The sequence below is a fragment of the Schistocerca nitens genome, chromosome 5 (assembly GCF_023898315.1).
Source record: "Schistocerca nitens isolate TAMUIC-IGC-003100 chromosome 5, iqSchNite1.1, whole genome shotgun sequence".
Classification (NCBI taxonomy): Eukaryota; Metazoa; Arthropoda; class Insecta; order Orthoptera; family Acrididae; genus Schistocerca; species Schistocerca nitens.
Genome location: NC_064618.1, coordinates 691,198,882 through 691,487,239, shown reverse-complemented (window position 1 = coordinate 691,487,239; position 288,358 = coordinate 691,198,882). Strand labels below are relative to the sequence as shown.

General features: G+C 41.5%; 1 protein-coding gene across 3 annotated transcripts; it reads left to right on the top strand.

Annotated features, from left to right (window-relative positions):
* Positions 1 to 65,475: 65,475 nt before the first annotated feature.
* On the top strand, positions 65,476 to 233,083 carry LOC126259765 (protein-cysteine N-palmitoyltransferase Rasp). 3 transcript variants are annotated; one of them, XM_049956767.1, is made up of 9 exons: positions 65,476 to 65,580; positions 75,990 to 76,165; positions 158,253 to 158,438; positions 167,951 to 168,163; positions 168,241 to 168,378; positions 168,663 to 168,880; positions 190,225 to 190,426; positions 207,950 to 208,091; positions 232,902 to 233,083. In XM_049956767.1, the coding sequence occupies exons 2-9, from the start codon at positions 76,094 to 76,096 to the stop codon at positions 233,012 to 233,014; spliced, it is 1,284 nt and encodes a 427-aa protein (XP_049812724.1). In that variant the 5' UTR covers positions 65,476 to 65,580; positions 75,990 to 76,093; the 3' UTR covers positions 233,015 to 233,083. The 3 variants fall into 3 exon arrangements, with proteins under 3 accessions (XP_049812724.1, XP_049812723.1, XP_049812725.1); XM_049956766.1 differs by lacking the exon at positions 65,476 to 65,580 and adding an exon at positions 65,624 to 65,958; XM_049956768.1 differs by lacking the exons at positions 65,476 to 65,580; positions 75,990 to 76,165 and adding an exon at positions 127,772 to 127,904.
* Positions 233,084 to 288,358: the final 55,275 nt, after the last annotated feature.

Below are 288,358 nucleotides of genomic sequence, written 5' to 3'. Positions count from 1 at the left end.
CAGCAACAGCAGCAGCAGCAATGGCAGCAATTGCAGCAGCAGCAGTACCATCGTAAATAGTAAAGATATCGTTCATCGAACACGTAAATATGTTGCGATCAACGAGTCTGAAGTTGTTGATTTCGAGGGACCAAAATCGATAAATCGTACTTATTCACTAAGAATTTCGTATTGTTGCAGCATATGTTGAGTATATGCAGTTTCTTTCTAAAAAAAATTCATCGTTTGCGTAATATGTTGCTGTTGCTGTAGATAATTTCGAGGATCAAAATCGATAGACGTTACTTCTTTTTTCACTTCTCTAAGAATTTCGTATTGTTGGAGTATATCTAGCCATTAATTTTTTTTCTCATCTCCATAGTACTGCTTAAGCATAATTAAATTTAATCTTATACGTAACATGATGTTTATTCTTTGTTGTTATAGATGATTACCTATCAGACGAAGAAGGGGGGCAGGGAGGGGTATGTGCTGGAGGTACGTAGGAGCCATTGCAGATCTCATGTAAGTGTATATTCTAAAAAAAATATATTTGATTCCCATAGTTTTTGTGTGTGTATGTTTTCATTATTAGATCATTATTGTTGCAGGGTTTATGCGGGAGCTGAACAAATGGATCTTCCCGAAGTCAGGCATGATTCAGTCCTCGTAGTATGACTTTCGATGCTATCATCGACCACAATTTTCGCGTCAACGTAGAGATGAAAGTTCTAACAATCGTCTGATTTTTGGAGGACAAGCAAGCAAATTTGTCCATAGCATGATGTATAACGATATAATTACCTCATTGTTCCACTATACATACATGCTATCATCCTTTAAAAACCTTCTGAAAGTTCCGTCGCTATTGGCCATCATTCAGTTGTCTTGTTTTATTGAAAACAAAAAGCAGTACTGTGAATTATACCGGAAATCTCCACATAAAGTTGTAAATTTTCCGAATATGGTGTAGATTCCCAAATGCACCTCATAAATGTGTTTTAAAGTCTTATTATGTCTGAAAGCAGTAATACGGTTTGCATTATCTACATCAGTATCTACATAACTGCTCTTAATTCACACTTACGTGACTGGCAGAGGGTTCATCGAACCATATTCCTATTATTTCTCTACCATTCCGCTCTCTAACAGTGCGCGGAAAAATTGAGCACTTAATCTTTCAGTGCGTGCTCTGATTTCTCTTATCAGATAACAATGATCATTCCTCCCTAGTAGGTGGGTGTCAACAAAATATTTTCGTATTTGGAGGAGAAAGTTGGTGACTGAAATTTTATGAGAAGATTTTGCCCCAACTAAAAGCGTCTTTGTTATAATGGTTGGCAGCCCAATTCACTTTCCATGTCCGTGACACTCTCCTCTCTTTTCGTATCCGTGACACTCTCCCCTCTTTTCGTATCCGTGACACTCTCCCCTCTTTTCGTATCCGTGACACTTTCTCCCCTATTTCGCGACAATACGAAACGAGTTGCTCTTCTTTGAACTTTTTCGGTGTCCTCCGTCAATCCTATTCGGTAAGGATCCCATACTGTACAGCGGTACTCTAGCAGAGGAAGGACAAGCTTAGTGCAAACAATCTCTTTAATGGAGCTGTTGCATCTTCTAAGTGCTTTGCCAGTACAACGCTGTCTTTGGTTTCCCTTCCCCACAACATTACCTATGTGATCATTCCAATTTAAGTTGTTCGCAATTGTAATTGCTAGGTATTTAGTTGACTTGACAGCGATTCGATTTGTGTGATTTGGATTCAGTTTGGTACTCACTCTCTTGTCTACATCATTTTGCAATCGTCTTTGGTCTGATGGCTTTACTAGACGACAAATAACAGCATCATCTGCAAGCAGTCTAAGAGGACTGCTCAGATGATCTCCTATTTAGTTTACGTAGATAAGGAACAACAGAGGACCTATAACACTTCCTTGGGGAACGCCAGATATTTCTTCTGTTTTACTCGATGAGTTTCCATCAGTTATTACGAACTGTGACCTTTCTGACAGGAAATCACGAATCCAGTCATACAACTGAGACGATACTCAACAGGCCCGCAATTTAATTAGAAGTCGCTTGTGAGGAACGGTGTCAAAGCCCTTGTGGAAATCAAAAATATGGAACCAATTTGGCGTCCCCTTTGATAGCGCTTATCACTTCGTGAGAATAGAGAACTATATTTTATGAATCAGTATTGGCTGTTTTTCAATACAACGTTTTACATAATGTAAGCCACAATAACTTTACAATACAGTATATACACATTTTACATGAACAGTCCAGTTATCTTTTATATCTGTACAGCACCCGAAAAAAATTATCATATGCCTACACTCACAAACGCTATATGTTACGATGGTCCCCAGTCCTAGGGACGCACCGTCAGCCTTTTCTTTCTTTCTACAGACGCGACATTCAGCGGAAATAAACTATTTTACACTGACCATCATTTTGCACCAACAACTAAACCTCGCAAAGTTGTCTACAGATCATCAAATACACACGAGACTCGCAAGAATACTGGAGCATCAAACCGATCACCACCCCAGCAATATATAACCGAGCAGCTTGTCGATATAGTAAACAAACAGTTCATGTCATACACCATACAAAATCACCCCTTTTACATTAGCGGGCCGAAGTCGCTCTCAGAACTGTTGTACAATTTCAGGACCGCTTCTCCTCGGCACAAACCCGTTACTGTCTCTGCTTCCTTGCCTACTCCTTTTCTACGCACATCTCCACACTTGTAGATTACAAGAATACAGGTATTTTCGCCGTAATATTATACCATTTTCGCGATACTTCTCGATATCAAGCACTAGGCAGATCCCACCGAACGCTAACGCAACATAATTCCCGAGATATAGCCCGAAAATTATTTCTCTACAAATCCGAAACTTTAGCAAGGTGCAGCATGCTGTAAACCACTAAATCACCCAGATAATTTACAAGCCAACTAAGGTCTTTCCCATGTCTAGAGAACAGGCAAAAGTGTCTTCCATATGCCAGATGCACACATCACATACTATCTTCCCTCAACTATATAAACGCGCAAAATGTGCAGAAGCAGACAACTGAACAATTTACATGGGAGGGAATAACGCTCCACCGAAAACGCACTCCATACACAATCTTCTCAAATTTCCACTTGATCACGAAAGCTACCTAACACATACTTAGTATTAGTTCGCTATTCGGTCGTCTAGAGAATGCTAAAGTTAACTCAAATACATTCCTACACTCCAACAGGACTCTGCATTTGGACAGCAGATGTCGTTAATGGGAAACGTGAATCAATACCACCGTAGGCTATGCATACACGGGATCATTCCCAAACACCAGTCACATATATTTTCTGTCATTATACTTACAATTAAATATTACGATCTTGGTCTCAATTGAACGATATTCAACAATGAGTGAAGTATCGGAAATACACCCTGTCGAAGGCTGTGGTTCTGGAAATGGAAATATCTGTACCTTCCTTACGACTGGACTTATTCTTCCCTTTGCTATCACAGTGCTCCAACTCAAATCCATACCTTCCCTACAACAGGGCATAGGCATATCTTTTCCACAAACACATACTTATTAACATGATGCTTAAATGCGTACATATCACACACACACCGCTACGACTAAGTACAATACTTCTTCAATAAATGATTGCCCACGATACGAAATAATACTGAGCGAAAATCTATTATGGTTGTTCATGTCTCTTAGGTTCTTCTTGCGAGTCCTACCATTGTGTTATAGAAAGAGAGACGTAATCAATCAGATGTTAAAGAAAAAACCCGATCCCAACAACTACTGCATGTTACTCTCACAAGCGCTGTTGCTATGACACAGTGGTAGGACTCGCAAAAAGAACCTAAGAGTCATGCACACCCATCGTTGATTTTCGGTCAGTATTATTTCGTATCGTTGGCAATCATTTATTGATGAAGTATACTACTGACCATTAAAATTGCTACACCAAGAAGAAATGCAGATGATAAACGGGTATTCATTGGACAAATATATTATACTAGAACTGGCATGTGATTACATTTTCACGCAGTTTGGTGGCATAGATTCTGAGAAATCAGTACCCAGAACAAACACCTCTGGCCATCATAACGGCCTTGATACGCCTGGGCATTGAGTCAAACAGAGCTTTGATGGCGTGTACAGGTACAGCTGCCCATGTAGCTTCAACACGATACCATAGTTCATCAAGAGTAGTGGCTGGCCACCATTGACCAGACGTTTTCAATTGGTGAGAGATCTGGAGAATGTACAGGCCAGGGCAGCAGTCGAAGATTTTCTGTATCCAGAAAAGCATTATCCTGCTGAAATGTAGGGATGTGCAGGGATCGAATGAAGGGTAGAGCCACGGGCCGTAACACATCTGAAATGTAACGTCCACTGTTCAAAGTGCCGTCAATGCGAACAAGAGATGACCGAGATGTGTAACCAATGGCACTCCACACCATCACGCCGGGTGATACGCCAGTATGGCGATGACGAATACACGCTCCAATGTGCGTTCACAACGATGTCGTCAAAGACGAATACGACCATAATGATGCTGTAAACAGAACCTGGTTTCATCCGAAAAAATTACATTTTGCCATTTGTGCACCCAGTTTTGTCGTTGAGTACACTACCGCAGGCGCTCCTGTCTGTGATGCAGCGTCAAGGGTAACCGCAGCCATGGTCTCCGAGCTGATAGTCCATGCTGCTGCAAACGTCGTCGAACTGTTCATGCAGATGGTTGTTGTCTTGCAAACGTCCCCATCTGTTGACTCAGGGATCGAGACGTGGCTTCACGGTCCGTTACAGCCATGCGGATAAGATGCCCGTCGTCTTGACTGCTAGTGATACGAGACCGCTGGGATCCACCACAGCTTTCCGTATTACCCTCCTGAACCCACCGATTCCATATTCTGCTAACAGTCATTGGACCTCGACAAACGCGAGCAGCAATGTCGCGATATGATAAACCGCAATCGCGATAGGTTACAATCCGACCTTTATCAAAGTCGGAAACGTGATGGTAAGCATTTCTCCCCCTTACCCGAGGCATCAAAACAACGTTTCTCCAGGTAACGCTGGTCAATTGCTGTTCGTGTATGAGAAATTGGTTCAAAACTTTCCTCATGTTAGCACGTTGTAGGTGTCGCCACCGGCGCCAACCTTGTGTGAATGCTCTGAAAAGCAAATCATTTGCATATCACAGCATCTTCTTCCTGTCTGTTAAATTCCGCGTCTGTAGCACGTCATCTTCGTGGTGTAGCAATTTTAATGGCCAGTAGTGTATTATACTTAGTAGTAGCAGTGTGTATGTGATATGTACGCATTTGAGCATCAGGTTTATAAAGTATGTGTTTGTGGAAAGGATATGCCTATGCCCTGTTGTAGGAAAGGTATGGATTTGACTTGGAGCACTGTGATAGCAAAGGGAAGAGTATGTTCAGTCGTAAGGAAGGAGTAGGCAAGGAAGTAGAGACAGTAACGCGTTTGTGCCGAGGAGAAGCTGTCCCGAATTTGTACAACAGTTCTGAGAGCGACTTCGGCCTGCTAATGTAAAAGGGGTCATTTTGTATGGTGGAGGACATGAACTATTTGTTTACTATATCGACAAGGTACTCGGTTATATATTGCTGGGGTGTTGATCGGTTTGATGCTCCAGTATTCTTGCGAGTCTTGTATGTATTTGATGATCTGTAGACAACTTTGCGAGGTTTAACTGTCATTGCAATTTCGCGATGTGTGCAAAATAACCGCCGAAACCCCCAGAAAGAATGGGTGGATGATGCTACGATACCAGCAGCATCAGTAATTCGGCGTGTAAATTCGATAAGAGCCAATGAGAAGGCTCGATTGATTGACATCATTTGTACTGTGATAAAGGAGTCTCTACATAGCGGAGGGAACGTTTGCGTTTGTTGAAATCTGGAAGAGTAACACGTTAGTAGCGCTGGGATGAGTGCACTGGATGTTATTTTCGTAAACAGGTTCGTGCATAGAAGCTGAGACATGTAAAAAGCGAACGTTAACTATTTCTGGGGCACTGTACAATTCCCGAGAGGTCAAGTTGGCTCTTATTATTTTTCACAAAGCCATGTGATGTAAGAATGACATTGGGAACGTTGTTAGATGGGGAGCCGCCATGCAGACGTTTGGCCGGGAGATGCGGCGTGAGCAAAGCTGGGGCGGGTACGCACGGTTGAACACTTCATGCATTACCTGTTACAAACGCTAGGGAGGAGAGCAGCCTGTGCTATTCCATCATCAGTGGACAATGCTGGCCTGAGGTGTATCGAGTATGGGGATTGCGCCTTGGAGTTCTGTGGCGTCGGTATAATGGAGACTGTTGAGACCCAACTTTCACCTGCAGCTGTGTGAGAGCGATGGCACGCGCTGGCTTGCATACTGCGGCGGCACAACTTGGGGCGTCTGCGCTCTGTACGTAAGTCTTCGCTCCTGTCCGATCGTGTCATCATTGGCGTCTAGGTGAACACGTATTTGGATAGGAATTTCTCAGACGTCAAGTATGAAAGGGAAGTCGCCGCCTCATGCTTAAGGGCATGGTTTGATGGCTGACGGCCGAGTCACTTCGTTGGGGCTGCCTGTTTGCTCTACAGGACAGTGGGTGGCGGAAGGTGCTTGTGCGTGTTGATTCCATTATTTTGGGGACAGGTCTGTAGACTGTGCTATGCGTTATTTGGGCTGTTTACAAGTACCGAGCGTGTCTTTACATCAGTGTATTATTTATGTACAGTTTACCATTGTGTACTGAAATTATTTGCGTAAATTAGAAGTTGTTTGCGTGTCTGCAGACTGTGTATTGTGACCCCAAGCACATCAGGGTGAGTTCTGTAGGGTGTGCTGTGCACTATTTGGATAGTTTACGAGTTGATTTCGTGTCGGCACACCTCGGTACTGCATTATTTAGGAGCAGTTTGCAGGTCTATACTAAAATTATTTCGTTAAATTAGTAGTTATTTGCATGTCTGCATTCTGTGTATTGTGCTCGCAAGCACATCAGGGTGAATGTTTAGTGTCAGTTTGATAAAGATACTCCATCCCTAAATAAAATGTTCTAAAATAAATAGAGTACTCTACTTCCTTACTCTCCCCATCAGTCCAGCGCAGTCTGAGTCATTTTCGCGCCGTTTTCCCCCTCCAGACCACCATCCACCATCTTGGATTACATCACATGAGGGTTGACAGCACCCTCTGGTTGCAGTATTATGCAGTAACTCAGCTGGACTCTAAATCTCGTGGTGGAGAGACTGTCTGCAAAATAAAGACTTGTGTCCAGATTCGTTTTCCTGCCATTTCCCCCACCTCAAAACGTCATCAGCTGACGTCACGACAACGCCCTGTGGTGGCGGTGATATGAACTAGACCTCATGGTGAACACACTTTTTGTTATCATGGATAACTGTACTTGCGTCATCACCTGACGTCACGATAGCACCCTCTGGTGGTGGTGATATGTACTAAGTCAGTTGGAGTGCGGATCTCATGGTGAACACACTGGGTGCCGCCATCTTGAAAGCGCCCTCTGGTGGTGGCAATTTGTACTAAGTCAGTTAGAGTCCTGACCTCGTGGTGATCACACCTTCGTGAAATTGGTTGAATAATAAAGACAAGGCCTTTTTTCCCACGAATCCTTAGGAGGTGGTCGGGTTAGTACAAGTATCCTTTCTTTCACGCCAGCAACCAAACCCCAAGTGACCTATCTTCCCACGAAAAATCAAACTTGGCGCCAGTTCGTAGGTCAAAGTGGTGGTTGGGTGACTTAGGTTAGCCCAAGTGAGCTATCGTCCCGCGATTTTGTTTGCTTAGTAGAGATAACTGGGGGGGGGGGGTGATGTATTATCGTGTTGGAATTCAAACTTGAGGTTAGTTCTTAGGAGGATGTGGTGGTCTGGTGACTTATGTTAGTGGAGGTAGCCCAAGTGAGATATCTTCTAGCCATTTTCTTTGCTTAGTAGAGATAACAGAGGTGTGGTGCATTATACTGTTGGAATTTGAACTTAATGCCATTTTTCTAGGGGAGGGGACGTGGCACTTTTCTGCCAAAATTCAAGCTTCCCGCCCTCTTGAATGACGTCATGGCCGCCATCTTGTATGATCTCTTGCGTTGTTGCCAAGTAAACATGACACCATCTTGGATGACTCTATCGCCGCCATCTTGGATCCGTCTAGCAGCAATGCAGAGTGGACTTGTATAGGCATTGTCCCAATACTTATGTCATCTTTGTACCTTAATAAGTACACAGGATATGTCTAATTACTACCTGGTTTATGTTGGTTGTTGAAATTAACCTGCGACAGTGTGCTGCCCCTGTTATGATCCCGAGTCGGCACCTGGGGGTAAGATGAGACCGAACCTAGTTTGACGGGCCGTCACTTTACAATTGAGGTTCATTCGCCACTTCAGTTATATTCACTCAAGGATACTCTATCCTCTAGTCGTTCAGGACCGCACAACTTTGCATGTTGCTTCGCGAACTATTTCTTTGTTGCTGTTATTATTATGGGGAGGCGGTTTCACTGGGCAGTGCTAATTGTTGATTGACGGGTACCAATGCCCTTGTCCGTTTCCGGAATTATTGTTTCTGTTCTTTCTTTTCTTACTGGACGAGTTCGGTCCATAGTGCTGAGCAGATGGATTCGCATTTATCGGCCGATTAGCCGGTCGTACATAGATAGCAAAGTTTTGGCCGCGCGCACCTGACCAAAATATGTTCAGAAAAGAGCTTTCAGACGGTTCGTAGTCGATACTCTATGCAATTATCTGTTGCATCGCGCGTGCCGAATGACTATCGTTATGTCGCGAACCGCGCTGGTCATTCTGGATTAAACATAGCAAGTCGAGTACAGGCAGAAAGTATTCTATGTCTGTCTCTGAATTTTTTTAAGTTTTTCGCGAAACTCAAACGATAATTTTGCTTTTAGAATGCGTAACACACCACATTTGGAGAGTGAAAGGTCCGTAGTGCCTCATATTTAGATATTTTTTAAAATAACGCCTTGAGCTACCATGACGTGGACTGAACAATTCTGGCTCAAAAATGTGTTTTCTCAATCTAACCTGAACCAAACCTGACCAAAATATGTCCATAAAAGCGCTTTCAGACGGTTCGTAGTCGATACTCGATGCAATCATCCGTTGTTTCGTTTGCCCATACGGCGGCCTAACCCTGTGTGTAGCCTATCACAGAATTAATTTTTTGTCGTTCAGTCCAAGACCTAGGCAAAGCTATTTTTAAATGATATGAGAAATTGACCGTGTTTTATTAAACTCGCGTCCAGTAATACAATCGACAAGTTAGATACTGCCCCGGATTATACAACAGGTGATTCGCGGGGAACTGAGCACAATACACGTTTTCATTTCCATAATCTCGTGCCGTTTGCACATGGCTGGAACTTTCATGCGTGGATGCAACCGTGGTTGAGGAATGTGTTAAAGTTTCCAGTACTTGTTTTAATTCCTATTGCAAACCAGAAAACTGTGAAGAAACATTTTGTTACCAAACCGGCTGATCTCTGTCAGAGATTTGTTGAAGTGGTTACAGTTCATGAATCTGTTCAGGTTCTGCAACCTCACTGCTTGCAAAGTATACACCCACCGATTATTGCATCGCTCACGGTACCTCATGCCTAATACATACACTCCTGGAAATGGAAAAAAGAATACATTGACACCGGTGTGTCAGACCCACCACACTTGCTCCGGACACTGCGAGAGGGCTGTACAAGCAATGATCACACGCACGGCACAGCGGACACACCAGGAACCGCGGTGTTGGCCGTCGAATGGCGCTAGCTGCGCAGCATTTGTGCACCGCCGCCGTCAGTGTCAGCCAGTTTGCCGTGGCATACGGAGCTCCAGCGCAGTCTTTAACACTGGTAGCATGCCGCGACAGCGTGGACGTGAACCGTATGTGCAGCTGACGGACTTTGAGCGAGGGCGTATAGTGGGCATGCGGGAGGCCGGGTGGACGTACCGCCGAATTGCTCAACACGTGGGGCGTGAGGTCTCCACAGTACATCGATGTTGTCGCCAGTGGTCGGCGGAAGGTGCACGTGCCCGTCGACCTGGGACCGGACCGCAGCGACGCACGGATGCACGCCAAGACCGTAGGATCCTACGCAGTGCCGTAGGGGACCGCACCGCCACTTCCCAGCAAATTAGGGACACTGTTGCTCCTGGGGTATCGGCGAGGACCATTCGCAACCGTCTCCATGAAGCTGGGCTACGGTCCCGCACACCGTTAGGCCGTCTTCCGCTCACGCCCCAACATCGTGCAGCCCGCCTCCAGTGGTGTCGCGACAGGCGTGAATGGAGGGACGAATGGAGACGTGTCGTCTTCAGCGATGAGAGTCGCTTCTGCCTTGGTGCCAATGATGGTCGTATGCGTGTTTGGCGCCGTGCAGGTGAGCGCCACAATCAGGACTGCATACGACCGAGGCACACAGGGCAAGCACCAAGCATCATGGTGTGGGGAGCGATATCCTACACTGGCCGTACACCACTGGTGATCGTCGAGGGGACACTGAATAGTGCACGGTACATCCAAACCGTCATCGAACCTATCGTTCTACCATTCCTAGACCGGCAAGGGAACTTGCTGTTCCAACAGGACAATGCACGTCCGCATGTATCCCGTGCCACCCAACGTGCTCTAGAAGGTGTAAGTCAACTACCCTGGCCAGCAAGATCTCCGGATCTGTCCCCCATTGCGCACGTTTGGGACTGGATGAAGCGTCGTCTCACGGGGTCTGCACGTCCAGCACGAACGCTGGTCCAACTGAGGCGCCAGGTGGAAATGGCATGGCAAGCCGTTCCACAGGACGACATCAAGCATCTCTACGATCGTCTCCATGGGAGACTAGCAGCCTGCATTGCTGCGAAAGGTGGATATACACTGTACTAGTGCCGACATTGTGCATGCTCTGTTGCCTGTGTCTATGTGCCTGTGGTTCTGTCAGTGTGATCATGTGATGTATCTGACCCCAGGAATGTGTCAATAAAGTTTCCCCTTCCTGGGACAATGAATTCACAGTGTTCTTATTTCAATTTCCAGGATTGCTCCTGGAAATTGAAATAAGAACACCGTGAATTCATTGTCCCAGGAAGGGGAAACTTTATTGACACATTCCTGGGGTCAGATACATCACATGATCACACTGACAGAACCACAGGCACATAGACACAGGCAACAGAGCATGCACAATGTCGGCACTAGTACAGTGTATATCCACCTTTCGCAGCAATGCAGGCTGCTATTCTCCCATGGAGATGATCGTAGAGATACTGGATGTAGTCCTGTGGAACGGCTTGCCATGCCATATCCACCTGGCGCCTCTGTTGGACCAGCGTTCGTGCTGGACGTGCAGACCCCGTGAGACGACGCTTCATCCAGTCCCAAACATGCTCAATGGGGGGCAGATCCGGAGATCTTGCTGGCCAGGGTAGTTGACTTACACCTTCTAGAGCACGTTGGGTGGCACGGGATACATGCGGACGTGCATTGTCCTGTTGGAACAGCAAGTTCCCTTGCCGGTCTAGGAATGGTAGAACGATGGGTTCGATGACGGTTTGGATGTACCGTGCACTATTCAGTGTCCCCTCGACGATCACCAGTGGTGTACGGCCAGTGTAGGAGATCGCTCCCCACACCATGATGCCGGGTGTTGGCCCTGTGTGCCTCGGTCGTATGCAGTCCTGATTGTGGCGCTCACCTGCGCGGCGCCAAACACGCATACGACCATCATTGGCACCAAGGCAGAAGCGACTCTCATCGCTGAAGACGACACGTCTCCATTCGTCCCTCCATTCACGCCTGTCGCCACACCACTGGAGGCGGGCTGCACGATGTTGGGGCGTGAGCGGAAGACGGCCTAACGGTGTGCGGGACCGTAGCCCAGCTTCATGGAGACGGTTGCGAATGGTCCTCGCCGATACCCCAGGAGCAACAGTGTCCCTAATTTGCTGGGAAGTGGCGGTGCGGTCCCCTACAGCACTGCGTAGGATCCTACGGTCTTGGCGTGCATCCGTGCATCGCTGCGGTCCGGTCCCAGGTCGACGGGCACGTGCACCTTCCGCCGACCACTGGCGACAACATCGATGTACTGTGGAGACCTCACGCCCCACGTGTTGAGCAATTCGGCGGTACGTCCACCCGGCCTCCGGCATGCCCACTATACGCCCTCGCTCAAAGTCCGTCAACTGCACATACGGTTCACGTCCACGCTGTCGCGGCATGCTACCAGTGTTAAAGACTGCGCTGGAGCTCCGTATGCCACGGCAAACTGGCTGACACCGACGGCGGCGGTGCACAAATGCTGCGCAGCTAGCGCCATTCGACGGCCAACACCGCGGTTTCTGGTGTGTCCGCTGTGCCGTGCGTGTGATCATTGCTTGTACAGCCCTCTCGCAGTGTCCGGAGCAAGTATGGTGGGTCTGACACACCGGTGTCAATGTGTTCTTTTTTCCATTTCCAGGAGTGTATATATATACAGGGTGTTACACAAAGGTACAGTCAAACTTTCAGGAAACATTCCTCACACACAAAGAAAGAAAATATGTTATGTGGACATGTGTCCGGAAACGCTTACTTTCCATGTTAGAGCTCATTTTATTACTTCTCTTCAAATCACATTAATCATGGAATGAAAACACACAGCAACAGAAAGTACCAGCGTGACCTCAAACACTTTGTTACAGGAAATGTTCAAAATGTCTTCCGTTAGCTAGGATACATGCATCCATCCTCCGTCACATGGAATCCCTGATGTGCTGATGCAGCCCTGGAGAATGGCGTATTGAATCACAGCCGTCCACCATACGAGCACGAAGAGTCTCTACATTTGGTACCGGGGTTGCGTAGACAAAAGCTTTCAAATGCCCCCATAAATGAAAGTCAAGAGAGTTGAGGTCAGGAGAGCGTGGAGGCCATAGAATTGGTCCGCCTCTACCAATCCATCGGTCACCGAATCTGTTGTTGAGAAGCGTGCGAACACTTCGACTGAAATGTGCAGGAACTCCATCGTGCATGAACCACATGTTGTGTCATACTTGTAAAGGCACATGTTCTAGCAGCACAGGTAGAGTATCCCGTATGAAATCATGATAACGTGTTCCATTGAGCGTAGGTGGAAGAACATGGGGCCCAATCAAGACATCACCAACAATGCCTGCCCAAACGTTCGCAGAAAATCTGTGTTGATGACGTGATTGCACAACTGCGTCCGGATTCTCGTCAGCCCACACATGTTGATTGTGAAAATTTACAATTTGATCACGTTGGAATGAAGCCTCATCCATAAAGAGAACATTTGCACTGAAATGAGGATTGATACATTGTTGGATGAACCATTCACAGAAGTGTACCCGTGGAGGCCAATCAGCTGCTGATAGTGCCTGCACACGCTGTACATGGTACGGAAACAACTGGTTCTCCCGTAGCACTCTCCATACAGTGACGTAGGACAACGTTACCTTGTACAGCAGCAACTTCTCTGACGCTGACATGAGGGTTATCGTCAACTGCACGAAGAATTGCCTCGTCCATTGCAGGTGTCCTCGTCGTTCTAGGTGTTCCCCAGTGGCGAGTCACAGGCTGGAATTTTCTGTGCTCCCTAAGACGCCGATCAATTGCTTCGAACGTCTTCCTGTCGGGACACCTTCATTCTGGAAATCTGTCTCGATAGAAACGTACCGCGCCACGGCTATTGCCCCGTGCTAATCCATACATCAAATGGGCATCTGCCAACTCCGCATTTGTAAACATTGCACAGACTGCAAAACCACGTTCGTGATGAACTCTAACCTGTTGATGCTACGTACTGATGTGCTTGATGCTAGTACTGTAGAGCAATGAGTCGCATGTCAACACAAGCACCGAAGTCAACATTACCTTCCTTCAATTGGGCCAACTGGCGGTGAATCGAGGAAGTACAGTACATACTGACGAAACTAAAATGAGCTCTAACATGGAAATTAGGCGTTTCCGGACACATGTCCACATAACATCTTTTCTTTATTTGTGTGTGAGGAATGTTTCCTGAAAGTTTGGCCGTACCTTTTTGTAACACCCTGTATATACACTCCTGGAAATTGAAATAAGAACACCGTGAATTCATTGTCCCAGGAAGGGGAAACTTTATTGACACATTCCTGGGGTCAGATACATCACATGATCACACTGACAGAACCACAGGCACATAGACACAGGCAACAGAGCATGCACAATGTCGGCACTAGTACAGTGTATATCCACCTTTCGCAGCAATGCAGGCTGCTATTCTCCCATGGAGACGATCGTAGAGATGCTGGATGTAGTCCTGTGGAACGGCTTGCCATGCCATTTCCACCTGGCGCCTCAGTTGGACCAGCGTTCGTGCTGGACGTGCAGACCGCGTGAGACGACGCTTCATCCAGTCCCAAACATGCTCAATGGGGGACAGATCCGGAGATCTTGCTGGCCAGGGTAGTTGACTTACACCTTCTAGAGCACGTTGGGTGGCACGGGATACATGCGGACGTGCATTGTCCTGTTGGAACAGCAAGTTCCCTTGCCGGTCTAGGAATGGTAGAACGATGGGTTCGATGACGGTTTGGATGTACCGTGCACTATTCAGTGTCCCCTCGACGATCACCAGTGGTGTATGGCCAGTGTAGGAGATCGCTCCCCACACCATGATGCCGGGTGTTGGCCCTGTGTGCCTCGGTCGTATGCAGTCCTGATTGTGGCGCTCACCTGCACGGCGCCAAACACGCATACGACCATCATTGGCACCAAGGCAGAAGCGACTCTCATCGCTGAAGACGACACGTCTCCATTCGTCCCTCCATTCACGCCTGTCGCCAAACCACTGGAGGCGGGCTGCACGATGTTGGGGCGTGAGCGGAAGACGGCCTAACGGTGTGCGGGACCGTAGCCCAGCTTCATGGAGACGGTTGCGAATGGTCCTCGCCGATACCCCAGGAGCAACAGTGTCCCTAATTTGCTGGGAAGTGGCGGTGCGGTCCCCTACGGCACTGCGTAGGATCCTACGGTCTTGGCGTGCATCCGTGCGTCGCTGCGGTCCGGTCCCAGGTCGACGGGCACGTGCACCTTCCGCCGACCACTGGCGACAACATCGATGTACTGTGGAGACCTCACGCCCCACGTGTTGAGCAATTTGGCGGTACGTCCACCCGGCCTCCCGCATGCCCACTATACGCCCTCGCTCAAAGTCCGTCAACTGCACATACGGTTCACGTCCATGCTGTCGCGGCATGCTACCAGTGTTAAAGCCTGCGATGGAGCTCCGTATGCCACGGCAAACTGGCTGACACTGACGGCGGCGGTGCACAAATGCTGCGCAGCTAGCGCCATTCGACGGCCAACACCGCGGTTCCTGGTGTGTCCGCTGAGCCGTGCGTGTGATCATTGCTTGTACAGCCCTCTCGCAGTGTCCGGAGCAAGTATGGTGGGTCTGACACACCGGTGTCAATGTGTTCTTTTTTCCATTTCCGGGAGTGTATATCCTTGCGTATTTTATTTCTTTTTTATTTCTGTCTGAGTAGTTTCGACTCCAGGTTTTCGTTTACTGTTTGTTCATATTATAATACTTTGAGCGATCGTTACACCATGAAAAAAGACAAATAATTACAACAATGAAAACAATTATAACAGCATACAGAAGACGTAATTTAATAACTGTGGGGTGCTGCCACCAGTGTGAGTTGCCTTCCACCTCCGACAACTAAAATATTACAAAATTTTACCAAAATGAAGGTTGCAAGTGTCCCAGATTGGTATCTGGAGTGGCGCGACAGAGGATGTGGACCGACGGGATTTTAGAAAATGTAAATTGCATATAAGGTTTTGATAAACATTCTATGCTGTATAATCAGTTGTGCCACAGCGAAGTGCTATGTCTTTCCCAAGAGAAAATTGCAAAATAGAAATTGTAATACAATAAATATTGGCATGAAGATGTGATCTGGTGAATTACTGAGGATCCAAAACGTGAACTCAAAATCAGTTCGTATATTAGAAACTGTTAATAAGTAAAGCATACGGCGCTTACATTCTGATGTCTGAAAGAGGAAAGACAAATGCGAACTGCCAGGCTTCTCCTAGCTGCTCTCTAAAAAAATTTGAAGGCCGCACTTCTCTCATTACGCAAGTATTTATATACGAAATCTCTTACACTGGATCATGAAATCTTCGCAAACATACAAAAAATATTTTTTTTTAGAAAAGTATTAATACAAGGTGCTCCTCGAAAGCTGAATTTAAGCACATAGGAGCCAGGGCAGGGATTCTTTCCATTGACCCCAGGATCACAGAGTGCTGCTTTTAAGGTGAGGTGCCACCGCTCTACCAGGCCTTTGCTCTGCAGCTGGTAGGCACTGGTTTGGTAACATTTAACCTGCAAAACAGGGATGACTCAGACTGGTAGCCCTGGTCCACAATGATGGTGACTGGACAGTCAAAGCGTGAAATCTATAGATACACGATAGCTCTTGCTTTGGTCTCTGCCGTAATATCTGGTAAAGACACTGTTTCCACTCACTACGTAACACTGTCTATTGTGGAAAGTACCGGGTGATCAAAAAGTCAGTATAAATTTGAAAACTGAATAAATCACGGAATAATGTAGATAGAGAGGTACAAAATGACACACATGCTTGGAATGACATGGGGTTTTATTAGAACCAAAAAAATACAAAAGTTCAAAAAATGTCCGACAGATGGCGCTTCCTCTGATCAGAATAGCAATAATTAGCATAACAAAGTAAGACAAAGCAAAGATGGTTCTTTACAGAAAATGCTCAACATGTCCACCATCATTCCTCAACAATAGCTATAGTCGAGGAATAATGTTGTGAACAGCACTGTAAACCATGTCCCGAGTTATGGTGAGGCATTGGCGTCGGATGTTGTCTTTCAGCATCCCTAGAGATGTCGGTCGATCACGATACACTTGCGACTTCCGGTAACCCCAAAGGCAATAATCGCACGGACTGAGGTCTGAGGACCTGGGAGGCCAAGCATGACGAAAGTGGCGGCTGAGCACACGATCATCACCAAACGACGCGCGCAAGAGATCTTTCACGCGTCTAGCAATATGGGGTGGAGCTCCATCCTGCATAAACATCGTACGTTCCAGCAGGTGATTATCAGCCAGGCTGGGGATGATGCCATTCTGTAACATATCGGCGTACCTCTCACCCGTCACCGCAACAGTTACAAAACCAGAATCACGCATTTCCTCGAAGAAAAAAGGCCCCTATAACGGTAGATGTGGTAAATCCAACCCATACCGTGACTTTCTCGTCGTGCAATGGAGTTTCCACGACAGTTATAGGATTTTCGGTAGCCCAAATTCTGCAGTTGTGGGCGTTGACAGATCCTCGGAGCGTGAAATGAGCTTCGTCGGTCCACAACACGTTACTCAACCAATCGTCATCTTCCGCCGTCTTTTGAAAGGCCCACACCGCAAATGCCCTCCGCTTCACTAAATCGCCAGGTAACAGTTCACGATGCCGATGGATTTTGTACGGATAGCATCGGAGGGCACACCTAAGTGCCAACCAAACAGTAGTGTATGGAATGCCGGTGCGACGTGTGACTGCACGAGCGCTGATTTCACCGTGCATAGACGAACCCGCTACAGTCTCCATTTCTTCCTGAACTGTCTCAGCAGCATTACGTCTTGTGCTCGGTCGGCCACTGCGAGGTCTATCGCCTAAACAACCCGTGGCTTAGAACTTTGAAATCATTCTCGCTACAGCTGCATTTGTCAACGGACCTTTACCGGTTCGAATCCCCTTCCTATGGCGATAGGATCGCATTCCCCATTCCGATAATACAGCTTCACTAAAAGCGCCTTTTCAGGTAACGTCAACATGCTGCGACTCTCTCATTACAGCTCCTTTTATACACAATTGTCATGTGCAGTCACTGACGTTTTGCGGTCCAGCGCAATCTGTCGGACATTTGAAAGGTGGCTACACTGAGCCACAGCGCCAGAGATCGCGCGAGAGAGTATTGTTCCGCCGCCTCCACTGGCAGTGATTTGAGATGTAGTAGTGGGCAGTGCTTTGGGAGAACTTGTGGTAGTCAGTGCTGAGATGTCGTAGTGAGGAGTGTTTGTTGAGATGAGCTACACTCCTGGAAATTGAAATAAGAACACCGTGAATTCATTGTCCCAGGAAGGGGAAACTTTATTGACACATTTCTGGGGTCAGATACATCACATGATCACACTGACAGAACCACAGGCACATAGACACAGGCAACAGAGCATGCACAATGTCGGCACTAGTACAGTGTATATCCACCTTTCGCAGCAATGCAGGCTGCTATTCTCCCATGGAGACGATCGTAGAGATGCTGGATGTAGTCCTGTGGAACGGCTTGCCATGCCATTTCCACCTGGCGCCTCAGTTGGACCAGCGTTCGTGCTGGACGTGCAGACCGCGTGAGACGACGCTTCATCCAGTCCCAAACATGCTCAATGGGGGACAGATCCGGAGATCTTGCTGGCCAGGGTAGTTGACTTACACCTTCTAGAGCACGTTGGGTGGCACGGGATACATGCGGACGTGCATTGTCCTGTTGGAACAGCAAGTTCCCTTGCCGGTCTAGGAATGGTAGAACGATGGGTTCGATGACGGTTTGGATGTACCGTGCACTATTCAGTGTCCCCTCGACGATCACGGTGTACGGCCAGTGTAGGAGATCGCTCCCCACACCATGATGCCGGGTGTTGGCCCTGTGTGCCTCGGTCGTATGCAGTCCTGATTGTGGCGCTCACCTGCACGGCGCCAAACACGCATACGACCATCATTGGCACCAAGGCAGAAGCGACTCTCATCGCTGAAGACGACACGTCTCCATTCGTCCCTCCATTCACGCCTGTCGCGACACCACTGGAGGCGGGCTGCACGATGTTGGGGCGTGAGCGGAAGACGGCCTAACAGTGTGCGGGACCGTAGCCCAGCTTCATGGAGACGGTTGCGAATGGTCCTCGCCGATACCCTAGGAGCAAAAGTGTCCCTAATTTGCTGGGAAGTGGCGGTGCGGTCCCCTACGGCACTGCGTAGAATCCTACGGTCTTGGCGTGCATCCGTGCGTCGCTGCGGTCCGGTCCCAGGTCGACGGGCACGTGCACCTTCCGCCGATCACTGGCGACAACATCGATGTACTGTGGAGACCTCACGCCCCACGTGTTGAGCAATTCGGCGGTACGTCCACCCGGCCTCCCGCATGCCCACTATACGCCCTCGCTCAAAGTCCGTCAACTGCACATACGGTTCACGTCCACGCTGTCGCGGCATGCTACCAGTGTTAAAGACTGCGCTGGAGCTCCGTATGCCACGGCAAACTGGCTGACACTGACGGCGGCGGTGCACAAATGCTGCGCAGCTAGCGCCATTCGACGGCCAACACCGCGGTTCCTGGTGTGTCCGCTGTGCCGTGCGTGTGATCATTACTTGTACAGCCCTCTCGCAGTGTCCGGAGCAAGTATGGTGGGTCTGACACACCGGTGTCAATGTGTTCTTTTTTCCATTTCCAGGAGTGTAGTAGGCAGTGCTTGCTGAGATGTGATACTGAAAAGTTCTTGTTGAGATGTGATAGTAGCGAGTCGGTGTGGAGAGATTGTAATGTCTAGAGTGCTTTTCATCAATATAAATTAAGGTAACAAACTACTTTTCTCAGTGTTATTACTTGCGTATATTATGCATCGCTTGGCTGCTATGCTTTTTCACTGATGTCATATTTTTTTATTATGTGCCTGTTGTGTTTATTTATTTAAGTTATAATTGTCACCTGATTAATTGTGCTGACAGTGGTTATGTATGTAAGTTACACTTTGTGATTTATCTGCTTGCGCCTTCATGTTTACTTTTTAAAGATTACATATGAACATTTATTTGCTTATGCTGATATGATGCTAATCACTTGTTTATTACGTAAGATATATGTTTGCTGCTGTGCGTATGGATTGCATATTTACACATTTCTGTTTTGTTGTCATAACTACTCTTCAATTTAGAATATAGCAATGCTGATGTACAGTGTACAAACATGAAAATTAGGTTACACTATTGTATTAATTGTAGATTGTTCGCTTGGCAGAGCCTCGTTATAGGGATTGTGCTGCATCCACTTGTTGACATTCTGTTCGCTACTGGTATATTGTCGCGATATTGCATGTATTGCTTACGCTCAGTGCCTGATATTTTTAAGATAAGAAAATGAACTGCTATAATTCTACGAACGACATTGGTACAAGAAACTGCTTAGAAGTCACATGAGCTGGAGGTTTTATGGAAGCTGTATAAATTTATGCTAATAGGAAAGAAGATAACGACATGACATACCAACACTAGGTTTAGACCATCGACAGTTATTACACTGCATTCATCGTGAGCAATTGAAATAGGAAGTGACACTTGACACGAGAAATACTCCACATGTTTGCTTCTGTTTGCCATAATTTTTGAAGTGGTGTACACACTGAAATATCACGATCATTAACACTTCGTAATCGTACTTAATTACTGAGAGTTATTCGAACTAAGTCTGTTAGAGGTCATGTATGCATTTCTTTTATTTAATGATGGACAAGGAACCAAAATGTATCTTATAATTTATAATGAGTAGAAAATTTGTGTCAGATGGATTACACAGAGGTTGTGTGTGGACACTGTGTCTTCGGATTGTATGGGATGCTGAATTGAAGTTGCACTAGGATTTTGTCTGTACTTGTTGGAGGAGACTGACTAGAGGAAAGAGTTGTTATGGAAGTGAAATGATATTGGTGCTGAGGTTTATATGTATCGACGTATTATTGAGGTATTGAGATTATGTGAAGTTGATGATTATTGGAGTTTCGTGGACAAGAGGTAAGGTAAATGAGGTATTATTGAAGTATTGAGATTATGTAATGCTGATGATTATTGGAGTTTTGGTGGATAAGAGGTGAAGTAAGTGAGGAGCATATTTATTTTTTGTTGGTCTATATGGAACAAGGAGGATGAAGATGGCAGACTAGAACACTCAAGTACAAAGAAGATTGTCTACACACACACTTTGTTAAATCAATAAGCAGTATATACTTTTTTTTTGGAGAGAGGAAGCATTTGCATATCTTGGCTCACTGACAGTTGTTCAGCAACCGTACATTTTGATCTGGCTTGGCAAACATTGGTCTTGACATGATGACTATGACGTTGACTAACTATTATTGACTGTTATACATTGTTGCCACTACTACTTGATACGCATGATGAACATAAAATTTTGACAGAATTGCATTTACACAGTTAACACTATTCAACTACACAGTAGCACTAAATGTGGATGAAAGATGAGTGAGTGTGTTTTTTGTGTTTTCCTTTTATAATCCCAGAGAAGTGATCCCAACCTATCTCCTAAATATTATTTTACTTGTTGTTGTGGCTTGCACTGACACCCATAAATATTATAGGTTTACTGGTATTTGTGTATTGTAATAGTTAATAGGACAATTATCTGATATCATTTGTGTGTTTGTTATGATTTGTATGTTTAGTGTAAAAGCATTGTAGTGTATGCAAACTATTGTTCATGCCTGAACTGTCTGATTAGTGATGGCGCTGCACTTATCAACATGATGACATTTAGTCATGTTTAATTTCTGCTGATGAACTGTGTGATTAGTGATAGGGAATATTATAGACTGTTACTTGCACTTTTTCTACATGATTGGTGCCACTAGGACATGTTTAATTTCTGCTGATGAACAGTGTGATTAGTGAAAGTGAATATTATGGACTGCGGTCAGCACCTGTTCAACATTGCTGGGTGCCACTGATGGACTGCTTCTACTGAAAAGATGTCACCTGTTGATATCTGCACCTGTTCAACATTGCTGGTGCCACTAATGGAACTGCTTATACTGAAATGGTGTTACTTGTTGGTGTCTGCACCTGCTCAACATTGCTGGGTGCCACTGATGGACTGCTTCTACTGAAAAGATGTCACCTGTTGATGTCTGCACCTGCTCAACATTGCTGGGTGCCACTGATGGACTGCTTCTACTGAAATGATGTCACTTGTTGGTGTCTGCACCTGCTCAACATTGCTGGGTGCCACTGATGGACTGCTTCTACTGAAAAGATGTCACCTGTTGATGTCTGCACCTGCTCAACATTGCTGGGTGCCACTGATGGACTGCTTCTACCGAAATGATGTCACTTGTTGGTGTCGGCACCTGCTCAACATTGCTGGTGCCACTAATGGAACTGCTTATACTGAAATGGTGTTACTTGTTGGTGTCTGCACCTATTCAACATTACTGGGTGCCACTGATGGACTGTTTCTACTGAAAAAATGTCACTTGTTGGTTTTTGCACCTGTTGACCATTGCTGGGTGCTACTGCTGGAACTGTCAACTACTTGTTTCTTGGGCTATGGAAAGCGTTTATGTGAATATTTGTATAAACTGATTTTTTGTGTATTACTGTTTGTGAAAAGTTATGAGACTCTTACCTGCACATATTCGTCATTGCTGACGCTATTGACTGAACTGTTTAACCACATAATACTTGTGTAAACTATTATGTAAAGTCACATGTATGAAAGAATTTGTATTGCTTACTGTATTTTATATATTAGGTTATTGAAAGGTCAGTGCAAAGCCAAAATTTTATCTAGTATGTGATATTTACGTATTAATATTATCTTTTATTTTTGTCTGTATTTTTTTGACGAATTTGGTGGTATTTTCACCACCAATGCTGGCAAAAATACCATCAAATTCTAGCCTGTGGAGGAAGGGCATATGAAAGGTGGCTACACTGAGCCACAGCGCCAGAGATCGCGCTAGAGAGTATTGTTCCGCCGCCTCCACTGGCAGTGATTTGAGATGTAGTAGTGGGCAGTGCTTTGGGAGAACTCGTGGTAGTCAGTGCTGAGATGTCGTAGTGAGGAGTGTTTGTTGAGATGAGCTAGTAGGCAGTGCTTGCTGAGATGTGATACTGAAAAGTTCTTGTTGAGATGTGATAGTAGTGAGTCGGTGTGGAGAGATTGTAATGTCTAGAGTGCTTTTCATCAATATAAATTAAGGTAACAAACTACTTTTCTTTTCTTTCTCATTATTTCAATGTCCTGAATAATGCGTCATTACAGGTTCAGTCAACAAAGCATCTGGCTTGTGTTCTTGTATTAGAGTGTAATTCTGGTTTTCTTGAGTAATTATGGTATTTCTGTTTCCTTTAATTAATTCAGTATAAATGATATTTAAAATTTCTTGTGTTGTTGAAGAAGAACCGTGCCAGATGCGTACGTTGAGTCATACTCCCACACACAGAACAGTTACACTTGTGCTTTGGTTTCGTAGGTTTTATAGTTGCTGGGGACTTAATTAATTAATTGTGTTAATGAAAATTTCCATTTCATTCTTTGTTGTTGTTCTATGCAGTCAGATTGCGTAATAATACTAGTCAGGGCCAACCGTTACGAGACTTTGTAATCGGACATACAGCTACTAAAGCAAAAATTTAAAATTATTTGCATTTTATTTTAATTAAGCCCCCATGCACATTGTGTGAACTTTGTTTTTTGGTCCTAATTAAATCCCATGTCATTCCAAGCATGTGTGCCAATTTTTACCTCTCTATCTCCATTATTCCGTGGTTTATTAAGTTTTCAAATTTATACTGACTTTTTGATCACCCGGTATATATAAATTGCCACTGGACTCGGTAGCAGGCTGACTGGGTCTAGATGCACATGTTGCAATCTGCTGCAGGAATGTCGTACTGTTCAAGTGTGGGACTGGCATAGCTGCGCGTTTTGCAGCGTTGGCATGTTACACAAGGCATTGTCCACTGTTTACAATTTCGTTTCGCATCTGGCCAGACAAAGCGGTCAGTGTCTGTCTTGGTAGGAAGTCGAATTCCCAGATGAAAGAAGCGGTTGAGGCTGTCAAAGATGTGTTTCCGCATTGGAAGTGGTACTAACGGACGGATTCTATCTTGTGAAACGTTGAACCAGATTTGAGATTTGTTTGTCAGAACCAGGAAGAATATGGCATTCAGATTTCATGCCGGTCGATTCATCCTACAGGAGATTGCGAATTTGTGGACCTTATTCTCATACTGAGGGGAGATCTCATAGATACTGCACTGATGCATGGTAGGTAGTTTTCGGTACCTTTGATGTGTCGGACATCGGTGGTGAACTGGCCGACATAGTTGCGGCGGCAGAAATGCCTCGGAGGGCTGTCTTTATCTATGTTATGTATAGCTTCTGCGAGTGGTCGATGGTCAGAATAAATTGTGAAGGCCTGCCTTCTATGTCTGCTTTGAAGTGCCGCACTGCCTCATACACCGCTGGAAGTTCGCGGTCAAAGGCAAACCACTTGTGTTGTGAATGAGTAATCTTCTGCAAAAAGAACTGCTGCGTTTTCTGTTGTCCATTAACCAGCTGTTGGAGAACCACAACGACTGCCATGTCACTGGCATCAGCTGTGGTGGACTAGGGAGCATTGGGGTGAGCCAGGTTGATGACCTGTTGCTGGCGGAGTTTCATGTTGTCAAATGCCTGCTGCATTTATTTCGTCTATGTCAGAGATTGCTTGCCACATTTGTTTTCTCCCAGGTGTGCATGAAATTGGGACCTGTATGTCACAGCTTGTCTTCTATAGAAATTTACAGCTCTAAAAAATCTCCATAATTCCTGAAAATTGGTCGGCCGAGGCAGTGATGGTATTAGATCTGTCTGTTCTGTTGTATGTCGGACCCTGGATTGGCTGACGGGCTAACCAAGGAATGCAACTTCTTTTTGTCTGCGTTGGCATTTCTGTTATTATCGCTATGCCATGCTGTTCGAGTGCTACGAAAGTTATGTAGAGAGGATCCTCATGTTCTTGTTGTGATGGCCAATAAAAGGAAATAAATAAACAAAATATCGTCTAAATATGAGAAACAGAAAAGCAATTGTACCAATATTTTGCCACTAAAACGTTACCTCATTTGTGTAGTGTTTTTTAAACCATATGGCATGAATAGAAACTTATACAAACCGAGTGGTGCTATTACTGTGTTTTTGTAACATCTTCACTCACCATAGTGATCTGGAGGTATGCTTTATTGCTATCTGTGACACTACAGACAGTAGAGCCAGTCGAGGTATGCGTTAAGTCCTGCATCCGTAGGGTTTACATGGACACCGTGAAGGTTGTTCACCACACTAAACTGTGAATCCGCTGTGGTGTGTGTTGGTTGGTTGGAGCATGTTGTTGTTGGTGCTGCTGCTGCTGCTGTTGTTCTTGTTGTAGTTGAGCAAGATAAGTTTGTGTTTTGTCCAGCTCTTTTCCTAACAAACGAAATTTAACTTTCAAGTCAGAGTTTTCTTTAAACATTAACATCTTTTTCTGCTTAGTGTCTTCCTATTATTTGGTCATGGCTTGAAGTACGTGTTTCGGGGTCTATTGGGGGGACTATCCTGAAGAGTGCTGTGTGCTTTGCATGCCAGTGGGTTGTCAATGTGACCAGGTGCTTACTGTGGTTAGGTACTGACTCCCCCATAATAGTCTGGCGAAGTAACCCTGCTGCTAAGTAGGGCGGAAGTTGGAAGCTGCGTAAGAAGTCCACCCCAACATTTGTCCACACATGTCTTCAATAACAAACAGCGAAGTGCATTTTTTTAATCCAAGGTCCACTGTGTGCTCGACTATTGCGGCTGCCTGTTGGGGATCTCGTTGCTGGCATGCAGTTGTGGGTCCGACATCTCACCCGCTGATGTAGATGTCCATATAGGTATAGTGTTCACAGTGGAGTCATCGTCCACAAGAAAACGTCTGTTAGAGGTATAATTCAGTGTGTACAGCCTTGCGTCCACTCCTTACCACGTGTTCCATTCCTAAGGAGACTACAATGCTTGTTGCAGCCCAGAGCATCTATTTGGACGGCTTCTGGAGTTTGAGTAATTGCACTGTTGTGAGCAGTTTTGTGCTTTCTCGCGAAAGCAAGCATGGAACCAGCATGATTGTGGTTGCGCTACCTTACTGACTTATGGACTGTTGTTTACCGTGGGTGTGGTTACCGCAGTTGGGTCAGCGTACCCCAGTCGGGCACTGTCTGTTGTGCTGGTGAACGCTTTGGGCTCGGCGTCCGTGCGAAACCGCTGTTACCTCCGTATGGCGGTTGAACGGGAGAGGGGGTGTGTTATGTTTCTAATTCCTGTCGTTTCTGCGGAATTGCATATAGCTGTCAGCCAAATATAATTTATGATATACATATGCAGACTGAAGAGATAAATGAAAATTCGTACCAAGGCCAGGATTCGAACCGCGCTCCTGTGAAATCAAAAGATACTGAATTGGAGGTGGTAATTTGAGCGATCAGATGGAACACAGAATGTTGTCTGGCATAATAGTAGGTGAAACAGCCTCTCATAGATGCCGCTATAGTTGTGAAGGTATTCTGCTGCCAATCCGTTCTTTGTAAATGACATGGCACAGTTGTCGTTCAGGTGTCTTGCCAAGGTATTGTAGTAGTGCTATCTTTTCGGTATCAAATTTTCCTGTGGTCGGCAGTGCGTGGATAATGTCATCAATTACATGAGCATAGTTTTAAACGTCACTCAGTAAAGTCGCAGATTTAGGTGTATCATCCACTATGCCACGAGACTATGACTTTGTAAAATTTGCTCAGCAATTTGAAACCTTGTAGCCGGGTGTTCCGGTAATTTAGTTATGAAGCCAGGTAGTAATGGATTCCACGGAGTCTTGTTTGTGCTGTGATGGCATATTCAATACGAACTCGTGATACGTTCTAAGTGCCGGCCCTTGTGACCGAGCGGTTGTAGGCGCTTCAGTCCGGAACCGCGTTGCTGCTACGGTCGCAGTTTCGAATCCCGTGTTCGTTCAGAGGGCTGCTCGCCCTCTGTAATAAAAATACTGAGTAAAGGAGTCAACGATCAACTTGAACGGACGTCTTGTGACGTCCCCCCAGACCAAACACAACGAACAATACCGAACAAAATGAGAAAAAAAAATCATGCCTCGAGCATGGATGTGTGTGATGTCCTTAGGTTAGTTAGGTTTAAGTAATTCTAAGTCTAGGGGACTGATGACATCCGATGTTAAGTCCCATTATCCTTAGAGCCATTTTTTCAAAGTTCTAAGTGCAGTGGAGAAATGGAACTCGTGTCGTGAGGTCCATCCAGCTGGGCTGTGTATTGTGCAGTGAACTGATTCCACTGGCAAGTAACAGGTGCGGGAGAACTGGGAAACACATACCAGCGGCATTATACAGTCATGGATTTGTTTTTTGAGCGGAATCTTGATAATACGTAGCACTGTGTCTTTCGAATGTGAAGTCGCCAAGCAGGTCCGGTTGGTGCGAATATCGTCCACGTCCACATCCACCATTAGCGGTGCTGAACACATGGTTCATCAGAATGACACTTTCTTATTTCTCTTCCAGTATGTGTTGATCAGAAGACACTGTGGGAGCTCCATTGTTGGTATTGGCCCAGTATTCTGGGGTGCACTTCGAAGGTGAAGAAAAAATTGGTGCACTTTCTGAGTTCACCACTGTAGGTCTCCATGTGGGAAGCATGCTGGAAGAAGCTGTAACACATAGTAACATTATTCTTTTTTTGTTAGTTACAGTATGCTTCATTAGGATGTTTGTACTACTACATGCCTGTGTTGTGTGTGTGGTGTGATGTTTGTCTTGGATGATGATGACGATTTTAGAAAGGAGAGGGTGAAAAGCGGGGCCAGCACGTAGCAAATAGCACAAATGGAGCCACCAAGCGTACCGTCCCCATCCAACGGACGGATCACCATCAACAGTGTCACATGCCCTCAATTAACGAGATACTTACTGCTCTGAGATTTTGTATTTCAACCAGGGCATTGGTGCGATGTCTGGTGATCAGGAACTTCGTGCCACCACATCTCTTCCCCTTTCCGATCAAATACAGACAGTGAAAAATTTTTACACCACCGTGATTCGAACCGGCTTACCTCAGAGTCGACGGCCAGTGGACAAGCTTGCCATAGAGGCAGGGCAGCGGTTGCTGTTATGCGTACTTTTCAGAATGATGAGTACACTTGATTTGCATCCATACAACATGGAATTTGTTGAAGAGACTAACAGATACAAAGAGAGTACACTTCAACAAAGAACAAAGATCTTATTATTGCCCTGGACTGTTATTTATTAGCCGGCCGGTGTGGCCGAGCAGTTCTAGGCGCTGCCGTCTGGAACCGCGCGACCGCTACGGTCGAAGGTTCGAATCCTATCTCGAGCATGGATGTGTGTGATGTCCTTAGGTTAGTTAGGTTTAAGTAGTTCTAAGTTCTAGGGGATTGATGACCTCAGATGTTAAGCCCCATAGTGCTCAGAGCCATTTGAACCAATTTGTTATTTATTTATTTATTTAGCGTGTGGCATCTACAGAGTAAAATTGCACACATACTATTAATTAATGTAATAAACGAATTACAAATATTTTATTAAATGATTGATTGTAAACAACAATATGCGAAAGATTAGGGAGACAGCCACTGCAGCTATTACAAGTCCACATCTAAGCAGGTCACCCACTGAACAGCACATGGAGTAGCATTCATGATATCCCTCTATTCTCCTCCAGACCTCCTCGTACGGCATTCGAAGATCAGGTAATGGACCACGGCACGTGTAAGGCCATTCTCCACCAATGGAAACTCACTGATGACCCACGATGCGACTGGGTGCAGAAGAACAAACATGTTCTTCTGCACCCAGTCGCATTGTGGGTCATCAATGAGTTTCCAAGTGTGGAGACTGGGCTTACACCTGCTGTGGTTAGTCCTCACACGATTAAGTCTGCACCAAGTTCTTATGGGTATTTGCATTCCTTCCAGCGGTATCAAAGGATCAAAATCAGTGATGAGAGGATGGTGATTATTCAGCGACCAGTATTGCCTCCATTCCCTTGCTATGTCGTACCTTTCTGAGAATTTGAGGACTTCGTCTTCCCATATAGGTTTCCTGGATTTTAGGTGGTTAGTTGCTAGATGGTCCAATATTTTTCGTATAGGTATATCTTCAGAGACAGAGGGGTCATTAATTTTCTTCCATTCTCGGATAGCTGCTTGTTGCCTTCTGAGGGAGGGAGGAGTTATATTGCAAAGGGCATGAAGCCAGGGAGGTGGAGTTGATTGCAGAGTTCCTGAGACAATCCTCATGGTGGTATTAAGCTGGACATCTATTTTCTTCGTGTGTGTGCTCTAGCACCAGACTAGGGCGCAGTATTCTGCCACCGAGTAAACAAGAGATTGTGCTGCGGTGCGTAGGGTGTTAGCTTGAGCTCCCCAGGAGGTTCCAGTCAGGTTTCTTAATACACTCCAGGAAATGGAAAAAAGAACACATTGACACCGGTGTGTCAGACCCACCATACTTGCTCCGGACACTGCGAGAGGGCTGTACAAGCAATGATCACACGCACGGCACAGCGGACACACCAGGAACCGCGGTGTTGGCCGTCGAATGGCGCTAGCTGCGCAGCATTTGTGCACCGCCGCCGTCAGTGTCAGCCAGTTTACCGTGGCATACGGAGCTCCATCGCAGTCTTTAACACTGATAGCATGCCGCGACAGCGTGGACGTGAACCGTATGTGCAGTTGACGGACTTTGAGCGAGGGCGTATAGTGGGCATGCGGGAGGCCGGGTGGACGTACCGCCGAATTGCTCAACACGTGGGGCGTGAGGTCTCCACAGTACATCGATGTTGTCGCCAGTGGTCGGCGGAAGGTGCACGTGCCCGTCGACCTGGGACCGGACCGCAGCGACGCACGGATGCACGCCAAGACCGTAGGATCCTACGCAGTGCCGTAGGGGACCGCACCGCCACTTCCCAGCAAATTAGGGACACTGTTGCTCCTGGGGTATCGGCGAGGACCATTCGCAACCGTCTCCATGAAGCTGGGCTACGGTCCCGCACACCGTTAGGCCGTCTTCCGCTCACGCCCCAACATCGTGCAGCCCGCCTCCAGTGGTGTCGCGACAGGCGTGAATGGAGGGACGAATGGAGACGTGTCGTCTTCAGCGATGAGAGTCTTTTCTGCCTTGGTGCCAATGATGGTCGTATGCGTGTTTGGCGCCGTGCAGGTGAGCGCCACAGTCAGGACTGCATACGACCGAGGCACACAGGGCCAACACCCGGCATCATGGTGTGGGGAGCGATCTCCTACACTGGCCGTACACCACTGGTGATCGTCGAGGGGACACTGAATAGTGCACGGTACATCCAAACCGTCATCGAACCCATCGGTCTACCATTCCTAGACCGGCAAAGGAACTTGCTGTTCCAACAGGACAATGCACGTCCGCATGTATCCCGTGCCACCCAACGTGCTCTAGAAGGTGTAAGTCAACTACCCTGGCCAGCAAGATCTCCGGATCTGTCCCCCATTGAGCATGTTTGGGACTGGATGAAGCGTCGTCTCACGCGGTCTGCACGTCCAGCACGAACGCTGGTCCAACTGAGGCGCCAGGTGGAAATGGCATGGCAAGCCGTTCCACAGGACTACATCCAGCATCTCTACGATCGTGTCCATGGGAGAATAGCAGCCTGCATTGCTGCGAAAGGTGGATATACACTGTACTAGTGCCGACATTGTGCATGCTCTGTTGCCTGTGTCTATGTGCCTGTGGTTCTGTCAGTGTGATCATGTGATGTATCTGACCCCAGGAATGTGTCAATAAAGTTTCCCCTTCCTGGGACAATGAATTCACGGTGTTCTTATTTCAATTTCCAGGAGTGTATGTTACATCGATTTTTTTATCTTTCGACTGGTTATTTCTAGGTTTTTTTATAGGCTAGTGACCGATCAAGAGTGATTCCTTGATATTTTGGATGGCTCTTGTGCGTCAGTCGCTCATTGCAGAATGTTACTTGTAACTCTCGTCTTGCCTTATGATTGTTCAAGTGGAATACGCTTACCTCAGTCTTATTTGGATTTGGGCAGAGCCTCCATTTCGTATAATACTGGTTAATAAGTTGAAAGTCCGTTGACAGAGGAGCTTCCCCCTCTTTGAATGTCTTGTTCTGAGTGGCTATTGCAATGTCATCTGCATAGCAGAATTTTTTCGATTTAGTTGCATGTCACTCGTGTATAGGTTAAAGAGAAGGGGAGCCAACACTGAACCCTGTGGCAGCCCATTGATTTATTGAGTAGGATTTACTCATAGATTGACCTACGTTCACTATGAAGTAGCGATTTTTCAATATGTTTCCCAGAAGCTTAGTTGTCTTGCGGCAAGGGATTGCTTTTTTCAGCTTGAGTATGAGTCGGTCGAGCCAGATGGTATCATAGATGGTCGAGAGGTCCACAAAAGCCGCAAAGGGTTTTTCGGCCCTTTGAAAGCCTGACTCAATGTAAGAGGTTAAGGCAAGGACTTGTTCACAGCAGCTCTGTTTGTTCCTAAATCCTGCCTGGTCTGCAGGAATTAGTCTATCTATGGCGTCATATATTCTGTTGTACAGTAGTCTTTCTAATAGCTTGTAGCAAATGCTCAATAGGGCTATTGGCCGATAGCTAGCTGGGTCATCCTGTTGCTTTCCTGGTTTTAAGATTGCGAGGAGTTTGGCTATCTTGAACTGATAGGGAACTCCGCTGGTGTTCATGATGTCACAGTAGAATTGTCTAAGCCATGCACGGGCGGAGGGGCCCAGGTGTCTGATGAATTCAGGGAATATTCCGTCTAGACCTGCGGCTTTCCTCAGTTTTAGAGATTTTCTCGCGTTATTCATTTCCAAATCTGTGAACGGAATAGATAAATCCGTATGTTCTTCGAGTTGGCTGTCGATAGTTTTAATCACTGCTTTAATCTCTTTCTCGAAGATATCATCTACTGGGACATTTTCCGCCCATCGTTTTATCTCTAGTGCTACTTGTAAAGGAGATATTTTAGGGTTGCTGTTCCCAACTGGCGTAAGAGAGACCATGCCTTCCTGCTAGATCGGGTGAAGTCCAGGTCTTTTGTTGTATGTTCCCATCTTTCCCTTCTGCCATTATTTATGGCGTTTAGTATTTGGTTTCCTATGTCAGGATCACCAGTCCTTTGGAATTCATTTCAGCTTTTCGATTCCAACAAGGGATTTATTCTTTCCTATAGCCACGAGGGATGTTACCTTTTGCTGCTGCAGTAAGGACACCCACAAACCGTGTATAGTTCTCTGCAGAGGGTGGGACCCATCGCAGGTGTGAGTCCACTTCCTTGGCATAAGTTGCCCAGTCTGCTTTTCTGAAATTCCATCTTGGTTTCTGTGTGGATCAAATTAGGGGGAGTTGCACTCCAAGGCTCAGTAACACTGGGCGGTGTTGTGTGCGGGGAAACCAGGTAATATCGTTTTAGTTTGTAGTAGTGGATTTATCATTTGATCAGTTGTTAAGAGGCATAGATCTAGGTTAGTTTCACTTTGCCAACGAGCAGATCGGAATGTTTTCAGGTCTTTAGCATCATAAGCCAGGTGGAGCCCTAGGTATTCAATCCACTCGGATAAGATCTCTCCATTTTAGTTGTTTGTTGAGTGCCGCGAGTTCATATGGTGGGAATTAAAATCGCCGACATAGACTCCAGGATGCCCAGTAGCTGGTAGGGGAGGGTTGGGCCATGTATCATTAGGAGGTTTGTAGACTGTGGTTATTTTTATTCCAGAGACTTCGATTACCATGGATTCCACACCTTCCCACACCACGCAGTCGAGCACTTTGTAGTTTTGGATGTCATTCTGTACATATACCATAGATCTGTAAACGTCAGATGGAAGATTTCTTACAATTTTGTAGCCATATATTCTCGCTCTAGTTGTGAGTAGAGGTTCATCTGCGGTATGTGTCTCTTGCAGTGCTATAATGTCTAAGTGGTTAGCATTATCTGTCCTACTCAATTGTTCGCATTTGTCTCGGTTTAAGCCTTCAACATTTAGTTGTAAGATATGGACACAAGTTCCGATATCTCTTGTCAGGTGGCTCTGATAAGAACCATTAACTTTTTGCTTTTTCATTTTCCTCTGTAGATTTTCTTGACCGTGAGAGAAATTCATTCTACTGTAGTTCCGTCGCCTAGTGTGAAGACTGTTTGCCGTTCCGTCGTCACGGACCGTTGCCCGGGGTACACCGTCTGGGAGGTCATCTGCACTTCGTCCTGGACTGTAATCCAATCTTTTGTGTGCACCTCGCTATGGGGATGTGATAACACTAAAAGGGGTGCCCGAGATTACCATAAAGAAAAAAATTATGAATTCAAAAAATTATCAACTCACTGAAAGAAAGAAAAAGCAAAATGCATTCTGAAATAATAAAAAAATTAAAAATCACATTTACACTAATATAATGCGCTTATACAATGAAGCCTCAAAGAAACTGATATAGGCTTGTGTATTCAAATACAGCGATATCTAAACAGGCAGAATATGGCGCTGTGGTCAGCAACGCCTATAGAAGACAGTAAGTGTCTGGCGCAGTTGTTAGATCGGTCATAAATGCTACAATGGCAGGATATCAAGATTTAAGTGAGTTTGAACCTGGTGTTATAGTCGGCGCATGAACGATGGGACACAGCATCTCCGAGGTAGCGATGAAATGGGGATTTTCCCGTACGTGAAAGAAGTACAACTCCTCCGCAAATTGCTGCAGATTTCATTGCTGGGCCATCAACAAGTGTCAGCGTGCGAACTATTCAACGAAACATCATCGATATGGACATTCGGAGCCGAAGGCTCTCTCTTGTACCCTTGATGACTGCATGACACAGAGTTTTACGCCTCGCCTGGGCCCATCGACATCGACATTGGACTGTTGATGACTGGAAACATGTTGCCTGATTCTACGAGTCTCTTTTCAAATTGTAGCGAGCGGATGGACGTGTACAGATTGGAGTCAACCTCATGAAATCAAGGACCCTGCATATCCGCAAGGAACTGTTCAGGCTGGTGGAGGCTCTGTAATGGAGTGGAGCATACTGAGATGGAGTGATATGGGACCCCTGAAACGTCTAGCTATGTCTCTGAGAGGTGACATGTACACTTGACAGCAAAAAAAGTGGGTCACTGCCGAATACAACCAACATAACGTAGCTGTGTTGCAGGTCCTCTAAACACCAAAACCCCGTGGGGTACAGTCGTTTGACTACACACAATGGGTACTGCAAGAGACTACTAAGAGACCAAAGGTCTTCATGGCAGTCAGCCTAAGCGTCAACTAATATCGACATTGAAAACATATTAGAAAATACGTTCTTAGCGATGAGACACCCCATAACACTCATAAACTAACCTTAATTACAACAAGTGACATTCCAAAAGTTGTGAGAAAACGGATTATTTTACATATATCATACAGTAATCCTTAGTCAAAATTAAATATTTGAGACAACATATGGAGTTACAAAGCTGTACGGCAATTTGAAAAAAGTTTTTCGCTCTCTAAAAGGTTTTCCATCCACGTGCTGAAGGTCGCTCAACGGCGAGTGGCTCTGGAAACTGGATATTGGACGAACCAGTAGAAAAACGCGATCAACGGCAACAAGCACTCTAAGGAAATCTCAACATTAACGGCGAATCACCAGTAATATCATTGTTCTCGTAACACATCAACAGCTATGTGTACACAAATTTGAACTTTAAATGACATGACTAATGTCGTCGTTCTGGACCTGGATTCAAACCCAACACCTATAGCCATTGCTAACTAAGCTAAGCTTTGTTAGTGCCTTATTGAGACCGGATCACTAGGCATAAAGAGACGTGAAGTATAGACCTTTGCACCAGTATCAGTTATCAATTCAGATCCTGAAAATAAATGACGAAAATGTTTGTATTGAACAGCGAATCCTGTCATAACAGTTACCGTCCTGGGAACTACCCCCAACGACGTTTAATATGGTGTCATTCACAGGGAACAAGGTATGCTCATGTTTAAAATTGAAATGCCATCATATAAATAAAGCTAGTGACAGGGATGCGAACCCAGCACCTAATCGGATAGTTAACGAAGTACAGTCATGCTCAAAAGTATCCGAACGACCTGGATTGCACTTCGCCTGATTCCCATGCAACCCACATAACGCAGCTGTCTAGCAGGTCCTTTATCCGCTCCTTGATACAGTCGTTTGACTATGAAAATGGTTCCAACAAGTCACCACTAGAAAACACTGCTCTGTATCGCAATAACTCAGGATGTAAAGTAATACCACGATACTACAAATATCAGGGAACACCTCATCACAGATAAGGCTGTCCTTAAGCCTTGTAAGCTCGCATTTATTGCAATAACTGACATACCTGAAATGTTAGAACTCTCATTATTACGTCAGATAGGTAATCACGTAGTAAGTTCGTCGTATTCATGATTTCCTCTTCAAAGAAATATACCATACTTGTTATTTAACACAAAATGTCATTAAAAATTTACGTTTTTCACGAGCAGCTAGTTGAGAATATGTATGAACTTCAAATGACACGACGAACCGCCTCGTTCTGCATATGGATTCAAACCCAGGTCATGCTAACTAAGATTTCGTGACTGACGGAAATTAACAGTCATTCCTGACTAGGCATAAAGAGAGTAATATACCTCGACTTTAGACGGTATCAGTTAACAAATATCAACTTTAAATTACATAACGTAAACATTTTTAACGGTCGCGAATTCCTACCCAGCATCTATTGTCCCTGTTAACGAACTACGAGAGATGTTAAATACTGCTTCTTCACAAGTAACTTACTTGAAATGCAGTGAGGTAAAGCTTTGTGTTGGACAGGGATTCGAACCCAGAATCTAATCGGATTGTTATCGAAGCACAATCAACTTTGACATATCGGATTTTCGCGGCAGTATCTAGATGTATTAACTGAAATGAAGAGACGAACATTAATTTTTTCCTTCCCAGGACTCCAACCCGGCACATATCGCTGTTATATTCTAGAGAAAAGGAACGTTAAGTATGGGTTTGTTACACCAGCAGCGATATGTGAGTTTGTTTGAACTAGACATTATATGACGAAGTGTTCAGTGCTGACTGAGAATCGAACCACAAACATATCGTTGTTGACTACACACAAACAGACGACACTTACCGAATTTTTCTCCACCAGTAGCTCGGAATAATATCCTTGAACTTACAATGATCTCGCAAATAGTTCTGTGTCTCACTGGGAGTCAAAAACGTCAGATATCGTTAGTGCTGACAACGAATGAAAATGCATTAAAAATAAAAATTATTATCCACCAGCAGATAGGTGTTCTCATGCTAGAGCTTGATAATGCATAGTGAAAAGTTTAGTGCTGGGCCAGGATTCCAACCCATTCATACGCAATATGTGGAGATGTTGAGGAAACTGCAGTTTTGAACAAACAACAAGTTGTAGTCGAGCTGTATTGTCACGAAGGGATCAAATTCCGCGTTAAGGGCGGTCTGAGTTGCATTCCCAGTTCAGAACCAATTTTATCGTCATACAGAAGCTCAAATAAAAGACGGAATAAGTGTCTTGTGACCATACACAGGGTTTGTTTCGTCACTAGAAATAAATAACTAGTATAACAAAGGTTACTGGTGATAAGAGTTTCTACATGTCGCCACTCCTTACTTTTTGTGGTTCCACCTAACGTCTATTTGGTAGAGAAGGAGTATCATGATTAATGTGATTTTCAGACCACAATGCCATTATACCTTCTTCACTTGGCGTAGCCAGAAGAGAATAGAATCTGCCTCTCACTATCAAAAAACGTCGGCAGAAGTTGGAATTGAACCAAGACCAACATCATATAAAACTATCAACAGTCCAACAGACCACCAAACTCTCTTCACTTTTCAACCCAAAATAGTCCCATGTGGAAAAAAGGCTAACTTCTGCGTCATTTTGTTCTCTTCGGGTTTAATAGATGGCCAGGCAGCAGATGCGCTCGAAGCTTTTGTATTATGTATGGGGAGAGCGCATCGTGCCAAAATAGTCAGAAAAGTATTTTCTACATTAGCTGTCGTCTGGTAGTGGAATTTTATTCTTCTTCAAACCTTGTTTGACAGCTTTAACTCAGAACAAAATAAACTGTCTACATGCATGTAATCAATAAAGTGCATGTGCATTGTCAGACTGTTATAGATAACATCAGAGAATTCGCATATATCGTTGATGATTAATTTCTCTCTCATGTTTAGTATTGTTTTAACAACACTAAAATAAACCTTAGGAAAACTGTGCACTGTATTGTAAGAAGTGAAATAAAACTACCCACGATAACCTTACGACGAAAGTAAGTCTGTTTTAACAAAACTGAGTATCTGTACACAAGCGTGCCTCTATCTGCACGAATTAGTAAAACACTACTTACTTAGATTTCGATTGGGTCTGTGTTTAAATGGTATGCTGTGTCATACTCAACAGGTATGCAAACTTGGCATTTCATAAATAATGTTACGTATTCCTAGAATCCCAAAATTTGCTTGTCAGCAGCGGAAAGAGGCGTTACCTGTTGTGCAGCATTGTTAGTTTTTCACCGCTGCACTATGAGCTGAAAGTATTTTCTTACGATTTGCTTATCGATGTTTGATCTGACTGCTTGCAGCTCTTACACAGAAGGGGTAAAAACGTTACATTCAGCGAGGCTGGAACCGCGAAACATAACAGTCGCGTTTCCACAGACCAGCACGTCGACACAAAGCTAGCGGTTAGATATGGTTAACGCCTTCCTCTTACGAGGCCAATAGTGGCTAGAACTCGTAATCCGCTATTTACAGGACGAGATTAGTTGCGATTGCTACGTTCAATGGCTTTGCTGGGCTGAAAATCGTAAATTTACAATCTTCTGTTACACCTCAAGCGATAACAACTCAGGTTATTCAATGGAAATGACACGAGAAATCATGTGAACTTTGAGGCTTAATTCCGTGCACACCAGGAAGTAACTCGTGGATCACAGAGTTGCCAAACATATCTTGCGTTGCTGCCAAATCTCAGTTACATTACCAGCAGGAAGAAGACGAACCGATGTGATCCTACAGCGGGCTGGGAAGTGACCATAGCTGGCGCCTCAAAGACGCGGCTGCTACGGCCTGGAATAAGTAATGCGTCTGATTCGCATTTCTATAACTAGATTTAGGGACTGGAGCGTAGTTACTAATAATACTCAGAACTGACTGCTACTAAGCATCATAAATCAGTAACTCTCATGGTTGTTTTTATATTTCTTTCGTAACTGTACTCAAAACTAAGAAACTCATACACGGACGTTTTCGTGCCTCGCCGATAGTCGGGCACAACAAACAAATAAAAATAAAAAGAGAATGTGTGTGTGTGTGTGTGTGTGTGTGTGTGAGAGAGAGAGAGAGAGAGAGAGAGAGAGAGAGGGAGGGAGAGAGAGAGAGAGAGAGAGAGAGAGGGTAAAAAATTGTTGTAAAGAAATTGAATAGTCGTATGTAAAGAAATCTTTCATTAAAATGACTCGTTCCACATCATTACGAAATGTCGTATTCATGATCTATGGAACAAGTATTAATCTAATCTAATCTGATGATATCATATTGCTGACTATCCATAAAGAGTCATGAAGTACCGAAATTTTCTCCTATATCAGTAACCAAATCTAAACTTGAAAATAAAAGACGGCAGTTTTTGTAATAAACCTGGACTCCTATCAAGACCCTTTCATCCCTGTTAACTAACCATGAAAGATGTCTGATATACCTCAATTCAGAAGTAACGAAGTGTGTATGAATTTAAAGATGAAGCGCATGATGTGAAGTTCTGCGACGGAGATACGAATCCAACACGCAATTGGATTGTTAACAAAGTAAAATGAAATGTTACGTATCGGTTTTTCTTGCCAGCTGTTAGGTGTTTGAATCTAAAATAAGGACACAAATTTTTGTGCCTGAGCGACAATCGAACCGCACTCCTATCGTTCTTCTTTATTGTCCACGAATATTGCTTAAGTATCAATTGCTTATTCACCAACAGTAAGATGTGTGCGTGTTTGTACAGAAATTGTTGCCAACATGAACAGACATTAAAAATGCACTTTAATTTTCACTAGCAGGCCGGTGTGCACGTGATAGGGCTTGAAATGTAATTATGAATATTTTTATACTGGATCAGGATTCGGACCCACATATTTACCTTTGGAGCAGACCTAGAGAAGACTGCAGTCTTGAGAAAAGGAACGAAATGATTGAACTATACTCTTCCGAGAGATTCAGGTCCTCGAAAGAGGAGATACGAATTCGAATCACAGTCCAGCACCAAATTTTTCAACGTCTCTAGTTCAATCAAGTACAAGTAAAATAAGAGCCCTGTTCCTTTTGACTGCTATCAGTTCATCAAATAAAATACAATTTTCTAATGCTAGTAAGTTTACTGGTGACAGTATTTCTGTTTACCCTGACATCCACCTATGTCATTTTCCAGCGTATACCGGCTCTGCCCAGTTTGGAATGAAGGCACGAGATGTTTAATGCGGATTCTGGATTATTACAGCTTTCTCTTGAGGTTACCAGAGGTAAAGTAAATCTGTTTGTGCCTCTTAAAAGTAAATGCCTGAACCCACGCATTGCACTTATGATAGTTCGTCCCACCAGACCATTGTGGCCACATTTCTCAGCCCCAGGAGTGTGCTGTAATGTATGATGTGCTTAGCTTACTAAACTAGTCACGAACGAAAAAAAAAAAAACGCGAGTCTATTAAATGGTTAAGTAGAAGCAAGCTTCTGACGTGGAGATTATGCTAATCTCATGTCAGCAGGATGTAAAGACTCTTCTAGGCGTCATAGCCTCGATGAAGCCATTTTGAAATTTTCACTAATTCAGGAAATTTCTTAGTTCGAGAAAATCCACTGTGAAGTGTGAAGTTACCGGATAATTCGATTATCACCGTCATTATTACTATCAATTTTTTCATACCGCTGCTGGAACACATGTGCTTGAAGATCATTTAAGTCCTTTTGGTCATTATAGAAGTAGCTGCCCAAGAACAAGTTCTTTCCCTGTCTGCGGAATCCTTTTCATGTTAATATCAAACATCAGCAATTACTTGTAGATCACATTAAAACTAAAGTGATTGATGAAGACGTTACTTGATATCGAAAACGCGCTGCCTTTCTTCATTTACTTGCGCCTAGAAATGGCTGTCGAATACTGCAAAACCAAAATCCAAGGGATCTTACTGCTTTCAAATATACGTCGCTGTCGGTTCTTCCATATGATTTGGTCCACGTGACCTGTTTCAAGTTGTGTATGACACAGAATGTTTTAGAAAATCAATTGTTTTCCTTTGCAATAAACAGAAAGATTTTCATTCTAAGCTATCCAAGTCCAAAATTTTCGCAATATTAGTTCAAATTTAATATTCGCTTCCATAATGTAAGGAAAGTATTTCACAGTTGCAAAACCCGCATCCGACTCACTGTCCTTACACTTAGTCGCTGGCCAGTTTAAGTAACCTAATGTAGCGAAGAATGTTTGCCAGTGCTCTTTCGCACCGGAAAATGTGCAATTCACTCATTGGGCTCCATAAGTACATTGTAACAGTAATTTCTGTGTGTATGCAATGCATACGGATTGTAGAATTTAGTGGTGCTCTCTCTTCAACTACTGCGTACAATATGCCTGACCTAAACGGACCCTTTATCATTACAGGCCCTGGGCGGTGAAACATCATATTGACAAGAGTAATTGTTCGTTTTACCCGATTTTGTAATCATTTAAGTAAAACAACATGACCTTCGAGTGGGAGACATTTCGTCCCCCTTTTCCTTCCGTGAAATTTGTCAGTAAGCTTCGGACCAGCGAAATGCGACAGAGTACGGCTGGTAAACGATTTACAAACCACGATTAAGGCCGTTAACACGATTTCTTTAAACATTGGCGTAGCTGAAAGAATTTAGTTTCTTCTTTACTCGTCTTATGCAGCAATGTTCACAGATATCTCCAGTAGGAAAAGCTCTTTATCCAGGTACGAAGGTTGTAAAACAAACTTCCCACAGTTTGCGTCAGGTTGATCTTTTCGTCTGATAGCACTGCGTAAGTATTTTGTGTAAGAGGTATTAAAGTAGTGTTCCTGTAGCTGTGGGAATCATTGGTAGAAAACGAATTTCACACCAATGGGTACAGTACTGATAAATATTCAAAATGATTATCAACGTAAGTCTGCGATCATCCACAAACAGAGGCGTATTTGTAATATTGAAGCTATACTAGGTACTATTGTCTTCCTTGAGTGGGCACTGGAAGGCGTTTACACACACGTATACGAGGGTAATCCCAAAGGTAAGGTCTCCTAAGGGATACGCAAGTGCCAACGCAGGCACAAACGAGAGATCCTTAATTTTCATGGCAAGCAGAAACCACAGTGTTGGCTGCATGGTGGCAAGGTGATTAAGAGCAAGGCTGTGGATACGAAGGTCTCAGGTTCGATCCCCTACCAATCCAACGATTTTTATGTGCCGTTTTACACATATTTCCGCTGGGGCAGTGTTTGTTGATGTGAAAAATGCAGAGTTGCACTGTGGTCCGAAAGTCACGTAAAACTGTAGGTTCCCCTATTAACTAGGTAAGTCAACTCAAAGGTCGAATGAAAGCAACAGCATACCACCTCCAGCAAGACCGTGCCTATTAAAGCACTGTGGTGTTCAAACCGCTCTTGCGACTGATGACTGCTTTACTTTCTATGGGTTACAAAACTTAATGATCTTCGGGTTATTAACATTTTTGTGTTTTCATGCTGTAGCTTTGATACCAGTAAACGTAAGTAACCGGCCGAACACTGTCACCGTTCGGGTTGTCAAGGTGGTAGACGACGATGCTGTCGACCCCAGTTACAATTTTGCTCATGGCTATGTTTCAGTCGAATACCTCTATGGGCCTTTCTGCATATTTCAAGATATACTTTTATACACGTGGTACGCTTCCAAATTGATATCTGATAGAGCTGTATTTAGCAACATGATTCAGATATGTCTTCCGTGCAATATATAGGACAACACGTCAGTGCAGCGAGATTTCGTTTATGTGTTGCGCATGGTGCAAGAAATATTTGTGTTTTGCTTGCTTCTGTGATAGGTTTCACCCCACTGAATGCGAGCAAGCTCACGAATAGACTGTCAATAACTGGAATTACGCAATAACACACTTAAAAGTTGTATTTTTGCATTATGTATCCCGATGAAAATAACTGTAAACAGGTTATATGCCTACTTGCTTATTATCGCGCTTCTCGATGCTTTCCTCAAAAAATAAAAATAAAAATAAAGAGAGAGAGAAACAGAGAGAGAAAACAGAAATGTATTTCAAATATCAGCTCAGTGACGCCTTGTTCGTATCGTGATGTAAAGCAAGGATAGTTGATAGGTAATATCTCGTTGTACTAGCGATATGTATGGCTACGCGGTTCTTTGTTTTCTCTCTGCAAACAACTAGAACAGAATTCAGTAACAAAGTGGGAAGAACACCTACTTAGTGCGCCAATTAAACACTCAGCCATTCTTGGTTATTTTGTTAATCGTCTGTAATGCAGTAAACATCCTTGATTATTCATTTGTAATTACTACCATTATTATTGTTATTCGTCACCCCACAACAGCTTTCCTATCACTCATTGCCGCCGATGGACGTAACGAATGGGTCAGGATGAATGGAATGTGGGATGTTTCGTCACGGAGAATATACACATTTATCTCGGCGTCTTGTGTCAGGGTAATATGAAAATCTCAATAAGAAAAGACGACAATAACACCCAACTATTTCTGTCCATTTAACACCATGATGACAGACAAATTGGCGTCTCACTGTATTTTGATTATAATTCGTTAGCCTTTTTGCGACCTCATTTTAATACCTCGTGGGAGCAGGCATAATATTTTGCTTTTTGAACACCGAACAATAACACACAAAGATAGTAGATGGAAGGATACAAAGAAAACATCGGACTCATGGGTGTGGATCCAGTTCATCATAAGAAGACTAAACAAGAGGGAAACATTACGAAAGCAATGAATACGCTGGTTAGTATACATTATTTGTATAGATCTGAAGATGAAAAAGCGCAGATCTGCACAGTGCCCGCATCTGCACTTTAGTTTCTATCTTAATGGGCATAATTTTTACTTCTTCTCTTCTGAATTATCAAATGAATTGATTATTACGTGGTACAGAATAATTAGGTAACTGCAATTCATGAAATTCTACTTGTATGATCACAAGACTGCACATAGATGCAATCGATTTCGAGGTGCAAAGTGTTTGTTATCTTACTTTTCGCGACAGGTTGGCAAAGTTGATTTCCAAAGACTTTTTATTGTACTGAAATAATCTTTTGTAACAAAGTAACAAGGTAAGTGTTTGATTCGTATATATTTTGTGGGAAACTGTAATCGTGATGGAAGATTACACACCTGAATGTTTGACATAGCTGGTAGGAGAAAACGCTGCATATTAACCAAACCCCGCGCCTCCTTTCCGTATCCTCCTATGACACGAGCACAGGATTCTCTTCCTATAACGCTACAGAGCTGTTCCTAGCACAGCTGAGAATTGGCAACATCGTCACAAACATTTGGCAACACCGTGACCGTGCAATCACTTCCGCGTATGGTACTGAACTGACTCGCTAAATTCCCTTGATATTCCATTTCCATTTGAATGACTCGTGGTATATAATCCTCACGTAAACTAAGACCCTCAGACAGAAATTTCAATTTTTTGGCTAAAGAAATGTTATTCTTCACATAAGTGACAACTTTTAATATCTTTCACGATGCGTTATGAGGTTGAGCAATCAATACCGTGACGAGAATGGCGTGCTGGCAGCTGTGTGTCCGTAGCCCCGTGGTACCGCCCGTGTCTCGTGGTCCAACGGTTAAGAAAATCGTCAGTTCTAACTGTGGTAGGGGCAGCGCGTGCGAGTTTTTTTTTGTGTATTATTTCATGGAGCTGCGAATTCCGACAAAAATTCTGTAACAAAATCAGAAGAAAACCTTTACACATCAAATCCTCTTGGCAGCTCGACTCAGTAAGTTGTTTTAATGGTCGTAGATCTCGGCTTTATGCCTGCCAAGCTGCTATACAATACAAGCGTCTCTGAAGAAATTCGAATCGACCGTCAACGATACGAAATTCAATAATGTTCTTCACGTAACACTCCCATGGCAGGATGATAAGTATGAAGGAAATAAATTGGTTAGCAAATCGCAAGAAAATACTTCCAGCCCATAGTGCAATGGTGAAAAACTTACAATGCTGCACAACAGGTAACGCCTCTTTCCGCTGCTGACAAGCAAATTTTGGGTTTCTAGGAATACGTAACTTTATTTATGAAATGCCACATTTGCATACCTGTTGAGTATGACACAGCACACCATTTAAACACAGACGCAATCGAAATCTAAGTGAGTAGTGTTTTACTAATTCGTCCAGATAGAGGCACGCTTGTGTACAGATACTCAGTTTTGTTAAAACAGACTTACTTTCGTCGTAAGGTTATCGTGGGTAGTTTTATTTCACTTCTTACAATACAGTGCACAGTTTTCCTAAGGTTTCTTTTAGTGTTGTTGAAACAATACTAAACAAGAGAGAGAAATTAACCATCAAAGATACATGCGAATTCTCTGATGTTATCTATAACAGTCTGACAATGCACATGCACTTTATTGATTACATGCATGTAGACAGTTTATTTTGTTCTGAGTTAAAGCTGTCAAACAAGGTTTGAAGAAGAATAAAATTCCACTACCAGACGACAGCTAATGTAGAAAATACTTTTCTGACTATTTTGGCACGATGCACTCTCCCCATACATAATACAAAAGCTTCGAGCGCATCTGCTGCCTGGCCGTCTATTAAACCTGAAAAGAACAAAATGACGCAGAAGTTAGCCTTTTTTCCGCATGCGACTATTTTGGGTTGAGAAGTGAAGACAATTATGTTAAAAGTTCCATTAAATTGTTAACTTCAGCAGAGAGCAGAATTGCGGTTTAAAAAAATGTAGTAGCGAATGTAATAGAACTCGCAACGTCTTATCAACAGTGCGCGACACTTACCGTTACGCCACTATCTGTGACGTAGCTACAGCACCTCTGGAAGTGAACAACCGTTCCTCCAGAACTTCTGCATTCCACAGTGCTGTGAGATAATGCATATGGCCGGATCTAGACTTCTGAGAGACAGACAGTTACAGCATTTCTTTTGCACTGCACGACGGTTTCAACAAACAGATAGCACAATAGAGTAGCTCAAACTGCAGATTCCTCAACATCTCCACATATTGCGCATGAATGGGTTGGAATCCTGGCCCAGCACTAAACTTTTCACTATGTATTATCAAGCTCTAGCATGAGAACACCTATCTGCTGGTGGATAATAATTTTTATTTTTAATGCATTTTCATTCGTTGTCAGCACTAACGATATCTGACGTTTTTGACTCCCAGTGAGACACAGAACTATTTGCGAGATCACTGTAAGTTCAAGGATGTTATTCCGAGCTGCTGGTGGAGAAAAATTCGGTAAGTGTCGTCTGTTTGTGTGTAGTTAACTACGATATGTTTGAGGTTCGATTCTCAGTCAGCACTGAAAACTTCGTCATATATTTTCTAGTTCAAACATGCTCACATGTCGCTGCTGGTGTAACAAACCCATACTTAACGTTCCTTTTCTCTAGAATATAACAGCGGTACGTGCCGGGTTGGAGTCCTGGGAAGGAAAAATTAATGTTTCGTCTCGTCATTTCATTTAATACATTTAGCTACTGCCGAGAAAATCCGATATGTCAAAGTTGATTGTGCTTCGATAACAATCCGATTAGATTCTGGGTTCGAATCCCTGTCCAACACAAAGCTTTACCTCACTGCATTTCAAGTAAGTTACTTGTGAAGTAGCAATATTTAACATCTCTCGTAGTTCGTTAACAGGGACAAATAGATACTGGGTAGGAATTCGTGTCCGTTAAAAATGTTACGTTATATAATTTAAAGTTGATATTTGCTAACTGATACTGTCCAAAAATGAGGTATATCATACTCTTTATGCCTAGTCAGGAATGACTGTTAATTTCCGTCAGCCACGAAATCTTAGCCTGCATGATTGGTTCAAATGGCTCTGAGCACTATGGGACTCCACATCTGAGGTCATCAGTCCCCTAGAACCTAGAACTACTTAAACGTAACTAACCTAAGGACATCACACACATCCATGCCCGAGGCAGGATTCGAACCTGCGACCGTAGCAGTCACGCGGTTCCGGACTAAAGTGCCTAGAACCGCACGGCCACCGCGGCCTAGCCTGCATGACCTGGGTTTGAATCCATATGCAGAACGAGGCGGTTCGTCGTGTCATTTGAAGTTCATACATATTCTCAACTAGCTGCTCGTGAATAACGTAAATTTTAATGACATTTTGTGTTAAATAACAAGTATGGTATGTTACTTTGAAGAGGAAATTATGAATACGACGAACTTACTACGTTCATTGCCTATCTGACGTAATAATGAGAGTGCTAACATTTCAGGTATGTCATTTATTGCAATAAATGTGAGCTTACAAGGCTTAAGGACAGTCTTATCTGTGGTGAGGTGTTCCCTGATATTTGTAGTATCGTGGTATTACTTTACATCTTGAGTTATTGCGATAGAGAGCAGTGTTTTCTAGTGGTGATTTGTTGGAACCATTTTCAATAGTCAAACGACTGTACCAAGGAGCGATTAGAGGACCTGCTAGACAGCTGCGTTATGTAGGTCGCATGGGAATCAGGTGAAATGCAATTCAGGTCGTTCGGATACTTTTGAGCGCGACTGTACATAAAATCAGAAGTTAAATATCAAATGTTTTCACCAATAGCGAAATGCTGGAACCTTAATTGAGGATAGAATTGTTTTTGCCTGACTGGGATTCGAACCCAGCATCTAGCACCGTCGTTTTCTAGCCAGGAACAGTCAATAAATAGCTATTGTTGGTTCACCAGTAGCGAGATGGGCGCATGTTTAGCTAGACATCAGGCGACGGAAAGTTCTGTGCTGAATGGAATTCAAACCCGCACACGTGGTCATGAAGAAACTTTAACTATCATATTCTTTTCCAATAATAGCTAGGAATTGCATGTTTGTACTTTCAGTGATGTGATGGAAAATACTGTGCTGGCTAGAAGTTGAATCCACAACATGTCGTCGTTGGTGATCACAACGAACACAACGTCAAACCCAAATCCGTTTTCACCAGTAGGATGGAGCGGCATGTTTGAACTTGAAAAGATGTAAGGAAACGTTTGACCTTGTAATGTTGTGATAAAAAGCTCATCATGTGGCTGTGAGTTGCAACGAACTCGTTACAGCTGACAACGCACGAAGAGACGTTGCAAATGCAACTATTTTTCACCAGTAGTTCGGAGTGCACATGCTAGGGCTTGAAATGAAATAATGAATATTTTGTGCTGATCAGGATTCGAAACCAGTTAGGTGCCTTTCGAGGACGCCTAGAAGAGTTTGCAATCTTTGGGAACACAGCGAAATCGAATTCTAATCCCAGTCCAGCACCACAATTTTCAACGTCTCAGTTTCAAATAAAGTAAGAGCCTTGTGAACTTACATGGCCATTGGTTCATTAAATGAAATACGTTTTCTAGTTTACGACGGCTTGCTGGTGACAGAGTCTCTGCCTTACGGGGTTTCTCCATCTGTCACAGCTCAAACGAATGTACAGTCGGCAGCGAAGGGATGTTGTCTTTACTGCGGATATTGAACTACGGAGCGTACTGGCGTTCTGCACTTGGCGTTACTAGGGGTGAAGGAGAGCTACTTGTGTGTGTTAAAAATCTACGCCTGAGATGTGAACCTACACGTTTTACTCATCAATACAAGATTAATCCACCAGACCACAGAACCCCCTGCCAAGCACATAATTATGAATTGCAGAGTATTCATTTAGATGTAGATGCAGATGTCAAGGGACGCGTAACAGGAAGGAGGGCGGGATCTGGGAATGGATAGAAGTGCAGAAGTGCAAAACATAAGCGTGAAATGCTTGCAAAGTATTGCTTACTTAGATGTGTGCCACAGTTCGTTTTATCTTAGGACCGAGAGGTAAGGAAGGACTGTTCTCAGAACGAAGAATGGGTTATGGGAAGGGGAGATCAAAGAATACGGTTTCATAGGTGGTGAGAGGAATGATAGAGAGTAAAGACAGCAGCAATTAGAAGAGAAAATGTAGCGTCATTGGAAACCGCTACATTTGTTTACAAAGTTTTGGGGGAGTGTAATAGAAGGGCACTTGCGGCGATAGTGTCAGAGAGAGAGAGTGTGAGAGAGAGTAGAAGAGATATTAACAACGAGCAAACATAAATGTTCAAATGTGTGTGAAATCTTAAGGGACTTAACTACTAAGGTCATCAGTCCCTAATCTTACACACTACTTAACGTAAATTATCCTAAGGACAAACATACACACCCATGCCCGAGGGAGGTCTCGAACCTCCTCCGGGACCAGCCTCACAGTCCATGACTGCAGCGCCTGAGACCGCTCGGCTAATCCCGCGCGGCGAGTAAACATAATATGAAATCGTTGGCGTATTGTGTGGAGGACGGAGGGTGTATTCATGGATGGAGGGGAAGAGAGAGACGTATTTGAAATAACAAAAACTACTGTGACAGAGTCCATCTACGCTGATTAGTTTGTAAGTATGTAGACAGGGTATAAATGAAATCAAAATAGAATACTTAACAAACTGTATATTCAAAAGAAACCCACTTGAATTAAAAGGGCTACTCAAAGGAAAGCTAACCCATATTGTATCTTTTCTGTTGCCACGCGATCTTCCACTAGCTCCCAATGAGGAAAAATGACGAAAAAGAAGACATAACAAAACATTTTAAGAACTCTAATATTTTATCCAGAATCCTTCATTATTTTTTACTTCTATCACGCGTCTTGGCATAGAATGTATAAGCGGCAGGACGCAACAGCCTGAAGAAGCAACTTCCTCCCAGGCTTCCAGGACGCAGTCCCAAAGAGCGTCCGCAGTAGTTGGTTGGTTTCGTGGCCAGGTCTCTGTTAATGTTCTGGCGACCTCAGCCCACATGTTTTCCATGGAGTTCACATCAGCCGCCCGTGGCGGCCAGTCCATGGCGTTGACGCCAGTCGTGGAGAGCCGCTGCTGAACAAATGCAGACTTGTGAATGGGAGAATGGTCCTCTTCCAGTGTGACGTCTCCTTCTGCGTACAGCATTCGCACTGACGGAAGCATCACATTTTCCAATATGTGGGCATACTGCGCGCTGTCCAGAGTACCTTCTATCCTGTGAAGAATTCCCGCCCCTCTCGCAGAATTCCAACCCCACCAGGTAACAGATAGCCGGCCACTTCTTATCGTCGTGGTTACATATTCGCGTCGATGGCGAGTCCCTTGCGGCCTGTAAACGATTCGTGGACCGTCGTTATTGGTGGAAAACACCTTCTCATCAGTGAAAATGACGTTGTCCCACGACGCCCTCAGATGGAGCTCCGCAAATGCTAGCCGGTATAAAACGTTGTCTTCGCTGAGCTCTTGATTCACGGCGGATCGTCGTGCATGCAGTCCAGCGTCCCTCAGCCTTCGGCGAATCGTGTCACTGGAGCCGGGGAAGTTGGTCTCCCGCCGCAACTGCTTCGCGTTCAGAAAGGGATTTTCTCTGCTCCTAGACACTAGGTCCTTGTCTTCCTGCTGTGAGATCACTCTCTTCCTGCCTGAGCCAGGAGCCCTGTTGGTGGTGCCTCTTTCAAGACAGATCCTCCACCATGGTGGTATGTGGTACGCCATACCGTCTGCCAGCTTCTCTGATGGAACATCCTCCTTCCTCAATGAGAGCGACGACTCTACCTCGGCCAGCCGGAGTGGCCGAGCGGTTCTAGGCGCTTCAGTCTGGAACCGCGCGACCGCTACGGTCGCACGTTCGAATCCTGTCTCGGGCATGGAAGTGTGTGATGTCCTTAGGTTAGTTAGGTTTAAGTAGTTCTAAGTTCTAGGGGACTTATGACCTCAGCAGTTGAGTCCCATAGTGCTCAGAGCCATTTGATACACGACTACCAGAGAACATTGCTCTTTACGGCAGTCAATCCACTTGTAAATTAACATCATGATATCGCTGATATTAGGCAACACGTTACTAGGGATGAGTAAGGCCTTAAGATTTGCAACTAAACATGCTACTCCTAGCTACTACTGAATATGAAGTTGATTATTAACGTGTCTTCATAACCATGTGTGCGGCGTTCGACTCTCAGTCAGCATAGACGTTTTCGTCATCTTATTTCTAGTTAAACGTGTGCACATCTCGCTGATGGTGGACCAACATTGGACATTTCTCGTCTATTCCTGGTTAGACAACGAGGGCGGTAGGCGCCGGGTTCGAATTCCGGTCAGGCAATACAACTTCAGTCGTCATTTAAGGTTCCAACCCCACTACTGGTGATAAACTGTGATATCTACATTCTGATTTTACGTACTTATTCAACAATCCGATTAGGTGCTGGGTTCTCATCCTCGTCCCCAGCATTAGATGATGGCATTTCAGTTTTAAACATGTGCATCCTTTATTCCTTGACAATGCAACACTATACAACGTCTTTCGAGGTTAATTACCAAGAAGGTAATTGTCATGTTAGGGTTCCTGCTTTCGTACAAACATTATCGTCATTTACGTTCAAGTTGAGAATTGATAACTGATACTGGTCCAAACGTCAATATTTGATGTCTCTTTCTGCCTAGTGATCGAGTCTCGATAAGGCACAAAGCTTTGCTTGGTTAACAGTGGCTTTACGTTCTGGGTTTGCATCCGGATCCAGAACGAAGACGTTGGTCATGTCATTTAAAGTACAACTTCGTGTACAAGTAACTGTTGATGAGTAATGTGAACAATGATATCACTTGTGATTCGCTGTTAATGTTGGGATTTCCGTAGAGTGGTTGCCGGCGTTAATCACGTTTTTTTTTTTTAACTGCTTAGTATTACATAAAGTTGATGCGAAACCACTCCCCGTTGAACGTTGAACGACTTCAGCATGTGTTGTGTAAACCTTTTAGACAGAGAAGAACTTGTTTCCAATTGCCATACAACTTTATAAATCCATATACTGTCTCAAATACGAGGGCTATTCCGAAAGTAAGGTCCGATCGGTCACGAAATGGAAACGACTATGAAAATCCGATAAAGCTTTGCACAGATGTGTTGGGTAGTGTCTCTAGTATAACCCCAGTTAGCATCACGTCGCTCTTCTCATTTCTGAGCTCGCAGTGAGTGCGTAAAGATGTCTAGAAAATAGTGTCTGCCGCCAAGTACGGGGGCCTGGTGAGAAATTTCCCCTGAAGCTATGCAGCTAACATTACATAACTGTCGTGCTGTTTCGTCTTCAAGACAATTCTCAGCCGCATTCTGCAGGGGCAATGAAGATGCTCCTGCATCGTTTTCAAATGGAAATGTGAGATTACCCACAATACAGCCCGTAATTGTCTCCCTCTGAGTTTCAGCTCAGGTCACATGAACCGCTGGTTATGAAGACAACATTTCGGCACAAGACAACGAGCCGTAGGCCAGCGTAGAGAATTGGCGGAGAGCACTGGCGGCTGCCTTCTATAGCGAGGGTATGGGAAAGTTGGTACAACGCTACGATACACGTCTAAGTCGGGTCGGCGACTATGGAGATAAGTAGCTGCAAGGTGTATCTAACTGTTGCAAATAAAACATTTTTGATTTTTACCGTGGTTTCCATTTCGCGACCTATCGGACCTTACTTTCGGAATAGCCCTCGTATTTAATTGTGCCTAAGGATTACTGAACGATTTATGCGAAAAAACTAGTTGTCCCATAACATTTGAAATGTCACTTACTGTAATTAAGTTTAGTTTACAAACGTTAAGGACTGTCTGATCTCTGCTGTACTATCGTGGTGTTACTTTACATCTGGACGGACTGTCATAAAGACCGGTGTTCTCTAGTAGTCTCTAGCAGTACCCATTGTGTATCTTAACAACGACTGTACTGTGGAGGGTTGCGACTATGTGCAACACAGATATGCTATGTTGGTTGCATACATTCAGGTGCAGCCTACACGTTGGAATTCAGGGGTGACCCACTTTTTTTGCTGTCGAGTGTACATAAGCAGCCTGTCTGATCATCTGCATCCATTCATGTCCATTGTGCATTCTGGCGGACTTGGGCAACTGCAGCAGGAGAATACAAAACCCCACACGTCCAAAATTGCTAGAGTGGATCCAGAAACACTCTTCTGAGTTTAAACATTCTGCTGGCCACCAAACTCCTCAGACATGAACATTATTGAGCATATTTGGGATGCCTTGCAATGTGCTGTTCAGAAGAGATCTCCACTCCCTCGTACTCTTACACATTTATGGACAGCCCTGCAGGATTCATAGTGTCAGTTACTTCCAGCACTCCTTCTGGCATTAGTCAAGTCCATGCCATGTCGTGTTGCGGCACTTCTGTGTGCTCGCGGGAACCTACACGATATTAGGCAGGTGTACCAGTTTCTTTGGCTCTTCAGTGTAAATAGGACTGTATCAGTACTGCAAAATGAACTTAATAATTAACGTTTCAATACTAAATTCAAAACAAGTTCTGTAATTATTAGTGACTCCCTTGGGCCCAGCTTCCGAAACAAAATTTTTCAAAGGAGGATTCAGTTTTAGAAATAGGCACTCTGCATTCTTTTTCTATGTTTAGCTGAGATTTATGTCTTTTCCTCAAAGTACCCAATGCAGAAAATCTGGTTAGGCAAATGTAGAATGTTGAAAATGGTAATAGTATACAAAATGCTCTCGCTAACTTCACAGAAAATTCAATCTACGCTCCTCAAAATTCGAAGTATGATTTACTACTAAATTGTCTCTTAATCTTGCCATTTACTGTGAACTTCGCATGTGGTAGTTGAGGGATGTTCAAGAATATTTCTCCGTGCTGCCTGTAAGACAGATTCTGATTTTGTCAATGTTATGGATTACTGTTGTGAAATAGCAACAAATTTACTTATTGTTGGTAACTTGCGCTAACTTGAAAGGTTTGCAGCTTTGTGGCTTCAGGGTCAAAATACTCAAAATAGAACATAACAAGCGTAATTCACGTAGCAGTCCATGTCCGCATCCCTTAATGTACAGTGCCAGGCATCGCTGAACAGCATCTCGTGCAGCCTAGCAGCCAAGAGGGACACACGACACACAACAGGCAATGCGAGCCGTCATGGTAGCGGGTCTGCAGGGCAACTATTTTAATGGGTTTGTGACAGCAAGGTAAAAGAGACGTCGGGTTTAAGTTTTTTGAACTTTATTTACAAACGCTGTAGTCGACGTATTTGCAGATATTCAAGACAGGGAAACACTACTTGTTTTCTGCCTCTTACTGGGACGTGAATGTGTTGCCTTTGGTAGTGTAAATGCCTGATAGGTGTTGCTAGAGAGCAGCACCTGTGCATACTGCAGAGTTTGGTTCTCCCTGCGTCAGTCTGGCAACAAATGGGGACACTCTTGCGTCTGTTACTGTGTGGAGCAGACAGGGAATGGAGCGCTATGCTTGGGAGGAAAGGGCAAACAAGCACTGTGCTTACGGGGCAGTGGATGGCAATGCTCACGTTGCCTGATGTTTGTGCGTTTGGCGGTTTCTGAATTGTTGAGCGCCAGATCCACGCACATTCACTGCCATCCACAGGGGCCTACGAAAGATAGGCTCACTAGCGGTACGTTTTACACTGGCAGATTCTCACTACAGCACATGTGCATTTAACGCCTACTTCCAAGCCCAGTGTATTTATTTTGTGTTACAGGTGCGAAGGCCTGAAGGACGTGGTCGTCAACACGTAGTGCTTACATCAGGGCTTGGAGAGGAAGTGTTAGCACTGCTGAAAAACAAACCCCCAAAAAGCTTGTGGCATGCTGCATGGGAAATGGGTGTAAGTCTCTCCACAATTTGGCGTGTGTGATATGAAGATGATTTGCACCCCTATCGCCTTCAGGAGATTCATGATCCTAACCCAGACGATTTTACTCATTGAACTAAATTCTGCAAGTGGTTTTCGCAAAGGTGTGTAATTCAACTGGACTTTCCAAACCACATACGTTTAATGGATGAGGCATCCTTTACATGAGAGGGCATGTTCAACAGCCACAATCAACACAAGTGGCATGGGAAAATCTGCATTTCTTTGTGGTCTCCAAGATCGCTTTGCTGTCAACATATGGGTGAGCTTGGTAGGCGATAATCTGATCGGTTCATACATGTTCCCTTCGTGACTGGAGTAGTAGGGCAAAGCCAGTTTAGAGCCATTTTGTTTATGTGGGTTGCATACATTCAGAGGCAAGCATATATTCAGGGACAAACCTGTTGGTATGTTAACTGATTTATGACTCTTTGGATGTTGATTTATGACCTAGGAAAAATCTGACCTCCTGAGAAACGCCGCCTTCCCCTTGTTCCCCCTCCCTCTAGGAAATTCCCAACCTTACCCTGTTCACCTGCCAATACAAGTACACTTTTGATAACAAATTAATTGATTAATTAATTAAATTAATCAATTAATTACCCTATCTACCTCTGGTAAATCTCCCAGCCATCAACTCCCCCAACCCTCCCAACAATTTGCAATTTGGCGGGAAAAAGATTCAGTCTGTGCTATGCTGCTGGAGAGGAAGGACGTAGGATAGTTTATTTTCTTTATTTTGGGTGCTATCCTGTTGGAAATTGGCGGGAAAAACTCAGTCCCTCCCTTCCCCTTACCTTCCCCCACCTGGAGAAATGGTTGGAAGTGCTCAACCTGTGCTGAGCTTTGGGACTGGAAGGTGCAAGTATTGCCTTTTCCAGCAACTACAAGTTCTAATTACCCTAATTACACTGCTCCAGATAGCAGGTGTTTTCTTCTTAGAAAATTTTCATGTGTGCTCATCTTCACATGCAGCGATCAATTGAGCCAGTTCACATTGTCACCACTAGAGGAGGTCTGCCCCCCCCCCCATCACTCCTCCCCCCCCTCCCCACACCTCCCAGAAAACAATGGCGTGAGAAATCGCTCAGTCTGTGTTGAGCTGGTGGAGTGGAAGGCTCCCACAACAGGAAATTCAGCTACATTGCAGTGGTCATAATAATATATTAATTATTTATAAAGTTCAGCTTGCAGCCCAATTAATATGGGTTGGATATCTTTATTTGGTGGGAAAAGTTCACCATTCTCTGCTGTTTATTTAATTTTGAAAGATGCAGGTAATGAAATACGTAAATATTTCGTTTTTTCCGATCACACAAGAAACATCGTCTCGAAATCGACTTCAACATAAAACACTCACCCCACGTAATTACACTGTTACAGATCCTGCTCAACAGATCTTTGTGCGAGCCGCGCCGCACCACACGCGCCGGACCACCAGCAACCCTTTGAGTCCAGAGCACTGAACTGTGAAGCACTGGTCTCCTGCGAAGCAATGTGTGATTCTGGATGTCAGCTTCCTTTGAAATCTGATACCAGGCTCACTTCTTCTTTTGCTCCCCACACACATTCCGCACCAGCAGCTGCTCTATGTGTTCGTACTGCTGTGCAGGTACTGACTGAGTTAATTCACAATCCCACCAGCAGAGGAGATGGGGGAGACAACCTCCTTCTTCGAATCAACCCCTCCCTCTACCTCCATCGCCCCCCCCTCTCTCTTTCTCTCAAGTGGCTGCCTCCTACCCAACAGGCATCAGTTGCATGCCACTGGAAACCACATCAAACCCTCTTTTTTTCTGAACAAAGTAGTGGATATCTGGTAAATTCCCAGCCCTCCCCAAAATCCTGGACTGTGGATGCACATTTGTGCTACCTCCACTCTATCAAACTGATTGACTAATGAATTCGGTTGATACCCTTTGAGTGGGACAGTTTTTCCTTGCATCCTATTGGACGATAATAGGACTGTTATATGTGGTGGGAAATTTTTGTATTCGATCCTGCAACTACTACTGTTTCCAAACCCTACTCTTCCCCATTCCAGATTTTTTCCCTCTCTCCAGTTGGTGGATACTGACACTGTTAGGTTATTTGGCAGGAAGTCCATTACTTTGGAGGTAGTTGAGGATTTTGAAATTTCAGCTCAACTGCGCTAAGTCCTTAAACAATATGTGGGAGGGGCTGGACAGATGTGTACTCACAATACCACTAGTGGGAACAATGAGTTGATCAATCCGGAATTTGAAATCTCGATTGGAAGTGGTGCTGTATAAAATGATAGTTGGAATTTCAAATTTCGGCGGGAATTTATACCATCATGGTTGTGGAATTCCTGACCATTACATCTGCAAAGTTTTTTTTCTTTTTACTTGTTTTTTGAAGCACTATAGATTTCCTAAGTTGGTTGTCTCTGGAGAACCAGAAGAAGGAGGAGTCTACTGTCTGTCAGGGTAGTAACAACATCATATACCACTGCAAGACAGAGTCCACCAGCTGTTTTGAGAAGCACTAAATGCATACACTTAAACCATTATCCGTTTCATAGTAGCTTCGCAGTTAGATGTCGGAGATCGCGGAAACTTCCACAGACCATTGCCGCGGCGTCGACCGTTCTGGTAGCTGCACGCTCGTCTCCTGGCATCCACACACAGCCGTTCTGGACTCTTGGAGATGAGAGAAGTGCCGCCGTGACTGCCTAGCCATCAGTCGATTAATTTAATTATGGGAGATAATCGTCCAGCGCTAACACTCGCCATATTGAATTTTCTCAAATCTCCATGCAAAAATCGGAGAATACTGGTAACACATGCGATCGCGAAGGCAGCCCATCGCATACTGAGTATTAATTTGTTATTCCCCCTTCCAGAGACCGCCACAAGCGCGGATGCAAGCTACATTTTTTGTGGCCACACACCCGCCTAGTCACCCTACAGCTGCAGGGCAGCACCATGCACAGACCGGAACACTAATCTCCGACAAAGCATCAGCACTGGCTAATTCTGCCACGCACCCAGACACCAACAGCAGTCGTCCTAGAAAACCAGTAACATATTTATCAGTGTAATGACAACATAATATTATAACTGCCGCTGTCTGACAACGACAAAGTGCCAGAAATGGTTCCTTGTGACAACTGTGGCTCTGGAAAAATCAGTTTCCTATGTAAATTTATAACTTCCTTAAGACTGCACATTATTTTCCACGTAAAATCTCTCATACTCCTTACGGCTATTGAAGTGTCGAAATTGCGATTTTTCACGTCAAATCCATACCTCCCTTACGGCGGACATAGCCCGACCCACGTCATTTTTCTTCCGGAACACTGACCACAACAACTTTACACTCCAACAGTATAACACTTACGATTATCACTGAAAGGTGTAAAGCGTCTGCAAAATTATAGTATGTCCACACTTGCACACACCGGATAGGTCTCTCGATTCTCCTCAGTTCTAAGAAATGACTTAACATTTAGGTCTCCCAGCCAATCAGATTCGAGAACAGATAACAGGTATTTTCAGTCATCGCTTCTGGAAAGTGCTGCATCCCATCAAGACTCTCTGAAATAAGTGTTGTAAAGCACAGGCGTCCAGCACTACACGATAATCAACAGCGCTCACGTAGATGAAACGATTGGAAACACATCACCAATATGGATTGATGTACCCTAATAAACTCGCAGTGAAAATGGTTCAAATGGCTCTGAGCACTATGCGACTTAACTTCTGAGGTCATCAGTCGCCTAGAACTTAGATCTAATTAAACCTAACTAACCTAAGGACATCACACACATCCATGCCTGGGGCAGGATTCGAACCTGCGACCGTAGCGGTCGCTCGGCTCCAGATTGTAGCGCCTAGAACCGCACGGCCACTTCGACCGTCAAAACTCGCAGTCGATAGCTCAACAAAGACTGTTTGAGGACCTGCTTAGGAGAGCTGATGAGAGGACGTTCTGTGTATCCGTGATGTTGCAACCATATTTCCTGCCCTTTTTGCAGAGTGTAGCAAATCCACGTGAACCCTTGCATTGGTGATTAAGACATGAATCTAACAGCCCTTACTGTCAGATTATATTCATCAAGGCGTGAAAATCACAATTTCCCACGTCAAATCAATCCTCTCCTTATGGCTTTATATACATAATTTATTACAGGAACAGTAGCCTGATTACTTCCCACATACGTTTGCTGATTTGTCAGAACAGTATCCACAGTAACATTACGTTCCAACAGCGTACTACTCCCGACAAATAGCGTGATTACCATTTATAGGTGTATAGCGTATGGAAAACTACGGTACGTCCACACATACACACACCAGCTGGGTGTCGTTTAACATGGCCTACCGTAGCTTCTCATTAGCAAAACCGTCCAGCCACATCGTCATTCCTCGACATATTTGTCGAGGAATAAAGGGTGTAATTACAATTAAAAGTCCTCACATCTTTTTTATGTTGCTTACGTTGTTTCACAATAGTTGGCGATTGTCAGAGCAGGAAGAACTGACGCGCTTAATGTAGAAAGAGTGACGTTTCATCCCCACGAGATGTCTCGATTGTGTCACTTCCACGAAATTATTTAACATAAAGATCTTCCAGCCGATCATAATCGAGAACAGACTGTAGATATTGTGCTCTTGGGATGTCATAAATAAATGATCAGGGTTGGCTCTGAGCACTATGCGACTTAACTTCTGAGGTCATCAGTCGTCTAGAACTTGGAACTAATTAAACATAACTAACCTAAGGACATCACACACATCCATGCCCGAGGCAGGATTCGAATCTGCGACCGTAGCGGTCGCTCGGCTCCAGACTGTAGCGCCTAGAACCGCACGGCCACTCCGGCCGGCTAAATGATCAGTCCCCAGATTTCACCATGAGTGAAGCATCATCATACACTGATGTGACAGATTGTGGCTATTGGTGTTTTACCACTCGCACTCTACCCTTGCGGTGTTACTGGAATTATCTACGGTTCAATGGATGCTGCAGGTGTCGGAGTCCAGTAAAACAATGAACTCACTCTACGATACTGTTGTTGATGACGGACAACCAAACTGCCGAGGTCGTATTTTCCTTCAGTTTTAGTACTTCACATGAATTGCGCAATTTTACCAGGTTTTCCCGTAATTTCAAAGCATTTTACCTGATTACTTGACTTCCAAACCACTGCTCTCGACGAATTGTCTCGTCAACAAAATTCCTCATCGCGTTGATCTCGTGGTGCTATCAGCCAATGACTTCACAGCATGGTTCTCAGTTTCTGTATCATTGCTAACGCACCACCCGAATTGTTGTTCGACTTTTCCAGACGCCTCCCAATTTCCGCTGACAGCGGTCCCATAAAAACCGTCTTTCGCCCACCGCTGGAGACGAAAGAGTGGCTCGGCTCTGCGAAAGTCAACGTATCAGGAACTTACAGTATCGTCTGCAAATGTGGTCAACAATACATGGACAAATGCAGCGATGTATTCTAAACACTGCGAGGAACATATCTGGCATGTGCGTCAGGAGCAGATGGAGAAATCGGCGATAGCAGAACATAGCATCAAGAAGTCCATACATTGGACTTTGAGAACACCAAGTGCTCTGCCGAGCCACTGGCTATTGGGACAATGTCATAAAAGGGTCCATCAAAATTTGGATTCACGAAAATATTGTAAACAGAGTCAAAGGATACCAGCTGAGTGCGGTATGCAATACAGGGCCGGAATGCTCTGACAGAGACGCAAGCGGCGAGCACGCTACCCCCACCACCGCTACTTCATCCCCCCCCCCCCCCCCCACACCGCCTGCCGGCCTCACTGCACTCCGCCTCCCGGTGGTAGATGGGGGGGGGGGGGGCGCACACCGCAGATACAAGTAGGATGGTATCTGCAAAACTCAACACTTCGCCAGAATTGATGAGTACGTCACTTGTTGAAATGTGGCGGTTTGATAACATTGCCACCTGGATGGAAACTCAAGAGATTTTCATCAACTGTACATGCCAGGAAAGTCTACATTTACATATGTGGTTCAAAACGCTGCACATAACGACAGGATTCTTCTGTGGTTCATACCTCAGATTTGTTGGTAACATAAATATAAGGTCAAGTGTACTAGATAGCTCTTGGAGTAGGACCTTCTGTATACCCAACAGAAGGGTCGTCTTAGAGTAACTATACCACAGTACAGTGTAAAAGTATGAACATTACATGGAGCAAATTGGCTGGTTCTTTTTGCATTTGAAGTGGTCTATGGTGGCCCTTAAGGGTTTCTGAAGGCACCAATAGTTCAAGGGAGCTCTTTATAAAACCACCAAAAATTTTTTTTTGCAATTCGTTCGCATCAAAACCGAGCCGCAGACTCCTACATGGTTATGTACAGCAAACGGATGTGATTTTTATGGTATATTCGTAGTGTTAAATCCAGCCTAGTCATCAATTATGGGATGTCTAGGAAACCTGCTTCCTCAGATCTATAGACAAACAATTCAAACAAATCGTGTTATGAGTTTTCTTACAAAATGAAAAAATACAATACTTAACTTCGTGTTATACAGATGTGTTGCAAGCAAAGGGCGACAGACAAAATAAGAAACCTCTTCAGTACAACAGTTCCCAAGTCCGTGTTGCATAAAAAGTGCAAGCAAGTGATTAGAGTTGACACTTCCATCCAAGTTGCTGCTAGTCTTGAAGCTGCTGTAGAACTGGCCGTGACCAGTCGGGCGTGGCGCTTATGTCCTCTTCACATGGGGGCCACTGCTGTCGCGTTGTCGTCCTGGAGAGGGGTTGGTCACCGTACAGTAGGCTGATGTCTCCTCACAGCCCTCTCTGCTCTACCGTTCCTGACTGACATGCTGGCACTTGACTTTACGACATAACACGTAGGATCCCAATCTCAAACAACCTTGTAATTTTTTGATATCTTTACCCGTTTTGGAGATACAGAGGTTCAAAGTCACCCTTCGTGTACACGTAAAACCCAGTGTGAGGCGGAAATGTAGTTTTATAAAGTGAAGTGACATGGAGAAATATGCCATAAAATGTCTCCGTTATCATGAGAAGAGTTCTGGGAACCCTATGTTGTAGTATTGAAGCACATGCAAAATTTTTGTGCACGTAAAATCTGGTCTGAGCCGTAAAATCAGTACTGTGTTGTATTGTATAGTATGTTAACCGGGGACCTAGAAACGACGGAGAGGCTCCATCCCCGTTGCAGCTGCAGTGGTCCACAACCCCATGATGACTACCACAGTCCACTTCACCCCTCCGCCGCCCCTCACCGAACCCAGGGTTATTGTGTGGTTCAGCCCCTGGTGGACCCCCCCAGGGAACATCTCACACCAGACGAGTGTAACCCCTATGTTTGCATGGTAGAGTAATGGTGGTGTACGCGTGCGTGGAGAACTTGTTTGCGCAGCAATAGTCGACATAGTGTAGCTTAGACGGAATGAGGGGAACCAGCCTGCATTCGCCAAGGCAGATGGAAACCACCTAAAAACCATCCACAGGCTGGCCGGCTCACCGGACCTCAACACAAGTCCGCCGGACAGATTTGTGCCGGGGATCAGGCACTCCTTCCCAGTCCGGAAAGCCATGTGTTAGACCGCTTGGCTAACAGGGCGGGCAGTATTGTGTTACTTCAGTTTTACATAAGTAGACTATCAACATTTTACTGAGCCATACAGTTCTTTTCACGTGAGTAACATATCCTAGTATGGCAAGGAAAAGAAGGGAACAAGTGGAAAGATGCTCCTATTGGAGCACAAAAAAGGCGAATATGCTCCTGTTTAAAGGACTCTGATAGAAAATTGGGATATCAGCTGCCTCATTCCACCATATTCAGAACTTTTAAAAAATATCCCGAAAAGTTTAACATGCAGATATATTCGAACTTTTTTGAGCTGGGAGAGAAGGAGACAGTGGCTGTAGGAAAGAGACGGAAAAGTAGCATATTCTGGACATTAGGAAACAGTGGTTGTGATATAGTAAGAATGATGGAGGCAACAGCAGTATGAGAGAAAGAGAGGAGCACAGTGGCAGCAGAACGTAGTTGACAAGTCACAGAACAGTGCTAGGAAAAGAGTGTAGGATGCTGTGCCAGTGGCAGAGAAATGAAGAGAAGAAGAAAGTAGAAGTGGGTGAGAACCAGTGATAGTGCGAGACAGAGTCTGTGACAATGACAGGGAGGAAGAGAGAGATCGTGACAGTGAGAAGAGACAGCAGCAGTGGGAATGAATGAACGAGATAGTAGCAGTAAGAGAGAGCAAGAGGAGACAGTGAGTGTGAAAGGAGGCAGTACTAGTAGGAAAGAACGAACGACACAGTGGCTGAGGGACAGGAGACAGTGACAGTTAGACACAAAAAGAGGTAATGACAATGAGTTGTGGTGAATAAGTGAGTGAGAGTGGGCAAGTGGGAGTGGATGTGTACAAGCGACTAACAGCGATGGACTAGTGGGTGTGAGCGAGTTGCAGTTAGGGGAGCTTGTGGGAGTGAGAGGTGCTGTAAGTGTTCTCATTTTAGGCGGACAACTGAACTTTTGATGATATGTGAAATTCAAAGTTTAATTATAAAACATATTTGTAATACTAATTAGTTATAAAGTTCGATGGTTAATCAGTCCAGCTTAATGTTTTCTGTGTTTTAGTGTAATTTCCCAGTCTTCACACCAATTTCTTATAAGTTATTAGCTGTTGTTTGTTGAGCACGTTATATACAGCCACAATCTTGCTGCATAGCTAGAACCACAGTGTAACATAACAGTCGCGACACTCACTGCTGCAAAAGTTGTTACCGTTTGACAGATGGAGCGACACTAGCACTCCAAGTGGCGAGTAAGGTGAACATCAGACGTGTCGTGAGCATAAAGTCCGGTCCACACGCAACAATCTGTCTGCGCAGACATCGGCGCAGATGTCTGTACATGCAAAAGATCGCTGCAAATGAGGTGTGTTCACACGACACAAACCCCAGTCTACTACTCGCCCACCATCTGTCAGTGTAGAAAAGAAATATCAGTGGCAAGCGACTATGCTCCCCGTAAACGTCAAAAATTTAATTCAGTTATTTTGAAATACAGAAATGGAGGAAGTTCTGTTGTGGTCTGTGTTCGCAACTTGTGTTGCAAAAAACATTCAGACCAACCACAGGAAACAGAGAAAGCGGTCAAAATGGTGTAGACAGTGGCTGCTAAAGCGAAAGCAGTTTTCTCATGAACATTTTCTGCCAGAGTTGCAGGGCGAACCTGTTTTGTTTTACATAACCTCTTGTTCCATTTCCTGGCACATTGACACTTCAATTTCATCTTAAATTGTACTCCTGCTTGGTCTTGGCGTTTCTTGATCACTAAGAAAGCCAAGCAGATCAAAATACCATAACATTGGCTGGTATACTTGATCTGCTCTTACACCAGATCTTCTAGATTTCTGAACTTTGGATAACTCTTTTCGGTAAATAGTTCGCTGACAGACTTAATTTATTTGACTTGCCTTCATGAACTCATCCTTCAAGACAGTGTAAATAGTTTCACATGTGTTGGGTATTATTTTACTCAACGCTTGTTTCGATAATGCAGTTGAAAATTCCAAATCCTTGTAGCTCCTTCCTGTTGCTAGGAATCTTAATGTTACCGCCAGCCGTTTATGAGGAGGAATTGCCCTTGTCATACAAGTATTTTTTCTCATAATATGAGGGGTTACAAGCTTTAAGAGATAATTATAAGTTTCGACATCCATCCGCAAATAATTTCGCCAGTTCGCAACGAATTTTTTATTTTTTATTACCGTTTCTCTGTTTGCCAAGGCGTCAAATGCCCGCAATTTTTCAATTAGAGCATTTTATGCTGCTGTCTTTTTGTCCCGGTCACTATATTCTCTACTTTTAATCTTCCACAAATATGCGTGGTTTCTATACATTTCAATGAATTCACTTACAAACTCTCGAGAACACTGACGAGTATCAACCATTTTAATGCCCTGTGCGCACAAATACGAACACTAGACTGATCAAAAAGCTGTTTCGCGCCAGAGTTGCGGCGATCTCCTGTGCACACGCTCCAACTTGTATGCGCAGATGTGGTTTGAACCCACAGATTTGAGAGGTTTCGCTCAAACCTCCAACTCCAACTTCCAGGTTTGCACACTCCTCAGGTTGGTGCAAATCTTCTGTCTACACGCAACGATCTGTCTGCGCAGACGTGATGTGCGCAGACATTTGCTGAGACAGATCGTTGCGTGTGGACAGGCCTTAATGTTTGTTTTGCATCCATTTCTTACGTAATTTACGAAATATTTGAGTTATTTTCTTGCTCCAAGGGTTTGTGTAGTATCAGAAGGCGTATATGTTTCTAAAAATGATACTAAGATAAGCGCAAGTATGGACAAAAACCATTAATCCAATGGCAAGCTGCAACACGTTCGTGAAGAAACACTTGTGACGTTGGATAGAACTGCAGCTTATCTCGTTGATATCAAAAGAATATATACACACAGATTCACACATAAGAAGTACAGACGTCTACCTCTATATGCAAAAGCAATCGACAGCTCATTTATCGTTCTGTAGGCCTACTGTGTTTGTCATTGTCGCCTGTTGCCACAAGTTATCTTTATATTATTCTAAGTGTGACAAGCAACTGCCAAATAGTGGGTGAAATACGTTAAAAACATTATAATGATTTGATTACATTACATTTCACGCAAAACCAAATATTTGAATAATTTTCATACAATCTGTCAGTGAACAAGGTGCTAAAAAAATTATGTCATCACAAGAAGGAAGCCAGGAAAATTATGTGACTAACAACAGAAGTGAATGAAATACATAACAAACATTACGATTTTGTAAGACTGCACTTAATCTAACCACTTCATCGTCAAAGCAGGTCTGTATTGACGATTCACACGAATCTGGCACTGATACATGGAGAGTTGAACTGGTTGCTTCTGTGTCATAGGACTGTTTCACAGCGTTAGATGGATCATCGAATCTTTGTGGCAGTTTTCTGTTCATCGTCAGTTGAGGTGGCTTATTTGGGATGTCAAACAGTGTGGGTATTGCATTCCACACGAGTTTATTATTGTCTGCGTTCATGAACTGGTTTTCTTCGAAATGTAGCGAACAAAACTTAATATTATTATACAGGTAAACTGGGTCTTTTTTCATAAGGTTTCTCGTCTGCTATTAACTAGCCATTTTCTGCTCCTAAAACGAAACATTAATCATTAATATACATGCAGTTTGCAAGTGAATTCCAACGATACAGTTTGGTAATATGATGGTATATACCTCTCAGGATCCTTAGGAAACCTAAAAAAAAGAAAGCTGTGGTGTCTTCTTTCTCTAGTTGCTGCAATTTATTGCGCTACAAACGCTCCCGCTTGTAAAAATCATTGTGGAAATCAAAATAAACAACCACTATTCGCTTTTATGATCGCACCGAACTCGCATTTTAAGTTACTGGTCGCTTGGGGCGCTGCTGGCGCGGTAGGCAACGAAATTGAGGCTAAGTGTCGCGACTGTTATGTTAGACTGTGATAGTACTTCATAATAAAGTGCGGCTCAAAGCTGATGTTTTCTTTTGGAAATGCAGTAACACTGCTGGTACATTACAAAGCCCAAATTTAATTCGCAAACGCATAGAAAACTTCAACGAAAGCTTCCAACTCCAGCAAGTTGACTGGACCATTTACGTTTTTGTATTGCCGTTCATGTTAACAAGTTGGCAGAAATGCTGTTGAATGTCTGTAATGAATGTCTCAGTAAGTTGGCAAAAATTGTGACATGAGTGGTGGGGGGAGTGTTACAGAGAGTGTCGTTTTAAATGTTTGTTGACGAGGTTTGAGTTAGTGTGGGACGTGAAGTAACAACTATATGCTGCAATGTGTGCAGACCTAAACAAAGTAGAAATATTAACCTATGCGGTGGTGTGGCTGTCAGGTATTTTGACGGCGGTTTATAGTGTGTTACTAAAAAGAGAATGTAAGTGATAATCATTTGTAGTCCCCGGCACTTGTTATGGTCTCATACGTGTGAAATGACGTTTACATTTTTAAGTTAACGCAGTACATAATATATAAAGACAATGCACATTTGTACTTAGTATTGGAATTTGTTGAGTAACCGGGTCGACTGAAATATTTTATCCAGTATGTGTAGAAACCAAAAGGGATCCACTGAATACCACAGCGAGCCATCGGTGCATTCTTCCGAGTAGTACGTTTTTGCCGTCTGCGATTTTTTTTTTTTTTTTTTTTTTTTTTTATTTTTTTTTTTTAGGGACCGATGACCTTTGCAGTTGAGTCCTATAAGATTTCACACACATTTGAACATTTTTTTAAATGTTTTTATGACTCTCTCTCTGTCTCGCTCTCGCTCTCAAATAAATTTACGTTGCTGATGGAAGCTTTACGCTGTAGTTTTATCTTTTCAAGTTTTTAATCTGCTCCAAGCTTTTAATAACAAGAACCTCAGTCACCGTAAAACATCATTCCCTGTGCAGATACCTTTCGTTTGTGCATGTTTGTTGTGCTAATGTTGTTGTATTGAACTGGCCAATAATATTATAGTAACTTCAGATTATTAGCCTGTCGTAAGACTATTTACATGCCAATTTCCATGGCCTCTAACTCGATAATCTGTTACTATTAAATCTGCCATAAAAACCAGAGTGTGGGAGTGTCTTCTTTCTTGATAAGTTGAGTCTTCGATCGCTTATTTTTGTGGAGGCAAACTGTATTTTACCATTAGGTATTTCATGTAAAGTATAGTATTTTTATATGATTTACACTGTTTTATGTTAGTAAGTTTTTAATGTTTTCTGTTAAATTTGGTACATTTGTGGAGTGACTGCATGAACTGTGTTCATTGAGGATATCTGAATAAAAATAATGTAATACTGGTACAATAGTTCACTGAAAAAATGCAGTCCACTAATTTACTGACAACCAATTCTTTTAACATTTTATAAATTATATGTAACCAGTTTGCACACCAAAACACTTGTTGTAGATATGTTTAATTGGAATAGTTCTGTTTGTGATTTTTCCTGTTTAACATTCCAAATGTGAAACACCACATGTCTTGGGGTAAGTTTTACTTATTGCTAGTTGTTACCACCTTCAAATTATATACTGCTCTACAGATGAATGGCCATTGTGGCTTACCATGTTCTTACCAGCAGCTGTAACACTCGAAAAGCTGTGTTCTTGCTTCAGACGAGCATTGACCTAATTAATTATGGCTCTAGGCTTGTGGAAACTGTCAAAGTGGAACCTTTGTTTTATCGCTACAATTCAAATTCCCAGTAAGTTTCCTGAATATGGTTAGTCACGATAAAGCATTAACACCTGGAAGGGCATGACCGGACCAGTTGTGTGTCAGCTAAAGTATATTTACTCCCATCTAGATTAGGACAGCCATAGATATTCTTTAATTCATGTAAAGTAGTCTGTGCCCAATTACGATCAGTTTTGAAGATCTGATCTTGATTGCATCTTTCTTTTTCTGGTGTGCACAGAGATTATTTGACCACTCAAGATTTTGGTAATAGAATCATTAAAAAACAAAGGAAATAATTTTTTTTCTTCACGGATCAGAGGAAATTCATTAGCCTTTTGGTCAAAAGCATACCAAAGTATATTGTGTTATTTACAAATACAAATGTTTTGTTCCACCTTTGAGCATATTTACATGCAGTTGGTGTCGTCAGTATTAATACATTAATGGTCATTCCATATCAAATCACCCAATAAAAAATAAATTTTACACCCACCTCCTGAGATTTTCATGAAATTTGGCTCAAATGGTTCTAATACCATCCTGACAACACCTGCAATTTTTTTTTGCTGTATCTCTTACAGTTTTTTTATAAATTTTTAAAGTTTTTATGTTTTGCGTTTTCTGACCCTTCGGAAATGGTCAATTTAATTTGTATTCAAAACTTTAAATTTGCTTATCTTAAAAACTCTTTTAGATAACATCATGAATTTTTGCAGCAAGTTTATTTATTATACATATTTGAAGATAAAAATGATGCTATTAAAATATATTAATATTTTCTATGAAAAAAAATATATATGTATTTTTTTCTTTTTCTTTTTTTAAACGGGTTTTGTTTTATAAGAATTGCAATATGTAGAGTCTCAGACCTGATAGAATGCTCAAATTTGTTTTAATTTACTCTTAAACATATAGGCTACTTGATAAAACAAAAATAATGATGGCTTTTTAACATGTTTATTAATTATAGTAGATTACATTAGAATTATGTACAAAGATACTTACGACACTTGTGTATAACCCAACTGATTGCTTGAAACATTGAATTTTTTGAGTAATTTTGTCTTTTTAATAAACATTAATGCTGATTCAAACTGTTTTTCCACTTCATCCAAGAGCTTTCAGTTCTTTTGATACAGTCTTTTTTGAAGTAATACATTCTCCCAGTGCCGCTTGATTGAGGTGCGTCTACTACACAGACTATGTGTTCCAAAGGCACTATGCAGGAATCTTCTCTTTCAGGCCAATAAAATGATGCAGCAGGTCCTGAAGGATGTAGAAATAGAATTTCTGCATCTTCTTCATCATTGAATATTGTTTTTACCAGTCCAAAGTACCAGTTACCATCATAATTTGCAGCCACATAGCTATTTATGGATGGTTCATCACGAACCCAATCAGAAGAAGAATGGAAAGAAAAGACTAAGGAGGGTTTTACACTATCTGTAGTCCTTCTAATTTCAAGGTTGTTTGTTGGAAGTGGTTTGAAGTTATGAAAACATTCTTGTTCCAGGAATGGTTCGGGTTGCTGAAAAACGTTTTTCTAGTTTTAACCGTAGCAAATCAGCTTCTTTTTTGTCAGTAAAGTGAAAATGAATGTTTTCAATATTTTTTTTCACAAAACTTATACACATCGATTGCTGTCATTATTTGTTCTTTGTCTGAAAGCTGTAGACTGGCTTTCCTTAAAATTCTTTTAATAGCTCCTCCTAGGCCATCACAAATTGACTTCCCATGACTTGTTGCAAAAAAGTGTTGGGCCTTCAAATTAGTCTCTCAAATGTTCAGTCAAATTTTTAAAACTGTTTCTATTTTTGTACTGCCCAGCACAACCATCTGTAAAGTAGTGAACTGAGTCAATGTCAGTATGATGTAATGACAGCCACTCTGTAATTTCTTTTTGTACAAAGTTAACAAAACCAGTGTCATATTCTTCGTCATCACTAATAAAACAGTGGTTGGAAACAAAAACATTGTTTTCCTCATTTCTTATAAAAACATCAACTGGGTGTAGAGTACAACCACCTCTATTCCAGTGGTAACTTTGGATCTCATCTTGTATAACAAAGGAATAATTTTCACTGAAATCCATCACAATAATTGCTGTTTTGGGTGGTGGATCTTCTTTCAATCTTTTAAAGGCTGCTGATTGGGATTTTGCTATAAAAGAGTTCGGGGTGAGCTTTTCCAATGACCTAACCAATAAAGAAATGTAGTCTTCAACACTGATAGACTGTTCGATCATTTCTGCCCTGTCTGTGTTAACCCACTGACTGATTACAATTTCTTCTTCTAAATCATAATATTCACTTAGTTTTTCAGTTAAGCACTCTGTTAGTGCAGTATTTGCAGGACAGCTGTTGCAATGATGTAGCATGCAGTTTTGGTTTTCTGTGTTGCACACAAGCATCTTAATTAGGTCTTTATAAGATTCTTAAATTTTCACAGCATCTAGTAATAGTTTAACCTTCTGGTGGATACTGCATACACATACAGTGTGTGTGCCTGCAGCACCAGCAAGGATACACTATTTAGGTCTCAAGAAACAAAATTTTGAAAATCCTACTTCTACCTCGGGATTCTCCTATTTGAAATAATAATAGAGTTCTCTCAAGTTACACAAAATGAGTCTTTTTTTGCATGTACACATTTTTCTTGAACACTTACTTTGTCTTTTGTTCCAGGTAGCACTCTGGAACTTTCATCCTTTTCATAAAAATCTGTTACAAGTCTTACTGTATTTTCAGAAAGAGTTTTACCTTTTTTTGGACCAGGAGTTTCCAAAATACCCTTTTCAGATTTTAGCTTTCTAGCTTGTCGCACCATGTACTCACTTACATTAAATTCTTTCATCACTTTATTTCGACTCCAAGAATCTGGAGCCAAGGTCAGAATCTGGATTTTTCTAGACCTCCCAACAGATGAAATCTTCTCTTTCATAAGAGAAATCATTACATCAAAATCCTTTGCTTTCTCAACCACACTTTTATCTTCTTCGTCATCATCAGAACTTGGTGCATCATATTTTAATGCTTTTGAAACCGCCTTTTTTGCAGTCTTTTCAATACTGCTAACCTTCCTTTTAAAATAAGACCCTTTACTTTGTTCTGACAAGCCATGAAGCTTTATCGGTGTTAAACCTAAATAATCAAGAGCAATGTTTGTTTGTATGAGGGATTCATTTCTGGATTCCAATGATTCTAATTCAACCATGACTTCATCATCTGTTTCACTTTCATTGACTTCAACTCTTAATTTTTCCTCACAAAAGTTACGACATGTTGAGCAAAGCTTTTGTCCGGGTTTTATGCTAATATTTTTTGTCATTAATTGTTTAGAAAGATCCAAGCCTACACTTCTCAACGATTTTTTGATGGGCTTTTTGTGTTTTTGTAGTGGGTCTACACATGTTGTTTGATACTTTTCAAAAACATTTAAAAAGTAGTAGCTGTGGTGTGAACATATATTCTTAAATTCACACAGATTAATTCCAGATTGTAAGTGGATCAAATCTTTTTCTTCCTCACTCAATTCTGATACCGGTTGTAACTTTTTTGAAGGTGTGTAGGTTGTTTGGAAACAGTCAGATTTTTTAAATAACCCTACACTACAGGTTTGAATATCTGACATACTGATTTCACTTTTGGTCTGATTACTGTTCTGGTTACTTTTATAGGATATTGGAAAAGAATCTCTGTAAACTAAGTAACAGTACTTACTGAGAGTTTGAATAAACTTAATAAAATACTATCCAAGCACTATTTAACACTGTAATAATTTTTTACTTCAAAACACAGGAGTAACAAAACAAAATCCAAGTGTACATTGCTACTCCAAGAAGACAAAAACTTATTTTCGTTGTCTAAGTCACTTGGTATTTTTTGTTTTTAAAATATAATTAATATTATTTTAAAAATTAGATAACTATTAAAAAGGTTAAAAAGCCAACATAATTTTTCTTTTATCTAATAGCCTATACAATTAAGAGTATTTTAAAACAAATTTGAGCTTTCTATCAGGTCTGAGACTCTAGATATTGCAGTTTTTGTAAAACTAAACATCCGTTAGCTAAAAAAATAAATAAAAAACTTGTAAATTTTTTTCATTTGGAAGATTTTAATATATCTTTATGGTAATTTTTTTAACATTTAGATATAATACACAAACTTATTCCAAAATTTCATACTGATATCTTGAGTATTCTTTAATATACAATTTTTTTTAGTTGTGAGGACACGTTAAGTTACAATTTCCGACTGCTGAAACAACGCCAAATCTAAAAACTTTAAAAATTTATAAAAAAAACTACAAGAGATAGAGCAAAAAAATTTTACAAGTGCTTTCAGGATGATAAAAGAAGTAATTGTACCAAGTTTCATCAAAATCTGACATGGTTGGTGTCAAGGCCTGGGTGACTTGACATGGAATGACCCTAATAATAATATAAACTTCGACATGACAAATTTTATTAACTACAATATTATAACCCAAGATGGATACAATACATATTGTACAAATGTCAATAAAACAAGAAGTTTCCTAACACATTAATTACAAGATAAATGAACTATGTAGTTCAGTGAATGACAAATAAATAATCGAACGCATAATTAACAGTAAGTACATGAAACAGTAATAAAAAAGACGAGTTTTAAATTTATTTTCTGGCACTGTGTAGGCATTTTCAGGTAATTTGTTGAAGTTGAGAGGACCAAGATACATGTAACTGTTAAGTGTCTTTGCAAGCCTAGCATATGGCATATTAATTGTATGTCCATTTCTTATGTTATGGTCATGAACTGTTCCCGTTACGTCAAATTTGCTTGGATTCTCTATAATGCAGACAAGGCAGTTGTAAATATTTAGGCCAGGCACTGTCATTATATTTAGTTTCTTAAACTAATCTCAACATGTTTCATATGGGCTAAGTCCTGCTATGCACCTTATAACTTTCTTCTGCAATTTAAACACTAATTTTGAGCCTACGGAATTGCCCCATAATAGTATTCCACAACTCAGGTGCGAATGGAAGAATGCAAAATATGCATATGACAGAAGTTCTTTACTGACACTGCTCCTCAACTTGTATAGCAGATATATGACATGTTAAAATTACCACATAACTTCCGTGTGTGGGTATCCCAGCTGAGCTTTTGATCTAGGCCTATATGCAATCCTAAAAATTTTACTGTTTGGTTGTCATGACTGGGAGCATTCAGATTTAATACAATAGCTTCAGTTTTACTATCATTCTTCTGCAGTAAATTTGCCTCAAAACAAGTAGTGCACCTCTCAATTTCCACTGCCATGCTCTGTTGCTCATTTTCAAGGTTGGTATCACGTGATGAGTGTTGTGTCGTCAACATATAGCACTGCATCACATGATACAGCTGCAGGTAAATCATTTATATAAGTAATGAAAAGGAAAGGCCCAAGACCAGATCATTTACAACTGGGTGACACCTTAACTGTTTTCTATTGCTCAAGTAAGGCTGCATTAGGCATAGAGCATTCTGTCTCACTCCAAAGTGGTAGAGCATTTTTATGAAAATATTGTGGGAGACCATATCAGAAGCTTTCCTGAGGTCCAACAGTGTTGCACGGATAATATCTTTATTTTCAAAAGAATTGTATATTTTTGCTACCACATTCTGAAGTGTTTTGACTGTGGAAAGACTGGATCTGAAACCATACCGTGAGGAGGTAAGTATATCGTTATGTTCAAAATATTGACTCATCTGTTTATGCCTGCCGTATTCTATTATGTTTGATATTATGGGTGTAAGTGATATTGGTTGATAGTTAACTGGAGATGCTGTATCTCCTTTATTATGTACTGGTTTAACTACAGATATTTTTTAACATTCTGGATAATTACCTTGATTTAAAATTTTGTGGATTATTTTAGTCAGTGGCTTTACAATTTGATTTCTTGTATATTGAATAACATAATTTGAGAGACCATAGTAATCCTGTGTTGTAGAATTACTGAGCTTAGTTATTAATTCATTGACCATCTTCTCTGTTAAATGAGTCCAGTGAAAGCTGTCTGTCTGCTTACTGTTCATTTCTGACAGCAGTGCCTCTGCCTTACTCACATCCTCCATTATGCTGCTGTTGTCTGACAGACGACTGACGAAATGTGCATTTAAAATATCAGGTAGATTTGGTGTCTGGTATACTTTATCATCACAGTTTATTTCTTTTGCAATAATTTCCCATGCAGTTTTGCATTTATTCACTGAGTTCAGTATATATGTATCATTTGCTTTGCAATTAGCTGCCTTGATTTCAGGCCTGTGTAACTTTCTCACTTTCGTGTACATTTCCTTGTCAGCATTATTGTGCTTGGACCTATCATGATAGAGTAGTATTATGATCCTCATTCTACTTAGATGTTGGGTGTACCATCTTTTTAGATTTTGTGGTTTGGTGTAACAATTTTGCTTTGATATTTTCTTGCAGCTTTTAGAACAACATGCTTTCAAAATTTTGTTAACATTTCTAGAAATTTATTGGTAGATTCATTTGCACCTGCAGTGGTTATTATTTTATCCCATTTTATTAAATTCAATTTACTTACCAACTTGTTCAGCTTTGATTCTTTAATTGGTCCTATATTTTTTGTACAATCTGTGGAAGTTTTAGTTGTTTTACTGTCCAGAGTTTCTGTGAGCCAGAGTCTCTCTCATGATATGAAATGCCTAGCTTGATTGTGTCGAATTGTGTTTCGGTTAGATGAAAATTACATATGCTATCAAGACATGCTCCCTGTTTTGTGGGTTTGTCATTTATGCAAGTTAAGGGATCTTAATGTGTTTAGAAAATGATCAAATTTCTGTTCTTAAGACTAATGTCTGTATTGATATCACCAAATATTAGTATTCTGTAATCTTTGTGTTTGATTAACAAGAGTATCAGTTTCTCCAGAAGCTCCACAGACGGATCTCCATTTTGTGTGTGTGTGTGTGTGTGTGTGTGTGTGTGTGTTTTTTTTTTTTTTTTTTGGGGGGGGGGGGGTTATACTGAAGCTATTATAATTTCCTGTTTTGGCAACATTATGGCTGCAGCTTCAAATTTTGATTTTATGCAGTCTACTTACATCTATGATTTCATAGATTACGTTCACACTATTTTTAACATATACAGATACACCACCATGTTTAATACTTGTACTGTAGCTGGTTGCCAATTCATATCCAAATGGTACACTTAATTTTAGTTCCTCATTGTTAAGCCAGTGTTCATTTATTGAAATCGTAATGCAGTTTAAGTTTTCCAGCCAAGACTGAAGTTCATTAAGTTTGTTCTTCAGAGACTGCACATTAATATACCTGTATAAGATCATTACACTTGTACTTATACTGTGGTTTTCCTCTTTGATTACTCAGTTGCATCATCTTTGTCCTCCTGAATTCCTGGAGGCATTGCTTCCTCCAAGTGTGTAATTCTGGTAAAATGTTCATGAATAATATATTGCTGTTGCTTTTCCTGCCTCTCGAGTCAGCAAGTCTACAAAGTTTTTTTTTTTTTTATTCCACTTCATCACATTCGTCAGCGGACCCATCCTCATTATTGGGAAGTGAAAGCAGATACCTCAGCATCTCTTCTTCTTGTCATTCCCATCATTTCTAAAACAAAACAGGGAGAAGAAATTCAGGAAAGCTAGGCTTGTTTGCTGGTTGTTTGACGTAAAAAATAAATTATAAATTTCCAACCAGTGTAATTTTAAGTTCTTGTCTTCAAATGTGATGCTGCAGCACACCTATAGAACTTGGTTGTTTCAGAACATGTTCTCACCAGAAGAAAGGAAATAATCACAAAAACGCATACAACACAGAAATGTTCCAAAAACAGACTATAACCCAAAAGTGAGTTTCTTTAAACTCACTGGTTGTATAATGCAGACTGTTATTAGAGTAATTTATCACTGAGTGTGTGTACCAAACAGTGTATGTATCTACCAAATAATGTGACAAGGCAGGGAATGTCTTCACTCACCATATATTTTGTGGAAACCAGAGTAGAATGCCAGAAAACATGAAAATGCCATTATACAAAATGTCTGTGGTATCACCATAAAAATACTGTGAATATGCATGTGTTGATGTGTCATACAATGACCCGTAGAGCTTCAAGTAGCTAGTAAAGCTAACAGAGAGCAAAAACATACTGAATTTGGACATTGCTGTCCCTGTGGGCTCAGTTAAGTTAATCTGTAGGTGGGATGTGTATTCACTCTGTTCAGAAAAGGATGAAGTATGAAGCGAATTCAATTTTTGGTCTATGCTACAGATCAGTTTGTCAGCAACCCTACATTTTGTGATGGTCTGTTATTGCACTTCAAGCCAAAATCATGTTTTAAAATTTTGAACGGCTACGATTGTGTGTGTGTGTGTGTGTGTGTGTGTGTGAGAGAGAGAGAGAGAGAGAGAGAGAGAGAGAGAGAGACTGTCACATATACAGCTGTTTATTGAATGTGGCTCAACATGTTTACTAACTTGAAAATAGAAGGAAATTAAGTATGGAGTAGGATTGTATATTTTATTTACAAAGAACCAGAAATAGTGGAAAAACAGTTCCAGAAAAAACAACAAATTCTTCATTTAAACCAATATCTACAAGTATTCAATTTGACTATCGCACATCAATGTCTGACTGTAAGATGTAAAATTTTATTATTTTTGTTGTGAATTGCATTTTGTGTTGCATCTAATGTTAAACTTTTACAGTCATTAGGAAGAAGTCAGCAGACATATACTTTGAGCCAGGGTGGAATATTGTCAGTACTGAGAAGGATGTAACAGATTTTGAGTGGGAAATCTGGTTGTCATTCATGGCACTTGTTTCTCCATGGATTGTTGCACATCTCATTGGCTCATGGCTTATAAGATTAGCTCAAAACCAGGTAAAAAAGAAATTCTGCCCACATGAATGTAGTATGTATCTATAAACATAATTTTGTAGATGAGGCAAAAATTTGATGTGGCTATATTCTCATTTAGTTGATTATAAATTTTACGTTTTAAACTTTTTTGGCACTGAAGTCTGTGAATTTTTTTTCTCTGTGATACACAAAGCAGCATATAATTCAGTTGTTCACAAATATGATACTAGGACAGTATTGAATCAAATTCATTTGTAATGTTGTTTTAGGTATGTGATAACTCATTTCATCATAAATGCAAGGAAATCAGGGCAGTATTTAATACTTTTTTATACAAGGTTCTGTTGAAAAAGCTGGGTGGGACTTGGTGATACCACAGTTTTATTCAGGATAGACACACTTCGTTTGTTTAGCAAGGAAAATGTCCCAACAGCTGTCTGATTTTAGAATTTATTTGATTTTATTTTCACAACAGTTTAGGCAATCCAGCATGCTATCTTCAGGCCCCATGTGCACCTCATGTATAGAAATTCAAACATGTTGATTTTGGCATACTGGGGCCAACAATATCTGGATGTTGTGAATTCATATTTAAAGTCTGCCTTTGAAGACTTGACAACAAATTTTTCGGTGATTTTATTTGTTAAATGATTTACCAGCCACTGTCCCGTGTCCACAATGTATCAACACACACACACTGTTTACTTTTATATTATAGGCTACTAACTACTGTAGTGTATGGATGAATATGTGAAACCAGCATTTTTTGTTTAATCTCTATTATCTCGAACTTCTCTCAGCAAACTGAACACTCACTTGTGATTTACGATTGCAGCTGCTCGCTCTTCACTTTGATCCACAATATTTCATTAGTTGTGTGCCCTAATCTGTAATATTATCCTTATCATGATTTGTGATATGTAAGTTAGGGTAATGGTCTTCAAATCTTCTGTGAGTCCTAATTTTCAGAAACTGAAAATTACTCCTACGTATCACAGATAAAACTTTATGTTAATTATTTATTATTTTGCTGTGAAGTAAAGTTTTCAGTAGCCTTTTTAAAATTGATAAGGATTCCCCCCCTCCATGGACCATGGACCTTGCCGTTGGTGGGGAGGCTTCCGTGCCTCAGTGATGCAGATAGTGCAACCACAACTGAGGGGTATCTGTTGAGAGGCCAGACAAACTTGTTGTTCCTAAAGAGGGGCAGCAGCCTTTTCAGTAGTTGCAGGGGCAACAGTCTGGATGATTGACTGATCTGGCCTTGTAACATTAACCAAAACTGCCTTGCTTTGCTGGTACTGCGAACAGCTGAAATCTAGGGAAACTACAACTGTAATTTTTCCTGAAGGCATGCGGCTTTACTGTATGGTTAAATGATGAGGGCATCCTCTAGGGTAAAATATTCCGGAGGTAAAATAGTCCCCCATTCGGATCTCCGGGCGGAGACTACTCAGGAGGATGTCGTTATCAGGAGAAAGAAAACTGGCGTTCTATGGATCAGTGTGTGGAATGTCCGATCGCTTAATTGGGCAGGTAGGTTAGAAAATTTAAACAGGGAAGTGGATAGGTTAAAGTTAGATATATTGGGAATTAGTGAAGTTCGGTGGCAGGAGGAACAAGACTTTTGGTCAGGTGAATACAGGGCTTTAAATACAAAATCAAATATGGGTAATGCAGGAGTAGGTTTAATGATGAATAAAAAATTGGAGTGCGGTTAAGCTACTACACACAGCATAGTGAACCCATTATTTTGGGCAGGATATACATGAAGCCCACACCTACACCTACCACAGTAGTACAAGTTTATACGTCAACTAGCTCCGCAAATGGTGAAGAGATTGATGAAATGTATGATGAGATAAAAGAAATTATTCAGATAGTGAAGGGTGACGAAAATTTAATAGTCATGGGTGACTGGAATTCGAGAGTATGGAAAGGGAGAGAAAGAAACGTAGTAGGTGAATATGGAATGGGGGTAAGGAATGAAAGAGGAAGCCACCTGGTAGAATTTTGCACAGACTATAACTTAATCATATCTAACACTTGCTTTATGAATCATGAAAGAAGGTTGTATACATGTAAGAGGCCTGGAAATACTGGAAGGTTTCATACAGATTATACAATGGTGAGACAGAGATCTAGGAACCAGGTTTTAAATTGTAAGACATTTCCAGGGGCAGATGTGGACTCTGACCACAATCTATTGGTTATGAACTGTAGATTAAAACTGAAGAAACTGCAAAAAGGTGCTAATTTAAGGAGATGGGACCTGGATAAACTGAAAGAACCAGAGGTTGTAGAGTGTTTCAGGTTAGCATAAGGGAACAATTGACAGGAATGGGGGAAAGAAATACAGTAGAAGAAGAATGGTTAGCTCTGAGGGATGAAGTAGTGAAGGCAGCAGACGATCAAGTAGGTAAAAAGACGAGGGCTAGTAGAAATCCTTGGGTAACAGAAGCTATATTGAATTTAATTGATGAAAGGAGAAAATATAAAACTGCAGCAAATGAAACAGGCAAAAAGAAATACAAGCGTCTCAAAAAAGAGATCGACAGGAAGTGCATAATGGCTAAGCAGGGATGGCTAGAGGTCAAATGTAAGGATGTAGAGGCATATCTCACTAGGGGTAAGATAGATACTGCCTACAGGAAAATTAAAGAGACCTTTGGAGAAAAGAGAACCACTTGCATGAATATCAAGAGCCCAGATGGAAAGTCAGTTCTAAGCAAAGAAGGGGAAGCAGAAAGATGGAAGGCGTATATAGAGGGTCTGTACAAGGGCAATGGAAATGGTAGAGGATATAGATGAAGATGAAATGGGAGATATGATACTACGTGAAGAGTTTGACAGATCACTGAAAGATCTAAGTCGAAACAAGGCCCTGGGAGTAGACAAAATTCCTTTAAAACTACCGATAGCGTAGGGAGAGCCGGACCTGACAAAACTCTTCCATCTGGTGAGCATGATGTATGAGACAGGTGAAATACCCTCAGACTTCAAGAAGAATATAATAATTCCAATCCCAAAGAAAGCAGGTGTTGACAGGTGTGAAAATTACCGAACTATCAATTTAATAAGTCACCGCTGTAAAATACTAATGTGAATTCTTTACAGGCGAATGGAAAAACTGGTAGAAGCCGACCTCGGGGAAGATCAGTTTGGATTCCGTAGAAATGTTGGAACACGTGAGGCAATACTGACTCTACGACTTATCTTAGACGATAGGTTAAGGAAAGGCAAACATATGTTTCTAGCATTTGTAGACTTAGAGAAAGCTTTTGACAATGTTGACTGGAATACTCTCTTTAAAGTTCTGAAGGCGGCAAGTGTAAAATACTGGGAGCGAAAGGCTATTTACAATTTGTACAGAAAGCGGACGGCAGTTGTAAGAGTCGAGGGACATGAAAGGGAAGCAGTTGTTGAGAAGGGAGTGAGACAGGGTTGTAGCCTCTCCTCGATGTTATTCAATCTGTATATTGAGCAAGCAGTAAAGAAAACAAAAGGGAAATCTGGAGTAGGAATTAAAATCCATGGAGAAGTAAAAACTTTGAGGTTTGCCAATGACGTAGTAATTCTGTCAGACACAGCAAAGGACCTGGAAGAGCAGTTGAATGGAATGGACAGTGTCTTGAAAGGAGGATATAAGATAAAAGTTAACAAAAGCAAAATGAGGATAATGGAATGTAGTCGAATTAAATTGGGTGATGCTGAGGGAATTAGATTAGAAAATGAGGCACTTATAGTAGTAAAGGAGTTTTGCTATTTGGGGAGCAAAACAACTGATGATGGTCAAAGTAGAGAGGATGTAAAATGTAGACTGGCAATGGCAAGGAAAGCATTTCTGAAGAAGAGAAATTTGTTAACATCAAGTATTGATTTAAGTGTCAGGAAGTCCTTTCGAAAAGTATTAGTATGGAGTGTAGCCATGTATGGAAGTGAATGATGGACAATAAATAGTTTAGACAAGAAGAGAACAGAAGCTTCCGAAATGTGGTGCTTCAGAATAATGCTGATGATTGGATGGGTAGATAACATAACTAATGAGGAGGTATTGAGTAGAATTGGGGAGAAGAGGAATTTGTGCCACAACTTGACTAGAAGAAGGGATCCGTTGGTAGGACATTTTCTGAGGCATCATGGGATCACCATTTAGTATTGGAGGGCACCATGGAGGGTAAAAATCATAGAGGGCGACCAAAAGATGAATACACTAAGTGGATTCAGAAGTTGCAGTAGGTACTGGGAGATGAAGAAGCTTGCACAGGATAGAGTAGCACAGAGAGCTGCATCAAACCAGTCTCTCGACTGAAGACCACAACAACAAGGATTGCCGATATCTGTATAGCTATTTGTTATGTCTTAGGAAGCTTGCACTTCTTCTGGTATTCACCTTTCATATTATAATATTTGGTGGGTTGGTGTCATACATATTTATAATCAATATTTTGTGATTATTACATGCTTTGATTTACTGCTGGTATTGTTTCCAAATGTAGCATAACTGATTCACTTGACAGAAACCATTAAATTAAGAGCTTTGTGTCACCCATTACTCAGTGTTCTTCATGAAATGCATACTTCTTTCAGGTGTGTGTGTGTGTGTGTGTGTGTGTGTGTGTGTGTGTGTATTTTGAAGAAGAGTGGTCATGTTACTGTTTGCCATTTACAGACTTTCTCTGTAATAGCTTAAAGTAGCTTTATACACAGTCTAGAGTCTACAGTTGAGCAATATTGCCCGTCTCAGGTTCTGTGTCTATGAATTGTTCAGACCTCAGTTTTATGTATCTTCTTTAAAAACATTAAGTACAAAGACAATTAAATAGCACCAGCTTCTCCTGTGTTTTTTATTTGATTTCTCTCATTCGTTCTTAATTATTTGACATGAAGACACACAGCAAGATATTCCAATATAGAATTTCCTGTTTGTGGTGTGGCTTCTGGTGGGTCTCAGCATAAAACATTATTACTGGGGGGTACCACTGATCTGGGGTTTGAGTGACCTGCCTTTCCTTTGTAATTTTCTCCAGCCTATCCCTCTGCTTCCCTGTGAAAGAAAGTATACATTTCAAAAGCTAGGAAGTATATCACTCATATTTTATGTGAATCCATTGACACAACTTCCCATTTAGCCTTGTCACATTCGTACATTAAATTTTAGATACAAGATGAACATAACTGAATGATGTATTTTGTAAGTTGTAGAACTCTTAAAGCATGAAACGATTTCCATATTTTATACTTACTTTTAAGAATTTGAAGGAGACAATGACTGTTGATATTGATTGTACATCATTTTTTGCTGTAGGTAGTATTGGGGTGACTGTTGTTATATGTTGCATCCTCATGTCATTAAAAATAATTTTCTCATAACCAAAGGTTTTGATAGTTTTAAATTACTTACAATTTCTTCACTTCTAACTTCATTACACAACTGCACTCACAACTGCCGGCTTGTTTTAGAAAGCAGAAAAAGTAATAGTTCTAGGTGCATCCCTTCATGGCTGATCATGACATTAACAGGATAATATTTCACAGACATTTTAATGGCTTGAGAAAAAACGGTGTAAAATATCTCAGTTTCGTGAGGATGCCGATATGTGTATTTGATGAGCTAATGAAAATCTCCAGGTATGAACTAAAGAAAAAAAACATTATTTTAACGAAAGTAACCTCACTGTAAGAAAAGATTTTCATGGTGTTAATGTAACAATCTGTCTAAGCAGTAATTAATTATTTGTTGCCGAAGTGATATTTACCGTTTTAGTTGTAGCTTAGCAGTGGCCTCACAACTTTCTCCTCCAAGCCTATTTAATGTAATACCTGATCAAATTGGCACATAAACTACCTGATCAATTGGCCATCAACTATTGTTGAATGGAAAAACTAAAACAACTGTGGACAGGAGGCTTAAAAGAAATACTGGTAAGGGCTACATTGGTATACCCTTCACCATGGAGAAACTAGATGGAACTTTTCACTCTATGAAGAACAATAAAACTGTAGGCCTAGATGACCTAAGACCATAGCAAATTACAATGTTTGAGCCAATAACAAAGCAATGGATCTTAAATTTAATGAAGACCAACATTTCAAAATTACAGATCCTTAAGATCTGGTGCAAAGCCAAAGTTGTAGCACTTCTGAAGCCTGGAAAGGAACCAACTGACCTAAAAACTTCTGACCAGTTTGTCGTCTTTGCCAACTGTATAAAGTCCTGGAAAGGCTAATCCCCAATCACATCACATAACATGTTGATGAGAAATCTTATACAGAACAGGACTTTATTGCTATTGGACCTTGCAGAATGGCCTCCCTCAAGGTAGCATACTACTATCCCTCCTATACATGTACACTAATGACCATCCAATCTATCTCTGAACAAGAACATTTATTTATGCAGATGACACAGCAACTGCAACTCAAGGAAAACCTTTGAGGAACTGAAGATAAAGCTGACAGCAGCCTTCAAGGATCTCTGCAAGTATTATGATGATAACCTTCTGAAGTCATATCCTTGCCTTTTATCATAGAAACTTGGAAGGCATGAGGAAGGTGAGTATTATCAGAAGAGGGCAACAACTATGCCACCATGATACTCCAAAATATCTGGGTCGGATCATAGTATCACATTCAAAGATCATTGCCAAGAAACAAGGCTGAAAGTATCTGCTTGGAACAACATCATACGTAAACTTATTGGCACCACCTGGGGTCGCAGCCGAATCTGCTCCGCACATCTGCACTGGCACTATGCTTCTCTGCAGCAGAATATGTAGCACCGAACTGGCTGCTCATGACCATCTCCTGTCACCAAAATCAAGCAAATTATGGGTACAGCACCACTTGTGATCTGCAGAACAACAACTGCAGAAATTCAGAAAAAGAAGCAGGAAACCGACCCCAGCCATCCCCTGTTTGGACATGAAGCACAGAGACCTAGGTTGAGATCAGGAAGGAACTTCATGCACACATCAGCAGTTCCATCAGCATCTATAATTCTTTGAACGGAGCTGTAGCGAGATTCATTAACTGAAAGGGATAGGAAGAACATCAAAGAGGAAACTGCTGTGGGCTTTCATCTGCCACATGCAACACGAAAGGCTCAAAACCAACTGAAGACAGGAGTGCCCCGACGCAAGGCGAGCTTCAGGAAATGGGGCCATGCCACTGATGAGGAATTACGTGAGTGTGGCGATGTACAGGACACACAACGTATTCTGGTCTGCAGAAACCTGCCCAATCCTTGCACCACAGAAGATCTTTATGCAGCAAGTGATAAGGCCATACAAAATGCCGAATTCTGGAGCTTGCAGCCCATTAATAGAAAACTATTTATATCTTGTTGTATTATGTTACTACTTTTAGGATCTTGTGTTACTGTACTGTACTTTCATTTATCAGGCTGCATTTTATGTATATTAAATATCCAAGTCCTGTGCGCCTCTGGTAGCTTAGTGGTCAGCGTGACAGAATGTCAGTCCTAAGGGCCCGGGTTCGATTTCCGGCTGGGTCGGAGATTATCTCTGCTCCAGGACTGGGTGTTGTGTTGTCCTAATCATCATCATTTCATCCCCATTGATGTGCAAGTCGCCGAAGAGGCGTTAAATCGAAAGACTTGCACCAGGCAAACAGTCTACCCGACAGGAGGCCCTAGTCACACAACATTTACATCTAAGTCCTGGACGTGTAAAATAAGTAAATAAATAAGTTGTAGCTGTAAGATATGCATAGAAGTGGTTTTTCAGTTTTTATTTGAAAAATAATTTACTGTAAGCTCGACTTCAGTTTACAAATATTTCAGACATGAAGTAGGAAATGTGCCTCATTTGTTTGTATATCTTATTTCTTAAGATAATTCTACTGTATCTGATGTATTGACCCATTAGCATCACTTGATTCTGCAGTAGATGAAACTGTGCTACGTCAGTGTGGAAGTAAGTTATGGGGGAAAGCTTCCATATCTTAGATGTAATGTGCTTCGTCTTTGTTTTGAAGTTCTTCGGATTAAAGTGGATCGTCAGGAAGAAGCCCTAGGGAAATTGAGGATCACTAATTTCCATATTCTCCAACTGGCAAGTGTTCTGAAAGATCATTGCTGTAAGCAGTTTGAATGTGATTGTAAGGTGAAGGGACATATCCTTTGAAATGAGCTTCATTTATGACAATCGTGATTCCCAGCACATATAATTTTTCCCCCCAGTTCGTAGTTTTAATAATCTAGAGATGAAGTGTTTCAAATTGTCAGACTTGGCTGAATGTCGTACGTAAGATTTGGTATCAAGCTATGCATAGCGGACATGTGAATTTGAATAAAATTTTGCATGGATGAGCAGCAGGTAGTGCTTGACAGCTCTGTTCGCTAGCTAGTGCCAGACTGGCCATAAGATGCCATGCATTTCATTGGCGGCACTGCCTGGCAAGCAGACCTCCTAGCAGAACATCGCCGCTGCAGCACTGCCACACTTGAATAGACACCAGGTGTGGGAGGCTCCGTGGTGTCCCTGGCATTGTCTGGCATCTCAGCCAGGAGAGCTGGCATGGCATCCTGATGCGGTACAGCTTTAAGTCTTTCAAGACAAAAGACACGATGTTTATCTTTGAAAGGGCTTGATTTCTATCCTCACCATTGATCAATTGACACTTGCACTTGAGTCTCTTAAGACTTCAATGTTGACAAGATGTTAAAATCAAATCTTCCTTCCTGCAAAAAGACATTGCTCTCTTCTGTGGTCCTCAGTCATATTATCAATTGCAGACATTCTTCTCTTAATTTTTTTCTCTAGGTTTAGTCCCATCATTTTCTCTCATTCTTCCTTTCAGTGATTACTATTGTTGTAGCTGTATTATTATTTATTCTTATTATTTAATTCCTTTGGTTCCTTTGGGAGCAATAGGGTGTGCAGGAAAACTCTCAATCCATTTATCTTTGGTCGCTTTCCGCAGTTTCAACTGAGTCTTTTTGACAAAATTGACTTCAACTGAAGTTTCTTTTTTACTTGTATACAGGGTGGTCCATTGATAGTGACCGGGCCAAATATCTTATGAAATAAGCATCAAACGAAAAAACTACAAAGGACGAAACTCGTCTAGCTTGAAGGGGGAAACCAGATGGCGCTATGGTTGGCCCGCTAGATAGCGCTGCCATAGGTAAAACTGATATCAACTGCATATTTTTAAATAGGAACTCCCATTTTTTATTACATATTTGTGCAGTACGTAAAGAAATATGAACGTTTTAGTTGGACCACTTTTTTCGCTTTGTGATAGATTGTGCTGTAATAGTCAAAAACGTATAAGTACATGGTATCACGTAACATTCCGCCAGTGTGGACGGTATTTTCTTCATGATACATTACCCATCTTAAAATGGACCGTTTACCAATTGTGGGAAAGGACGATATTATGTTGATGTATGGCTATTGTGATCAAAATGCCCAACAAGCGTGTGCTATGTATGCTGCTTGGTATGCTGGACGACATCATCCAATTGTCCAACAATTCGCTGGATAGTTAAGTTATTTAAGGAAACAGGAAATGTTCAGCCACATGTGAAATGTCAACCACGACCTGCAACAAATGGTGATGCCCAAGTAGGTTTTTTAGCTGCTGTCGCGGCTAATCCGCACATCAGTAGCAGAAAAATTGCGCAAGAATCGGGAATCTCAAAAACTTTGGTATTGAGAATGCTACATCAACATATTTCTATGCATCAGGAATTGCATGGTGACGACTTTGAACGTCTTGTACAGTTCTGCCACTGGGCACAAGAGAAATTACGGGACAATGACAGATCTCTTGCATGCGTTCTGTTTAGCAGTGAAGCGTCATTCACCAACAGCGGTAACGGAAACTGGCATAATGTGCACTATTGGGCACCGGAAAATCCACGATGGCTGCGACAAGTGGAACATAAGCGACCTTGGTGGGTTAATGCATGGTGCGGCATTATGGGAGGAAGGATAATTGGCCCCCATTTTATCGATAGCAATCTAAATGGTACGATGTATGAAGATTTCCTACGTAATGTTCTACCGATGTTACTACAAGATGTTTCACTGCATGACAGAATGGTGATGTACTTCCAACATGATGGATGTCCGGCACATAGCTCATGTGCGGTTGGAGCGGTATTGAATAGCATATTTCATGACAGGTGGATTGGTCGTCAAAGCACCATACCATGGCCCGCATGTTCACCGGATCTGACATCCCCGGGTTTCTTTCTGTGGGGAAAGTTGCAGGATATTTGCTATCGTGATCCACCGACAACGCCTGACAACATGTGGCAGCACATTGTCAATGCACGTGCGAACATTACGGAAGGCAAACTACTCGCTGTTGAGAGGAATGACGTTACACGTATTGCCAAATGCATTGAGGTTGAAGGACATTATTTTGAGCATTTATTGCATTAATGTGGTATTTACAGGTAATCACGCTGTAACATCATGCATTCTCAGAAATGATAAGTTCACAAAGGTACATGTATCACATTGGAACAATCAAAATAAAATGTTCAAATGTACCTACATTCTGTATTTTAATTTAAAAACCCTACTTGCTACCAACTGTTCATCTAAAATTGTCAGCCATATGCTTGTGACTATTACAGCACCATCTATCACAAAGCGAAAAAAGTGGTCCAACTAAAATATTTGTATTTCTTTACGTACTACACGAATATGTAATAAAAAATGGGGATTCCTATTTAAAAAAATGCAGTTGATATCTGTTTGACCTATGGCAGCGCCATCTAGCAGGCCAACCCCAACCCCCTTCAAGCTAGACAAGTTTCGTTCTTTGTAGTTTTTTCGTTTGACGCTTATTTTGTGAGATATTTGGCCTGGTCACGATCAATGGCCCACCTTGTATACTACATAAAAAAGCAAAAAGAAGGAAAAACCATAAGTTACATTCCATTATGCTATGCCATACTAAAGTTTTCATAAGAAAGCTTCCATATAGACTAAAAGGTGAGGCTGACGAAATTTAACTGATTACCTTGTGATTTAATATGCTGAATAGGTGTTCGTCAGTCATGTTTTGAAAATGTGAAATTTACTTTGTTGTCTTGGTGGACCCTGCACTCTACTAGCAGTGAGAGTCTCGATCGATATTGGTACCCACCAGTAAAAATGAAATGAGCGTATGGTATTGTTGGCCGGGAGGCCCCATGCGGGGGGAGTTAGTTGCTGTATTGAAAGTCCTTTTTAGTTAACGCCATTTCGGTGACTTGTGAGTCAATGATGATGGACACACTACACCCAGTCTCATGCTGGGAATCGAACCCGGGCCTCCTGCGTGATAGTCGGAAATGCTACCGCTACACTACGGAGGTGGACACCCACCAGTAAATTTATGAGAACAGGCCAGATGGTTGGGTGTGGGCTTGATGTAAGAACCAGCCTGGCATTTACCTGAAATGAATTAGGAAAATCTAAATCCGGTAGGCCAGACAAAGCAAACAAATATGAAGTATGTTGTTAAAAACTGCATTGCCTCATTAGGTCGGCCCCTATTGGCCCCTGTTGTTCAGTGTACTTCGATATAAACAAAGTATTGCTGTCCAATGCTGCACACATCAAGAGCACATACAGGTGGCTCTGGAATCATGAAATTGCTACTATGCCCCCTCACGGTAACTCCATTTCATTCGGAAAACTGACTCCAGACCTGTAAACATGACAGTATTCGCTATACGTGTCTTCCCCTCAGCCCACCTGATTTGAGTCAGCAGTCCCCCATGATGAGTGTGACATTAAACTAAAGAGAATGAGAAGACATCACTATCATTGCAGAAGCATTGCAGTATTATGTTGTGATGTGGAGTAGTAAGTACCCAGTCTCATTAATAACCACTGAATCGTATAAGCAAATTATTTAGTATTGATTACTTGTAATGAATGTTGTAGCTGCCTGTTAAATAGATGCAGTTTAGAAACCACTTTCATCTCCCTCTGCAGTTTAGTATACAATTTTATTACCCGATAGAAAATGCTGTTTTGAGAGTTTTGGTTTGTTTTTCCTTGGTAAATGAAGTTCCAAATTGGCTCATGTTCCATGACTGTACTGAGTTCTATTAGTGAAATGTTTAGTGATGTTCTCCTTGATATTCACAAAAGATTGGTAGATGTACTCACTTGGTGCAGTGAGGAAACCCAGTTCTTTAAACGGTTCTTTACAATGAACCTGATTACTGATCAGTTAGTTTTCTTATGGACCTGTTCTGTAGTTAAAGGATGGTATGCATGTTTTGTGCTTCGGTCCCCAGAAAAGAATCTCATTAATCCAAACATTATTGAGATGCATCATATTGGAGTTTTGAGCTCAGTTCCCATGCTTGCAGGAAAATAATAATGAATTGAGGATGGTCCACCTGTTTTGCAAGTATACAAATTATTGTTTTGTTTTATCACTCAAACAAGTTTCACTACAGTTCTGGCATCCTTAGTGTCTTCTTTCGTTTTTTCTTTTCCCTGAAATATATACAAGTTGTTTTTAGCTTAGTGAATATGATTTTGGTGTCATTCAAATTTTACGTGCACTTCAATTTTTGTTTTACATTTGTGTGTTCTGTGGATGCCAACCAAAATCATTCACATGTGTACATAAGTACATCATGTCATCTGCAGACAAGAGGGATGTTTGAAAAATTTGTGACATTTGCCCATTTTCGGACTTGCCAATGTAGTGTGTTGCTAGTCAGCTGTGACAAATGTGTTTTTATGTACCAAATGTGTTCTTGTGTAGTTGAACTGACCCTGTGGACACGGGTAAAAGTTTTGTGAAGGTTAGGTATGGCAAACTATTGCATGTAAGTTGCTCTTCATAGATGATGTTTCATATTTTGACAGGGTGTCTCCTGCTTGTTTGTAAACACTGCATCCTGTTATGTCGTTGCGGCATGGACGCGTGTTTCACACACAAATTTGCATCATGGATGCGCTTCTGACTATTGTTTGTTCACTGTTTTGTTTTGGTTTGACGTCCACGAACTTTGAATCTGTCCTGTTCGTTTCCACACTATGCAGAACACACAACTAGGCATCCAAATCAAACCATCTCCAATACTCTACTGAGCAGGTGAAATCTCTCATGGAAACAGAGATTTGAAAGAAGCTTGAATAACAATACAAGAAACTAAACAAGCTGTTGAACACAAACCCACACAAATAGGAACAACCAACACCAACACACACTAGAACTGTCAATTTAACTGAAATAAAATTCTCAACACATGAAGAAGAGCTACTCCAAAAGTGACCCAAACACAATTGAAACACGCACGCTGCTCAAAGAACAATAGAAAACATCACTACAGAAAGTAAATATATAATAAAACAGGAAGAAAAGAAAGAGAAAGGAAATTTTAATGCAGGGCTAACCAGAGAAGTGATGGCAGAAGAAATCAGATAAATTATCAGAAAGAACAAAAGTACAATAAACAATAAATGATAGTGACCACAACAGATGAGAAAACAGTCAGAGACATACACAAAAAAGTGAAGTCACACAATGCAGTGGTTACAAGGGAAGAACTTTGGTTGTCGTGTTTGAAAAAAGACTATACCATGAAAATATCAAATTCCATAACAGAAACCTAAATAACAAAACTAAAAAGTGACCCCACCCCAAGCTTCCAAAGAGACATACAAAAACTGCTAAAAAACATCAAATCTACACTCACAAAGTCAGATAAAAAGGAAAATACAAAATAATGTGAGGGCACCCACATCAGAAGTTTACCAAAGGTTCACAAGCCCTTCACTCTGATCAGGCTTGTTATTGATTTCCCCAACTGCACCAGTGTATCATTTAGCCAAGAACAGGCATATGTATCTACAAAAACACTACACTTACATAAACAATAGAAGCTTACAAAAAACTAATGACCTAGTCAGCAAAATGAAAGCTACTAAGGTACCCGACACAGCTACACTACTCTCATTCAATATCACTTCATTGTACATCCACATACCAACTGAAGAAAAATTGATATAATTGAAAGACAACTAAGACAGACAAACGTTGTAGTGATTCGAGAATATCTGTGTAAATTCTAGAACCACTCAGCCTTCTACCGTCTCGAGCACACAATATTCTAGATATGAGTGTGGAATGGTAGAATCATACCCACTGCGCATCACATGTTTGTATGTGCAGATTTAAAGTCAGTCGCGAGAAGAAAGTAGACGGGGCGGTTGAACGGCTCCGACAAGTACTTGTCGGGCAATCCATAGGTGTTTTAGAGGAGGAACCATGGAGTTTTTATGCAGCTCTGTGTCTGTTGTCATTGACTATTGTTATGTGAAAGAAAAACAGTTGAGAAAGTAATCTTGTCGACTCTTAATCCAGCCTTGTTAGAGGCAAGACCTATTTTATGATTCATGTGAAGTAGTCACAGTTATGAAGCCAACTCTTTTATAAATGTAATTAAATTTGTTTCTGACATTGGATGGAGCAAGTGACTTACTGGAAGTCATACGTGTATGTGGAAATTGAGAATTTTATTCTGCATGAAATTCAAATACACTCCTGGAAATTGAAATAAGAACACCGTGAATTCATTGTCCCAGGAAGGGGAAACTTTATTGACACATTCCTGGGGTCAGATACATCACATGATCACACTGACAGAACCACAGGCACATAGACACAGGCAACAGAGCATGCACAATGTCGGCACTAGTACAGTGTATATCCACCTTTCGCAGCAATGCAGGCTGCTATTCTCCCATGGAGACGATCATAGAGATGCTGGATGTAGTCCTGTGGAACGGCTTGCCATGCCATTTCCACCTGGCACCTCAGTTGGACCAGCGTTCGTGCTGGACGTGCAGACCGCGTGAGACGACGCTTCATCCAGTCCCAAACATGCTCAATGAGGGACAGATCCGGAGATCTTGCTGGCCAGGGTAGTTGACTTACACCTTCTAGAGCACGTTGGGTGGCACGGGATACATGCGGACGTGCATTGTCCTGTTGGAACAGCAAGTTCCCTTGCCGGTCTAGGAATGGTAGAACGATGGGTTCGATGACGGTTTGGATGTACCGTGCACTATTCAGTGTCCCCTCGACGATCACCAGTGGTGTACGGCCAGTGCAGGAGATCGCTCCCCACACCATGATGACGGGTGTTGGCCCTGTGTGCCTCGGTCGTATGCAGTCCTGATTGTGGCGCTCACCTGGACGGCGCCAAACATGCATACGACCATCATTGGCACCAAGGCAGAAGCGACTCTCATCGCTGAAGACGACACGTCTCCATTCGTCCCTCCATTCACGCCTGTCGCGACACCACTGGAGGCGGGCTGCACGATGTTGGGGCGTGAGCGGAAGACGGCCTAACGGTGTGCGGGACCGTAGCCCAACTTCATGGAGACGGTTGCGAATGGTCCTCGCCGATACCCCAGGAGCAACAGTGTCCCTAATTTGCTGGGAAGTGGCGGTGCGGTCCCCTACGGCACTGCGTAGGATCCTACGGTCTTGGCGTGCATCCGTGCGTCGCTGCGGTCCGGTCCCAGGTCAACGGGCACGTGCACCTTCCGCTGACCACTGGCGACAACATCGATGTACTGTGGAGACCTCACGCCCCACGTGTTGAGCAATTCGGTGGTATGTCCACCCGGCCTCCCGCATGCCCACTATACGCCCTCGCTCAAAGTCCGTCAACTGCACATACGGTTCACGTCCACACTGTCGCGGCATGCTACCAGTGTTAAAGACTGCGATGGAGCTCCGTATGCCACGGCAAACTGGCTGACACTGACGGCGGCGGTGCACAAATGCTGCGCAGCTAGCGCTATTCGACGGCCAACACCGCGGTTCCTGGTGTGTCCGCTGTGCCGTGCGTGTGATCATTGCTTGTACAGCCCTCTCGCAGTGTCCGGAGCAAGTATGGTGGGTCTGACACACAGGTGTCAATGTGTTCTTTTTTCCATTTCCAGGAATGTACACTGACGATGTTGCCGAAAGAGCAAAGTTTTAGAAGAGAAGGCGTATTAAGAAAGTCGCCACAAAATGTTAGAATGTGGTGAACTGTGTGAAAGGACCAGAGAAAATGTATATTTTAAGTCAAAAACTAGAGAAGAAGTTGTTACGTGTTACCCTAGCAACAAAACGTAACACGACAAGGGATTTACTCCGAGGCATTCGAATATGTTCAAGTATCCAATGAAGCAAAATTTGAATGAAAAATGGCGAAAGACATGGAAAATTCACAACTATAAAACAGCAAAGGAGATTTAGACGTATTTGTCTAAGAAGAAATACCCGTAGAATGCTTCAACCAAGAAGATCCAGTGCGGGGAGTATACAGCTCTCGCACACTTCGCGGGGATGCAGATGTGGAAACATATGTACATCTGATGCTGCCAGCACCAGCTACTGTTCACCGGTGCTGACCTGCCTCCACATCCGCTCAGCTACGCAACAAGACTTCTACGCCAGCTGAGCGTGAGACAAAAATTCATTACTTTAGTACGAAGTGGTACATACTGTTGAGTGAACTTTTATTGTGTAATTGTAGTATTTAAAGTTAGTTTTAAATGATTACGAGGGCTAAAGCATTTAAAAGTACGGAAAATTTACAAGAAGTTGGAGAGATTAAAGACCCAGCTATGGCTATGAGAGTTAGCAAAGCAACACCTGACTGGGCTGAGTTGGTAAATTTAACCAAAGCTCAAAATGTAGCTCTAAGTTTGGTAAATTCTCAATTAAATGCTCAGGGTCTTAAGTTAAACTCATCAGATTCACAATTAAGTACCCAGAGTGTTCTGAATGCTCAGAGGGAAACTCCTAATGCCCAGAGTGAAACTCTAAATAGTTAAGCGACAAATCTAGGTTTGCTAAATGCCGAAGTCGACTCGCAAACAAAGAATTTAGTAATCTGTGCGAAGGCATGGGTGCTCTTAAGGCTGAATTTTATGCCTTAAATAGTAGAGTAGAGAATTTAAAAATAGGTTTAAAGAATGAATTGACTAATTCCTTGACCATTTATGTAAATCAAATGTTTACTGACCTTAGTCAGAAACAGAATGACAATTTCCAAGATTTATCAAGGAGGTTAGAATTTACCATTTAGGACAGATGTAATACTGTAGAATCTGAAATTAATGAAAAGTTGGGATCTTTTGAAAATGTGTGCAGTTTAATGCTGTAAATCAGGGATTGAATACTTTGAAGGAGAGTGTAGATAAGAATAATGAATTAATACCAATTATTCAGTTGCAAATTACAGGTGTCAGTACATGAGTAAATAATGTAGAAAGAAATTTCAATGAGAAAATAACGAACTCCATTATCATAAAGGTTTGGAGGAACAATTTGAAGAAATTATAGATCAAAAAGTTACCGAGAGAAAAACCTCCAGAAACGTATCACCTATTCTGTCTTCGGAACTTAGTGATACCAGGAAGGGTATAGAAGACCTGTGGAGAGAATTTAAGCTTATTCAAGACAAAATAGAAGGAAGGGTAACTTCACGTAATGTGATATTAACTAGTAAAGCTGTGACTGATTTACGATGGGGAGCTAATTCAGGGTTATCTAGACAATTCCCTAAATTTAAGCTCGATGGAGATGTACATCTGACCCATTTCTTAAAAAGGTTTAACCAAGCATTACCAAAAAATTGGGAAGATTCTAAGAAAATTGAATTTGCTGTGGGGTACCTTTTAGGTAAAGCCTCAGAATGGGGTACAGTAAATATTGAGATTTTTCCTCCTGTGAAGACTTTGAAAAGAAATTTAAAGAAAATTACTGGTCTGCCAGTGCACAAGAAAAATTAACATCAGATCCATGGGACCCGGGCAGAGTCATCTATCCCCCTAAGGACGTTAACATTCTCAGTGCACTGGCGGAGTGACAACCGTTGGATCCCGAGTTGTTTTCAGTGTTTCTTCCAAAATAGTTTTCTTACACTGAATTCCTTTAAAATCTAAAACTATCCTATAATCCTATTGCTTACAAAACTGAGTATGACTATAAAATAGAGAATAACTAGAGAATCACAGAAATAAAGTGATAGCTAGACGAAATAAATTGTAATATGATGTGACTAATTGAACAATTGTTATACCGAAGTGTATAGCTTTTCTATTTTGTATAGAGTATTTTATACCTTTTATGGGATGTGATATAGATGGGAGGGTTTGTCTAAATTTTGAAAGCGGTGGGTATTGTAGATAAGAGCATGATTTACATGAAATGATAAATCATGACTAACACAAAACACACAGCACACCTTTCAAACAACCCTCACAAAAAAGTGTGCCTGATTCTTCATCATTTGCCGTTTCCATAGGGTTGCTAGGATTTCCTTTGGGGACCTTGACCGTGAAGGTGGGACAAGCCCGTTCTGTAGGAGACAATTTAACACCAAACCACCTCCGGCATCTCACTCAAGTACCTGAGAGGTAGGGATCCTGGGGAATCTGGGTGGGAAGGGTTTCCTGTCTTTTGGGCTATCTTCTTTCTGTTATTCAATCCTAGCATCCACATCTATTTTTTCCTTTCTTACTTCTCTTTTGAGGACCTGTCTATTTTTGTCCTCTTTCTATATTCATAAATTTCTATCGCTAAGTCCTTCCTTACATCTGTGGTTTCTGATAACCTATATCTTATCTTTAGATAAGAAGGCCGAAGAATCAGACTACATGAACACACATCCTCATATACACAAGTGTACACTTAGACACAAACATACAATTACAGACTAGAAAGCCTGTCACAATGTGAGAACAGCCAAGTGTTGTTGGGAAAATGTGGGTACATCTAGAAATATGCACACATATATAGGAAGCTATGACGGTTCTACGTCAAATATACATAAGAAAAGGTGTATATAAACTAAGAGACATGAGCAAAGAGAGAAAAAAAAATGTATGAGAGAACGTTTATCATGATTATCAATGAGAAATGTCAGTATAATAAATACTCTAATGGATTGAAGGATAGTGGGACATGAATAGTATACATTGACATAGTGTCTATTGAAAGTATAGAAGTTGATAAGTAGAGGAAGATTCTAGGGAGTAAATGATATACTAAAGAATAAATGTGAAGCTTAAGTTAGATTTATATCTTTACCAGAAAATACTTACCTATGTTACACATAGAAATGTATACTAGGATAATGAACAGTGATGCCTTCTCAGAAAAGATAAGGGGGGCCTACCCAGCATTCACTAAGTATAAAGGGCAGGTGTACCTACCAGAATGGAAAGAGGAAGTGCTCTCATAAGGTCAACCCACAGGCAAGATATAGGCACTGATCCTACGAGAAGGGGACAGTATCGTGACAAAAGTCACAATTTTTTAGGAATTATTGTGGAAAGTATAAATTTTATGAACGTCTAGCATTATTATGTGTCGTGGAAGTAAATGAGTGTCAGAAGAACACTTTTATTTCACCCAGAGTTCCTCCAAGCTACAACTAATGAAAATAGTACATACTAGGAAAAGGTAGTACAAAAAGATTAGAATAGAAAATAGATTACTCATGTGTCATAAACACCAGAAGTTTTTGCTTGAAAAAGAAAATAAGGAAAAGAGTAGTAGTCCTCACAGTTCCTAAAGATTAGAAAAGCTGGCTAAAACAACGAGTAAATGCTCATATCTTAATGTCAAAGTAAAATAAGAATGAATAGCGAAACAGTAAGCTAAAGACTGTTCATGCTTATTGAAAGAAAGGAAATGTATACTGTTGAAATATAAAATGTTATTATCTGTGATATTAGTTGCATAATGATGATGTATAAAAGATCGCATGTTCGATCTGAAGGGTGGGGGATATGCAGTGATTCGAGAATTCTAGAACCACTCGGCCTTCTACCATCTCGAACACACGATATTCTAGATATGAGTGTGGGATGGTAGAATGCTACCCACTATACATCACATGTGTGTGTGTGTGTGTGCAGGTTTAAAGTAATTCGCGAGATGTGTTAATGAGTGTGTATGGAAGAACTATGGAATCTATATGCAGCTCTGTGCCTATTGTCATTGACTATTGTTATGTGAAAGAAGAACAGTTGAGAAAGTAATCTTGTGGACTCTTAATCCAGCCTTGTTAGAGGCAAGACCTATTTTATGATTCATGTGAAGTAGAATCATGGTTATTAAACCAAGTCTTTTATAAATGTAATTAAATTTGTTTCTGATGTTGGACGGAGCGAGTGACTTACTGGAAGTCATATATGTATGTGGAAAGTGAGAACTTTATTCTGTATGGAGTACAAATATACCATTGCTTGATGAAAAGTAAAGTTCACGTATCTACTTATTTTACAAGTAGAGAGAGCAGCTTAAATATTCCTGTACCTACCATCATTCTATGGAGACAGTCAACAGAGTTTTCCAGCTAGCCAGCAAAGAAGATTGGCTGCAAATCTCAAGTAAGTCACCTTGTATAAAAGAAGTGGGAAGTTTGTACGTCTACTTCACGCTTTAAATTGCCGTCAAAAACGTTATAATGTTATAACTTTATCTTCTGAACACACACACACACACACACACACACACACACACACACACTCACACACTCACACAGGAAGTCACGACTATTTTTAAGGTAATCACAGAATAAAATTACTTCAGATTTAAAGATTAATTCTACATCCAACAGGAAGGACTCCTCACGGGGACACCCATAAGTTGCCTGCTGACCAACATCTTCCTTAACCACTTCAAAAACAAAATCTGTGAAGAAATAATGAAAGCAAAATAGAAAAGGTAAAGGTAGGAGGTGAGGTACTGGTAGAAGTAAAGCTGTGAAGATGGGGCATTAGTCATGCATGGGTTGCTCAGTTGGTAAGCACTTGATCTCGAAAGGCAAAGATCCTGAGTTTGAGTCTCGATCCGGCACACAGTTTCAATCTGTCAGAAAGTTTCATATCATCGCACACTCCACTGCGGAATGGAAATCTCATTCTAGTACAAAGTAATATATTGGTACCATTATGTTGATGACATAAATTGCTTGATAGATGAAACAGATGACCAGACACTACGCTTACACAGGGCCACTAATACTGCTCATGCAGAAATACGCTTCAGCCTTTAAACTGAAAGAGAGAAGGAAAAAATGCTAGACGTCACAGTAAAAGAAAAATTACAAACACTGCTTCTCGATATCAAGAAAACCTATATCAACCAGTTCAGTTACTTGTAATGGGCAAACCACCCAACATCTCACAAGTAGGCCAGCCTCAGATACCCCCTACACAGACTGAACAGAGTTCCAATGGAAAAAGACAGTACACACAAGAACTGAATATAATCGGACAAATTGCCACTGAAAATGGTTACAAAATAAATGTTGTTGACAAACTAAACCATAAAATAAAAAATGAACTGCACAGAACACACATGACAGTATCACATCACAACACACCAGCAACAACCGCCCAACAGGAAATGCACAAGGCACAGGAGAAAGAGAAACCATGAACAGTAAGAAACCATCACACACCCTAACATTTGACAACAAGATAACACATAGTACAGGAAACATCATGAGGAAAAAAGGTATGAATGTGGCATATAAAACAAACAACATTCTGCAGAAAAGACAAAAAATACCTTACTCCATCATATATAAATTCAACAAAGCAGGTATATACCAGCTTACCTGCAAAGACTGTGATTCAGTATACATCCAACAATATGTAGAAGTTCCAGCACAGGATACTCCGAACATTTAACACCCCTGAAAAGTGACAGCATACATTTCACATTTGCAGACAAGCCCATCCAAAACCACCACTGCACCAGTGGCATAGAAACAGACCTCCAAATAATGAAACACAGTAACCGTCTGTACCAATTTTTAACAATAGAAGAAAATTACCGTATCCAAAATGCTATCACACAGGTCTAAAAAGCTATAAATGACCAAACAGTACTACGTAACAAGACACTATTCAACACTCTAGATGAATTATTGGATAATACAAAGTGACACACACACACACACACACACACACACACACACACACACACACAGACATTTGTTACATAAAAACAAACTTGTCACAGCTAAGACTAACAAAACGCTACAATGGTGAGTTAAAAAAAGTCCTGTGCCACTAATTTGATCAGAACATACACTTTGAAGACGGGATAATAAATGAAAAAATTTAATGCAGACTGTTTTCCAACATCGCTCGAGTTTTCAGATGAGATGGTGTACTAATTTAGACCTGTGATTGATTTTGGTTGTCAGCCATAGGACACACACAATGTAAAATAAAAGGTGAAGTGCACATTAAATTTGAATGACAACAAAGTCTGATGTATCGTATACCTTAACCTAAAAATAATCTGTATTTATGTTTACAGGAAAATAATTAAAAAAAAAAAAAAAAAAAAGACTGAAGATGCCACGACTTTGGTGAAACGTGTTTGGGTGTTAAAACAAAACAATAATTTGTATATTGCAAAAAGATGGACCCATGCTTAATTCATTATTATTATTGACAAATGATTGCAAAAGTTGTGAAAAAAGGAAATATGGGAAATTTAGTTCTAAATAGTTCCTTCTTCATGCAACTTGATACAAAACGGTGAACATGCAAAAAAATATGCTAAGTTCCAAAAATGGTTTTTCTGAAATACGTAAGACACTGTAGCTGTGACTGAAAAGTGTTAAATGAGAAAATTGTAGCAATTACGAAGGTGTTGTGGTTGCTTTTGAGATGTATTGAAAAAACCGTTAAAATCAGGTTAACATTCATTTTCACATACGTGGTACATACAGTTAGTGTAGCCAAAACTTGCGTAGTCTTCGATATTTTGGCTTCTAAGACCTGGGGGTGATTATGGTTGCACACTGGTAAAGTCAGATCTGACGTCATTGTGACATGTACACGCTATATTGAAGATAACAGAGCCCATGTATAAGCTTTTCTGACCATTTGAGTTGCAAAACTGGCATAGCTGTTCTTGCCAATCAATTAAATGAACATTTCATTGTATCTTCTGTTGGTACATGCACTGCAATTTAGGAAGCTTGTGAGATCTTTATTTTCTGTGGGAATGTGAACTGCAATCTTTTGAGGAGGGGTGGCGGGGGGGGACTCACAACAAAATTTGTAAAATTGCCTGTTTTGGAAGCAATGTCACTATGGCTTATTAAATTAAATGCTGTTATACGGTGAGCGAGATCACATGTTCAAACCGAGCGAGGTGGCGCAGTGGTTAAACACTGGACTCGCATTCGGGAGGATGACGGTTCAATCCCACATCCGGCCATCCTGATTTAGGTTTTCCGTGATTTCCCTAAATCGCAACAGGCAAATGCCGGGATGGTTCATTTCAAAGGGCACGGCCGACTTCCTTCCCCGTCCTTCCCTAATCCGATGAGACTGATGACCTCGCTGTCTGGTCTCCTTGCCCAAAACAACCCAACAACCAACCACATGTTCAAAACTACCGAGAGTGCAATTGGCCTTTTTTTATGTGACAGTTGATGCCAAGTAGCAGTGTGGTACAGAGTCCGATGTAAACTTGACACAAGTAAGAAATAATTCAGTTGTTAAAATTAAAGACTGAAATATCTAATGCTAAAGCATAATTTGACAGATATTCTCCATATCATCAACCAATTACACATACCACTGACGAACTTCTTAAGTGTGTCTGAAGTTGTTGTAGTACATTATTAGTAAGGATTATTGAACCTGACCTTCAAACGCATTTCTGAGATTTTCACTGTCACCAGGAAGAAAGGCAGATGCCAATCTGACTTACTTGAATTGAGACATCAGGGAAGACAATTGTCATTTCTAATGCTAAAGTTAGCTTCTCACTTCATTTCTTTGTAAATGATCGGTACAGCATTTTTGCTGAAAATGGGTGACCAAACAGCTTTTTTCTCAAATAGTGGTTTCAAGTGACGGTACTGAGCCGATATTGCTGTTGTTGTGGTCTTCAGTACAGAGACTGTTTTGATGCAGCTCTTGATGCAGCTCCATCCTGTGCAAGCATCTTCATATCCCAGTACCTACTGCAACCTGCATCCTTCTGAATCTGCTTAGTGCATTCATCTCTTGGTTTCCCTCTACAATTTTTACACTCAGCACGGCCCTCCAATACTAAATTGGTGATCCCTTGATGCCTCAGAATATGCCCAACAAATCGACCCCTTCTTCTAGTCAAGTTGTGCCACAAATTCCTCTTCTCCCCAATTATGTTCACTACCATCTCATTAGTTATGTGATCTACACATCTAATCTTCAGCACTGTTCTGTAGCACTATATTTCAAACCTTCTATTCTCCTCTTGTCTAAACTATTTATTGTCCATTTTTCACTTCCATTCATGGCTACACTCCATACAAATACTTTCAGAAACAACTTCCTGACACTTAAATCTATACTTGATGTTAACAAATTTCTCTTCTTCAGAAACGCTTTCCTTGCCATTGCCAGTCTACATTTTATATCCTCTCTACTTCGACCATCATCAGTTATTTTACTCCCTAAATAGCAAAACTCCTTTACTACTTTAAGTGTCTCATCTCCTAATCTAATTCCCTCAGCATCACCCGATTTAATGTGACTATATTCCATTATCCATGTTTTGCTTTTGTTGATGTTCATCTTACATCCTCCTTTCAAGACACTGTCCATTCCGTTCAACTGCTCCTCCAGGTCCTTTGCTGTCTCTCACTGAATGACAATGTCATCGGCAAACTTCAGCGTTTTTATTTCTTCTCCATGGATTTTAATTCCTACTCCGAATTTTTCTTTAGTTTCCTTCACTGCTTGCTCAATATACCGATTGAATAACATCGAGGAGAGGCTACAACCCTGTCTCACTCCCTTCCCAACCACTGCTTCCCTTTCATACCCCTCGATTCTTATAACTGCCATCTGGTTTCTGTACAAATTGTAAATAGCCTTTTGCTCCCAGTATTTTACACTTGCCACCTTCAGAATTTAAAAGACAGTATTGTAGTCAAATTTGTCAAACGCTTTCTCCAAGACTACAAATGCTACAGTAGTAGGTTTGCCTTTCCTTAACCTATCTTCTAAGATAAGTCATGGCGTCAGTATTGCCTCGCATGTTCCAACATTTTGACGGAATCCAATCTGATCTTCCCCGAGGTCAGCTTCCACCAGTTCTTCCATTCGTCTGTATAGAATTCGTGTCAGTATTTTGCAGCCGTGACTTACTAGGCTGATGGTTCGGTAATTTTCGCACCTGTCAACACCTGCTTTCTGTGGAACTGGAATTATTAGATTCTTTTTTCTTGAAGACTGAGGGTATTTCACCTTTCCCTTACATCTTACTCACCAGATGGAAGAGTTTTGACAAGGCTGGATCTCCCAAGGCTATCAATAGTTCTAATGGAATGTTGTCTACTCCTGGGGTCTTGTTTTTGTATTAGGTCTTTCAGTGCTCTGTCAGATTCTTCATGCAGTGTCATATTTCCCATTTCTTCGTCATCTAGTCCTCTCCAGTTTCCTTAATATTGCCTTCAAGTACATCACCCTGGTATAGACCCTCTATATACGCCTTCCATCTTTCTGCTTCCCCTTCTTTGCTTAGAACTGACTTTCCATCTGGGCTCTTGATATTCATGCAAGTGGTTCTCTTTTCTCCAAAGGTCTCTTTAATTTTCCTGTAGGCAGTATCTATCTTACCACTAGTGACACATGCCTCTACATTCTTACATTTGCCCTCTAGCCATCCCTGCTTAGCCATTTTGCGCTTGCTGTCGATCTCATTTTTGAGACGTTTGTATTCCTTTTTGCCTGCTTCATTTACTGCATTTTTATATTTTCTCCTTTTAACAGTTAAGTTCTGTATCTCTTCTGTTACCCAGGGATTTCTACTAGCCCTCGACTTTTTACCTACTTGATCCTCTGCTGCCTTCACTATTTTGTATCTCAAAGCTACCCATTCTTCTTCTTCTTCTTCTTCTTCTTCTTCTTCTTCATTTCTTTCATCTGCTCCTGTCAGTAGTTCCCTGATGCCCTCTCTGAAACTATCTACATCCTCTGGTTCTTTCAGTTCATCCAGATCCCTTAACTTCCCACCTGTTGGCAATTCAGTTTTAATCTACAGTTCATAACAAATAGATTGTGGTCAGAGTCTGCATCTGCCCCTGGATATGTCTTGAAATTTAAAACCTGGTTCATAAATCTGTCTCACCATTATATAATCTATATGAATCCTTCCAGTGTCTCCAGGCCTCTTCCACTTAAACAACCTCCTTTCATGATTCTTAAAGCAAGTGTTAGGTATGATTAAGTTATGGTCTGTGCAAAATTCTACCAGATGGCTTCCTCTTTCATTCCTTATTCCCATTCCATATTCACCTATTACTTTTCCTTCTCTTCCTTTTCCTACTATCGAATTCCAGTCCCCCATGACTATTAAATTTTGGTCTCCCTTCCCTACCCGAATAATTTCTTTTATCACATCATACATTTCTTCAATCTCTTCATCTGTGGAGCTAGTTGACATACGAACTTTACCACTGTGGTAGGCGTGGGCTTCGTATCTATCTTCGCTGCAATAATGCATTCGGTGTGCTGTTCATAGTAGCTTACCTGCGCTCCTATTTTTTATTCATTTTTAAACCTACTCCTGGATTGCCCCTATTCAATTTTGTATCTACCTGCCCGATTAAGGGATCTGACATTCCACCCTCTGATCTGTAGAATGCCAGTTTTTTTTTTTCTCCTGGTAATGACGTCCTCCTGAGTAGTCCCCACCCGGAGATCTGAATGGGGGGACTACTTTACCTGCGTAATATTTTACTCAAAAGGATGCCATCATCATTTAACCACAGAGTAAAGCTCCATGCCCTTGGGAAAAATTATGGCTGTAGTTTCCCCTTGCTTTCAGCCATTCGCACTACCAGCACAGCAAGGCCATGTTGGTTAATGTTGCAAGGTCAGGTCAGTCAATCATACGGACTGTTGCCACTGCAACTACTGAAAAGGCTGCTGCCCGTCTCCAGAAACCAGATACCCTTCCATTGTGGTTGCACCTACAGTATGTCTGTCTGCATTACTAAGGCATGCAAGCCTCCCCACCAATGTCAAGATCCATTCCATGATTCATTGGGTGTGGAGGGGGATGGGTGGGGTGCGGGGGGTGGGGGGGTGGGGGGTGGGGGAGAGACTGAACTGGTAATAATTGCAAGTGGATCTTTGTATCAGTAGAATGAAAAGTTTTGTTAACATTACTCATCTGATACTTAGTTTAAAAAATTTAAAATTTGCAGTAGTACTTCATTTGGAGTTTGCAAAGAAGAATGCTGAAGATTAGGTGGGTAGATCACATAACTAATGAGGGGCTATTGAATAGAATTGGGGAGAAGAGGAGTTTGTGGCACAACTTGACTAGAAGAAGGGACCGGTTGGTAGGACATGTTATGAGGCATCAAGGGATCACCAATTTAGTATTTGAGGGCAGCATGGAGGGTAAAAATTGTAGAGGGAGACCAATAGATGAATACACTAAGCAGATTCAGAAGGATGTAGGTTGCGGTAGGTACTGGGTGATGAAGAGGCTTGTGCAGGATAGAGTAGCATGGAGAGCTGCATCAAACCAGTCTGAGGACTGAAGACCACAAAAACAACAACAACAACAATGAAAAATACTGGCTTGGAGGAGGTCGTTTTCAAATAAAGTGAGATGAAGATATTAAACAACCTGGAAAAATAATCTATGGCATGCTATCCACTTCTATGTCTAAGAGCAGCATGTTATATTTCATGTATCAGGACAGACTACTTTGCTTGCATACATTATCATTAGGACTGTGATTAGTAATGTTAACAAAACATTGCATTTTACTGACACAAATAACCATTTGCTAATACAGTCACTTGAAACTGGTATTTGAGAAAAAAGTTTCTTGGTCACCCACTTTTTAGCAAAAATGGTGTACCCATCATGTACACAGAAACAAAATGAGAATTTAAATTTAGTATTAAATGTGACTTATGACTTCCTGATGTCTCAATGCAAATAAGCCAGACTGCAACTTTCTTTCTCCCTGGTGAGAATGAGAATCTGAGAAGTGTGTTTGAAGGTCAGGTTCAGTAATTATTAATAATAAACTACTAGAACAACTTCAGACACACTGATGCAGTTCAAAAAATGGTTCAAATGGCTCTGAGCACTATGGGACTCAACATCTTAGGTCATAAGTCCCCTAGAACTTAGAACTACTTAAACCTAACTAACCTAAGGACATCACACACACCCATGCCCGAGGCAGGATTCGAACCTGCGACCGTAGCAGTCCCGCGGTTCCGGACTGCAGCGCCAGAACCGCACGGCCACCGCGGCCGGCACTGATGCAGTTCATCAATGATGTGTGTAACTGGTTGACAATATGGAGAATATCTGTCAAATTATGGTGTGGCATTAGATGTTTTAGTCTTTAATTTTAACAACAGAATCATTTCTGAAGGTAATTTCCCACTTAGGTTGAGTTTAACATGGACTTTGTACCATGCTGCTACTTGGTGGCAAAGTTCATAAAAAAGGGGAAAAAACACCAACCAGACTCTGTATAGTTTTGACTGTGGCATCTCTCTTACTGTATAACTGCATTTAACTCACTGAGCCACTGTGATATTGCTTCCAAAACATCCAATTTTACTGTTTACAAATTTTTCAAATGTTGCTGGGTTCATACTTCCAAAGAAAATAAACTCACAAAAATCTTCCAAAATTACAGTATTTATCACATTTGAAGATATAATGAACAGCTCCTTTAATTGGTCTGCAGGAATGGCTGCTGCAGTTTAGTGTCGTGAACATTCACAAAAGTCAATACAGAGCCTCTGTCATATTTGATACAGTGTGTATGCTTCATAATATCATGCTTAACCTAACCAGTGAGCAAACAGACTCACCCTAGTATTGACAATTTATTATGTGCAAAGTTTGATTTACTCCTCAGTTTCTTCCAAAGATATAAAAAGCTAAACTTAATATTTTTCTTGAACAAATATTTTTCTGGCTGACTTTGCTTCAAATAACCCATATGAAAATTGCTCAGGAAATCTTGTTTTATTATTTGGCTTAAGAGAGCATAAAACATAGTACATTTTTCAAAAATAGATTGCCAGAGGTATTGCATCTAAAAGTTGTCAAAAACTCACGGGTACACTGTTATTAATTGCACTGTGAGGTCAAACAGATGGCTATATCTCTAAAAGTAAGACTTTACCAGTGTTCATTGGGAACATGTACAAATGTTCACACAAAATTCCAGCAAAATATGTGATGGTAGTGCGAGAACTTTTTCCAAAATCATAGCACTTGGCATGGAATGGCCCATTTATGAAATAATTTTTAGTGCCTCAGTCACTGCTTCTACTAATTAAGTTGATTTGGTGTCCCTTGTCCATTTTATGTAAAACATAAAGATCATGCACAATAGCACGTTGTGGGTGGCTAGTGTTGTTTGTGCAGGTGGCTATTGCTGATTCAGTGACTTATTATAATTGTTTGTGTGGCAGGTGTTTATATGTTCATCGTATCTATTCTGGAATTCTCTCTTTGTTTGTCTTACATAGAGGGCTTGCATGTACAACTTACTATTTTATGATTGCCTGCTTGTGTCTGTGGGTTTGTGTTGTGCTGTACTGTGTTTGACAATTTGTTTTGTGAGGGCAATGTTTATATTATGCTGTCTGAAAATGTTTGTAGGAGAGTTTGCCTGTGAATGGTATGTAGGCAGTGGATTTCTTTTTAGTTTTGCACACAGCAATTTGATTATTATTGTTTTTTCTTTCTGTGTGAAGTTTTTCAATAAGTGTTGAATGCAACATAAACGTCTTTTAGTGGGTTCAGGTATAGCAGGTACAGTTGACAATGTATATGTATTAATCATGTTGAGCAAAAATCTCTTGCAATAAAATCACGCTCTATGTGTAAAATTATTTACTATAAAAATTGTGTTGTTGGTAGATCACTGCTGGTAGATAGTGACACAAAAGATGTTAACAATATACTTGATACTCAGTAAACAGTACTGATATATAAAATTCACTGTTGAATATGAAAACATTCAATTTCTTGGATCTAAATGTCAGTAAAGAAAACAGTTTGCACACCTTCAAAGTCCACAGAAAAGCAAGACACCACCGTACATAGCTCATCTCACCACCCCATGACACACGAACAAGCTGCGTACAGAGCACTACTTAACAGAGCCAGCAATGTGCCATTGGATAAATATGCAAAGATTGATGAACTCGACACGTTAAAACAAATGGTTGCAGGAAATGGATGTGATCACACACTTATTGACAACCTCACACAGAAAAGAAGAAAAAAAAAACAACAATCCAATTGACACAAAGGAATTGGAAAAATAACCCCACTGCTTACATATCATTAACAGGCAAACTTTCCTACATAATAGCAACCATTTTCAGACTGCACAACATTACCTTTACAACATATCAAAAACGGCAACACACGTTGAGACACAACATACACACTGACAGATAAACACAGTCAGGCATTTATAAAATAGTATTTAGTATATGCAAAGTCCTTTATGTAGGCCAAAGTGGGAGTGACTACCAGAAAAGATATGATGAACATATAAATACCTACCACACAAACAGTTATCATAAATCACTAAATCAGCAGTAGCCACCTACGTAAAGGACAGTGTCCACCATTCCATGATAATTGTGAATAATCTTCATATATCATATAAAATGGACAAGGGATACAAAATGGAATTACATGAAAAATTAGAAATTGCCATTCATGGCACAGAAGATGCTACTAAATGATAAGCTAGAAAGTAACAGTATTAATTTCTTGTAAAATGTCAATGTTGGATGTTTACTTTCTTGAAAACTTTGTCTTCAACAATAAAAAATTGTCTTCACCAGTTAACCAAATTATCTAATAGGTGCCTTGATATAAATGAATCTGAGTGGAAAAAGTTTCATCTTTGGTATGTGTTACTGTACTAGAACCATTTTCAGTATATATTACTGTACTATCTCAGCAATTGTAACTAGTGTATTTTATCAGTTAAGGTGCATTGGAAAGATGTAAACACCTGTATGGCTGCTTTGTGTATTTTGTTGCAACCTCTCCACAATACCAAAGAAATAATCACTTAAAACATTTGTCAGTTCCTAATATACTTGTCTGGCTTCTCGAGTTTCTTGTCTCATGTCATCCCACACTATTTTGCTTTTATTTTCTGCATTATATATTGTTTTGTCATTGAAAGACTTTTTACAACAAGCAGCACCCTCTTTTTTATTTTTTCTACCAGTAACAGTAATCTAAGAACTGGGGATTAGTGTAGTGGTTTTGTAAAGAATTGAGAAATTTAAGTATGTTGGAGGACTTTCTGGTACCAACAGTTATACATCTGTTTTCCTTAGCTGTTACTATTAAACTGGCCACTTTTGGAAATGCCTCCTCATAAATTAGACAACCTGCAGAATTCAAAAAACTTCACGTCCATGTGTTTTCCATACACATTTCATTCCAAGTTTGATTTTGCCAGTGCCCTAGAAAAAGTATTATTTCATGTTTCGTGATGATCTTTTTGTACCCCTGCAGTTTTGTTGATCTTACCAAGCCTGTCATTAGTCTTACTGCCCGACAGGAATCATAAGAAAGGCCAGTATCTGTTATAAATACTTCACAATTTTCCCTACTGATATATTTAAATATATGGTCCAAGACTTGAGCTGAACCACTTGATACCCTTGTAGCAGTGTTTACCATTACTACTGTGCCAAAACTTGTCAGAATGTTTAGGAATTTTACTAATGTCACCCTGACATCTATGTTAATAATTACGACCCACTTCAAAATGTTTGTCTACATTAATCATTGTCAGATCGACAAAAGCTGTGAAGTGTGAGTAACGTCAGATACAAATACATGATCCATTGTCCTGAAAGGTAGTTCTACAGTAGTAACTTGCATGTTTTATCCATGATAGCACTATGCGCTGTATTTATGTATCCATACAACAGTGCTATGTAATGCATACCACTCTGCTGTGCAAAGACTAATACAGCTTCAAGCTGGTGTACTTTATTCTTAATAGGCTGCATGTTTTGAAAAAGAGTAGATAGCACTGAGAAAACTTCTGTGGTGTTTGTCTGGTGTGTTACATTCTATCTTCAGTGTGCACATTATAATAATAATGTCGTGTAACTTGGGCCTCCCATCGGGAGACCGTTCGCCTGGTGCAAGTCTTTTGATTTGACACCACTTTGGCGACTTGCGTCTCGATGGGGATGAAATGATGATGATTAGGACAACACAACATCCAGTCTCTGAACGGAGAAAATCTCCGACCCAGCCGGGAATCAAACCCGGGCCCTTAGGATTGACATTCTGTCGCGCTGACCACTCAACTACCGGGGGCAGACAGTGTGCACATTCAAGAAATTTCTAAGCTTATTTGGATTTTTTGAAGGGAGGGGAGTCTGTTGTCACTATTTGTCATAAAATGGCCATGTCCTCTTACGCGTGACAACTGCTATTTGACCATTAGTGTGGCCCTTCACCCGCCTGCTATACTCCCACTAATTAACTCTGCAAACTTCCATTTACTGGCCCTGTTGAGGAGCAGACAACAGTTTGTGTAACCCCATTTACCAATAATCCCCAGTGGCACCAATACAATTACACCCTGTCAACAGTCATCAGCACTATCTCCAATTCCACAGTGACTCAACATACAACACTGCCAATACTGAGCCAATCGTGTTGTTGGAAAAGATCAGCCATGCTCACATGGGTGTTACCAGTTAAGGAAGAGCTCGTGCTCACATTGCCACCTATACTGTACGCACTGTCTCTGTCCAAGTTCTTCTCTGCATCTGATTCAGCCCAGCATTCTGCTCGAAATTGCTGGTGACCTGATACTTCGCCCCTAACGTCTTCTGTAATGAAGGCCTACGCATCTGTCATAACGGCTACCTAGATCAGTACTCTCTTCTTACTAGCATTTACACTTTTCCTAGCCTTTCTGGTCATGGGCAGTCTACTGCATATTTTCTACTCTTACACCATCTCCTCAACTCTGGCAGCTGGTATGTGTTGCTGGCAGACAAAACAAAACTGTCAGATTGCATCCTCTTCTGCTAGCCTTTCTACCAATTGCCGGTCCCTCACTCCTGCCCCCTCTCCATTGAGCGAGGTGGCGTGGTGGTTAGCACACTGGACTCGCATTCGGGAGGACGGTTCAAACCCTTGTCCAGCCATCCTGATTTAGGTTTTCCGTGATTTCCCTAAATCGCTTCAGGCAAATGCTGGGATGGTTCCTTTGAAAGGGCACGGCTGACTTCCTTCGTGTCATTCCCTAATCCATTTGGACTGATTACCTTGCTGTTTGGTCCCCTCCTCTGTGAACCAGCCAACCCCCCCCCCCCCTCCCCCTTCCTCCTGTCTCCTAACCACTGCCTTTCTTTATCCTCAATAGCTGTCTGCTAGCTGGCTCTAGATATGCCTTGAGGGGGGGGGGGGGCACAAATTCTCTTTTCCTGCTACTATATTATCTTACTATGGCTGCAAATATTGCGATTCCAGGAGAGGACCTTGGTGACCTTCCCCAGAGCTCTTCCCTCTATATTCCTCACTGTGAAATCATTTGTTGCAGCTCCTACACTGCCCAGTTTATCCTATTACTTACTTTTGTATGAAAACTCCTACAATTTCCACTCGTGGCCAAATAAAATGTCTATAGCAAACCAAAAAAAAAAAAAAAAAAAAAAAAAAAAAAAATATGCGTGAAATGTGCAAAACTTAAAAGAATATTCTGAGATGTATAATGTTTATTTCACTATAAAAGTATGTTATCTCCCAAAATTTGCTGACTACACTACGAGCACGTCTTCAGTAGTATCAGACATGCTCACATAAACACAGTGTTAGACAGAAGTCTCACCTGCCAGAAATTTAAAACAACACAAGATATTTCCTAAATTTAATGCAGAGATGCCAAAGCTTCACTTGAAGAATAAAGACAGTAATGCAACCATTCATAGCAAAAGGTAGGTGTAAAAATACACAATGATGCACGCAGTTAGTTACAAATGTTGAGCTCAACATATTAACAAAAGTCAAACGTTGATAATGACAATCGGAAATTTAGTGTATAGGTAAACATTTGATATAATGACCACTAAATACACAGCAAAAGTTATTCAGATAGCAAAATAGACAAAAACGAACAGAAATATAATCAAAAATTGTGATCAGAACTTTTGACAAGAACTAAAATTGTGCTTGGCTCTCAGTTGCCATCATGATTTAAAGTTTGTTGTGGACCCATAATGTAAAACTGTTGTTATTGTTTTCTTCAATCTGAAGACTACTTTGATGCATTATCCAATCCAGTTCATCTGGTGTAGGCCTCTTCATCTTGAAAGGGAAGATATAGGGTCTCCTGATGAGAATTTGCACAAGACATTGAGAGGTGAACAGGCGTGCCAAATAAACAGTATGTGCAAAATATGGCATTTCACAATCCTAAGATGGCGACATTTAGTGTGGGGGGTCTGCTCGCAATATAGCAGTAGGCAAAGTCCATATCTAACCTTGTATTTTGAAAATGGCTTGTCTAAGGAAGATCAGAAGTATGATAATGGTAATAGAGATGGGGCAACACCTTGTGTGTGCCTGTTCTTCATGGCAGCCATTCTCAAATATGCCGTCTTGGATTCAGCTCTCAGAGTTGGAATAGGGTGGGTGTCTTGTAGCACATGATTTTGGACTAGACTTTCATGAATAATAAGAGTATGCACTTACTTTTTACCTGCCCATTACTATTAACAACATGTGCTATGGGTCGTGGGATTCAATTGCTCACAACCCCCAAACGAAAACATGCAAAGGAGGTGCCCACCTAGAATACATGCAAAGATAGAGTTTTCAATAAATCTGGTATGGAAGTTGTAAATGAGAGACAGAGCTTCGAAGGACAGAGGCTACAGTTAACCAAGCATGCTGAAACACGTGTATCCCACCCGGAAAGGTGAGTACAAGACAGGGAACACTTACCACTCTCTGGAAGTACTTGCAGCCATAGATGGTCAGACAGACAGTATATGTGACATGCATTGTGAGGTCATTTGAGAAGACAAATGTGTGGAAGATGGCTCACATGTCATATGGCAGTGAAGTTTACTCATGGAGAGGATTCTCCCTCCATTTCCTAAACATCACCAGTCCTTTTCATTCATCCCTCTCCCTTCCCTTTCAACCCTTATGCCGGAAGATGGAGCCACCTCTGAAAGCTTGCACATATCCTTAACTTTTGTACATGTTTGCTCCTGGCGCCACTTGGTAAGTAGATTATTTATTTATTCAATTGTATAATATTTTTGGATAGATTTTTTTCTAGGAATATTGTGTCAATTGAAATATGTCACCAGGTGGAAAATGTGTCATCAATTTAAACTGGATAGAAAATGAACTGTATAAGGGGGAGGGGGGGGGGGGGGTGTTCAGTGTGCCATCAGAGACACTGGCAGTCATTGGGGATTTTCTCACAAGGAGCCAGTCATGATCTTCACAGTCCACGTCTACCAAACGTAAATGGAATGAAGTTCCCCATTCATAGACCCTCCGAACTGCACTACAGTTCCTCATGGTTTCACTTACTGAAGGTAGTCAGTCATTTGCAATGGTAAATCCGTTTTTTATTCAGAGAGGTATTGCTGCAATTGCTGGCCCTATGAAATTCTGCCCTTGTTTGCGCAGTGACACTTTGCTTTTGGAGACTACTTCTGATTCTCAAGAACAGCAGCTGCTTGCCGCTTTGCTTCTCCATGGCTATTGTGTTCGTGTCGAGGCCCATAGAAATCTGAATTCTTCCCATGGTGTTATTTACACTAGGCTGCTCGATAATCTGACTGAGTCACAAACCCAAAACTACCTCTCTGATCAGGGTGTCATTGCTGTTCATCGGGTGATGGAAAAAGGTAGATGCATCCTTAGTGTCCACATACTCTTTTTTTTTCTCATCTTTGATAGAGTGGTGCTTCCGTCCAAGATCGCAGCAGGCTATGAAGTTATCACAGTCTGACCATACATTCTGAACCTGATGCGCTGCTACCAGTGTCATGGTTTCAACCACAATCGAATGTCTTGTTGACACCCGATCAAATATGTAACCTGTGGTAGGGATGCACACAGGGGTGATTGTCCGCCCCCTTCTCACTGCTGTATCAACTGCAGTGGCAACCATGCCACCTCCTCTCGAGATTGTCCCATGTGTCTTGATGAGCGGTCTGTCCAGGAGATCACGGTAAAGGAAAAAGTACCTTACGTGGTCACTCGCAAGTTACTGGCTAGTCGCAAACCCTGTGTTCTATCATCTGGCACTTACAGTACTACTCTTGCTACATCTCACTCCATGGAGGACATAGCCATCCAGACAGGCAACCACAGATTCAGTACTGGGGTTCTGAAATCGCTCACTGTCACGGTAGCATCGCCATCTCCTCATCCAGCAGTGCAACAAGCTACAAAACATTGGCCTCTCAGGGCAAAGTCACCTGCTACACAACCAGTAGGCTGGAAAGGACAGAAGGAATACTCCCACGAAGACTCCCTATGCCCCTGAGTCTTCCTTTGCCAACTGGAAATGCTCAAAGAAGTCAAACAAAGGCAAATGGCCTCTCTTTTGCCGACTTAGATATCCTCTTCGATGGTGTCGCCACTTGATACCCTTGCGCGGCCAACCTCCAAGTCGTCAGTGTGCACTGCCAGACGTTTTTTTGCCCTGTACTCTGCAAATTGATAGAGGGAGAATGCCAATGCCTCTGTAGATCTCATGGAGAAGTATCCTCCAGGCTGTGCACCCTGTAGTAGTGAGTCTTTGAAGGCTGGCACTTGACAGCTGCCTCGGTGACATGCCTTCATTTTTTTCCCTCCTCCCCTTTCCTCTTTATGACTCTCCTTCACTGAAACATTCATGGCTTTTGATCAAACAAAGAGGATTTATGGTTGCTCTTAGAATTGAGCATCTGTTTGTTCTCTGCCTCCAGGAAACAACATTGCCTCCTCACAACCGCCTTGAGCTGAAACATTTCTTGCCAGCGTCCTGCCCCCCCCCCCCCCTCTCAGAGGACAGCATTCCATGCTGCTCATATGGGATGACATTCATAGTCAACCCACCTCCCTAACTACCTGCCTTCAAACAGTTGCAGTTCACCTTTTCCTTCCTCACTTGACCTCTTCCTTTTGTACTGTTTACATCCCTCCGTCATTCAGTGTCACCAGGGCAGACTTCCTCCAGCTTAGCTACCCCACCCCTTTCTGCTGTTTGGTGACCTTAATGAGCATCATCCACTTTGGGGTTCTCCCAGAACCTATCTGAGAGGTGCTCTCTTAGCTGACCTTCTCAATCAGCGTAACTTCCTTTGCCCCAACACAGGAGCAATAGTGTTCCTTTCAGACTCCACACACACTTATTCCCATTTGGACCTATTCTTCTCCACTGCCCAGCTTGCCTATCGTTAATGTGTGGTCCGTTCTGTCTGACATATACTCGAGCAACAATTTCCTGTGTGCTGTCTGTTTGCTGACCCCTACCCCACCTACATGCACACACAAATGGCAGCTTACTAAGGCTGACTGGAAACTTTAATCCTCCTTGGCGACTTACGAACAACATTTCCCCAGTTGTGATGACCAGGTAGACTGTCTTACAAACGTTATCCTTACTGCCACAGAATGTTCAATCCCTTGCACTTCCTATTCATAATACCATGTCCGTTGCCTTGATGGACTACGGCATGCCGCAACGCGATTCGTGCATGGGGATGCGCTCTCTGCATTTTTAACAGTCATCCTACGAGGGCAAACTGCATTCATTATAAACAGCTGTGTGCACAGTGTCGACCGAGCGAGGTGGCGCAGTGGTTAGCACACTGGACTCGCATTCGGGAGGACGACGGTTCAATCCCGTCTCCGGCCATCCTGATTTAGGTTTTCCGTGATTTCCCTAAATCGTTTCAGGCAAATGCCGGGATGGTTCCTTTGAAAGGGCACGGCCGATTTCCTTCCCAATCCTTCCCTAATCCGAGCTTGCGCTCCGTCTCTAATGACCTCGTTGTCGACGGGACGTTAAACACTAACCACCACCACCACTGCACAGTGTCGTCGCATTCTTCGGAATAGCAAAAAAGCTATTTGGATTTCATTTACTAGTTCTTTTAACAGTTCCACTCCCTCTTTCGTCATGTGGGCCAACCTTTGACGACTCTCTGGGACCAAGATAAATTCCCCAATTTATGGCCTGACAGTAGCAGGCAATGTCATAGTGGACCTTATTGCTATCTCCAACGCCTTGGGCCACCATATTGTGGAGATCTCGAGCTCCTCCCACTATCACCCTGCCTTCCTCCATCGGAAACGAGTGAAGGAGGCTCAGGCAATAAGCTTCACTTCTCAGAATCATGAGTGCTACATTGCCACCTTTACTATGAGGGAGCTAGATCATGCTCTCACTTCATCCTGGTCATCCACCCCAGGGCCAGATGATGTTCAGTTCAGATGTTGCAGCACCTTTCTCTTGCAAGCAAGCACTTTCTGCTTCATATGTACAACTGCATTTGGGCACAGGGCAGAGTTACCCAGACGCTGGTGTGAAGTCACTGTCATACCCATACCCTAAGCCCGGTAAGGGCAAACACTTTCCTTCTAGCTACCACCCAATTTCTCTCACTAACTGTGTTTGCAAGGTGATGGAATGTATGATTCATACCCAGCTGATATGGTGACTCGAGGCTTGCAATTTTCTAACTGCTACACAGTGCGGATTTCGAGCATGCTGTTCTGCAGTTGACCATCTTGTCCCTTTGTCCACCCATGTCATGAATGGTTTTGTGTGGAAATCAAAGACTGTGGCCATGTTTTTCGATTTGGATAAAGCCTATGACAGTTGCTGGAGGACAGTTATCCTCCATACTCTCTACAAGTGGGGCTTCCTATGCCATATACCCTGTTTCCTTCAGGAATTTTTAAAAGACTGAGTTTTCAAGGTACGTATGGGTTCTGCCTTGTTGGACACCTTTATTCAGGAAAACGGTGTGCCTCAGGGTTCCATCCTGAGCGTCATCCTCTTTGCTATCACCATTAGCCTGTCTCCCGCCGGGTATTTCTGGCTCTTTTTTTGTTGATAATTTTGCCATCTATTGCAGTTCTCCATGGATTTGTCTTATTGTGTTGCATCTTCAGCAATGTCTCAATTGTCTTCACTCGTGGAGCATCGAGAGTGGCTTTCATTTTTCCAATAAGAAAACTGTTTGTATGAATTTTTGGCGGCGCAATTGGTTTCTTCCACCATCTTTACATCTTGGGCCTGTTGCTCTTCCTTTTGTTGAAACCATGAAATTCCTTGGGCTCCTGGTTGATAGGAAACTTTCTTGGTCCTCCCTCGTGTCTTACCTGGCAGCCCATGTACGCGATCCCTCAATCTCTTACATTCCTCAGTGGTACATCCTGGGGAGTAGATCGAACCACCCTCCTCTGTTTGTACCAGTCCCGTGTCCGTTCAAAACTAGATTATGGGTGTTTCGTTTATGCATCTGCATGTCCGTCCCTCTTACGCCATTTCAATACTGTGCACTATCATGGCATCCGTTGGGCCACTGGTGCCTTTTATGGTAGCCCAGTTGAGAGTATGTCTGCAGAAGCTGCCAAACTACCGCTGTCCTACTGCTGTGACTTTCTGTTCAGCAGATATGCCTGTCATTTGTCTGCCATGCATGGCCACTCATCCTGTGCCGCCTTCTCCGATGACTCCTTTGATCACCAGTATAGGGCACGAACCTCTTCTCTGTTACCTTTTGGAGTTAGCTTTCGGCTTTTGCTCCAGCAGCTTAACTTCACACTACGTGCAACTTTCCCGGTGGGTGTGAACCCTTCACCATTATTTACCTGTGCAAATGCCCCTTCGGTAGCTGTGCCATCATTGAATCTGGCTCAAAAGTGGTAGTCTGAAAGTGACCATTTTAAATAATGGTGTCCACACCAGTTTTGCAGTGCCAGCGCTTTAGTTTCACTTGTTGTTGAAAACCTACAGTTTATGGCCAAGTCGTGTCTCATCTAACATAATTTATGCACAGCTAAATGGTTAGTCACAGTTGATGTTCTGTGATTTGATGATTATGATGATAATTGTTAAAATGCAGTGACCTAACATAACCATGTTGATTCACAATAATTAACATGGGGCAAGTAAATCATCAGTATGTTCACCAGTTACACTGTGCTTCCAAGTATATAGTCACATCAAAATGAAAGTGATGAGCCCAGTAAATATAAGTTGATGGTAACACAGTTCACTGTCCAATGTTAATACAGTTCAAGAAATCAAATGCAAGTTTATGGTCAGTTGTTAAAAACAATCACTGAACTGCAGAATGATGCCCTGGATGCAAAATTCAGGTAAAACTCCGCACATTGTATGCATTATGATTTGTGGTAACTTGTCTGCGACACATTTTTGGACAAACATCTTACTTGTTTCATAACATTTCACAGACTGACTAAAATGGCTTTCAGAATGTTCCTTTATAATTTACATTAGTTAAAACTACATTCAGCTATAGTTACTTGCTGTACTTTCATTAGTTAAAATTAAAGTTTTCTATTTCTCAGTAACTGAATAGTGGAATACAATTTATTCCACTGAAACAATATTATGAAAAGAAAAGGGTAGTTGCTGCTCTCTAAATAGTGGAGATGCTGAGACACAGATAGGCATAACAAAAAGACTGTCACAAAATGAGCGTTTGGCCAACAGTGCCCTTCTTGGAAAATTGACGACCCCCCCCCCCCCCCCCCCACACACACACAATGACCACTGTCTCTGGCAGCTGAACCTGGCTTCAGATAGAACAATAATTTCTATTAAATAACACTGGCTAGTTTACCAAAATATGTGACTCTGTTTCAGTAACAATGTTTTGACTGTGGATGCTAATTACTGTACTCTGAAACTAAATGAGCGCAGAAGCTACTACTATATTTTTAACATAAGCTGTATAATTGTATCACTTAAATGAATATATTTTCGATTTACTTTGTCATGATGTTAATTACTGAATGTATGTTTACATATGAACAAATATAATGAAGTGTTCTATTATTGGTATTTTGTAATTAGCACACTTTCAGGTAAATGCCACCTGGACGGTTGAAGAGTGGGCCAATATTTTTTTCACAGATGAGTCCAATTGGTCTGGGAGACTGATTCTCGACGGGTTCACATCTGGAGGGAAAGTGGAACATGATTTCGGGAGCCAAATAATGTGATAAGACAGATATCAAGCAGGATCTGTAATGGTATGGGCAGGGATTATTTTGACCTCTGGAACACGTAGTCATGAAATTTTATGGGTGAATTGACAAGGTTTAACTGCTGTCAGGTATCATGACGAGATGGTGGAGCCTCGTGCTATTGTTGCCGTGGACCCAGACTTCGTATTGATGGATGATAATGCCTTTCATCCTAGGGCACAGGTGGTTGATATTTTCTCTGAAACAGAAGATATTGCATGCAGGGCATGGCCTACTCATTCTTCTGATTTGAATCCCATAGAGCATGTCTGAGATGTGCCAGGGAGACAAGCAGCATCTACTAACTACTCTGAGTCTTGTGAGCAGCTCTGCAAGGAGAATAAGCGTTAGTGTCACAGATTAGATTAGATTAGTTTTCGTTCCATAGGTCCGTGCTGAGGAGATCCTCATGGATGTGGAACATGTCAGTTTTTTTTTTTACTCACTTTTTTTATTTTATTTTTTTAAAGCTGAAATAACAATACTAATAGTATGAATACATACAATACAACATTTGTTTCTATTAAAAAATTCGTCAATGAAGTAGAAGGAGTTGGCCACTAGTAAGTCTTTCAGGCTCCTTTTAAACTGATCTTTATTTGTAACTAAATTTTTTATGTTTACTGGCAAATTATTGAAGATGAGTGTTCCTGAGTAGTGGACCCCTTTTCGAACTAAAGTAAGTGCTTTTAAGTCCTTGTGCAGATCATTTTTGTTCCTGGTATTCTATGTATGAACTGAACTGTTTGTTGGAAAAAGAGATATATTATTCAGGACAAATTTCGTTAATGAGTAAATATACTGAGAGGCAGTAGTAAGTATACCCAGTTCTTTGAAGAGGTTTCTACATGACATCCGTGAATTTACTCCACAAATAATACGTATTACACGCTTTTGGACTCTGAAAACTTTTGTTTGACTTGAAGAGTTACCCCAAAATATTATACCATATGACATTATGGAATGGAAGTAGGCAAAGTATGCAAGCTTCTTCAGTTTTATGTCGCCTATGTCTGCTAACACTCGAATTGCAAATACAGATTTGTTAAGGCGTTTCTGCAGTTCTGTGGTGTGCTCCTCCCAACTGAATCTATTATCAAGTTGTAATCCCAGGAATTTAAGACTTTCAACCTCTTCTATCTGCTCTTCTTCATACTTTATGCATATGCTGGGTGGAAACCTCTTACAGGTTCTGAATTGCATGCAGTGAGTCTTTTCAAAGTTTAATGTCAATGAGTTGGCTTTAAATCATTTATTAATATCCATGAAAATATCTTTAGCAGATCTTTGTAGAACTACACTTGACATACTATTTATTGCAATACTTGTGTCATCTACAAACAAAACGAACTCTGCTTCTGGCAGTGTAACTGATGAGAGATCATTAATGTACACAATAAAAAGCAATGGCCCTAAGATGGATCCTTGTGGGACACCACATGTAATTTCTTCCCATTCTGATGATGACTGAAGACTTAATTCACTAGTCCCTTGCACTGACGCCCTTTGTTTCCTGTTAGTGAGGTATGACTTGAACCATTTTGCCGCACTGCCCGTGACACCATAGAATTCTAATTTACTTAAAAGGATGTTGTGGTTCACACAATCAAATGCCATTGACAAATCACAGAAAATACCTGCTGCTTGTAATTTGTTATTTAAGGAATTAAGTACATTTTCACTGTAGGTGTAAATAGCCTTCTCGATATTAGAACCCTTCAGAAATCCAAACTGTGTTCTTGATAATATGTTATTTGTGGTCAGATGGTTGAGCAGCTGCCTGTACATTACTTTTTCTAAAATTTTTGAGAATGCAGGCAAAAGTGAAATCGGTCTGTAGTTTGATGGTATCTCTTTATCCCCTTTCTTGAATAGAGGCTTAACATCTGCATATTTTAGCCAGTCAGGAAATGTCCCAGTTATAATTGACTGGTTACACAAGTAACTTAGAATTGTACTAAACTCACAAGAACATGCCTTAATTAACTTTGCTGAGATATTTCATCGTACCCACTAGAATGCTTTGTTTTTAAAGATTTTATTATGGACGTTATTTCTTTTGGTGAAGTGAGTGTAATATTCATGTACTTGAAGCTATTTGTGAACGCTAGTTTCAGATATTCAAGGGCATTATTTACTGATCCTGAAAGTCCCATTCTATCAGTAATGGATATAAAGTACTTGTTAAATAGATTTGCCAGACTATGCCCATCAGTTACTAATGTGTCATCTACCCTTAGTGCTATTTGCTCCTGTTCCTTTCTGGTTCTACCAGTCTGCTCTTTCACTATATCCCATATTGTTTTTATTTTGTTCCCTGACATTGCTATCTTCTTCTCGTAGTGCATTTGTTTAGACGTCTGAATTACTTTTTTTAATGTTTTACAGTATTCCTTGTATTTAGCTAAATCATCAGCATTGGAGCTATTCTTGGTGGACAGATACATTTTCCTTTTTGTCTTACAGGAAATCTTGATTCCTTGTGTAATCCATGGTTTTATTATAGACTTCTGTTTAATTGAGTAACTTGTAGAGGAAAACAGTTTTCAAACATGGTACTGACATTGTTCATGAATGTGTTATATTTTTCATTCATGTCATGAGCACTATAAACATCTTTCCAGTTCATATCTTTGAACAGTTTTCTAAAACACTCAATTTTTGGTTGATTGACTACTCTCCTGTACTCAGATTTAGCAGTCATGATAATCTGTTTAAAACAAGGAGCTGCATGTCATGATCTGATAGTCCATTTATAACAGGTTTTATGATATGATTTTGTTCCTTTGATTTGTCTATAAAAATGTTATCAATGGCTGTCCTTGAGGATTTAGTGATCCTAGTTGGAAAGTTTACAGTGTGAGTTAGATTGAAAGACAACATTACTAACTGCAGTGAATGTTTACTGGAAGATTGCTTTAGAAAATCTGTATTAAAGTCACCAGCAATCAAAATTTCTTTGTTTCTTCCTGTTAAATAACCCAAAAGAGCTTCTAGATGATCTAAGAATAGATTATAATTTCCTGCAGGTGCTCGGTAGATAGTTATTATTATATAGGATCTGTTATGGAACTCTACTTCTGTTGCACATGCTTCTAGATGCTGCTCTAAACAGAATTTATTAATGTCAATGTTCTTTAATTTATGGCAGTTTTTGATAAATGTGGCAACTCCTCCTCCATTCATATCTACTCTGCAGAAGTAGGAAGCTAGCTTAAATCCTGAAATGTCTAACATATCTATATCAGTGGTCACTTGATGTTCAGAGACGCAGATTATGTCAATTTGGTTAGATGAATTCATTTCATCAATACAAATGAGTAGTTCATCAACTTTATTTCTAAGTCCCGGAATGTTCTGGTGTAATAAAGATAACTGATACTGCATACTAATGGGATTGTAACTGCTTTGGCGAAGATGAACTGGCAGTTTCTGATTACTTTCTGTTAAACACTGTTTAAATGGAGGCTGTATGATACAATCTGACTCCTGTTCATCTTTTTTCTCAAACTGAGTGTGTCTGCCAATCTCTCTTAAAACTCGTTTTCTTTCCCCCTTCCCTATCCTAAAAAAGGCATCCCTGTGACCACTGGTATTTTACCACTTGTGCCAGTGTCCCCCCTTAAGTTTTCTGCAATCAACCCAGACAGTTTTCCCTTCCCTTTCCTATTGAGGTGAAGGCAATGCCTAGTGTAGTCCCACCTATCGACAGCATCCACAGGAATCAAACCAATACGGGACCCTATATCCGTCCTAAGCAGCCACTCCAACTCCAAGTTCACCCTCCCTACGGAAGAGTTCAAATGAGGCCGATCATGGCATCTCAACACAGACACAAATCCCACACTCATATGCTTCGTTGCTGACGCTATCTTCACCAGGTCACTCTCTATGGAATATTCAGAGTCTCTGTCAATGCTATTTCCCGGACCACCCACTATAACCACGGCATCCTCCTTTGTGAAATCCTTGCATAAAGCACCTACATCCTCTGTTACCTGACCTAGATCTGCACTAGGCTTGAAAAAGTTTGTGACCTGGTACTCTGGACCTAGATTTTCCTGCAGTAGTTGGCCAACACCTCTACCATGGGAACTACCTAACAACAGAACTTTCTTTCTCTTTACGAATTTCCCCACCTTTTTCACGTCCTTGAAAGCTTGTTGTGCCCTTTCTACAGCTTCAGCTACATGAGGCTCATCCGATTCTGACTGAGGCAACAGGTCAAATCTATTTTCAAGATTTATGACAAAGCTGTCTGATGGTCTCCTTTGCCTGTGCCCCCTATTACGTGTTGCCACTTCCCACCTCTGTTAACCCTTCTCCCTCTTTAACCTGTCCAGATCCTCCCTTGCCTTGTCTAGGTCAGCTTGAAGAGCTGCAATTTTCCCTTCCTGTTCCAGTATTTTCCTATCTCTACTACAGATCCTACAATACCACTGGTGAGCCTCATTTATGTCCCCATTTCCCACGCCACTACATTCGCCCCAATGAAAGAAACTGCAGCACCCTTAACATGAGATGACATCATCCACAGCATGCTTTGTCGTTGTCAGGCCTGTATTGCTGCCAGAGGTGGTCGTACCCCATACTGAGCACATTAACTAGTTGTCAGAATGAATGTGCAAATCCTTTAAGATGGAAAAAAATGAAGAACATTTTCATCTGCCGTTACGCGTATTGCGGTTGTGTACATTCTGTATTCTTTACATTGTTTCTACTTTTCTATCACCTGTTTACGCTGTTTTGTGACAAAATAAACATAGCTTTGCAAAATTTCCTTTTTTGCTTTAATTTTGTACACCAGTGTAATCAGATATGTAAATATAACAATACATGTTATGTTTTAGAGGATTATTCATCAAATATAGGATATAAATTCTTCCTAGCATATTTATTAACTTCAATTCAAATGCTCTTCGTTACAGTAAAGTTATCTTCTTATAACTGAATCTGACAGACAGGATAATGCTTGTAATTACACAGTTACTCATCTTTTAATTGCATTCTGTGCCTAGCTTCTTTTAAATTACATTAATTTTAAACTAAGTATTATCAATTTATTTTCAGTAATGATTGTAATTGAATTTTACTGATTTAAATAATTCTCAAATCACCTCTGATTTGAACGTGTTACCAACGATGATGGTGATTGCTTGAAGGGTGTTAGGAATACAGTGTGTAGGTTTATATCATCATTAGAGTTCCCAAAGTTTAGTGTTACTGATGCTGCCCATATTTGGCTTCACTTAGGATTGTTGTTGAATGCTATTAGTTTTTGTTAATTAATGTGATTGAGAAACTGCTGGTAACAAACTTTAAAGAAGTGGTTAGGTCCTAGCTGTTACATCTCAGTATGCAATTTAATATATTAGTGCACAACAATGGAGAATTTGGTGCCTCAGTTTCTTTCTGTGTCCACTCCCATATAGGTGCAGTGTGTTTCACAAAGAATGACATGATTCTGACCACAATAATTATGAAGTGTCGAATGTGCTCCCAAGGAAATGTGTGTTGTTTAGATAGGCATGGCCTAGAGTTCCAGAAAATAACTGCTAGATGTCAGTTGGTGCATCTTCTCAATTTGCAGTCAGTCAGAAGTAAGATGGTATCCTGTCAACACGAGGCCTCTTGTTTGCTGCAGTTTGCAAAGAATGAATCAGTGATTTCAGACAAGCATCTTTTGTCAGTGTTTTAGCGTTGATCCACCTGCACCAAAAAAAATTTGTCATTGGTATTGCCAATTTGAAGAGATGTGAAAGTTGTGCAAAGTTAAGAGTCTAGATTGCCTTTGCCCTTCTGATGATATGGTGGAAAGAGTTTGGCAAACATTTGAGCAGAGTCCATGAAAGCCTATTCGCTGTGCAAGCAGAGAACTGGCAGTGCCTCATACAGCTGTCTGGCTAGTGTTAAGGCATCATTTGGTCTGTAAATGATATGGGTACAGTTAGTGCAAGTACATCGAGCTTGTGATAAAAGGAAACGGCTTGACTTCAGCAATGCTCTGTTAAGAGGACTCGGAAGAAGTTAAATTTTACTGTGGTTAATTTTCAGTGATGAGCAAATTTCATGTTGATGGTAAAGTAAACTGACACAACATGCTCATATGGGGGGACTCCAGAACTCTCATGACGTTATTGAGCAGAGAAGAGACTCACCTAAACTGAATTTTTTTGGTGCCATTTCTTGTGAAAAAGTGTACGTCCCTTCTTTTTAGAGAAAAACACAATGACTGGAATGAGCTATCTTAAAATCCTTCCACATTTTCCAATAAGGTGGAGCTCCACCATCCTGGCACAACAATGTACATCAGTTTCTCAATGACACTGCCTCAATGCTGGATTGGGTGCACGGTACCCAGAAACATTGCCCTGCATTCTTGGCCTCCAAGATTGCCTCACATGACCCCGTGTGATTTTTGTTGTTGTGGGGATATTTGAAGGAGAGTGTGTTCTTCCTCTTTATCTCGTGATGTAGAGGAAGTGGAGAACAAAATAACAACTGCCATAACTTCTGTAAAATCTCACAATTGTGTAAAGTTTGTGATGAGTTGAGCTATTGTGTAGATGTTGGTAATGCTGCTGCTGGTGGACACACAAAGCATTTGCAATAGCATAGCTAAAACTAAGATTTTGCGAATGTTTTGCAATTTATCCCATGTTTATGACATGTTTTTATCAAGAAATTGGAGTTTTGAAATCAGGTTGTTCTTTTTGAAACACCCTGTATTTCTACATTTTTGTTGGTAGTCCTAAAGTACTACTAATATATGGCAAGATCACATAGGGACACTCTCACCGTTTTTTGGTGACCAGTGTGTGACGTCATACTGCTTTGTGACGTTTCAAATGACTTTTACATGTATTGTAGATTCATGTTGATGGTTTGTAATAGAACTGAATTTTGAGATTTACCTTAATTTTGGTGATTTATGTTTTTTAATGTTCCTCAGATTGTTTCAAGGGATCATTTCAGATTTAAAATTATGAAATAAACATTTTCCAAGAAATCTGAACTCAACTTTTAAATTTTACAGCTCAAATTACACACAGTCTCTAGTTTCGTAGATTGTTAACTGGCTTTTATCTGATCTATTTATTTGCTACAAGCTTGTTTTTTATTTTTTAAATAATACTTAATGTGATTGTTCTGCACTATGTGCCTACATGTTAAAAAAAGTTTTTCATACAGAATGTAGAAGCAATATGACACAGACAAATTTATTTGTTTTGCAGTCCCATTGAAAAGTATAAATGAAATAGCCACTGATACAGTAAGATGATTCATACGCTTGAAGATAAATCATGGACTACAATTTCCATACATGTTTGGAGAAGATTAAAAAATTAATGTTTCTGTCATTTGTATCTGTGGCAAAGTTTTCTGTGTGGTTGTTACATTTAATAGAAATGTAAGTGTGAGGAGGTATTTTGAAAATATTCATGTGGCATGTGGCCTTGTATGGAAGTTGAACATGGACAGTAAACAGAACACACAGCAAGAGAATGGAATATTTTAAAGTGTGGTGCTACAGAAGAAAGCTGAACAATGGAAAAGAGCAAAACTTGACTAAAAGGACACATCTTGGAGCATCAAGGAATTACCAGTTTGGTAATGGAGGGAAGTGGAGTAATGATTGCCCTTCTGTAGTATTTTAACTAAAGTTACATATGCCGCAGATCATTCTAAATGGCAAGTACCTCAGGGACCCCAACCTTTGTTTGCTGGGTCTGGGCTGCATGAACCTGGTTGTCGTGGGTTGAGGCTGGTAGTCTCCACCAGTCCTCTGTAACCGTTAAGTTCTGTGCATGCTTCACTGAGCACCTATGTGTGTTGGAGGAAATGGCTGTCTTTGCTAAACCAGTCAGAGTGCGAGGATGGTATAACTCTCAAAAAGGAAAGGGGCTAAAGAAACAGCAATAGGATGAAAAAAGTTTCTAGCAAGCAACTTTTGGGGAACATGCCGCATGTCAGTTGAATAAGTCTTGATAAGACAAGTGGGGCTCTGCTTGTGCTGATGGCACCATCGAAATTACCCCTATCAACTCCCAGCAGAACAGGTATGCCACTGATGGCTATCAATGCCCATCCTTAAAAGATGGCTTGTGTAGCCAGCCATCTTGACAAAGGGATTATTCAGAGTAACTCCATTTATAACAACAGAACACTTGCTGCTTGACAGAATGTGTTTTTAATAGTTAAAAAGAAAGGTGGCTGCCTTGGGAAAGTTTAACATTTCTGCATTCAAAGGGGTTTTACAGGCATTTAGTGGTACTTTATAAAGTGATTGGAAATGGAGTGCTATTGGTTGAAACGTATAGACAACTGATGCAACTCCAAGCAGCTGAATGCCTTGGGGGGAATATGACTCTGAAACAGAGCTCCACAGCACCTTGGACTCCAGTGGAGCTGTTCGGTCTTGCAGGGATGTTATAGATTTCCTCACTGAGGAACTGAAAGGTGAGTAGTCCCAACAAGGTGTCACTGACATGCAAAATATAATGAAACAGATGGTGAACTGGTTAAATCGGTTTCCGTTGTTCTGAAATTCAGTAGCATAACATTTCCATAGCATATAAAATCAGGTTCTATTTGCTGAAACATGAGGCCTTACATCCCCAACCCAGTGTGTTGTTTTGAAGGTCATCACTTTGGATGCACCAGTCTAGGATATAACAGGAGAAGCCACTCGTGGCAAAGGTGGTAATGCTGCCTGTGATGGAATTGTTTGTTAATTTCCTCTGAAGTGTGTTAATTGCTATGTGATCACACTGTCTGGAATAGACTACTGTGTCTGCCTTGAACAAAGGAAGGTACAGAAGCTATAAACGACAAAGCATACCTCATATGGTGATGTCAAAAATAGCTGAAAGGCTATTTAGCCTCCCACTTTAATTACTTACTTCGCTTTAGCTCTTATAAAGCTTATTCTGGAAGCAAATGGAGGTTGTTGGTGTCAACAATACTAACTATATTCGTTGCAGTTGTAAAAGATGGTGTTGTAATAAAGCCTAGAGCTCCTCCCAGAACATAAGAAAAGGCCAGATTTACAGATGTTGTATAGCTTCTGACACCTCTGCAAGCACACACCAGTAGCCAGGCCAGAACTGCCACTACCACTGCAACTAACATTGTCTCAATGAAGTCTTCACTGGCAACTGATTCAATTGGGATGTGACAGCCACAGAAGAAAATGAGTTGTAAACTATCAGACCATTTAGTTGTTACATGTAACAGTTTTAATAATTCGCACCAAGTGAAGTGGTGCAGTGGTTAGGACACTGGACTCGCATTTGGCTGGACGAGGGCAAAAATCCATGTCAAGCCACCCAGATTTAGGGTTTCTGTGATTTTCCTAAATCACTCCAGAAAATGCCAGGATGGTTCCTTTCAAAGGACATGGCTGATTTCCTTGTCCATCTTTTACACAGTCCGAACTGTACTCTGTCCCTAATGGCCTTTATGTTGACGGGACATTAATCCCACCTTTCCATCCTTTTTTAATGATTCGCCTATGGAGAGAATGGAATTCGAAGTCTGCCTGAGGCAACAATCTAGCCTCTGGAGTAAGCCTCCAACCATTGTAGGATCCCCATCCTGATGGAGATAAAGGGTGAAAGAAATTCCTCACTAATACCTGGCTTCTGTACTGTAATGGAACATGAATGGGTTCACGACACATGTGAAGGAACTGAAACCCATTGTGCAGGAATGTCTCCATTGCTTATGTTTACAAAAAACATGTTTTAAACTTCCTGACTCGCGTGTGCTTTTGGGCTATATTCTCTGCCACAAGGATGACCTGATTGGGGAATTAGTTAAAAGAGGGGGCAGGTGTTTCAGTTCATCAATAACACATCACTCCTGTCCCATATCCCTGGCTCCTGCAATGCAAACAGCTGCAGTTGACTTTCCTGTGGGTCTAAGGATCACTATATGCTCTCTGTATTTACCAGCACAAGTGACAGATTCTGAGGTTTTCACAGATCATATAGACCAACTCTACTGACATTTTTTCTGTCCATAACATATTACGGGGCTCAAACTCTACTTTCCCCACAGCCAGAGTTTTGGAGACCTTCTTGATGTCTCATGGGCTTTGCACCTTAGCACAGCCAATCTATTATTTCAATCTGCTGCTTGACCATCTGCAGTTGCAGTCCTTTCTTTCTGCTCTGCAGGCCTCACACTTCCTGCTCTGTGGGAAGTTGCTACTGACCTTCGTTCCAGCGACTACTTCCCACTGTGGATTTACCTACTAGGTGGAGCAATCCTTGAAAAGAGCTGCCAAGTTGTCTGATCAATAAGAGCTACCTGGACGCTTGCAGTCAGCTGGCTATGTTTGAATGCTCTGGCAACGTCAAGGAAGGGGTGGATCATATCACACTTGTGATCCACCATGCCTCCAGCAGACCTCATGTCATCTTATAAGGTAGGCTGTTCCTTGGTAGATTGATGAATGTTGCTCTGCACTCTGGATTAGGTGTGCGGTTCTGTGACAGTTCAGGTACCACAGCAGCTGGAAATGTCACACCTTTTGAATTGTGAGAGGCAAAACTTGATGAATAATCACAGAGAAGAAGAAAACTTGATGGCTAACATTTCTGGGCTCCATCAACCACTCCACTTGCCCTGTGAAAGTACAGGAAGCCATCAGGAGGATTTATTGTAAATGCTGTCAGTTACCTGTAGCACTAGTTGTGGTGCATCGTGCATCAAGCATACAAGATCCTCGGCCCCCCATTTCACCAGCATACCATACTGTTGCTCGTCTGGCTATGGAATGTCTTTTACCCAGTTGTTCATGAGTGACAGGGACTTCAGGAATCCACATGAAGCATATTCTGGGAGCTGCATAGTGTGAGGCAAGTGCACACCCTGTGACGAAGCAAGCTGGGATAATTTTAATTTCCCTCTTGTTTTGCCATCTGCCTCTTTAAATTTGTTTTTTTTCAATTTTTACTAAGTACCATTAACGTACACGAATATAATCTGCATTTTCATAACAGAGAAAGGTTGACCTTCAGTTTTAAAGATTATAACAACAGATCTAATTTTGTGCTTAGCTTTGTGTATGTAATTGATTTTCTATTTTATTTTGACCATTCTTAGTTAGTATCTTTTGTTATAGGACAAAATCAGTGATTGTTTCATAACTTAAATTCTAGTGTTGGCATATAAACAAATATAAATTCAATAATAACTATAAACATTTGGAAGACGAAATGCTAGCGATCTTTAAGTATCTATTTAGCTCAATTCAAAAACATGTTAGCAAAACCTGCCCCTCATTAATTCCAAAAATTAACTGTTTTGTCAAAAGTATTGTTTGGGTAAATATATATGTTAATTTCATGATTTAAACAAACAATTCAGCCTAACTCTTGTAGTAGAAGAGACTGCTAAAAAGACGAATTTTTTTGATGTATTCAGTTAATTTAATGAGTTAAGTTTTAATTGTAATTTCTGTAAATTTAACTTTAAACAATCTTTAGTTTCAGTAACTATTATTGCGATGATATATAAGAGCCCTGATTTATGGTTATGAGACATCCAGTCCACAGCCGAGTTTCAGACGAGTAACCTGTGCTGGTTAGAATAACAACAATGCTTCAGATTAACTGTGGAATAAGTGTTAAACAATTAGCCCGAGTGAAAACCAATGACAGTGACTGCTAAAATACATACCTGGTTATTCTTCAAGAACTGTGAACTTCGTGGTTAGATTTTACTGCTTGTAGCAGTATGTGGAGTTTCACCTGCAAACTATTAATGAGGCTTATCACAAGTTAAACAATAGCGCACTGGCCATATAACTGTGTATTATTGGGGGGAGGGGGGGGGGGGTTGTGAACAGTGAAATTAAAATACTATGAAACACAACTGTGCACCTGTCTGCTACATAATTTGTATTAGTCAGTGTCGTAGTCCACAACCCATTTTTTTCGGCCAGTGTAGCAACACAGTACTTGGACACCACGGATAATCAACAAACAAAGAAAATTGAAAGCAGGAGGAACTGCCACACCCCAAATCCACTGTTGAAACTGATTGCCTTCCTGGTTACTGCAAAGACACAGAATACTTACGTTACACAACAAAATTAATGGATCACTTTTTGAAACTCCATAATTGTCTCCCTTTGATTTGATTTGATTTGATTTGATTTGATTGTGACAGGGAAGCTTAAACAGCTTAGTTCTAACCCTCCACTGCCCACACCGAAACAGAGTTTATTGTGTGGTGTCACTCCCTATATATATCTAGTAAAGCCAACCAATGCCCTTAAGAAGTGCAAGGAGTCCCTCTACCAGTTTTTTGTTAGACACAATTTCTTCAGGTCTAGTTATCCCGAAGATTCTGTATCTTTTGCTCTCCAATGCCATGCATTCGAAGATTAGGTGTGATGCAGTTTCTTCACCCTCATCAACGATCCTACTTTTAGGGTCTTCTTCTGTCATACCCATTGTGTGTAGGTGTTTTCTGAAATTCCCATGGCCTGTCATCAGTCCAGTCATGAGTTTGATCTCTTTCCTGTTCAATCCCAGGATTACAGAGCTTCTTTTAAAACATGGGTTGGGCACCATTACCTTACCATGTTTTTGTTTATGGACCTTGGTCCAATATTCTACGTGCTGTTTCTTAAGCCAGTTCCATAGTTATAGTTTGTTCATAGCCTTGGTGATTGTCAGAACAGGTTCTGGTCCAATAAATGGAGTCATTGCCCCCCTCCTGGCCAATCTGTTGGCTTGTTCATTGCCACAGATCCCTGAGAGGCCAGGGACCCACACTAGGTTTACCATATTGCAGCAGGCATTTCCCTAGCCATTGCTAAATATACCTCACTCACTCTGTTAGTGTGTGATTGTGGATATCACGATGAGATCCAGTTTTTACCAGTTTTAAGCCTGTGTGCCTCACCTGGTGCCTTCATCTTGACCCAAAGGTGTAGTGGAGGCATGTCCAGCACCGCTTTCATCCCAGCGGTCGGTGTGCTGCTAATTCCACCTGTTATGGCTAAGCAGGCCAGTCTCTGCACCTTAGCAAGCTCCTTAGCTGCAACCCACTGTTCTACCTCCTTCCACCACACTACAGCCCTGTAGGAAATCATTAGGCTTACCCAGGCAAGTGGGGCTCTGTCTAGGTGGACATTCCTTCCCCTAGCTACTCGTGGGACCACCATGAAAAGAAATACGAATAGTGCGCAAGCACAAGTCTCTAAGAAAGGAAAGTTCAATGCTTTACAGTATGACCCCCACCCGTTCCCTTCCCTGTCGATACCAGGGGAGGAACGGCGGTCTAAATTACGCGGTGAGACGTATTCTCCTCGATTTCTGCTTTGCAGCCGAACAGATGGGGACTCATTTCTGACCACAAAGCCTCAGTTTTTTGTGGAAAATTTGGAGAACAAGTTCAGAGAAGTTGAGGGCCTGTCTAAAATGAGTTCTGCAGCAGTCCTCATACAGACAACATCCCCAACACAGTCACGGGCATTGCTTGCTTGTGACAAGCTTGGTGATGTTTCAGTCTCCATTATGCCTCGTAAGAGCCTCAATATGGTTCAGGGGCTTATTTTTCATCATGACCTGTTGTTGCAGTCTGACAACGAGCTTCGTGCAAATCTGGAATGGTGCGGTGTCCACTTTGTACAACGTGTCTTCAGGGGCCCTAAAGATAGTAGTGTTACCACCGGCACCTTCATCTTGGCTTTCGAGGGAGACACCCTGCCTGGGAAGGTAAAGGTGATGATATATAGATGTGATGTTAAGCCTTACATTCCTCCTCCCATGTGCTGCTTTAAGTGCTGGAGGTTTGGGCATACGTCATCGAGATGTGACGCCAACCCAACCTGTCGGGCTTATGGACGTGCCTCCCACCCCAATGTCCCATGTTTTCCACCCCCTGTTTGTGTCAACTGCTGACAGAAACATTCACCTTGCTCATCAGACTGCGCGGTTTATCAAAAAGAATGGAAGATTATGGAGTATAAGACCTTGGACAGGCTCACTTACACAGAGGCTTCACCCTGTGCGGATTTCATCGATGTTTGCTGCAGCAGCTTCGATGTCGCCGTCCCTGGCGACGAGCCCCCAGGCTCGGCCGCTTTTTGTGGGCCTTCCAGCCCGGCCGTCTATTCCTGCCCCCCCCCGGGTAGTTGGGGGAACACCCTCTTCCGTTGCTCCCTGTTATCAACATTGGGAGTAACAACCCCTCCTCCTTTGGGGACTTAAAGTCCCCACCTCTGCACCGGAGAAGTGACCGCCTCCTCCAGCTCCCCTCGCGCGGAAGGGATCGCATGGTGCCCTCCCTTTAACGGTTACTGCCCCTCCAGATGTCAGCCAGTGGTGGAAAAAGCCACCACTTGAGGGCCGTAGAGCTTCCAGGTCTTCCTCGGTCCATGAGACTGGGTCGGAAAAGCCCACCCAGCCTGATAAACCGAAGGACAAATGGAACCCTACCAAAAAGAAGAAAAAGCGAAAGGAGAAGGACAGAGAGACAGAAAAGGAGTTCACTACAGCACCTGAAGATGATGTGGAGCATCTAGCGTCCACTCAGGAGCTAGATGTTGCTCGACCCACAGTTCCTATGGAGGTTGATCAGGCTACTTCACAATCGGTGGCGGCGAGTGCTTCTAAGGCATAACCTATCTCCCCCCCCCCCCCCCCTCCCCCGCAATGTACTTTCATGTCTTCACAGTTGGATACCATTATCCTTCAATGGAATTGCCATGGTTTTTTCCACCACCTTGCTGAGTTGAAACAGCTTTTGTGCCACTTTGCTGCCACTTGTCTGGCCCTACAGGAAACAACTTGGTTTCCTGTTCGGCGGACCCCCTCCCCCTGTGGCTACCGGGGTTACTATAAGAACCGCATAGAACATGACAGGGTGTCTGGCGGTGTCTGTGTTTATGTTCTTGCCACTGTTCCTAGTGCCCCAGTGCCACTTCACACGGTTCTCAAGGCTGTGGCTGTTAGAATCCGGGCAGGATGAGGTTGTCCCTCTTGCCGACCTAGCTGCCTTGTTTTCCCAGCTCCCCCTGCCATTCCTCCTTTTGGGGGACTTTAATGCCCACCACCCTTTATGGGGTGGGGGCCCAGATCTCAGGCCATGGTAGGAAAGTTGAGGCTCTCTTGGCACAGCAGGACGTTTGCCTCCTTAACACTGGTGCTCCCACATATTTTAGCTTGACTCATGGCACATACTCAGCCATCGACTTCTCTCTTAGTAGCCCAGGTCTTCTACCATACCTCAGTTGGAGGGTCCACAACGACCTCTGTGGTAGCAACCACTTTCCTATCCTGGTTTCTCTTCTTCAATCCCAACCCCCTGACCAGCTGCTACGATGGTCTCTTCGTGGAGCTGATTGGGCAGCCTACACCTCAGCTACTATGGCCATTTCTCCACTTACTGGTGATATTGATTTGGCAGTGGATGAGGTCACTATGCTGCCGAGGCAACTGTCCCCTGTTCTTCAAGTACCCTAAGGAGTAAGTCAGTCCCTTGGTGGACACCAGAGATTGCAAGAGCTATCCGGGACCGCCAGTGAGCCCTGCAACGACACCGGCGTCATCCTTCCCTGGAGAATCTGGTTGCCTTTAAACGGCTGCGGTACTGGGCTCGGCGGTTAATCTGGCGGGCAAACAGAACTGCTGGGAATGATATGTTGCCACCATAGGTTCTCGAACTTCCCCATCTCAGGTGTGGTCGCGGGTCCGGCGCATTTTTGGCTTTCGCCTTCATGCATCTGTCCCTTGCCTTTCTCTTCGGGGTACACTTTGTACTGACCCAATCGCCATCGCCGAACATCTGGCAGAGTACTTCACTCGTATTTCCATGACAGCAGGCTACAGCGCAGGATTCCGTGCCATTAAAGAGCAGGCTGAGCATACGCAGTTGTCGTTTTGCACACACTGTTGAGAACGATACAACGCCCCGATACCTCTCCAGGTCGAGACCGAATTCACAACCAGTTTCTTTGCCATCTCTCGGCACACTGTCAGGGTGAATTACTCACCCTGTTTAATTGCATCTGGGTGGAGGGCATTTTCCCAACTTGTTGGCAGGATAGCGTTACCATCCTGGTGCTGAAACCTTGTGCAGATCCGCTGGTGGTTGATAGCTATCACCCTATCAGCCTTACCAACGTTATGTGCAAACTCCTGGAACGGATAGTGAGTCGGTGGCTCATGTGGATCCTCGAAGCTCGGGGCCCCCTAGCCCAGCAACAGGGGGGCTTCCGTCAGGGCCGCTCAGCGATTGACAATTTAGTCTTGCTAGAGCTGGCTATTCGTACAGCTTTTACTCGGCGAGAACATCTAGTTGCTGTTTCCTTTGATCTTCGGAAGGCGTACGATACCACCTGGCACCATCATATCCTTGCTACGCTGCACGAATGGGGCTTACGGGGTCCACTTCCAATTTTTCTACGGAATTTCTTCTCCCATTGCTCCTTTCATGTTCGAGTTGGCACATATTTTAGCTCTGCTCATATTCAGGAGAATGGTGTCCCGCAGGGCTCGGTTCTCAGTGTTCCCCTATTTTTGGTGGCGATTAATTGTCTTGCAGCTGTGGTGGGCTCATTGGTCTGTTCCTCTCTATATGCCGATGACTTTCGTCTTCGTTACAGTTCCCCAAGCATCAGTGTCGCTAAACGGTGGCTGCAGGGAGTATCCGTAAGGCACATTTCTGGACATCCAACCATGGTTTTCAGTTCTCAGCCTCCAAGACCTGAGTGATGCATTTCTGTCATCGTCGCGTGGTCCACCTCCATCCAGAGCTCTACCTTGCCAATGAACTCCTTTGTATCGAGGAGACGCATCGCTTCCTTGGCTTGCTGTTGGATGCTCAGCTCACTTGGACACCTCATCTTCGCGAGCTTAAACAACGGTGCTGTCGGCACCTCAACATCCTTCACTGCCTCAGCCACACCGTTTGGGCGGCCACACCGTTTGGGCGGCCACACCGTTTGGGCGGCTGCATGAACAACTCTAGTACAGCCCTATAAGGCCTTAGTCCAGTCCCGTCTCGACTATGGGAGTGTGGTGTACGACTCGGTAGCACCTTCAACGTCGCAGATCCTCGACCCGATTCTCCATTGTGGCGTAAGACTAGCGACAGGTGCCTTCTGCACTAGTCTGGTAACTAGCCTTCTTGTAGACGCTGGAATCCCTCCCCTACGATTCTGCCGACAACAGTTGCTTGCGTCATACATCGCCCGCATCCTTGCCTTGCCCAACCACCCAAACTGTAGGCTCCTTTTTGCATCTTCTGCACTCCCCTCCCCACGATGGCGGCCTAGGTCGGGTCTCCCGATCGCAGTCTGCATTCGTTCCCTTCTCTTGTCACTAGAGTCCTTTCCCCTTCCTTCATCCTACCAGCCCTCTTCTTCTACCTCTCCTTGGCCCCTCCCTCGCTTGTGGCTTTGCTTGGATTTGTCCTGCGACTCCAAGTCTTCAGTTCCACCTGCCAGTCTTTGTCAACAATTCATGGCTCTTCTTGCCTCGTTTTGCAATCCAGATGTAGTCTACACCGATGGTTCTGTGGTCGATGGACACACTGGGTTTGCTTTCATACATGGCGACCACATTGAGCAGCATTCCCTGCGTTGTGGGAGCAGTGTTTTCACTGCGGAGCTGGTTTCTATTTATCATGCATTCGCTCACCTTTCCTCCTGCCCTGGGGAGTCGTTTGTCATATGCAGTGACTCCCTGAGTGGATTGCAAGCACTTGACCAGAGTTTTTCTCGGGACCCATTGGCGCGCGGTATTCAAGTTGCTGTTTTTGCTCTCGCCGAGTGTGGTCGTTCAGAGACGTTTGTGTGGACCCCGGGCCACATCGGCATTCCAGGAAACGAACTTGTCGATTGGTTGGCCAAGCAGGCCACCACCTCTCCACCCTGGAGCTTGGTCTCGTTGAAAGAGACCTCCTGTCAGCCCTACATCGGAATGGTCTGTCTTGAACATGCCAAATAAGCTCCGCATGGTAAAGTCGTCCACGGCCATATGGAACTCATCCTTGAGGAGCACGCGTCGGGACTCAGTGTTCTCTGCCGTCTCCAAATTGGACATACGTGGTTGGCCCACAGCTATCTCCTTCGCTGTGAGAATCCGCCCAAGTGTCGCTGTGATGCAGGGCTGACAGTGGTCCATCTTCTGATGGACTGCCCCCTTTTAGCCGCCTTGCGGCAGTCCTTTAATTTACCAGCTGCACTTCCTTTAATTCTAGGTGATGATGCCTCTATAGCTGACTCAGTTTTACATTTTATCTGTGCAGCTGGGTTTTATCACTCGCTCTAGTGTGGGTGCTCTCACGTGATTTCTCCAGCTACACCCACTCCAGCGACTTTTAATTGTGACGTGATTTCCAGCTGGAGGTTCCTCATTTGTAGTTGAGAGGTTGACCTTTTACCTGATCCATCAACCACTGTAGTCTGTTTTACTCTAGTCAAATATTTGCTCTGCTCCTTTTAAGTGTCCTCTATTTTGTATTACTGCCGTGTTCATTTTAGCTCTGTACCCCTTGGTGTTCCCTACCTCTGGGTGCAGAGGTTACGCTTTTACTGTATAGGTCATTTACAAGTATGTCTGTTTGGAACTGGGGACTGATGACCTCGATGTTTAGCCCCCATCAAACCCCAATACCAACCAACCAACCTGTAGGAAATCCTAGGTCTAACCACAGTGGTGTATATCCAGTGCATACCTCTGGGGCTTAGGCCCTAGTTTTTACCACAAGCCCTTCTGGTACTCACTAGAGTACTTTTTGCCTTGGAGCATACGCTCTTAATGTGAGGGGTCCATGTTAGTTTCTCATCTAAAGTTACCCCTAGATATTTCACTATCACCTTCACAGGTAGAGTTTCATCAAAGAGCTTTAGATTCCAACTTGAGTGATGGATATGCCTCTTCGTAAATGGCACCATAACAGTCTTCTTGGAATTAACCCTCAGATGCTGTTTAATGCACCAATCTTGCACAATGTCCAATCCCCCTTGTGACATATTTCGAACTCTGTCAGTAAATTTGCCAGGTATTACTATGAGAAGGTCATCTGCGTATCCTTGGCAGAAGCATTGTCTGGAATTTAGTTCCTCAATGAGTTCATTCACCACTAGATTTCACAATAAAGGGGATAGAGCTCCTCCTTGTGGGCAACCTCTTGTGGTCTTAATTACCTTCTTTTCATTCATCATGGTAGCCTCTACCTTCCTTCCATTAAGCATGGCCCTGATACAGCTACATATAGTGGTCCCTAGGTCATGCACATCTGCTGCCCTTACGATGGAATCAGAGATTGTGTTAGTGAAGGCCCCCTCGATATCCAGGAAGATTCAGAGGACTATTTCTTGGAAGTGAAGTGCTTTCTCCACCCCCCAACAAGTTGATGGAGAGCTGTCTCACGATTTACCTGGTTGATATGTGTGTTGGTCTGAATAAGCCTCCTCTCCCCAATGTATACATTAACCAGGTTTTCCAGTGTTTTGAGAGAGGAGGAGGACAGACTGATTGGCCTCAAATCCTTGGTCTTGGTACAACAAATTCACCCTGGCTTTGGAATGAAGACAACCTTCACTGCCCTCCAAGCATTGGGAATGATTCCTACTGCTAGGCTAACCCTGAATAACCTGCATGGGACTCTTACCAGATTCTCTCCTGCCTGTTGCAGGAGAGCTCGAAAGATTCCATCTGGGCCAGGTGACTTGAATGGTTGGAATGTTCCCACTGCCCATTGGATTTTATTGAAGTCCACACATTTCTTGGCCAATTCCCAGTCCTCTCTTTGAGAGCCTAAGAACCATTGTCTCTCCGGGATCACATTCTGGTCTGAGCTGTCCGGCAGAGCATAGTGAGGAAAGTGAGTTTTGAGTAGCAGTTCCAGCGTCTCATGTGCTTTCTTTGTGTATTCCCCATCCTCCTTCCTCAACGTACCTCCTGGATTGGTTGGCACTGTAGTGAGGATTCTGTGAAGTCTGGCTTGAGCAGCCGTGCTCTCCACTTCCTCACAGAATACCTTCCAGGATGCCTTCTTTGCTTGTCTGATTGCAAGGTTGTAGTTGACGAAGGCCTGACGATATTTTGCCCATTGTCCTTTACGTCTCTCGAGGTTAAACAGTCCTTGTACCCGTTTTCTTTGCATTTCCAAGTTGTTATTCCACCAAGGCACACTCCTGTTTTGGCACTTCTTGGTGATTGTGTAGTTGTCCTGATATGAGGTCACTATCGTAGAGGTATCATAGAGGGAATTGGGTAAGGACTGGGAGTGGATAGGGAAGATGGGACGGTGTGGGACACTCTTAGTCTGATCCATCAGCCGAGACCTTTCCGGCAGTAGGTCCTCTATCTTCGTCATAGCCCTCAGCTTCACACGGATACGCAAGTCTCTCCACCCGCATAGACAGTGCTTTGTCAAGGTGGTGTCCTCCATAGTGATGTAGAAGTTTGAAATTATGCTCAAAGCTGCCCACAAACTTAAGTAGCGTGTCATCCTGTGATGTAATCTTCAGGTGTGGGAACACTTCCGAGAGCAAGGTGTTGGCACATGCGAAAAAAAGGCCCCACAACTAGGATGTTCATGTGAGCTGTAAGGTGGGTTAAGGACATCACATTGCCACAAAATTTTACCATAATTCTGCCCAACTCCACCATGGACACGTCACTTGATGGGAAGATCGCTACACCCCACATTGCACCCCATCTTTGGCACCTCTGCTTTAGAGGTTACAAATGTGGCATCCAGAACTGGAATCACTTGGTTTTCTTATTGGTGGCTGAGGAAACCGTTACCGAAACAACGTTGCTCGGAATCGACACAAAAGGGCCTCATTGATAGCGAAAAGGGTGCTAATGAAACTACCCGTCTCCTTGGGGTACAGATTCCCACATATTTCGTGGTTAAAAATAACAGTTCACAGTGTGAGGAGCAACGGGATGACGGCAACATTCGACACTGCTGCCATGCCCAGGGTGTTTCAAAGTTACTCTCAGGACATGGTGAGGCTGTAACCCCATTGAACATGATCACACCGCTTTGGAGTGTAGTGCAGTACAATTTCTACTCTGGTATACAGCGTGCAATCGCTAGGGACTGTTCAGAACCATGCAATGAAATTTAAATGTGGACCAAAGCCTCAAAAGGTGTTTATGCTTTTTCAACTCTCCTGTTTTGAGCCCTCCTATGCCGTGATAACAGGGAGTGCAGTATTGATATGTGCGTGAATAAAATGACGAAGGGTACCTCTAAGATACCCCAGTTCAGCAACACCCTCGGTGTCACCCACACACATTTGTTGTCCATTTTAAAAATGTGCCTGTCAGAAACTTTGACATAAATTGAGTCTCAAGCTGCTCTAGCACCTTACGACTAGGCAAATCCTCAACATCCCTCAGTTTGGGTTTGCGTGCCTTCAGCTGCTAGAGCAGCAGCAATGCTCACTTGGCATCGGAGTTGGTGACAGGTATATTTTTAATGTGCTCCTGTCCATTTCATTAACAATTTCAGTTCCTTTTTATACTCTGAGTTATTTACTGAGTGCACTGAAAACACTCTTTTCATTTCTATAAAATTAGTGCACCTTTCATACTTCATCGTAAACATGACAGAGCATTGGGTAAGTTATTCTCTTGCCCTATCTAATTTTTTGATATATTCCTGTAAGAATAAGGCCCATCAAACCAATCTGTTACATAACTATTTACTAGCCATCAGGAGCTTCAATTCACAGTGATGTCAGTAAACAACTACTTAAGTATTTAAACTTCTAAACAGATGATACTACAGTTAAGTTTTCCTTTTCTGTTGCAAAATAATTTCATTCACCTGCAGTAACCTGAAGACTAGCAAATAAGAGGGTTGTATGGTGTTTCTCACCATGTTCAAAGTAGTCTTGGAACACTTGGAAATAAAGATCCATATCCTGAAGCACCTAAAGCAACAAAAAACTCTGTTCAGATCAGGGTGTCCTAAAACATGTCATCTAACTAACTTTCATTTGGTTGGTTCTCATCCTTCCTGTTAGTCCATGAATAATGTGGTTTTAATTTTAACAATGAATTTAGATTAACACAGTTCATTACTTTACTCGGAGTCTATCTCATATCACACACGATCAATCTGAGAAAATTTCAGTTTTCTTATTCTTGGGTGGAAGTCAATTTTTTGTAGCCTTGATCTTTTTCAGATCTGGCCTGTTACCTTGTTGGCTTACTAAATGCCCTAAGAATTTTATCTCACTAGACCCAAAATGTACTTCAGAAAACTTTAGTCACTTTGCTCTGCAACAATTCTTCTAAAAGTACTGTGTGTTCTGCCACTAGTACAGTATCCACAAATATCAACTTCTCTCCCAATGCCGGATGAAGGGCTCGTATGAATTCAGCAACAAAAAACTTAAATCCATAGCATCTGTCACCAAAAGGGAAATCTGTATACTTTCTTGATTCTGTTGCTTGAGGAACTTGCTAATAGTTCGATCAATTGTACTTAAATATTGTACATAATGAAATTTAGTAAACATTTCTTCCATAGGAAGCAGCGGATCTTGCTCAATCTTAGTTATCCTATTCAAGGTTTATTGTGCAGCATAATCTCATGTCATCATTCAGTTTCTCTACAGCTACTATGGGATTATTATAAGAGCTGTGAGACCTCTCAATAACTCCCCAAATAACAGTTAGTTTTGTTTCACTCCTAATTGCCTCACGAATACTTCAAGCAATGGTATAAGACAGATTGAAAACAGTACGTGAGGTTTTATCTTTAGTTTACATACACATCCCTCAGGTGCTCCTGGTTTCATCAAAAGCTCGTTCATTCGTCTTTAGAACAATTGCTAGCTGATCTGTGTCCTCTTTAGTTTAACTAGATGATTTGTTACACTTATCATTAACTCGATAGTCCCATTTCTTTCTCTGTTTACCTTTATGTCCCTCTCTTGTTTAATTGTCAGCTCTTAATTCTGCTACCTCTTCTACGTTCATCTTCCAGCTACTTATATACGCTTTTGGTTAGGCTATTTATTCAACTTAACCAATAATTGTCCATTTTGAATATTTATAAGCATCTGTCCTTCAGGCGAATCTAACAACGCACTTTGAGTAACCATTCATTCCATTGCTAACACACAGGCAAACTAATATCAGCTACAATCAACATGGGCTGTAGTAGTGTGACATCTGAAATTGTAAACATCAATAAAAACTTCCTCTTTTTACTTTCTGCCAACCCCTGACTACCTGTGTCTAATACAATGATTAGACACTTTCAAGTAATTGTAAAAAAAATGTTTCCATTGAGATAATGTATTATATGATCATATGTATGCCAACAGCAACTCCAAGCTTTTTTGTTACAGTGGTCTGCAGCAACAGGCCTGCTAGACCAGTGGAGAAGGCATTTTGTCAGATTAAATTGTGGGATAGAAAGTTTGCAACCACACATCAATGAAAAACTGTTTCCTCAAACGTTTCTCGCCATGTTTAATGACTTAGAGCAACTGAATCCAATACGATTTCATTTGAAGGCATTTTCTGAGCACTCTTCAAATAATTGGCTTTCAAATTCCTAGCTAGCAGTTGGCACGAGACGTCGACTTTTGTGGACTTGTGTGGAACATTTCCCTTATCTGTTCAGTTATTTAGATATTGATTTCTACCTTCTGCCTTTGTCTTGACAGAGACTTCCTGTTTTCTTCAATTTTATTCCTTCTCGTAAATGAGGTCCAGAATTTCCGACACGCTGCAGTGGTGGACTTGTCTTACAGAACTCCATCAAGCAAACTGCTTTCATCATTGTTCTAGCAGCCATGTATATGTAAGCCACTGCAGGAAAAAAACCAGCCTTAGTTGCTGTTTTCATACACATAACCATAAAGTAACTTGCCTAAATACAAACATTTGTAGTGACTTGAATGTGTGTGCATAATTTTGAAAAACGCTGTATATCCTTGAACGATAAATGTTGATATTTTTGCTATCTGGTTCCTCCGTTTCCACATATAATTTCTCATTCAAATGCTACTGATCTAGATACCTCAAAAATAACCGTTATAATTTTGTGATGAACTTAGCTTCAGAATAGCTTGGTTATTATAAGTAACATCTTGAATCATTAGCCTCGCTTGAATTCACCCTTGATAAAGTGTGCCTGGTGCCTGTCACCTCTGCTACTGGTGTGATAGTCTTTGTGATTACAATTATTATTATGGTTATTACTATTATTATGGTCATTATTATTGTTATTGTTATTATTATTGTTTCTTTCTTTTCTCAGACGCTATGTCTGGTCAAAAATGGAAAGTGACGCGGACCTTGATCAAGCGTGACTTCCTTTTAGCTGTACGGTATATGTTATATTGCATTTAGGAACTTTCGGGTAATTGAACGTGTATCAATAATTATGGATTTCTGTAGTTGTATATATAAGTTTGGATGTAGCTGTATTGCATTGATGTACTGGTGGATATTGTGTGGTATGACTCCTGTAGTTGATAGTATAATTGGTATAATGTCAACTTTATCCTGATGCCACATGTCCTTGACTTCCTCAGTCAGTTGGATGTATTTTTCAATTTTTTCTCCTGTTTTCTTTTGTATATTTGTTGTATTGGGTATGGATATTTTGATTAGTTGTGTTAATTTCTTCTTTTTATTGGTGAGTATGATGTCAGGTTTGCTATGTGGTGTTGTTTTATTTGTTATAATGGTTCTGTTCCAGTATAATTTGTATTCATCATTCTCCAGTACATTTTGTGGTGCATACTTGTACGTGGGAACGTGTTGTTTTATAAGTTTATGTTGTAAGGCAAGCTGTTGATGTATTATTTTTGCTACATTGTCATGTCTTCTGGGGTATTCTGTATTTGCTAGTATTGTACATCCGCTTGTGATGTGATCTACTGTTTCTATTTGTTGTTTGCAAAGTCTGCATTTATCTGTTGTGATATTGGGATCTTTAATAATATGCTTGCTGTAATATCTGGTGTTTATTGTTTGATCCTGTATTGCAATCATGAATCCTTCCGTCTCACTGTATATATTGCCTTTTCTTAGCCATGTGTTGGATGCGTCTTGATCGATGTGTGGCTGTGTTAGATGATACGGGTGCTTGCCATGTAGTGTTTTCTTTTTCCAATTTACTTTCTTCGTATCTGTTGATGTTATGTGATCTAAAGGGTTGTAGAGGTGGTTGTAGTGGTGTAGCCGATGTATTTATATGAGTGATTGCTTTGTGTATTTTGCTAGTTTCTGCTCATTCTATAAAGAATTTTCTTAAATTTTCTACCTGTCCATAATGTAGGTTTTTTATATCGATAAATCCCCTTCCTCCTTCCTTTCTGCTTAATGTGAATCTTTCTGTTGCTGAATGTATGTGATGTATTCTATATTTGTGGCATTGTGATCGTGTAAGTGTATTGAGTGCTTCTAGGTCAGTGTTACTCCATTTCAATACTCCAAATGAGTAGGTCAATATTGGTATAGCATAAGTATTTATAGCTTTTGTCTTGTTTCTTGCTGTCAATTCTGTTTTCAGTATTTTTGTTAGTCTTTGTCTATATTTTTCTTTTAGTTCTTCTTTAATATTTGTATTATCTATTCCTATTTTTTGTCTGTATCCTAGATATTTATAGGCATCTGTTTTTTCCATCGCTTCTATACAGTCGCTGTGGTTATCCAGTATGTAATCTTCTTGTTTAGTGTGTTTTCCCTTGACTATGCTATTTTTCTTACATTTGTCTGTTCCAAAAGCCATATTTATATCATTGCTGAATACTTCTGTTATCTTTAGTAATTGGTTGAGTTGTTGACTTGTTGCTGCCAGTATAGCATGTATAGCTGCCATGTATAGCAAATGTGTGATTTTGTGTGGGTATGTTTCAGTAATATTGTATCCATAATTTGTATTATTTAGCATGTTGGATATTGGTTCAGAGCAAGGCAGAACCAGAAAGGACTTAATGAGTCTCTTTGGTATATTCCACGCTTAATCTGTATTGGCTGTGATGTGATATTATTTGAATTTGTTTGAATATTAAGTGTGGTTTTCCAATTTCTCATTACTATGTTTAGGAACTGTATCAGTTTCGGATCTACTTTGTATATTTCCAATATTTGTAGTAACCATGAGTGGGGTACACTATCAAAAGCTTTTTGGTAATCAATGTATGCGTAGTGTAGCGACCTTTGTTTAGTTTTAGCTTGATATGTCACCTCTGCATTTATTATCAGTTGCTCTTTACATCCTCGTGCTCCTTTGCAGCAGCCTGTTTGTTCTTCATTTATAATTTTGTTCTGTGTTGTATGTGTCAATAATTTCTGTGTAATGACTGAAGTTAATGTTTTGTATATTGTTGGTAGGCATGTTATGGGGCGATATTTAGCTGAGTTTGCTGTGTCTGCTTGATCTTTAGGTTTCAGATAAGTTATTCCATGTGTAAGTGTATCAGGGAATGTGTATGGGTCTGCAATGTAACTGTTAAATAATTTAGTTAGATGTGAATGTGTTGAGGTGAACTTCTTTAGCCAGAAATTTGCTATTTTATCTTTTCCAGGGGCTTTCCAATTGTGAGTAGAATTAATTGCTTGGGTGACTTCATGTTGCAAAATTATCACTTCAGGCATTTGTGGTATCATCTCGTATGCGTGTGTTTCTGCTTGTATCCCCACCGTGCATGCCTGTTATGTTGTACCGGGTTTGACCATATGTTGCTCCAGAAGTGTTCCATGTCTGTTGTGTTTGGTGGATTGTCTATTTTAATGTGTGTGTTATCTATTGTCTGGTAAAATTTCTTTTGGTTTGTGTTGAATGTTTGGTTTTGTTTCCTTCTATTTTCACTGTTTTTGTATCTTCAAAGTCGATTGGCCAAAGCTTGTAATCTCTGCTTCTTTTCATCTAATTGCTCTATTGCTTCTTGTTGTGAGATTTTACCTAACCTTTTTCGTTCTTCTTCTGACATTTCATTTCTTATAAATTGTGTTAGCTGTCCAATGTCTTTTCTCAGTTTTTCTATTCTGATCTGTAGCCTGTGTTGCCATGCTGGTTTTGTGGGTTTCTTCTGTGTGTTGGTTGGTTCTGATCTCTGCCTAGTGTGCATATTTAGTTTAGTGAGTGCTCCTATATAAAGCAGTAGTTGTAACTCTTCCATAGTTGTGTTTTCATTTATTTTGTTGTGTATGATTGTGTTGATAGTTTTTATTGTTGTTTCGACTTGTGGGTTATTTGGCGGTCTATGCAAGAATGGTCTAATATCTGTATTGGTGTCTTTGTATTCTATATATGTCAGCTGAAATTTTTCTTGTATATTTAACATGTGTGTCACTTCGTGTTCTATTTGTGCTTGTTCTGGTGGCTGTCTTAAGATTTCGTTTTCCTCTGATTGTTTAATTGATGCGTGTTGTTCTTTGTTTGTTTGCTCTGGGATGTTTGAGTCAATTACTATATTTTCTTCTTCTTCTGATTGCACATTATTTTGTTCCAGTATTTGTTGTACTTGTTGTTTGATGTTTTCTAATTCTGACTGGGGTATCCTGTTATTTTTGATTATTACATGGATCTGATCAGCTAGTCGTTGTTCTGTTAAAAATTTTAATTCTGGGTATCTGGTAATAAATGTTGTGTATACTTGTGATCTGTATCCAGTTGTGTTGTTTCCTAGGTTTGTTGCTTGGTAATAACAGAACATGAGGTGTCGATTAACTTCATCTGACCATTTCATCGTCTGTCTTTGTTTTCCTTCTAGGGTGGTTGCAGGAAGCATATCCTGCAAAACACCTCTATTTGGATTTAAATCATTTTCCAGTTGGCTAGCTGTGTCGTTATCATTGTGGGCGGGCATACGGTTCAAGCGTCGTCCCCGACCATGACGGCGCTTGTCCGAGGCTTCTTTAGTTCTGTCCTGAACCAACTAATCACACTAAAAGAGGGGTTAGCCCTGTTAGTGGTTTGTTCTTTTCGTCGCCCTTTACGACTGGCAGAACATACCGGAGGCCTATTCTTTTCCCGGGCCTCCACAGGGTTTATTATTGTTATTATTATTATTATTATTATTATTATGGTGCTTGTATCATACACATCAATTCATTCTTCTATTTCTATGTTTCCAATAGTTAAAAATTCTGATACCCTTTTTGTTTAATCTGTATCTTCCCTTCGAAGTACTTTTTCCATTACTCAGTGTATTCCCAATTATGCAATCTTGTTTCAGTTTTATCATTAGCCTTATTCAAATAATCTGTAACGGAGGTTGAGCTTGTGTCCACCTCACAGCCACTAAGCATTCTGTAACTCTGTTGGGTAAGTAGGGTTATTAATACTTTGATAAGGTGTAGTTGATTCCCAGATTCAAGTTTGATTAAGGCAGTGCTCCATAAAATTTCTATAGCCACACCAATTGTTGTTATACCTTTGTGGGCCAAATAATGCAAGCTCCAATCTTCTTTGAGTGTTTCCAGCCGAGTACTTGGCCTTCACTGCTAAAGTGAAATCTTAAACAGTGGTAAAGCTAATTAAATTTGATGTATCACACTGCAAAGGATCTTCTAAGTGATTGAAAATAAATCTAACACTTTTATTACTATCCTGTGACGAAGGCAGTGCCACTTGAATAGGTAAAGGGTACTGCCAAACACCGTATGGTGGCTTGCGGAGTATCTCTGTAGATATAGATGTAGACTTCAAGAAAATAACTGGATGAACAGGATCTCTTTGATTTGAAAGATGACAAGTGATTCTCACTGGTTTATATTCTTAACTTTAACTCTTGTATTAAATCCCATCTACTATTCTCAGACCAATTCACGTGATCACAATTAATATTAGTGTTGAGTGGTATGTGGACCTTTGATGAATTATATCCACCATTGTCATGAGAATAGCTTTATACTCCACTACATGGAGTTGTAAGTTACATAACTTCAACACTCAAACTCTGCTCACATTCCAAATTACTTTTTCTTCCTGAAAACTCACTTCTGCGAAACAAACATTTTAACTTCATTATCACATCTACCCATCATTGGGGTTTTATCTATTTGACACTTATATCCTTAATCTGGGTTATAATTTGTCTTATTTTGTCCTATTTGATCATTTATATCTTACAATGAAAGACTGATAGACACTTCCTGAGGTTCAGCAACACTTTGGGTTGTGAACAAAACCTTGCTAATTTTAATGTATTTTAAACTACTGCAACTCTTAAATGGTTTTGGTGTTATAGCAGAGGCATTACCTTTACTGAAAAGCCTGCACTTGCTAGTTTGAAACTATGTACAAAACTTTCGTGTTTTAACTAATATATGTTTCCAAAAAAGTTACAATTATACCATTGTTTTTGGAAAGAGGAAAAATTGGTCGAGGCACTTAATTTTTCAGAAGATAACTACATTTTTTTTACCCAGAAATTTTAACAATGATGTATACTGCTTGTTTGATGTACAGTAACCTCCTTTGGCTTTATTTTAAGATGCAATTTTGATCTCTGTATGATAAATTTTAAAACATGCCACTTGTGTCTCTTTGCCACACTTTCCAGTGAGTGTTTTGCCTCCCAGAGAACACACTACACAGTGTTTTTGTTTCTGTTTCTTCCCTATTTGGGTCTCAATCTTTTCCACGATATTGCTTTCAGTTAATAGTCTGGAGAGTCCTGATGTACCAGGTCATGGTTAGAGGTCTCTGCTTTCTGCAAGATCCGCACAGATATTTGTCATAAACTGTGATGTTGTTAAGGCATTTTCCAGTTACGTTGTTGTACAACATATAGGGATTTACCATCACCATTAGTATTATGTGGATTGCCAGCTTTCTCCACCACTTCACAGTTCAATGCTCAAATGCCCCACATGACAGTCGCTGGTGTGATAAGTCAGCATCCAACTTGTTATTATAGTCCAGTACACAGGCTCGCTTTGACTTCTCAATGAAGGTCGCCATTTCAGCAGGTGCCTTGTACCTTTCATGTGCCTTGTACTTATCATGTGCTCATTTCTTATTTCCTTGCAACAGAATGCTAAGATATTTCCTTTAAGCCTGATAATTAGTTCACATCACTGAAGTTTTGGATATTTTATAGTACGAGGTAACCCCTGTCTAGACTGTCTATTAGTTCTCACAAGAGCAGTTTATGCAGCTTCCATTTCCGAAGCAAGGACTATACTGGTGTATAATCTGTCTGTAAGCGAAACGTAACCTTTTCCTGATACATTCGCAAGTAATGCCTCACCGCGTAAACAGAAAAATTCCGAACATAACCTGTGTCTGGCATGATAACTTATACACTTTTATCTCATATTTATTTGGCTTCTGTGGCATGTACTGCTTGAAATATACATTTCAGGCTTCACCTATTGTAATATTTTGAGATGTTGTATATGCTTGCAGAAAATTAGCAGATGCTGTATCCAGGAAGGGTCTGACCTTGTGTAGTGGGTCTCTTTTTTTTCTTAGCTGCTGAATTCTCATTGATGTGAAAGATTCTGAAAATAGAAAGAAACCAGCCAGGCCTGAAGATGTTTAGACAGAAATTACACGACACAACAGGACTCTTGGCCCAGTGCTCTTGTATATGGGGTCTCACACTTGCAAATATATGAATTAAAATTGCCAGAAACTTTCTTATTTCTATGAGAGTAACTCCTTCCCCCTTTGACAGTGAGGAGGTAGGTGAAAGAGAATTTGTGCTTTGTAATTTCCTTTTGCTTTGTTGTGGATACAGATTAGCTTGCTGCTTTCACTGTATGACTAGAAGTGTGCTGTTGTGGTCTAAACTGATAAGGTTACACTTTCCAGATTTTCCTGAGAATGGATAGATATCTGGTGCATGATCAGTAGTCATCCATCTGTCCTCAGAATTGGTATTGGGTAAATTTCTCAGCCTCATGGTTGTCCATGGTCTTTCATGCTCTTCAAGCATAGTATCAACATGAATAATGGCAATACTTGTTTTTGAAGAAGTAGGACTCCTCTCCTTGTCTGAATCTATCATAAAAGTAGTATTTGCAAATAGTCACTTCCTGTAGTTAATATGTATTGAAATCTCTTTAATCTGTGTATTTTGTTATCTGTATGTATTACCTCCCCCCATGAACTATGGACCTTGCCGTTGGTGGGGAGGCTTGCGTGCCTCAGCGATACAGATGGCCGTACCGTAGGTGCAACCACAACGGAGGGGTATCTGTTAGGAGGCCAGACAAACATGTGGTTCCTGAAGAGGGGCAACAGCCTTCTCAGTAGTTGCAGGGGCAACAGTCTGGATGATTGACTGATCTGGCCTTGTAACATTAACCAAAACGGCCTTGCTGTGCTGGTACTGCGAACGGCTGAAAGCAAGGGGAAACTACAGCCGTAATTTTTCCCGAGGACATGCAGCTTTACTGTATGATTAAATGATGATGGCGTCCTCTTGGGTAAAATATTCCGGAGGTAAAATAGTCCCCCATTCGGATCTCCGGGAGGGGACTACTCGAGAGGACGTCGTTATCAGGAGAAAGAAAACTGGCGTTCTACGGATCGGAGCGTGGAATGTCAGATCCCTTAATCGGACAGGTAGGTTAGAAAATTTAAAAAGGGAAATGGATAGGTTAAAGTTAGATATAGTGGGAATTAGTGAAGTTCGGTGGCAGGAGGAACAAGACTTTTGGTCAGGTGATTACAGGGTTATAATACAAAATCAAATAGAGGTAATGCCGGAGTAGGTTTAATAATGAATAAAAAAAATAGGAGCGCGGGTTAGCTAATACAAACAGCATAGTGAACGCATTATTGTGGCCAAGATAGACACAAAGCCCATGCCTACTACAGTAGTACAAGTTTATATGCCAACTAGCTCTGCAGATGATGAAGAAATTGATGAAATGTATGACGAGGTAAAAGAAATTATTCAGGTAGTGAAGGGAGACGAAAATTTAATAGTCATGGGTGACTGGAATTCGTCAGTAGGAAAAGGGAGAGAAGGAAACATAGTAGGTGAATATGGATTGGGGGGAAGAAATGAAAGAGGAAGCCGCCTTGTAGAATTTTGCACAGAGCATAACTTAATCATAGCTAACACTTGGTTCAAGAATCATAAAAGAAGGCTGTATACCTGGAAGAATCCTGGAGATACTAAAAGGTATCAGATAGATTATATAATGGTAAGACAGAGATTTAGGAACCAGGTTTTAAATTGTAAGACATTTCCAGGGGCAGATGTGGATTCTGACCACAATCTATTGGTTATGAACTGCAGATTGAAACTGAAGAAACTGCAAAAAGGTGGGAATTTAAGGAGATGGGACCTAGATAAACTGAAAGAACCAGAGGTTGTAGAGAGTTTCAGGGAGAGCATAAGGGAACAATTGACAGGAATGGGGGAAAGAAATACAGTGGAAGAAGAATGGGTAGCTCTGAGGGATGACGTAGTGAAGGCAGCAGAGGATCAAGTAGGTAAAAAGACGAGGGCTAGTAGAAATCCTTGAGTAACAGAAGAAATATAGAATTTAATTGATGAAAGGAGAAAATACAAAAATGCAGTAAATGAAGCAGGAAAAAAGGAATACAAACGTCTCAAAAATGAGATCGACAGGAAGTGTAAAATGGCTAAGCAGGGATGGCTAGAGGACAAATGTAAGGATGTAGAGGCTTGTCTCACTAGGGGTAAGATAGATACTGCCTACAGGAAAATTAAAGAGACCTTTGGAGAGAAGAGAACCACTTGTATGAATATCAAGAGCTCAGATGGCAATCCAGTTCTAAGCAAAGAAGGGAAGGCAGAAAGGTGGAAGGAGTATATAGAGGGTTTATACAAGGGCGATTTACTTGAGGACAATATTATGGAAATGGAAGATTATGTAGATGAAGATGAAATGGGAGATACCATACTGCGTGAAGAGTTTGACAGAGCACTGAAAGACCTGAGTCGAAACAAGGCCCCGGGAGTAGACAACATTCCATTAGAACTACTGACGGCCTTGGGAGAGCCAGTCCTGACAAAAATCTACCATCTGGTGAGCAAGATGTATGAAAGAGGCGAAATACCCTCAGACTTCAAGAAGAATATAATAATTCCAATCCCAAAGAGAGCAGGTGTTGACAGATGTGAAAATTACCGAACTATCAGTTTAATAAGTCACAGCTGCAAAATACTAACGTGAATTCTTTACAGACGAATGGAAAAACTGGTAGAAGCGGACCTCGGGGAAGATCAGTTTGGATTCTGTAGAAATGTTGGAACACGTGAGACAATACTAACCTTACGACTTATCTTAGAAGAAAGATTAAGAAAAGGCAAACCTACGTTTCTAGCATTAGTAGACTTAGAGAAAGCTTTTGACAATGTTGACTGGAATACTCTCTTTCAAATTTTAAAGGTGGCAGGGGTAAAATACAGGGAGCGAAAGGCTATTTACAATTTGTACAGAAACCAGATGGCAGTTATAAGAGTCGAGGGGCATGAAAGGGAAGCAGTGGTTGGGAAAGGAGTGAGACAGGGTTGTATCCTCTCCCCGATGTTATTCAATCTGTATATTGAGCAAGCAGTAAAGGAAACAAAAGAAAAATTCGGAGTAGGTATTAAAATTCATGGAGAAGAAGTAAAAACTTTGAGGTTCGCCGATGACATTGTAATTCTGTCAGAGACAGCAAAGGACATGGAAGAGCAGTTGAACGGAATGGACAGTGTCTTGAAAGGAGGATATAAGATGAACATCAACAAAAGCAAAACGAGGATAATGGAATGTAGTCAAATTAAATCGGGTGATGCTGAGAAAAAATAGATTAGGAAATGAGACACTTAAAGTAGTAAAGGAGTTTTGCTATTTAGGGAGTAAAATATCTGATGATGGTCGAAGTAGAGAGGATATAAAATGTAGACTGGCAATGGCAAGGAAATCGTTTCTGAAGAAGAGAAATTTGTTAACATCGAGTATAGATTTAAGTGTCAGGAAGTCGTTTCTGAAAGTATTTGTATGGAGTGTATGGAAGTGAAACATGGACGATAACCAGTTTGGACAAGAAGAGAATAGAAGCTTTCGAAATGTGGTGCTACAGAAGAATGCTGAAGATAAGGTGGGTAGATCACGTAACTAATGAGGAGGTATTGAATAGGATTGGGGAGAAGAGAAGTTTGTGGCACAACTTGACTAGAAGAAGGGATCGGTTGGTAGGACATGTTTTGAGGCATCAAGGGATCACAAATTTAGCATTGGAGGGCAGCGTGGAGGGTAAAAATCGTAGAGGGAGACCAAGAGATGAATACACTAAGCAGATTCAGAAGGATGTAGGTTGCAGTAGGTACTGGGAGATGAAGAAGCTTGCACCGGATAGAGTAGCATGGAGAGCTGCATCAAACCAGTCTCAGGACTGAAGACCACAACAACAACAACATGTATTACCTGAACACACTGAAACTTCTTCCTGAATAAAGTTCATATGATTATCAGAATCATGCAAATCATCATCCTCTGGAAAATTGACATCACTTTCTTCAAAATCACGTGTTAATTGATGAGCAGTTTCATCATCTGCCAAGTCATGTTTTGCCCTATTGATGCAACTGAGCTTGCGCAACAGAAAATTGCTGCTTGCAAAGTCCCACAAAAATAATAGTAGTAGTTCTCTCTTGACGAGCATGCCTGCACCATACAACATCTCTGTTGTGCCTCCCAGACCAGTAGGAGTCTTAAGAACACATAAACGAAGGAAGGGGAAGATAGAGAGTGCGCGGCCATAAAATTACAGTTGCTGTATTTTCAAACAGGTCAGGAGTGTCCGTATTTTTAAGGGCGTCAGCTTCTGAGTGTTAACCTCTTCAATTTCACTACAAGGTGTCCCCAGTTCACACAGTAAATTTTCTGCAGCTATTACCTTATTGTTAACCTCTTGATATCCCCCGCTGTATATTCTTATCGATTATTATTACTACACATTATTACAGATCTCCTCAACCAAGAGATATTCTTCTTTCCCAAATTCCACTGCCAAAATTGATGACTCCAACCCAAAAACTACTATGAGCTAACACCTAACTTCACTTAGTATATTATCCAGATGTATATGTACTACAGATATTATAAGAAGAACCAATTCTAATATAGAAAGATAGATATAAATTATTTTAAATAATCAAAAATCCCTTGAGTTTCTGGGTTGTTGCCTACCACGAGTTGTAATGCCATAGCGATGCCTCACTGCTCTACCAGCTCAGGAAGTATGCTTCTGCTTACTCTTTTCAGATACGTGGACTGACGTCACCACTATGCCTTAACTGAAATAGTAAATATACATACTATGTTAAAACTTCCTCTCCGAATATTAACTTTTCACTTACAGCTCAACTATTCTATGTCATGTTGGAGCAACTTTGTCAGAATTTACCAGTGCTGTACCCTGAAAAAGTTCAGCGGATGAATTGTGAAAGTTTTGAAGTTTTATTCCAGTGTGCTAACAGAGTAAGCCTCTGGACTGAGAAACTCACACGTTGCAACTTTCGCCAGGCTTAGCAATCCATGGTCATGGTAGCGTGAGATATGAAAAACTGGCAAGACAACTACAGTGAATCAAAGTTACTTGTCCCCTCCCGTAAGACTATGTCAGAGGTGTAGCTGTAAGGGTATAAATAATTGATCTTAGGGGCTCAAAGCATTTAGTCATTCTGCTACGCTGTCTAAATCTTGAATCAGAGAGAATGGTGGGCTTCAGAGTATCAGAGTAACTAAAACCCACCCTTGATGGTGGAAGTCGGTTGGCAACATAGCACTGATTAAATCGTGGGTTTCTGTCATGAAGTGCGCCATACCAGTGGTATGGTAGCTCTAGGACTTCGGGGTAGTTTCGGGGTAGATGTGAGGAGCTGGGGTCCAGCCAGTATCTGTCCTCAGAGTGATTACAGCCTACAGATCGCAAGCTCTGTACAATCTGGCTGAGGTGCTCTCGTGGCTGCCTAGCCAGTTGGATGTCTTCAGCCACCATCCTGGTCTACCCCTGAGGGTGAATGGAGCATTGCTGCTTTGACATCTAGCATCAGCCAACATACTCAAGCACATGACGTGGGGACAATGAGTATGTGCAGGTGTACTTACCCAACATAACTCCGGAGGGCCTGGGCAGCCTGTGCTTGTGCTTATGGCTGATGGTGCACAGACACTGTGGTAGCAGGCACAGTGACCCAGGACAATAAGAGCCATGGGGCTTGATTGGGGCATCAACACATTCAGCAATCAGCTGCATTTGCTTGCACACAGTGGGGCTCTGATGTGGATTGGAGTGCTGTACAAGACTGCTCGAATAAACATCTGTCAGTGCTACCATTGTTTCACTGCGCGTATAGGTGTGAATCTGTCTGCTCCCTCACTATTTTTCTGATCCATCCTGACATCTAGTAACGTGGAACAGGCTGGGTCGTTACTCTGCAAGTAAACCAAATATTAAATTGTATTAACTATAGTTGTCTTAGGACTAAGTCCAACAATTCTATATAATGTCATAGTTACATTGACTGAAATATGTAGCACAACAAAGTCAACTTCTGTTTTATTTACTCTAGATTCAAATCAGAATCTCAGAACATATTTGCTTTTAAATACATTTTGGAAACCCAGGATCACCACTTAATGTACTGACTTGAAGGGTGTGATGTGTTTCTATTGAAAACTACTACCTGTCTTCCCAACACGAATTTAAAATACATGACATATAAATGTGTGTTGAAGACATTTTGATTGCTTTTAAGAGACTACTTTTATGTTTATTATTTTATCTAGTTGTACTAAATACAAAATAACTTTAGAGTGTAGATACCCTGTCTATTGTGCACAAGTATGGAACATAGGCTGACACAGTTTACATAAAAATGGTAAACTGTATAAGCACACACTGTGTATAATAAAATTCACTGCATTTATATTTTCATACTGTGTCATTAGCTGTATTGACTGTTCACTCTGGTGAATCAGTAGGTTACTGAAACTCTGATGCACACTGTATGAGCACTGAAGAGATTGCAACTATTACTTGATTACTATACTCTTTATAACCAATAGTTAATTAAATTCACTAATACATTTACTCCACTGTGACCGTAGAATTACAACCATGCCATGTAATGGACAAATAAACAAATCTATATATCATTTATAGTGTATAAAGCTGGCAAATTACAGTGTTTAAATGTAACAGAAACAGTAATTATATCTGTGACTTGTATTTACTTTTCTCTCAAATTTTCCCCAATAAGCACTTTATAACTTTCTTAAAAAATGAGATGATTTTGCTAGATACACATCTGATATAGTGTGATATAGTAATTGACTTTTTACATTGCTTTCTTGTTTTTTTTTTCTTTTATTTACTTACATTTTATAATTATTTCTTTTGTGGAAAATGTCTCAGACTGTTAGCATTTTTCTTGCTTTTAGGGTTATATTGGAGCATATCTGAATATGCTATCTTGACAATAAAGTCAAATTCAAGCTGAAATATTCTGTGCTACAGTAACTCTGTACAGATCACTAATATATTTTCATTTCAAGTGCTTTGTGTAACAACTGAATTGATAAATTTTATCTTAATCTTTTTTTGTATATTTCTTTCCCTTTTATCCAGTTATGATCTTCTCTTCAGGTGTTGGAGGCTAACCATCACTCTTCCCCACCATATGTTACAGTATATAGTGGTTAATCATCAGAGTTTTTCTTTAGATAACACTAAATGTAGCTCAAATGAATGGTTTCACCAGGCAAGGCAAACTGTGTCGTTATTGGTTGAAAATCTTATAAACTCTCGGGCAGGTTATATTGTATAACAAATTTCGTGTTCTGTAATTTTCATCAACTAGTGCTTGCTATCGCCATACACTGCACTTTCCTACTTCATGAACTCAGTGCAATTCAACATCCAGTTCGTATACACAACCAGAAATCACTCTTCCTCAGTAAAGGGTTCTGCAGAGTCCCACTAGAGCAATAAACTGGAACAAAATTGGAACCAATATCAATTCCAAGTAACCATCAAACCAAATATACACAGATCGCAGATGATTATATAATCCCTTCTGGATTCAACAACTCATTTAAACATGCTAAATACTCTAGTACTTATAAAGATCTCAAACTCTGTTAAACTCCAACCACCCTTTGAACCAACTCACTCTTAATTTTGCTGATTGTACACAGTATTACTAATACTGCACACAGTGTTACTAATACTGTATGCAATCGGTAAAATTAAATTGCTGAACCACAAAACTCACAAGTAGTCAATCTGTCATGTTGACTTAGCCAATGACACATAGTCAAGCCCGACTGTGCCTGGGTTAACAGACACCCAAGTTCACACAACTTCTGTTTACTCTGACCAAAACTGTCCTGTGTATTGGAACCATGTTAAATGTTTTTGGAACTATTGAAATGAATAAACAAACAGTACTTGCACCACTTTTAACAATTAGTGCGTTGTTTTAATCTGTTGTAGTATCTTGCTGCTCAGGGGGCTGCTTGGTTGCAGACACACAATGGACAACATTTTGCAGCTTCTCTCTGTTGCCTTCCCTCTACAACACTTTCAAACAGTAGTACACAGAAAATAACATTACATAACAACAACTGCTTATTTAATGATTACAGTGCAGTTGATATGAACTTAAGTGAGGGTGATGTCTGCAATTTACTGTGACATCAATCACAACATATCTAGATACATCATAGCTTTTTTCCATTAACTTGGCTACCATCAGCTGTGATATTTGCTTATTTGAATATAGTGCTATTAAGGATGCCCAATCAGATGCAACAATAGTCACAGCTGCCATTGGCACACAATGCACTGATCCATCTTCACTGTTACCAGACATTGTGGGTGCAGCACTGTGTCATTGTGGTACACTATGTGATCAAAAGTATCTGGACACCCCCAAAAACATATGTTTTTCATATTAGGTGCATTGTACTGTCACTGGCAGGTAATATAAGTGACTTCAGTAGTCATTAGACATCGTGAGAGAGCAGAATTGGGCACTTCGTGGAACTCATGGACTTTGAACGTGTTCAGGTAATGGGGTGTCACTGTTCATACATCTGTATGTGAGATTTCCACACTCCTAAACATCCCTAGGTCCACTGTTTTTGATGTGATGGTGAAGTGGAAATGTGAAGGGACACGTACAGCTCAAAAGCATACAGGCCGACCTACTCTGTTGACTGACAGGGACTGCTGACAGTTGAAGAGGGCTGTAATATGTAATAGGCAGACATCTATCCTGACCATCACATAGGAATCACTGCAAGTACTATGACAGTTAGGCGGGAGGTGAGAAAATTTGAATTTCATGGTCGAGCGGCTGCTCATAAGCCACACATCATGCCAGTAAATGCCGAACGATGCCTCACTTGGTGTAAGGAGCGTCAACATTGAACAATTGAACAATGGAAAAACGTGTGGAGTGACGAATTACGGTACACAATGTGGTGATCCGATGGCAGGGTGTAGGTATGGCGAATGCCCGGTGAACATCATCTGCCAGCGTTTGTAGTGCCAACAGTAAAATTCGGAGGCGGTGGTGTTACGGTGTGGTCATGTTTTTCATGGAAGGGGCTTGCACCCTATGTTGTTTTGTGTGGCACTATCGCAGCACAGGCCTACATTGATGTCTTAAGCACCTTCTTGCTACACACTGTTGAAGAGCAGTTCGGCGTTGGTGAGTGCATCTTTCAACACGATCGAGCACTTGTTCATAATGCACAGCCTGTGGTGGAATGGTTACACATCGATAACATCCCTGTAATGGACAGGCCTGCGCAGAGTCCTGACCTGAATCCTATAGAACACCTTCGGCATGTCTTGGAACACCGACTTCATGCCAGGCCTCACCGACTGACATTGATACCTCTCCTCAGTGCAGCACTTGGTGAAGAATGGGCTGCCTTTCCCCAAGAAACCTTCCAGCATCTGATTGAACGTATGCCTGCGAGAGTGGAAGCTGTCATCAAGGCTAAGGGTTGGCCAACACTATTCCAGGTTTACTGATGGAGGGCGCCACGAACTTGTAAGTCATTTTCAGCTATGTGTCCGGATACTTTGTCCACATAGTGTAGCTCCCTCATATTGGACTACGTCTGCCAACAACAATCCAACAAAAATAAGTTACCTGCTAATCCTGGGCTCACAAACTAATTTGTGTTTTTGGAGACATGTTTCTATTTATTGTTTGGGGTCACCAGAGTAGGACCAGTCGGAGTCCATATGTATGCATTCATTCCATTCTGAGTCTATATCATTTGTACAATTGTTTTGTGCTAGGCTGTGCATGGGCTGCATTGTCTTTAACTACTATTAGATTGCAAGAACATGTTTGTAGTACACTGATCATCCACTACCACTGACTTGATTTTGAAGAAAATAGGTGCAGCATAAAACACAGTTGAAGGCTGAAAGCTGAAAAATATAAACTACTACAGCACAGAAAATGATTTCGTAGTAATGAGAGCAGTGTCTTTTCTCTTTTCTCACTGTATGTGCAGTTGCATTTTTAATCATTCTGGTTAAGTGATAAGATGGGAAAGAAAAACTAATATATTAAAGATGGAATGGCAGTGATCTGATAGTTACGACAATAGTTAGGGAATTTGGGTGTAGCAGTCCTGTCAGACTGAAAACTGGAGGACTTTTGGGAGATATGCTACAGTACCACCCCAAAGTGAAAGTAATAAAATATAAAAGTATTTGGTACTACATATAGTAATTTCCCTTAACATTTTGGTTTATAAGCAGCACATACTCATAACATTCCTTTTTCATATATTGTTTTTATTTGCAGCTCATCCCACTGTGGCACCTGACAGTAGCCATTGCCTTTTTATTGTGGTACCTTGGTTCAACAGCAACATTGTTCCTTCTCCTGCAGCCTTGTGTGTTTTACTTACTGTCAACAATGAGAAACAAGTCTGTTCTGTGGGCTTTCAGCATTGGTATGTTAGCTTGGATTCACAGAGAGGATGCACTGGTTAGTGTCGTAACTGCTTGGCTTTCGAAATATACTATAATTTAATTATTACTCTACAACTTATCTTCCCTTGTATATTTAAGTTAGATTGATGTAATTTGAAATCATTAGAACCTAATACCCATTAGTTGCAGACACCATTTGAAGTTAATTTTTCCATCGATATTTTGCATGAGTGTTTTTCTTTAATTTTTAATTTCACTTGCAACAGATGATCTGATCGTGAAATACTGGTTGAAATTCACAATATGAAGCCTAGTTGTTCCATTTACAAAAACAGTTTCTTGTGTTGTCATTCTTAAAATTATATGGTTCCCCTCAATAGCATATTTTGTTGTGTTCATATGTGAGAGTGGGATGAAACTGATAATGGTCTAACAGTGATTTAAACCTAAAGAGTGGAAATGGAAAATATTCGAAATGCTAGGTCTGACATGCATCAGGGGGAAAAAAAAGGGCAATGTGTCTTGGTTTGTACTAATTGATTTGGATTCAAAAAATTAACTTATTGTTACACCACAGAACTATGCAGCCCACCACATGACTGCAAACAGTAATGAGACTGTAGAAAATACATACTTCATTAAGAATGTTCTAAGTGCCAGTAAGAAAACTTTCTTTCAAAGTGCCATTAAGCACAGTAATACACACAGTTAGTGTGTTATAATAAAACTGCATAACTTCAACAGTAAGCTTTTAACTAGTGGAATTGTGAATTTAATGTATGTAACCCCAGAGGGAAGCACTGCTTGGCTCAAAGGCACTTGGATCAAGTGTAGGGACAGGGACATGATACAGAGTACTGAAAATGCCTTTTGTGAAAAAATGCCACTCGGAATATTATCCATTTTCTCTCCCGTCCATCCCTCTCTTCCCTCACCCCTCAAAACAATTAAAAGAGTGAAAGTACTAAAGCTAGTTCAATATTTTAAGGTTTAAGTACCAAGCAAGGATGCGTCCATGGTCAGTATGAACTTGTTCAGAAGGTTTGGTATTCATATTCTCAGCCAAAGTGGATGACTAATTTCTATCCTTGTTCTTGTCCAAACCCAAACTTTTGCTGCATGTCTAATGACCTAGTTGTTGATTGGCTCTTGACTTTATCTCATCCTAGAGTCTCAGTGACCTGCTACTCATTTCTAACCTTCTTCATCATATCCCCCTTCCTCCCTGGCAAAGAATTAATAGTTTCAAGAGTTAGGATTAGTATTTTCGTTTTCAAATGTGTCTATTGGCAGTACTGTAACATGACTGTTGGACACACATTTTCCCTCTCTCTCTAACCTTGTAGTTTTGTCATGTGAATATTTCTTTCTAAAAACTGTTATGTTGACGATACATGCATGTTAATAAAGTAACTAAACCTAAACTTACCAGACATAGCGTAGACATTAGCGAAAAAGGCCTACAGTTAATTCACAACTAACAGGTCAAGTTGTAATCGTAATAAGACTGATATAATGTAGCATCAGATTAATAAAACATGATATGCTGGTACCAAAAGTAGACATTCCTTAAGGGTTCAGTTGTTTTAAAGGTTAAAATGGATTCAGCACATATAAAGCTAATCAAGGTAATCAATAAGTAAATAAAAATTGCAACATGATTTGCTTTCAGAAGTATTTTCCATTGTGTTTACTTGAAAAGTGGGATGCAAGGATATTTTGCGTACTTTCCCATGCTTTTGTCTTGGGGATTATCTTCAGAGGCAAATGCAGGTAAAATAAACAAAGTTTTTATTCTGCAAAAGTGAGCAAGTATCCAGCACACACACTTGTTCAGAACATCCAGGACCCCCTTCTCCACTTGCAAAAGGTTGCTGGAAAATGTGTCATTGAGCTAGGCACCGGGGCAGCTGGGAATTTGGGGAAAGTAATTAGCAAGTGTGGCAGCCAAGGTAGCATATATTCAAAATTCTGTGTCTCAATGTACTGTCCTCCTACATGATATTTTCTCACTGTTGAAATGCGGTATCACACATTTGTAGAAATAAGAATGGCCAGAAGTGTGGGACAGTAAATTGTGACTAATTAGATCAACTACTTGTCCATGGTGTACCGCCTTCCAGTCACCAAGGCAAGATGAAATGCTCCAATCAATTACAGATAGGGCACAATGCAGTGGTGCATTGCATCCTACTCCAGATGATTTTGCCTCAATTTTTCCAGGCCAGGATATCAATGCGGTAAGACTTGAGGAATTTGTGAAATGCGTGACTTTCTCCGTAAACTGTAAGGGTTCAGGTATTATAAGCCAGTTTGTATTTTATGATGCACTTAACATTTCCTCTGCTTTTAATCACATTCAACTGAGACTATCTTAACATGAACACTGATAATCTTGCTGTTGATTGCTCTGAAAAACACACACATTGGGATAAGAATAGGGTCTAATGTGCGAAGTATGTTGCTAGACATATTACAGAGACTTTTTGAAAGATCTTGGAATTCATACAGTCACTTTCCAGTTTATTTAATGGCATTTGTTGCTAATAATATGTTCCATATGCGTCATAGTGGGATTCTGTATTCTGATGCAATAGTCTTCAGAAAGTTTACAACTAACATAACACAAGAAGTTGACAAGTTCTATAAATTCAAAAGCAAATTGAAGACATCCATTTTAGCAGTGTGTATTCCAAATCATTGGTGTACATACTCAGTAACTAAAGATTCAGCTTGATAGTAAACAGTTATTTATTTTTAAGATACACAGATGATTGCTGTTTTAAGATCAGTGCCCGTGTGGTTGTGTAGCTGTTCAACCAGTAACTTCAAAGAAACAGCACCTGTTTAGTAGAACTGACAAAGCAACAGCTTAACTGCATTAAATTTAAGTTACCACAAATTGTTTACAGTAGTTTAATGAAAAAAATACCACTGGCAATTAATAGGTTCTTCATTTGAAGGCAGGGATGAATGAAATAGACCTTATTTCTGACCTGTAATCAGTAGAAAGTGATTGGAAATTAATTTTTAAGACACCTACTGCGAAAGAATATGTGCCATTTCAGCTATTTCTTTCACTCTTGTATAGTTTATTTAGTTATTAATCATTTAGAAGATGACATAACAAAATTGCAGGTTCAGGACTCCTAACTTCAGTTTATCAATTGCACCCTGAGCAGAACAGGAGCTAACAGTTACTGTTCAAACACATTTTTGCAAATCACAGTGTCACCTTTATTATGCAGATTAGTCATTGCTGTTATGCAATCAATGCACAGAGTTATGTCAATTGAAAATGTATCACTGATCTGTCTGGCCTGTGTTAAACATTTGTCTTGTACATGCAGTCCAATAATATGATCAACATTTGGCAATCTCATATGAGACTAAATCTTAGAAACAAATTAGTTCACAATTTGGCCAAGATACTTTTACAGTAAGATCACATACTCCGACATTGTAGTAATAATACTCAACAGATTAATATATGTAATAACTTCAAGTTGAACAAATATATTTCAAGGAAGACGCAATACATGAAAGCCACAGATCAAGTAAACAGACTAAGACGTGTGTACACTTTAACAATCAAATCATAACTGAGTCCAAGTCTAGCGGCCGCTGGCTGGCTGGCCGCTTAGGTGGCGCTGCTGCTGCATGGCTGGCAGACAGTGCCGCATGTAGAGGACGCGCATAACTGCGCGGCGGCACTTTGAAAGATCAGCGAGTCACAACACTTTTCCCCCCTTTGAGTTTTTTGCACAGGTCTTGATGGAGGTGGCCTGTAGATTGCTAACGTCCATAGATGTTGTTTGACTGGCCGTAAAGTCTCGAGGAGGAGGCTTCCCATACGGATGGAAGTGTCCCCGATGATAACGGGTTGAGATGACAGGAGACGTGGGGGTCGAATCTGCTGGGGCTCCGTGCACCAATCTGCCCGTTGCGGCAAGTCCGGTTGTTATAACAGGAGACATGGGCGATGTGTCCGCGTCCGTAGGAAAAGGAGGCGAGTAGAGTTGCTCCGACAGAAGATGATGGTCATCTGGTTCCTGCATGGGCACGTCTCCTGGTGGCGTCAGTTGTTGTGCTGGCACCGATATGATGGTGATAGGACTGCGTTGTGAGTAATGAGAGATTCCAGTATCCTGAGCGTCAGGTAGAGCCGAAGGTGGTGTAGCGGCATCCGGAACAGGCGTTGCCGGCACACGAGGCTGTAGCTGGTCCGAATGACGCACTGCAACACCCGTGTCCATCTGGATTTCATACAGGCGGTGCCCACGGTGTCGTAAGATGCAGCCAGGACTCAATTTTGGCCGCCTGCTATATACCCGTACCCATACAAGGTCGTCGGCGGTGAACCGGCCAAGCGAAGGCGCCCGTGGCCATGAGGTGGAAGGCCGCAGAAGATGAAGTAGCGTGCGGGGCGGTTGGCCATGTAAGAGCTCAGCCGGGCTGTCAATAAGTACCTAAAAAAGGTCCCACGGAGTCAGCATGAATACGCTCCCAGGGCTTCTCAGGCGAAGGCCACAGTAACAAAGATGACTTCGGGGCGGTGGCCTGTGACACACAAGGGCCGCAGGAGTGAACATGTGTGCGATTTCAGAGTCGATGTGGGCCAGTACACATGAGAGCGCCAGAGATTTTGTACAAGATACACCCCAGTGCCCTTGGTGAAGGAGGCACAAGACTGAAGCACGCAAAGACGCAGGTACCACAACACGTGGCGAAGCATTTTCAGTGGAACGGAGGATAACACCATCCCTAGCAGTGAGGCGGTAACGCAAAGCATAGTAGTTCCGCAATGGATCAGAAGTCTTAGCGGACGGACGATCTGGCCAACCCTTCTGAATACAGTGTAAAACCCGGGAGAGGGTAGGGTCAGAACCCGTAGCAGTCGCCAGCCTGTACCCGGTGATGGGGAACCCGCCCACAACCTGCTGCTCGGCAACATCCAGGTGGAAACACAAAAGTTTGTCCCTATCGAATGCCAGATCAGGACCCATGGGAAGGCGAGACAGTGCATCAGCATTCGTATGTTGAGCCGTCGGCTGGAAATGAATCTCATAATTGAAACGAGACGAGTAAAGAGCCCAATGCTGGAGGCAGTGTGCAGCCTTGTCAGGAAGTGACGTTGATGGATGAAACAAGGAAACAAGTGGTTTGTGATCCATAACAGATGAAATTTGAATCCATAGAGAAAAACACCAAACTTATGAAGAGCATAAATAATGGTCAAAGCGTTTTTTTCAATTTGAGAATACTTTTGTTGGGCATCCGTGAGTGTTTTGGAGGCATAAGCAATGGGTTGTTCAGAACCGTCAGAAAAATGGTGCACAAGGACTGCACCGACCCCGTATTGAGAGGCGTCTGTGGCAAGAACAAGATGTTGGCCAGGTCGATAAGTAGCCAGGCACGGGGCCTGTTTCAGCGTAGTCTTCAATTTCTGGACATCTGCATCGCGTGACGTGGATCAGTGAAAAGGCATGTTTTTATGCAACAGGCGATGCAGTGGCTGAGCCGCTGAAGCAGCAGAAGCAGCAGATGGTAAAAACTTGTGATAGTACGCTATTTTCCCCAAGAAGACCTGCAGTTCCTTAACAAAAGTAGGGCGAGGAAGGTCATCGATCGCAGCAACAGTTCTCTGAAGCGGACGAATACCATCCTGAGAGAGTTGAAATCCCAAGTACGTGATAGATGCCTGAAAAAATTTTGATTTCTGAAGATTACACTTAAGACCAGCAGTCTGTAAGACATGAAAAAGTGTGCGGAGATTTTGAAGATGTTCGTCAGTGGTGGAGCCAGTGACAACAATGTCGTCCTGGTAATTTATACACCCAGGGACAGTGAGCAATAATTGTTCCAAGAATCGCTGAAAGAGAGCAGGGGCGCTGGCAACGCCGAATGGCAATCGTTGGTATTGATAGAGGCCGAAAGACGTGTTAAGGACCAGAAACTGCTGGGAAGCAGCATCGAGAGGAAGTTGATGATAAGCTTCTGACAGGTCAAGTTTAGAAAAATACTGGCCCCCAGCAAGTTTAGTGAACAATTCTTCAGGTCGAGGCATAGGGTAAGTGTCGATAAGGCATTGAGCATTTACAGTGACTTTGAAATCGCCACAGAGACGAATATCACCGTTTGGCTTAGCAACGACAACGACAGGAGAGTACCACTCAGGAAGTGACAGGAAGCAGTGAGATGATCCAGCTCCCGTTTGACCTGATCACGAAGGGCCACAGGAATGGGCCGAGCCCGAAAAAACTTAGGGTGAGCAGTGGGTTTGAGCGTGATATGAGCTTCAAAGTTGTTTGCGCAGCCTAACCCATGAAAAAAAAAGGGGCGAAAATGTCGTCTACAAGGAATCCAATTGAGCATAAGGAATAGCATTAGAGATGATATTGACAGAGTCATCTATGGAGAACCCAAAAACGCGAAAGGCATCGAAACCAAAAAGATTCTCCGCGTTACTATGGTCAACCACAAATATGGGAACAGTGCGAATGACAGATTTGTAAGATACCTCAGCATCAAATTGTGCCAAGAGAGAAATCTTCTGTTTATTGTAAGTCCGTAATTGCCTAGTGACAGGTGACAGGATTGGAGAACCCAACTGAAGATCCATCTGAGAATTGATGATAGTGACAGCAGAACGAGTATCCACCTGCATGCGAACATCTCGACCAAGTATTTGGACAGTGAGGAGTAACTTCCCTGAAAGGGAAGAAGTACAATTGACAGACAACACAGAATCAGAATCAGCGTCATGTTCATGAACATCATGTATGCGGTCGGATTTGCAAACGGATGACACATGACCCTTTTTTTTGCATTTGTGACACATGGCTCAATGTTGTGGACAATCTACTCGTGTATGTTTAGTAAAACACTGCAGACATGAAGGAAGTTGCCGCAGGTTTTGCTTCAGTTTCTTAGTGGTTTGTTTATGGTTAGGCCGAAGCTGCGCTATGTAGCGTACTGCGGCCACATCGGCCGGCGGGGGGGGACACCACATGCTTCGCTTCGCCCCATGCCTCTATTTGTGCTCCAGCGGTGCGAGAAATTTGAAAAGACTGAGCGATGGATAGGACTTCATCTAGAGTCAGATTTGCCAACTGAAGGGCATGTTGCCTAACTTCTTTGTCGGGCGCCAATCGGATAATAGCATCCCGTATCATGGAATCGGCGTTGGATTATTTGTGAACTTCAGTAACAAATTGACACTTTCTACTGAGGCCATGAAGTTCAGCAGCCTAAGCAACAACCGATACATTTGAGGTGAAATCCATGAAAGGAACAGAGACTTACATGTTTGTTCGTCCACGACATGAGACATGAAATACCAAGAAGTTGCTGTCGAAGACGTTTTTCGTAATCGGACCAGTCTTCCGCCGTCTCGTCGTAAGGAGGAAAAGTAGGTAGAGACAATGACGAGAGACGCCCCGCATTTGATGCCGCGACGAAATCACGAATCGCATTTGTGAGAAGCGTTTGGTGTTCTATGAGACCTTGCAATAGTTGCTCTAAAGTAGCCATGGAAACATGAGAGTCAACGATGGAAAAGAAAAATCACTACCTTGTCGCCAATTGTAATAACTTCAAGTTGAACAAATATATTTCAAGGAAGACGCAATACATGAAAGTCACAGATCAAGTAAACAGAGTAAGACGTCTGTACACTTTAACAGTCAAATCATAACCGAGTCCAAGTCTAGCGGCCGCTGGCTGGCTGGCTGCTTAGGTGGCGCTGCTGCTGCATGGCTGGCAGACAGCGCAGCCTATAGAGGACGCGCTTAACTGCGCGGCGGCACTTTGAAAGATCGGCGAGTCACAACAATATATTTAATGTCTTAAGTGCGTTTAAGTTACTAATAAAAAGTCGGTAAGATATATATATATATATATATATATATATATATATATATATATATATATATATATATATATATATATCTTTAAATATGTCTGCTTGTGTCTGTATGTGTGGATGGATATGTGTGTGTGTGCGAGTGTATACCTGTCCTTTTTTCCCCCTAAGGTAAGTCTTTCCGCTCCCGGGATTGGAATGACTCCTTACCCTCTCCCTTAAAACCCACATCCTTTCGTCTTTCCCTCTCCTTCCCTCTTTCCTGATGAGGCAACAGTTTGTTGCGAAAGCTTGAATTTTGTGTGTATATTTGTGTTTGTTTGTGTGTCTATCGACCTGCCAGCGCTTTTGTTTGGTAAGTCTCATCATCTTTCTTTTTATATATATATATATAAAATCCCAAAATGTCAGCCCATTGAAAGTACTGACACCCTTTATTTGCTTAAGCACTGAAATTGTCCATTGTAACTACAGTACTGAAAATAATCTCCTGTTATCTTGTTCTACTTCTCAAATACTGTTTCTTAGGCACATCATCACGTTAGCACTTACCTACTTAGCAGATATTTCTTATTCATTCATTTCTTTTGTAATTAATGACCTAATCCCAGTATTTGCCTCAACCAGTTCGTAAAGTACAAAATCAACTTCTTAATAATTAGTAAGTCCAGTGACAGATGTCCTTGAACATCCACAAACACAATGCAAGTAGCTGCATTGTCATCATGTGGACAAAAATTCCCACTGGTTCACAAGTGCACAACTTAAAAATAAGAACAAAAAAGTAAGAAGCTGTATTAACAAAACCAAATAATAGCATGCTAGAAGGTATTGTATTCCCACAGTACACAACATCTATTGACATGGTAGTCCATGGACTAGACAGGTGTGGGTTTCTGAGATTATACATTTCTGAAAGACCCATTTCTATGATGTGCCATGTATTCAACATATCTAGTTTGGTATTGAGTTCTATCATTACAGAGTGAGGTTACCTTGTCAGTCCAAAAAGTTTAGAGACTGGATTAATAAAAAATAGGGAAGAGAACATTAATGATATTACTGATATTCAAGCCAAAGTGTTGATGCTTTATATGAATTTTTTTACTTTGTCAATTTGTGTTAGGTGTGTATTGATTACAGTGTCTTGTCACCCATGATTTTTTTTTTCCAAAAAATTGCCTGTACGTTGGATTTCTATCAAGTTCCAGCAAGTGTCCACATCTTTCTGTTTGTGTTCAGTAGTTAAGGTGTGCGGTACAGACTTTACATACTTTTTCCTCATGCAAATTATCTCAGAGTATGATGTGAACTCTTGACTCAAAGAAGTCACTCCACTGCCTTTTGTGACACCACAAATTTACACACTGTGACTGCACATTCACTGCTTAACACTGCCTTCTCCCAGTTGACTGGTTGAATGCATGTCTGTTGTGTACAGTTGTTAGCTGAAGCAGCCACCGCAGCCACTGCGCTGACATTGCTTGTACACCAGGAATAAAATCAGTCTCGAAACTTTTTGGTCAGACAGTGTACTTATTTTCGGCAACTGCCTGTAACTAAATGGGAATCTCATTTATTGCTGCATTTAGATTTAAAGTAGTCTGTTAAGGTAGAATTCAGGTATAAGCTTGATTAAAAAAATTATTGTAATAAAGTAACATGTTAAAATAATTTCTGTAGCTTTGTATTTACTTTTTCAGGCATGGTTACAACTTTCGTTCAGTGCTGAATACCTGCTTCATGCTGCATTAGGTTGGACACACATGCGTTGCCTCAGTTTTACACTTGACAAAGTGAATGAAGTAAACTACACAGCTGATCTGAGAAACTGTATTAATCTCTTAGGCTATTGCTTCTACTTACCTACCCTGTTTATGGGACCACTTATTTTGTATGAAGTGTTCCATGAAGGGGTGAGTAATTGTGAGTCATCTCTTCTTTAGAATTATTGAGAACAAGTTAATTTCATTTAATCTTGTTCTTTCCACAGGTGATGAGTACAGTAACACTGACAGGAACACACGTTATGAAGCTGTCTTTAAAAATCTTGCGCTTTATTTTCTGGCTGTTAGTTACAGATTTTTCTTTGCATTTCCTATATTTTAATGCTCTGCAGCAACAACCACAGGTTAGTTACCAGTGACTTTGAATAATTCATATTATGCATATGGAAATAAGTATGGATTAGACAGTAAATAATGTAAATGGTAACTTTTTTGTCAAAGAACTTACTCATAAATATACCAATAATGCCATTGCCGTGTGGCAACTGTGTAACCTGACTAGGAATGTGCAATTAGATTCATGATTTTCTTATGGAAATTAATTTTTTGAGTAAGCAATTTATACATATTGCATTGTGTTAATTGAGATTTTTTGATGTGTGCAGTAGTTTCGATTGACTGATTGCAGATTGTCAGAAATATCGACTGGTGGTCTCTTTGTGGCCTGGGTTACTGCATGGGACAGTTCTTCATGAACAAATATGTGGTTGTTTATGGTTTGGCAGGCAGCATAGCAGAAGCAGAGCACATTTTGGCACCAAGACCTCCAAAATGTATTGCTAGAGTACATCTTTACTCTGAAATGTGGCGATATTTTGATCATGGACTCTACCTTTTCCTGGTCAAGTAAGAAACATCTCAAATATGAAGTACTAATCCCTTCTTGAAACTGGAATGATTACTCAGTAAGACAGGGATGCTGTATACAGGATGAAGAGATTTCTTGCAACATATTTTGAAGCTTACACAATATCTTCAGGTAACTTCAGTTGCCTTTAGTTAATTATCAGGAGTGTATTATTTATCTGAAGAATGTAGACCTTAGAAGTTATTTGTTTGGTTTAACATTAGTTATAAAGGAAACAAATAAGCAATTTACACAACGTTTCCTTAGCGCTGTAACATATTCACATTGATATAATGTTTTTGAAACACACAGTGGTATTGTTTTTCGGTTACAGTCTTCATCAGAAGAGTGTAGTAGGAAGGAAATGCCAGAAAATTATTTAAACAAATGGAATCACCACTTCAATTTGGTTTACTAAATAATATAGACAAATTTTTATACGAGCTGCAGGTTACTGATGTATTTCCTCAATGTGTTGTTTTACTAGGATGTAACAGCCATCGTTATCTTTGTATCTCTCGTTGACAGCAGCTGGTTGCCATAATGTATGTGCAGGATATAATACTGAAATCTTACAATTGAAGGGTTTGGTGGAGGAAAGTGCTAACTGACAAGGGCGTATTTTGAATTATTGCATCTTGTATGCTTGCTTAAATTAAAAAGCAAGAGCATAAATACAATAAGACAAAACAGTGTATTTGATAGATAGATCTTTCTGGTGTACATGTGGAATTTCTTGTTACTAGCTTCTGGTGCATTCTAATAGACAATAGGTAAAAGGAGCTGACTAATTCTTACTAAATTGAGGGTTAGTGATTTCTTATGCGGGTCCCTTCAATTCTTTAAAATTTATAATTGCCAATACACTATTGCAAAAGGAAAGCATTTTACATCAAGTTATGTTCATGGGATTGTCTGATGTCCTTTTATTTTGTCATTAAGGTATTTGAAGGAGCATCTTTGTGATGAACTTCATAAATGAAAATAGACTGTTCTTCCTGTCAGACAATCAGATTTCTTTCATGCTTGGTGGACTCAACATTGAGCAAAACTTATATCCTGCTTGCCTATGACAACCTGGATAATGTTCCTATAACTATCACCCCTCCCTCCGCACCCCCCATCCCCCAGATTACAATTCAGTATGATTTTGCATTGGAGAATCATCAGCCAGTATTTCATGTCCTCAAACAGCAAGAGGACTGAATTCACAAAGCTTTCCGATACATCACCCAGAGCCATATAATGCTTCGTTCAGTTACTGGGAATTCCTCTATACTCTAGCCCTTTGCCATGACACAGCTCCAGGGCCAGACTTTGTTCACAGCCAAATGCTCAAACACCTATTGGCGGATTGCAGACATCACATCCATGCTGTTTTCAACCATATCTGGAGCAAGGGTAAGTACCCATCTCAGTGGTGAGAAAATGTGATCATCCTGGTACAGAAACCACGTAAACAGCCCCTTGCTGTGGACAGCTATTGCCCAATTAGTCTTACTAATGTTCTCTGAAAGTTGCTCAAACATAAAGTAAGCCAACAGCCGTGTTGGTACCTTGAGTCTCGGAGTCATTAGGCTCCTTGCCAAGAGGGTTTTCACCAAGGCTGTTTTACCACTGATAGTCTGGTTTGCCTGGAGTCTGGCATGTGGTCAGCTTTCATCTGGCATCAACTCCTTATCTTTGTTTTGACTTCCAAAAGGCTTATGACCCACGAGGCAACATCACATCCTCATTACCCTTGGTAAGTGTGGTCTCTGGGTCCCGGTATCTGTTCTTGTGCAGAGCTTCTTGTCAAACTGTGTTTTCTGGGTTCAAATTGGTGCTTCCCATATACCCCCTAATACAAGAGAATGGGCTCTGTCTCAAGTGCACATTTTTTTCTAGCAGCTATCAATAGTCTAGCTGCAGCTGTGGAGTCTACAGTGTCATCCATTCTGTATGCTGATGATTTTTGCTTTTACTGTTGCTCCTCCACTGTGGGTGTTGCTGAACGCTGACTACAGGATGCGTTACGAAAGGTGCAGTTCTAGGCACTTATACTTGGCTTCTGGTTTTTAGCTGCCAAGACCAGAGTCACGCACTTGTTGCCATAGTACTGTCCATCCACAACCAGAACTTTTTCTCAATGACTATTGCTCAATGTGGAGTCATTGCTTTCTGGGACTGGACTATGCCTGGTTCACAGGGCTTCCCCATCTTTGCCATGTTAAGTAGACTTACAGGTTACACCGTAATTACTCTCCGCTGCCTCAGTAACAGCATCTGGGGTGCAGACCACTCTACTCTTCTACGTATCTGCAACGTTAAAAAGCTCTGGCCCTGTCCCACCTGGATTACGGAGGTCTGATATATGGCAAACCATTGCCTTCAGCATTGTTGATGCTGGACCTGATTCGTCATTATACGGTGTGACTTGCAACAGGCATCTTCTGGGCCAGCTCTGTGAACAGCCTACTCGTGGAGGCTGGGGCCCCTCCACTGCATGTCTGACACCACCAACTGCTGTCCAACTATGCAGTAAACGTTCGCTGTTCCCCAGAGCATCTAAACTACTGTGTCCTTTTTCCTAGAGGGAGATCCACATCCTACAACAAAGGCCCAGGACTGGAGTCACAATCGCACTTCGCATACAGTGTCTCTACTCTGAACTCCATCTTTCCACACGGACACATCTTGTTGGGGAGCAATTGTGTATGGAATTTATGCTGTCCTTTGATCTGTCTTGACCTATCCTTTGGACTGAAAGACACTGTTGACTCCATGGTTGTTCATTGTCAAGATGTCCTTGTTGAATTTTGGGTTTGGAAGTGGTGTGCCGGCCGCGGTGGTCTAGCGGTTCTAGGCGCTCAGTCTAGAGCCGCGCGACTGCTCCGGTCGCAGGTTCGAATCCTGCCTCGGGCATGGATGTGTGTGATGTCCTTAGGTTAGTTAGGTTTAAGTAGTTCTAAGTTCTAGGGGACTGATGACCACAGCAGTTAAGTCCCATAGTGCTCAGAGCCATTTGAACCAATAAGCATCAAACGAAAGAACTACAAAGAACAAAACTCATCTAGCTTGAAGGGGGAAACCAGATGGCACTATGGTTGGCCCGCTAGATGGTGCTGCCATAGGTCAAACTGATATCAACTGCGTTTTTTAAAATAGGAACCCCCATTTTTATTACATATTCTTGTAGTACGTAAAGAAATATGAATGTTTTAGTTAGACCACTTTCTTTGCTTTGTGATAGATGGTGCTGTAATAGTCATAAACCTATGGCTCACAATGTTAGACGAACAGTTGGTAGCAGGTAGGTTTTTTAAATTAAAATACAGAACGTAGGTATGTTTGAACATTTTAGTTTGATTGTTCCAATGTGATACATGTACCTTTGTGAACTTATCATTTCTGAGAACACATGCTGTTACAGCGTGATTGCCTGTAAATACCACATTACTGCAATAAATGCTCAAAATGACGTCCATCAACCTCAATGCATTTGGCAATATGTATAATGACATTCCTCTCACCAGTGAGTAGTTTGCCTTCCGTAATGTTCGCACATGCATTGATAATGCGCTGACACATGTTGTCAGGTGTTGTCGGTGGATCACGATAGCAAATATCCTCCAACTTTCCCCACAGAAAGAAATCCGGGGACGTCAGCTCCAGTGAACATGCGGGCCACGGTATGGTGCTTAGACGACCAATCCACCTGTCATGAAATATGTTATTCAATACTGCTTCAACTGCATGTGAGCTATGTGCAGGACATCCATCATGTTGGAAGTACATCGCCATTCTGTCATGCAGTGAAACATATTGTAGTAACATTGGTAGAACATTACATAGGAAATCAGCACACATTGCACCATTTAGATTGCCGTCGATAAAATGGGAGCCAATTATCCTTCCTCCCATAATGCCGCACCATGCATTAACCCACCAAGGTCGCTGATGTTCCACTTGTTGCAGCCATCGTGGATCTTCCGTTGCCCAATAGTGCATATTATGCCGGTTTACGTTACCGCTGTTGGTGAATGACGCTTTGTTGCTAAATAGAATGCGTGCAAAAAATCTGTCATCGTCCTGTAATTTCTCTTGTGCCCAGTGGCAGAACTGTACACGACGTTCAAAGTCGTCACCATGCCATTACCTATGGCAGCGCCATCTAGCAGGCCAACCATAGCGCCATCTAGTTTCCCCCTTCAAGCTAGAAAAGTTTTGTTCTCTGTAGTTTTTTTTTGTTTGACGCTTACTTCATGAGTTATTTGGCCCAGTCACGATCAGTGGACCACCCTGTATAGCTTTCTCAAATAGTCTTGCTGGCTTTCTTTTGGGTAGTTTATTGACAACAGAAACTCACCCATGCTTAATGGAGGTTGTCAAGAATGTGTTCTTTCATTTCGAATGTTAAATAAATGGGCAGTTAACTAAATTAAAATTCGTGTGCACTGGTCTTGAATATGATTCATATGAAGAGAGTACTAAACCTGTAACTCCAAATCAAAAGAAACACACCATGTGGTTTTCAGTGATTGATGATAAAGCTGTTTGAACAAGCGGACATCATAGAAACAAAATTTAAGGAAATGTTCCTTAATCGTGGATCTACAATAGGAAAAACTACTGTCAGTCCAGTCCCAGGTGGGAAAATTACTAGAAACTTAGTGTGCCAAGAAGGTGTGTTTAGACTAGTGGGGCTGATGCATTGGCAATTCAGGAATTGTCACTCGATATCGTGACACATACTGAGGCTATATATCAAGACTGGAACAGGCTTGTGGCTCATTATCATTTTGTCAGTTGTGCATGTTGAAGTTGCTCAGCAAGTCAGTGCCATAGATTTGTGATGGATTATGTTGTGCAGTGCACTGTGAACATGTGGACAGACTTTGAGAGATTGTGAGGAACTTCAGCCCTTGAGTGAGTGGGCGCATCAGTGTATAAAGTGTCCCGTCTGCAAATAACATTGTCTTGTGCTGTTCCATACCTCATTATTGCTTCAGCCAACACAATGCTAAGTTGTGCTGTTATACGTCCAAGTGAGCAACAGTAACATACAACAAACAGTGAGCTAGGTGAGGAAAAATGTACAGTCTGTGCAAGAAAACTGCCTAGATCCAGAGTAAGTCGCACAATCCCACAATGAGGCAGTTTTCTATGAGATAATTAGTAATCGAATAAGCAATTGGCTGGCATTTGATGCAACTACACTATATAATGCTTAGTGTGTGTCATTACTGTGGGATAACACTTATACACGGCAACATAGTGGTACAATGGAAGTTTATTTAGTTGTTGTTTTACTTAATTAACATTAAACTGTGATTTTACTCGTATATGTTTACCTAGCTAACATAAACACAGTCTCTTCATCCTCCATGAACCATGGACCTTGCCTTTGGTGGGGAGGCTTGCGTGCCTGAGCAATACAGATGGCCGTACTGTAGGTGCAATCACAACGGAGGGGTATCTGTTGAGAGGCCAGACAAACGTATGGTTCCTGAAGAGGGGCAGCAACCTTTTCGGTAGTTGCAGGGGCAACAGTCTGGATGATTGACTGATCTGGCCCTGTAACACTAACCAAAACGGCCTTGCTGTTGTGGTACTGCAAACGGCTGAAAGCAAGGGGAAACTACAGCCATAATTTTTCCCGAGGGCATGCAGCTTTACTGAATGATTAAATGATGATGGCGTCCTCTTGGGTAAAATATTCCGGAGGTAAAATAGTCCCCCATTCGGATCTCCAGGCGGGGACTACTCAGGAGGACGTCATTATCAGGAGAAAGAAAACGGCGTTCTACGGATCAGAGCGTGGAATGTCGGATCCCTTAATCGGGCAGGTATGTTAGAAAACTTAAAAAGGGAAATGGATAGGTTAAAATTAGATTTAGTGGGAATCAGTGAAGTTCGGTGGCAGGAGGAACAAGACTTACGGTCAGGTGAATACAGGGTTATAAATACAAAATCAAATAGGGGTAATGCAGGAGTAGGTGTAATAATTAATAAAAAAAAAATAGGCGTGAGGGTGAGCTACTACAAACAGCATAGTGAACGCATTATTGTGGCCAAGATAGACACGAAGCCCACGCCTATTACAGTAGTACAAGTTTATATGCCAACTAGCTCTGCAGATGATGAAGAAATTGATGAAATGTTCGACGAGATAAAAGAAATTATTCAGGTAGTGAAGGGAGACGAAAATTTAATAGTCATGGGTGACTGGAATTCGAGAGTAGGAAAAGGGAGAGAAGGAAACATAGTAGGTGAATATGGATTGGGGGAGAGAAATGAAAGAGGAAGCCGTCTGGTAGAATTTTGCATAGAGCATAACTTAATCATAGCTAACACTTGGTTCAAGAATCATTAAAGAAGGTTGTATACATGGAAGAATCCCGGAGATACTAAAAGGTATCAGATAGATCATATAATGTATATAATGGTAAGACAGAGATTTAGGAACCAGGTTTTAAATTGTAAGACATTTCTGGGGGCAGATGTAGACTCTGACCACAATCTATTGGTTATGAACTGTAGATTAAAACTGAAGAAACTGCAAAAAGGTGGGAATTTAAGGAGATGGGACCTGGATAAACTGACTAAACCAGAGGTTGTAGAGAGTTTCAGGGAGAGCATAAGGGAACAATTGACAGGAATGGGGGAAAGAAATACAGTAGAAGAAGAATGGCTAGCTTTGAAGGATGAAGTAATGAAGGCAGCAGAGGATCAAGTAGGTAAAAAGTCGAGGGCTAGTAGAAATCCTTGGGTAACATAAGAAATATTGAATTTAATTGATGAAAGGAGAAAATATAAACATGCAGTAAATGAAGCAGGCAAAAAGGAATACAAACGTCTCTAAAAAGAGATCGACAGGAAGTGCAAAATGGCTAAGCAGGGATGGCTAGAGGACAAATGTAAGGCTGTAGAGGCTTATCTCACTAGGGGTAAGATAGATACTGCCTACAGGAAAATTAAAGAGATCTTTGGAGAAAAGACAACCACTTGTATGAATATCAAGAGCTCAGATGGAAACAAAGTTCTAAGCAAAGAAGGGAAAGCAGGAAGGTGGAAGGAGTATATAGAGGGTTTATACAAGGGCGATGTACTTGAGGACAATATTATGGAAATGGAAGAGGATGTAGATAAAGATGAAATGGTAGATATGATACTGCGTGAAGAGTTTGACAGAGCACTGAAAGACCTGAGTCAAAACAAAGTCCCGGGAGTAGACAACATTCCATTAGAACTACTGACAGCCTTGGGAGAGCCAGTCATGACAAAACTCTACCATCTGGTGAGCAAGATGTATGAGACAGGCGAAATACCCTCAGACTTCAAGAATAATATAATGATTCGAATCCTGAAGAATGCAGGTGTTGACAGATGTGAAAATTACTGAACTATCAGTTTAATAAGTCACGGCAGCAAAATACTAACGCGAATTCTTTACAGACGAATGAAAAAACTGGTAGAAGCTGACATCGGGGAAGATCACTTTGGATTCCATAGAAATATTGGAACACTTGAGGCCATACTGACTCTGCGACTTATCTTAGAAGAAAGATTAAGGAAAGGCAAATCTACATTTCTAGCATTTGTAGACTTAGAGAAAGCTTTTGAAAATGTTGACTGGAAATTCTGAGGGTGGCAGGGGTAAAACACAGGGCGCGAAAGGCTATTTACAATTTGTACAGAAACCAGATGGCAGTTACAAGAGTCGAGGGGCATGAAAGGGAAGCAGTGGTTGGGAAGGGAGTGAGACAGGGTTGTAGCCTATCCCCGATGTTATTCAATCTGTATATTGAGCAAGCAATAAAGGAAACGAAAGAAAAATTCGGAGTAGGTATTAAAATCCATGGAGAAGAAATAAAAACTTTGAGTTTCGCCGATGAGATTGTAATTCTGTCAGAGACAGCAGAGGACTTGGAAGAGCAGTTGAACGGAATGGGTAGTGTCTTGAAAGGAGGATATAAGATGAACATCAACAAAAGCATAACAAGGATAATGCAATTTAGTCGAGTTAAGTCAGGTGATGCTGAGGGAATTAGATAAGGAAATGAGACACTTAAAGTAGTAAAGGAGTTTCGCTATTTGGGGAGCAAAATAACTGATGATGGTCGAAGTAGAGAGGATATAAAATGTAGACTTGCAATGGCAAGGAAAGCGTTTCTGAAGAAGAGAAATTTGTTAACATCGAGTACAGCTTTAAGTGTCAGGAAGTTGTTTCTGAAAGTATTTGTATGGAGTGTAGCCATGTATGGAAGTGAAACATGGACGATAAATAGTTTGGACAAGAAGAGAATAGAAGCTTTCGAAATGTGGTGCTACAGAAGAATGCTGAAGATTAGATGGGTAGATCACATAACTAATGAGGAGGTATTGAATAGAATTGGTGAGAAGAGGAGTTTGTAGCACAACTTGACAAGAAGAAGGGACTGGTTGGTAGGACATGTTTTGAGGCATCAAGGGATCACAAATTTAGCATTGGAGGGCAGCGTGGAGGGTAAAAATCGTAGAAGGAAACCAAGAGATGAATACACTAAGCAGATTCAGAAGGATGTAGGTTGCAGTAAGTACTGGGAGATGAAGAAGCTTGTACAGGATAGAGTAGCATGGAGAGCTGCATCAAACCAGTCTCAGGACTGAAGACGACAACAACAACAACAACAACAACAACATTCTTTACATGTTTACAAAGTACGATGCAATTCGGCTCGTGTTACAAAAAATGGCGCGCCCGTTTGAGGGCTAAGATCACACTTGATGCAAACTGTTTGAAACAGAGCTTTCATATGAACTGCAAGTAATTAATTGCTTCATTTGTTTCAGTCTTGCATGTTTCTGTGTGCCAGTCGTATTCCAAATTGTTGTGGCAAGTTGAAGATGAACTATGTTTTGAATTATTTGAACAGTGTGTCACGAAAAAGGAGTGTATACGTAATGGAGCTACAGAGAGATTTAGGTACTGAACTGTGTTGAGTGATAAGGATAATGTTAAAATTTATGTGATCTATGAACAAGCTGTGCATGTGAATCCATAGATTTTTTAATATGTAGTCATTTTAAACAGTGAACTAAGTTTCATAGTTACTCAGTCCCTTAAAGTAGTGAGCCAGAGTTGATTTTTCAGCCACAGCGAGCTGAAATGTGAACAATAGGACTGCAAGTTGTGAGTAATTCCATTAAGGATATTTTCAGGTTGCTCATCTTAGTAATTTATAGGCCTTCGTGACGAGGATGGACACCATTTGTAAGGAACAATAAAAATGTTGTTGCATCACAGTGGGTATAAGTCAGTGACCTTGCACCAAGAGAGAGAAAATTGATTTCATCTGTCTGAATGGTTGTACACTTGTGGCTAGTGTTTTCCACAATGCAGAATAATTCTTCTTATTGATTATATAGCAAAGTGTAAAAAGATTACTGTTAATACCACACAGGTACTCTGGACCAGCACAATGAAACGTAGGAAAAGAGGACTGGATTACAAAAGACAAAATCATTTTTCATAAGAAAATGCCCACAAATATAGTATGGCATTGGGAAAAATGAAATATAGGAAGTACTGTTTTTATTGGAATGTTTACACTGTTCATTACATTTGGCATGCTTTCGTGACTGAGGAAAGGGTTGGGTGGATCTTACACATGAAACTATTTGTATTTTTTAAGAAGCCAAGCAAATAAGTTTCACTGTGGGTGCAGGCTGTGTAAATATCACAAACGTTATAGATGATAAGATTTACAGCTAGTGACCATTATGTTGTGAATTTTACTTTATTTTGATTGACATGTTTTAAATGTTAGTCTTCGGTAAGTGCACATTTATTTAGTTCTTTACTCCGCTGTAGAAGTGAGAGCACTCTAGTTGTTTACTCACTGTCCAACTACTTCCTAATCTTCCCAGTTACGAGTTGGTACAGAATGCATCTTTTAACCTATTTACTGATTCAGATATTTAATCAGCCGTCTAAACTACTATAGCCTCTCATTTGTATTTAAGAGGGAGTTAGACTTTGATGTTAGTGTAATTTTTTAAAAAGAATATCGAATTATATTTCAGTACAGTGCAGCTGTGGAAATCCCATCATAAGTTATTTTATAATGACTTGTAACTCCAATACATGTGACTGGTGCAGCACAGCAAATGAAAGAATGCAGCTTTTCATCATCAGCTGTTGTTCATCTGCATGCATTATCTTCCTACAACTGATTGTTAGATTGTTGTCAATGGGTAATTGCTAAACACTAACTGATTCCATTCATATTGTTCACTGATGAAATTACCATGTCACAACAGTAACCATAATTCATCAGTGGGTGTGTCAGAAATCCCCATACCTTGTAGGGAGAGATTTTTGTTAAATCATTTCCTTCCATGTGTATTGTGCAGAGTGATTGATAACAAGTTAATCAAACTTGTTGACTTCCTGCATCATCTTAGAAAGCTCCCATAGATTCACTGCATACTGAGTTGGGTCGTCTTGTGAAACAATGGTATATTCTTCCAGAATGATTTAGCCCATGGCCATCCTCCCTGTCAGGTAGCACATCATCTGAATCCAACAATCTTCGTTTATGGATGAGGCACTAGACTCCTGTTTGTTAGCTAACAAGATTCCTCATTATCAGGTTGCTGCTCCAGTTTCAGGAGTGCCAGTGATAAGCCTCTCACAACTTTTTCAATCCAAGTACAGCTTTTCCTCATAGATAGCAAAAATGGAAATTAATTAATAAAACAAATACTTAAAATAAGAGAAAGGCAACCACTTGCCTATAACAGTCAGATCTGTGGTGCATAGGCAAACATAACAGAAAAGTGTTCACTAGCTTTCAAGCTCCCTGGCTTTTCTTCTAGCAGAATGAACCCATATACACATACAAATGCATACTACTGTGGCCATGGCGACACTGATTATTGCTTATCTATTATTGAGAGCAGGTGCTTTACAGATAGAAGAGGGAAGGAGGTTAGGGAAGGATGGACGAGTTAAGAAGAGGGTAATGCTTGCCAGGAATGGGAAAGACAGACAACTCAGAATTTATACAAGATGAAAGCGGTTCTTAGGGAGTAGAGCACACAAGAGCTGTAGAGATGGGGAGGGAATTAAAGACAGAAAGATTGAGACAGAGAGGGAGGCAGGGAGGGGTATAGAGTTGGGAAAGGGGAGGGGTATTCACATGGTAGAGGGGGAAGAAAGAGTGATGGGAGAAGGCAGTACACATTCTGGGTGGGGAATGACTGGTGTAGTCAACGAGAGAAAAGGGAAGGAGAGACTGTGGGAAACAGGTTAGTGGAAGATGAGGCTAGGGGGACATGGAGAATGCAGGATATGCTAGAAAGATGATTGCCACCTGCATAGTTCAGAGAAATTTGTACTGGAAGGGATTCTCCACATAGCATGCCTAGCCAAGCAGCTATTTCAAAGTCATTTGTGGTGTGGGGAGCAGTATATTTGGCAGCTGAGTGGCAGAGTTCACAGTTTGCCACAGTTTGGTGGTGGCCATTCATGCAAATAGACAGGTGGTTACTTGTCATGTCCACATAAAATTCTGCACAGTAATACATAACATGGCTGCTTAAACACGTAGGCATGCCTTTTATAGGGTAGGAAATGCCTGTGACTAGACTGCAGTGGGAGATCGTGGTTGGGGTGTGGGACAGGTCTGGCACGTGGGTCTCCCATGAGGAAACGACCCGTGGGAACAGGATTGGAGTGGGGATGAACAAGGGTGTTCAGTGGGTTGGTTGGACTATGGATTACTACTTTGGATGTTATGTGTAGTAATTTGAGTAATATGAGTAGTATATTTCTCATCTCGGGGCACAACTGAAGGTTGTCGAAGCCCTGATGAATGATATGGTTGAGCTTTTCCAGGCCATGGTGACAGTGTTTTATCAGAGTGCTGGTCAGTGGTTTGTTAACAGGTTCACTGCTATCACGGGGTTTTCCTACTAGGGAAGGCTATGACATTTATCAATAGGAACTAACCTAGACCTTGGGCTACACTACAGATCAGTCTGTCACCACAGCCAAGATTTCTGAAAGGGGGGGGGGGGGGGAGGAAGAGAAGACACATAATTACACTCTAGCCAAACATTTACATACTGCACCTCCCTTCTGTTTCATAATAAACTATGAAATGTCAAAAGCTAACTCCAAGATATAATACACACATAGCTTTTTTATCTCCCAACATCACATTTCCCAACATGTTACCACAACAAATCATACTGAAAGATGCATTTTGGAGAGATATTTAAAGTGGTGTTCATTAGCTTTGCTTTGGTATTTTGATTTTTAAACTTCACGCTTGTAATATTTTGTGGTCAAACAACAGTGTTTGAGATCGTGTGAGAAACAGTGATGTTTCCAAGATGCCTAGGATCTTGCACTGTGATAGGCTGACACGAGCAACTGTCATGGTAATTTACACACTGCATATGTCGTATTTAAATTCGTGTATTACAAAAATATGCATTTTAACTGATGTTGCACACATAAGCACTCAGCTCCATTGTACATTGCTCTGTTAAAATTTTCTAAGTACCCTTGCCTGGATTTATGATGTTTTTGTTCTTGATTCATGTTTACATTGTGTCTGGGTGCACAACGTTTCTTCACTTTCATCCTAACCGAGTGTTCTGTAATTTTACCTGATACATTGCATACTGAATATATATTGTGTAGCTTTAAAACTCATATGCTGCTGTTATTCACAAGAAAGTAAAACTCATTAAATTCATGCACAGTACACACACACACACACACACACACACACACACACACACACACAAAAAAAACAACTTGCTAATAATATGTTACCCCCAGTCAGCTCGCCGACCCCTCAGACACAATGGATATAGATGGCTTGGGCAATAAGTCTGTGGCAGCAGGTGACCCTGAGGCATAAACTGCTTCATTGAATGTTCCATTTCTTCCCAGTCTCATGATGACGCCATCCTCCAGTGGAATTGCAGCAGTTTTTTCCACTGCCTGGCTGAGCTGTGACAGTTGTTAAGCTTTAAACCTGCTTTCTGCATTGCTCTCCAGGAAACCTGGTTCCCGGACATGCGGACCCTTGCTATAAGGGATATTACAGGAACGGTAGCAACTATAATAGAGTGTCAGGTGGAGTTTGTGTTTATGTTCTAAACTCAGTCTGTAGTGAAACTGTGCCCCTTCAAACCCTCTTGAAGCTGTGGCTGTCAGAATAGGAGTGACGCAGGAAGTAACTGTCTGGAATACATATCTTCCTCCAGATGCTGCGGTACCCCTGAATGTATTAGCTGCACTGATTGATCAACTCCTACTTTTGGGAGACATTAACGCCCATAACCCCTTGTGGGGTAGCACCATGCTTACTGGCCGAGACAGAGATGTCGAAACTTTACTGTCTCAGTTCGAGCTCTGCATCTTAAATACGGGGGCTGCCACATGTTTCAGTGTGGATCAAGGTAGTTACTTGGCCATTGGTTTATCCATTTGCAGCCCAGGACTTCCCCAGCTAAATGCCAACCTGTGTGGTAGTGACCATGTCCCCATCTTCCTTTCACTGCCCTGGCATCAGGCCCATGGACACTTGTCCAGATGTTCTTTAAATAAGGCAGACTGGGAAACTTGTACCTCTGCGGTCATTGTTGGCTTTCCCCCACACGGTAACAATGATGTGATGGTTGAGCAGCTGACTACAACAATCGTTACTGCGGCGGAAAACGTGATCCCGCATTCTGTAGGGTGCCCCCTGCAAAAGGTTGTCCCTCGGTGGTCGCTGTAAGTCGCTGAGGCAATTAAGAAGCGTCAGCGAGCTCTACAGCAGCAGCACCCTTCCCTGGAGCACCTCATAGCCTTTAAGTAGCTCCGTGCCCATGTTCACCAGCTTATCAAAATACAGAAACAGGAGTGTTAAGAGAGATATGTCTCGACCATTGGGTGCCATAGATCACTTTCCCAATTCTGGACTAAGATCAGACGTCTTTCTGGGTACCAGACCCCAACAGGTGTCCCTGGCATTAACATCAACGGCGTATTACCTACCAACATAAAAGCGATTGCTGAGCTCTTTGCTGAGCACTATGCTCGAGCCTCTGTTTCGGAGAAATACTCCCCAGCCTTTTGCACCCTCAAACGGCGAATGGAAAGGGAAGTTTGCAGCATGCCACAGTGAACCCTGTAGCACCCCATTTACAGAGTCAGAGTTCCTCAGTGCCCTTCCACATTGCCCCAACACAGCTCTTGGGCCAGATTGGATCCATGGTCAGATGATTAGACATCTCTCATCAGACTACAAGCGAAGTCTCCTCATCATCTTCAACCGGTTCTGGTGCGATGACATCTTTCCGTCGCAATGGCGGGAGAGCACCATCATTCCAGTGCTTAAAGCTGGTAAAAACCTGCTTGATGTGGATAGCTATCTGCCCATCAGCCTTAACAACGTTCTTTGTAAGCTGCTGGAATGTATGGTGTGGCGACAGTTAGGTAGGGTCCTGGATTCACGTGGCCTACTGGCTCCATGTCAGGGCGGCTTCCACCAGGGTCGCTCTACCACTGACAATCTTGTGTCCCTCGAGTCTGCCATCCAAACAGCCTTTTCCAGATGCCAACACCTGGTTGCCATCTTTTTTGATTTACGAAAAGTGCATGACATGACCTTGCGACATCATATACTTGCCACATTATAAGAGTGGGGTCTCCAAGACCCAGACCTGATTTTTATCCACAATTTCATGTCGCTTCATACTTTCCATGTCCAAGTTGGTGCCTCCCATAGTTCCCCCCAATATCCAGGAGAATATGGTTCTGCAGGGCTCCGTATTGAGTGTATCTCTCTTTTGAGTGGCCATTAATGGTCTAGAAGCAGCTGTAGGGCTGTCCGTCTCACCTTTTGTGTATACAGACGACTTCTGCATTTCATACTCCTCCACCAGTACTGGTGTTGCTGAGCGGCACCTACAGGGAGCCATCCACAAGGCGGTCATGGGCTCTACCCCATGGTTTCCACTTTTTGACCGCAGTCGTGTGTTATGCACTTCCGTCAGCATTGTACTTTTCATCCGGAACCAGAAATTTACCTTAATGATGATCCACTCACTGTATTGGAGACACATTGATTCTTAGGACTGGTTTTTGACGCCCGATTGACTTTGCTTCGTCACCTCCGTCAGCTTAAGCAGAAGTGGTTGCAGCACCGCAATGCCCTCTGCTGCCTGAGCAACACCAACTGGGGTGCAGATCTCTCTATGCTGCTGCAGCTCTACAGAGCCCTTGTTCAATCCCGCCTTGACTATGTGAGTGTGGTTTATGTTTCGGTAGCACCCTCAGCATTGTATTTACTCGACCCAGTACACTTGTGGTGTTCGCCTATCTACAGGAGATTTGAGGAAGAGTCCAGTGACCAGCATCCTGGTGGAGGCCAGAGTTCCTCCATTGCAGGTTCGGTGAGCACAACTGCTCTCCAGTTACATTGCACATGTTTGTAGTTCTCCTGTGCATCCGAATTACCATCTCCCTTTCCCACCCACAACAGTTCATCTCCCTCATCAGCGGCCCAGGTCAGGGCTTACAATTGCAGTTCGTGTGTGATCCTTTTTCTCTGAACTGGAGTCTTTGCCTTTACCACCTATACATAAGGTTCATTCACAAACACCTCCATGGTGTACACCTAGCCTGCAGCTTTGCCTGGACCTTTCACATGGCCCTAAAGACTCAATTAACCCTGGGCTCTCCGCTCTCACGTCCTCTTGATTCTCAACTTGTACCAGGGCCATGAAGTGGTTTACACCGATGGCTCGATGGCTGTTGGCCAACATTGGCTTTGCCTATGTTCATGGAGGACATATGGAACAGCAGCACTCCTTACCAGATGGCTGCAGTGTTTTCACTGCAGTGCTGACGGCCATATCTCATGCTCTTGAGCACATCCACTCATGCCAAGGTGAGTCATTTCTCCTGTGTACTGACTCCTTGAGCAGTCTACAAGCTATCGACAAGTGCTACCCTCGTCATCCTTTGGTAGCGATCATCCAGGAGTCATTCTATGCCCTGAAATGGTCCAGTCATTCAGTGGTGTTTGTCTGGACCTCAGGTCATGTCGGAATACCAGGCAACTTACTTGCTGACAGGCTGGCCAAACAGGCTACGCAGAAACCACTCGTGGAGATCGGCTTCTCTGAAACTGACCCGCGTTCAGTATTATGCCGCAAGGTTTTGGGGCTTTGGGAGAAGGAATGGCATAACTTCAGTATGCACAACAAACTGTGTGCCATTAATGAAACTAAGAACGTGTGGAGGAAGACCTCCATGTGCGCCTCTCTTAGGGACTCTGTGGTTCTCTGTCGGCTCCGCATTGACCATACGTGGCTGACACACGATTATCTCCTCTGTCGCAAGGACCCACTTCGGTGTCGCTGTGGCTCACAAATGATGGTCATCCATCTCTTCTTGGACTGCCCACTTTTAGCCGCTCTGCGGCAGACTTTCAACTATCTCAGCACCCTACCTTGGGGGTTGTGCGACAATGCGTCAACAGCAGCTTTAGTTTTACATTTTATTCATGAGGGTGAGTTTTATCTATTGCTCTACATTTTAGTACATGTCTTTTGTCCCTGTGTGTCCTCCACCCTAGTGCTTTCAGGGTGAAGGTTTTAATGTGTTGCAAAGTGGCTGGCTTTTCCTTTTTATCCTCATGGTCAGCCAGCCATGGTAACCAGATTTATTTTTTTAACCTCTTCTACCTGTTTCTTGTGTCTTCATCGATTTTTTGTCCCCTTTTGTCCATTTAAGTGTTTGTTGCCCATCAGTCGTTGTGGTTTTTCCTTTCATTGTGTTTTGTGTTGTAAGTCTCATTGTCTTATTCTCACCCTTGTGGCATTGTTTCCTTCAGAACAAGGGACCGATGACCTTGTAGTTTAATCCCTTCCCCCCCCTCTTTTAAACCAACCAACCAACCAACCAACCAACCAACCAACCCCAGTCAGCAGGCAAAGAAACTAAAGTAACGGGACATATTTTACATACAGGGTATAATTCGCACTCTGTTTCCTCTAACCAGCTGTGAAACTTGTGCTAGATGGTGATACTTTTGTTACCGTACTCTTGTGCATTCTAGCGAGACATTTGCAAACGTATTCCCGCAGTGGATAAAATAGCCAATGGCAGAAAAAAAACTGTCTAAAACACTATCAAAACCGTAATACTAAACCTTGATTCCTGATGCATCCAAGTATAGTAAAGATATCTAGAGAAAGATATTCGATAAAATGGTGTACACGTTGCTAAGAAACCATTAGGCTGAAACACCAGAGACTTTGAGATGCTTACAAGAGCTGTACTCTGAGGAAGCATGCACCCCATCCCTCTGCAACATAAGGCTAAGCGACATTTCATGGCACAGCCTTAAGACTAGTTACAACCTGTTTGTAATAAATCTTGTGAGGAATTTATTTGTGTATGCCTTTTGGGGCAGCTTTGTCCCCCACCCCACCCACCCCCTCTCTCTCTGTCTGCCCCCCCCCTCTCCCTCCCTCCCTCTCCCTCTCTCTCTCTCTCTCTCTCTCTCTCTCTCTCTCTCTCTCTCTCTCTCTCTGTCTGCCTCCCCTCTCTCTCTCTGTCGCCCCCCCTCTCTCTGTCTGCCCCCCCTCTCTCTTTCTGTCTGCCCCCCTCTCTCTCTGTCTGCCCCCCCTCTCTCTCTGTCTGCCCCCCCTCTCTCTGTCCCCCCCTCTCTCTCTGTCTGCTCCCCCCCCTCTCTCTCTGTCTGCCCCCCCCCCTCTCTCTCTGTCTGCCCCCCCTCTCTCTGTCCCCCCCTCTCTCTCTCTCTGTCTGCCCCCCCTCTCTCTCTCTCTGTCTGCCCCCCCTCTCTCTCTCTCTGTCTGCCCCCCCCCTCTCTCTCTCTGTCTGCCCCCCCTCTCTCTCTGTCTGCCCCCCCTCTCTCTCTGTCTGCCCCCCCCTCTCTGTGTCTGCCCCCGTCTCTGTCTCTGTTCCCACCACCTCCTCCTGGCTGCCCCTCCTGGCTCCCCCTCCTCCCTTCTGCCCCTCCCACCTCTCCTACCACCATCATCTCTGCTGTCTCCTCACCCCCCCCCCTCCCCCACTTTCCGTGGCTAATGATTACTCGGTTATAGCATATCACTGTAATTGTGGTGATTGATGACTTGTGTTGGTGTGTGGTAACTGTATACTGGAACTGTTGCTGCAACTGTGTGAACTGTAAGCATGTCATGAATTGCAACTGTTGCTGGTGAAGTGATGGGAGTGTGACTTCATGTCGGCCCTGGTACACACGGGACAGAATAGTCTTGCATCAGCAGTCTCGCCGAAAGGAGGAAGTTGGTTGTGGTGTCTGTGTCTCTATGCCGGCTATAGCCCTGTAGATGCATGAAGCAGACTACTTTAGTGTCTCTTGGTGGAAGCAAATCACTCCTCTGCTGGACTCCATATTTGGTCCCAGACCACTTGCTGTCCCTTTTCCTACTAAAACATAGCTGACACTTCTTCCGTGGAGCACCTTCACATTCTAAGTCATTGCTTTTGTTTGGATATATGAATTGTGAAATCTACAAAGGTAGACTAAATACAAGAAATGAATTAGTAGTGTCATGTTTTTACATTTTTAATGTTGTCAGAACGTACAATGTTGTGAGAACAACTTCTGTGTTGAAATCAGAGAGGGTACATTTGAAACTGAAATTAAATTCCGATAAATTATTTACATTTATTTGTATGAATAAGTTACATGTGTGACTTGTATAATTTTACTGGGGCTTCTTTTATTTATAAGTAACTTAGCAACAGTTGTGCTTCGCTCGCGTATTCTGTATGGCCTGCAGAGAATTTCTTTTCATTTAATTGAAGTTTTATGTTATTCATTAATTGCACCTTCCAACCTTTTCATGCTGATGAAGGCCATATAACCATGGTCTTTTTCGCATGTACTTTTTACTAAAAAGCAAGCTGGAGTCTAAAGTTCTTGTTAATCATGCCTTTTGCATTCTTGTGGAGATGTTTCCATAGCAACTTTTATCATCTAACAAATATTCCCTTATATCTAACTGAGAAGTCAAATACTAATTTTCATAAATTTTGCTTTAATTTTTTTTAGTGTAACAAAAGATTTTATTAAAAATTTTAATTTCCTGTTGCATTCCCTTAGGGGTTGAATTCCCAGGAATCTAATTTTTTTTCATTTGTAACTGAGAATTCAAATATCAGTTGTCATAGAAGTCTCCTTAAATTGATTTAGTAGCTGTTCAGTAATAATTTGTTTTAAAAAAAAAACTTTCACCCAATATTTTACCCCTTAGTGTTCGAATTTCCAAAAATGCTGAAACACATATTTTTTTCTGACTGAGAAACCAAATCCCAGTTTTCGTTGTTCTAACTTCAAAATTCCCTTAATAGCAACATACTTTGCCGGCCGCGGTGGTCTCGCGGTTCTAGGCGCGCAGTCCGGAACCGTGCGACTGCTACTTTCACAGGTTCGAATCCTGCCTCGGGCATGGATGTGTGTGATGTCCTTAGGTTAGTTAGGTTTAAGTAGTTCTAAGTTCTAGGGGACTAATGACCACAGCAGTTGAGTCCCATAGTGCTCAGAGCCATTTTTTAGCAACATACTTTCATCCTCTATTTCATTCCCTTAGGAGTGAAAATTCGGATAATCCCTTCGTAAATAATGGCTACAGTATAAGATCCATTCCCTCTCCAAACTTCAAGTTTCTATTTTTAGTGATTTGTGTTGCGTGATGATGAGTCAGTAAATCAGTATGACCCCACTCGGGGTTAATTTTCCAAGAACAGTGAAACATATTTTTTCATCTCTGGCCAAAAAGGCAAATGCCAATTTTCAAAGATTTGGCTTTAAAAATGCTTTTATAATGAAATATTTTCATAAAAAATGTCATCTCCCATTTCACTGTCATAGGGGTTGGATTTCCAAAAACAGTGAACAACATACTTTTTTATTTCTAACTGAGAATCCAAATTTAAATTTTCATGGACTTAGCTTTAAAAATGCTTTCATAATAAAATATTTTCATAAAAAATCTCATCCCCTATTTCACCCCCTTAGGGGTTCAGTTTTCAAAAACACTGAAAAGCATACTTTTTTATTTGTTACCGAGAAGTCAAATATGAAATTTCATAGGTGTAGCTTGAAAAATACTTTAGTAGTTCTTTGATAAGGATATATTTTCAAGAAAAGCTTTCATCCACTGTTTCATCCCCCCCCCTCCCCCTCCATACGGTTAAATTTCCATAAATGCTGAACACGCATTTATTTGTTTTTGACCATGAAACCAAATACCAATTTTCGCTGGTCTTCCTTCAAAATAGCCTTAATAGCTCCTTTTTTTTAAATTTAAAGGCACTTCATCCCGTTTTTAACTCCCTTAGGGTTTGAAATTCGAAAGTCCCTTCTTGATACAATAGTACAAGATCCACACCTTCTCCAGATTTCAAGTTTCTGCCCTTAGTGGTTTGGGCTGGTTGATGATGAGTCAGTCAGTCAGTCAGTCAATCAGAGATTACAAATTGCTCATCTGGAACCATTCACTGTCTCCATTTCCCACTACAACATAGCTGTTCTGCAAAGAGTTTGACAAGTTTTCAGAATTGTATGACTTAAAATTGTCAATAGCTCTGCCTGACTGTTACAACTGAACTGGAAAAAAAAATGGTAATCTCAGTCAGTATGGCTAATTGACATTTAGAACTTTTTCCATAATTTTAAATCAATTCATTTGTATGCTGCAAAATTTATTGTTTTAAAGAGAATAATGTAGTCAGTGATACCAAATTAAAGATGAGATAAAAGTTAAATGGTATTGAGGGAATAATTTGAAAGTATGGCACCTATAGATTATATTCTAATAAACTCAAATATACTTAATATTTATAAAACTTCAGTCAAATGAAAGAGCTGGATATGGTTTAAAGTAAAAAGCATTATAAATGTTACTTAGAGATATAGTTGTGAGACAGTGTACTCCATGTAACTAATTACTGTAATCTCATTGTACTCCCAGTGATGCACAGTTATTTTGTTTCAAATAAGAAGCATTTCTGAACAGATAGAAATATATGCTTCTCTACGAGTAATATAGATTATCTACCATGTTCCCTGATTGTCATAAAAGACAATAGATAATCTTGTGTTACTTGTATAAGTTTGACTGCAGGAAAGAGATATAAAAATGAAAAGGTAACATTTTCATACTTTATTTTGGCTACAAAGTAAAGAAACAGCAATGGTAGTGTCGTGTATCAATCATTAATTGTATGGAAGAAGAGAGAAAATATAGACAAAACTTTTTTGTTAGTATTACTGCAAAAACATGTAACGTGTTCTCTTCTATTTTGCTGCAGGTACATATACATTCCTTGCCGTGGAAACGATTCGAGCTTGATTAAGAAATTGGGTGCATCATTTGTATGCTTTATTTTCATATATTTGTGGCACAACACATATGACTATGTTCTGATTTGGTCTGTTCTCAATTTCATTGGACTAACAGTGGAAGGAATATGCAGAAGTGTTGCTCGCTCATCAACATATCAAAAGCTTGAGGTAAGCACTTTCATTGCTCTGTGTAACTGTATAGTATCAAACACAAGCATGTACTTCACATGTTATCGCACAGTATGTGCTATTGGGCACAGAACCTATTGACGTATGAAACATGTGCAATCTGATAAATTATTCACTGATTTTCTGTAGAAAGTTTTATTTTGTATTCAAGAATTTTCTTCCGCAACATTCCACCCTTTCCAAGGCTTTGCATATGTGGAAAACTACAGTGATTCTTGTCCCTTATTGAATCTGTTAGTGACAACAACAGTATGCTGAGTCATTCTGATTGTGTAGGCTAAGGGTTATATTAACAAAAACAGGATGATTACACACTTGAAACTGTGCATTGCACAAAAGTTAGAATTGCTTAAAGACCACAGTTCTTTACTAGCCATGGCCCAGCCTTCACACTGATTTACCTATCCAGTTAGAAGGAGACCTACAGGCTCTAAACAATGATGCAGCTTGACATTCTTCACATTGCCAGAGAGAGAAAATTCTAGGACTGTAGTATATGCAGGGCTGGAACCTTGCATATTCAGCCACCACATTTGTGGATACCCTTCATTGGCTAGATACAGCACCTACTGGGAGATTGTCAACAGAAGAGACAAAGAGCTGTTTACCACAAAGCCTTCTGCTGTTGCCACAGCATCTGGGGGCACAAGTGTGGTGTGCAGGTCATGTTAAACAGTGCTGTAGTCTTGGACATCTGTTCACATCCTCACAATCATGTGACCACGTCGCACAGTACCTGTATTCCACTGTGGACAGGTACTTAAGTTACTGCTCAGTTCCTAGACAGCCAGTTCCACCCTGGGCTCTGGACCAACAGTTACGCTCCTTTGAGTCTATGCTGTGGACCACAATGCTGTTATCCGTCCGACAGTTGTTTCTCATGCCCTCCCCAGGATCAAAGCTGTACTCAGTATGTCAGCCACTCTGGGAGCCCCCGCTTCCTCAGCTTAGTGGCAACCACCAAGCATCATTCCAGGACATCTAAGTTGTATTCAGGTGTGAACCTTTGTCCTCTAAACCTGTAGTGATTGTGAATTTCATTAAAGGTTAATAAAAAGAGGTATTACTGAAATGCACCCATACCAATTACCATCTTCCGCTGTGCGACTCAGCTAAGGGTCCTTCAAGTCCACCTGAGATTTGAACGCTTAACTTGGGGATTTATAGCCTAGTAGCACTTACCCAGTTAGTCACACAGTTGTAATTATACTGAATTAATAGTTATTATGTCTACAGAATGACTATGAAACAGAAACAGTTGGAATACAAAATTTGGATTAGAAGTGTGGCATAATTTGTAGCTTAAGGTTCTCTTTCTTGTTTTCCATCTTTTCCCCGTTTCCACCTTTCAGACAAGTAAGAAGGGAATATCGAGGCACACATTTAATAAAGGATAGCAAAGTTACAAAACAGATTCTTCAGGGACCACTACCAGTCAACGTTATTTGGTTAACAGTTGGTTAATATTGCAACAGATTGCAAGCTATGACTTCATCTTCAGAAAAAAGTATGGCAATATCAAAAATTTAACATCAATATACAAGGAACTTAAAGCTGTTTTCTATTTTTATGTGCTGTGACTTCCCTGCAGAGAAGTGAAACCCAAATGAGGGAGTGATTATTTCGATTGTTTGGTGTGCTGTTAACATGGAAGAAGCATATTCACTGTCATCCACTGCTGTGCCTAACTGGATTTTTGTTGTTCTATGTTTATAAACATTTAAAGAACAATTATGACACACAGGAAGTACTTTCAGATTAAAGGAGACCACTCACTGAACAGCAGAAGCATTGAGGCGCTGATGGGCACAAAAATAAATCAGTAAATAAATAAATAAATAAATAAATAAAATTGCTAGCTTTCAGAGTAATCCTTTCTGGACCTAGAGTAGCTTGAACACGCGTACACACACAAGCACGCATGAGCGCTCGCTTGTGTCCATTCATACATATGCGTAGGCGCCTACATGATGCGACCTGGATGAACAGTGGGTGGATTGGGCAGGTATTTCAACTTAGTCTGCCACAGGGATATGATCTACAGGGCAAGAGGTTGGGAGTGGGTGTGGTATAGGAATGGACTACGATGTTGGTGGGCTGGGTGGGTGATGGCACACCATTTTTTTTTTTTTGGGGGGTGGGGGATAAGGATCTTGGGTAGTTTATCCCTCACTTCAGAAGCATGAGGGATAACCAGACCTCTGTCAAAGGATAAGGTTCAATTGTTGCAGTCTAGAATGATACTGGATGATACTGGCTGATAATTGGGGTGGTGGGAGGGTTAGAGGTGTGTGAGGATATAGCACGGGTAATCTATAAGGAGCGTCCAAAAAGAAATGAGCTGGAGTCTGGAATGCACAAACTGATCACAGGAGGGTAATATCATGGCTTTGTAACGAGGTGTGGTTCCGGGCAGAGTGTGGAAACTCACAGCCCGGCGCTTCAGGGTATGCATGCACATAATATGACTGTACAGAGCTAGCAGCAGCATGCTTCAATCATCCAACACTGCCAGTCACATCACAAACAGTGACAAAAAGAGGTGTAAAAAGAAGAGCTAAGAGGTGTTGTTCATTTTCTGACAGCAGAAGCAGTAGGAGGAATAGACATTCATCAGTGAATGTCACAAGTGTACGATGAACACTGCATGTCCCTTGCAGGGTCAAGGTGTGGTACAAGCACTTCAGGGAAGGACGGGTGTCATTAGCCGATGATGTACAGTCTGGAGCTGACATTCTTCTTTGACCAAGATGGCCTGCTTCTGCAGCACGGGACGACAGTGAATGGCCTGTGTTACTCGCAAATCTTGACCACCCTTCGCCAAGCACTCAAACCAAAACGACCAGGCAGTCTAACCCGTGGTGTCATTCTGCTACACACTTGGTTGACCAAGATGGCCTGCTTCTGCAGCACGGAACGACAGTGAATGACCTGTGTTACTCGCAAATCTTGACCACCCTTCGCCAAGCACTCAAACCAAAACGACCAGGCAGTCTCACCCGTGGTGTCATTCTGCTACACACGAATACAAAGCCTCACACGGCCAACAGAGTCGCAGAATTCCTGCAGAAATTCAAATGGGAGGTTCTTGGCCACCATCTGTACAGTCCGGACCTCTCTTCCTGTGATTACACTATTTTTGGTCCCCTTAAAAAGGCTTTGAGGGGCAAACGATTCACCTCGGATGACGACTTCTAGCTGCACGTGCAGAATTGGTTAACATAGCAGCCCCGGGAATTTTATGAGACTGCCATTCACCACCTTGTCACTGTGGGACTAGTTTCTCAATAGCCAGGGTCAGTACTTCTAACATACAGGTACTGGTTTCTGTAATTATGCCTCTGGCTCGTTTCTTTTTGAATGCCCTTTATATTTGTGGTCTTGGTTTGGGGGATAGTGCCTGTCTGTGTAGGGCTTCATGAGACCTTCAGCACGCTGAGCACAGGAGTTTTTGTCACTGCAGATACGTTGTCGAAGGGTGGCTGGGCTGTTTTAGGGGGATATTTTGATGTGAAAGGGATGGCAGCTGACAAAATGCTGTTGGTGTGTTTAATGTTCACAGAGATGTCGATGGGGCCATCAGAGAGGTGGTGATCAACATCTAGGAAGGTGGCACATTATGTTGTGCAGGACCAGGTAAAGTGAAGGGTAGATGATGATGTTGAGTTGGTGAAAGAATGAGGATAGGATGTTTTGACCCTGAGTCCAGACCATGAAGATATCATCAATGAACCTAAACAAGATTAGGGATGAGAGTTTTGAGAGGCTAGGAAGGATTCCTCTAGATGACCCATAAACAGATTGGGATAGGAGGATACCATCCCAGTGCCCAAAGTTATGACACAGATTTGTTCATTTACCTTTCACTCAAAGGAGCAGTAGTTGTGTGTCAGGAAAAGGTTGGTAAGGTGTACGACAACTGAGGTGGTATGTTTGAAGTCTGAAGGACATTGGGGGAGGTAGCTTTTGACAGCAGCAAGACCATGGACATGAGGGCTACTGATGTGTAGGGAGTAGGCATAACAGTGAAGAGTAGGGATCCTAGAAGTAAAGGGGTGGGGATGGTGAGGAGTTGGTGAAGGTAGTGATTAGTATGTTGTGATATGGGAGGCTAGTTTTTGCATAATTGGTTGGAGGTATTTGGACAACAAGAGCAGAAATTCTTTCATTGGGAGCACAATAGCTAGCTACAGAGGGAAGGAGGTTACGCTTGACTTCTGGGATGGGATCACTATGAGAGAGCTTGATGGTAGAGGAGTCAGACAGTTGGCGGAGGCCTTCTGTCAGGTATTCGGTGTGACTCATCATGGTAGTGGTAGTGGTCTGTAGGAAGGATGATTAGATCAGGATCTGTTTTCAGGTTGTATGGCTCACCTTTGTTGTGCTGAAAGATTAGCATTCTTAGGCAGGGACCAGGTGGTGGAGGGGGAGGCCAGATTGAAGTTAAGGAATTCTTGGAAGGTGATGCAAGTGCTAACATGGGAGAGGGGAGGGTCACGATTGGATGGTGGTATGAACAGTGAGAGAGAAGCTTCGGTGTTGATAAGGTTGGCTTTGATTGGAGGGATTGGTGGCAAGGAAGTGTTTCCACTGTAGGGATTAGGAGGAGGAGAGTAGGTCTTTGACAATTTCAACATGGTTAAACTGTGGTACGGGGCTGAAGGCAAGTTCTTTGGGCAGGACTGATTTTGGGTTTGGTAGATTTCTTGGTTTTATGGAGGGAGTTTTGGAGGATGTGATAAATTGAAAAGGTCAACTACAGGTCTAGGTGCAATGGGGTTTGCCGAATGGGTTCACTGTGAGTAGGGTGAGTGTTTATGGATAGTGGTGCCCCAAGGCAGGAGTAGGTTGGACAAATTATAGAGGTGGTGTTTGAAATGCTCCTTCAGGTGATGGAGGGAAACTGTTTCAGTTTCAGAGGTACACGTGTGTGTTGCAAGGATCACACAGTAACAGCATGTTGAGAATGGAGTAGAGGTGATTTGGGATGTCTATGTCATAAAGAGGTGCTTCTGCAGTATCAGGTTCACGATGGATAGGGACTGATGAGGGTAGTTTTGAAAGGAGGGGCAGGAGCCAGAGATACGGATTTTTATGATTAGTCAATTGAAGGAAGGAGGGATTCCATTGCTTAGACAGAATTTAAGGAACAGGATATGGGACTGGGTTTTAGTGAGGAACATGGATATTTTTATGAGCTGGTAAAGATTAATGGATTAGGGGTCCATTGGGGTAAGGATGGTGTTGGGGAAATGACATGAGGAATGGATGAGTAGAAGCGTTCGGTGGCTGTGATGGGAATTGGATAACTGAGTGCGAGTTTGGGGAGTGTAAAGGGTGGAAGAAATTGTGCAAGAAGCAATAGGATGGTGGTTTTCTTACATCAGAATATTTGATTGCAGCTAAGTTATTGTCACACACAGGAAAGAAGAAAGAAAGAAAGAATAAAATGTTGCTTGGAGCAAAGTTTGAGGAAGGGTGGTTGGATTTGCAGGTGAAATGTAATGATTAGTTGCTGGAAATTTTAATAAGTATGATCTGGTTGGCAGGTAGTATATAGGAAAGCCGGCAATGCATTCATAATGGCTGCTTCCAGTGCTACAAGGTGTCACAAAAGTCACACGCGACAATGTTGGTCAGAACTGAAGTGTTTGCATAACATAGGTGAGAGGAAAACTTAGGAAAAGACACAGATGGAGAATACAGGAGAGACGGAGTAGATGTACATTACAAGAAAGTAAGAAAGAGGACAACACGAGGTTTAGGAAGGAAGAGAGCTACTAGGCAGTTTAAATGTAATAGGAAAGATATGGTAAAACGTAAATACTTCAGGATAAAAGGAGACAACTCACCGAAAAGTGGAAGAATTGATTCATCGATAGGCAGATAAAAAAGAAAAGCTTCCTAACTTTGCGTAATTCTTTTTTTAACTAGAGTACAGTACACAAGGACACACAGAAAATGTGCACACATACTCAAGCCTGTGCCCCCACTGGCTGAATGAACAGTCCCAAAAGTCAGTCAGCAAAGTCCAGAACCCAAGTAAACTCAAAACATAGTTGTTAACCATTCCACCAAGAACCTCATTCTCACAGAAGTTAGAGTCCTATCCAAAGGCTTTACCTTCAGCCCCACACCCAAATTTAACCTTGTTGGATTTGTCAGACTCCTCCCACCTAACCGCCTCCTGGTCTTCTTCCAGAAATTCCGTACCTGCAACTTGGGCTCACCATCCTTCCCCAGGGAACTTCGTAACAACACCCACCATTCAGCAGAGGAAAGAACAGCTATACACAGTCTCAAAACAGGGCCTAACTTAATCATCCTCACTATAGACAAACACTTCAGACTGGTGTGACGAGTTGCAGTGACTACCTTGCAGGAGGCCTCTGCCAGTTGTCTGACTTACCCACCTACAAAATTTACCAAAGCAATCCCATCCTGGAAGACCAACATAGCGTCTAGTACCTGCTTAAAGGTTTAGGCCCTTCCCAGAATCTCTGCTCTGAATCAATTTCCCTCCTCATCCCTGCGGTACCCAGCATGCCCACCTTCTAGATGCTCCCCAAAATTCACAAACCCAACAAGCCTGGATGCCCCATTGTAGCTGGTTATTGTGCCGACCACTGAATGGATTTCAGCTCTCATTGAGCAACACCTCCCACCAATTGCTCTTTATCCAGGCTCCCATATTGAAGATACCAACCATCTCCTTCACCGACTCTCTGCTGTCCCCACTCCTTTACCTCATGGATCCCTCTCATCACAGTTGATGACACCTCCCAATACACCAGCATCTCTTATGCCCATGGCCTTGCTGCTGTCAAAACTTCTCTTGCAGCATCCTTCAAACTCCAGCCCCATTCTAAAATTGCAATCTAAGGAGATCAGAAAAAGAATCGAAGAGTACATTAACAAACTACTAAATGTGAAAAACAAAAATCAAACAATGGAAAATCCAGGATGGAATGTAACAACATTATGAGAAGGAAGGTTGCTGCTCACCATATAGTAGAGATGCAAGAGTCGCAGTTAGTCATAACAAAGAGATTCCCACAATTGTAGCTTTCAGCTGTTAAGGCTCTGTCAACGATAGACTGACATACGAGAGTGGTGACTAGGTGGGGGTAAGGAGGAGGCTGGAGTTGGGAGGGATAGTATGGTGGGGGAGGTGGACAGGAAAGTGCTGCAGATTATACTGAGGGCAGGGGAGTAGTGGAAAAGGAGAGGAATAAAAAGACTGTGGTAGTGGAATGACGGTCTTGTAGTGCTAGAATGGGAACAGGGAAGGGGCTGGATGGTTGAGGACAGTGACTAATGAAGGTTTGAGGCCAGGGGGTTATGGGAAATTACAACGTATTGCAGAAAAAGTTCCCACCTGCACAATTCAGAAAAAGCTGGTGTTGGTGGGAAGGATCCAAATGGCACAGTCTGTGAGGTAGTTATCGAAATGTAGGATATCATGTTTGGCAGCATGTTCAGCAACAGGGTGGTCTACTTGTTTCTTGGCCACAGTTTGTCGGTGGCCATTCATGTGGACAGACAGATTGTCAGTTGTCATGCCTATACAGGGTGTTACAAAAAGGTACGGCCAAACTTTCAGGAAACATTCCTCACACACAAAGAAAGAAAATATGTTATGTGGACATGTGTCCGGAAACGCTTACTTTCCGTGTTAGAGCTCATTTTATTACTTCTCTTCAAATCGCATTAATCATGGAAAGGAAACACACAGCAACAGATCGTACCAGCATGACTTCAAACAAACACTTTGCTACAGGAAATGTTCAAAATGTCCTCCGTTAGCGAGGATACATGCATCCACCCTCCGTCGCATGGAATCCCTGATGCGTTGATGCAGCCCTGCAGAATGGCGTATTGTTTCACAGCCGTCCACATTACGAGCACGAAGAGTCTCTACATTTGGTACCGGGGTTGCGTAGACAAGAGCTTTCAAATGCCGCCATAAATGAAAGTCAAGGGGGTTGAGGTCAGGAGAGCGTGGAGGCCATTGAATTGGTCCGCCTCTACCAATCCATCGGTCACCGAATCTGTTGTTGAGAAGCGTACGAACACTTCGATTGAAATGTGCAGGAGCTCCATTGTGCATGAACCACATGTTGTGTCGTACTTGTAAAGGCACATGTTCTAGCAGCACAAGTAGAGTATCCCGTATGAAATCATGATAAAGTGCTCCATTGAGTGTAGGTGGATGAACATGGGGCCCAATCAAGACATCACCAACAATGCCTGCCCAAACGTTCACAGAAAATCTGTGTTGATGACATGATTGCACAATTGCGTGCGGATTCTCGTCAGCCCACACATGTTGATTGTGAAAATTTACAATTTGATCACATCGGAATGATGCCTCATCCGTAAAGAGCACATTTGCACTGAAATGAGGATTGACACATTGTTGGATGAACCATTCGCAGAAGTGTAGCCGTGGAGGCCAATCAGCTGCTGATAGTGGCTGCACACGCTGTACACGGTACGGAAACAACTGGTTCTCCCGTAGCACTCCCATACAGTGACGTGGTCAACGTTACCTTGTACAGCAGCAACTTCTCTGACGCTGACATGAGGGTTATCGTCAACTGCACGAAGAATTGCCTCGTCCATTGCAGGTGTTCTCGTCGTTCTAGGTCTTCCCCAGTCGCGGGGACGCCGATCAATTGCTTCGAACGTCTTCCTGTCGGGACACCTTCGTTCTGGAAATTTGTCTCGATACAAACGTACCGCGCCATGGCTATTGCCCCGTGCTGATCCATACATCAAATGGGCATCTGCCAACTCCGCATTTGTAAACATTGCACTGACTGCAAAACCACGTTCGTGATGAACGCTAACCTGTTGATGCTACGTACTGCTGTGCTTGATGCTAGTACTGTAGAGCAATGAGTCGCATGTCAACACAAGCACCGAAGTCAACATTACCTTCCTTCAATTGGGCCAACTGGTGGTGAATCGAGGAAGTACAGTACATGCTGACGAAACTAATTAAGTGTTTCCGGACACATGTCCACAAAACATCTTTTCTTTATTTGTGTGTGAGGAATGTTTCCTGAAAGTTTGGCCGTACGTTTTTGTAACACCCTGTATAGAATGCAGCACATCGGTTGCAGCTTAGCTAATAGACCACATGACTGGTTCCACAAGTAGCCCTGTCTTTGATGAGATAGGTGATGTTACTAAGCAGACTGGAGTAGATGGTGGTGTGAGGATGTATGGGACAGGTCTTGGATCTAGGTCTATTACAGGGGTATGAGCCGGGGATTGGGAGGAGGGGTTGTGGAAGGATGGATGAGTATATTGTGTAGGTTCAGTGGACGGTGGAATACCACTGTGAGAGGGGTGGGAAGGATAGTGGGCAGGACATTTCTCATTTCAGGACACAATGAGAGGTAATCGAAACCCTGTCAGAGGATGTAATTTAGTTTCTCCAGTCCTGGATGGTACTGAGTTATGAGGGGAATGCTCCTCTGTGGCAGGACGGTGGGACTTTGGGAGGTGGTGTGAGACTGGAAAGATAAGGCACAGGAGATTTGTCTTTGTACAAGATTGGGAGGATAATTATGGTCAGTGAAGGCTTCAGTGAGACCCTCGGTATATTTCGAGAGGGCCTGCTCATCACTGCAGACGTGACGACCACAGGTGGCAAGGCTGTACGGAAGGGACTCCTTGGTATCGGACGGGTGGCAGCTGTCAAAGTGGAGGTATTGCTGATGGTTAGTAGGTTTTATATGGACAGAGGTACTGATGCAGCTGGCTTTGAGATGGAGGTCAACATCTGGGAAGGTGGCTTGTTGGTTTGAGTAGGACCAGGTGAAGCAGATGGGGAGAAGTTGTTGAGGTGCTGGAGGAATGTGGATAGGGTGTCCTCACCTTTGATCCAGATAGCAAAGATGTCATCAATGAATCTGAACCAGATGAAGGATTTAGATGTTAAGATGCATATGGATGCAGAAATGTGTGCGTGAAGAGTGGGGAAAGGTAGTACTAATTCCATTGTTCAAGAAGGGAGACGGAAAAGTATGAGATAACTATTGAGGCCTTACAGTCATATCACAGGTGCCAAAAATGGTGCACAGTGTACTTGAAAGGAGGTTGAGGAGGGAGAGGGGAGGAGTGGAAGATCATTTGAAACATGAGAACTATGGTTTTTGATGTGGTGGATCAATAGTGGACCCAATCTTTGGTATGACTTTTGGTGGAAAGGCATTGAGAGTATGGGAAGGTTGTGGTGATGACATTGCTTGACATAACGCGAAGGCTTATGATAGTGTCCTCTGAGAAGAGGTATGGGGAACTTCAGCGAGAAGGGGAGACGGAAAACAAACAACTGAAATTCTTCAAGTAGTGTATGACAAAAGCTTCATCTGTACCAGCCCCAAGTTGGAAGAACCGATAGATTTGGGAATGTTCTGGGATTGAGAGAAGCAAGTGTGATGCCACTATTATTATTTATAATGGTGATGGATAAAATAGGGATAGTGACTACAGAAGCTCATAGAGGAAGGAAGATGAAGTTATTTCTATTTGCTAATGATATTTTGGTGTGGAGAATCAACTGTAAGGATGTACAAGAACAAATAGTCATCTTAAATTTAAAAAATCAGGAAATAAGGAATGAAATGCAGTATGGAGAAAAGCAATACTATGGTGGTAACCAGAGGAGGCAGAGAAGCAAGGAACAAACTAATATTATATGACATGATATTTAAAGTTAACTATAAATACCTAGGAAGTGAGGTACTGGAGAATGCGAAGTTAGCAAAGGGCTACAACAAGCAATGCACTTTAGCAATGTGGAGGATTTAGTCTGAGAAGGGGAAGTGCCAGTGAAGTGAAAGGAAGTGCTGTAGAAGATGTTCTTTATACCTACCCCGACTTGCATCAGAGACATCTACATCTACATCTACATTTATACTCCACAAGCCACCCAACGGTGTGTGGCGGAGGGCACTGTCATTACCTCCCTTTTCTGTTCCAGTCGCGTATGGTTCGCGGGAAGAACAACTGTCTGAAAGCCTCCGTGCACGCTCGAATCTCTCTAGTTTTACATTCGTGATCTCCTCGGGAGGTATGGACAATGACAAGAATAGAGGAGAGTGTAGACTTCAAACCAGTGAGATGAGATTCCTAAGAACTAAGAGTATGTTAGGGAAACTGAGGAGAGACCGAGTGAGAAATGAAGATGTTAGGAATGAAATAGGAGTAGAAAAGCTTAATGAGACAGTTGAGAAGAACAGGTTAAAATGGTTTGGACATGAGAGAATGGAAGATGAAAGAATTAAAAAAAAGAAAAGGTGGAGGCCAAGTTTTAGGGCAAGAGGGAGATCTAGAGCAAGATGGATCTATTCGATGAAGACCAGTTTCAAAAGAAGGAGAACAAAACCTTTATAGGAGAATAATGGTGGAAAGATGAGAGGAAAGTAGAGAAGTACCATAAATGTCACAACACAGCCTGATGCTGGATAAAGGCAAACAAAGATGATGATGAGACTAAGGTGCAGGGCATGCCTAATCCACCCATCCATCCTGTCACAGGCTTACCCAGTCCCATCAGTGGCCTGGCCACTTGTCAAAAGCAGAAGTGTTACATACCACTCTGCTGAAAACACTGCACAGTTTTTTATGTCGGTATGACTACCAACCAGTTGTCCACCAGAATGAATGGCCACTGCAAAACTGTCAGCAAGTACAAAATTGACAATGCGGTGGTACTACATGTAGGTAAACACAACATCCTCAGTTGTAATGCCTGCTTCACCACCTGGACCATCTGGATCCTTTTCTCCATGACCAGCTTCTCTGAACTACGCAGGTGGGTGTTATCTTTGTAACACATCCTTCACTCCGGTAGTCATCCAGGCCTCAGTCTCCAGCCCCCACTGTCACTGCACCTTCCACCTAACAGTTTCCCGTCGTCTGCCGAGTCAACACCTCTGAATTCATGTCCTCATGTCACCTTCAGTGTGTGCTGCTCTCCACGCTCTCCAAACAAACTTGTGCCATTTCCTAGCCTGTGTAACTGCCACCCCTCCCTCCTGCATTCTTACCGACAAAACAACTGCCTCCCTCTGAGCTGCTAGCTACCCACCCCCAATCCCTCTCCCTGCCCTCTGCGTCTCACTCCTTGTAATCACCCCATCCAACACAACCCATACTTCAACCTACTCCACATGCTGAAAAAATGTACTCTATTCATTCAGCCAGCACCATGTAGGTGTGCGCGCGTGCACACACACACACACACACACACACACACACACACACACACACACACACACAGAGAGATAGATAGATAGAGAGAGAGAGAGAGAGAGAGGGGGGGCGAGCAGTGTCCTTTACTGCAAAGATATTTGCATTCTACCAGAAATCCCTGCAACACGTAACCTACTTTTTTATTATAAACAAGGATCTAAAAACTTGGCATTTGAGATGACGTCTGCCTCAGAATTTGAAAACATAAGAGTACCTAAGAGTACCCCCCCCCCCCCCCCCCCCCCCCGTGTGCCTGCTCGGACCTTGCTGAAGGAGCGGCCACATGTCCACTCACAGGCAGAGCGGGCGATGCCACATGGCCAGACTCCACATTGACCCTCTGCCTCGTGTGCCGCAAACGCCACTGAACCCGCCGCTTCCCATGGGGAGAGGGTGGCCCAACTGCGCCCGGTACTCGCAAAGATGTCTCGTCCGCAGGGACCGTGGGTGAAGCATGTAACACCTGGGGTGTACCATGCAATGTACCAAACTCCCCACTGCCACTACACTCTGAGGCAGCAGGCTGAAGACGGCTGCCCGCGGCCATCAATACGTTCATCTGTTCGCGAACAGTGGCCAGCTCCACCTGCGTCGCACACAGCAGTCACACATCCTATCCATCCTAACAAGGGAACCTCCCCATCGCACCCCCCTCAGATTTAGTTATAAGTTGGCACAGTGGATAGGCCTTGAGAAACTGAACACAGATCAATCGAGAAAACAGGAAGAAGTTGTGTGGAACTATGAAAAAAATTAGTAAAATATACAAACTGAGTAGTCCATGCGAAGATAGGCAACATCAAGGTCAATGGGTGTCGAGGAGCACCATGGTCCCGTGGTTAGCGAGAGTAGCTACGGAACGAGAGTTCCTAGGTTCAAGTCTTCCCTCGAGTGAAAAATATAACTTCTTATTTTCAGTTTATGTGACAAACTCTTTACGTTTTCATCACTTTTTTGCGAGTGATTGTCACATCCACAAGAAAACCTAAATCGGGCAAGGTAGAAGAATCTTTTTACCCATTCGCCAAGTGTACAAGTTAGGTGGGTCGACAACATATTCCTGTCATGTGATGCACATGCCGTCACCAGTGTCGTACAGAATATATCAGACGTGTTTTCCTGTGGAGGAATAGGTTGACCTATGACCTTGCGATCAAATGTTTTCAGTTTCCATTGGAGAGGCACGTCCTTTCGTCTACTAATCGCACGGTTTTGCGGTGTGGTCGCAAAACACAGACACTAAACTTATTACAGTGAACAGAGACGTCAATGAACGAACGGACAGATCATAACTTTGCAAAAATAAAGAAAGAAAAATTTTCGGTCTACGGAAGACTTGAACCAAGGACCTCTCGTTCCGCAGTTACTCATGCTAACCACGACGCTCCTGAGTTCACATTGTCCTTGTTGTTGCATATCTTGCGCATCGACTACTCAGTTTGTATGTTTTACTAATTTTTTTCATAGTTCCACACAACTTCTTCCTGTTTTCTCGATTGATCTGTTTTCAGTTTTTCAAGGCCTATCCACTGTGCCACTTATAACTTAATCCGAGGGGGGTGCGATGGGGAGGTTCACTTGTAAGAAATCAATTTACTGTAGACAGTTAATCAGCTATTAACTCGACTGCTAATTCACTAAAGGCAGCTGATAGCTGACTAAACTGTGGTTACTAGACACTTCTTGTTGAAAACAATGAAAATAAGCACTACCTGTCTGTGGACTGTTGAATAAAACAGACACTAGCACTACTGGCACTACAGCTGACTATAGGGACTCTCTCTGATTGTATTCAAAACAAACACGAAATCTATGGAACACTATTACCAGTATTCGAAAAGAAGAAGCGACAAGTAAGAAAAATACAGTTTATACTTAAATTAATGTAGTTCGCTGCACAGCAGATGGGAAGCAGATGGCAGTTACGATAATGCTATATGTAGCATTGTCAAGTTCACGCCGCATGGCTGTGAATGCACATGAAAGGTTGATGTCAATATTCTGCAGATTTTGCAGTTATCAAATTGTGTCGGGAAAGGAAATAATGTTGAGAAATATCTTGACTCAGATAAGCACTTTTTTTACCAGTAGGAAAATGCTGCTGCTGCTTCTCCTCAGAAACAACCATGTGTTGAAATCTTAAATAAGCAAAGACTGTTTCAGAAAAAAATTGTTGAACATTTTGGAAAAGGAAGTGTTCCAGTCAAAAAGCTTGACAATCAGTACTTTTTCTTTGCCACTCAGTTTTTCAAAGCATTAAGGCTCCTTCTTCAGACATGAAGCGTGAACAACCTTTTAAATTTGTATGTTGAATCATTTAAAAACAAAAATAAATTGAGATGTGACTTTTGCCAAAAACACATGCGACTTTTGCCAAAAACACATGCAACTTTTGCCAAAAACAGGTGCGGATTTTGCCAAAAACAGGTGTGGATTTTGCCAAAAACAGGTGCGGATTTTGACAAAAATGATTCAAAATATGTCAAAATTGGATGCTACATTTTTGGATCCCTAATTATAATCAAAATCACTGTGCAGCAGAAATAAGATAGTGGTCAAAACAAGTCTTGATTTGACATCTCTGTTTATGTACCACTCCTGGCATTAAATAATTTTGTAATTTTCTTCTGCACTTCTCGCCAAAGAGTCTGATATTTGTTGATGAAATGTGTCACAGTAAGAGAGACTATAAACTATTTGATATTGCTAATGATAACATGTAATTAACATTCAAAAAACATTACAGAGCTACATCTACTGGACACATAAATGCATTGATACTATTGCCCATTGCAGATTTTCTAATTTAAAAGTACTTAGTTAAATTTGGTGAAGACTTGTGAATTCTTGAAATCTGTTGTTGCATTTGCAATTTCATTTTTTTCATTTTGACTCTGGATGAATATTTCACTTTCTTCCAAGATGTCCATTTTCCAGTTCTTCTGTAAAGTTTGCAGTATTTGAAGATAATTATATGTTGCAACGATGTGTCCTATTTAGCTGATGTGTTTAGCTATGAATGACTTTTTCCATTTGTTAAGTCGACATGCTTTTTTCAAAAAGGTTTTAACATTCCTATCCATTTGGGGTATTAATGCTTGTTGCAGTGACAGCATGTCACTTAGTAAATTACTCGTTCACTTGAATCGTCAACTAGTTTTGTGGTGGCATGCAATACTTTCATCCTTAAGTTTTTTGGTGATGACAAAAGTGTTTCTGATGTCTGTGTTTTTAAATAGCTTAGCCAGTTGGTGTGAGATGATGTGTAAATATGGCATTTGTACATGTCTGGTGAAGGAAGATAATTCGCCATTCACAAAGTTTTGCTGTGCAGCTGTGAAACAGTTTCATGTCATTGCAAGCTCTTTTCCCTTGCACTGTAAATAACGGTTTCTTTTCCCCCACTGTAAATATGTTTGCCAACAACACCTAGTGTGAGCAACTCCCAGTGGTATGTTATGCTGGCAGAAATAAGGAACTTACTTCTCTAAATTTTTCCAAAGAGTAAAGGACAGTATTTCGGGATTATTCATTTAATTTTTCTTGTAATTCTGACAATCTTATAAAATTGGCTTAATAAAATATTGTTTGAAAAGTGCAAACTGTGCTTTTCCTAGATCTTCCTTTAATTTACAACACCTGTTGGTGTTTTTAGGTATGGCTTAAAAGTGGAAACCTGTAGTGTTCCATGAGAACTGTGTGGTGCAATTATATATTTTATTATTTTCTAATGTTGAGATAGTTCAAGGCTACAGATTGTAAGTTCCTGATAAAGTATTGCTTATACAATGGACACCCATTTGACTTATTGTGAACCCCTTCTTGTGGTCTAAAGAGTTGTGAAACTAGGCACAGTTATTAGTCTTTCTCCTTGTAGGTCACATCTGGGAGGGGTTTTGGGGGAGGGAAAGAGAGAGAGAGAGAGAGAGAGGGGGGGGGGGCGGCGGCATGTTCATGTACACACTTGCGCACGAGCGTGCCCCCCCCCCCCCCCCCCACACACACACACACACTTACTTTTATGAAACTTGTAAAAGTTAGCAGATTTTTCCAAAAAATGGTATCAGAAGTCATTGAATAAGGAGGAATGCAGCAGCAGTGAAGCGTGGTTCTGCATAACTAAGGTAGCGATGCTTTGCCAATAAGTGATTAATGTGTGGATACTTCTTCTATAACTTTCAAATTACGTGACAAACTATTCATTTGGAAAAAGGAACCGTTCTATCCTACTCTGCGTAGGTAGAACATAGTTTATAATCACTTGCATTGGTGATAGTGCAAGAGACAGTTTGAACAAAGACATGTTTCCTGGAGTCGATGGCAGCGGAGTTAAAAAAGTGAAATGCTAGCCAAACCAAGTAGAGAGCATAGCAGAAGTCATCTTAAGTGTACACAAAGTGTTCTGGGGGCAATCTGAATCAAAAATGTAATACAGATAACGTAAACACACTACCAATCAATGGTGTGTATCTCAGGATTCAGTGAGCTGGCGGGTGTGTGAACATGGTACTTACAGGCACTCTGGCATCAATGGATGCCCCCATGTGACACAGTTGCGGTTGCGGCTGTACGTCAGGTAGGAGTGAGTTGCGGCCAGAATATGTAGCCTAAATATCTCTGACATGTCCTTCAAATTGCTGTTCAGCCTGGTGGGGGAATCCAAATCACTGTTGTATACTAAAAAGGTTCAGAATTTATTATTGATGTATGGATTCTTTAAAGTGATAGTAATTTCTTTGTGTTTGAAGTCTAGTACGTAATTGTGAATGATACTGCCGTGAGGAAATGTTATCTTTGCGGTTTGTTTTATAAGCTTGCTGCAGACTCTGATGATTTTCTGAAAATTTAAACACACTATTCTCTTCCTCTGCTTCATACGAAACATTATTTTCAAGATTCACCTGTGGCTTAAGAAGGAATCTTTGAAGGAACAAGGGAAGACAAGCAGGGTATTATGTGACTCTTTTCACTCCATCTCGTAACTTCCCCATATAATTTCCTGTTATTTTATTTCTTTGTTTTCTTCTATATGGCAGTATTAACTTTTACCATCAGTCTAAGATGTTTTCATAGTGTTTTTTAGTTGACCTTCTTGTTTATGTTTTGTAAATAGCCTATAACACGTACAGTGTTCTTACTTGACTGTTGTCAGCTTTTGAATATAGAAAGTCATAAGGATTATTTGCTAGAGCAGAATCAACTGCATTGTAACATTTTTCTGTTATTTGCTAGGAAATGTTGCTGTCTCCAAGGAATTCTAGACGTTTCAAAGCTGCCCTTGGAAGTCCTCTCTTCATTATGTCAGCTTTGTCCAGCTTTTATTTTCTTGGTAGAATGGAAATTGGAAACATATTTGTCAGTCGAATCTTTACAGGTAAGTATTAGTTTTATGCAGTTCCAAACATATGTAATTGACCAAGGTATGTCTTGAGAACTCTGAAATATTTTATGTAATTCTCCTTGGCTCATGTTATCAGTTCCACAGAATTTAGCTGTGACACATTATACAATTTATGTTTTATGGTAGGTGGTGTCAGATCATGTTCCAGCTATTGTGATGTAGCCTTTACATTGTTTCAGAAATGCCCAGGATAATAGGACATACAACTGTAGACATAGTTGCATAGTTACTTTGTGGCAGGGTAAATCACAAAGAGGGACAACTAATACAAACCACATAAGATCAGTCAGTCAACATAGTACTGTACCCCCCCCCCCCCAGTCTGTGTCCAGTTGACACACTGATATTACTATCAGTTGGAAATCTATTAAAGCAGGTTACTGAGTTCACAGATGATTAACCATAAGCAAAGAAGATGTAATTATTTCTGAAACTACAGTATTTACCTGAGTATGATTACTGAATGTAAGATTAAATGTTAGGCTGTTTCTTCTGAATATGTTAAAAATTTCAGAGGTTGTGGTTATGTGGATGTGTGGGTGGCTGAGTATGAAATGCGTTTATCATTTGTATTGATGCCAGAATGTGAAGCCCTCTTTATACTGTAGCAAGCAAAAGCAAATTCACAACAGTGAATGAGAATTTTCTGTTGTAAATGCTGGATGGGCTTTTGCAAAAGGCATTAGTTCATGCATGATTCATATTCATATCCTCTCTGCTCGAGAGTTAACAGCACAGAAAGCTTTCACAGCTATCTTGTCTACTTTTGTTGTTTTGACATAGTTGTGTTAGCGGTGGAGTGCTCCAGTGAGAATGTAATGTTGCTGATAGATGAATATAGATATCATATTCACTTCTGAGATCTGACAGATCTACAGCACGAATGCTGAAGGAAAAGATATGTGATTGGTAGAAAAGTTTTGAAGCACTGTGTCCTCCTTGGGACTTGAGAAAGATAACTTCATTAAATGCTTGTATCAGGTGGGAATCGAGTGAATAAGCACAGACTTAATAATTCTTACTTTTATAAAGGAAAAGCACAATAACTTTCCTTGAAAATTATTCTCTTTGCTTATGTTCATAGTATCGGTAATTACATTGGTGATGTTCCATTGTTACGTCGGAGAGTTTTGATGATGATGATGATGATAATAATAATTATTGTTTACTCAGGAATATACTATCTGCCCTCTAACAAACTATGTATCAGATTTAAAGAATGGAAACTTCAGGTTGGAATATGAACAATATAAAGAAAAGGAGGGATTGCTACTCATGGCAAAGATGAGATATTGAGTTGCAGTCAGGCACAATGAAAAGTGTGGTACATGTTCAGCTTTCGGCCAAAGCCTTCGTCAGAAAAGAAACACACACACACACACACACACACACACACGCACACACGCGCGCGCGTGTTTTTTTCTTTTCTGAAGAAGGCTTTGGCCGAAAGCTAAATGTGTAACAGTTTCTTTGATGTGCCTGTCGGCAACTCAGTGTTATCTTTACGATGAGTAGCAATCTAACCTTTTCCTTAAATTGTGTGAATCAAGTTTTATCAATTAGTCTATATGACAAGGTGTATGCATATTTCACATTTCATTAATTGTATTTGATTTGCAATATCTTCTTTATGCTTACTGTAGTACAATCCATGACAGTGCTTTGTATATGGCACTGCAGACATCAGAAACTGTCATCTACATCTACATCTACATGGATACTCTGCCGCCTGGCAGAGGGTTCATCGAACCACCTTCACAATTCCCTATTATTCCAATCTCGTATAGTATACGGAATGAATGAACACCTACATCTTTCCGTACGAGCTCTGATTTCCCTTATTTTATTGTGGTGATCATTCCTTCCTATGTAGGTCGGCGTCAACAAAATATTTTCACATCCTGAAGAGAAAGTTGGTGATTGGAATTTCTTGAGAAGATTCAGTCGCAACGAAAAACGCCTTTCTTCTAATGATGTCCAGCCCAAATCCTGTATCATTTCTGTGACGCTCTCTCCCATATTTCATGAGAATACAAAACATGCTGCTTTTCTTTGAACTTTTTCGATGTACTCCATCAGTCCTATCTGGTAAGGATCCCACACTGCGCAGCAGTATTCTAAAAGAGGACAGACAAGCGAAGTGTAGGCAGTCTCCTTGGTAGATCTGTTACATTTTCAAAGTGTCCTGCCAATAAAACACAGTCTTTGGTTAGCCTTCCCCACAACATTTTCTGTGTGTTCCTTCCAATTTAAGTTGTTCGTAATTACAATACCTAGGTATTTAGTTGAATTTATGGCTTTTGGATTAGACTGATTTATCGTGTAACTGAAGTTTAACGAGTTACTTTTAGCACTCGTGTAGATGACCTCACACTTTCCATTATTTAGGGTCAACTGCTACTTTTCACACCATTCATCTATCTTTTCTAAATCATTTTGCAGTTTCTTTTGATCTTCTGATGACTTCATTAGTTGATAAACGACAGCATCATCTGCAAACAACCGAAGACCGCTGCTCAGATAGTCTCCCAAATAGTTCATATAGATAAGGAACAGAAAAAGGCCTATAACGCTACCTTGGGGAATGCCAAAAATCACTTCTGTTTTACTCAATGACTTTCCGTCAGTTACTATGAACTGAGACCTCTCTGGCAGGAAATCACAAATCCAATCGCATAACTGAGACGATATTCCATAAGCAAGCAATTTCACTACGAGCCGCTTATATGGTACAGTGTCAAAAGCCTTCCGGAAATCCAGAAATACAGAATCGATCTGAAATCCCTTGTCAGTAGTACTCAGCACTTCATGTGAATAAAGAGATAGTTGTGTTTCACCGGAACGATGTTTTCTAAACCCATGTTAACTGTGTGTCAATAGACCGTTTTCTTCGAGGTAATTCATAATGTTCGAACACAATATATGTTCCAAAATCCTGCTGCATATCGATGTTAACGATATGGGCTTGTAATTTAGTGGATTACTCCTACTACCTTTCTTGAATATTGGTGTGACCTGTGCAACTTTCCCGTCTTTGGGTCGGATCTTTCATTGAGCAAACAGTTGTATGTGATTGTTAAGTATGGAGCTAATGCATCAGCATACTCTGAAAGGAACCTAATTGGTATACAGTCTGGACCAGAAGACTTGCTTTTATTAAGTTATTTAAGTTGTTTCACTAATCCAAGGGTATTTAGTTCTATGTTACTCATGTTGGCAGCTGTTCTCAATTCGAATTCTGGAATATTTAATTCGTCGTCTTTTGTGAAGGCATTTCGGAAGGCTGTGTTTAGTAACTCTGCTTTGGCAGCACTGTCTTCGATAGTATCTCCCTTGCTAACTCTCAGAAAAGGCATTGATTGTTTCTTGCCTCTAACATACTTCACATATGACCAGAATCTCTTTGGATTTTCTGCCAGGTTTCGAGACAAAGTTTCGCTGTGAAAACTGTTATAAGAATCTCGCATTGACGTCCGCGCTAAATTTAGAGCTTCTGTAAAAGACGAGAATCTTTGGGTTTTGCGTCTGTTTAAATTTGGCATGTTTGTTTCGTTGTTCTGCAACAGTGTTCTAACCTGTTTTGTGTACCAAGTACGATCAGCTCCGTCGTTTGTTAATTTATTTGGTATAAATCTCTCAATCTTCCCCCATGAACCATGGACCTTGCCGTTGGCGGGGAGGCTTGCGTGCCTCAGCGATACAGATGGCCGTACCGTAGGTGCAACCACAACGGAGGGGTATCTGTTGAGAGGCCAGACAAACATGTGGTCCCTGAAGAGGGGCACCAGCCTTTTCAGTAGTTGCAGGGGCAACAGTCTGGATGATTGACTGATCTGGCCTTGTAACATTAACCAAAATGACCTTGCTGTGCTGGTACTGCAAACGGCTGAAAGCAAGGGGAAACTACAGCCGTAATTTTTCCCAAGGACATGCAGCTTTACTGTATGATTAAATGATGATGGCGTCCTCTTGGGTAAAATATTCCGGAGGTAAAATAGTCCCCCATTCGGATCTCCGGGCGGGGACTACTCAAGAGGACGTCGTTATCAGGAGAAAGAAAACTGGCATTCTACGGATCGGAGCATGGAATGTCAGATCCCTTAATCGGGCAGGTAGGTTAGAAAATTTAAAAAGGGAAATGGATAGGTTAAAGTTAGATGTAGTGGGAATTAGTGAAGTTCGGTGGCAGGAGGAACAAGACTTTTGGTCAGGTGAATACAGGGTTATAAATACAAAATCAAATAGAGGTAATGCAGGGGTAGATTTAATAATGAGTAAAAAAATAGGAGTGCGGGGAAGCTACTACGAACAGCATAGTGAACACATTATTGTGGCTAAGATAGACACAAAGCCCATGCCTACTACAGTAGTACAAGTTTATATGCCAACTAGCTCTGCAGATGATGAAGAAATTGATGAAATGTTTGACGAGATAAAAGAAATTATTCAGGTAGTGAAAGGAGACGAAAATTTAATAGTCATGGGTGACTGGAATTCGTCAGTAGGAAAAGGGAGAGAAGGAAACATAGTAGGTGAATATGGATTGGGGGGAAGAAATGAAAGAGGAAGCCGCCTTGTAGAATTTTGCACAGAGCATAACTTAATCATAGCTAACACTTGGTTCAAGAATCGTAAAAGAAGGTTGTATACCTGGAAGAATCCTGGAGATACTAAAAGGTATCAGATAGATCATATAATGTATATAATGGTAAGACAGAGATTTAGGAATCAGGTTTTAAATTGTAAGACATTTCCAGGGGCAGATGTGGATTCTGACCACAATATATTGGTTATGAACTGCAGATTGAAACTGAAGAAACTGCAAAAAGGTGGGAATTTAAGGAGATGGGACCTAGATAAACTGAAAGAACCAGAGGTTGTAGAGAGTTTCAGGGAGAGCATAAGGGAACAATTGACAGGAATGGGGGAAAGAAATACAGTAGAAGTAGAATGGGTAGCTCTGAGGGATGAAGTAGTGAAGGCAGCAGAGGATCAAGTAGGTAAAAAGACGAGGGCTAATAGAAATCCTTGGGTAACAGAAGAAATATTGAATTTAATTAATGAAAGGAGAAAATATAAAAATGCAGTAAATGAAGCAGGCAAAAAGGAATACAAACGTCTCAAAAATGAGATCGACAGGAAGTGCAAAATGGCTAAGCAGGGATGGCTAGAGGACAAATGTAAGGATGTAGAGGCTTGTCTCACTAGGGGTAAGATAGATACTGCCTACAGGAAAATTAAAGAGACCTTTGGAGAGAAGAGAACCACTTGTATGAATATCAAGAGCTCAGATGGCAACCCAGTTCTAAGCAAAGAAGGGAAAGCAGAAAGGTGGAAGGAGTATATAGAGGGTCTATTCAAGGGCAATGTTCTTGAGGACAATATTATGGAAATGGAAGAGGATGTAGATGAAGACGAAATGGGAGATAAGATACTGCGTGAAGAGTTTGAGAGAGCACTGAAAGACCTGAGTCGAAACAAGGTCCCGGGAGTAGACAACATTCCATTAGAACTACTGACAGCCTTGGGAGAGCCAGTCATGACAAAACACTACCATCTGGTGAGCAAGATGTATGAGACAGGCGAAATACCCACAGACTTCTAGAAGAATATAATAATTCCAATCCCAAAGAAAGCAGATGTTGACAGATGTGAAAATTACCGAACTATCAGTTTAATAAGTCACAGCTGCAAAATAATAACGCGAATTCTTTACAGACGAATGGAAAAACTGGTAGAAGCAGACCTCGGGGAAGATCAGTTTGGATTCCGTAGAAATGTTGGAACACGTGAGGCAATACTAACCTTACGACTTATCTTAGAAGAAAGATTAAGAAAAGGCAAACCTACGTTTCTAGCATTTGTAGACTTAGAGAAAGCTTTTGACAATGTTGAGTGGAATACTCTCTTTCAAATTCTGAAGGTGGCAGAGGTAAAATACAGAGAGCGAAAGGCTATTTACAATTTGTACAGAAACCAGATGGCAGTTATAAGAGTCGAGGGGCATGAAAGGGAAGCAGTGGTTGGGAAAGGAGTGAGACAGGGTTGTAGCCTCTCCCCGATGTTATTCAATCTGTATATTGAGCAAGCAGTAAAGGAAACAAAAGAAAAATTCGGAGTAGGTATTAAAATTCACGGAGAAGAAGTAAAAACTTTGAGGTTCGCCGATGACATTGTAATTCTGTCAGAGACAGCAAAGGACTTGGAAGAGCAGTTGAACGGAATGGACAGTGTCTTGAAAGGAGGATATAAGATGAACATCAACAAAAGCAAAACGAGGATAATGGAATGTAGTCAAATTAAATCGGGTGATGCTGAGGGGATTAGATTAGGAAATGAGACACTTAAAGTAGTAAAGGAATTTTGCTATTTAGGGAGTAAAATAACTTATGATGGTCGAAGTAGACAGGATATAAAATGTAGACTGGAAATGGCAAAGAAAGCATTTCTGAAGAAGAGAAATTTGTTAACATCGAGTATAGATTTAAGTGTCAGGAAGTTGTTTCTGAAAGTATATGTATGGAGTGTAGCCATGTATGGAAGTGAAACATGGACGATAAATAGTTTGGACAAGAAGAGAATAGAAGCTTTCGAAATGTGGTGCTACAGGAGAATGCTTAAGATTAGATGGGTAGATCATGTAACTAATGAGGAGGTATTGAATAGGATTGGGGAGAAGAGAAGTTTGTGGCACAACTTGACTAGAAGAAGGGATCGGTTGGTAGGACATGTTTTGAGGCATCAAGGGATCACAAATTTAGCGTTGGAGGGCAGCTTGGAGGGTAAAAATCGTAGAGGGAGAGCAAGAGATGAATACACTAAGCAGATTCAGAAGGATGTAGGTTGCAGTAGGTACTGGGAGATTAAGAAACTTGCACAGGATAGGGCAGCATGAAGAGCTGCATCAAACCAGTCTCAGGACTGAAGACCACAACAACAACAACAAATCTCTCAATTGCTGCTGATACTATTTCTTTGAATTTAAGCCACATCTCGTCTACACTTACATTATTAATTTGGAATGAGTGGAGATTGTCTTTCAGGAAGGTGTCAAGTGAATTTTTGTCTGCTTTTTTGAATAGGTATATTTTTCACTTATTTTTAGAGGATTTGGGGATTACAGTATTTAGTCTCACTACGACAACCCTGTGTTCACTAATCCCTGAATCAGTTTTGATGCTCATTATTAACTCATGATTATTTGTTGCTGAGAGGTCAAGTGTGTTTTCACAACAGTGTACTATTCGTGCGGGCTCATGAACTAACTGCTCAAAATAATTTTCAGAGAATGCGTTTAGCACAATTTTGGATGATATTTTATGCGTACCTCTGGAATTAAACATGTATTTTCGCCAACATATTGAGGGTAAATTAAAGTCGCTACCAACTATAATCGTACGAGTCATGTACGTGTTTGAAATCAAACTCAAGTTTTCTTTGAACCTTTCAGCAAGCTCTTCTTCTGTTTTCCCGAGACCCTCTAACCTAAAAAACTGCCCAGTCCATGCCACACAGCTCCTGCTACCCGTGTAGCTGCCTCCTGCTTATATTGGACACCTGACCTTTTCAGCGGAACCCGAAACCCAACCACATGTTCGCGCAACCCGAGGAATCTGCAGCCTACACACACTATCAGATATAAAGCAACCATTGAAATGTGGCACAATCACCAATATGAAGGTTACTATAATGTGCTGTACAGACTAAGAGTTCAGCAACTGTACCACAACAACATTAGCATCAAGAAACAGTACAAAGCATATGCTTTGATGTTCGCTCCCATACGTTTTCTTCCATTTGCTTCAGTGTAAATGCTGATTGCAGGTACAAGTCAGTGATGGTGCTCAGTAGCAAATTTCCTGTGCATTGTTTGCGTATGTAAATTTGCTTGTGTTCACTTCGGTAAAAAAAAAGGGGGGGGGGGCGCTTGACAATATTCTGTTGCTTCCAAACACGTCGCTTGCCCACTGTTCACTCATTGGCTGTGGAGAGCCAGTAGTCGATTGACACTCCCACTTCCATTTCCATCATACCTCACAGTGAGCACTAACAAAATTGTTGCACAAAACACATAAGTATGCTACTGGCCTTACCTGGACTTGCAGTATCTTCTGCAGAAATATGTATTACTATTGAGTAAATAATAATAATAATAATAATAATAATAATAATAATAATAATACAGTCACCAGAACAAGCACAAATAGAACACGAAGTGACACACATGTTAGATATAGAAGAAAAATTTCAGCTGACATATATAGAATACAAAGACACCAATACAGACGTTAGACCACCAAATAACCCACAAGTCGAAACAACAATAACAACTATCAACACAATCAAACACAACAAAATAAATGAAAATACAACTATGGAAGAGTTACAACTACTGGTTTATATAGGAGCACTCACTACACTAAATATGCACACTAGGCAGAGATCAGAACCAACCAACACACAGAAGAAACCCACAAAACCAGCATGGCAACACAGGCTACAGATCAGAATAGAAAAACTGAGAAAAGACATTGGACAGCTAACACAATTTATAAGAAATGAAATGTCAGAAAAAGAACGAAAAAGGTTAGGTAAAATCTCACAACAAGAAGCAATAGAGCAATTAGATGAAAAGAAGCAGAAATTACAAGCATTGGCCAAACGACTTTGAAGATACAAAAAAAGTGAAAATAGAAGGAAACAAAACCAAACATTCAACACAAACCAAAAGAAATTTTACCAGACAATAGATAACACACACATTAAAATAGACAATCCACCAAACACAACAGACATGGAACACTTCTGGAGCAACATATGGTCAAACCCGGTACAACATAACAGGCATGCACGGTGGATACAAGCAGAAACACACGCATACGAGATGATACCACAAATGCCTGAAGTGATAATTTTGCAACATGAAGTCACCCAAGCAATTAATTCTACTCACAATTGGAAAGCCCCTGGAAAAGATAAAATAGCAAATTTCTGGCTAAAGAAGTTCACCTCAACACATTCACATCTAACTAAATTATTTAACAGTTACATTGCAGACCCATACACATTCCCTGATACACTTACACATGGAATAACTTATCTGAAACCTAAAGATCAAGCAGACACAGCAAACTCAGCTAAATATCGCCCCATAACATGCCTACCAACAATATACAAAACATTAACTTCAGTCATTACACAGAAATTATTGACACATACAACACAGAACAAAATTATAAATGAAGAACAAACAGGCTGCTGCAAAGGAACACGAGGATGTAAAGAGCAACTGATAATAAATGCAGAGGTGACATATCAAGCTAAAACTAAACAAAGGTCGCTACACTAAGCATACATTGATTACCAAAAAGCTTTTGATAGTGTACCCCACTCATGGTTACTACAAATATTGGAAATATACAAAGTAGATCCGAAATTGATACAGTTCCTAAACATAGTAATGAGAAATTGGAAAACCACACTTAATATTCAAACAAATTCAAATAATATCACATCACAGCCAATACAGATTAAGCGTGGAATATACCAAAGAGACTCATTAAGTCCTTTCTGGTTCTGCCTTGCTCTGAACCAATATCCAACATGATAAATAATACAAATTATGGATACAATATTACTGGAACATACCCACACAAAATCACACATTTGCTATACATGGCAGCTATACATGCTATACTGGCAGCAACAAGTCAACAACTCAACCAATTACTAAAGATAACAGAAGTATTCAGCAATGATATAAATATGACTTTTGGAACAGACAAATGTAAGAAAAATAGCATAGTCAAGGGAAAACACACTAAACAAGAAGATTACATACTGGATAACCACAGCGACTGTATAGAAGCGATGGAAAAAACAGATGCCTATAAATATCTAGGATACAGACAAAAAATAGGAATAGATAATACAAATATTAAAGAAGAACTAAAAGAAAAATACTGAAAACAGAATTGACAGCAAGAAACAAGACAAAAGCTATAAATACTTATGCTATACCAATATTGACCTACTCATTTGGAGTATTGAAATGGAGTAACACAGACCTAGAAGCACTCAATACACTTACACGATCACAATGCCACAAATATAGAATACATCACATACATTCAGCAACAGAAAGATTCACATTAAGCAGAAAGGAAGGAGGAAGGGGATTTATCGATATAAAAAACCTACATTATGGACAGGTAGAAAATTTAAGAAAATTCTTTATAGAATGAGCAGAAACTAGCAAAATACACAAAGCAATCACTCATATAAATACATCGGCTACACCACTACAACCACCTCTACAACCCTTTAGATCACATAACATCAACAGATACGAAGAAAGTAAATTGGAAAAAGAAAACACTACATGGCAAGCACCCGTATCATCTAACACAGCCACACATCGATCAAGACGCATCCAACACATGGCTAAGAAAAGGCAATATATACAGTGAGACGGAAGGATTCATGATTGCAATACAGGATCAAACAATAAACACCAGATATTACAGCAAGCATATTATTAAAGATCCCAATATCACAACAGATAAATGCAGACTTTGCAAACAACAAATAGAAACAGTAGATCACATCACAAGCGGATGTACAATACTAGCAAATACAGAATACCCCAGAAGACATGACAATGTAGCAAAAATAATACATCAACAGCTTGCCTTACAACATAAACTTATAAAACAACACGTTCCCATGTACAAGTATGCACTACAAAATGTACTGGAGAATGATGAATACAAATTATACTGGAACAGAACCATTATAACAGATAAAACACCACCACATAACAAACCTGACATCATACTCACCAATAAAAAGAAGAAATTAACACAACTAATCAAAATATCCATACCCAATACAACAAATATACAAAAGAAAACAGGAGAAAAAATTGAAAAATACATCCAACTGGCTGAGGAAGTCAAGGACATGTGGCATCAGGATAAAGTTGACATTATACCAATTATACTATCAACTACAGGAGTCATACCACACAATATCCACCAGTACATCAATGCAATACAGCTACATCCAAACTTATATATACAACTACAGAAATCCATAATTATTGATACACGTTCAATTACCCGAAAGTTCCTAAATGCAATATAACATATACCGTACAGCTAAAAGGAAGTCACGCTTGATCAAGGTCCGCGTCACTTTCCATTTTTGACCAGACATAACGTCTGAGAAAAGAAAGAAATAATAATAATACCTTTGCTGATACTGATTATTGAAGAATGATGATGAGGCTGTTTCTGAATAGTTAATCTTGTATCACTTCAGGAAGCTGAAATGATCCTTTACTTCATCCTTTGTGACGTTCTGACAAGATGTGTTGCATTGTATAATTGATCTTGCACACTGCTGTAACCAGGGAAATTTTAGAGTGAATCCAGGTAAATTTTCAGCCTCATTTTGACCTGTGAAGAAAACTTAAAGTAATCACTACTCCAAAACCAGTCATAAATGCCAGGTAGTAATCCAACTGCACTAGAAAGAGCTGACCCCCAACTTCAGAAATATGAAACTCTTGCCATCACTTTGACTCCAGAAGGTTATCATCTTTCATGCCCAGGAGAACTGCCAACTACATTCCACGTCTTCGAGCTCCAACCAAAACCTGAAATTGTTTACATATTAAGGTCATTTAGGCCTGAAATCTAATGATACTGTGATAATACCTTACCACATTGAATTGTTAATAACCATTAAACCAATCTAGCACACTCAAATCCAATATTTGGCATGTGTTGTGAATTTCTACTACAGATCACTTCATGTGGGTTCAGGAAAACCAATCCATCCACTCTCTTCTTCAAAGTGAGGACACGTAGGCCACATGGCATGCACAAAATCTGCCAGATTTCACTAACAGTTGTGACAGTGTCTGCAACTGCAGTATACTAAAGAGTCAGACTTGAATGATTGTAAAATCTCCAACCATACTTAAAATCAAAACTGCATAATTGTTTCTTTGAGCACTTGGTTCCGCAAGTGCAGAAATGGTATGTTTGAAAGTAAAATGTGTAATAATTAGATACAGAGACAAGTGGCATGTGCTGTGCCGTGGAGGTGGTTTAGATATCATCAGTGAAATAAATAAATGTCATGAGGCTTGATTGAAGCCTTGTGTAAGCATTTCAGTTTGGCTCCCTTTTCATCAGTTTGCATGTCAAGTTTGCTATGTATATTTATAAAACAACTTCTCATTTAATCTTGTTAGGTTCAGTGGACTCTATTTCTGACCTTTCCATCACATAAAAACCTGATATGGTCACTAGGATCAAAAATAAGGATTGTGCATCATTAACCTATTATGCCAATCACTGGACCACAGAAGCAGCCTTTTTCATGGCTGTTGATATACTTTCCGGGATGTGAGGTCGTGGTCCAAGAACTTTTCTGCTCCTTACGTTTCGTCCAGGACTGCGCTGGACTTCCTCAGAGGCGCTGCTCCGCTGAGTCTTGCCGACTGACTGGTCGGGTGTCTGAGAGCAACTTATATATTGTGAGAAAGGGGGGCGTGGTTCAGGTGACACGTGATGAGCAGTGATGATCCATAGCAAAGATAAGGTTGACTATCGATTACCACCTTGTCAAAGATAAAAATTGTTAGCAATTTTGGAGAGCCACTGTCCATATATCACTAAGTTTCATAGCCTCCTCTTTCCTATTAAAATTATCGTGATGTTTATAAATTTCAATAGCTTCTCTATATAGCCGTGGATAGTAATTTAACGTTGTAGATAAAACTTCGGTATCCGAAAACTTCACTTGGTGGTTGCCTGGTTGAAGAGCATGTTCCGCTACAGCTGATTTTTCTATTTTTCCAAGTCGACAAAGACTTTTATGCTCTTTCAGTCGCGTGTTTACGCTTCTTTTGGTATTACCAATATAAACTTTACCACAGGTACATGGAATTTTATACACACCACATGTCGACAGGGGAGGGCGTTTATCCTTCACAGATCGTAGTACTTGACTTATTTTCTTTGTTGGTTTAAAGACAGGTTTTATGTCATGTTTTCGTAAAATCTTACCGATCCTATCTGTTACTTTTTTAATAAAAGGGAGAACTACTGTATTTTTCTGTCATTGTGGTTCATTCTTATCTTTTGGTCTTCTATTCCTTGGACGCAAAATTCTATTTATCTCTCTTCTTGAGTAGCCGTTTTTCTCAAAAGCCTGCTTCAGATGTTTCACTTCAGCATCCAAATGTTCAGGTGTACATATCCGTTCCGCTTGATCGACAAGACGTTTTATGACACCCCTTTTTTGTTGTGGATGATGATTAGAATTTTTATGTAAATATCTGTCCGTATGTGTTGCCTTCTGAAAAACTTTATATTCCAAGCTTCTATCGGACCGTCTCATAACTAAGACATCCAAGAAAGATATTCTGTTATCCTTTTCTATTTCCATGGTAAACTGTATTTTTGGGTGAATTTTATTTAGATAATCAAAGAAATCGTCCAAGGCCTTTCTGCCATGGGACCAAACCACAAATGTGTCATCTACATATCGATACCAACGAGATGGTTTGTTATTAGCTTTGTCTAGGGCTGATTGTTCAAATTTCTCCATGTAAAGATTGGCAATCGCAGGGCCTAATGGATTACCCATTGCTACTCCATCAAGTTGTTCATAAAATTCATTATCCCACTGGAACTGACTTGATGTAGGACAATGTATGAAAAGAACTGTCAAATCTTCTGGAAAAATATCCGCTATGAAAATCATAAATTCGACCAGTCAGTCGGCAAGACTCAGCGGAGCAGCGCCTCTGAGGAAGTCCAGCGCAGTCCTGGACGAAACGTAAGGAGCAGAAAAGTTCTTGGACCACGACCTCACATCCCGGAAAGTATATCAACAGCCATGTCACCCGGTCGTGAAAGCCTTCATTCTACAATCAGCCTTTTTCAGTTATATTATCTGTTTTTGTCAGGTAAACGTACTGATTGCAGTTGTGCTAAGCAATCCTGTTACTGTGCCAATTTCAAATGAATCAAATAGCAGTTTATGTTTCCCAAGCATTGAATTTGCAGCACATAGGTATGGGAACTGAAAGTTGATGTTTGAAGAAGATTATGAACTTTCATCAGTGCTTTTAACAGAAGGTGTGGTTCACAAGACTCTAGAGAAAATTTGCACACTTTGTAAGTCACGATGTAGCTACAGGAGGCTTTGACTTCTTACTCATTGGGGTGATAAGCAATGTCACAAACAGGCAAATGTGCTTTTCTTCACAGTGAATAGTATGCTTGTGCAAGCTGGTAGGTCTGGAACTCAATACATTCCATGAGGAAGAAAACATGTAATTTTGAATATTACACTTACATGAATCAGAAATATGTGACTAGGTTACAGTCGGTGAATTTCTAGGCTAGAAATCAGTATCATGGGTTTTTGATTACAAGTACCTAAGGTTCAGTTCCCAGTGAACACTTCAGATTTTTATGTCTGGAACTTTTAGGACTGTGATCTCTCAGCCTGCTATACAGAATGAGAAGTGGTTTGAGGAAATTGATGGCAGAGCTGCTGAAGTGGTGTGAAGACAAAGATGAGAGCTACACCAAAATTATTAATTTTAGTACCTCCAGTACTTTGTATGCTTGTAGACGGCTATCAAGGGAATTAAAGTTGATTCTTTATATTGTAGAAATAAATCATTCAGGAGGTACAATAGAGAAATTGTTTTCATTAAAATCCACATTCATTGCCATATAGAGCATATTCAGAATGAAAGGAAATTGAAAAATAACGTAAATTGAGAAATAAAATAATCAATTATTGACAATATAACATAAACGGATAGATAAAATTCTACTCTCCAAGCGGTGGCAGGGGAAAAAAAAAAAAAAAAAAAAAAACACACACACACACACACAGACTGATTGTTGGGGACTGTACCAGACAAGATTTGAACTAGATGGACACAGCACTACAACATGTCCTTGATTCTTGCCACCCACCAGGCTTTACATTAACTCCTCCTGTCTCAGCATTTATTCACTGTAACTACTCCTTTCTTCACTCCATTCTATTTTCCTACATCTTCCATTTTCTGACTTGTCTATTTTTCACTGCCTCCCCTCCCACCTGTGTTACATGCAATGCACTTAGCTTTTCACTCTTATTAACTCATGCACAATGTTTTAGTGGCAATCTCTGTCTTGCATGTTACATTATCTTCCCCTGTAAGCTCTCAGGTTTTCAAATCTCCTCCGGTGCAACCCCCAACGATCAGTCTTTCCCTCTCATCCCATCCGGTAAGTCTCCCCTGACCTGGGGTTCTGGGTGACTTTTCTGAACTGTACCACTTCCTGGTTCTGTATTTTATAGATGTGTGCAGGAAAAACTGTCCAGACTTTTATTTAGAACTATTTATTCTTACCAGAGGTACAAACTCTAGCACTGAATGAAAAAAAAAAGACAAAATCTTCCTTGATAATAGTTTCTCTGAGTACACACACACACAATTTTCACCATTATTCAGCTTCTCTGGCATGTCACCAGTCTCGCCAGCAGGACAACCCTTAAACCCCCCCACCCAAATCCCACATTCGATCATACTGGCAATCGTCCAACTCAGAAGATAAATAGTCACTTGGCCAGGCTAACATAAATTCGGCACATGTTGTCCTAGGACTTTCTCATTGTCATCACCTTCTCAGCACACATCATAGATATCATTTATTTTAATTTTTGTAAGTCAATGGGGGCCTAAATTCTTGGTCTTAAGCTTTAATTTTGGTCCAGTTTCTTTTATCACCACCAGGTTTGGTTTTCTTCTTGTAGTTTAGCATCTTCCTTCAGTTTATTGCATTTTTCTTCAGTTGAAGTAATAATGTCTTCTTCTAACGATTTTGTGATGTGAGGATCAGTCTGTTTGTGCATTTTAACTCCTATCCAGAGTTCAAATGGTGTTCTCTGAATACTTCTGTGGTTTGTTGAATTCATGGCACACTGAACTGATGGTACCACCTGATGTCAGTTCACAGTTAAACATTTTACGCAATTGCAGGTCACTCTTTTCACTTTGTCAGTCAAATCTGGTATATAATTATCTTGTTTTACTTCCTCTGCAATTTGGAAATTTCTGTTCCATATAGAACTTGGAAAGAATTCATCCATCCTTAAAATTTTTTGATAAGGCCGCTCTTTGAAAATGCTCTTGACCACAGACAAACCATTATTCTCATCTTGAGCTTTCCTGATTCTAGCTGTTAAACCATCTACGAAACCAAACAGTATATTTGTACCGCAAGTTAAAACATCTCTGTATTTCATCCTATAATTGGATTGGTGTTCCATAGTGTACAAATAGTCTTCCATGTCTCAAGCCCATCTTGCTATTCTTGGTAACAAGTCTTTCTTATGCTAAGTCTTTTTGATTGCAGTGCAGTCTGTTGCAAAAGTATTCCTAGTAAATACACTCAGATGATGGCACTATGTTGTTGTTTTTGGTCTTCAGTCCAGAGACTGGGTTGATGCAGCTCTCCATGCTACTCTATCCTGTGCAAGCTTCTTCATCTCTGAGTCATTAACAAAAGCTAAAACTTTTAAGCTCATAACTTCCATATTTTTCCTTTTGAGGTGGGGTTACTTTACTCCTATGTGACTGGATGGAACTTCTCATCATCTGGAGAGTTTTGTAGGAACACTCTCCAAAACCTTCTTTGCTTGTGTCTGTGTGTACTTGATTCATGATTCGGGTTGTAGATTTTTAAAATTGGATCTGATGAAAGGATATATTTGAGCCTCATGAGTGCTTATCTCTGCTTTCTTTTAAACATGTATTCTCAGCAAATCACCTGCAGGTTTGATAGCTGCAGAATAAATTTAGCTATACCTCGTGAAGTATCATGCTAGTCTTAGGAAACTTTGTATTGTTGCAATAGATTTCAGCTCTGGAAAGCTTTGAACAGCTATTGTTTTCTCAGGAGGAGGCCGGATTTGTCTTCTGTCCATATCACACCCAAGAAACTCAACAGCTCTCTTAAAGAACTGCATTTTGCTAAATTATTTTCAAAACTGTTTTCTGCTACAGTTTTTACACTAAACAAAGATCTTGAAGTGCCCCATCATTACTCTTTGCTGCGGTTTTTATACTGTCCATGTTAATAAATTTAAAATTCCAAAATGCCAAAAATACAGTGTTCATAAAACATTGGAACTCTGCAGGTGAATTTGATAACCCAAATAGAACTTCCCTCCTCTGGAACGGTCCTGAGTGTGTCATAAATGACATATATTGTCAGCTTTCCTTGTAAACATCAACGGGAAAATAACGGTTCTTTAGGTCTTGTGTGCAAAACACACAGGTGTCCTGTAGTTCATCTAAAAGATGTTCCGTGAGGGGCAATGTGATTTTGTTTAATTTTTTGTAATCTTTACAGATGTGATACCCAACACTTTTCTTTTTCCAACTAAATCTGGTTACTATATTCAGATCAACTTAGTTATATTGTTCCTCGATCAAGTCACGTCTAGACTTGGTTGTCAGTAATTTCTTTTTCTCCTTGTGACAATCTTCTGGGTCTACTATACTGTGGTTCCTCGTTCGCAGTAACCTTCATTCATGCATGCACTTTGTCAGGTTGTAATTAGTCACTAAATCTTAGATATATTCCTTTGTTTCATCACTAACAGGGCTTTCAATATCTAAGTCTGGTTTGCCTGCTGTATGGATGTACATCAGATGAGCTTCCCCTTCAGGATTTCTAATAGTAACTCTGTCCTTGTTTATTAAAAGTTCAGTTTGGTCTAGAAGATTGTTCCCAACTACCATTTCTAAATTCATAATGTCTCTAAAGACCACATAAAAAAATTGTTTAAATGTTCACGTCATCAATCTCTAAAATGCCTGCAAAATACCCCCTGTGAAGAGAGTAAATTTTTTCCCAAATCCTGTCAAGACTAAATCTGTATCTCGCAAACCTGGAGCATTCATAATCTCATAAACATCTTCTCGTAACACATTAAAATTAACTGCCAAAGTTAGTAAATGCCTTCACCTCATGATTACTTATTCATGCATTTTTAAATTAACAGTTGTTAATATTCTTCTTCGTAGATTTTTTTATTTATTGTTATCTTTTGACTATTCTCCTTTGTGCATTCAGGTGAGATAAGGTCAAACTTGTTGCAGTTGAAGCATCTCTTTCTCTTGCTTTTGTTATTGTAGTCTCTTGACCTGTAGCCACAGGCACCACAATTGAAACAACTTTTGCTTTGATTCCAAGGTGTGCTCCTAGCATTTCTTTTACTTCAGTCTTTAGCTCTTTCTTACTGGAGTTCGGAAAAGTTTCATTGCTGTAACTTTAGTTATTTCTTTTCAGCAATGACTTCACAGCTCTTTCAGAATACCTAATTTTTCTTTAAACTCTTTCACACTTTCTGTGCCATAAAGCAGAGGTTTTGTGCCTGAATTGTCACATCATGCACTTTTAAATCAGGTACTCAAATCACACAGACAAACATGAATGTCAGATGCATGTAAGTGAACTGGCCATCCAGGTGCTAGAATGCAACCTCTCAGAGAATAAAGTTTCAGATCATTTGAAGAAAATATGGAAATGTCTTAATTTGACACTTTTGCTATGCAACAACAAATGCAGACACTACACTAGAGGTAATGTGAGATGACATTGCAGCTTTCAGACTGCTGTACTTTCCCAAGTAGAAGACTTAGTAGTAATACAGTTTATGTTAAAATGATTTAACAACAATATGGAAAGCACAGATTGCTACTGACCATGTAGAGGAAGCACTAAGTCACAAAAAGACAAAATGAAAAATACGAGGGTAAGTCAATTATTTTCTGCAAAGTAGCTATAAAATTTTATTGTAATCAATTAGGAAACTTACAAGAACATCATTTTTTGACATAGTCTCCTTGCGTTTCAACGCAGTTGGTCCATCGTTGAACAAGCTTCCCGATGCCCTCATAAAAGACAGTTCTCAGTTGAACTGCGAGTCAGGAATGCATTGCTTCTTTCACCACTTCGTCCGAGGCAAGTCACCGGCCCCTTAATGCCTGTTTAAGTGGACCAAACAAGTGATAATCAGAAGGGGCAAGTAGATTATCCAGCATTTGATATCTTCTTTTCTGTCTTCCCTTTTTTCCCTCCACCTTTCCTTCTATTCCTTCCTTCAATAAACAGTCCTTCCTCAAACAATGTCCAGTCCAGTTCTGTTTCCTCTTTCTGATAACTTTCAGCATGTTTCTTTCTTCTCCAACTGTTCTTAATACTTCTTAATTCCTTACCTGGTCTTCCCATTTCACTTTTTCCATTCTTCTCCATATCCACATCTCTAGTGCCTCCAATCTTCTTTCATCTTCCTTCCTCAGTGTCCAGGTCTCCTCACCATACAGTGCAACACTCCAGATGTAACATTTGGCAAGTCTTTTCCTCAAATCTTTGTTTAAAGTAATTTCAGTTTCCTCTTGAATCCTTCTTTTGCCATTGTAATTCTTTTCCTAATTTCTGTTGATCAATATGTATCATCCATTATTACACTTCCCAAGTAATTGAAGTTATTCACTTGCTCTATTTCCTCTCCCCCTATTTTCATACTGCATTTTCTCCCCTTTCCTCCAATTACCATGCATTTAATTTTCTCCTTGTTAATCTTCATTCCATATTCTTCTAATTTTGTGTTCAGATCATCTAGCATTTGTTCCATCTCTCTTGCACACTCTGTCATCACAACCATGTCGTCCGCAAATCTTATACACTCCACTCTCCGACTCCCTATACAAGCTCCTCTCCTTCCATCTAAACTTCCACTAATAATTTGCTCCAGGTATGTATTTAACAGTGTTGGTGATAAACAACAGCCTTGTATTACACATCTTCCCACTTCTTTTTCTTCACTCATCACACCTCCTATTCTTACTCTTGCTCTCTGGATCAAATATAAATTTCTAATTAGCCATCTATCCCTAAAGTCAGCTCCATGTTTCCTTAGGATTTCTATCAGTTTGTGCCATTTGACACGACCAAAAGCCTTTTCAAGATCAATGAACACAACATAATCCTTCCTTTACTTCTCCATGTACCTCTCCCCTTTCACTGTCAGTAGCCCAATGGCATCTCTAGTTCCCACTCTTCACCTAAAGGGGCAAGATTGGGATTATATGGAGGATGATCCAGTACTTCAAATTTGAGTTTATGGAGCATTTCAGCAGTGTGGGCAGCAGTATTCAGATGGGCATTGTCGTGCAACAACACAACACCTTTTGACAGCAATCCTCGGCGTTTGCCTCAAATTGCCGGCTTTAGTGTGGCAGTAAGCATCTGACTGTAATGTACGCTGTTTATTGTTGTGCCCCTTTCCCCATAATGTTCCAGTACTGGACCTTGTACATCCCAAAAAACCATAAGCATCAGTTTTTCTGCAGAAAGTTGGGTCTTGAACTTTTTCTTGCATGGCAGATTTGGATGTTTGCATTCCATCTCTGCCGTTTACTCTCTGGCTCGTAATTATGGATCCATGTTTCATCATCAGTAATGATTCTGTCTAACAAGGGAATGGTCAGACTTGCCATGTCGAAACCTGTGTTGCTTTTTTTACCACTGTGAGTTAACATCGCAAAAAAATCTGTATGCAGAATTTTAGCTGCTGACATGACCTGGAAGTCTGTAAACAATTTGTGAAGTAAGACATTATTGTCGCATGGTTTCTGCACTTACAACTGCTCTTGTACAACCCTGATGTCTCTTGCTGTGTTATACCAACACTATCTAGGGACAACGTGGCGTTACCTACGCACCGCTCTCTTGCCACAGCAGTGAGAGAGCCGATTCCCCCAGTGAAAACGATCGTATGATAATTAAACATTCGTTGACAAATATGGCTGATATGTTATCTACAACATTCTTTCCAAATAGCCATGAAATAGACACAAATAAATATACGGTTTAGAACACGTCCAAATTTTATTGCTTGTAATTACCACAAAAATGCGAAATATTGATACAATGTTCAAAACATAGGTTTTTTTGTGCACCAAGAACATACAAGCAAAGACGACATATGACAGCCCTGCGAATCACAGACGTTGTTAGATGTCCGTAGACAAAACTGGGCTGGTGTTAGGAATGAATCAGGCCTAGTATCAGTATATTTCGAGGAGTGCCACACATATTTAATCAAATTCTGAAACCATGGGGAGGAAAATTGATAATGTTCTACTGATTGCAGCTTGAGAATATTGTCATGGTGATAGACAGGAAATTGCAGTGATCTGCACACAATAATTTTCTCTGTTAGTTTTCTGTAAAATGCCTTACACTGACGGAAAAATTCTCTGTCTAAAGATTGAATTACGTTCGTCGTGCCGGGTGGAATCTGAAGTATCTCTACTTCTTTGTCAGGGTGGGCTCGAAATACAGCTTTTAATGAATCAGACCTTTTATGACCTGACCACGAATCTAGAAGGAGAAGAGATTTGTTCCCGCAGAACGGAAGAAAAGCCTGAAGCATGAAAAGTGTAACATTTTCATTTCGCATTTTTCCAGACTTTGATGCGTAGACCACAAGATTGTTTGCGTAGAACATTGTTCTTTTGACACGTGGTCCACAACATCCTGTTGGTTCTTGAAGACATACATATAGTTTAGGCAGCAATGAACCATCCAGACTAATTATGGGCATTAATGTTTATGAATGGGTGAGTGTAGTCGTGGACTGCGCAATCGCCTCAATATGTTTTTCCCCTTTGAATGACAGTGTTCTTTTGGCACGCATTTCTTTTTGAAAACCTGACTGATCTGCATTGTACATGTACGATTCACTAAAACTAGCGATCTTATTTTTTGCATTTGTAAGAAAAGCTTCTATCATTTCGATTTGTGTCACTTCATTTTCCGACCTGTTTCTCGATACAAATTTTGTTATTTTTCTTGCCACAATTTTATGTGATCTTTTGAAGCGACTAATCCAACTTTGAAAAGCTGTAATTCTTTAGTGCCTATCGCGTTGGCAATCTCTAACGCCCAAACAGGCAAAGTTGTGTCGCTGACACTAAATGACTGTTGTCTGGCATCGGTAAATAGCTCAAAAAGTCGCGCATTTACCTCCATCGCAATTTCCAGTCGACTCTTACGTCGTCCAGCGACTTGTTTTTTCCATCTATACAATTCACTTTCAGAACGGACAAAGCGATACTTATTTTGAACAGTACTGACACGTAGGCGTTTCTTACCACTTTCGTTCTACCAATACGTCACCGCTTTTTCTTTGTTTGATACGGTAATTGTAGTTGCTGGTGTTACTTTCGGAGATAATTGATTATGGTACGTGGCACTATCACTCGAAGAGTCTTCATGAGTGCAACTTTCGTCGGTGTCTTCGCCGTCTGCAGATTCACAGTCTGCAATATCGAGTGTTTCAGTTGTATCTAGCCACATGTCTGTGCCATTTACATGCTCGTCTAGAAGCTAAACAACCATGTCGCACAACACATAGTCTTCACGTGTGTTTGCTGTTGATTGCTTCATTTGGTGTCTGTGGTATATCTCCATGGCAAGCAGCAAAACATTTACAGGGTTCGCCATCACCTATGAGGGCAGATTGAAGGTTCACCGTAAAGTGGCTTGCGGAGTATAGATGAACATGTACAGAACATCTTTCACATCTCTAACTAGTTTCAGGACGGTATGTTTCGAAATACGTACCAGAAATTAAAAGGACGTGCATGCCACAGAAACGAATATTCGTTTCCCCTTTCCACCAAAACCGTGCAGCGATATTCCTCTTTAGTGAATGCCACGATAAGACGGCCACACTTCCCGACCGTGCGCACAAAGCTTTCGACTTGCCACTTCCAGGGGTGGCCAGCCGTCACTGCAAGTGCCAAGCAGGAAAAACAGCCATGTTCATGATTTTTTTTTAGGTGACTTCAAGTTCATGTCAGCAGCTACTATTTTGCATACGAACCTTTTGCACAGTTAAATAACAGTGCTAAAAAAAGCAATACATGTTTCGGCATGACAAGTCTGACCACTCCCTTGTAAGAAGTTATCCCCTTCGTTACTATAGCGAACCATTGTTTTTGCAGATGTCTAATCGTGTTTGTTTATGCAACTGTGTGAGTTGTTTTGGGGCCCATCTTGTACAAACTTTATGAAAGCAAAGTCTGTTGTGGATGATTTCATAGGCAGAACTGTGAATAATTTGCAGATGATGTCACTTTGTCAATAGTTAATCCGTTTGTCTAAGAGAATTATTTCACATGAATGCTCAATGGTTTCTTCATTTGTGGCAGCAAATGGTTGTCCGGCTCCTCCATCGTGCATAACACTAGTGCGACAATTTCAGAATTTTTCTATTCTGTTGTGGCAAAACACTGTTCCCGTACTGTACCGAAAGTCTTTGATAAATTTTGGCCCCTGATACGCCTTCCAACCACAAAAAATAGATCACTAAACATTGCTCTTCTTTGGTGCAAATAGCCCGCGGAGCAGCCATGATTAACAGCATGACAGCGATAACAAAACTAACCTAGCAGCTTGAAAATTGTAAAGACGCAACAACCAAATAAGTAAAGCATGTGTCATCGACATAAAACGACAGTACTACCAAAATAAACAAAAATATAACTAAATTGTGGATAATAATTGACTTACCCTTGTATGTCAGCTTTTGGACTAAGTCTTTCAGAATTAGAAACACACACACACACACACACACACACACACAAAACAACAACAACTGGGGTGGGTACATGGGGGTCAGAGCTAAGCGAGATGGAGACAGACAACTGGGTGAGGGAGTATGCTTGGAAGCGTGCAGGGACATGGTGGACTCGGGATAGGGCTACTGGCTGCAGCATCATGAGGCTGTACTGGGAGGGGGACAGGGGATGGCATGGGGAAAGTGAGAGGAGGGAAGTTAAGAAGAGGGGTCTATATAAGTGCTTTGACAGGATAGAAGGCATGTGTAGTACTGGAGTGAGAGCAGGTATAGGGGTAGGCAGGTGGAAGACAGGGCTAGCGAAGATTAGGGTGGGGGACAGGGGGGGGGGGGGCACTACGGGAATGGAGGACATGTCTCCATTCACATATTTTTCAAATGAATTTATTGTTTAGTTACTTTTTGTATTCCCACTGTGTGTGTGTGTGTGTGTGTGTGTGTGTGTGTGTGTGTTGTTTTCAACAATAAAATATCCACGTCATTAATTTTGTGTCAGTACAGATCTGTAAAACAGTTGCGAACAAATTTTTAGTCTACATGTCCAACTTTAGAGATAAAATATTATTTAGGAGGCATGCAGTATCACTTCGTCTCATAAAGATAGTAGTGTTACAATACTTACATTCAGTCTTACTCAACTCACTTGTTTTGGAGACTATTTTGATATGACCAGTTCACATATTTTGATGTGTTCCCAAACTGGCATCCTCTCAGTGGTTAAACTTGTTTTCCTTTAGTGTATTTTATCCACATTCTTCATGTCCTGAGGAGTGGCGTGTTTCTGCAGTCTGTCATGTTTGCAGCATATAGTTGTGTTCCACCAGAAGTTGTGTGGAACACTTGGTTGCAATCGCTTCCACTTCTGCACCCAGACAGAATGAACCATTTGAAAAGTGGATGCCATGGACAACATTATTCCACCAGAAACTTGACCGCCAACAAAATGTAACATAAAATGTTAATTACATGCACCTGTGAAACGCTTGTTTTATTGTGTTAGTCTTGCAAATATTCTCAACTGAAGATATGTTTTTGTTTTAGGATGGGGTCTAGCCAACGTAACATTGTTGCTGTTTTGCTATTGTGGTTGTCAAGTGTCTCTGGAGTTGATGAAATGGGACAGAAGAAGAATAGCAATAGATCACCACATTTGAGATGTATTTCAAAAGCCTAAGACATGTAAACTTAAATTTTGTAAATAAAAGAATATCTTAAAATTAGAATGATTCTAATAATTTGCTTTGAGATATTTTAGATTTGTGTTACCTACATAGCAAGTTAATTTTGAGGCACTTACACAGCAGGCCAAGAACAATGCAGGTAAAAAAAGGGGGAATTATGAGTGAGTTAGTCTCATAAGAATGAAGTATGAATTAACTATACTCATTTGAAACAAAGAACATCATTCTTCGATGCAGTGAAGGTAGGTAATACCACATAATTTACCATAACTAGACAGCTACAGCCAAGGGGTTCTCACATATGTGTTAAGGGAGAACGTCTTCACCATCCTAAAAAACTGGTTAGATGGAATTAGTCTGATTTCAAACACTTATGCTCTGCCAATGGTACCATACCATTGTAAAGAAAGCATCAAATGAACACTAAGAATGAAGTAATTACTGGATGAAAATATGATAGTAAAGAAAGCATCAAACTAACACTAAGAATGAAGTTATTACTAGATGAAAATATGGTATATCATCAGTATGCTTAATACTCAGTGTCAGAAACAAGAATGTATCAAGAGCTACCAAACTTGGGATGAAAATATCTTAACAGTTGATACTATTAGCTGTTTTACCTATGAAATAATGGAGACTTATTTACACAGAGTAATACATGATGGGATCATTTCTAACTGCAAAGAAACAATTTTGCGACTATCCCTGTACGCAGGACCAGATCCTTGTTAGTGTAAATTCATAAATCCTACCATCATTATTGAAAGTAGTTATGAAAATGTGGAGCTTGAAACTTCTGAAGATTCAGAAAGACAAAAATAATAAACAGCTTAATATCGGATTATTGAAATAAAATTAATGAAATTTTAGTTTAATATCAGAAAGAAAACATTTTACTAATGATTTGCCACTCAAATTCTGAATTGAAATGATGCAAACATATTATGTCTTTCTGGAGGGCATTTAAACACTGCAAGAATAATGTGTAATATGAGTGAATATAGCTTAACTTTCAGTTGTTGTTTATCTGACATGAAAGGAAGAGGTGTCACGTGGATCAAGAAGGGGAACAGATATGAAAACGAAGATAAACTTAGATTCTGTAGTGATGAGCCATTCTTTAGGTTGTGTATAGTAGGAGAAATTCAACTCAAGATTATCAACATTTCTATTTATGACAGAGAGATGCCATCGAACTATAGTTGACACCTGATGTAAATTATCATGCTACTTGGACTAACATACCACAAAAAAATTCATTGATTTGCATTGTATTTTTGCATGATTAATTTTTGAGTGCTCAAATTGTGTGTTTTCTAAGGGGATAGAATGCCATAAAATCTCTTACTGGAATATACACTGAAGCACCAAAGAAACTGGTACACACATGCACATTCAAATACAGAGATATGTAGAAAAACAGAATATGGCACTGCGGTCGGCAATGCCTATGTAAGACAGCACGTGTCTGGTGCAGTTGTTAGATTGTTTACTGCTGCTACAATGACAGGTTATCAAGATTTAAGTAAGTTTAAACATGGTGTTATAGTAAGTGCACGAGCGATGGGACACAGCATCTCCAAGGTAGCGATGCAGTGGGGATTTTCCCGTATGACCATTTCATGAGTGTACCAAGAATATCAGGAATTTGTAAAATAGCAAATCTCCGACATTCCTGTGGCCGGAAAAAGATCCTGCAAGAACAGGTCTAATGACGATGGAAGAGAATTGTTCAGCGTGACAGAAATGCAACCCTTCCGCATATTTCTGCAGATTTCACTGCTGGCCCATTAACAAGTGTCATTGTGTGAACCATTCAATGGAATATAATCAATATGGGCTTTTGGACCTGAAGGCCTACTCGTATACCCTTGAAAACTGCATCACAAAGCTTTACGCCTCACCTGGGCCCATCAACACTGGATGATGACTGAAAACATGTTGCCTGGTCGGACAAGTCTCGTTTCAAGTTGTATCGAGCAAGTGGGTGTGTACAGGTATGGAGACAACCTCATGAATCCATGGACACTGCATGTCAGCAGGGGACTGTTCAAGCTGGTGGAGGCTCTGTAATGGTTTGGGGAGTGTGCAGTTGGAGTGATACGGGATCCCTGATATGTCTAGATAAGACTCTGATGGGTGACACACACGTAAACATCCTGTCTGATCACCTGCATCCATTCATATCCATTGCGTACTCCGACAGACTTGGGCAATTCCAGCAGGATAATGCAACACCCCAGATGTCCAGAATTGCTACAAAGTGGCTTCAGGAACATTCATCTGAGTTTAAACATTTCCCTGGCCACCAAACTCCCCGGACATGAACATTATTGAGCATATCTGGGATGACTTGCAACATGCTGTTCAGAAGACATCTCCACCCCCTTGTACTCTTACGGATTTATGGACAGCGCTGCAGTATTCATAGTGCCAATTCACTCCAGCACTACTTCAGACATTAGTTGAGTCCGTGCAACTTCATATTGTGGCACTTCTGCGTGCTCGCAGGGGCCCTACATGATATTAGGCAGGTGTGCCAGTTTCTTTGACTCTTCAGTGTATTTTGAGTCCAGTTGTAGATGGATATTTTGCAGAACTTGTAGAATTGGACTCCCAGGATCGAATATACTTGCAGAAGATCTCAGGTCTACCGTAGTCTGAATCTAGTCTGAAACTGTGTTTGTAGAACTTGTTTCTGTGTCATCATAAACAAGGTTGCTTGTCATACAGTTCAGGAAACTGTACAATTGTCGTTGCTAATAACCACTTTTAGGCATTTTTGGGTACTCAAAAAACACACACACACACACACACACACACACACACACACACACACACACACAGCAGTTGAAAGGCTTTAATCGGTAGTAGAGGAAGGAAAATGGTGTCGTAAAGTCAAAGTGACTTTTCACTTTTGTGCTATGGCTACAGGTGGCGTTACTTGAGTGGCGCCATGGGAATTTGGGTGTTTCCACTCTGCAACTTCTATAACGCCACTCGAGTAGCAGTCAAGTGGTGTTGTGGTGGCCACACTGTTCAAACGCGCGAAGGGCTGAACTATGGCACAGCTGACAAAAGTAAGTGACGCACGGTACAAAGCAGACGGACAGTGCGAGCTGGACAACGTGATGCGACACACGTCTCAGACTTCTCCCGCCGCGGACCATGTGCATCGAGTTAATGTGACTCCACCGCAAATGCATACGCGTGGTCCTAAATGCAGTCATCTGTTTCGCAGTGTGCACCCTTCTGTTGGCAGTGCCTTTTGCTCCTTCGTGGACATCATGGTGCCTCCGGTCGCGCCAGGAGCTGAACATTTGGTGACACGGCTTTTGTCTCGGTGAGTCCACACGGTCGCGCCACGGCTCGTCACTGGAGTGTACACCCTCCTGGATCGCTGATCGATACGTACCACTAGCGCAACACACCTGTGTGGACAGACATTAGTGGTGAATGGTATTTGTTACTTATTGTAAAACTAGTGAAGAATAAATGTGTCACTACCAAAAACTGCCCTAGTCGTTTCTGTCACCAAGCCTCTCCCTTGAACACAGTGCAAGGGCACAGAAATAAAGCCGGTTCACTGCACGTCATGACTGTAAGTGGTGATACCACATGTCCCCGCTTTAGTGTCACTTTTGCTCCTTTGGTGAAATAATAAATTCACATATTCACGTAATGTTAAAGAAGAGAAAGTTCTTTCTGTATAACACATGTACAAAACCACTAACAGATAATATTTTTAAACAGTAGTCCCTTGAAATGAACTATATCCATAGTTTTATTGCTTTTGTGCATGCAGTGCCACACCGTCGTAAAGTTAGGCAATAGCTTATCTTACAAGTTTGAACACATACTATCTCGCTTCCAAAACAACCATGAAATTACTTCTGGAAAGATGGCGCATAGTGGTACATGGTGACACTGCAAGGTGCACGAAACAAGTGCTATTGCCTCTGTATGTATAATCTGTCTTTTTGCTTACACCCTAAGAATATGAGCCGTCACAAAAAAAGGTGTCTCTTGGTACAATTTGTTATAACTGTCAGTTAATGACACATCGATAATAAACTATTTCTGGAGATCTTAAAGCCGCGTCTATACCAGCCGTGATGCGCAAAACCAAGAAAAGATGGTTGACTCGGCCTGGCGTTTCTGCTGTGGATGTCAAATAGTGCTGCTTTGTGTAACAATGAACAAATGCATTGCAGTGTCAGTATGTCAAAGGAAATGGTTAGTTTGTGTGCAGCTCTGCTTGGACAACGTTTTTCTTTTTCCATTTTTGTTGAACATTGCTGCACACCTGCAAACCTATTGTTCCTTCTGCACAGTTCTGACTGCTCCAAGCTGTTCTGCACTTCCTTGCGCCATGCATTTCTGTGCAGCGCTGTGCTGTGTTGGGCGTCCAGTGTGGATGTGGCTGAAGATGAAAGTCAGAAGTTGCATGGGTTCACTGTTGTGTAGTGATTAGGGGTGTGCTGTTACGAAGTTGAAAGAAGTAGGTCCGCATCCTGTTATATTCGAACTTTTTTTATATACCTTTGCACTTGTAAAATGTACTAGGACTTTCTATTTATTTAAAAAAAATATATTCGATGTTATATACACATAAGAGCTCGTTCGCTCAGGAATGAGTATGTTCGATTTTGTGAATGTCTAATGAAAAGATTATAAGAATGGTCATCTAAACGATATCCACATGAACTACAAAAAATGCAGAAATAACTTGATAATGAATGCTGCAAATTATGTGCTGATATAAGTAGTTTCGTAATTCAGTAGCAGATATACACTGATGGGAAAAATATTCGCAACACCAAAAAATAATTAATGTACAGTAATGAAATTAAGGGAATACTTTTGTCTAGGTGACAGTTGTAAGTGATAACACTGCAAGATCGCAAGTTAATATAAGCTTGAGATAGTTATTGCAAATGTGAAATACTGGTACATTAATAATCAGTGTAATGACCAGAATGTTGAAAGAAAGCATGCAAAGCGCATGCATTGTGTTGTGCAGGTGCCGGACATCAGTTGTGGGATGGAGTTTCATGCTTGGTTGCACCAGGTCGGTCAACACAGGGATGACTAATACTGTTTGCAGATGATGCTGGATTTGTCTTCCAATGATATCCTGTATGTGCTCAATTGGAGACAGGTCTGGTGATAGAGGTGGCCAAGGCAACATTTCAACTCACTGTAGTGTGTGTTGGGTTACAACAGCAGTATGTGGGCGAGCGTTCTCTCATTGGAAACAGTGTGTGGGATAACCGGAAGACTGCACCTGCTGTCATATGAAATCGCACTCCAGGTGTAGGTCAAGGGTGTCTAGCATGCAGACAGATTGGTTGCAGGCTCTCAAATGGCCACCTTTGAAGCAACACACAGCCATCATTGGCCCCGAGGAAGAACCAACTTTCATCAGAAAATACAATACTCTCCAATGAGCTCTCGTTTGACACCGCTGAAGTCACAAATGGCAGCAGTTTGGAGTCAGCGGAGTGCACACTAGGTGGCGCCTGGCTCGTTTATGTTGCGCAACCCTTTCTTGGTGTTGTGATTTGTTTTCCACAGTGTATACAGTATCAGAGTTGTGTGCCAATTTTCTGTTTTTCAGTCAGACTGAAGGGTGTACTGTCAACATATTGTCTTTTTTCTTTTTCTGCCAAAGCAATTACATGTAATTTTAGATTCTACATGCACTGTTTATGGGGTATGAGTACTAATAGTGGGCACGTAATATACTGCAAATATAACTGGAAGGCATTTATAGAATTACTTTTGTACAACAAATGCTCCACTCTTCTCCCCTTGAACGGTCAAATTTCTAATTTGTTTACCCTCCTGTCAAGATGTAAATCTGCACCCTGTGGCTGCAGGGACCAAGGAGGATAGAAATAACCACCTTGGCTGGCACTTTCTGGCTTCTTGAGCAAAACTGAGAGCATTCTGCTGAGTATGGTAACGTGAACATACCAGTTAGGGGTGGTCTTTCATGAACTAAGGGATAATTGTGTATGCGATGCAACTCTGGGCTAACTACCTGTGAAAAGAACTGCGTGGTTGTGTGAGTCAGGACCAATGAATTCTGCCAAGGATGAGCCCTTTTTCCTGCGTTAATAAAAGCAAAATACTGTCGCCAATGACATTAACAAGAGATTTGGATATGAAGCAGAACTGTGTTGCTATCACTGCTTACAAGTCAGTCATGCAGTGAGCCAGCTTTACTGCCACCCACAAGCACTGTGTGCAGGGAAGAGGCTATGGTGACATTATGGTGATGGGAACTGATAAAGCACATGCATCCCATAACTATTAATGCAGCACAAATGACTACATGAACACTTAACAAAATAAATTCTGACTTCAATGTTTATTACCTGGTGATTGTGATAATGGCGTTGGACAATTATTCCAGTTGAACACTGTCCTAAAAAGTATACATTTCTTAGTGATGAGCATGCTGAACAGTTGTGTGACTGCGGGAGAAAAATGGACATGCATCTGGAATGAAGCAAACTTTTTTGGTGACCGCGGGGTGTCACGTAGTATGCAGGTGCAACGAAACAAAAGCAAAAATGAATTGCGAGTGCCAAACAAATTTCCATACTATTTGGTGTGGAGCTTGCATTGGGCTCGTTGTCCAAAGTCTGTGGCTTGCAGAATCAGACTCTGAAATTAAGCATCTGCATGGCAGTGTGCCCCACTTTGCAGTGGCTGTTGCGTGTTGCTGAGCAGGGCCTGTGTGTGCCACACCATTGCCAGAATTTTGCACACCAGCGTATATCAGACGCAGCTAGATTGTGCAGGCTGTGAGCAGCTCTGGTCCATTCAAGCATTTCTGCGGCACAGCTGCCACTCAGATCTCCCCCTTGGAGAGTGGAGCTCGAGAGCTGTGAGAAAGTGCAGATGTCCAGTCTGCTGCTAGCTTCTGTGACAGATGTTTGGATTTCATGCACTTCGTACTGACATCAGCGTGAGTGTGAAGGTGGTGGACCAGTCAGTGGTGATTGGCTGTTGGTATGTGACATGACCACTTGGTTCTGTCTCGGTGTATGGTGGGCGTGCCCTCACTCAACTGGCTAGTGATGGCAGTGACATGCAGTCCTATCTGTGAACTGTCTGTAGTAACATGCGAATGGCCTCAAGGCTGTGAGTCACATGAAAAGATGTCTCCTTGAAAACAAGGCTACTGAAATAAAATGCTTACAAGGCACAGTTAATATATGACAGAGAAATAAAATGTACACAAGTTGGACATTGTGCAGAAAGACACAAAATAACACAAGTGTTCCAGTATTCATGAGTTGCACTGTTCCAAGTTCACAGACACACTAGGTCACAGGAACACAGCATAGGAATCGATCTGGTCTTGACACCTTGGCGCTATGGAAGCGTGGAAACTATTCAAAGTGTCTATACTCACAGGACTGTGGTGTTGTTGCAAGTTGAACGTGTATCCTGGAACTGTTATGGGCAAGCCTCGTGGTGCAGAGTGTGATGTCTGTAGTTCAACAGGAAAGAACATAGAAAACTGGTGTGGAAGTAAATCTGGCCTCAGCACCCAATGCCATGATGGCAGAGGGATGTCAATGCAAGTCCAGGAAATGCAATGGACAACAAGCCAGTTACATGGGAGGTAGTGTCCAGAACTCAACTGGAGACAATGTGCTGATGACACGACCCAATGGAGTTAGGGTTCTACAGCAGGGAATGGCTGGGTGTCAGGTTGTAACTGATTGGCGGGTGGTGTGAGGATGGAGAGCACCACACAGCAGGATGATGCTATGAATCATCATGGGTGTTTGAAGTGTATGGGCTTAATGTAGTCTCCTGGTGGCTGTGGTGAGGGTGGCCGAGCACCTGTGGTGGGCACGGCCTGGGTGGCTGTGCTAACTTGCTGGGAAAGGTGGGGCAAGGATGAGATGTACTGACAGAGTGACGACAGCTGGTGGCATATGTGCGTCATTGTCAGTCACACTTGTGGGCTCTGCCTGACCATTGTGAGGAGAGGTGTTGTCTGTTTAAATGTCTTCCACTGGATCAAATTTACAGCACTATAGATTGGCTTGTACAAAAACTTCGCTGGTGCCTTGCCATGTCAGTGCATGAGGTTGGAGGCCAGCCACATGGGTGCAGACATGTTCTACCAGTGTGGGAGCTGAGGCGTCCCAAGTTGGTGGTACCTCCTCGGTAAAATCACCAGGGGTGACAAGAGATTGTCCATAGACAAGGTCAGTAGGTGAAGTGCCACTCTCTTGTTTTGATTTTAATTGCAGGCTGGTACTGTGGGAATGGTTCCATCCAGGTGGCATTGTGGGAAGTTAGAGAGGCTTTCAGTGTTTGATGGAGCTTATCAATCATGCTGTTAGGCACTTGATGCAACTGGTAGTCCTGAATAACAGCACACTACACAGTCAGGTGATATTTGTGAACAGCACACAGTCAAACTGTCGGCTGTGGCCCAGCATGATGTGACTGGAGATCCACAGCAAGTCCTGTAAATATTTGTTCTTAGCCAATAAAGGAAAAAAAAAAAGTCTTCAAATTTTGAGTGTTAACAGGCTCCATTCATGCTAGTTCCGCCATCGAGAGCACGTTCATTGTTGATTCTACTTTTTCATAAGCCAGACAGTTTTGATGAATACCGCAACAGTTGTTCTGCCAGTGAACCAACGGAAATAGGGATTTCCTTTAATATCCCAGTAAGTCGCCGGCCTGTGTGGAAAACTCTATAAATGTTTGATGTCGCTGACTGGCGTGCTATGTCTTGCCTGCTATATGAAGTGCACTATGTATGCCAGCAAGCAGTTTGAGATTTCCATTGCTAATCCACGGGTGGCCACATTCGAATAAAGGGCGCTAATGTTTCTGATATCTTGTTTCAGCATGAAACTTCGTGGCAGATTAAAACTGTGTGCTGGACCGAGACTCGAACTCGGGACCTTTGCCTTTCGCAGGGAAGTGCTCTACCAACTGAGCTACCCAAGCACAACTCACGCCCCGTCCTCACAGCTTCACTTCTGCCAGTACCTCGTCTCCTACCTTCCAAACTTTACAGAAGCGAACCTTGCAGAACTAGCACTCCTGAAAGAAAGGATATTGCGGAGACATGGCTTAGCCACAGCCTGGGGGATGTTTCTAGAATGAAATTTTCACTCTACAGCGGAGTGTGCACTGATATGAAACTCTGGCACACAGTTTCAATCTGCCAGGAAGTTTCATATCAGCGCACACTCCGCTTTAGAGTGAAAATTTCATTCTTGTTTCAGCATGTCTGTCAGGTCTGAATTACAGAGAAAATCGTGAACTGTGTTTGGTGCTATTGGAGCATGTGAATTGTTTTATTCTAGAGTGTAGAATGGATTGGAAATAACAGTTGTGTTCCAAAAAAAAAAAAAAAAGAGAGAAAATGCCAGTGTGACATCATAAAAGAGCAGTTGCGACAAAAGGATACATTAAATAATTTTTAAACTCAATTGACAGTGCTTCAGTGAACGCACAAGGTGTTGTGAAAGAATGTAGTGTTACTAAACTTCATCAGTTGATAATGCCAAAGAATCGTATGTTTCGTGCAAGCAAGAACCATGCAAGCTGATGAAACCGTTTCACTAGAACAAATAGCTAATAATAGTGTTACTGGGAAGAAACTGGAGCACGCCAGGATCTCCAAGACTAAAGAAAATCATCTGGAGGGTAATGGCTTTCAAGTTGTCGATGATCTTAGCAATCCGGGGACCTGGTCGGATATTATAAATGATGATTTTATGATGAGAGAAATCAAGGAAGATCAGCAAGATGTTAGTGAAAAAATGTCACATTTCCTATGGAAAGTGAGAGAAGGTGGTGTTTCACTGTCTTTGATTCCTTCCATCATCTTTCAAATGATGAAAAGTTAAGCGAACGTAGCTTGTATATTCTCGAACAAAAGGTGCTGTGTATTACTTTTATTGTGAGCTGTTCAATTCGAGTGCTGGCGCTATCAGAAGAAATGGTTTAAGAGACTAGCAAAGCTTGTCAAAAGTTCTAAACTGTCCCACAATCATATTTCTGAATTGAGCAAGTGGAAAGAGCTCTCACAGAGAATTAAAAACTCAAAATTAATTGAACTCAAGATCAAACTGATCAGGAATAAAACAGGTGGAGATCATTTTTGTCAGCATTATTTTCTGTAGTATGTTTCCTTGCCGGAAGAAATCTTCCATTAAGAGAGGACTATGAAATGTTGGAAAATCCAGGGAAATGGAAACTTTTTAGGGCAAATAGCATTAATGGTCAAGTTTTGCCCTGTATTAAATGATCATATTAATCTTGTATAAACCTAAAAGTTTAGTTACGTATGTACTTAAGTAACGACATATAAAATGAAATCATTACCATAATGTCTGACAATACTGGGTTTGTCATGAAGAATATCATACTCAAAAATAAATGCTATTCAATAATACTTGACTGCACACAAGATTTAAGTCACAAGCAACAATTAAGCATGGTTTTACTTCAGATTCTACAAAACTGTGGTATACCTCTTGCAGGGGATAATCTTATGACAACAGGAGCAACATGAAGGGCAAGAAGAGTGGTACTCAAGATTGTATCATTGAAGAAAAACCAAGAGATAGTTATATTCCTTGCTGTGCTGATAGCTTGAACTTGGTTGTTAGTGATGCAGCTGAATCATCAATAGTTTCGCTACATTTTTCTGGTATAGTTAAAAGATTGTTCACATTATTTTCTGCTTCTGTAATGTGCTGGGAAGCACTCAAGAATCATACAAAACTGACTCTGAAACTGTGGTGTGATACAAGATAGGTGGCTAGGACTGAAGGTGCTCTGGCTGTAAGATTAACGGAGTTAAAGATCACATGCAAAAGTGATCCACTGTGTTTCAGTGAAGTGTCTATCCTCTTGAAAGAAATCTCATTTCTTTGTGTGCTGTGATATGGCATAATCTCCTTTGCCATTTCAACAGAGTCCATAAATCAGTCCAGGAAGAAGGTATGCAGTTAGACAATACAGTAAAATTAATAAAATCAACACTTAGTGTTACTGAAGAATATGGAGCCAGCGGTTTTGAAAAGGCTAAGAGAGAGAAGCAGAGGAATTGGTTGCATCATTAGGAATGAGTTAATAGAATTCCAGATCAGCAATTATCAGAAGCCAGCTTTATTAAGAAAATAAAGATGAACCCACTCCTGGGGAAGAGAACTGCTTAGGAGGAAACTTCTTATAAAATGTGGTAGACACCATTATTATGTCTTTGAGGGAAAGGTTTTAGCAGCTCAGTAACTGCTGTGAAGTATTCTGTGTTATTTTTGACACTAAGAACTTGACAATAAAGAAATCTGATCCCAACACAGTATGCAGAAGCTTTGGGGCACTTTAAAATGCACTGAAGAGACAAGATTTGCAAGATGTTGCAAATGAATTGTAACTGTCATCCACCATGCTTCCATAACTAGCGAAAACATGTTTAGAAGTACTTCAGTACATTTCGAAATGATCTTCCAAGACTTTTCTCAAAGTAATAATTGCGTTAAAAATATTTTTTGCATACCAGTGTCTGTAGCTTCTACAGGAATTAGGTTTTCCAAGTTAAAGATAATTAAAAACTATCTCAGAGTTTCAGTAAGCAATGAGTGGGTAAGAGGTCTTGCTATAATTGCAGTGGAAAGACAGATTGCACATCCGATCAATGAGGAGAAACTTGTGAAGGTGTCCATTGTTCCAAAATCAAGAAAAGTGGATATTTAGGTGAGTAATTTTTTTAAGTTTTGTTTTAAATTTAGTAGGCTTTTTCCTGTTTTATTTATCGCTAGGCAGAATCTATTACATTATACCCGATTTTGCATGGTTATAGCAGTGTACATTAAAATTATTACTATCAAGTCAGCTGGGCTTTGCTCGCAACTATTATGAACTACTGTATTACTAAGGAGTGGTCATCAGTGATAAAGGATCACGGAAATAAAATTTTAAAAATGTGTATAAATAAAATTTCTGCAGCAGCTCTCACCGTCTGCTTGTCGTAAACGTAAAATCCGACCAACGTTTCAAGCATTCTGAAAACCCAGCACTGAACCCGCCATTATTGCTTCTTAGAAAGTAAAAATTATTGTAAAACACTCAGTCATCACAGCTGCTAAAATATCTGTAGTAAACTGTGATTCCCTCAATTTATATGAAATACTGTAAGTAAGATGTTTAGTACATTTCAGAATCTCCATATACTTGCTTACTGTTAAATTTGTGAGTTAAAGAAAAACATTATATCATGCATTATGATTTCAGACGTACTTGAGGATTATGTTGCACGTGACATTGCAACAATGAAGTTCTACTTCATACCATAATGTGACACAAAGGGAGTTTTTCCAAATGTGAAAACTATTTTGATAGATTTAAGGATGGCCTTTCTGAAAGATTTGGAAAAACAGTAAGTAATTTACTGCAACAGATACAACTAAAATCAGTTCAGAGTTGGTTCAGTATTGTAGTGATGTCAGAAAAGCCTAATAAATTTTTAGGTTTCTGTTTATATTTGGTGCTTGTTTTAGGTGTAGGTTCATTCATTTTAAGTGCATATTAGTATATTTTTGGTGCATGTTTTCCTTGTTTTAGTGTATATTTTGGGTATTTTTGTGAATTGTTTAATACCTAAGTGCTTACATTCAACATAACAAAGCCAACTGGCGACCTAGCCAGAACAATAGCACCACATTTTTACATTAAAAAGAGATGAATTGAGATATTGTGAAATTTACACAACCAGTATTCTTACAACTCGAGATTAACACACTACACTCCTGATAAAAAAATAAATGATCGAGGTTTACCAACAAGTACTAGCTTACCCATGAATTTGCATGGGCTTACCATGCAAAATTGCGAGTAAGCTAGTACTTAATAAATTATTGGCCCATTTTTACATAGATTCAAAGAATCCTCAATACACGAATTCCATCAAAACTGCTTGAACTGCACGCGCACGCGCACGCGCGCGTGCACACACACACACACACACACACACACACACACACACACACACACACACACACACACACACACACACATTCATAACTATTATACATAGTCACAAATGTCAGACAAAGTGTGAACAAAATTATATTCCAGAAAAAGAGTGGGGCCCAAAACTCGGACTTCGCAGGGGGCCTCAGAATTCCATAAATCAGCTCTGTGCAGGAGGTGTGTGTCACAGTGGTGTGCAAGTTCCTGGTGGGATACGGCATTGTACATTGTTGCAGCAGTGAAATTGAGCACCACTGCTAACATGTCATGCAACCAATCAGTCAAGTTTGCAACGGCATCTGGCTGTATTTCTGTCTGTGCGGTGATAAATGCTTGCACTAGTGCTGGGAGGCTGTGCACCCAGACAGCACACACCAATCTGTCCAAAACCATGTTTGACTGTGTGAGGCTACACAGATTGTGCAGGAACTGAGATGACCTCCTGTCACTGTATTCCTCTTGGTGCAGAAAGTATTGCCGCAGGTGGTGATTATGTCCAGCACATCAGTTGTGAAGCCTTGTACTAGCTGGCTCACAATGTGTCCAAATTTGGTGAGGTCACAGCTGATTTTATTGCTCAGGAAAACTGCCTCCATTTGGCTGAACCACATATTTGGGCTATGGGACCAAAAGAGCAGCAGACTAACCAACAGCTCTCCTGTTCTTGCCACCACTACCGTAACAGTGGGAGGCATCAGTGTCACCGTGCTTTGTGCAAGGTAGTTTTCCTGAGCTGGCTGCAAGGTTGCCATCTTTCTTTAACGCCTAGTTCTCGATGGTTTGTCCACAAACAAATCACAGTTCATATATGACAAAATAAGTGTTACATTGCTTGCCAATGAAAGTTCATCACCACGTTTTGTCTACTTATCACATTGGGGTCATCAGCAAGTGGGAACATCTTGATATCACGACTTATATGCCAGTCATGCACTTAGCCAGCTTTACTGCCAAATCCATGCACTATGCTCAGAGAGGATGCTACGGTGACGGTATGGTGATGGAAATTGGTAAAGTACATGCTTGCCAAAAATGTATTTATTCGACACAAATAATTAAATAAACACCTGACAAAACAAATTCAGTAAGCAATGTCTATTAACTGGCGATTGTGGTAATGGTGTTGCAGAGTGGTTCCACTCGAACACTGTTCTGGAGTGTCTATACTCCTCAGTGACGAGTGCTTCGACCAATCACATGACTGCAGAAGAACGATGGACATGAGGCCAGAATGAAGAGAACTTTCTTCATGACAGCAGGGCATCATTGCGTATGCGACAGAGCAACAGCAAAAATGAACAGTGAGTGCCAAACTTTCTTCCATACATGTCAGGTAGGAGCTTAGATGGTGCTCGACCCACATGGTCCACGACTTGTAGTGCCGGACTCTGGAATAAGTGTCTTCATGGTACCATAGCCCGTCCTGCGCCTGTGCACGCCACACAGTTGCCAGAATTTTGCCTGTTGGTAAGTGTGTGCGCCAGTGAATATCTGCTGCAGCTAGCTTGTGCCATCTGCGAGCAGCTCTGATCCATTCACGTATTTCAGCAGCACAACTCCCACAAGTTCTTCCAGAGTTAACAATGAAAAAATATGTGAGTCCTCCCTCGGGCATGGATATGTGTGTTTGTCCTTAGAATAATTTAGGTTAAGTAGTGTGTAAGCTTAGGGACTAATGACCTTAGCAGTTAAGTCCCTTAAGATTTCACACACATTTGAACATTTTTTGAAAAAAATATGGGCAGATGTGAGTAGTAGGGATTGGCGCCATCGATGCAATTTTGATATCAAATTCATATGCAAATTAATTAAATTGATAAATTAATTATTCCCCATGGGTTGCAGATTGTGGTAAATATAGCTCTCTCCCACTTCTGCTCAGTTTTGACTTCAATTGGGACGATCATATGTGCAAAGCTGCATGGATGGCGGGGCAGAGTGTGGGGAGCAGTTACAAGATGCATAGGGACTATCTAAAACCATGTTAGAATTTTACTGTAACAGATAGGTTCGAAAAAGGTGACTTGTTTCGAGGTATGAGAGTGTCACGAATATGATGCACTAGTGGCTGTAATGATTAAAAGACTTCTCCATAGGATCCAACGTATGTATATGCATATGGGTGAATGGAAAGACTTGATTCCAAATTGTAGACAGCATTTCTACCGGAAAATGTAACACTAGAGAGCTGAAAAGCGAGTGTACATTTCTTATGACCAAGCGAGTGTACGTTTCTTATGACCTCAATCAACACACCATCTACTGTATGTGATCATTCTCAATCAACCATCGCCTATAACCCAGTGGATATATTGCAGAACCTCTGACGTGACATAAAGACAGAATGCGTTGCAAATCCTGGAGAAATATCTAGCGGTGGCATGAGGGCTCGCAAATACTGGCTTCATACTGCGTTCCTTAGCCGAATCACTTTCTAAATTCGGTGATTTTATGTGACAGATTCACCTTGAGCAGCAGGCTTATATAGTATGTGGGTGTTCCGACATGTGCAAGGCAAATGACTGTATCCTGTCATAAGAGAAGATATGGATTTGATGTGGAAAACAGCGATAGCCGTAAGAGGAATGAAAGATTTTTACACTGCTTATGGGGGAACAATATAGGTGCCCCCTTGTATGATTAATAATTTTCTGGATATAGTCTTCCTCCAGTACAGAAGACAAAATTTTTTGCAGATCTGTGCAAAGGACTCCGAGCACCGGCCTCCAGCTCCAATGGAGCGATACGGTTTATGTAATTTACTAAGTGACAACACACAGTCGGTAATTGTTTTTTGACGTACCGGGAGCGAGAGAGATGTGGTAAAGTCTTACAGGAGATACTGTTACATGGAGTGCTATGACTGGTTAAAGTTTTGAAGCAGATAGTTCACTCAAAACTACACCGATTTTGCTCATAGATCTGTCTCTATTCTCCTGGACTCATGACTGTTCTTTTTTATCGTCACAATGCGTGTTTAAAAAAATAGGTGTGATTTCCTACTTCATAACCTCTAATTATAAAGTAGACACCACTTGAATTATAACTTGTTGTCGAATCTAGAAATTATAGTGATCTTTTTTCCGACATGTGAGTAGATTGTGTGAAAGAAGTTGTGATGATGAAATTGCTTATAAAACTAGAAAGCAAGAATCTGCTGCTGTATGACAGAAACTTTACAGACATGTCGGAAGAGGCGAGTTGTGCATCAAAAATGTCAAATGTAAGCATGCAGATGGTAATTGGTTTCGATGTAATAGAAGAGACTTATAGGAGGTTCTATTACAAGACATACTGTCAGGATTTGTATGATATAGCATCACAATGGTAAAGTGAGACCTGCCATAGTGTACAAAACAGCTACGTCCTATTGAATTATAGCTTGTTGTTGTTGAATGTAAAATGATTGTGTTTTTCTTTTTTTTTCTTGACATGTGAGCTAATGGGGTGAAAGATTGTATTCTCTAATGTTGTTTCACCAATCTGAAATGTTTGTAATACACACGTGATCATCTGTGATCGGTGGCGGTGCACTTCGCTGGACGTCGCAAAATGATGAGATGCAAATTGTATCCTGCAGTTGAACGTAAAAACTATACTGATTTTGGTCATAAAAGTAAAAGAAAATGGACTGTGCCTATTTTTGTGGAAAGAGGACATTTATTATCGTCGTGATTGTGTTTTCCTTTTTAAATAGTTGCTTAATCATAGGAGTCATGTTGCTGTTAAATACAAATGCTCAGTGCTCAGAACCGTGTGGTGGCCAACTTCCCTAAGAGGTCGTCGCTGTCCCTTTAGACAAACAATCTGCAGTTCGGGTAGACATCATTTATCACAGTTTTGTTCTGAGGGATGCCGGTGTTGCTGTCTATTGTGTGTGTAGCTGACCGCCCGGCAGTACCCCACATTATACTGAAGATACTGCAGTGTGAGGCTGTGATCGCTTTAGGCAGAAGGCTCCCTGTTTTGGAAGCAGCCGACTTTTGACAAAGCCATCTGGGGTGTTCTCTGGAATTTCATTGTTGCTCCAGAGGGGTCCAGCCTTCCTGAGAAATACGTTTAACAGATTGCAAGAAAGAGTTGCGTTGATGTTAAATAAAATTGTTCTCGCCCATTGCAGAATGCCAGGCTGATGAGGGTGAGGGTGAGGTGGGGGAGGGGGGGACATGTCTGCAGGGTGACGGACACAGATGCACTCTGACTATGGGGTGAAGTGTGGGGGGCTCTCTTGCTATATTTTAGACGAACAAGTTGCACTTCAGGCAGCCATCCTTTTATCTCTTCTTGTCTCGTTGACTATACATGCTATTGTGTTGACGTAGGAGCATCGCCTTAAGGCGGCCGGATGCTAGAGGGCCAGTGGCTGCAGAGGGGTGCAGAAAAACAGCAGTCTGTGGAAAGCTTTGTGCGGCCAGCGGCCAGCATGTGCCAGGAGGCATTTGGCAGAGGAGCTGGCCGTTTGAAAAAGCCTGTGTACTCCCCATAGGCGGATGGATGGAGGGAGGGGGGCCGGCCGTTGTGGTCGAACGGTTCTAGGCACTTCAGTCCGGAACCACTCGACCGCTACGGTCGCAGGTTCGAATCCTGCCTCGGTCATGGATGTGTGTGATGTCGTTAGGTTTTAGTAGTCCTAAGTTCTAGGGAACTGATGACCTCAGATGTTAAGTCCCATAGTGCTCAGAGCCATTTGAACCATTTTGAGGGAGGGGGGGGGGGAGGAAGTAGGGGAGCCATGAGGGGTGGGATAAGAGCGCCTTTATTTTCTGCAGTTTTTGATTGTACATCAAGGAGAACGCACGTTTGGCTACCGTCCCCTTTGCAGTCTTTCAGGACGATGATTTTCTCCAGTACATGTGCTGCATTATGACCCATTCATTATGAGTGCTGGTTTTTTCACAACAATTGCGAAGTGTAATTAGAAATGTGACGCATTTTTTTTCTATCAGTTGTGTTTTTGTGTATCAGCATTGGGTACCTAGGCTGCAGGGATGTTTTTGAGTAGGCGTCTGTAGCAAACTCTGACGTCAATGATAGATTCTGCATGCTTACAGGTAACACACTTTTTGAACTCCTCTCTGTCCAACACCAGCATCTTGTCAGTTAAACATATTTCCCACCAAAAAGAATAAAGATAGTACCTTACACCTCAGCCATTTTTCCCACCAGCTTGTAGGTGAAGGGTAAAGTTTGAGTATGTCTGTCTCTAGTTTCGAGTGCTATTCCGAAATTTTTTCCCAGCAGAATAACATCAGTTGCGTGGTCTCGGCAATTTTTGAGCTGTATTGCGATTTTAGGCTCTGTTTGTGTACCGCCACGCTTGTAGTTGTGTAATTAGGCCCAATCTTTAAGATTAATTACGTAATTAGGACCTATCTTTGCGTCAGTTTCCCGGTCAAATTAAATAAAGTATACTAACCTAATATTCCTCTCCTGCATTTGGACAGTTTCCATGTGTTGTGGGGCGCACTTGTGCTTTCCTTCCAGTAGAATCAGGGTTCGAGTCCCATAAAGAGCACCATCATTTTTAATTTCCGCCAATTCCAAGTGCCGCTGGTGGTATATTGTGTTTGGGGGTGCACTTAGGCTTTTTGTCCAGGATGACCAGGGTTCAAGTCTCCGAAAGGCTACTGCCATTTTGAATTAACTGTCAATTCCAAACGCCTCTGGTGGTATAATTGTGTTGGGGGGTGAACTTGGGCTTTCTCTCCAGGAGGACCAGGGTTCAAGTCCCAGAAACTGTACTGTGCGCTTTAATTTCCCCCCACTTCCTGGATGGGGGGTTGGGTGGGACGTCAGCAAAGCCCAGGGACAAAGAAATTCCCGCCAAAATTTGAAATTCCCACCAATAGGGTAGGTTAGTGGCGGGGGAGGGTGGGGAGGGGCTGGGGCAAACGTACAGGCTAAGAAGAACACTTGGTATCTTCTGGGAGTGGAGGTGGGCGTGGAAGGGGCGGGGGTGTGCGTGGTCTGGGGATGGGGATGGTCGGTGATGGGGGATGACTAATTGATCAATTTAATTAATTTGCATATCAATTTGATATCAAAATTGCACCGATGCCGCCGTCTACCTACTACTGAAGTGTGTGTTGTCACGAGAATACGAGGTTAATTCGCAGATTACTTTGTTAACGCTACACCTTGGTAAATCAGAAAAAAATAAAATGTTCTCTAACAAGTAATGAAAGAGTAACAGACACCCGATTTTTCTTGAAACAGTTTTGGAATAGAAATGCCGCCTAGTTGTTATATTATTTACCTTATCTCCGTATTCCTTATTTACTGAGTACAAAGTTACAGGTCGACCTTCTGATCCGACACAGTAATTAAAAATAGACCTAAAGGCATGGTTGTCTCACAAAATTCATAGTACAATACAGAAAACGCACGTGGTTCAATAATCACAATCTGCAAAAAAAAAAAAAAAAAAAAAAAAAATCTGATTTTACGTGACAAATAGCGGTGATTTACGCAATGAAATACTGGAAATATATACACACATATAGCACACACTACAAGACCGGTTACACACCCTATACGTAGATCTATTGAATCGCCCATTTTGTAGTGTCAAAGCTACCATATCTCAAAAGCGTCCTCTCTTTCAAGTAAACTGATATCTTCGTTTTCTCGTGAACGAAGTACCGGCTCATATATTTTTGACAGGTAGCCGGCAATTAAATGCAACCGAATCGCTGTACGTACGGGGATTGGAACTTTAATAGTGGCAGTTATTTATTTTAAATTTATACAAAATAGATATATGTTTCAAAGTTTTATTATCGTTCATAGTAATCCCAAGCAACGTGCATAAACCGTTTCTAGCAATGTGGAAGTCTTATGACACCGTTAGCTGTGTTGATAGTTCGAGTGGAACGGTTTATTGTCCGACGAATCTCTGTAACGGTTCTGAAGCGAATCCCATGAAGTGCTTTCTTCAGAAGTCCGCGGAAGTAACACCGCTTCTTTCTCTAAGCTGTCATTTTTGGAACATAGCCTGCGACCAGCATAACGTAAGAAGCAGGAGCACTTTCTGCAGTATCCACTCACCAATTTTTAGACTGTGCTCGGTTGCTTATGGCCCAAGTTGTGGCTGATCTGTTCGATTGATGGAGCTGGGAAGTACTGTACCATCCACCCCACTCCAAAGACTTAAGCCCTTTTGACTTCAACTTGATTCCGAAATTGAAGTAAGCAGTTCATGACATGCGCTTCAGAACTGGAGAGTTGTCTGGAATATACAGCTCCACTCGAAATATCCAGATAATTGGTGCTGTTAAGGCTATCCTGTGACTTCCACATCGCTGGCAAGGGGTTACGCACAATGCTGGCGACTACTCTGAAGGACAGTAAAGCTCTGAAACTTGCATCTACATTGCATAAATTGTAAGTAAATAGTTGTCATTGTTTAACTTCCTGCCCTCACACGTATATATTCACGCAGGCCTGTGTGTGTTAAATTTCAACAGTCTTTCATATGGTGTATACAAATCATATTCGTTACGACGGTGCGCTCTCAGAATTATGATATTTTGTTAAAATCCAAGCTGCAACATTTCTTCAGTGTCTCAATGTGAAGGCCTTTCGAAAGTAGACTGTGACTTACAGAGCTTAAACCATTGTATGGAGGCAAGTGGCAAAGAGTTTAGGAAAAAATTACGCAGTGGTCATTTAATCGATTCGTCTGATTTATTTTCTTATCAATTAAATTCAGTAAGTGTATATTGTCTCAGTTACGCAAATTTTAAAAATTCGTAGAGACCTGGCAGTGAATGCAATATTGGTACAGTACTGAAATGTTATAACTTTGGGCAGTGACAACAAAGTAATTAAGCGCAAAAAAACAATTGAAGTGATTTGTATGATACATTATGACGTATTAGTCTCAATGGGGTTTAACTAGCATATTCTGAATTTAACAGCCATTGAATAGTTACTAAAAAAGGTAAGCCACAAGACTGTGTAACCATAAATTAATCGAAGACAAGATATTAACGTAACGGTACTTTTGTCTCATAAAATTTTGCTCTATTACAATAACACCCAGAGAATATTTCATTTGTTTTCCTCTTGGGAAAGAGAGTACGGGGTAAATTTCAATTCTGGTTTTTAACAGTTTACGATATTTAGCACAAATGAAAAGTTCATAGCACAAACTGATGTAAGATCTGATGGGATCATGTATTGAGTAATCGTGGAATAGACGGAGCAGAAACACTGCTCAATATTAGATTGTTCTATGACGTTGCTTCGTCAACACTGTATTATTTTTTTTTCTACAACCTTGGTTACTGAATCGTGGGCAGTTAACAAAGGGACTAGTTTCTTCAAACGTTTTGTGAAAAATACGGCGTTTAGTATCGGATATTTATCTCGATCCGATGTTAATTGGTTCTCGCTTCCAGTGTTTTGATCATCGGCGGAAACGCGTACACATAAAAGAATGAAACACGTTCCCCATTAGATTAGTCTCATTCCCTCGATCCTGCGGATAGTGATCTCGAGGTTGTGAAAAGAAGTTAAAAATTTGCGTTTTATTTGTCATACGTTATACTCTATTATACTGCCAAAGTTAATTTTAAAATTTGAGAGGTGCCGTGAAGGTATTGTCATTGGTGCAGAAGCTGCGTAACAAAAAGTCCCTTGGTACAGAGGATGCTTTTGGTCATACTGTTAAATCTACATGCATACTCCTCAAGCTACCGTATGGTGCGTGGCGGAGGGTACCACTACTGGTCATTTCCTTCCCTCTTCAACTCGCAAACAGAGCGAGGGGAAACCGACTATCCCTATGCCTCTGTACGAGCTCTAATCTCTCTGATCTTAACTGCATGACCCTTACGCGAAAAATATGTTGGCGGCAGTAGAATCGTTCTGCAGTCAGCCTCAAATGCCGGTTCGTTCTGCAGTCATACTCAAATGCCGGTTCTCTAAATTTTCTCAATAATGCTCCTTGGAAAGATCGTCGCCTTTCTTTTATTTATTTATTTATTTATTTATTATCATCCCAACGATCACATTTGTGATATAGGATTTGTCAGGATACATTTCAACAACTATATAACATCTTACAAAAAAATTTTCTATGCTGAATTCATATCTTATGTTTACTACAATATACAACTAATAAGTGTTTTTATAACATAATTTCTTGTGTGCTTGACAGACCTATTCCTTGATGTTGTGATGTCATTTGTCACATTTATGATATCATATATTCTTATACAGTTGAGCAGAGCTATTCACTTATACTGTAGTGACATTTGTTAAGCATGTTGTTCTTAATCTTCTTATGTTCTTGACAGACATGTTCATTGATATAATTTAATTTTTCACATTAATTTAAGCATATATTCTTATACAGTTGCGCAGAGATATTCACTTATGCTGTAATAACATTTGTCAAGCATGTGATTCTTTATAACAGTTTTAAATTTATCCTCATTTTCCAGCTCTTTGAAATGTTTTGGTAGTGCATTAAAAAGTTTGATGCCTTGATTACATATATGTTTCTGACTTCGGGTCCTTATTACAGTTTGTAAGTGGAGATCTTTTCATTGCAGTGTATTGTAATTATGGTAGTCTGTATTGGTTTTCATTTTGTCCTGATTTCTTTTGATCACCAACAGACATTTCAGAATGTATAATGATAGAATTGTTAAAATTTTCAGTGCTTTAAAAAGGGGCTTACAATGTGTTTGAGGTGGTCTCTGGGTCATTATCCGATTAGCACGTTTTTGTAATTTGAAAATCTCATTTAGACGACAATTTGTTTTCCCCCCAGAATACTATCCCATAGGATGCAATGGACTGAAAATAGGCAAAATATACTAATCTGGTACAGTCATTACTACAAACTTTTGAAATTATTCTAAGTACAAAACATGCTGGATTTAGTTTTAAGCTCACCACATTGTCCTTCCAGTTTATCTTCTCATCAATGTGAATACCCAGTAATTTTGCACACTGTACTGTTTCAAGTTGTTTGCCCTTCATGGTGGGATTTAGGTCGTCATGTTCACTTATTTTCCCATATTGCACATAATTAGTTTTTTTTGCATTCAGTGTTAGCTTGAAACTTCCTGGCAGATTAAAACTGTGTGCCCGACCGAGACTCGAACTCGGGACCTTTGCCTTTCGCGGGCAAGTGCTCTACCATCTGAGCTACCGAAGCACGACTCACGGCCGGTACTCACAGCTTTACTTCTGCCAGTATCTCGTCTCCTACCTTCCAAACTTTACAGAAGCTCTTCTGCGAACCTTGCAGAACTAGCACTCCTGAAAGAAAGTATATAGCGGAGACATGGCTTAGCCACAGCCTGGGGGATGTTTCCAGAATGAGATTTTCACTCTGCAGCGGAGTGTGCGCTGATATGAAACTTCCTGGCAGATTAAAACTGTGTGCGGATCGAGACTCGAACTCGGGACCTTTGCCTTTCGCGGGCAAGTGCTCTGGTTCGCAGGAGAGCTTCTGTTAAGGTATGAGAAGAGGTACTGGCAGAAGTAAAGCTGTGAGGATGGAGTGTGAGTCGTGCTTGTGTAGCTTAGTTGGCAGAGCACTTGCCCGCGAAAGGCAAAGGTCCCGAGTTCGAGTCTCGATCGGGCACACAGTTTTAATCTGCCAGGAAGTTTCATATCAGCACACACTCCGCTGCAGAGTGAAAATCTCATTCTGGAAACATCCCCCAGGCTGTGGCTAAGCCATGTCTCCGCTATATCCTTTCTTTCAGGAGTGCTAGTTCTGCAAGGTTTGCAGATGAGCTTCTGTAAAGTTTGGAAGGTAGGAGACGAGATACTGGCAGAAGTAAAGCTGTTAGTACCGGCTGTGAGTCGTGCTTCGGTAGCTCAGATGGTAGAGCACTTGCCCGCGAAAGGCAAAGGTCCCGAGTTCGAGTCTCGGTCGGGCACACAGTTTTAATCTGCCAGGAAGTTTCATATCAGCGCACACTCCGCTGCAGAGTGAAAATCTCATTCTGGAAGTGTTAGCTTGTTTGCACTAAACCATTTTTGTATATCTTGTAGGACATGGTCCACAGTACTGTGCAATGACTGCTTCATATCATTAACTATTAAACTAGTATCATCAACAAACAACATGATTCTAGCTTTTCTCTCTGACACCGGAATATCATTAATGTAAATGAGGAACAGCAAGGGGACCAATACACTTCCTTGGGGTACTCCTACTGTGACCTCCCTTGGATCTGATTTTAGTTTAATTTTTACCAGTCCTCTGATACCTATAGCTTCAAGCTTTTCTGAAAGTATGCTGTGGTTAACAGTGTCAAAGTCTTTTGACACAGCTAGATTTATCCTGACTACACTTTTTCCCTCTTCCAATTTAGTGATGATTTCTTTTGTGTATTCCAGTACAGCTGTTTCGGTGTTTCGGTACTTCTCCCAGTTTGAAATCCATGCTGATTACTGTTTATCAGATTGTGCATATTAAGATAATGTGTGACTCTATATTTCATTAGTATCTCTAAAACCTACGGGAAAGTTGGGAGAAGTGAGACAGGTCTGTAGTTTCTATTTAAAGCTTATCACCCTTTTTCAACAGGGGAACGACTTTAGAAATTTTCAGTTTCTGTGGAAACACGCCCTCAGCCATTGACAGGTTTGCTATGTGTGCCAATGGTTTTGCTATGTGATTAGCTGTTTTCTTTGCTAGTATTATTGGCACCTTATCTACTCCAGCTGACGTCTTGGACTTCAGACTTTTAATCACTTTTAAAACTTCCTTTTCGTTTGTTGGGACTGCTATCATACTGCTGGCTGCCTTGGGTGCTGCTCTCTCAATCTGCTCCCCAACATTCCTGCTTAATATCTGAGGTATAATTAAAAAGTAATTATTTATATAATTACGCACGGCATATTTATCTACCGTTTTATTCTCCTCATGTTTTAGAATAATTTCCTTATCTTTGGAAGGTACCCCAGTTTCTTTTCTCACAATTTCCCATGCTATTTTAGTTTTATTTCTGGACTGTTTTATTTCAATGTCATTACTTAGTAACTTTGCATTTGCAATTACTCTGAGGTATATTTTCCTATAGGCTACCTTTTTACATATTCTATAAAATCCGTATCTGCACACTCCCTCAACTCTGAATTGAGTTTTTTCATATGATTTCTTAACGCCAAGAGTCATCCAAGAACTTGACTTTATTTGTCCAGTGGACTTGATTCTGATCAGTGTTTTTGGAAAACACATCTCAAAGTTCATCATATAAATCGATGCAGATACCCTATATGCCCCATCTGCACTTGACTGTTTCATAACATCTAACCAATTTTCATTTTCTAAGATACTTATGAACTGATGACAGCTGTCCACAGAGAAGTTTCTTTTGTAAATATTATTTACACCTTTATCTTCATTTGACCTTAAAGGGATTTCAATGGTGAGAACATTGTGGTCAGACAATCCTAAATCTATGTTTGTTATTTCTATGTCAGTTGTTGACATATTTGAGAAAATGTTATCTATGAGGCTATTGGAGGTGTTTGTCATTCTAGTTGTATTGTGGTGACATGTTGAAACTCTTTAATATGTCCAAAAATTGCCTTTTTTGTTGACTTTCAGCTAGAGGATTAATATTGAAATCACTGCAAAGGATAATCACAGGTTTTTTGTAAAAAAAAGTATTTAGCAACAATTCTAATTTATCAAAAAACACTTCTGTCTTTCCATATGGTGACCTATACACTGTTATGACTATGACTTCGTTCATCAGGCCATATAGCTGGACAGCACCAGCTTCAAAGAACTTTTCAATACTTAAGTTCTCTGCTGCACATCTCTTTTTAAATTCTAACTGTTGTCTAAGGTAAATACTGCCTCCACCACCTTTTGCAATTTTCCTACCATAATGATTTGCCAGTTTAAATGGATTAATATGAATACTACCAATTTCATGGTCCTTACACCAGTGTCCAGTAATACACAAGACATCAGGTTGGGTGTTGCTGTTTCGAGTTCACAATATTTGTTCTTGAGTCACTGCACATTTAGAGTCATAATCTTTAGAACAGGGGAGTGAGCACCAATGGTATTTCTCCTTTCGTGTAACACTGTTAACTGGGTGGTTTCATTAAGGCCAGATACCAAAAATCCTGTTGTACCACAGGCTTCTTGTTTCTGTTGCTTTTCCCACTTGAAATGGATAATGGCTGATTTGTTTATACTAGCTGTGTTAGCTGATGACATTTTAATATTAACTATAGTAGATGTTGATGTTTGCCCACATCTCGTGGTTGTGCGGTAGCGTTCTTGCTTCCTACGCCCGGGTTCGATTCCCGGAGGGGTCAGGGATTTTCTCTGCCTCGTGATGGCTGGGTGTTGTGTGCTGTCCTTAGGTTAGTTAGGTTTAAGTAGTTCTAAGTTCTAGGGGACTCATGACCACAGCAGTTGAGTCCCATAGTGCTCAGAGCCATTTGAGTAGATGTTGATGTTTTTAGTGCTTCAGTAAATGTTGCTCTTGTTAAGGTTTTCATTTCTTCTCCTTCTGCCCTTATTTGGAGTAGGATTTTAGGGAACTTTTCTATTGATATTTGGCTTTTTTCTTCTAGTATCTTTTCACCCATCATCATTTTTCCATAATAGTTCCTTTTCTGTCCATGCCTCGTGAAATGATTTCTCTTTGTTCTTTTTGCATCCACAAAAGTTGCACACTTAAAAGCACAGCAGATCTTCCTAAATTTATTATTTGTTGACTTTATTTCTTTGTTTACACATGATTCCTTGATTAGATCATGTCTATGTTGCACACTTACAACTGAAACATTTAAATTTAGATCTGACAGCTGTTTTAGAGTTGTTTGAAGTGCCGTTGTCGCTAGTTGGCTTTCATTTTTGTATATGTCATTTGCTCCACCAATTAGCACACAGCATGTTCCAGTCTTAACTAAGTTTTCATAACTATGTACTATTTCATTAAGGGGAGTGCCAGGTTTGACAATGCCTGTTACCCAAAATTGGGACTGCCGATCATTTATTATTTGTGCCACACCCTTTGCTTGACTATCACCTAATACACAGACTTGATATTTGTTGTTCTCCAAGCGCCTCGTTCCGTTGGATTTATAGTACACTTTGAAGAAACATTTCTCTCGTTAGAACACACAGACGGTCTAGATTCACTTTCACGTGTCTTATTTTTTTAGTTCACATTTTGTCCTGTCGTGTCTCTATCACCCGTTTTTTGTTGCACTCTATTTACTGACTATTTCATACCGTCAGATAGATCTCGTTCACTGTGAGCAGAAGTTTTGTTTGAAACACAAATTGCCGGTATGTTTTCATTACACTCATTTTTTAAATCGCCACCTTTCCGTTGGTTTATCAGTTCCTCTAACTTTTTTACGTAACGATTTGCAAGCACTAGGTCTTGCTGAAGTGATGCAATAACACTTTCTCCTGTGCAGTTATCGTATCTTGACAAAGCTACCGTTAGTAGATCGCAGCATTTTATGCCACAGTCACATTTCGCGTCCCACTCTTCCGCTCCCGCCAAACACTTTGCATGAATCCATTTTTGTGACACTGCACATGACCTGATACCTTTCGCGATGTAGTTATTGCACTCGATATGTAGCCGTTTTCGGTGGAACTGTTTATACACGCTTCTATACTCGACGTTATCCTACATTCTGAAGAAGAGGGGACTGATCAGTTCATAAACAAGCGTTCAACTAGAACATGTGTTCATGACAAAGGCAATAGCATAACTCCTCCAGTATGTCACATTTAAGCTACCGAAGCATCTCTGTAACAAGTGTTGTTCGAACCTACTGGTAACAAATCTAGCATCCTGTCTCTGAATTTCTCCGACGTCTTCCTTTAATCAAACCTGGTGCGGACCCCAAATACTCGAACAGCACTCAACAATGGGTCACACTAGTGCCCTATATGCAGTCTCCGTTACAGATGAACCACATTTCCCTAAAGTTCCCCCAATAAACCGAAGCTGACCATTCGCCTTCCCTACTAAAATCCTTACACACTCATTCCACTTCACATTGCTTTGTGACGTTACGCCTTGATATTTAATTGTTGTGACTGTGTCAGGCAGCACACTACTAATGCAGTACTTGAACAGGGTTCACTTTTCCTACCCATCTGCATTAACTTACATTTTTCTACATTTAGAGCTAGCTGCCACTCATCACACCAACTAGAAACTTTGTTTAAGCCATCTTGTTTTCTCCTAAAGTCACTCAACGACGCCACCTTCCCATACACCACAGCATCATCAGCTAACAGCTGCTTACTCTGTCCACCAGATCACTTACGTATATAGATAATATGTATTATAGCTCAAATGGCTCTAAGCACTACGGGACTTAACATCTGAGGACATCCGTCCCCCAGACTTAGAACTACGTAAACCTGACTAACCTTAGGACATCACACACATCCATGCACGAGGCAGGATTTGAACCTGTGACCGTAGCAGCTGCGTGGTTCCGGACTGAAGCGCCTAGAACCGATCTGCCACCGCGGCCGGCTGTATTATAGCTTTGCACTATTTTCTTGAGAAAAGAGAAATACCATTAATTGCAATAAGCATTTTTTGAAGAGGTCTCAGTTCTGTATTCCTAGCTCTTGTAACAACAGATATAATTCATTACAACGTGCGTTTGAATTCCGAAAATCCTATCCCAGTAACTTAAGTTTTCGCACAAAATGATCCCTTACCTCGTTGTGAAATGAAGTACACATAACGAACTAGTTTCATTCATTTTTGGAATCACTTGCAGCAGTAATTAGCACACTATAAATGTAGCCGAAGTAAGGTGCTTCATTAATACGATGGGTTGTGGTTTTCATTTAAGATTTTGACCTACCACTAGTTCCAGAGATTTAGATTTTCTACATCTTGTATTTCAGCGTTACAGTAGTCTATTTTCATAGCTTGTGACGTTCTATGAGAAGTGCAAAAAATGTACTAACTCTTGTAAAAATTTAATAATAATTAATTCTATGTCGTTCACCAGCTATAGCTGACAAACTACGGTTAGAGTACAATAATCACAATCAAACGAATATATTATTACAGTAAACTATGAAACTAAAATGGATGCTATAAAACATATTGAAGCTAAGAGCTGTATTACAATATTCTGTATAATAACAACACAACTATAAAATGTATATTAGAACATATTGCAGTTGCTGTTGTTTTCAAGCACAAATTCGCAGCTCAGGTAGACACAGTTCTATTACCGGTGAAGAATTCTTCAGTAGTGCACAAAGGCTGCTCTTATAATTTACACAAAATCGTAGTTCTGTATTATTTTCGTTGTTAATGACTGAATGTCCTTAGGTAATGCATTAAATACACTGCCCAATCAACCAAGTGGAGCACCCAGAAGACATGATCTGATGTCAATGTAAGTTTCTACACATACAAACCACTGACAGGTACGAAATGACGAGAGCTGCAATTCTCTGTGAAAGCTAGAACGGCCACTATAGTTCTATTAACATCACCAGATAGTTGACACTTTCCGCGTTGGAGCTGGTTTCCCCTAATCAGAGCACTCAACGCTATGCCTGAACCGATTGCTGTTGCCAAACTCCACAACAATTGGTCAGTTCACTTCTAGTTCCTTGTCCGGCATTCTTTCTTCCTGTATTTGGATCCAGAATCATAGGTCTGACACTTTTATTTCGTATTTCATCACACATCATAAACCCCCCCCCCCACACACACACACGCGCGCGCACATACACACACACACACACACACACAACGACGCTACTGAAATATTTAACATTTTATACATAGCACTCATCAAACACTGCTGGATATTTCTGCACAAGCGTCACGTATACAATTGTCACAGACACAGAGATCACCTTAATGTTAGATAAGCTATGTACAGCATTACGTGAAGCTGCATTTATTAAGGCTGAAATTTATCATTGCGACTGGACCATCAAAATCATAAAAATAACCACTGCAAACAGGGATGTGGTGTGGCGCAATGGTTAGCGTATTTGCACTATGTGAAAAAGATCGTAGGTTTGAATCTCATCAATGAAAGCGGATTTTTTTACTTCTAAATCCAACCGAAAGAGTTTATTATTTTCATTCACTTAATTGATTTAAATGCAATTTTTATTTATAAATCTTTGTCTCACAATTTTTCATCATCGTATTGACTTTTTTATTTGCTTTTATTTTTCTTCCTTTCATTCCTTTTTTATTTGGAATCCGCCTGTGTCATGTACAATCTGCAATGAATTGCCAACGTGGACTGCTCAGTGGTTGGTAACATGGCAGCTCGTGTAGCCAGTGTGGGGATGGATTCAGGTAACCAATGGTAGCGAGAAATTAGTTTGTTTTTGCACTGAAACTGAATTTTTTTGTCTCGAGTTTGCTTTAATCGTCGTGAACAAAGCGATCATGATTTTAGTTCTGCTGCAGAATGTTGACCGCCGTTTTCTCAGATATATTGCATATCATGAGGTTGTGGTTAGCTTAGGACATCAGCTGAAATTCAGAGCTACAAAACACTTTGTCTGCCACAGTTCATTCATGGGTCACTTTAAACCAGCAGTCGACAGAGCATCTCACATTTTCCACATAGCTCGCGGTGGCCACTTCCAACATTGCTCCACATTTTGAAAGTCCCTTCGGGTTTGCTGCCGGATCCTAAAATCAGACTCAATATTTCGGCGATCCAACTGGTCGCCATCTTCGGGAGGATGCTGCTTCTGCTGATTAGTCCCGCTGAGAACTTGACGCTAGGCTGCAGATCGATGTCCTGTATAGGCCACCGTTCAGTACACGGCCCATGCGCCACCCATCACGGTTGCTGCCAGTAGTAGGGCAACCTTCGTGTCAGCTCACTCTGCATTGTTGCCAAATTTATTCAATATTGCGGCGATGACATCATCCAAGATGCCCGATTTTGGCGGGAAGATAGGCCAGTTCTGCTATGTCCACTAACCTAACTCCAGAAAAAATGGCGGGAATTTTGAATTTTGGCGGGAAAATAGGTCAATTGGGCTACGTCCACTAACCTAACCCTCCAGAAAAAACGGTTACAAATTTGAATTCCAACACGATAATGCCTGCAAAACCTTACTTTTCTTTATTATTATTCATTATCATTCATCATTTATTATTATTCATTATCATTCATCATTTATTATTATTTATTATTATTATTGGCCTTCCTCCACTAGAAAATTGCGCCAATTTCAAATTCCAACACCATAATGTCTCGAAAACTGTTCTTCTATTTTTTATTATTTATGATTATTTATTATTATTATTTATTCATGATGTCCGATTTTCTCGGCCAGAAAGCCATTTGCGTTACATCCATAACAAAAATCTATCACAAGTTCAAATCCCAACACCATAATCGACCACATGTACGAACTTTCGTGGTCACTTATCTTTTTTCACTGGTAACCTATCAAAATCGTGTCAAATAATAAAGTGCACGTATAGTAACTTAAGTCACGTCTTTTGATTTTGCAATGGGAAGGGTCTGATGTCTTTATTTCAAGCGGTACGGTCATCACTTGTTCTCCAACACAATCAGTACACATCTTCGAGATCGCAGCAACGCCCAATGCAGTCGCCACGACGTCCGCACTCCAACTGAATTGGTCCAAATCGTCGCCATCCCCTGGCTCCGCTGGCCAGCGCGCGGGCTTGCCTACGGCGGTGACGTGAGGTGGCGCGCTGGGGGTGGCCCGCGCTAGACGCCGGACCGGCGATCGCTCCCACGTCAAAAACATGTTTTCGCTGGACGCGCTAGAACTTGCCGAGGTTGTCGTCACAACGGTCCCTTGTCCGTCCACCATGTGTATTTGTCGCCTCCGCACGTTTCCCGCCAAAATTGTTTGCCTCGGAGCTGAATCACACAACAGTCGGCCGTTTGACAAAGTACACCCTGTCACACTTTTGGCACGAAAGTTGTTTTCCTGGGCACGTTCAGAACTGTTGATGCCGACCGTTTGCCACCCACCACGTGTCTTTGTACGACCGAGAACGCTGTGTTACACTTTTGGCGCCAAAGTTTGCTCAACAGTTGAATCCGCCATGACTGTACAAGACCACGTTTGGTCGCCGCAAGACCCCTCGCTAAGTTAATTCACTCTCTCTCACGCTGCGCTACCGTCCCGCTCATGTCCAACTGCTTACGTCACACACCCTCGATCGCCCCCTCCATGCCCGCATCTCGTGGTCGTGCGGTAGCGTTCTCGCTTCCCATGCCCGGCTTCCCGGGTTCGATTCCCGGCGGGGTCAGGGATTTTCTCTGCCTCGTGATGGCTGGGTGTTGTGTGATGTCCTTAGGTTAGTTAGGTTTAAGTAGTTCTAAGTTCTAGGGGACTGATGACCATAGATGTTAAGTCCCATAGTGCTCAGAGCCATTTGAGCCCCCTCCATGCACATGACGGACATAGCCTTCTGTAAATATGCTAACACCTACATCGCGCATCTAACCTATCAATTACCTAAGTACTTAATTCCATTTCAATTTTAATCATATTAAGTAATTCGATTAACAATTTCATATACGTTTGCAAACATGTTCAACTACGTACTTTCAAATACTTTTAGAGGACCAGACCGCAACCTCTTCCTAGGAACCCTCGCCAAGTTTGAATTCTGTCAGTAAAGAAACGTCACTTGCGCTTTCGCTACCAACCTAAGAAAATTGCGCGTAAAGAAGGAGCACTTGTACTAACCTCATCCACCTGACCACCACTTCCTCCTAGGATCATGCGCCAAGTGTGAAATCTGCCAGTAAACAAAGCTCACTTGTGTCTTCGCTACCAACATAAGAAAATTGCTGAAAACGAAGCGTACTGCCACCACCATTTCCTAGGGGGCAGCTGGTGAAAGGACTCAGCCCGCACTAGGCTGATGGAAGGAGGAAGAAGTGTACTTTATTTATTTGGGAGCAATTTATTTAGGGATGGAGTATATGTATCACAGAATACATGCTCTGACATGCCCCACACCATACAGACCTGCAAACCACTCCCACATAACTCGTTTATAAGACTCTAGACACACGCTTGCTAATTGTAAACAGTTAAAAATAACGCATAGCACAGCCTACAGACATGCGAACCGCTCATAAATAATGCGAAACATTTACGTGCAAATACCCAAACAACTCCTAGTTTTCCCAAATAATTTCAGTGCAGACCTGCAGGCTGCTCCTAAATAATACAGCACAATGATGTGTAGACACGCTAAGTACTCGTAAACTATTCAAATAGCTCATTTGAAGGCCTACCAACCCGATCCCGAAATAGTGCGATCAACGCGCGCAAACACAGGCCATTGAGTACACAGGAGGCAGCGATAAGTGACGTATACCTCAGATGTCAAAACCCACACAGCCCCTGCTCGGCTTCCGCAAACATGAAGTGGCGGCACCTCCCTCATACGTAACACCTGTGAAATTCTTATCCAAATACGTGCTAACCTACACACACGTGCTGATGTGATCGGGTGGCAGTGCAACCCCGAGCTTCAGCCAAATGCAGGCAAAAGTTGTATGTAGGCGCCCTTAATGACCAAGCATTTATTTACACACACAACGCGCACACCAAGCAGATCTGGGTGCGTTCGGCCTCCCTCACTCTAACTGCGGTTCGGCGAAGACGCTTCCGAGTTCTATCCCACAATAGCAGAACCTGCTTTCCCCCCTTAGCGATTCTAACGGACCATAAGTGACGATTGAGTGACGCTTCACTGAGCGCGCCACAACCCCTGTGAAGTGAAGCAGCCACAGCTCGCACCCGCCAGCCACCGCCACTGAACACCGGTGAAACTTGCATTCCAAGCAGCGCTCACACGAGTCTCATATTCGAGGCATCTCCAGGTGCTGCCGGCCTGTGTGGCCGAGCGGTTCTAGGCGCTTCAGTCTGGAACCGCGCGACCGCTACGGTCGCAGGTTCGAATCCTGCCTCTGACATGGATGTGTGTGATGTCCTTAGGTTAGTTAGGTTTAAGTAGTTCTAAGTTCTAGGGGACTGATGACCTCAGATGTTAAGTCCCATAGTGCTCAGAGCCATTTGAACCAATCTCCAGGTGCCGCTCGTCCCTGCTGTTGAATGCAAGGCGTGTTGACACACACACACACACACACACACACACACACACACACACACACACAATGCTCTCCATCCCTAAGGAAGCATTGTGAGCCTGCTCTTTCTTTCTACACACGCGACACTCAGCGGTAACCAGCCCCTCTACATCAACGGACGGAAGTCCCTCTCAGAACTGTTCCGCAAATTCGGTGATCGCTTCCCCTCAACACAAATGCGTTACTGTCTCTTTTTCCTTGACTGCTTGCTTTTTTTCTACAAACATGCGCCAGCATGTCAAAGCCACACATCTGTCCATCTAAACAGCCGTCCAATCAGCCCCAGGAGCAGCATGCCGAAGTGGGCTCTCTCTATACCTGCTCTCCAGCTATTGTCTAACGACATACATTATATGAATGGATTCCTGAATAGCGCAGATCTCTGTCCTCCCCTGCATCTCCAACTTGACATGTAAACAGTGTCTCTCCCCCAGCCAGCGAACTCGACATCATTCACGCTGCGCTGACAATTTCCACTCACAAATCTTAAAGACTGCCATATATAAACGCCTATTCTCTCCTGCCAAAACTCACTTAATAATAAAAAGCATTCTCCCTTTCTAAGCATAGATTAGTATGGATTTAGAACAAATAGACAAACATAATACCAAGCAAAAGTCATACATATGATCAAAAAGAAAAAAAAAATGACCTCAGTTTAGGTTATCTGACATTTACTTACATGTCCTAATGATACAGTCGTAGATGGGTAGTGTCATCCACTCGCTCATTCCTTCAACACACACTTTCACAGAATTTGTTCTACTTATATGCCACTCACCCTATTATAATTTTTTTTACAAGCATTTATGCCCACACATACAACCCAGCTCAATAGAACATAATAATTTTTTTTTACCACAGATAGTCATATTCGGTGAACAATTAAACGTACTAAATTACGCATACATGTAGTCAAATAAGCAAATACTTTTACTGACACACACACCCCTCTCACTGAGGATAAGGCATTTAATATTATATACTTAAACACAGACCAATGATAACAATTATCCGACGCGCACCTTGTCCTTGTAATAAAGATACAATTCATTTTCCTATATGGCACAAAATCACCATTTTACATCAGAGCACCCTCAGTCGAACCAAGTCGCTCTCAGAACAGTTCAGCTAATTCGAGAGCCTTTTCCCGTTGGCAGAAACGCGTCAGTCTTTCTGATCAGAGCCTGCTCCCTTTTCTACAGACATCTCCAGATTTGCGTATTCGAAGACCAAAAATATTTTTAATATAATATTATAAAATTCACCTCGTACTCGTTGATATTAAGCACAGTCCTAGTACTTTAGCGTGCTATAGATCTCTGACTAACTAGAATTCCTGCCCTGCACAGACATTAATACAGACTGATGCACGACCTCTCACAGGAAACTATACCTTGTACCTTGTATATCATATTCTTACAGTCGATAGCATAACATTGAATGATTTTAAATAAAGGATAGCCCCAACAAAAGGAAACTACAATGGCGTTGTGGCGACTTTCCAAACTACCCCTCCTCCCCCCGAAAGTGATTGACGGCCTCTACATTTAAACTCATATGTCGCAATGATAATAGTTGATAACTCTACATTCCATTTCTAGTGATTGTTCATTTTGCACACGAGTACGGGATCACCGTTTTCGGTGTTAGCAACTCCAGAAGTTGAGGTCCATCAACCAAAATTTGTTCCCCAACTCAAACAAGCATTGTCACTCAATCATTATGTGGTACCCAATGCACGGATGGGCTGGATAAGACACCACCGATCTACTGTAATATTATCCATCACAGCTGATATCGCGAAAAATTTTACAGTAGGTCCAACACTGGCCAATCATGTGACAGCATGTTTTCCTAATTTCAGTGTCATAGCTAAACCATACCTCGTCTACTTTGCGAGCATTGATAGATGACTGCTCAGTACATCCATTCACTCTTAATTCTTGAACACATAAAAACGATAAAAGTATACCAGACAACGATATACATATTTCTAAGACCTCACGCATAGTTCTCGATCAATCTCTCTGCGTATGGTGGTCACAGAGCAATCTCGCCCTCTTACGTTAAAAGACCACCCTCACCTCGGCATTGACCAGCCTACCTCGCATTATTGCTACCCCATTAATCCTCAACCGAGCAGATGAATATAGCTACACATCACCTCTCTTGACTGAATAGAGCTTTCCTAGTCCTAACCCCCCCCCAAGTGCAACACATTTCTTGAGATGTAACCAAGTCTTGGAGCTTAGCACACCATATCGATCTATAGTAACAGATCTCAAAGTGTCTTAATTTAACAGCCCCGGTCTCTTGGGTTGACCAAACTAGATTATCCTTTACACTAGAGTTCCTGGCGACCAGCCCTTCTGTTCCTGTTCTGTCTGTTAACCCTATCACTTAATCTTACACATTTCTGCAGGGCCTGTTGCTGTGTTCCTTAATTTAGGCAACATGGAACTTATATCATAAATAGGCTTTTTGTACAAAAACTTCTAACTCTCTATTCCAAACTTAACAAGCTAAAATGAATCAGTTATCCATAATGCAACCCCTTGGGCGTTCATCTTCCTTCAGTCACTTTTATGCTCAGAGTGTCCAATCCAGTGGAATCTGAATGACAGCTGGGTGAACTCAATCTTGTCCTCTGTCTTCGACATACCATAACAAGGACTATGCTCAGCAGAACAAGTGTCACTGCGGTGGTTGGTACGACAATAGCCAATAATAGTTGGTGTGTTTTTACTCTTACAAATTTCTTAAATACCCCCACTTGACAGGATATGCATGAACTACGTAGCATTCGTAACGTGCCGGTTTCCCTGCTACAGGTATAGAAACAGAAATGTAAACTTTCACTACGTCAGTTCTCACCGATACTGTGGCCACCTGGAAACGAAAAGGTTTTTGTGCCCAGGTTCTAAAACCAACCCCAAGTCCGGCGGCAGTTCTTTCTGTACTTTCCTTAGACCATTTAAACTGCTCTGGCAACAAGAAGTTACACCCAAGCTGACCTCTTACAGCCTGCTGCATACCTCCATAGTTCTGTTACTTTCCCTCGTGCTTCCCAAACACTATCTTCTATGGACTGTGGCCATTTTCTCATTACTGCTTCTCTACATAAGACTTTTTCTTTGGTTTGTGTTCCCTTATATTCTGATCAACTGCCTCTTCTGCAGCTCTCGCATACTGCATTACTTCTGCAATCAGTTGTAGTAGTCATGTGTTATTCAATACGTCCTTTGCTAAATTTGCAATCTACGTATTGTGCCAATCACTCTCTGTTTTGTCCCCTTTTCCCCACTGCTTAACCTCTTCTACAGTTTTGTTCACCCTCTGAATGTCTTCCTCATCAGCAGTGCCAAATATTGTTTTCATAAACTGACCTCCAGCGTCGATCCAACCCCTCTTCCTTTGCCTATGTGGAGTAGCCCCTTGTACCTGGGTCATCTCACTCCTTAATTTCTCGTACGCTCCATGTACTCTCTCATATATCCCAGCACTTCCTTTGGGTATCCAGTGCCTTTCCATTCCCTGACGGAATTTGTTGAACGCTTCTTCCAATCTACTCACCTCGTTACGCATCTCCCATGCGTTGAATACGGTCTATATCATCCAACGATGACTAGTGATAACTACGTCTTCCTACTTGGAGAACAGCATTCCCCCCCTACCCCCCCCCCCCCCCCCCTTTCGAGGTGCCGGTTACATAATGCTTCACCCTGCCGAAGATCAGTAGTCCCGCTAGGAACCACATCATCTCGCCTTCTGTCCACCTCACCTACGGGCAGGAAAACCTATCTCTTTCCTCCCGCTTAAATTACTTGTTGCTCCTCAGCTGCTTGTACTAATTACACTAAATCTATATCTGCCCTAAAGAAAATTAAACGATTATCTCCAAGGCCTTGATCCACACACGTTCCTCGTTACCATTTCTTTCGGAACCTGTTGTTTATATTCTAATAACTTTCTTCTCATTTTCCTTTTCCGGGTCGCATCTCCTATCCCTGGATTAACTTCCGGACTCCCTTGAAGAGGTTTTAACCGCTCTGCACGCACAATTGTCGTTCTCATTGGCAATTGAATCTTGACATTTGATAGTAAAATAGTCTGTACTACTTGTTATGGCACCTAATACTTTACAAAAAACTTCTTTGTCTCTCCCTTTAGCGTATATGAAGTTGATAGCATCACCCACTGACCAACCTTATACTGTGGCATTCTTGCGTACGTCCCACTGCTTCTTCCTGTTTCTCCAGCGCTAGTGTATTTGCCCTCCGTGCTCTGTTCCAAATTTCCCTAATCACTCCGGCAAATTCCTTACCAGAATTTCCAGTCTTCCCTTTCTTTGTCTTAAATATATCGAATGGTGACGGCATTTTACGACCATATACTATTTCATACGGCGATAATCCTGTATTCATATGCTGTTTTGAGTTGTAGGCAGAGACGACATACTTCAAATAGACATCCTAGTTGGTGTATACAATAAGTCACACAATATCTGGAACAGATCTGACATGAAGTTCGTTCGCCTGGTCCGTTACTATTGTTTCAGGCACTCCAAACTTCAGTATTCAATTATTCACAAGTGCCACTACTGCTGCCTACTGATTTGGTATCACGAAGGTTTTTACGTTTCATGAAAAATGATCTATGATTGTATGTACTATTCCGTCTAGGTGAATTATTGAATGGACCTAAAACATCAGTCCCCAGAAATTCGAATGGTGCTAATGCGTCAGGTAATCTCTGCAATGGCACTCTAGTTCAACACTATTTCGCTCTCTGTGCACTCTATGCAATTCCACACATACTAGCTTCGTCCGTCTGCCTACTTCTCCACCAGTACCTTTCTGCTACTCTTCTGTTATTAGATCTGCAACCTCCATGACCTGCTAATATGTGATCATGAGCTTCTTGTAGCATTCTATTCCTTAGCTTCGCTGGTAGCCCTACCCGCGGTCCCAACTTGGTTTCTACATCTACATCTACATCCATACTCCGCAAGCCACCTAATGGTGTGTGGCGGAGGGTACCCTGAGTACCTCTATTGGTTCTCCCTTCTATTCCTGTCTCGTATTGTTCCTGGAAAGGAGGATTGTCGGTATGCTTCTTTGTGGGCTCTAATCTCTCTGATTTTATCCTCATGGTCTCTTTGCGAGATATACATAGGAGGGAGAAATATACTGCTTGACTCTTCGGTGCAGGTATGTTCTCGAAACTTTAACAAAAGCCCGTACCGAGCTACTGAGCGTCTCTCCTGCAGAGTCTTCCACTGGAGTTTATCTATCATCTCCGTAACGCTTTCGCGATTACTAAATGATCCTGTAACGAAGCGCGCTGCTCTCCGTTGGATCTTCTCTATCTCTTCTATCAACCCTACCTGGTACGGATCCCACACTCCTGAGCAGTATTCAAGCAGTGGGCGAACAAGCATACTGTAACCTACTTCCTTTGTTTTCGGATTGCATTTCCTTAGGATTCTTCCAATGAATCTCAGTCTGGCATCTGCTTTACCGACAATCAACTTTATATGATCATTCCATTTTAAATCACTCCTAATGCGTACTCCCAGATAATTTATGGAATTAACAGCTTCCAGTTGGTGACCTGCTATTTTGTAGCTAAATGATAAGGGATCTATCTTTCTATGTATTTGCAGCACTTTACACTTGTCTACATTGAGATTGAATTGCCATTCCCTGCACCATGCGTCAATTCGCTGCAGATCCTCCTGCATTTCAGTACAATTTTCCATTGTTACAACCTCTTGATACACCACAGCATCATCTGCAAAAAGCCTCAGTGAACTTCCGATGTCATCCACAAGGTCATTGATGTATATTGTGAATAGCAACAGTCCTATGACACTCCCCTGCGGCACCCCTGAAATCACTCTTACTTCGGAAGACTTCTCTCCATTGAGGATGACATGCTGCGTTCTGTTATCTAGGAACTCTTCAATCCAATCACACAATTGGTCTGATAGTCCATATGCCCTTACTTTGTTCATTGAACGACTGTGGGGAACTGTATCGAACGCCTTTCGGAAGTCAAGAAACACGGCATCTACCTGTGAACCCGTGTCTATGGCCCTCTGAGTCTCGTGGACGAATAGCGCGAGCTGGGTTTCACACGACCGTCTTTTTCGAAACCCATGCTGATTCCTACAGAGTAGATTTCTAGTCTCCAGAAAAGTCATTATACTCGAACACGACACGTGTTCCAAAATTCTACAACTGAGCGACGTCAGAGATATAGGTCTGTAGTTCTGCACATCTGTTTGACGTCCCTTCTTGAAAATGGGGATGACCTGGGACACCGCTGCAAGAAGGGGGGCAAGTTCCTTCGCGTACTCTGTGTAAAATCGAACTGGTATTCCATAAAGTCCAACGGCCTTTCCTCTTGTGAGCGATTTTAATTGTTTCTGTATCCCTCTGTCGTCTATTTCGTTATCTACCATTTTGTCATCTGTGCGACAATCTAGAGAAGGAACTACGGTGCAGTCTTCCTCTGTGAAACAGCTTTGGAAAAAGACATTTAGTATTTCGGCCTTTAGTCTGTCATCCTCTGTTTCAGTACCATTTTGGTCACAGAGTGTCTGGACATTTTGTTTTGATCCACCTACCGCTTTGACATAAGACCAAAATTTCTTAGGATTTTCTGCCAAGTCAGTATATAGAACTTTACTTTCGAATTCATTGAACGCCTCTCGCATAGCCCTCCTCACACTACATTTTGCTTCGCGTAATTTTTGTTTGTCTGCAAGGCATTGGCTATGTTTATGTTTGCTGTGAAGTTCCCTTTGCTTCCGCAGCAGTTTTCTAACTCGTTGTTGTACCACGGTGGCTCTTTTCCATCTCTTATGATCTTGCTTGGCACATACTCATCTAATGCATATTGTGTGATGGTTTTGAACTTTGTCCACTGATCCTCAACAATATCTGTACTTGAGACAAAACTTCCGTGTCGAACCGTCAGGTACTCTGTAAGCTGCTTTTTGTCACTTTTGCTAAAGAGAAAAATCTTCCTACCTTTTTTAATATTTCTATTTACGGCTGAAATCATCGATACAGTAACCGCTTTATGATCGCTGATTCCCTGTTCTGTGTTAACTGTTTCAAATAGTTCGGGTCTGTTTGTCACCAGAAGGTCTAATATGTTATCGCCACGAGTCGGTTCTCTGTTTAACTGCTCAAGGTAGTTTTCAGATAAAGCAGTCAAAAAAATTTCACTGGATTCTTTGTCCCTGCCACCCGTTATGAACATTTGAGTCTCCCAGTCTGTATCCGGCAAATATAAATCTCCACCCAGAACTATAACATGGTGGGGAAATCTACTCGAAATATTTTCCAAATTATTCTTCAGGTGCTCAGCCGCAACAGCTGCTGAGCCAGGGGGCCTATAGAAACATCCAATTACCATGTCTGAGCCTGCTTTAACCGTGACCTTCACCCAAATTATTTCACATTTCGGATCTCCGTCAATTTCCTTCGATACTATTGCACTTCTTATCGCTATAAACACGCCTCCCCCTTCACTGTCCAGCCTGTCTCTGCGGTATACATTCCAATCTGAGTTTAGGATTTCATTACTGTTTACGTCTGGTTTCAGCCAACTTTCTGTCCCTAGTACTATATGGGCGTTGTGACCGTTTATTAATGAGAGCAGTTCTGGGACCTTTCTATAGGCGCTCCTGCAGTTTACTATTAGCACATTAATATTGTTATTCCCTGTTGCATTTTGCCTACTCCTACCTTGCCACGTCTCAGAAGGCGTCTTGTCGGGCCTAGGGAGGGAATTCTCTAACCTAAAAAACCCCCATGTGCACTCCACACGTACTCCGCTACCCTTGTAGCCACTTCCGGCTTGTAGTGCACGCCTGACCTATTCAGGGGGACCCTACATTTCTCCACCCGATAGCGGAGGTCGAGAAATTTGCACCCCAGATCTCCGCAGAATCGTCTGAGCCTCTGGTTTAAGCTTTCCACTCGGCTCCAAACCAGAAGACCGCGATCGGTTCTGGGAACGATACTACAAATAGTTAGCTCAGATTCCACCCCGCGATCGAGGCTTTCCGCCTCCACCAATTCCGCCAACTGCCTGTACGAACTGAGGATGACCTCTGAACCCAGACGGCGGGAGTCATTGGTGCCGACATGAGCAACAATTTGCAGTCGGGTGCACCCAGTGCTCTCTATCGCCGCCGGCAGGGCCTCCTCCACATCTCGGATGAGACCCCCCGGCAAGCAGACGGAGTGAACACTGGCCTTCTTCCCCGACCTTTCCGCTATTTCCTTAAGGGGCTCCATCACCCGCCTAACGTTGGAGCTCCCAATAACTAATAAACCCCTTCCCCCGTGTGCCTGCTCGGACCTTGCTGAAGGAGCGGCCACATGTCCACTCACAGGCAGAGCGGGCGATGCCAAACGGCCAGCCTCCACATTTACCCTCCGCCTCGTACGCCGCGAACGCAGCTGAACCCGCCACTCCCCTTGGGGAGAGGGTGGCCCAACCGCGCCCGGTACCCGCGAAGATGTCTCGACAGCAGGGACAGTGGGTGACGCATGTAACAACTGGGTTGTACCATGCGACGCACCAGACTCCCCACTGCCGCTACACTCCGAGGCAGCCTGCATAGCAACCCATCCTGTATACAAAACTGTGACTGCTTAAAATACTGCTTACATTCGTCATCCGCTCTCTGTGCAGTTTGCCGCTTCTTATGCGCATTACCTCCAATATGTACAAATAATACCACTGCCTTTGTGCTTAAGGCAGCCACAAATCCATGCTTCTTCCCAGTTTTATGCGTAACTTTGAAATCAAATTCACTTAATCGTACTGCCCATTGCGTTAACCTACTAGAAGGATCCTTTAACCCGCACGAAAACCATTTTATTGCATATGGTCTGTTATTACTCTAAACTTTTTACTGCACAGATAACATTTGGAATATGTGATTTCATAAATAACACTTAACATCTCTTTCTCCATTGTGGAATAATTTCTGTCTGCAAAATTTAGCTGTATTGATGCGTAAGCTAGCGGGTGTTCTACGCCTTCTACCTCTTGTGACAACACAAAGCCAAGTGCATGGATTGATACATCACGTGATAAATCAAATTCTCTATTAAAGTCCGGAACTACCAACATCGGAGTCGATGTTTAAAGCTTCTTTTAGCTCCTCAAAAGCATGCTAGTATTCTTCTGATTACATAAATGTAATACCCTCCTAAGAACTTTTGCAACTTGTGGCAGTGATATTTTTCATGTCTGGTGCAAAGTGGTATCAAAAGTGTGCGAGAGTTTTTTTCTGGTCATGTGTTGTTTTTTATCTTTGCCGTAAGACTATAGAGTCTCCTAGTTTTTTACTTCTCTGTTGTTTTTTTTTAGTTTCTTCTCATTGTGAGTTTTTGCGAATAAATATTTTTTCGTTAACATATTATACCGGACGGCTATGCAATTATTTGTTGTAGGTAAGTCGCCTACATAATTGGTGACCTCCGATTAAAGAACTTTAAACCTTTCGTTAGCTACGTCGAACATTAACTGCAAAAGCAATGAACGACGACGGCAAACGATACGGTTCGATAGCGGAAGAAATTCATAGGCTTCAGAATGAGATAGAAACTTTACAGTTACATATTTCGAAAGATATGAACTTCAAGCATATACCAGACCAAAGGAATGACGTTGGTTAAACAACCATGGCATACACCAGCAAGGCATCATCGGAAACTGGGAGTACTGCAGCAGAACCACAGCAAGTAACAGCAATGGAACTACCCGCTGGTTTCAACGCTTCACCAATTCAACGGTTGCAATTACGAGCGCCCCCATTCATGCCTTCTCAGCCACACACATGGTTCGCGGTAATGGAAAATATATTTCTACAACAAAGAATAGTCAGTGATCACGAGAAGTTCACCTTTGTGATAAGTAATTTGGACCATCAGACCTTGGCTTTGATATCTGACATTATAGTGAACCCGCCTACAGAAGGAGCATACCGTAGACCGAAAGAAGAATTAATTTCTCGGTGTGTGAAGTCAGTCGACATCAGAGTCAAACAAGTACTGTACCAAGAGAAACGGGGAGATAGGACTCCGTCAGAATACTGGCGTCATTTACGCAGACTGGTAGATAGTTCGACAGTCTCTGACAGACTGTTACTCCACGTATGGCAACAACAGCTACCAACGCAAGTAAGAACTACACTAGCTATATACGACGAAAGATCAGTTGACAAACTGCTGCTCGCTGCAGACAGAATATACGAGACGCACGAGCCTACTGCAACAGTAGCAATGACGTCGACAGATGCCACGTACGATAACTACCATTACGAGCAAGACCAAACTGACGATATAACAGTAAACTGTGCCGCGGTCGCAACGCGACAAAACAACAAAAAGTTCAAACGAAATTAGAGATTTAAAAACTGCAATAGAGGATTTGCGAACGCAGCTACGCACGCTACAGCGACCACAAGTTATGTTTAATCGCAAGAGAGACCGGGCTGGGCGTAAAATACGAAGTCAACAAGAGGACGAGCGTAAGGTGTGTTGGTACCATAAACGTTTAGGGAGAGATGCTACAAGATGTACATCACTGTGCGCCTACTCAGACAACCAAGGTATGTACAGAAACAGTGCAGTGTTTTCATGTCAGCGACAGCAATCGTCAATACATATGCCTCCTGCTTCGAAAAGATTGTATGTATCAGACGTACTTACGGGTACAAGGTTTTTGGTGGATACTGGGTCAGACATTAGTTCGCTTCCTGTCAGCCATGTGCCACACAACGAAAAAGACATACAGCCACGTTTGAAGGCAGTGAATAACTCTGCGATTAATACGTACGGATGTAAAGTGTGCAAGATTGATGTGGGTTTTTCCAAACAGTTTACCTGGTCTTTTGTGATAGCTGGTATATCAGAACCTATTTTGGGCGCTGATTTTCTGGCACATTTCGAGTTGGTGGTCGACTTACAAGGAAAACGTTTGTTAAATCTGACAGACAACAGTGCAATATCAAGCACTAAAGGACATACAACTTGTGAGAAGCTACAGGCGATTGGAAAATCTGTAGCCGAAGAGCTACATGACGAAGAGAAGAATCGGAGATGTTGTGACAGACAGACAAAAGAAGTTAAACATAGTACGGTTCACTATATTCGTACCACGTCAGGACAACCAGTTTCACGAGGAGCACGTAGAATCGCACCAGAGAGATTGACAGAAACAAAGGCGATATTCAAGGAAATGTTACAGTCGGGTATAATTCGCCAGTCAGACAGTCCGTGGTCTTAACCCCTACACTTAGTACGTAAGAAAGATGGATCATGGAGACCGTGTGGGGATTACCGAGCATTAAACTCAAGAACAATTCCAGATAGATACCCAGTACCTAATATACAGGACTTCACATGTGTTTTGGCCGGCGCGAAAATTTTTAGCGTCCTCGATTGCATGAAAGCATACAACCGGATACCGGTGGCTCCAAGAGATGTTGAGAAGACAGCAGTGATTACACCATTTGGATTATTCGAGTTTTTATTTATGCCTTTTGGCCTTAAAAACGCAGCACAGACTTGGCAGCGTTTTATCGACGAAGTGATAAAGGGATTAACATTTTGCTTTGCTTACCTTGATGACATCTTGGTTTTCTCTCCAGATAGTCAAACACATGAACAGCATCTGTGTCAACTTCGCAAGCGTCTATCTGACTACGGAGTCGTTTTAAACGAAAATAAATGCGTCATGCACAAGAACCAAGTCACTTTCTTCGGCCATACTGTGTCCTCAGAAGGTATATTGCCTCTGCCAGAGAAGATTGCGGCGATACAGGCCCTTCCGAAACCGACAAACTACCAAGAGCTACGACAATACATGGGAGTAATATATTTTTATAGACGTCATCTGCCAGCAACGGATACGGTGCAAGCACCTCTCACTGATGCACTCAAGGGACGAGACGTCAAAGGTAGACGAATAATTAAATGGACACAAGAAATGGACAAAGCATTCAATGATCTTCAAGCAAGTCTCAGCAAAGCAGTGTTCCTCGCTCACCCAGTTTACTACGCACAGCTAGCTATTGTTGTAGACGCGAGCCAGTCAGCAATAGGGGCGGCGCTGCACCAGTGTGTAGAAGGGCAATGGCAACCACTACGGTTTTTCTCTAAAAAGTTACAGACTGCACAACAGAAGTGGAGCGCGTATGACAGAGAATTGTTCGCGATCTACGAAGCAATTCAATACTTCCGCCCACAAATTGAGGCTAGACCAGTGACTGTGTTTACAACAGACCACAAACCCATAAAATCGGTTTTTAAAAACACCAGCGATAATTGCTCACCAAGACAGTTCCGTTATATTGAGTTCATAAGTCAGTTCACGACAGATATACGCCATTTAAGAGGCGCGGAAAATTTAGTGGCTGACTATTTTTCACGTATTTGCGGGATTTCAGAAATTATAGACTATGATAAAGTTGCAGTGGAACAGACCAAGGATGCAGAGCTACCACAGCTGTTAAACGACCCATCTACAGGTCTGCAGTTCGAGCAAATTTTGGTGCCTAACTCCAAGCTGAAGCTGTGGTGCGACTTTTCTCAAGGCAGACCAAGACCATTCATTTCAGAAATATTGCGCAAGGCGGCATTCGACAGTGTCCACACACAATCGCACCCAGGAGCCAACGCTACAATCAAGTTGCTGACAGACCGCTATGTGTGGCCTTTTATGAAAAGAGACGCGCGCCTTTGGGTACGTTCCTGCATTCCTTGTCAACAAAGTAAAGTAGGACGACATGTGGGTGCTGATATTGGAGATTTTCAAGGTACCTCTGCTAGATTCGCACAAGTTCACGTGGACCTGGTTGGACCTCTCCCACAGTCAGAAGGTTACGGATATGTGTTTACGGCCATAGATAGGTGCACGAGATGGGCAGAAGCAACTCCAGTAGTCGATATTTCAGCCGAAACTACTGCGAAGACGTTTCTGTGTACGTGGGTTGCCCGTTTTGGATGCCCCCTTCATGTCACAACTGACCAAGGACGTCAGTTCGAATCTATGTTGCTCCTCTAGCTATACAAAATGTGCGGTTTCCAACGCCACCACACGACTACCTATCACCCTGACAGTAATGATATGGTCGAACGATGGCACAGAACACTCAAAGCAGCATTGATGTGTCATCAAGAGAGATGGACGGAAGCATTACCATTAGTGTTGTTAGGAGTGCGGATAGCTCACAAACCCGATATTGGTGCATCAGTTGCCGAGATGGTTTACGGCGAGCCGCTATGGATTCCTGCAGATTATTTAGTACCAACCTCACTACCTGGATCAGAGGGCCTCACACACTGGGTGCAGCAGCTAAAACGTCACTGCACAAATATACGTTGCTCGCCACCTTCTCACCATGGCAACCGTAAGGTGTTTGTACACAAAGACTTATACGATTGCTCTCACGTAACATTGCGAACAGACTCAGTCAAATCGCCTTTACAACCACCATATACGGGCCCATTTCAGGTGCTGGGTAGAAATAAGCATACCGTGAACATAATGTACAATGGTGTTCCGACAAATGTATCGATTGAACGTGTCAAGCCAGCATGGGTTTTACCCTCTCCGACCTCTGACACCACGCCTGTGCACCAACACATGATGGACGCAGAGCATACCGATACACCGCTCAGTACATCGTCCGAGACAGCTGAATCACCACCACAAACAACGTCACCGCCCGCGAGACACCCGACGCACATCAGAGCTGGACGTCGAATAAAATTCAACTATCAAGATATCCCTGGGGCTCCGCAGTTTAAGGGGGAGGGGGAGGGGCAGTGATATTTTTCATGTCTGGTGCAAAGTGATATCAAAAGTACGCGAGAGTTTTTTTTTCTGGTCATGTGTTGTTTTTTTATCTTTGCCGTAAGACTATAGAGTCTCCTAGTTTTTGCTACTTCTCTGTTGTTTTTTTGGTTTCTTCTCATTGTGAGTTTTTTCGAATAAATATTTTTTCATCAACACATTATACCGGACGGCTATGCAATTCTTTGTTGTAGGCAAGTAGCCTACAAACTCCTTTACAGATTCGGGTACAGAAAATTCATGTACAGTTCTAATTAATCTTGCATCTGTCTTAATCCCATTTTTACTTACAGTATGACTAGGTATGTTACCTCTTCCGTCACAAAATCAACACTTTCCTGTACTCAGTGTTAACTTTGCCACTTTTAAGCCTAGGAATACTTCCCTTAATCACTGCATATGCTGTTCCATAACACTCCCATAGACGATTATGTCATTGAGATACAGTAAACATTGCTGTGGTTTTAAACCTCTCAGTACTCCGTCCAATAATCTCTGAAACGTTGCAGGTGCATTTTTAATATGAATGGCATTTTTCTGAATTGACAGTGTCTCGATGGTGCTGAAAACGCTTTTTTTGTATCGATCCTGCGGTGCAACCTTATCTGGTGATAACCATACTTCAAATCCATTGTTGAAAAATATTTACTTTGCCATAAATGGTCCAAGATTTCTGTGAGGTTTGTGAAAGGGTAGGCGTCTGTTATGGTTTTCGCATTTAGATGCTTGCATTCACAGCAAAACCTATGTTTTCGTGTTCCATCCTTGGCCCTTTAGGAAAAAATAAATCCTTAAATTACAAAAGTAATTTTTCCGTGCTTCACTTTTCCTTATAATACAGTTTCAATGGCGTTCGGCGATTTTCCGTGATTGTCTCCCGTTCTTCTTCCTCCAGGATATCCATATTAGCAATTAACAACCCCCTCGTTAATCCTATGTCCTCTGTGCTAAAATTGTCTATAAAAAACAAATACTTTCTTTTCACTCTTTATTTATTGTATACTTACAATACCTCTTTTTAACTAAGCAACCCACCTGATCTAATACTACTTCTCTTCTAACAGTTCCACCACACAAAATTCCCACCGGTAAGCTAGATTCAACACTGACCAAAAGTGATCTCCCAGTACCCTTAGGTACACAATAGTGCAACTCAAATCTTAATGTGATCTACATCTCCATCTACATATATACTCCGCCAGCCACAAAGCGGTGTGTGGCGGAGGGCACTATTCGCACCAAAGTCAAATCCCCCCCTCAGTTCCATTCGCGGATCGCGCGAGGGAAGAATGACTGAACGCCTCAGTACGAGCTCTAATTTCCCTTATCTTTGAATGGTGATCGTTGCACGATTTGAAAGTTGGTGGTAATAATATATGCTCTACATCCTCGGCGAAGATAGGATTTTGGAATTTAGTGAGCAGCCCCTTCCATTTAGCGCGTCATCTATCTGCAAGTGTGTCCCACTTCAAACTTTCTAGGAGATTTGTAACGCTCTCGCGATGGCTAAATGTCCCAGTCACGAATCTTGCCGCTCTCCTTCGGACCTTCTCAATCTCTTGAATCAGATCCAACTGGTAAGGGTCCCATACACACGAACAGTACTCTAAGACTGGACGAACTGACGTATTTTAAGAAGTTTCCTTTGTTGAAGGACTGCATCGCTTCAGGATTCTACCAATAAACCGCAATCTGGAGTTCGCCTTACCCGTTACTTGCGTAATCTGATCATTCCATTTGAGATTATTTCGAATAGTCACACCCACATAGTTGACGGATTTCACCGCTTCCAAAGACAGGGCATTTATTTTGTACTCGTACATTAATGGGGATTTTCGCTTTGTTATACGCAGTAGGTTACGCTTACTAATATTGAGATAACCGCCAGTCATAACACAACCCATTTATTTTCTGCAAATCCTCATTGATTTGTTTACAACTTTCGGTTGATACTGCTTTCCGGTAGACTACCATCAAACAGTCTAATGCGCTGTCAATACCATCAACCAGATCGTTTACGTTAACACCTTGTTCTTCCCCTGTGCTCTACGTCTAAATCTATTACTTCCTCTTTCTCACATCACTCGGAGGCTGGCGGTACCGCCTTCTCACATGCCCCATTCACCCAAAACTGAAACATTTTATATTAGCTGCAAACACTGTCCGTTTATACTGCATTCCATTTGACAGATCAATCTCCTCACACTCTACTACTAACCGTACTGCTGTGCACAAATCCGTCGGACCCCCTGTCGGTAAATGCTTTGACGTTTCCGCATGCAACCCTCTTATCAAGCGCCCTCTGCACAGCTTCTTGCAAAATAACCAAATGAGACTAACCGGGGATACGGAACGCATACAGAGAAGGGCAGCACGTATGATCACAGGTTTTTTTGACCTGTGGGAGAGTGTCACAGAGACGACGAGGACAGTGAACTGGCAGATTCTTGGAGACAGGCGAAAACTATCACAGGAATGCATAATTACAAAGTTTCAATAACAGGATTTAAATGATGGTTAGAAATATGCTACAGCTCCCAACATATCATTCACATAAGCATCGTGAGGACGAGATTAGATAAATTACAGCATACATAGGCGCATTTAAACAATCATTCTTCCCACACTCGCACATATGAATGGAGTGAGAAAACGTCCTAATAACTGGTAGTGTGGAACGTACACTCCACCAAGCACTTCACAGTGGTTTGCAGAGCATACATGTACTGCACAACACACGTTTGAAAAAAGAGAAACAATAAGAGAAAACAGAACAAAGCTTTCCCCTTTTGTTAATACTGTTTCGTTTTGCAGAGGAGGGGGATTGCCACTGAGAGACATAAAAGATATGGACAGATGTCGGCAGATGGAGGTGCAAGTGTAAATGATGGTAAACGTAGGGCACTGTTAAGATTTCAAATTGAGGCAGGAGATGTAACTCTAAAAAACCATCTTGATAGTGTAGGTGTTAATGGGACGTGTCTGACCAAAGGCATTCAGAGTGAAATGAAATTATTGACATTGCCAGCGCTTTAGGGTCCAGGCAGCTTGTTCAGAAAACTAACAAATCTAAACTTTTCATTGTGCTCGCAGATGAATCTACTGATATTTGTGGGACAGGACTGTGTGTTCGGTATGTTGATAAAGACAAAACAGTTTTCATAATTCGTGAAGATTGCCTCAGATTTGTTCCTCTTTATAATATTTGCGGATTGGCTCATGTTGGAACAGAAAACATTCATGATTTGAGATTATCTGAACGATGTTTGTGCATTGGCTTTCGATGGGGTAGGAAATATGAGCGGTGTGTTCAGTGGATGTGCTGCAAAATCCAATCTGCAGGCAATTTACGTTCATTGTGCTAGCCATTCATTAAATTTAGCTCTTAGCTATTCATGTACTGTTTCTGCATTCAAGAACCAAACAGGTAGCATAAGCAAAATCATCACATTCTTCAGTACTTCTCCTAGGACAGAAAAAATGCTGAAGGATAAAGTATTACAGGTTAATGCCAATGCTAGAAGTTCAAGACTTACGAAATTCTGTGAGTCCCTATATGTTTCTAAGACTGGATGCAATTTCCTCGTTTGTTTAACTATTTTCTTTTGTCATTGTATCTTCGTCTGAAATAAAAATTCACAGACACAAAAACTTAAAGTCAAGCATTTTCATCTCTGGCAACAATACAGAAACCGATGTTCTTTGTGTCAGTGATTGTGTCTAATTTTAGGCCTGTCACAGGGTATGGTCATTTTACTGCAATCATAATAGATGTTATCTGAAGTAGTGGAGGAAGGGCTTCATCCAGACATAGCTGAAAGTAGTTCGAAGCAGAATATTAGCTTAAAGAAAAAATATAGGTCGGGATCAAATCCGAATAGGAAAAGAAGATTTCTGCTTCTAGATAGCAGTCATGAGAGGGATGTAGTCCAGCAGCTTCAGGAGAAATTAGGTGAAGGGTACCAGGTCACAAGTTTTGTGAAACCAAGTGCTAGCCTTAGCCAGGTGACAGAAAACTTAGGTCAGCTGTGCAGGGACTTTGAGAAGGAAGATCAGGTAATTATAGTTGGGAGAGCAGAAAACAGCCTGGCTATGAATCCAAGATATAGTAGTAGGAGTGACCTAGATATAATAGGAGCAGAAACTGGGCACACAAATGTGGGGTTTATGGGGGTCTTTCGGCGCCACGATCGGCTGTGGGTAAATCCTGCTGCAAGGAATGTTAGAACTGTACTGAAGGGTGCTCCAGACACCGGCAAAATCTCACACAAGTGTTGTTCCAGTTGATCCTATTAGTAGGTGGGGATACACAACATACAGCCTGCACCTAAATAAGAAGTGGAAAGATAAGTTAGCTTCTCTATTGGTAGATACTGTAAGGGGTGCCACAGTCATTCAAGGGATGATCCTTGTGGTTAATGGGAGCAGGCAGATAGGTTTTTCAGTTTAAAGCCAGACAGACAGTAATCAAGAAAAATAGAGTAGAAGCAGCTTTATGTACAGTAAATAGGGATAAAGCTCAGGGTAGTACCAACTTACTTCATCAAAATATCAGGGGAATAAAAAATAAAGTAGATGAGCTGTTAGTGTATTTATATGATCACAAAAATAAGAATGATACTGATGTACTTTGTCCGTCTGAACACAATGTAACTGTGGGAATGGAAAGTGTCTGTATAAATGGGTCTCATGTAGCATCTTACACTTGCAGATCTAGCATGGATAAAGGAGGAGTTGCCATTTACACAAAACAAGGGTAAAGTACAAAACTGTAAAAGTAAGCAAATTTCATGTCAGTCAGCATGTGAACCACAGCTAGATAATGTAGTGTTGATATTAGCAACAGTGTACAGGTCCCCATTAGGAGATTGAGAGCCATTTATAAAAAGTTTTGACTCCCTATTATGCTGTCTGTCAGACAAAAAAGTTATTCATCTGTGGTGATTTCAATGTAAACTTTCTAAGCAATGTACAGGGAAAGTGAACTAGAAGTGTTATTAATGACATATAACTTAGAGTTAGTGATCAATTTCCCTACATGTATAGCTCAAGGCAGTAGCACCCTAATAGATAATGTATTTGTGCAGCAAGAGGATGTAAGACTAACACATGCTTTCCCTGTGATAAATGGATTATCAGACCATGATGCACAACTGATTAACTTACAAAACTTAGTAGGATGTACAGTTCAGAAACCATTAAGTAACAGTGTAAGACTGGTCAACCTGGTACCCATGGAGCACTTCAGAGAAGGTTTAAGAAATGTTAATTGGGAATATGCATATAATGAGCCAAATGCTAATGATAAAAATGCAATATATTTATTGATAAATTTATATCCCTTTTTGAATACTGTTGCCCCAAAAAAGTTACTAAATGTAACGCCAAATAGTTTTCAAAGAAACCTTGGATCACTACAGATATTAAAGTGTCTTCAGAAAGAAAAAGAAAATTGTATGAGGCAGCAAGAATTAGTAAAGACCCCCTAAGTAGTTTTACACTTTAAAAATTATTGTAACATACTGAGAAAAGTTGCCAGAAAATCAAAAAAATACTCGTATTAGGGATGAAATTAACAACTCAGAGAATAAAATGAAATCAGTATGGAATGTTGTTAGGAGACAGACAGGAAAAGTAAGCACTGAGGTAGGTAGTATTACTATTAAACTGAATGAGACTATCTTAACCAATTGTACACACGTAGCTACTGTATTTAACAACCATTTCTTAAGTGTAGGTGAAAAAATTGCTGAGAATAACTCGAAAGGAAAAGCCAGTCAATACATGGGAGAGTCAGCTTTGAGAAATCCTAGTCAGATTAATTTTCATCTAACAACCTCTTGTGAAACAAGGAAAATCATTAAATCTGTGAAAAATAAATGCTCTGTTGGAGTATATGACACATCTAACAAGATATTAAAACAATGTGGACAGTTACAAATGGTTCAAATGGCTCTGAGCACTATGGGACTTAACTTCTGAGGTCATCAGTCCCCTATAGCTAAGAACTACTTAAACCTAATTAACCTAAGGACACACATCCATGCCCGAAGCAGGATTCGAACCTGTGACCGTAGCGGTCGCGCAGTTGCAGACTGTAATGCCTAGAACCGCTCGACCGCTCCGGCCGGCTGGACAGTTACAGCTGATGTTCTAAGTCAGATCTGTAATGCATCACTAACTCAAGGTATTTTCCCAGACAGGTATAAATTTGCCGTTGTGAAGCCTCTCTACAAAAAAAAAAAGGGGACACCATAGGTGTCAATAATTACTGGCCGGTATCCTTGCTTACAGCATTTTCAAAAATCTTTGAGAAAGTAATGTGCTCAAGAGTGGTTAGGCATCTCAACATTAACGAGATACTTAGTAAATCATAGTTTGGATTTCAAAAATGCTGTTCCGCTGAGACTGCAATATACAATTTCACTGCCAACATAAGTCTTTAAATAGTAAAATGTCACCAACAGGAATTTTTTGTGACTTATCCAAAGCATTTGATTGTGTGAACCATAACATTATGTTATAGAAATAACAATCCCTTGGTATAAATGGAACAGCATATTTGTGGTTTAACTCATATCTACAGAACAGGATTCAAAAAATTTCGTTTTATGGTTTAAGTGATTTAAGGAAGTTTCCCCAGTTCATCTAACTGAGATGAAATTACATTAGGTGCTCCACAGGGTTCAATCATATGTCCCTTCTGTTTTTGATATGTGTGAATGACCTCCCTTCTTATCTGAAACAAGAAACTAAACTGACACTGTATGCTGATGATACAAGCATCATTATTAATCCAGCAAAATAAACTCCAATAGAAAATGATTCAAATAAGTTGTTATTTTTCTGCAAATGGCCTTGTTCTGAACTTTGAAAAAAACACAGTACATCTAGTTTTCTACTGCAGTTTCTTCAATGAATATAACACATCAACAGAAGTCAGTAGCCAGGGTAGAGCATACTATGTATGAAATTGGAAAATTCATATTTTGAATCTCCTAAAGCGACTAGGTTCAGCAACTTTTGCAATCAGAATAACTGCTAATTTTGAGGACATAGAAATTAGCAAGCTAACATACTTTGCATACTTTCACTCTCTGATGTCATATGGAGTAATATTCTAGGGTAACTCAACACTTAGGCAAAAAGTATTCACTGCTCAAAAGAAAGTGGTTAGAATAATATGTGGGGCTCATAGTTGCATGTCTTGTAGTTATTTGTTTAAAAGGTTAGGAATTCTTACAACAGCCTCACAGTACA

What these genes read in the sequence shown, in the direction of transcription:
- LOC126259765 (XM_049956766.1), top strand. Translation starts at nt 65,859, where the DNA reads ATGTGTGCAGACCTAAACAAAGTAGAAATATTAACCTATGCGGTGGTG. An exon ending in TGTGTTACTAAAAAGAGAAT is followed by an intron (nt 65,959 to 75,989) that starts GTAAGTGATAAT and finishes AAACTTTTACAG; the next exon opens with TCATTAGGAAGAAGTCAGCA. An exon ending in CAACATATCAAAAGCTTGAG is followed by an intron (nt 190,427 to 207,949) that starts GTAAGCACTTTC and finishes GTTATTTGCTAG; the next exon opens with GAAATGTTGCTGTCTCCAAG.